At 42.8% G+C, this 219704-nt stretch overlaps 2 protein-coding genes and 1 long non-coding RNA gene across 8 annotated transcripts; 2 read left to right on the forward strand and 1 right to left on the reverse strand.

The window, feature by feature from the left end:
* The first annotated feature begins 28496 nt into the window (after positions 1–28496).
* LOC115200989 (zinc finger protein 281) lies at positions 28497–66167 on the forward strand. Of its 3 annotated transcripts, none has more exons than XM_029764164.1 (7): positions 28497–28703; positions 45438–45910; positions 47313–47411; positions 47599–47716; positions 48369–48461; positions 62472–62590; positions 63195–66167. In XM_029764164.1, the coding sequence occupies exons 2-7, from the start codon at positions 45485–45487 to the stop codon at positions 64833–64835; spliced, it is 2496 nt and encodes an 831-aa protein (XP_029620024.1). In that variant the 5' UTR covers positions 28497–28703; positions 45438–45484; the 3' UTR covers positions 64836–66167. The 3 variants fall into 3 exon arrangements, with proteins under 3 accessions (XP_029620024.1, XP_029620026.1, XP_029620027.1); XM_029764166.1 differs by having other exon boundaries at positions 48378–48461; XM_029764167.1 differs by having other exon boundaries at positions 28613–28699.
* Positions 66168–88630: 22463 nt separating this feature from the next.
* LOC115200991 (uncharacterized) lies at positions 88631–159094 on the reverse strand. Its single transcript, XR_003879653.1, has 4 exons — positions 158932–159094; positions 102734–102823; positions 93056–93221; positions 88631–88789 (listed from the first exon to the last, which is right to left on the reverse strand). It is a non-coding gene; the product is annotated as an uncharacterized LOC115200991 (long non-coding RNA).
* Positions 90088–201588, forward strand: dnmbp (dynamin binding protein). Of its 4 annotated transcripts, XM_029764169.1 has the most exons (18): positions 90088–90462; positions 99938–100084; positions 112802–112956; positions 113109–113231; positions 128115–130358; positions 181324–181523; positions 181964–182063; positions 183187–183334; positions 189330–189347; positions 195855–196054; positions 196177–196307; positions 196540–196644; positions 197393–197521; positions 197689–198021; positions 198456–198644; positions 198747–198945; positions 199280–199959; positions 200222–201588. In XM_029764169.1, the coding sequence occupies exons 3-18, from the start codon at positions 112812–112814 to the stop codon at positions 200405–200407; spliced, it is 5130 nt and encodes a 1709-aa protein (XP_029620029.1). In that variant the 5' UTR covers positions 90088–90462; positions 99938–100084; positions 112802–112811; the 3' UTR covers positions 200408–201588. The 4 variants fall into 4 exon arrangements, with proteins under 4 accessions (XP_029620029.1, XP_029620028.1, XP_029620030.1 ...); XM_029764168.1 differs by lacking the exon at positions 99938–100084 and having other exon boundaries at positions 90089–90462; XM_029764170.1 differs by lacking the exons at positions 90088–90462; positions 99938–100084 and having other exon boundaries at positions 112898–112956; positions 113084–113231.
* The last annotated feature ends 18116 nt before the right edge of the window (positions 201589–219704 follow it).

Below are 219704 nucleotides of genomic sequence, written 5' to 3' on the forward strand. Positions count from 1 at the left end.
CATATTACAAGGTGTTGCTAAACTTATTAGAGGCATGGTTTTCCATGTTTGAAGCAGTCCTATAGGCCTATTTGTTTGGCAAGACAGCTGTACATGGATGCATCCTACTGTAATAGGCGTAAGGCCTAACTGGCCCGCCAGAAATATTATTTGGCCCCCCAAATTAATTCGGAAGATTTTTTTCAAGGGCCCAAGATGCAAAAACACCCACATGCAATGTCTCAAGAAGGAAGTTACCATACCTAAGTAAGGCAAAGGTTACATTTTAACATAATTCATGAGGAGAGAGAATGCAGTCAACTATTAAAGCAGGCAGTGGACCATTTTGTGGTGCTGAAACGTAAAGCCGCAACAGCAGCGCAATCAATAGGAAATGAACAGCGCCTAGTGCTGAAAATATTGCTAATTTGTTCTAAAAGTGTTACTGTCACGACTTCCGCCGAAGTCAATCCCTCTTCTTGTTCGGGTGGCGTTCGGCGGTCGACGTCACCGGCCTTCTAGCCATCGCCGATCCACTTTTCATTTTCCATTTGTTTTGTCTTTGTCTTACACACCTGGTTTCAATTCCCAAATTACTTGTTCATTATTTAACCCTCTGTTCCCCCATGTTTGTTTGTGAGTAATTGTTTATTGTATTGCGGCCTTTAATTGTGGCCTGGGATTTATTGACGCGTTTTGTTATTTATTGTTGAGTAAAATTGCTTACATTACTCATATCTGCTGTCCTGCGCCTGACTCATCTACACCAGCTACACACAGACGCATTACAGAATCACTCACCTGTAAATGGAGTCAACAGGAGCAGACGGCCCCCCTTTTGCGGTCGAGGAGCGCGTCCAACAGCACGCGACCATGTTGCAACGTCTGGGCACCGCCATGGATCACGTGCTGCAGACGATGGATAGATGGGAGAGAGAAGGAGGCCTTCCAACACCTCCACCAGCCCCACTACAGCAGGCCCCACTGTCCACCCCTCCTTCACCCGGTTCCAGCGGGATTCGGCTCTCGCTCCCGAGGGAGTATGATGGGAGGGCTGCCGGATGCCAGGGGTTCCTACTCCAGCTGGAGCTCTACCTGGCGACCATCCACCCGGCTCCTTCGGGACGTGAGAGCATGTCCGCCCTCGTCTCCTGCCTCTCAGGCAAAGCCCTGGAGTGGACCAATGCCGTATGGAGTGAAGGGACCATTGGACCATTACGCAGAGTTCACCCGCCGCTTTCGGGCAATTTTTGACTACCCGCCTGAGGGTCGAGCTGTCTGTTCCACCTGAGGCAGGGGACGAGGAGCGCGCAGGATTTTGCTTTGGACTTCTGGACCCTGGCCGCCAGCGCGGGATGGAACGACAGGGCCCTGATCGATCACTACCGGTGCAATCTGCGCGAGGACGTCCGTCGGGAGTTGGCCTGCCGAGACACCACCCTCACATTGGACCAGCTGGTGGACCTGTCCATCCGGCTGGACAACCTGCTGGCTACCCGCGGACATCTGGATCGGGGCCTGTCAGTTCCAGCACCTCCGCTCCGACGCCCATGGAGCTGGGAGGTGCTGCGCTTAGGGCGACCGGAGGAGGGGCCATTCCCTGCACCGTCTGTGGCTGCAGAGGGCATACTCATGGAGTCGAGACAGCAGAGTCGAGACAGACACTATCGTGTCACCCCAGGTGAGTCGGCACCAGGCTCACCCAGAGCCCCCTGTTGCTCACATGTATGTGTTTATAAAATTTCCTGAGTTTTCCCCGCATTCCCAGCATAAGGCACTCGTAGATTCAGGCGCAGCTGGGAATTTTATTGACCTTTCATTTGCCCATAGTTTAGGGATCCCCCTTGTTCCGGTGGATATGCCCTTCCCTGTGCACACCCTAGATAGTCGAACATTAGGGTCAGGGCTGATTAGGGGGGCCACCGCTCCACTAGACATGGTTACGCAGGAGGGTCACAAGAAGAGAATCAGTCTCTTCCTTATTGATTCTCCTGTGTTTCCCGTGGTGCTGGGCCTACCCTGGTTGGCCTGTCATGACCCCACTATTTGGTGGCAACAGAGGGCTCTCAAAGGGTGGTCATGAGAATGCTCAGGGAGGTGTGTGGGGGTTTCCATCGGTGCGACTACGGTGGAAAGTCCAGACCAGGTCTCCACCGTGCACATCCCCTCAGAATATGCCGATTTGGCTCTCGCCTTCTGTAAGAAGAAGGTGACTCAATTACCACCCCATCGACAGGGGGGATTGTGCGATAAATCTCCTGGTAGACGCAGCACTTCCCAGGAGTTACGTGTATCCTCTGTCACAGGAGGAGACGGCGGCTATGGAAACATATGTCTCCGAATCCCTGGGGCAGGGATACATTCGGCCCTCCACTTCACCTGCCTCCTCGAGTTTATTTTTTGTGAAGAAGAAGGATGGAGGTTTGCGCCCGTGTATTGACTATCGGGGTATCAATCAGATCACGGTGAGGTACAGCTACCCGCTGCCTCTCATCGCCAGTGCGATTGAGTCAATGCACGGGGCGCGCTTCTTCACAAAATTGGATCTCAGGAGCGCTTACAACCTGGTGCGTATCCGGGAGGGGGACGAGTGGAAGACGGCATTTAGTACCGAGCCCTGGTGTCCCCCAGGGCTCAGTTCTAGGCCCTCTCCTATTCTCGCTATACAACAAGTCACTTGGCTCTGTCATATCCTCACACGGTCTCTCCTATCATTGCTACGCAGACGACACACAATTAATCTTCTCCTTTCCCCCTTCTGATAACCAGGTGGCGAATCGCATCTCTGCATGTCTGGCAGACATATCAGTGTGGATGACGGATCACCACCTCAAGCTGAACCTCGGCAAGACGGAGCTGCTCTTCCTCCCGGGGAAGGACTGCCCGTTCCATGATCTCGCCATCACGGTTGACAACTCCATTGTGTCCTCCTCCCAGATTGCTAAGAGCCTTGGCGTGACCCTGGACAACACCCTGTCGTTCTCAGCTAACATCAAGGCGGTGACCCGATCCTGTAGGTTCATGCTCTACAACATTCGCAGAGTATGACCCTGCCTTACACAGGAAGCGGCGCAGGTCCTGGCGCAGGTCCTAATCCAGGCACTTGTCATCTCCCGTCTGGATTACTGCAACTCGCTGCTGGCGGGGCTCCCTGCCTGTGCCATTAAACCCCTACAACTCATCCAGAACGCCGCAGCCCGTCTGGTGTTCAACCTTCCCAAGTTCTCGCACGCCACCCCGCTCCTCCGCACACTCCACTGGCTTCCAGTTGAAGCTCGCATCTGCTACAAGACCATGGTGCTTGCCTACGGAGCTGTGAGGGGAACGGCACCTCCGTACCTTCAGGCTCTGATCAGTCCCTACACCCAAAGAAGGGCACTGTGTTCATCCACCTCTGGCCTGCTCGCCTCCCTACCTCTGCGGAAGCACAGTTCCCGCTCAGCCCAGTCAAAACTGTTCACTGCTCTGGCACCCCAATGGTGGAACAAGCTCCCTCACGACGCCAGGACAGCGGTGTCAATCACCACCTTCCGGAGACACCTGAAACCCCACCTCTTTAAGGAATACCTGGGATAGGATAAAGTAATCCTTCTACCCACCCCCCCGTCCCCCACCTACCCCCACCCACCCCCCCAAAAGATATAGATGTACTATTGTAAAGTGGTTGTTCCACTGGATATCATAAGGTGAATGCACCAATTTGTAAGTCGCTCTGGATAAGAGCGTCTGCTAAATGACATAAATGTAAAATGTAAATGTACCACCTCACTATGAGTACCTCGTCATGCCGTACGGGTTGATGAATGCGCCATCAGTCTTCCAGGCCTTTGTTGATGATATTTTCCGGGACCTGCACGGGCAGGGTGTAGTGCTGTATATCGACGACATTCTGATATACTCCGCTACACGCGCCGAGCTTGTGTCCCTGGTTCGCAAGGTGCTTGGTTGAGTGTTGGAACATGACCTGTACATCAAGGCTGAATAATGTCTGTTCTTCCAACAGTCTGTCTCCTTCCTAGGGTACCACATTTCCACTTCAGGGGTGGAGATGGAGAGTGACCGCATTTCAGCCGTGCGTAATTGTCCAACTCCCACCACGGTAAAGGAAGTGCAGCGGTTTCTAGGGTTTGCCAATTACTACTGGAGGTTTATCCAGGGTTTTGGTCAGGTAGCGGCTCCCATTACCTCACTGCTGAAGGGGGGGCCGGTGCGACTGCAGTGGTCGGCTGAAGCGGACAGGGCTTTTGGTCACCTGAAGGCTCTGTTTACCTCGGCTCCCGTGCTGGCTCATCCGGATCCCTCTTTGGCGTTCATAGTGGAGGTGGACGCGTCCGAGGCTGGAATAGGAGCCGTGCTCTCTCAGCGCTCGGGCACGCCACCAAAGCTCCACCCCTAATACAGTGCAGCGGAGATCACTACAAAAGCACTCAATCATTGGTCTCAGAGTCTCTGCATTTTAACTTAGTTTATTGTGGTATAGCATGATAAGCAGAATTCAATACAATTCCAATACAAGAACCCCCCAAAACGGTGCCCCCTCACCGGTTTCAACTGCCCCTAAGTCAGTTGAAATCTGGCGCCGGGTCTGGGTGTCTGTCTGATGATGCTGTCTGATGATGTTTCAAGTAAACAGTGAGCCATTCCAGTTGTCGGACACACACCGGCAGCTGATCTGGATCGGTGTTCAGATTTCGTGATATCTCCCTCCAACTGTTGTCTTTTGCGTGCTTGTCCAAATACAACCGCATCGACCCTTACGAAAAGGATTGCAGTCAGAGTGCAGTATAACTGCAGTACACTGCTGTATATTTGCAGTATACTGCAAATACTGCACTTTTACTGCAATCTTTTTGTAAGGGGAAAGGTTGTAGAAGTTATCGTATTGTCTCACCAGCTCGCACAGATGCTCCTCAAAATTGGATAGACATATACATAATTGCGTGAAGCAAATCTCGTAATACAAGTGTGACACATACAAAATGTATGGTGACATTTGTGTTTATGTATTGTTTCTTTGTATTGGGGAAGAATACTTTTACTGAAATGTCAGTCCTCCAAGATTTTTCCATTAATATGCATGTATACTACTGTTGGCCAGTAGGGGGCAGTGAGATGCGTTTACTTCACACTGGGACTATATGCGATCCTGCACATGTGTGTTCTCATAATTGAAAGAACCTTTGAAAGAGAACCCATGTTCTCCTGTATCATAATTTGTCCTGTATTACAGGTCAGTAAAGTGCAAAAATACACTGATTACCACAATATAGTTTTGTAACATGCCTGTTGAAATGAATGTAATGGTTTTGAATAGTGATGAACCGATATGACATTTTTGGCAGATACCGATATCCGATATTTTCCTTGCCAAAAAAAAAAACGATACCGATAACCTATATTTTAAATTTCAGCAGCCTTTTAAGCATTCTAGTACAGTTAAATAGTTAACACACACACATGGACGCAGCGGTCTAAGGCACTGCATCTCAGTGCAAGAGGCGTCACCACAGTCCCTGGTTCGAATCCAGGCTGTATATCATCAGGCCGTGATTGGGAGTCCCAGCGTTGTCCGGGCCGTCATTATAAATAAGAATTTGTTCTTAACTGACTTGCCTAGTTAAATAAAAGGTTACACCACACTGACCAAAAAGTTAATTTATTGGCATTTACGTATGTCCCCATTACCAGTAAAACATAATCAAAATCCATTTCTTTCACTTACCTGCTGTGCTGTTTTGTTGTTCATTTGTTCAGTCGTTTCATTCTCAACCAGGATTTCTATGGAACGCCGTTCGGGTCTTTGCACGTCAAATAGGTTATTTGATGTGTATATTTTTTGACAGGCAAAGACCCAAACGGCGTTCCAAAGAAATCCTAGTTGAGAATGAAATGACTGAACAAATGACACAACATAATCTGTTTCAGTAGCTATAGTTAGCTAGCTAGCTAGCTTACTATATAGCTAGGTGTCATCTAAAATAACCGTAATTTATAAGACAGTTCTTATTTGATTAATGTTGAACAAATTATGTTTTATTACCAACGCGGTATTGTAAACACATCGTTCGTGGCCAGTGTTTCCTTGTTTGCAGACTTTTTTGTACCACTTTGACAGTGCTACTGTATCTTTTTTGACACTCAAAGACCCAAACGGCGTTCCATAGTATGTATGTCGTGAAACTAATAGCAGTGTCGTTGTTACTGTGTAACTCCAGTAGGGCAACATCTGAAAAATAGCGCACTTGTTAGTGTGTACCGGTGTTCAACCAGTCGGCAAAAATCATCATCACCCATGACAGAGAATGATTGATTGTCAAGGGCAATGAATTCCTTTATCTTGGCTTTAATGGGTTTCACCTTTGAGTTGTCTTGCTGAAATGTTCTTATTCTTTCAAATGACTGCTCGAATTGTTGACTGCTCGATCCACACAGCAGACATTGTGTGGGCTAGGTTAGGAATGCTGGGCTGCACGTGTAGCGCAAAATTTTACATGCCGTTATTACGTCATGTACCTACGTTATATAGGTATGCACGGTAGATTTGACATAAATTTTTAACATCGGCGTTATACTACACATCAGCCAATACCGATGTTGCCATTTTTAGCTAATCTTCCAATTCCGATATTTTCACCGATATATCATGCATCCCTAGCTTTGAACAACAAAGTAACTGTATAACTTCGTACTGGACAGAAAACGCATGTCGAGTGTAAAATGAAGAGTGTAAAATGAAATGGCAGTGCATTCCTTTGATCTAGAAAAAAGCGAATTGTTAACCTCTCTGGGACATGTGGGACACTGCCAACAGCCAGTGAAATAGCAGGGCGGCAAATTCAAAACAACAAAAATCTCATAATTCAAATTTCTCAAACATACAACTATTATATCCCATTTTAAAGATACACTTCTCGTTTATCCAATGACATTGTCCGATTTCAAAAAGGCTTTACGGTGAAAGCATAACATTAGATTATGTTAGGACAGCGCCTAAACAAGAAAAACCACACAGCCATTTTCCAAGCAAGGAGAGGTGTCACAAAAAACAGAAATACAGCTAAAATGAATCATTAACCTTTGATGATCTTCATCAGATGACACTCCCAGGACTCAATGTTACACAATACATGTATGTTTTGTTCGATAAAGTTAATATTTATATCCATAAACCCCATTTTACATTGGCGCGTGATGTTCAGAAATGTTTTGCCTCCCAAAACTTCCGGTGAATGAGCACATCAATTTACAAAAATACTCATCATAAACGTTGATAAAATTTACAACAGTTATTGAAAGAATTATAGATACACTTCTCCTTAATGCAACCGCTGTGTCAGATTTCAAAATAGCTTTACAGCGAAAGCACATTGTTCAATATTCTGAGTACAGAGCCCAGCCATCAAAGCAAGCTATACAGTTACCCGCCAAGTTCTGGAGTCAGCAAAACTCAGAAATAGTATTATAAATTCACTTACCTTTGCTGATCTTCTTCGGAATGCACTCCCAGGACTCCCACTTCCACAAGAAATGTTCGTTTTGTTCGATAAACGATTTTTTTTAATGTGCAAATACCTCCGTTTTGTTCGCGCGTTCAGATCACTAATACAAAGGCATAATGCGCGAGCGCAAAACCCGAGACGAAAAGTCAAATAGTGTCACGTCCTGACCAGTAAAAGAGGTTATTTGTTATTGTAGTTTGGTCAGGACGTGGCAGGGGTGTGTTTGTTTTGTGTTGTCTGGGTTTTTGGGTTGTGTTCTATGTTTTGTATTTCTATGTTCTATTTTCTATTTTTTCTATTTCTAAGCTTAGGTTATTGTTTTGACCTTCAATTGGAGGCAGCTGTTCCTCGTTGCCTCTAATTGAAGGTCCTATTTAGTAGGGGTGTTTTTTCTATGGGATTTTGTATACGTGTTTCTTTTGTTTGCCTTCTTTAATAAAATAAGAAGATGAGTTTACACGTTCCCGCTGCGTTTTGGTCCAATCCCTACGACACCCGTGACAAATAGTTCCATTACCGTTTGTAGAAACATGTCAAACGATGTTTACAATCAATCTTTAGGGTCTTTTTAACATAAATCTTTGATAATATTCCAACAGGACAATAGCGTATTCATTACAGAGGAAAAAGAAGGAACGGCGCGCTGGCATGCCAGCGCAGTAAACAACTCGTTGGTCCCAGGCTTGAGACAGCTCTTATTCTCGCCCCAGTAACAGTAGAAGCATGAAACAAGGTTCTAAAGACTGTTGACATCCAGTGGAAGCCTTAGGAAGTGCAAAATGACCCCACAGACACTGTAGTTTGGAAAGGCAATCAGTTGAAAAACTACAAACCACTTCCTGGTTGGATTTTTTCTCAGGTTTTTGCCTGCCATATGAGTTCTGTTATACTCACAGACGTCATTCAAACAGTTTTAGAAACTTCAGAGTCTTTTCTATCCAAATCTACTATAATATGCACATCCTACCTTCTGGGCCCGAGTAGCAGGCAGTTTAATGTGGGCACATCATTCATCTGAATTTCTGAATACTGCCCCCTGTCACTAAAAAGTTAACTCCTGAAACTTTTCATTTTTTAAAGACACTCCTGACAATATCCTAAGGGTTTAGAGAATGTAATATTGTAACTGTGATGTTTAACTTGTTATGGATAGGGGGCAGTATTTTCACGGCCGGATACTCCTGCCCAGAAACTAGAATATGCATGTAATTATTAGCTTTGGATAGAAAATACTCCAAAGTTTCTAAAACTGTTTGAATGGTGTCTGTGAGTATAACAGAACTCATTTGGCAGGCCAAAACCTGAGAAGATTTCAAACAGGAAGCGCCCTCTCTGACCATTTCTTGGCCTTCTTGATCATCTCTATCCAAAACAGGGGATCTCTGCTGTAACGTGACATTTTCTAACGCTCCCATAGGCTCTCAGAAGGCGCCAGAACGTTGAATAATGTCTTTGCAGGCCATGGCTGAAAAACAGTAGCGCATTTGGTAAGTGGTCGATCAGAGAACAATGAGACTGGTGGGCACGTGCACGAGAAGAGTCCATTTTAGATTTTTAGTCTTTGAACGAAAACAGGGTTTCCCGGTCGGAATATTATTGCTTTTTTACGAGAAAAATTGCATAAAAATTGATTTTAAACAGCGTTTGACATGCTTCGAAGTACGGTAATGGAATATTTTGAATTTATTTGTCACGAAACGCGCCGGGCGCGTCACCCTTCGTTACCCTTCGGATAGTGTCTTGAACGCACAACAAAACGCCGCTATTTGGATATAACTATGGATTATTTGGAACCAAACCAACATTTGTTATTGAAGTAGAAGCCCTGGGAGTGCATTCTGACGAAGAACAGCAAAGGTAATACAATTTTTCTTATAGTAAATCTGAGTTTGGTGAGTACCAAACTTGGTGGGTGTCAAAATAGCTAGCCTGTGATGGCCGGGCTATCTACTCAGAATGTTGCAAAATGTGCTTTTACCGAAAAGCTATTTTAAAATCGGACACCGCGATTGCATAAAGGAGTTCTGTATCTATAATTCTTAAAATAATTGTTATGTTTTTTGTCAACGTTTATCGTCAGTAATTTAGTAAATTCACCGGAAGTGTTCGGTGGGAATGCTAGTTCTGAACGTCACATGCTAATGTAAAAAGCTGGTTTTTGATATAAATATGAACTTGATTGAACAAAACATGCATGTATTGTATAACATAATGTCCTAGGAGTGTCATCTGATGAAGATCATCAAAGGTTAGTGCTGCATTTAGCTGTGGTTTTGTTTTTTGTGACATTATATGCTAGCTTGAAAAATGGGTGTCTGATTATTTCTGGCTGGGTACTCTGCTGACATAATCTAATGTTTTGCTTTTGCTGTAAAGCCTTTTTGAAATCGGACAGTGTGGTTAGATAAAGGAGAGTCTTGTCTTTAAAATGCTGTAAAATAGTCATATGTTTGAAAAATGGAAGTTTTGGGATTTTTGAGGAATTTGTATTTCGCGCCACGCCCATCATTGGATATTGGAGCAGGTGTTCCGCTAGCAGAACGTCTAGATGTAAGAGGTTAAGAACTTTGTAATTGTTGTACTGTAAATGGGTTAGCTTTTGGCTAGCTACGGTTAGCTTTGGGCTTGCTCTGTTCAGCTTTTGGCTAGCTCCGGTCAGTTGGTTGCTAGCTTTGGTTAGCGAAATGCTAGCTTGTTCAGTCATTTTCCAATAATTAGCATTCATGTCAGTTACAAGTCTTGTCATTCTATTAGCCCTTCTTACACTAGGTGAATTGTCACACCCTGATCTGTTTCACCTGTCCTTGTGATTGTCTCCACCCCCTCCAGGTGTAGCTTATTTTCCCCGGTGTATTTATCCCTGTGTTTCCTGTCTCTCTGTGCCAGTTTTTCTTGTCTTGTCAAGTCAACCAGCGTGTTTTTCCCGTGATCCTGCTTTTTCTTCTCTCTCTTTTTCTAGTCCTCCCAGTTTTGACCCTTGCCTGTTCTGGACTCTGAACCTGCTTGTCTGACCATTCTGCCTGCCCTGACCTCGAGCCTGCCTGCCACTTTGTACCTCCTGGACTCTGACCTTATTATGATCTTTTTGCCTGTCTACGACCATTCTCTCGCCTGCCCCCTTGGATACTAATAAATATCAGAGACTCGAACCATCTGCCTTCCATCTCTGCATCTGGGTCTCGCCCTATGCCCTTCTATGAATGTATTTTGAGCATGGGTATAAAATAACTTCAAATTACTTATACCAGATGTTTTATGAGAGAAAAAAGAAGCCTGCACGCTGCTCTTGCTAGTGTGACTGGTCTTTATTAAGCTTTATGTATTGTCCTCAAGGCCCTTTGTCAGAGCTTTTGGGAGTGTTTTTTTCATTTGCCTCTTAGAAGGTTTTCATGTTTTAGAGTCTCCTATGGGGCTATGGTGGGCAACAGTCAACTACATAATTATAACCTAAACAGATGAATTAAAGTTGAGTAAATGTGTTTGGGTATAAATGTAAATAATTTGTTGATGTGAATTGGATTGGAATTTAATCTTTTTGATATGTGAATTTATGTATTTTTGATATGTTTATGAAATAATATGCCAGGGATTTATGAGACAAATTATTAAATAAAAAAGAAAACATTGAAATACAATGAAAAGACAGAAAGACGATTTGCACTTGAGAGAATGTTGAATAAAATAATTGTGAGAACCTTTGAAAGAGAAGCCACGTTCTCCTGGTTCATTATTTATCCTGTGTTACAGGAACTATCATCTGCTGCACCAGTCCCTAAACTGGGACCTGTAACAGATTTATTCGGGCTCGTCAGGGATTGGCGCCACCTGTCGGTTGGGAGCTGATCCAGTGATAGATAACATCTGGGACCAAGACGGATCTGCGGCTGAAATCCATGTTGCGGACAGACTAATGTGAGCAAAGACTGATTCTTGATTCTGGACTGTGCTGACCGTTCGTGAGTAAAAGGAAGAAGTTACAATGTCAGACAGTGGGAGGAAGAGCCTGGTGTGGGACATCAGGAAGAGCCTGCTCAGCTTGTCAGTAAAGAAACTTTTTCAAATTGCCAATACTGCGGGTCAAGTGCTAGAGAAAGACCAGTCAGAGCTCGAAGAGGGTGATCATGAAGGTTGCTTTGAGTACATCAGCGCCTTTATGTACAGTAAGTCAATACTTGAGTCAGAGGATGGGGGTGTGGTTGAATTGTTGGTTTTGAAAGATAATGTTGATGCTGTTATACAGACTCATAATGTAACAACACTGTTTTACCCAAGTGATAATATTGAGCCGTGTGACACATTAACAATCCCTCCACCTATTGAAATAGCTCATGCAGTCACAGCTAGTCCAGTTGATGCTACTCCACCCACTGACCTAGCTCATACAGTCACAGCTAGCACAGTCAAAACGACACCAAATACTGATTTACTTAGAGTGCTCGCAAGCTATGAGGAGCTTAGGAAGAAACCTCTCCAACAGGTTACTGTACCTACCTCACAGCCGGGGGTCCACACCGCCCTCTACAACACAATACAGTGACACGCCTGCAGTCTGGGCTGAAGCCTGCAGTCTGGGCTGCAGAAGCCTGCAGTCTGGGCTGACGACACACCCAAAACACGAGAAGGTGATCTCCTTAAGAGACCTCTCCAACCTATCCTAGAACTGAGCTTAATACAGAGCCATGTAGTAATACCAATACACCTGTATCACGCCAGAAGTAGTCAGCGTACAACAGAGATGTAGTGCTAGAAAGACCTCCACTTTACCCTCACCAGACCCACCAGCTGCTAAAAGCCCTGACCCAATGTAACTTGAATGGCTTAGCAGTGAGTGCATTGCTTGACACAGGAGCTCAAGTCAGCATGATAGATCGTATTTGGAAAGACAAATACCTACCTGATCTTGATATCAGACCACTCATTGAAATCATTAATGGTAATAACAAGCTGGAGATGTATGCAGTTAATGGAGACCTCATCAGCCTATTGATTAGAGCGTTGGGCCAGTAACCGAAAGGTTGCTGGATCAAATCCCTGAGCTGACAAGGTAAAAATATGTCGTTCTGCCCCTGAACAAGGCAGTTAACCTACTGTTCCCCGGTAGGCCGTCATTGTAAATAATAATTTGTTCTTAACTGACTTGCCTAGTTAAATAAAAGGTTAAATAAAACATTTTAAAATCCTTTTCGATGGTTTGGTTGCCAAAACAGTAAACTTATCTGGGAATGAGGACCCCAGCCTGTCAATCGATGTCTCTTTCCTAGTGAGTGGTCTACCACTGGAGAAGGCATTGCTTGTGTTCAATGTACTTGAAGAACTGGTCCAAGGGCAACCAGAGAGACTCATACCTACCCTCATTACCCTACTCTGTGGGGCCATCTCTATTCCCGATTGACAAAGCAAAGACCATTGTGAGCTGTATGTAGACCATAAAACCCAATGTGCAGCAAGGACACCTGAGGGTTGGCCAACTGGACGTAGTCATTGCCACGGGCCAGGTAGCTTGGGTTAAGTGTAGAGTTCCACTCAGTATGGACCAATCCGATGCCCCGGTGTTGTTTGAGCCAGATGAAAACAGTATGCCGCTACAGCAACTGGATATGGGTGAAGGCTTGCTAGAAATCCAGGACCCAAGGAGGCCATATGTAGTAGTGCCGGTAGGCAACAACACAAAACACAACATCATCTTGCCATGAAAGACAGCTCTGGGCAGTGTTCAGCCTATCCAGAAGGTGGTTGAAACAGACTCATCCAGCAAATCAGAGTTCAATGTGAAGCTCAACAGCGTTACCGCCCCACCAGCTGATCCATCACTGTGGCACCCACCAGTTGACATCAGTCACCTAGACAAGACACAGCCAAGAAGATGTTATATGAAGAATCAGCAGCGTTCGCTCGAGACAGCAATGACCTTGAGTGTATTCCAAGCCTGCAAATATCACTCAACCTCAAATATGACATTCCTGTGCAGAGAGCGTACTCGTCAGTCCCAAAGCCATTGTTCCAACTTCTATGGGCAACGTGGGACGCTAGCGTCAACAGCCAGAGAAATATCAAAGCGCCAAATTTGAAAACAACAAAATGTCATAATTCAAATTTCTCAAACATACAACTATTTTACACCATTTGAAAGATAAACATCTCCTTAATCTAACCACGATGTCCGATTTCAAAAAGGCTTTACGGCGAAAGCATAAAGTTAGATTATGTTAGGACAGTACATAGACAAAACATTACACACAGCCATTTTCAATGCAAGAACAGGCGTCACCAAAAGCAGAAAACCAGCTAAAATTATGCACTAACCTTTGACAATCTTCATCAGATGACATTCCTAGGACATTATGTTAGACAATACATGCATTTTGTCTTCTATCAAGTTCATATTTATATCCAAAAACAGCATTTTACAATGGCGGTGATGTTCAGAAAATAATTTGCCTCCAAAAATGCGGGTGAATCAGCATAACAATCGCGTTGACAGATTTCAAAATAACTTTACTGGGAGAGCACACTTTGCAATAATCTGAGTACTGTGCTCAGAAAAAAACAGCAGGCAATTATAGACACCGGCCATCTTGGAGTCATCTAAACGCATGAATAGCATTATAAATATTCACTTACCTTTAATAATCTTCATCAGAAGGCACTTCCAGGAATCCCAGGTCCACAATAAATGTTGTTTTGTTCGATAAAGTTCATAATTTATGTCCAAATAACTCCATGTTGTTTGCGCGTACAGTAGTCTACTCAAAATGTAGGGCGCGCGAGGGAAATGTGATGACGAAAGTCAAGAAAAAGTTATATTTACGTTCGTTCAAACATGTCAAACGTTGTATAGCATCAATCTTTAGGGCCTTGAGAACGTGAAACTTCAGTAATATTCCAACCGGACCCATGCTATGTCTTGAAAAAGGTTTGGAACGCAGGTATCCTCTCACTATGAACTCAATGGATTTTCAGGGCACCTGCTTACCAGCATTCTCCTTTGGTCTGTGTTTACCGCAAAAGGCTCAAACAACTTTCTAAGACTGTTAGTGGAAGCCTTAGGAAGTGCTGTGTGTTAGCCCAGAAAACCTTAAGTGTTATTACATACCCTCCCAAAAATAATCACACAGCCATTTTCAAAGCAAGCATATATGTCACAAAAACCAAAACCACAGCTAAATGCAGCACTAACCTTTGATGATCTTCATCAGATGACACTCCTAGGACATTATGTTATACAATACATGCATGTTTTGTTCAATCAAGTTCATATTTATATCAAAAAACAGCTTTTTACATTAGCATATGATGCTCAGAACTAGCATACCCACCGAAAACTTCCGGTCAATTTACTAAATTACTGACGATAAACGTTGACAAAAAACATAACAATTATTTTAAGAATTATACTCCTTTATGCAATCGCGGTGTCCGATTTTAAAATAGCTTTTCGGTGAAAGCACATTTTGCAATATTCTGAGTACATAGCCCGGCCATCACGGCTAGCTCTTTTGAGCTCTTACGGTAGGTGGTAGGCAGCCTTTAGATTGCCTTTAGATTGCCTACTACAGTAGGCAGCCTTTAGATTGGTTAAATATTAACAGTATGCTACACCAACATTAGTTTCTATTTATATAAACTCTCCAAATGATTGCCCAGCATTGGACGCGCACTCGTGATGCTTGGTCGAACTGATATGGTGGAACTGTTTGCCAAGTGGGGAGTATTGAACAAGGCATTGGCTCAGTCGGGACGGGTGGTTTGGGAGTTAGTCTGTCATCCTGGGTAATACTTTTTTAATGGTCCCGTGCATCATCCTCTTGGTAAACCCGCAGTCAGAAGCGTTCATCTAGACAGTACGCTTGATAGGGAGGCTCTTTTTCAGGGGTGTATGTTGGAAGCTACACGACATCACCAAAAGTATGTGGACACCTGCTCGTCAAACATCTCATTCCAACATCATGGGCATTAATATGGAGTTGGTCCCCCCTTTGCTGCTATAACAGCCTCCACTCTTCTGTGAAGGCTTTCCACTAGATGTTTAAACATTTGCTGCGGGGACATGCTTCCATTCAGCCACAAGCATTTGTGAGGTTGGGCACTGATTTTGGACGATAAGGCCTGGCTCGCAGGCGGTGTTCCAATTCATCCCAAAGGTGTTCGATGGGGTTGAGGTCAGGGCTCTGTGCAAGCCAGTCAAGTTCTTCCACACCAATCATTACAAACCATTTCTGTATGGACCTCGAATTTGACAAACTGACTTGTTGGAAAGGTGGCATCCTATGACGGTGCCACGTTGAAAGTCACTGAGTGCTTCATTAAGGCCATTTTACTACCAATGTTTGTCTATGGAGATTGCATGGCCGTGTGCTTGATTTTATACACCTGTCAGCAACGGGTGTGGTTGAAATAGCCGAATCCACTAATTGGTATGTAGTGTATCTCTGTTTCTGGAATTCCTATCTGTCAGCTTTCTAGGTCAGTGCTAAAGCCACCCCCTACAATGTTTCATGAGCTGAAATAAAAAATCCCAGAAATGTTCCATATGCACAAAAAGCTTATTGCTCTTCATTTTTGTGCACAAATTTGTTTACATCCCTGTTAGTGAGCATTTCTCCTTTCCCAAGATAATCCATCCACCTGACAGGTGTGGCATATCAAGAAGCTGATTAAACCGCATGATCAATAAACAGGTGGACCTTGTGCTGGGGACAATAAAAGGCCACTCTAAAATGTGCAGTTTTTCACACAACACAATGTCACAGATATCTCAAGTTTTGAGGGAGCTTGCAATTGGCATGCTGACTGCAGGAATGTCCACCAGCGCTGTTGCCAGATAATTGAATGATAATTTCTCTACAATAAGCCGCCTCCAACATTCTTTTTGAGAATTTGGCAGTACGTCCAACCGGCCTCACAACCGCAGGCCACGTGTAACACACCAGTCTAGGACCTCCACATCCGGCTTCTTCACCTACGGGATGGTCTGAGACCAGCCAGCCGGACAGATAGATATAGAGAAGATATAGGCTCAACACTCAACTTCCAATCGGTGTTGTCAACTCGATAGCACTGGAAATGACACTCTTCAAGCAATGTTCCCTCTAATTTTATTTTTTGCTGAGCGCAAACTTGAACATTGTGTAAATTCTGTGCAACTTCCAGTGCGCGTTTACCTAGAACACGGAGGCTGTATCCGCTTTAAGTTCCAGTTTCAGACAGTGGTCACATAGGCTACTGTGGCTATTTGATCATAATGTATGCCTACCAGAGTGGCCTATCATCAAAAACAATGGAGAAAATGGATCCTATAACATTTTACCATGGAAATAGCAGCCAATTTGTTGTGTTCAATGTAGGCCTACATTCCATGAGACTTTGGAAAAAAACATGCAGGGCTTAACATTAACCTGTTTATCAACCTGTCTTCCAGCAAAACTAGTTATGTGCTTTGAGTCATTTGTCACCATTAAACATGCTGGTGGTTATTCTTGTAACTGTTATGGCCAACTATTTACTGTTGAAATGGTTACACCTCTTGGGTTTTTCCAGAACAGGAGCGTCACCTTTCAGAGGAGTTAGCAGGATGACATGTATTGGTTATGCTAAGGTCTGTTGCTATGGTCCTACATGCATGAAACTATTTCTGTGACTACAGGTTGCATGTCCTAATATGAAGGCAATATTATAACGGTGGCTAAATGCCAGAGGTGATGAGCCATTAAGAGGAGTTACTATGAGTATGACGTAAGGAGGACAAATGTATAAGTAGTCTGTGCCAAGACTAGAAGGGAGTTGTATTCATGATCCAGCTCGGCTTTTATTATGAAGTAATAAAAAGTATTTGAACTCACAGGCTCCGGTATTTATGAAATATGATTGACCAAATATTTCCACGTCATAAATGGCGAGCTTGCCAGGAGTGGCGAAAAAGGAACAGAGATGGTGAAAATCTACAGCTGTGAATGGGCTTCCTGGATGGACTGCACAAAACACAAGCGGCCGCAAGTTAAAACGGTAAACTGAGTTTTTACCTATAATAATAGAGTTCTTGTGTAGTCCGCTCTAGGAACCTGTTTTCAGAGGTAGGTCACCATAGGTCTCTCCAAATTTGAGGAACCAAAGAAATATTGGGAGCTTTTGAGTTCAATTTCATTTATTTTTAATTTCACCTTTATTTAACCAGGTAGGCTAGTTGAGAACAAGTTCTCATTTACAACTGCGACCTGGCTAAGATAAACCAAAGTAGTGCGGCACAAACAACAACACAGAGTTACACATGGAATTAACAAACATACAGTCAATAATACAATAGAAAAAGTCTATATACAGTGTGTGCAAATGAGGTAGGATAAGGGAGGTAAGGCAATAAATTGGCCATAGTGGTGAAATAATTACAATATAGCAATTAAACACTGGAGTGATAGATGTGCAGAAGATGAGTGTGCAAGTAGAGATACTGGGGTGCAAAGGAGCAAAATAAATAACAGTATGGGGATGAGGTAGTTGGATGGGTTATTTACAGGTGCAGTGATCTGTGAGCTGCTCTGACAGCTGGTGCTTAAAGTTAATGAGGGAGATATGAGTTTCCAGCTTCAGTGATTTTTGCAGTTCGTTCCAGTCATTGGCAGCAGAGAACTGTTAGGAAAGGCGGCCAAAGGTGGTGTTGGCTTTGGGGATGACCAGTGAAATATACCTGCTGGAGTGTGTGTTACAGGTGGGTGTTGCTATGGTAACCAGTGAGCTGGGATAAGGCGGAGCTTTACCTAGCAGAGACTAGTAGATGACCAATGTGTTTAATGAGGGATTTTCCGTCACCAAATAGACAGGCTGAAATCAACACCAACGAGCGATTGGACAGTGTCCATTACACATATGCTATATTGTCAGTGTGAACATGCTCTTCTGCAAGTTGACGGTATCCATTGCCAATGGATATCCATAAGGACTTCCAATTATGAAGTGGACATGCTGAATTAACATCAATGAGATATTCTTACTTCCTATGATCAAACATGACAAATAGACCTTCTAGGTTGATTCAGGGCTTAATAATATAGTGATATATATCATTTGGTCAGTATATATGTCATTTGGACATTTCTTATGCCATTTGGACATGGTTCACTGATTTTTGGGTTCAGAAGACAAGTTCCAATGATCATATATGGCAAATGGACATAACATCCTGATTTGGTACTTTCAATACTTAATTATGGCATTTGGACATTTCTTATGCCATTTGGTCATGGTTCACTGACTTTTGACTTCCTATGATAATACATTTCAAATGGACAAAACATAGGCCTTATGGACAAACTCAATAAAATAAGACAAAGGTATGTTCATACGGTTGTTATATATGTATAATTGACAAAAAAAAAATGTTTCTTCCGAAAACGGTCCAGAAAGCACTTTTTTAGAGGGGGTTGTATTTTAGAATTTTATTTTATATTTTTTCAAAATTTGACCCTTGGGTCTTGACTGTGTCCATTTGCAATATGAAAATCTACAGTGGAGCGTGCTCGCCATCTTTGGGATTTTTGTTGTATGACACTTGGCATTTGCCTTATGCCACTCGCCATGAGGTTTGGATGAACTGCCGTCCATTTGAGTGGTATTTGAGATTGTGTATATGTTTCGCCCAATGGCAATAAGTTGCCATTCATTTTTGTCCATTTCCCTTAACTTCCCATCCTGCAGCTGATAAAGGACAGCCCTTCTCTGAAGCGTCGGTATGCAGTATTACATTTTATATTTTAGTCATTTAGCAGACGCTCTTATCCAGAGCGACTTACAGTAGTGAATGCATACATTTCATAAATCAAATCAAATCAAATTTATTTATATAGCCCTTCTTACATCAGCTGATATCTCAAAGTGCTGTACAGAAACCCAGCCTAAAATCCCAAACAGCAAGCAATGCAGGTGTAGAAGCACGGTGGCTAGGAAAAACTCCCTAGAAAGGCCAAAACCTAGGAAGAAACCTAGAGAGGAACCAGGCTATGAGGGGTAGCCAGTCCTCTTCTGGCTGTGCCGGGTGGACACTATAACAGCACATGGCCAAGATGTTCAAATGTTCATAAATGACCAGCATGGTCAAATAATAACAATCATAGTAGTTGTCGAGGGTGCAACAAGTCAGTAACACAAGAGTAATTGTCAGTTGGCTTTTTCATAGCCGATCTTTGAGAGTATCTCTACCGCTCCTGCTGTCTCTAGAGAGTTGAAAACAGCAGGTCTGGGACAGGTAGCACGTCCGGTGAACAGGTCAGGGTTCCAGCAGGTCTGGAACAGGTAGCATGTCCGGTGAACAGGTCAGGGTTCCATAGCCGCAGGCAGAACAGTTGGAAATGGAGCAGCAGCACGGCCAGGTGGACTGGGGACAGCAAGGAGTCATCAAGCCAGGTAGTCCTGAGGCATGGTCCTAGGGCTCAGGTCCTCCGAGAGAGAGAAAGAAAGAAAGAGAGAATTAGAGAGAGCATATTTAAATTCACACAGGACACCGGAAAAGACAAGAGAAATACTCCAGATGTGACAGACTGACCCCAGCACCCCGACACATAAACTACTGCAGCATAAATACTGGAGGCTGAGACAGGAGGGGTCAGGAGACACTGTGGCCCCAACTGATGAAACCCCCGGACAGGGCAAAACAGGTATGATATAACCCCACCCACTTTGCAAAAGCACAGCCCCCACATCACTGGAGGGATATCTCCAACCACCAACTTACCATACCGAGACAAGGCCGAGGATAGCCCACAAAGATCTCCGCCACGGCACAACCCAAGGGGGGGTGCCAACCCAGACAGGAAGACCACGTCAGTGACTCAACCCACTCAAGTGACACACCCCTCCCAGGGACGGCATGGAAGAACACCAGTAAGCCAGTGACTCAGCCCCTGTAATAGGGGTAGAGGCAGAGAATCCCAGTGGAGAGAGGGGAACCGGCCAGGCAGAGACAGCAAGGGCGGTTCGTTGCTCCAGCCTTTCCGTTCACCTTCACACCCCTGGGCCAGTCTACACTTAATCATTGGACCTACTGAAGAGATGTGTCTTCAGTAAAGACTTAAAGGTTGAGACTGAGTCTGCCTCTCTCACATGGGTAGGCAGACTATTCCATAAAAATGGAGCTCTATAGGAGAAAGCCCTGCCTCCAGCTGTTTGCTTAGAAATTCTAGGGACAATTAGGAGGCCCGCGTCTTGTGACCGTAGCGTACGTGTAGGTATGTACGACAGGACCAAATCGGAAAGACAGGTAGGAGCAAGCCAATGTAATGCTTTGTAGGTTAGCAGTAAAACCTTGAAATCAGCCCTTGCCTTAACAGGAAGCCAGTGTAGGGAGGCAAGAAGTGGAGTAATATGATCAAATATTTTGGTTCTAGTCAGGATTCTAGCAGCCGTATTTAGCACTAACTGAAGTTTATTTAGTGCTTTATCTGGGTAGCCGGAAAGTAGAGCATTGCAGTATTCCAACCTAGAAGTAACAAAGGCATGGATACATTTTTCTGCGTAATTTTTGGACAGAAAGTTTCTGATTTTTGCAATGTTACGTAGATGGAAAAAAGCTGTCCTTGAAACAGTCTTGATATGTTCTTCAAAAGAGAGATCAGGGTACAGAGTAACGCCGAGGTCCTTCACAGTTTTATTTGAGACGACTGTACAACCATCCAGATTAATTGTCAGATTCAACAGAAGATCTCTTTGTTTCTTGGGATCTAGAACAAGGATCTCTGATTTGTCCGAGTTTAAAAGTAGAAAGTTTGCAGCCATCCACTTTCTTATGTCTGAGACACAGGCTTCTAGCGAGGGCAATTTTGGGGCTTCACCATGTTTCATTGAAATGTACAGCTGTGTGTGGTCCGCATAGCAGTGAAATTTAACATTATGTTTTCGAATGACATCCCCAAGAGGTAAAATATACTGCTCAAAAAAATAAAGGGAACACTAAAATAACACATCCTAGATCTGAATGAATGAAATAATCTTATTAAATACTTTTTTCTTTACATAGTTGAATGTGCTGACAACAAAATCACACAAAAATAATCAATGGAAATCCAATTTGTCAACCCATGGAGGTCTGGATTAGGAGTCACACTCAAAATTAAAGTGGAAAACCACACTACAGGCTGATCCAACTTTGATGTAATGTCCTTAAAACAAGTCAAAATGAGGCTCAGTAGTGTGTGTGGCCTCCACGTGCCTGTATGACCTCCCTACAATGCCTGGGCATGCTCCTGATGAGGTGGCGGATGGTCTCCTGAGGGATCTCCTCCCAGACCTGGACTAAAGCATCCGCCAACTCCTGGACAGTCTGTGGTGCAACGTGGCGTTGGTGGATGGAGCGAAACATGATGTCCCAGATGTGCTCAATTGGATTCAGGTCTGGGGAACGGGCGGGCCAGTCCATAGCATCAATGCCTTCCTCTTGCAGGAACTGCTGACACACTCCAGCCACATGAGGTCTAGCATTGTCTTGCATTAGGAGGAACCCAGGGCCAACCGCACCAGCATATGGTCTCACAAGGGGTCTGAGGATCTCATCTCGGTACCTAATGGCAGTCAGGCTACCTCTGGCGAGCACATGGAGGGCTGTGCGGCCCCCCAAATAAATGCCACCCCACACCATGACTGACCCACCGCCAAACCGGTCATGCTGGAGGATGTTGCAGGCAGCAGAACGTTCTCCACGGCATCTCCAGACTCTGTCAAGTGTGTCAGGTGCTCAGTGTGAACCTGCTTTCATCTGTGAAGAGCACAGGGTGCCAGTGGTGAATTTCCCAATCTTGGTGTTCTCTGGCAAATGCCAAACGTCCTGCACGGTGTTGGGCTGTAAGCACAACCCCCACCTGTGGACGTCGGGCCCTAATACCACCCTCATGGAGTCTGTTTCTTACCGTTTGAGCAGACACATGCACATTTGTGGCCTGCTGGAGGTCATTTTGCAGGGCTCTGGCAGTGCTCCTCCTGCTCCTCCTTGCACAAAGGCGGAGGTAGCGGTCCTGCTGCTGGGTTGTTGCCCTCCTACGGCCTCCTCCACGTCTCCTGATGTACTGGCCTGTCTCCTGGAAGCGTCTCCATGCTCTGGACACTACGCTGACAGACACAGCAAACTTTCTTGCCACAGCTCGCATTGATGTGCCATCCTGGATGAGCTGCACTACCTGAGCCACTTGTGTCGGTTGTAGACTCCGTCTCATGCTACCACTAGAGTGAAAGCACCGCCAGCATTCAAAAGTGACCAAAACATCAGCCAGGAAGCATAGGAACTGAGAAGTGGTCTGTGGTCCCCACCTGCAGAACCACTCCTTTATTGGGGGTGTCTTGCTAATTGCCTATAATTTCCACCTGTTGTCTATTCCATTTGCACAACAGCATGTGAAATTTATTGTCAATCAGTGTTGCTTCCTAAGTGGACAGTTTGATTTCACAGAAGTGTGATTGACTTGGAGTTACATTGTGTTGTTTAAGTGTTCACTTTATTTTTTTGAGCAGTGTATATAGTGAAAACAATAGAGGTCGTAAAACGGAACCTTGAGGAACACCGACATTTACAGCTGATTTGTCAGAGGACAAACCATTCACAGAGACAAACTGATATCTTTCCGACAGATAAGATCTAAACCAGGCCAGAACTTGTCCATGTAGACCAATTTGGGTTTCCAATCTCTCCAAAAGAATGTGGTGATCGATTGTATCAAAAGCAGCACTAAGATCTAGGAGCACGAGGACAGATGAAGAGCCTCGGTCTGACGTCATTAAAAGGTAATTTACCACCTTCACAAGTGCAGTCTCAGTGCTATGATGGGGTCTAAAACCAGACTGAAGCGTTTCGTATACATTGTTTGTCTTCAGGAAGGCAGTGAGTTGCTGCGCAACAGCTTTTTCTAAAACTTTTGAGAGGAATGGAAGGTTCGATATAGGCCGATAGTTTTTTATAATTTCTGGGTCAAGATTTGGATTTTTCAAGAGAGGCTTTATTACTGCCACTTTAGGTGAGTTTGGTACACATTCGGTGGATAGAGAGCCGTTTATTATGTTCAACATAGGAGGGCCAAGCACAGAAAGCAGCTCTTTCAGTAGTTTAGTTGGAATAGGGTCCAGTATGCAGCTTGAAGGTTTAGAGGCCATGATTATTTTCATCATTGTGTCAAGAGATATAGTACTAAAACACTTTAGTGTCTCCCTTGATCCTAGGTCCTGGCAGAGTTGTGCAGACTCAGGACAACGGAGCTTTGGAGGAATACGCAGATTTAAAGAGGAGTCCGTAATTTGCTTTCTAATGATCATGATCTTTTCCTCAAAGAAGTTCATGAATTCATTACTGCTGAAGTGAAAGCCATCCTCTCTTGGGGAATGCTGCTTTTTAGTTAGCTTGCGACAGTATCAAAAATACATTTAGGATTGTTCTTATTTTCCTCAATTAAGTTGGAAAAATAGGATGATCGAGCAGCAGTGAGGGCTCTTCGATACTGCACGGTACTGTCTTTCCAAGCTAGTCGGAAGACTTCCAGTTTGGTGTGGCGCCATTTCCGTTCCAATTTTCTGGAAGCTTGCTTCAGAGCTCGTGTATTTTCTGTATACCAGGGAGCTAGTTTCTTATGACAAATGTTTTTAGTTTTTAGGGGTGCAACTGCATCTAGGGTATTGTGCTAGGTTAAATTGAGTTCCTCAGTTAGGTGGTTAACTGATTTTTGTCCTCTGACGTCCTTGGGCAGGCAGAGGGAGTCTGGAAAGGCATCAAGGAATCTTTGGGTTGTCTGAGAATTTATAGCACGACTTTTAATGATCCTTGGTTGTGGTCTGAGCAGATTATTTGTTGCGATTGTGAATATTAAAGTCACCAAAAATGTGTATATTATCTGCGATGACTACAAGGTCCGATAGGAATTCAGGGAACTCAGTGAGGAACGCTGTATACGGCCCAGGAGGCCTGTAAACAGTAGCTAAAGAAAGTGATTGAGTAGGCTGCATAGATTTCATGACTAGAAGCTCAAAAGACAAAAACATAGTTTTTTTGTAAATTGAAATTTGCTATTGTAAATGTTAGCAACACCTCTGCCTTTGCGGGATGCGCGGGGGATATGGTCACTAGTGTAACCAGGGGGTGAGGCCTCATTTAACACAGTAAATTCATCAGGCTTAAGCCATGTTTCAGTCAGGCCAATCACATCAAGATTATGATCAGTGATTAGTTCATTGACTATAACTGCCTTTGAAGTGAGCGGTCTAACATTAAGTAGCCCTATTTTGAGATGTGAGGTATCATACATTTTTTTCCCCGTACTGGTCCCCCGTGGGAATCGAACCCACAACCCTGACGTTGCAAACACCATGCACTACCAACTGAGCCAAACGGGACCTATTAGTGGTAAGTATGAGTGGTAAGTCAAAGTTAGGGTATGCCAACACAGGTGGGATCACAAGCATGTCAACGAGTCGTTCAAGTGTGCTCTGGTGTTCGCCTGTCCAATCCACAGGGATCCTGGAGGATGGGGGCCTTTGTTCTTTTCTCTGTGCGGCTGGACTTGTGGCATTCCAGATTTCACTGGGAGCAGCTCATAGAGTGGCTTGGCTATTTGGGAAAAGTCCTGGACGTACGATCTGTAGTAGCTGAGGAAACCAAGGATCCTCCTGACATTGCCCACTGTCTGTGGTGTCTTGGTTTTCAGGACAGCACAGCTCCCAGGTCCTTAGGGTCAATCCTCACCCCTTTGGCCGACACGAGGCACCCCACGTCCCGGACCTCCCGGCAGAAGAGGTCACACTTCTCTGGCTGGAGTTTCACTCCATGATGTTGGAGAGCCTTGAGAACTTTGCGGATTCCGTCCACATGGTCGTCAAAGGACTTTGCATAGCAAAGAACTTCGCCCAGGTATGGTATACAGCATTTGTCCTTGAGGGAGCTCAGCATCTCCTCCATGCTCCTCTGGAATGAGTCCCCAGGGGATGATGAAGGTGGTGAGAAGTCAGGAACCCTCTGCTATGAAACCTTGATGGTAGGCTTTACCCTGGTCTAACATGCTGAACCACGATTATTCACCAAGGGTGTCTGTCAGGTCTTGGATTCTGTGTAATGGGTGCCTGTTAGGTACTGTCTTCTGGTTTAACATGCAGTAGTCAATACAGAGGTACAACGTTCCATACTTTTTACTGACGCACACAACAGGAGAGGAGTAAAGACTTAGATTTCCCTATCCACCCCTTCATCAGAAGATCCTGAATATACCCCTTAAAACCTCTTGGAGTTCCCCTAGGATAGGGGGCGCCACAGCGCATTTTGAAAAAAATTTGTGACCATTTTAAACGGCCTCCTACTCAAACTCAGAAGCTAGGATATGCATATAATTAATACTTGTGGATGGAAAACACCCTAAAGTTTCTAAAACTGTTTGAATGGTGTCTGTGAGTATAACAGAACTCATATGGCAGTCAAAACCCCGAGACAGATCGAAACAGGAAGTGGAATTCTGAATTGCGGACTCAACTTCATCACGTTGCCTATTAATCACACCGTGAGCTATGGTTCATTGAGCACTTCCTATTGCTTCCACTAGATGTCCCCAGTCTTTACAAAGTGGTTTGAGCCTTCTACTGTGGAAACTGACAGAATGACACGCTGTTGAAATTGGTCACAGGAGGAGGGCCATCACCATTATGACGCCGGCGGCCCTGTCTACCCCCTCCTTTCGAAACGTTTTGAAACACAATACAATCGTCCCCCTCGAATCTTATTGGCTCTCTTGTTGAAACAGGCCCTGAAGATTTATGTTATACAACGTTTGACATGTTTGAACGAACCTAAATGGGGGAAAAATGTTTTTTTTTCGAAATTGCTGTCCCGCGCCCGACTGAGCATTTGGATTAGCCTTCAGACGCGCTAACAACAACAAGCTAATGGAACATAAAGGATGGACTTTTTCGAACGAAAATACATTTGTTGTGGACAACCAAAGGTAAGGGATTATTGACAATAGTATACAAGATTAGATGTGATATGCGATTGTTCCAAGATGGCGCAGAGCTGTATTTACTAGGTAATTTTCTGAGTATCGCATCCCCTTTTATCGCAAAGTGTGATTACCCAGTAAAGCTATTTTTAAATCTGGTATTACAGGTGCTTTCAAGAGATATTCATCTATAAATCTTAGAATGACAATATTACATTTTAAAAATTTCTGGGTTTTCTGGGCTAACAATGTAAGAAATAATACATAAAAAAAACTAAATACTGCACAGAATCCTAAGGACTAGAAGTGAAGCTGACATTTCTATCGACGCCATCTAAAAAAATCCATTATTGTGGGCCGGCTAAGCAGTATTGGTGTCTCTGAGGGGTCTTTGGACTGGTTTGCTAACTATCTCTCTCAAAGAGTGCAAGTGTATAAAGTCAGAAAATCTGCTGTCTCAGCCACTGCCTGTCACCAGGGGAGTACCCCAAGGCTCAATCCTAGGCCCCACGCTCTTCTCAATTTACATCAACAACATAGCTCATGCAGTAGGAAGCTCTCTCATCCATTTATATGCAGATGATACAGTCTTATACTCAGCTGGCCCCTCCCTGGATTTTGTGCTAAATGCTCTACAACAAAGCTTTATTAGTGTCCAACAAGCTTTCGCTACCCTTAACCTTGTTCTGAACACCTCCAAAAAAAAGGTCATGTGGTTTAATAAGAAGAATGCCCCTCTCCCCACAGGTTACTACCTCTGAGGGTTTAGAGCTTGAGGTAGTCACCTCATACAAGCACTTGGAAGTATGGCTAGACGGTACACTCTCCTTCTCTCAGAACATATCAAAGCTGCAGGCTAAAGTTAAATCTAGACTTGCTTTCCTCTACCGTAATCGCTCTTCTTTCACCCCTGCTGCCAAACTAACCCTGATTCAGATGACCATCCTGCCCATGCTAGATTACGGAGACATAATTTATAGGTAATTTATAGATCGGCAGGTAAGGGTGCTCTCGAGCGGTTAGATGTTCTTTACCATTCGGCCATCAGATTTGCCACCAATGCTCCTTATAGGACACATCACTGCACTCTATACTTCTCTGTAAACTGGTCATCTCTGTATACCTGTCACAAGACCCACTGGTTGATGCTTATTTATAAAACCCTCTTAGGCCTCACTCCCCCTTATCTGAGATACCTACTACAGCCCTCATCCTCCACATACAACACCCGTTCTGCCAGTCACATTCTGTTAAAGTTCCCCAAAGCACACACACCCCTGGGTCGCTCCTCTTTTCAGTTCACTTCAGCTAGCGACTGGAACGAGCTGCAACAAACACTCAAACTGGACAGTTTTATCTCCATCTCTTCATTTAAAGACTCAATCCTGGACACTCTTACTGACAGTTGTGGTTGCTTTGCGTGATGTATTGTTGTCTCTACCTTCTTGCCCTTTGTGCTATTGTCTGTGCCCAATAAAGTTTGTACCATGTGTTGCTACCATGTTGTTGTTATGTTGTGTTGCTACCATACTGGGTTGTCATGTGTTGCTGCCTTGCTATGTTGTTGTCTTAGGTCTCTCTTTATGTTATGTAGTGTTGTCTCTCGCCGTGATGTGTGTTTTGTCCTATATATATATATATTTAAAAAAAATAAAAAATTATCCCAGCCTCAGTGCCCGCAGGAGGCCTTTTGCCTTTTGGTAGGCCGTCATTGTAAACAAGAATTTGTTCTTAACTGACTTGCCAGGTTAAATAAAGGTTACACATATAAAAAAGCTAGATCTTGGTGTGTGACAGAGAGATCTAGCTTATCATCACATTAATTTAAAATAATGATACGATGCCAAAAAAAGACTGCCCTTATGATAGTACAATTCATAAATCAATTGATTAATTCACTAAATGTAACAATTTTGTGACTTCTATCACCAGAAGCAGAACTGCATGTGTTTCATCTACAGTGCAATGATGATTGCCCTGACAGAATTAAAAGTGAAACACAATAAAAGAAAACGGAGTATAGTGGACAATATTCCAGTCCAAAATATTGACCTGACAATGGAAAAGTTTGTCACACGACCTTTGGTGACACTAGCCATATCTAGTCATACTGCAGCAGCTCTCTCCTCTCACGACCCGTCCGCTAGACCCATAATTCCCCGCGCCTGGACAAGATGGAAGAAAGCATCGGCCGCAAGACGACAATGTTTTGTCTATAACACCGCAAAGGAACGAACAAGAGAAGAAAATACCAACATTTATAGCCAGTCGCGGTCATGTGTAGGTAAATATTTATTGAAATGTACTTTTATTTCTGAGTACTTGTTGAAATGTGTCAAGTTATAAGCGGTGGAAATGTCAGACGCAAATCGCTTCAGCATGAGAGATACACTGAAAGTCGAGCATCATTGTTTCTCTGTTGCATGGGCCATAATGTGGGGTTTCAGTTGGAGCGGCGAGCTCGTTAGCTAACTGGTAAGCAGAAATTAGGCTCATAGCACCCGTACTATTTGCAGTATGTGATCTAAAGTTAACGTGCACCGCAGCCCTTGAGGAATGCTATAATTAGAGATGGGTATACTGAGTTAGCTAGTTAACACTATCTCGATAAATAGGCTTGAGCGCCGAAGATAACTATCAAGCTAACGTTTGTTAGTCCGATTTGATTTCACCAGCGTCGTCCCAGCCAAGGACAGCAAGCCAATCGTCTTTCATAAACGGGTAAATAAAACGTTCTGCTATTATACCGGCAACTAGCTAACGTTAGTGTTTGGGTTTTAATAAGACAAATATTTCCTTTGGACAAATTAGGTCGTGCGAGCGGTAACGTTGAATCCCTGGCTAATGTTTTGCCAGCATGAGACTAGCTAGCTACTAGCTACCTGAGTTTGATACAATGGTTTGAAATTGGGAATTAGCATTAGGATAACTAGTTTACTAACGCGTACCCATTATTGATTGAGCCGTCGCCTTTTGGCGTCTATTGTCATACTGTGAGTCGATTTGTTGTCATATGTCTTATTGCGTTTTGATAGTATTGCATTTGTGACAGAAGCGTGCATTGTATCAACAGTTGACCAGGACGGCTAACGATATTTGTAGCATGCTAGCTAGCTGCTGGCTATGCATCACAAAAGCCCATCCGCTTACCATAAAATGAAATGTCGCGTAGCCAAATGGTCGGCTAGACTAAACTAAATATTGTGCCTGAGCCATTCGAGGCATCTGGAATTGTCAGCCAGCTAGCAGTTTTACCCCAATGACGTTAGACAACATTCTGGCTAAATCCGTGGTAAAATATGGTTTGCTTTAGTCTAGTTTAGTGGACCCGTGTAATTTGATGTACAATTTTCAGCCGATGGTGAACTGGACAATAGAAAGAGTGTAAATTCACCCAAGGCTAAAAAATGGCAGGAGGTTGGCTGAGCTGGAACACTAGCCCGATCCCATAGCAAATTAACTGGAGTGACGTTTAGAATTACATTTCGCCAAAATGGCACTACAAAAAGTATTCCTTTTTTTATTTTACCACTACAATCTGTTCTTAGGACGAAACGGAAAAATAACAACTCGTGTAGAAAGGTAACATTCGCACCTTTAATGGTGCCAAGTGTGCCATGTCTGCATAACGATGAAATAGGAAACAAATGGCAACTTCTGACTTTCTGGTCTAGTGTTTGATGACAACGGAATACACTGCCCAGCCTTACATAATTAGAAAGCGGAGATTCTCATGATTTAAAATGGTGTCCAATTAAAAAAAAAAAAAAAATCGAAATATACACATTGTGAGATATTTGGCGAAATAGACAGACATGCCTATATTTCCCCCATAGGAAACAATGGGAATACTGCAGAGTTCCAACATTATTTTTGTTGTTTACATTTTAATTATAAAACAGTGTGAGCAGGTCTCATTGCCAACAATAGCAAAGCAGGCATTGTGATGTTGAACAATAAGCTGGGAATAGAACGTTCGGCAGGCGAGTTGGTGCCACGCTGCTCAATAGAACTAATAGGAGCTAGCAGGGTGAAAAATGCCCTAAAACAAGGTCTGTTTTTTTTCGTGATTACTTCAAAACTACGGCAACCAGCTGGGACATATGGTAATATTATGAAACTGGGCTCCAAGGCAGATGCAATGAACTAGTTTTTATCAGAAAAAAGTGTGTCCAGCCTACCAATGGTTCTTTATTCGTATACTCACTTTGGGCAGCAAATTCATGGTGTTCACATCCCCTGTAATAAAGTTGAAGTAATTGTCACTTAGTGTCATTTGAATGAGAATATACCATTGCAAATTTTACATTGCAGCACAGTTTTTTGTTTGGCTACAATCCAAGCTGTATATGATACAAAATTTGTCTTACACTGGCAAAATGGCACACCCTATTCCACATGGGCCTAATGTTATGGTGATGTCTAATTGGTAATAGGCGAGCACAAGGTGGTTTGAGACAGAGGTAACGTTATTTAGTATACACGTCCAACGAAATACTTATTTGCAGGTTCATTCTCAACACTGCAACAACAAGAAAATATAAGAATAAGAACAAAGTAAATGGCTCAGTACAATATAATAAACCTTTTAGCATAAGTATAATACAGGAAGGCTCAATTTAAAGTCCAATATTTACATGTGTTTTGGGGATTGTGTTTAGATTGCTAAAAACTGCACAATCATAATAAGCAGTTGGGCATTTCCATGTAAAAGGACCGATGAGCACCAACGTGAAGGTCATCGGAGCATGTCAAATGAAAGCTAAGGGTCAGTTTTTGAGAAGTTAAGGCACATTTTCCATCCGTAAAAAATTAGGACTACGCAAAGGCTTTGATTTTGGGTCAAAGAGATGGAAAATGAGTTTTAGAAAACATTTAGCAGAAAAAGTCTTAAAGGTATTAGAAATGCATCAAGCCATAATAATGTGGAATTTAAGACCCCTGCCAACTAATATCAACACAGGTTTCGTTTTGGAGAAATTGTCCTGCCTTCTGTAAGTTTAACTTCTATGGGCTAGGTGGGACGCCTGCGGGACACAGCCAGTGAAATATCAGGGCGGAAAATTCAAAAACAACAAAATGTCATATTTCAACTTTCTCAAACATACAACTATTTTACACCATTTTAAAGATGCGCTTCTCCTTAATGTAACCACATTGTTCGATTTCAAAAAGGCTTTACAGTGAAAGCAGAACATTAGATTATGTTAGGAGAGTACATAGACAAAAATAATCAGTCATATTCCTAGCAAGGAAATGTGTCAATAAAACCCAAAACACAGCTAAATGAAGCACTAACCTTTGACGATCTTCATCAGATGACACTCCTAGGACATTATGTTACACAATACATGTATGTTTTGTTCGATCAAGTTCATATTTATATCCAAAAACAGCATTTTACATTGGCGCGTGATGTTAAGAAAATGTATTCCTACCAAAACGTCCGGTGAATGTGCACATCAATTTACAAAAATACTCATCATAAACGTTGACAAAATATATAATTATTTAAAGAATTATAGATAGACTACTCCTGGATGCAACCGCTGTGTCAGACTTTAAAATAGCTTTACGGAGAAAGCACATTTTTCAATATTCTGAGTACATAGCTCAGCCATCACGGTGAGCTATTCAGACACCCGCCAAGTTCGGGGCAACCTAAACTCAGAATTAGTATTATAAATATTCTCTTACCTTTGCTGATCTTTGTCAGAATGCACTCCCAGGACTGTTACTTCCACAATAAATTTTGTTTTTGTTTGAAATAATCCATATTTATGTACAAATACCTCCGTTTTGTTTGTGCGTTCAGGTCACTATCCAAAGGGTGACGCGCGAGCGCGGAACGAGAGACAAAGTCAAAATGTTCCATTACCGTACTTAGAAGCATGTCAAAAGCGGTTTAAAATCAATCTTTATGGTATTTTTAACGTAAAATTGCGATAATATTCCAACCGGACAATAGCATATTCATTCAAGAAGAAAAAGGAGGGGGGTGCTCGCGGGACCGAGCATATCCAATCCCTTTGTTGCCAGGCAGACCACTCAGTAACTGAGCTCCTATTATCTGCCCAGTGACAGGAAAATGCTCAAACCACTTTCTGAAGGCTTTAGACAGCCAATGGAAGCCTTAGGAAGTGCAACGTCACCCCACAGACACTGGCGCTTCGATAGAGAATCAAAAGAAGAACTACAATTCTCAGACTTTTCACTTCCTGCTTGTAATCTTCTCAGGTTTTTGCCTGCAGTATGAGTTCTGTTATACTCAGACACCATTCAAACAGTTTTAGAAACTTCAGAGTGTTTTCTATCCAAATCTACTAATAATATGCATATTCTAGTTTCTGGGCCAGAGTAGTAACCTGTTTAAATTGGGTACGTTTTTCATCCGGCCGTGAAAATACTGCCCCCTAGCCCAGACAGGTTAACTTAAGAAACATTGCCTTGAAATTCCATTACAAAAAAACCCACATCTTGAAGATATTTTCTAATTTCTCTCACCTCGTGAGGGAGTAGTGCTTAATTTTTGAAGGAACAGGATCCGACACCTTTCAGTTTTGGACTGTTTCGTTCGGTAGGCCTACCGCTTCTGACATGAAAAATGTATTTCACTGTTTGCTTTTATTATAATTTTTAAATTGCAATCTTTTATTTTGATTTAAACTTTATTTAACTAGGCAAGTCAGTTTGAACAAATTCTTATTTACAATGATGGCCTACCAAAAGGCTGGGATTAAAAAAAAAAAAATATATATATATATATATATGACCAAACACACATCATGACAAGAGAGACCTAAGACGACAACATAGCATGGCAGCAACACATGACAAGAGAGACCTAAGACAACAACATAGCATGGCAGCAACACATGACAACATAGCATGGCAAGAGAGACCTAAGACAACATAGCATGGCACCAGCACATAGTAGCAGCACAAAACATGGTACACACTTTATTGGGCTCAGAAAACAGCACAAAGGGCAAGAAGGTAGAGACAACAATACATCACGCAAAGCAGCTGTCAGTGTCCATGATTGAGTCTTTAAATTAAGAGATTGAGATAAAACTGTCCAGTTTGAGTGTTTGTTGCAGCTTGTTCCAGTCGCTAGCTGCAGCGAACTGAAAAGAGCGACCACGGGATGTGTGTGCTTTGGGGACCTTTACCAGAATGTGACTGGCAGAACAAGTGTTGTATGTGGAGAATGAGGGCTGCAGTACATATCTCAGATGGGGGGGGGGGGGGGTGGGTGTGTGTGAGGCCTAAGAGGGTTTTATAAATAAGCATCAACCAGTGGGTCTTGCGACGGGTATACAGAGATGACCAGTTTAGAGTGCAGGGATGTGTCCTATAAGGAGCATTGGTGGCAAATCTGATGGCCGAATGGTAAAGAACATTTAGCCGCCTGAGAGCACCCTTACCTGCCGATCTATAAATTATGTCTCCGTAATCTAGCATGGGTAGGATGGTCATCTGAATCAGGGTTAGTTTGGCATAGAAATAGAAATTGGCCTATAACAGTTAGGATCAGCTTGATCTCCCCCTTTAAATAATGTTTGCACTGTGGCTGCCTTCCAAGCAATGGGAACCTCCCCAGAGAGGAGAGACAGGCTTAGTGGTGATAGGGGCAGCAACCTTAAAGAAGAAAGGGTCTAAACCGTCTGACCCAGATGGTCTTTTGGGTCAAGTTTAAGGAGCTAATTGAGCACATTGGACTCATTGACCACCTGCAGGGCGAAACTTTGTAGTGGGGCAGGGGAAAAGATGGAGGAGCATCGGGGACAGTCACATTAGAAGGGGTGGGAGATGAGGAAATGTTGGACGGGCAAGGAGGCATGGCAGAGTCAAATAGGGATCTTTACTTAATAAAGTGGTGATTTAAAGAGCTTAGCCATGTGCTCTTTGTCAGTAACAACCACATCATCAACATTAAGGGACATGGGCAGCTGTGAGGAGGGTTTATTCTCCAGGTCTTTAACCGTTTTCCAGAACTTTTTGGGGTTAGACCCACAGAGAGAACAGCTCCTTAGTAAGTAGTAACTTGGCCTTCCGGATAGCCTGAATGCACTTATTTCTCATTTGCCTGAACAAGAGATAGTCAGCCTGAGCATGCGTGTGCTGGGTGATTTGCCAAATGGAATTCTTGAGGTGGAGTAACTCTGCCAGATCAGTCAAACCCAGGGGATGAACCTGTATTTTAATTTTCTTTATAGGTGTGTATTTGTTACCGATACCACTGAAAATATCAAAAAAGAAGCTCCAAGCTTCTTCGACAGAGGGAATCAAGTGGTGCAGCGGTCTAAGGCACTGCATCTCAGTGCAAGAGGCGGCACTACAGTCCCTGGTTCGAATCCAGGCTGTATCACATCTGGCCATGATTGGGAGACCATAGGGCGGCGCACAATTGGCCCAGTGTCGTCCATGTTTGGCCGGAGTAGGCCGTCATTGAATATAAGAATTTGTTCTTAACTGACTTGCCTGGTTAAATAAAATAAATAAAATCAAGCTGATTCTATACAAATGTACAGAAGTCAGGTCATGAAGGAAGGCTTGCTTGTGTTAATTCAAGTAGACTCTTATGTAATTTTCCTGCCCCCTAAAAAAAATGTAACTTGAAAATGTGCCTGATTATTATCAAATAACATTTTTTGTCACATACACATATTTAGAGGATGTTATTGCGGGTGTAGCGAAGTGCTTGTGTTCCTTGCCCCAACCGTGCAGTGGTATCTAACAATGCACACATATCTAAAATAATGGAGTAAAGAAATATATAAATATTAGAATGAGCAGTGTCATTGAATAAAATACAGTAGAATAGAATACAGTATGTACATATGAAGTGAGTAAAGCAGTATGTAAACATTTAAAGTGACTAGTGTTCCATTATTTAAGTGACATGTGATTCCATGTCTATGTATATTATAGGGCAGCAGCCTCTAAGGTGCAGGGTTGAGTAACCGGGTGGTAGCTGGCTAGTGATGGCTGTTAATTTGTGTTGGGCTGGGCTGGGTTTAGCCCATGGTTTGGGTGTAGCTTAAAAGCAGTGGTGGAAAAAGTACCCAATTTTCATACTTGAGTAAAAGTAAAGATGCTTTAAAAGAAAATAACTGAAGTGAAAGTCACCCAGTAAAATACAACTTGAGTAAAAGTCTAAAAGTATTTGGTTCATACTTAAGTACCAAAAGTAAAGGTCATTGGTAAAATAATTAAGTGTCAAAATTAGGATTGCACATTTTGGGGAATATTTAGAGGTGGAAACTTTCCATGGGAGTTAACGGGAATATATGCAAACTAATATTACTAGCATTTAAATGTAGATGTTTTTTTGCATGAAATATATTTACCATATCACATGGAGACAGAATCATAAACATTTTACCCTATCATAAGCAGACATAATTGCAAATGATTAAATCCTTCCAATAGAAAAAATAAAAACATGTTACGGATTAAACTTTAATTAAACGAGTTGACTCTTCACATGGGATGATTTCACTGAACAACAAAAGGGTTTATTGAATGAACCCCAATGATCCATCGTATCTCCCTAAAGGGATGGTCTAGAAACTAAAGCTTTGGTTGTCTTCCTCTCGGGCTTCCATGTCTTCTCCCTGGACCTCCTCAATGTCCACCTCTTGAACATCGGATTCTGAGGCATCATCTTCAGTCACTTTCCGACCTTGTTGAGGATGACTCGTTGTTAGGCTCAAAAAGCCTCAAATTTGTCCGGATGGTCACCAATTTTTCAACCCTTGTATTGGTCAGCCTGTGCGTGCTTTGGTGTGTGTGTTCCCAAACAAGGACCAGTTGCGCTCTGAGGCGGCTGATGTTGGTGGGATTTGGAGGATGATGGAGGCAACAGGAGAAAGAGCCTCACATCCACAAAGTCCCTTCCACCAGGTGGCTGATGAGATGTTGGCACAACTGCCAAATTGCATCTCCATCCCAAAGCCCTTGCTTGGAAGTGTACTTCACCAGACTGCCCAGAACCTTGCCCTCATCCAGGCCAAGGTGGCGAGACACGGTAGTGATGACACCATAGGCCTTGTTGATCTCTGCACCAGACAGGATGCTCTTGCCAGCGTACTTGGGGTCCAACATGAACGCTGCGGCGTGTATGGGCTTCACGCTTTTTGATGTATTTCAGCACTGTATTTTCCTCTGCTTGGAGCAAAAGTGAAGTGGGCAGGGCAGTTCAGATTTCTTCTCTTACGTCTGCAAGCAGAGTCTGAACATCAGACAGGATGGCATTGTCTCCCTCAATACGTGCAATGGCTACTGCTATAGGTTTCAGGCTGCATACCTTTCGCTCCCAAAATACATCATCCAGGAGGATCCTCTTGATGGGGCTGTCCATATCGGCAGACTGTGATATGGCCATTTCTTGGAGAGACTCCTGCCCCTCCAGGAGACTGTCAAACATGATGACAACACCACCCCAACGGGTGTTGCTGGGCAGCTTCAATGTGGTGCTCTTATTCTTCTCTCTTTGCTTGGTGAGGTAGATTGCTGCTATAACATGATGACCCTTCACATACCTAACCAATTCCTTGGCTCTCTTGTAGAGTGTATGCATTGTTTTCAGTGCCATGATATCCTTGAGGAGCAGATTCAATGCATAAGAAGCACAGCCAATGGGTGTGATGTGAGGGTAGGACTCCTCCACTTTAAACCAAGCAGACTGCCTTCAAATCATCTGCAATGTAGAGACCGGTGTGTCTGTTGTCCCTTGTCTGTGCTCTTGTAGAATACTGGTTAAGGGGTGGAGATGATGTAGTTTCTCTGACTACGTTCCTCCATTGAGTCAAAAAAACTTCTGATTCCAGGAAGACCATGAGCTGTTGCTATCGATGAGGTGTCTCATTCCACATTTTCACCTTGAGTAGAAGTAGAGGGACTTTTGTCAGAGGTTGCTTGGTGTGAGAGCTGAGGGAACTTAATGCACTTGGCCAGATGATTCTGTGTGTTTGTTGCATTCTTCACATATGATTTGGCACAGTATTTGCACATGTACACAGGTTTTCCTTCTACATTAGCTGCAGTAACATGTCTCCACACAAGAGTGCCTGTGGCATTTTCCTGTAAAGATTATAAAAAAATGAGTAAAAAACCCCAAATACAATTCCATGTACAGATAAATAGTTAAGCAGTTAGATTAAACAAGTCCTTTGTAAGATACATGTTTTAAAATGAAACATGTATGGAAACAGGTGAATTAACACTTAAAGCCTGTAAATGCTTAACATTATTCCTTTTTTTTTGGTACTTCTGTAATTGAACTGTGGTAGCAAAAACTAACTAGCAGAAATAAACAAGTTATAAATGATTTAAAACACACTTTGCTGTAGGCTACTATTTACTAGTTAACAACAAATCATATATGTCATATAAAATATATTCACCTCACCCAGTAATGTAATCATAACTTACCAGAAAGCATGTAGTCCTTGGCTCAGACAGTGTGGGCTCAATAGCATCTCATTAGTGTGCAAGATCTGGAAGAATGCACTGTGCATGCAGAGGATTGCAGTTCCATTGAATTGGGGATAGTTTAACCAAAATATGCCACAAGACCTAGAATTGCCTTGTGTATCACACAAAAAAGCTTCACTGTTATAAGCTAACTTTTTTGGGGATAATTTTAAGCAAAATTCCCGGGTTTAACTTCGCATGAAAAAGTTCCGGAAGTTTCCGACCCTTTGCTACCCTAGTCAAAATAAAAGTAGAAATACATTTCAAATTCCTTATATTAAGTAAACCAGACAGCTTTTTATTTACTGTTAGCCAGGGGTAATTTACAAACTAAGCATTTGTGTTAGTGAGTCTGCCAGATCAGAGGCAGTAGGGATGACCAGGGATGTTAAGTGTGTAAATTAGACAGTTTTCCTGTCCTGCTAATAAGCTTTCAAAATGTAACAGGTACTTTTGGGTGTAAGGGAAAATGTATGGAGTAAAAAGTATAACATTTTTCTTTCGGCATATAGTGAAGTAAAAATTATCAAATATAAATAGTAAGTACAGCTACACAAACTACTTAAGTAGTACGTTCAAGTATTTTTACTTAAGTACTTCACACTGCTTATATAGACCAACGCGTGGCCATTGCTTTGGTGAGAGAGAAGCATGCCTGTATCTCTCACAGAACTAGAATGAGATTAACTTTCTATGTTCTCTCTGCCCTGATAGAGGTGGACCTGCAACTCATCTCCAGCGTTACACTGCATAATTTATTTCCATATAGGATCAAAGCCGAGGGAAGGGTGCTGGAGGTGCTGCAGCACCCCTGATAAATTGAAATACATTTTTCCAAGTTATAGAATTACTGCTGTCTGTTCAGAAACAAATCTGAACACTACACCAGGTGTAGGCCTATAATTCAGCCAAAGAGGATCAATAGCTTTAAAAAAAAATAGCCTACCTGTGGATTGTGTGTAGCCAAATCATAAGGCGTGCCTACAGTCGTGAACACGAGGCAAATATGTCAGAGAACAGCATGCATCCAAAAGGGTCCTTTCGCAATATTTGAAATGGAATTGCGGGATAACCTAAATGGAAAGCAAATGGATCCTGTTGAATGGAGGACTAATCTGTCAGTGGCCAACAGCATACCACCCTGCATTCCACTGCTGGTTTGCCTCTGAAGCTAAGCAGGGTTGATCCTGGATGGGAGACCAGATGCTGCTTGAAGTGGTGTTGGAGGGCCAGTAGGAGGCACTATTTCTTTTGGTAAAAAAACATGTATCCTAATGGCCCAGGGCAGAGTTTGGTGACATTGCCCTGTGTAAGGTGTCGTCTTTCGTATGGGACGTTAAATGGCTGTCCTGGTCACTAAAGATCCCATTACTCTTATTGTAAGAGTTGGGGTATGAACCCCGGTGTCCTGGCTAAACTCCAGATGTTGCCATCATGGCCACCTAATCATCCCCAGCTTCCAATTTGGCTCATTCATCCCCCTCCTCTCCCCTGTAACTATTCCCCAGGTAATTTCTGTAAATGAGTGTTCTGTGAACTTACCTGGTTAAATAAGGGTGAAAAATCAACAAGCCTATTGAGCGAACAGAGTTGTTTTACTTTAGAATAGTTTTTGGCACGAGCGCATCGGCCGTCACCGGTCTGCTCATGTCAGTGAAGCTGGAAAGCTTTTTTTTAGGGCTATAATTTCCTCCTCATATTGTACAATGTGTGTTACCTCACACTTAGGCCAAGGCTATTGATGGATTCAAGACAAGGTCATTTTTATTGATCTCAGATTTTCAGTTTGTCAAAGTAGCCTGTCATTTTGATCATTTGTGAGTTATTGAAAAGGTTTCTGACATTCTCCGGTCATCTAAAACTATGTAGAATTGCATGAAATCCATTTATTAAAGGCAAAATAAATTCCGCTCCCCCATGTGTGCAACTTCTACAAGCGCCTCTACTGCTCTATTCAAAAGTGATGATAATTCATGCAAGCTTTACTTTTTTTTATAAACGCATAAAATAACGCATTCCACTACCTCGGAGCCCCCGGGTCATCCCCTCTCGGGCTCACTTTTTGTTCCAGCACCTCCCAATTTACAAATTAAGCACTGCAAAGGAGGACAATGAAAGTTCAGAAGTAACAAGTAGACCTATCCATTAGATAGTGTTTTTCCTGATATCAGTCTTGTTTATAATTATTTAGTGATTAAAGCTGGAAATTCTCTGAAATAAATCTGCAATGGGGAAATCGTAGTCACAGTCCACTGTTGGGTTCACAAGTTTGGACAGTACAGTAGAGTGCAGGGTTAGGCGACGTCAACCGCTGTCCTATCATGATTATGTACTCTAAACTGTGATATATACAATGGTATTGGCCAAGCGTGAAATCGCATGCTACAACTGGACGAAACATGATGAAACAATGTTGTTGAAAGCCTGGGTGCAGGTCTAATCTTTGCTTATATTCATTTCTGGTGGAGATTCATGATGGAACAGGTGTGTCTGTCTTGCGCACATGATGGCACAAAGTGACACTCAACTGATGAGGAACGGGCAGGCTGTGAGTTAGGTTATAAATCATGGGAGAGGATGGTAAATCCTCTCTTAATAGGCTTTTGTTTGTTACATCTCGCATAAAGCTGGGATTGAGAGTAGCCTATAGCCTTTCATTCTTGTTCTTTTAGAAAACAGCAGCTTTAGGACAACCGTACCTTCGTAGGCTATTAGAACATTTGGGAAATGGGCTACCGTTCAAAACTTTAATTTGTCTTAAAGCGTTTATGATAGGCCTAGTAGGAGGTTCGGTTATTGGCCACAGCTGCTTGTTCCATTTTTGGTGGAGTCAAGAAGTTAAGCTTTGCCGTAGCTTACTGAAGTAGGGCGGCAGGTAGCCTAGTGGTTAGAGCGTTGGGCCAGTAACTGAAAGGTTGCTAGATTGAATCCCCGAGCTGACAATGTAAAAATCTGTCGTTCTGCCCCTGAACAAGACAGTTAACTCACTGTTCCTAGTCCGTCATTGTTAATAAGAATTTGTTCTTAACGGACTTGCCTAGTTAAATAATATATATATTTTTTAAAGTATTTTTTTCAATCTTTGTTGACCCGATGATATATTTAGCATGGCTAATAATGGCCTTGATTTCACTCCGCTGCTGTGATAACCTTACGTGACATGATTAACATATGTCGCTCCCCTTGCACTTTGCACGATAGCAGTGGGCTAGGCAATTTAGTCTAAATGTGTCCCTCTTTAAGTATTTGCCATTTAGTCAGTGGTTAATAACCTAATCATGGCAATTTTTATTTAGCCATAGCTGCCAGGCAGTTGGAAATGTGGGCTATGTTACATGGAACATTAGCCAATTATATTTGCTTCAAATTGCTTAAACAAGAATCAAACATTTCAAGGTAAAGTCTACACACGTTGTATTCGGCCCTTGTGTCGAATACGATTTGATTTGAGAAGCAGGGTGTTAAAAGGTACCACAACACACAGGTTTTGCTTGATAACCTTAACCCAGCCACTATTTCATAGCCTCACTCCATAGAAATAAGAATTACTCAAGCATCGTGTTCCAGATAGGCGAAGCCCAATGAATTCAATCAAGTAATTAATGGATGACTGTAAGCACACTGACTATATTGACCTGGGGCCAGTCTAGCCCTATGGTCAGGGTTAAACCAATACCTTACAACAAGATTGCAGGCTTGCAGCCTATATCCTCCTCAGTATAACTGCCCTGTTTTGTTCGATTCTTTCTCTCCTGCAAATAGCCGCAGGAGAAAACAACTTGTCTAATAAACGTAGCAAAAAAAGAAACCTCCTCTCACTGTCAACTGCGTTTATTTTCAGCCAACTTAACGTGTACATTTTTGTAGAATAATAGTGAAGAGATCAGAACTATGAAGTAACACTTATGGGATCATGTACTAACCAAAGAAATGTTAAACAAATAGAATGCCAAGAGTGTGCAAAGCTGTCAACAAGGCAAAGGGTGGTTACTTGAAGAACCTCAAATATAAAATATATTGATTTAACACTTTTTTTGGTTACTACAAGAGTCTGTGTTATTTCATAGTTTTGATATCTTCACTATTATTCTGCAATGTAGAAAATAGTACAAATAAAGAAAAACCCTTGAATCAGTAGGTGTGTCCAAACTTTTCACTGGTACTGTATTATCTCACTCAAGATGTTTCCATAACGTGGATCTATACATAGCCTGATACAGCTGAAGTGGGAAGTTTACATACATCTTAGCCAAATGCATTTAAACCCAGTTTTTCACAATTCCTGACATGTAATGCCAGTAAAAATTCCCTATCTTAGGTTGGTTAGGATCACCACTTTATTTTAAGAATGTGAAATGTCAGAATAATAGTAGAGAATGATTTATTTCAGCTTTTATTTCTTAAATCACCTTCCCAGTGGGTTAGAAGTTTACATACACACAATTAGTATTTGGTAGCATTGCCTTTACATTGTTTAACTTGGGTCAAATGTTTTGGGTAGCCTTCCACAAGCTTCCCACAATAAGTTGGGTGAATTTTTGCCCATTCCTCCTGACAGAGCTGGTGTAACTGAGTCAGGTTCGTAGGCCTCCTTGCTCGCACACGCTTTTTCAGTCTGCCCACACATTTTCTACAGGATTGAGTTCAGGGCTTTGTGATGGCCACATCAATACCTTGACTTTGTTGTCTTTAAGCCATTTTGCACCAACTTTGGAAGTATGCCCATTTGCGACCAAGCTTTAACTTCCTGACTGATGTATTGAGATGTTGCTTCAATATATACACAATTTTCTTCCTCATGATGCCATCTATTTTGTGAAGTACACCAGTCCCTCATGCAGCAAAGCACCCCCACAACATGATGCTGCCACACCCGTGCTTCACGGTTGGGATGGTGTTCATTGGCTTGCAAGCCTCCCCCTTTTTACTGCAAACAGCTATTATGGCCAAACAGTTCTATTTTTGTTTCATCAGACCAGAGGACATTTCTCCAAAAAGTACAGTCTTTGCCCCCATGTGCAGTTGCAAACCGTAGTCTGGCTTTTTTATGGTCGTTTTGGAGCAGTGGCTTCTTCCTTGCTGAGCGGCCTTTCAGGTTATGTCGATATAGGACTCGTTTTGTTGTGGACGTGAATATATTTGTACCGGTTTCCTCCATTATTTTCACAAGGTCCTTTGCTGCTGTTCTGGGATGGATTTGCACTTTCCCACCAAAGTACGTTCATCTGTAGGAGACAGAACGCGTCTCCTTCCTGAGTGGTATGACGGCTGCGTGGTCCCATGGTGTTTATTCTTACGTACTATTGTTTGTAGAGATGAACGTGGTACCTTCAGGCGTTTGGAAATTGCTCCCAAGGTCCCGTGTGGCTCAGTTGGTAGAGCATGGTGTTTGCAACGCCAGGGTTGTGGGTTCGATTCCCACGGGGGACCAGTACGGAGATGAAATGTATGCATTCACTACTGTAAATCGCTCTGGATAAGAGCGTCTGCTAAATTACTAAAATGTAAAATGTAATGAACCAGACTTGTGGAGGTCTACAATTGTTTTTGAGGTCTTGGCTGATTTTCTTTACATTTTCCCATGATGTCAAGCAAAGAGGCACTGAGTTTGAAGGTAGGCCTTGAAATACATCGACAGGTACACCTCCAATTGACTCAAATGATGTCAATTAGCCTAACGGAATCTTCAAAAGCCATGACATCATTTTCTGGAATTTTCCAAGCTGTTTAAAGGCACAGTCAACTTAATGTATGTAAACTTCTGACCCACTGGAATTGTGATGCAGTGAATTATATTACAAGTCCCGTGTGGCTCAGTTGGTAGAGCATGGTGTTTACAACGCCAGGGTTGTGGGTTCGATTCCCACGGGGGACCAATACGGAGTGAGAAAAAATTATGAAATGTATGCATTCACTACTGTAAGTCGCTCTGGATAAGAACGTCTGCTAAATGACTAAAATGTAAATGTATAAGTGAAATAATCTGTCTGAAAACAATTGTTGGAAAAATTACTTGTCATGCACAAAGTAGATGTCCAAACCGACTTGCCAAAACTATAGTTTGTTAATAACCTGTTGGGGCTAGGGGGCAGTATTTTCACGGCCGGATAAAAAACGTACCCGATTTAAACTGGTTACTACTCTTTTCCAGAAACGAGAATATGCATATAATTAGTATATTTGGATAGAAAACACTCCAAACTTTCTAAAACTGTTTGAATGGTCTCTGTGAGTATAACAGAACTCATATGGCAGCCAAAAACCTGAGAAGATTACAAGCAGGAAGTGGCCTGTCTGACAATTTGTGGTCCAACTGTTGCATCTCTATCGAAAATACAGTATCTTTGGGGTTACGTGACACGTTCTAAGGCTTCCATTGGCTCTCTGAAGGCGCCAGAAAGTGGATTGGGGCGTCTGCTGTCTCTGGGCAAGGTTCAGGAGCTCTGTTTGTGAGTGGTCAGCCTAGTGGCTCAGAGACAGGAGATGCGCGGTCACGAGACTACTCCATTTTTCTTCTTCACCTGTTTGAATGAATACAAGGTTGTCCGGTTGGAATATTATCGCTATTTTACGAGAGAAATCGCATAAAAATTTAGACATTTTTTTGTCACGAAATGCGTCCATGCTTCACTGTTAGGATAGTTACCTGAATGCACGAACAAAACGGAGCTATTTGAATATGATTATTTGGAACCAAAACAACATTTGTTGTTGAAGTAGAAGTCCTGGGAGTGCATTCTGACGAAGAACAGCAAAGGTAATCCAATTTTTGTTTACTGAGCCTCGACGTTGGTGAGTGTCTGAATAGCTAGCCGTGATGGCCAAGCTATGTACTCAGAATATTGCAAAATGTGCTTTTGCCGAAAAGCTATTTTAAAATCTGACACCGCGATTGCATAAAGGTGTTCTGTATCTATAATTCTTAAAATGATTTATGTATTTTGTGAACGTTTATGCTGAGTAATTTAGTAAATTCACCGGAAGTTTTCGGTGGGTATGCTAGTTTTGAACATCACATGCTAATGTAAAAAGCTGTTTTTTGATATAAATTTGAACTTGATTGAACAAAACATGCATGTATTGTATAACATAATGTCCTAGGAGTGTCATCTGATGAAGATCATCAAAGGTTAGTGCTGCATTTAGCTGTGGTTTTGGTTTTTGTGACATATGCTTGCTTTGAAATGGCTGTGTGATTATTTTTGGCAGGGTACCCTCCTGACATAATCTAATGTTTTGCTTTCGCTGTAAAGCCTTTTTGAAATCGGATAATGTGGTTGGATTAACGAGAGTCTTATCTTTCAAATGGTGTAAAATAGTCATATGTTTGAGAAATCGAAGCATATTTAAGATTTTTGTATTTCGCGCCACGGTATACCACTGGCTGTTGAATAGAGTGGGATGCTCACGTCCCACGTTTCCCATAGAAGTTAACAAGACATTTGTGGAGTGGTTGAAAAACAAGTTTTAATGACTCCAATCTAAGTGTATGTAAACTTCCGACTTCAACTGTATCCTTTCTTCCCTTCTCTTTAAGGACACCCCTCCCTGGCCCCATCTAGTGTTTCCCCTCCTGCACTTGCCATGAGTATTGTCCAAGACAAGCTAGGCAACGAGTTTCTGCAAAGCAACGGGGGCATGGACCCCAACTTCACCTCGGGTATGCTCATGTTTAGCCACCTGCCGCCCGTCACCAGCTTCACCCGCCTGACTTCGCAGTCAGTCATGGGGGGCAACCAACCCCAGGAGATTATCCTAAAAAAGGAACGTGACTCTCCTCCCCACGCCGGCAGCTTCCTCCATGGCATGGGCATCAAGCAGGAGCGGATGAGCGAGCTGGACTATCGTGTACCCCTCTATAGTGGAGGAGGACTGGGTGGCAGCTGTGGAGGAGGAGGGGGCATGCGGAAGGGCAATGAGATGCTGGAGATGCAGTTTGGTGGAGGCCACCACCACAACCATCAGAACATGCTCCTGCATGACCTCAGCAACGGCCGAATTGGAGAGCTGGTGAGAGCCACGTTTGTTGTGGGTGTTGTAGTTTGTTGCTGAAGAGGGGCATCACTCAATAAATATAGTTTGTTGATTGGTTACGTATGCTTTTTAACATTTTCCACTTTGGTACTCCGAAGGTTTTTTCTGTATCAAAAAGGAGTTTAGGTGGTGGGTGTGGCAATGGGCACTGTCAGCGCGGCTGAATTTCTAACAACATTTTAGAGGCTCCCATCTTGGTGCTCTATTTTATGTATATTTGTTACATTACAGCCTTTTTTTCACCTCATTCTACACACAATACCCCATAATGACAAAGCGAAAACAGGTTTTTAGAAATGTTAGCAAATTTATCAAATAAACTGCCATGTTACATTTACACAAGTATTCAGACCCTTTGCTATGGGACTCGAAATTGAGCTCAGGTACGTCCTGTTTCCATTGATCATCCTTGAGGTGTTTCTACAACTTGATTGGAGTCCACCTGTTGTAAATGTAATTGATTGGACATGATTTGTAAAGGCACACACCTGTCTACATAAGGTCCCACAGTTGACAGTGCATATCAGAGCAAAAACCAAGCCATGAGGTTGAAGGAATTGTCCGTAGAGCTCCAAGACAGGATTGTGTCGAAGCACAGGTCTGGGGGAAGAGTACCAAAACATTTCTGCAGCATGGAAGGTCCTCAAGAACACAGCATCCATTCTTAAATGGAAAAAGTTTGGAACCACCAAGACTCCTCCTAGAGCTGGACCCCTGGCCAAACTGAGCAATCGGGGGAGAAGAGCTTTGGTCAGGGAGGTGACCAAGAAACCTACAGACCTCCAGAGTTCCTCTGTGGAGATGGGAGAACCTTCTAGAAGGACAACCATCTCTGCAGCCTCATGTCTGGAGGAAACCTTGCACCATCGCTATCATCCCTATTGTGAAGCAACGGTGGTGGCAGCATCATGCTTTGGTGGTGTTTTTCAGCGGCAGGGACTGGGAGACTAGTCAGGATTAAGGGAAAGATGAACGGAGGTGTTGCCAGAGAATTTAATGTTCATTTCTCTACCATAAGCCGCCTCAAATGTCATTTTAGAGAATTTGGCAGTACCTCCAATCGGCCTCTCATCCGCTGACCATGTGTAACCACGCCAGACCAGGACCTCTACTTCCGGGCTTCTTCGCTTATGGGATCGTTTGAGACCAGCCACCCAGACAGCTGATGAAACTGAGGAGTATTTCTGTCTAGAATAAAGTGTTTTTTCGGGCTAAAACTGATTTTTTTTTTTTTTTTTTTACAGCCCGCCCATGTCAGAAAAATCCCTGATTCCCTCTCTAAAGATAGAAATCGGTTATCAGTATAGGACCGATGGCTCCTTTTGAGAATATTCACACTGTGTATGGTATCTGTCTACATGGCCAACCTTGTCCTCAGGTGTCTGGAAGACCAGTGAAAGGGACAAAAGAGTCGTCGGGAAGAAGACTGAAGAGCGACGGGGAAGGGAAAGCCAGAAGAAAACGTGGAGAACACAAGGTAGAACCCAACGCATCTCTAACGTTCACATCAATTTGCATTTGAGTCAAATCTACCAGAATGTCGCACAACAGTTCACTTTTGCGGTAGTCATGTCAACCCCCTCACACAACACGTTTTTTTATACTTCGACGTACCAGCACAAACGCGTTATTCTGACCTTTCATTCTGTCGGTCACCTGCACAGATGTTGGACGGCGAAGGGGGCGGCCTGTCTCCCAACTCCAAACCACACATCTGCGAGCACTGCAACGCCGGCTTTCGCAGCTCCTACCACCTCCGCAGACACGTACTCATTCACACAGGTGAGTGGCTTTCATTGATTTATGCATGAGAATTCTTTGTTCATTTGGTGTGTTTGTTTTAGCTCGACTGTGGCACCGGGTGGGTGAAGTGTGTACTTTTTAGATCAATCTATTGGTCCTAAACTGAAATCCTCACCCACCCAAGAAGGTGAACTAAAATGATTTGTGTAGCATGGATGTGATAATTTGTGTGATGCAATGAATATTCTCTAAATGCTGAGGTAATGTAAATGACTCACATTTCTTGCAGGAGTTCTGACTCATTGACGCAAAGGGAAGTTCTGTTATTTTTTTGTCTTTAAAGTGAATGTTCAGCCAAATTACAAATTTATATAGAACTGTCCTTACCTTGAAAGTGATCTATGGACAAGGAGAGACTGCAATTCACGCTGTAGTTTCGGTAAACAAGACACCAAACCGTGGATTGCTGTTTTTGTCCTATGACTGCTTTCAAGGTAAGGAAACAAATCTAAATGTGTCATTTGGGGGAACCATCCCTTTAGGATTTCACTCTTAACATTTTCTTCTGCAGTGTTACTCCAAATTATCCAATTTAATCAACTGACACTCCCCACCCTTCTTGAGTAAAGCCAACCTCTGCTTTCCCTCACTGATAGTCAATTAATGTGGAGAGTGGGTGATTGTATTTCTGATCGCACAGGTGAGAGGCCTTTCCGGTGCAGTCAGTGTAACATGAGCTTTATCCAGAAGTATCTGCTGCAGCGGCATGAGAAGATCCACAGCGGTGAGTTTTGCCAATAACCTATGACAGTCAAAGCTGTGGTCAATTCCATTTAAATTCAGGAACTAATCTCAAATTCAGAGGCAAAATTGGAATTTCAGTTTACTTCCCAAATTGAAATGAAATTGAACCCAGTGTGCAATTTAAAACGTTTCAGCTGAGCATTTCATGCTTTTAGAGGTCGTTTAGATTATTAAAAAATAATCATGGGTTTTCTATTTTTAAACATGAAATGCTCTGTGCGTTGTGGATTGAATGCTGTAACAATACAGAATCAAGCAATTAATATAAGTCCCATGATGGTAGTGACTGCCCCATTGTTGCTTATCACTTACAGTACCAGTCAAAAGTTTGGACACCTACTCGTTCAAGAGTTTTTCTTTATTTTTACTATTTTCTACATTGTAGAATAATAGTGAAGACATCAAAACTATGAAATAACACACATGGAATCATGTAGTAACCAAAAAATTTGTATTTTTCAAAGTAGCCACCTTTTGCCTTGACAGCTTTGCAAACTCTTGGCATTCTCTCAACCAGCTTCATGAGGTAGTCACCTGGAATGCGTTTCAATTAACAGGTGTGCCTTATGTTAATTAGTGGAATTTTTTTCCTTAATGTGTTTGAGCCAGTCAATTGTGTAGGGTGGTATACAGAAGATGGCCCTATTCGGTAATAGACCAAGTCCATATTATGGCAAGAACAGCTCAAATAAACAAAGAGAAATGACAGTGCATTACTTTAAGACATGAAGGTCAGTCAATCTGTAAAATGTCAAGAACTTTGAAAGTTTCTTCAAGTGCAGTCGCAAAAACGATCAAACGCTATGATGAGACTGGCTCTCATGAGGACCGCCACAGGAAAGGAAGACCCAGAGTTACCTCTGCTGCGGAGGATATGTTCATTAGAATTACAAGCCTTAGAAATTGCAGCCCAAATAAATGCTTCACAGAGTCAACAGACACATCTCAAAATCAACTGTTCAGAGGATTCTGTGTGAATCAGGCCTTCATGGTTGAATTGCTGCAAAGAAACCACTACTAAAGGACACCAATAAGAAGGAGAGACTTGCTTGGGCCAAGAAACACAAGCAATGGACATTCAACCGGTGGAAATCTGTCCTTTGGTCTGATGAGTCCAAATGTGAGATTTATGGTTCCAACCGCCCTGTCTTTGTGAGATGCAGAGTAGGTGAACGGATGATCTCCGCATGTGTGGTTCCCTCCGTGAAGCATGGAGGAGGAGGTGTTATTGTGGGGTGGGGGGGGGGGCTTTGCTGGTGACAATGTCAGTGATTTATTTAAAATTCAAGGCACACTTAACCAGCATGGCTACCACAGCATTCTGCAGCGATACGCCATCCCATCTGGTTTGGGCTTAGTGGGACTGGCATTTGTTTTTCAACAGGACAATGACCCAACACACCTCTAGGCTGTGTAAGGGCTATTTGACCAAGAAGAAGAGTAATTGAGTGCTGCGTCAGATGACCTGGCCTCCACAATCACCGGACCTCAACCCAATTGAGATGGTTCGGGATGAGTTGAACCGCAGAGTGAATGAAAAGCAACCAACAAGTGCTCAGCATATGTGAGAACTCCTTTAAAAAATGAAAAGCATTCCAGGTGAAGCTGGATGAGAGAATGCCAGAGTGCAAAGCTGTCAAGGCAAAGGGTGGCTACTTTGAAGAATCTCAAATATAAAATGTCTATCACTTTCTTTGGTTACTACACGATTTCATATGTGTTATTTCATAGTTAAGATGTCTTCTATTCTACAATGTAGAAAATAGTAAAAATAAAGATACCCTTGAATGAGTAGGTGTCAACTTTAGACTGGTGCTGTATTAACCATAATTTATTCATATTAATTTACTTCAAAATATTTCAGTTGTGTATATTACGTTTTGTTTTAGTTGATGACTTTATTTAATTCCAGAACATTTCATCTCTATGGAGCTGCTGTCTGACAATCCCAATTTTAGTAGTTCTTGAAAGTAAATCATACTTTTTTGACTGCTGAATACAAGTACAAACTATCAAAATCTTAGATCAGGGATCAGTGACCCTGTTACTGGAGTGCCGCAGATACTGCAGGATTATGTCCCAACTACGCACCACACTGAGCTACAGTGGGGGGGGGAGGAGTATTTGATCCCCTGCTGATTTTGTACGTTTGCCCACTTACAAAGAAATGATCAGTCTATAATTTTAATGGTAGGTTTATTTGAACAGTGAGAGACAGAATAACAACAAAAAAATCCAGAAAAACGCATGTCAAAAATGTTATAAAATGATTTGCATTTTAATGAGGGAAATAAGTATTTGACCCCTCTGCAAAACATTACTTAGTACTTGGTGGCAAAACCCTTGTTGGCAATCACAGAGGTCAGATGTTTCTTGTAGTTGGCCACCAGGTTTGCACACATCTCAGGAGGAATTTTGTCCCACTCCTCTTTGCAGGTCTTCTCCAAGTCATTAAGGTTTCGAGGCTGACGTTTGGCAACTCGAACCTTCAGCTCCCTCCACAGATTTCCTATGGGATTAAGGTCTGGAGACTGGCTAGGCCACTCCAGGACCTTAATGTGCTTCTTCTTGAGCCACTCCTTTGTTGCCTTGGCCGTGTGTTTTGGGTCATTGTCATGCTGGAATACCCATCCACGACCCATTTTCAATGCCCTGGCTGAGGGAATGAGGTTCTCACCCAAGATTTGACAGTGCATGACCCCTTCAAATGATGCGGTGAAGTTGTTCTGTCCCCTTAGCAGAAAAACACCCCCAAAGCATAATGTTTCCACCTCCATGTTTGACGGTGGAGATGGTGTTCTTGGGGTCATAGGCAGCATTCCTCCGCCTCCAAACACGGCAAGTTGAGTTGATGTCAAAGAGCTTCATTTTGGTCTCATCTGACCACAACACTTTCACCAGTTGTCCTCTGAGTCATTCAGATGTTCATTGGCAAACTTCAGACGGGCATGTATATGTATTCTTGAGCAGGGGAACCTTGCGGGCGCTGCAGGATTTCAGTCCTTCATGGCGTAGTGTGTTACCAATTGTTTTCTTGGTGACTATGGTCCCAGCTGCCTTGAGATCATTGACAAGATCCTCCCGTGTAGTTCTGGGCTGATTCCTCACCGTTCTCATGATCATTGCAACTCCACGAGGTGAGATCTTGCATGGAGCCCCAGGCCGAGGGATATTGACAGTTCTTTTGTGTTTCTTCCATTTGCGAATAATCACACCAAATGTTGTCACCTTCTCACCAAGCTACTTGGCGATGGTCTTGTAGCCTATTCCAGCCTTGTGTAGGTCTACAATCTTGTCCCTGACATCCTTGGAGAGCTCTTTGGTCTTGGCCATGGTGGAGAGTTTGGCATCTGATTGATTGATTGCTTCTGTGGACAGGTGTCTTTTTATACAGGTAACAAACTGAGATTAGGAGCACTCCCTTTAAGAGTGTGCTCCTAATCTCAGCTCGTTACCTGTATAAAAGACACATGGGAACCAGAAATCTTTCTGATTGAGAGGGGGTCAAATACTTATTTCCCTCATTAAAATGCAAATCAATTTATAACATTTTTGACATGCGTTTTTCTGGATTTTTTGGTTGTTATTCTGTCTCTCACTGTTCAAATAAACCTACCATTAAAATTATAGACTGATCATTTCTTTGTCAGTGGGCAAACGTACAAAATCAGCAGGGGATCAAATAATTTTTTCCCCCACTGTACTTAGCTAATTGATCAGTTCAGTGATTGCCTAAATTCAACACACCTGGTTTTCCAGGTCAGATAAATCAAAAACATGAAGTGCCTGCGGCACTCTAGGACATGACTTAGATCATGTATTTTCATGTAGAGAACTCGCGAAGCAACTGCTCTGTATCCGTCTCGTGCATTCTTTTCTCTTTTAGAGAAAGATATGCAGGACGGACAAGTATGGATTATGGTCATTGTAGTTAATTCCCACATTTTCTTCAACTATGTAGAATATTGATTGGCCTGTTTGAAACTACAGCTCTCTACTACATAGCACAGTTAGGGCTTGATCTGATTTCTCTCTGGAGAAACTGCAATGTGCTTATTGAGCTTACAGGGGGAAAAAAGTACAAAATGTAATTAAAATTAATTTTAATCTCCAAGAACAGGAAAACATAGCTAAAATGCTGTCAATGCTCACCAAAACAATCTTTTTTATAAAAAAGGAAAGTAGTCTTTTGTGTCAGATATGCATATACAGGGCAGGAGTGTGGACGAACAAGACAAAGTTGAACTTCTGGAAACAAGGTGCAAACTTTAGAAGATTAACTGCATCAGCGAGAAAACCGATCGAGACAAAATATGAGAAGAATGTCTCTACTGGAAGACAAGGGAAAAAGGGACCTGTCCAGCTACGTGATCAAGCTGATATCGGAGGAGCTTGGTGTGGATGTATCACTGGAGGATCTGGAGTGATGACATCAGCATGAAGCAGAAGAACTCTAAATACCCTTACATGGTAATCTTTAAGCTGTGGAACTATCAGACCAAAGTCAACATTCTGAGGGCACAGGGGGGAAAGGAGATCAAGATCCAGGGCCTGTCTATTCGATTCGTCCAGGACCTGTCTGCTAGGCTAAGGGAAGAAATACAAATCTGATCAGTCACTAGAGGAAAAAGGTCTTAACTCTGATTCCCGGCAGTACTGTGGGTATGTAAGCGAACACAGAGAAGGGAGTTTAAGTGCCAGTGAACACCTGAATATGCTGCAGGAAACCTTTCCACTTGAGGGCTGAGGAGAGGCAGAAGTGGAAAAAACATAAGCACACTAGGCTACCTACAGTGATGCCCAAGACAGCTTATCGTAAATTGAAACCGTAAATTGAAACCATACCCCCCCCCCCCCCCCCCCCCCCACAATACAATCTAGACTCTATTGTTCCCCAAGTAACTGTTCTTCTCTAGGAGGTAACAATAGAATTAGCTGATACCAATGATGGACACTGAAAATACAATTAAAAAAGAGGAAATCCAGCATTTAAGTCCAATTGTCAGTTCTATAGATTTGTCTGTGCACATGAATGGGAAAGTGAATCAGGGTGAATTTGTGTATGGGTGGGAGAGTGTGTGTGTGTGAAGGAGAATGAGTAAGGTAGCTGTATAGAAGAGTGTAAATGTTTTTGACAAGAAGGGAGGGGGAAAAGACAGTTTGGGAGAAACTTGCCCTGGGTCGGTAAGGGAGGGGAAGGTGGATAAGATTGGCTTGGTGGTGGGGCTGGCAAGCTTGGTAAACGATGGGATGGTGGGACTTGTAAACTGAATAAGAGTTCTGGGCAGATTAGGAAAATATGTGGAATCATTGCTTGTCATGACTAAAGATTTTAATGGTGGGTATTGGTGAGAATGGAGAGGGGCAATATCCGGGGGATTGGGATGGGGTGACTGGGAGGGTATCAGGCACTTCTCTGAGGTGTTCGTGGGGCCTCCAGTCATCCCATTTCAGTTTCTCAAGGGATCCATTCACCCCAAGTAGACCCCCACCAGCCTCTATACTTTCACTTATAAGGTTATACAAACCAACGGGCCTTAAATTTCAGTCTTTCTTCAGATATGTGTACAATGTATGTATCCACAAGTTTTTTGGGGGTACATTAGGAGAGGACTCTGCACTAAAAAAGGCATAGCAACTCAAGTACAAAATCATACTTAAATTAGTTTTTTGTTAATGTCTGCTCAGCCCACATGCCCACGTGCTGTATATATGTAATGTATACAATAACTATGTATTTATACTATGATTCTCCAATTCTATGGAATGTCCACCGCCCTCATACACTACATGACCAAATGTATGTGAACACCTGCTTGTCGAACATCTCATTCCAAAATCATGGTCATTAATATGGAGTTGTTCCCCCCTTTGCTGCTATAACAGCCTCCACTCCTCTGGGAAGGCCTTCCACTAGATGTTGGAACATTGCTGTGGGGTCTTGCTTCCATTCAGCCACGAGCATTAGTGAGGCCGGGCACTGATGTTGGGCGATGAGGCCTGGCTCGCAGTCAGCATTCCAATTCATCCCAAAGGTGGGATTGAGGTCAGGGCTCTCTGCAGGCCAGTCAAGTTCTTCCACACCAATCTCAAAAAAACATTTCTGTATGGACCTCACTTTGTGCATGGGGGCATTCTCATGCTGAAACATGGGGGGGAGCAGAGGGAGAGCCTACGCTTCCATGGAGTGTCTGCCCCAAGTCCCACCATTCACCCTTGTACCACACAGCCTGGGCCTTTTTTATTATTATTCAAGTTTTTTTATTTGACCTTTATTTAACCAGGTAGGTTAGTTGAGAATAAGTTCTCATTTACAACTGCGATCTGACGAAGATAAAGCAAAGCAGTGCAACAAAAACAACAACAGAGTTACACATAAACAAACGTACAGTCAATAACACAAGAGAAAAAAAAATCTATTTAGTGTGTAGGGAGGTAGGCAATAAATAGGCCATAGAGGCGAAATAATTACAATTTAGCATTAACATGAGTGATAGATGTGCAGATGATGTGCAAGTAGATACTGGGGTGCAAAATATTAAAAAAAAAATAACAATATGGGGATGAGGTAGTTGGGTGTGCTATTTATAGATTGGCTGTGTACAGTGATCAGTAAACTGCTCTGACAGCTGATGCTTAAAGTTAGTGAGGGAGATATGGGTCTCCAGCTGAAATTATTTTTGCAATTCGTTCCAGTCATTGGCAGCAGAGAACTGTAAGGAAAGGCGGCCAAAGGAGGTGTTGGCTTTGGGGATGACCAGTAAAATATACCTGCTGGAGCGTGTGCTACGGGTGGGTGTTGCTATGGTAACCAGTGAGCTGAGATAAGGTGGGGCTTTACCTAGAAAAGACTTAAAGATGACCTGGAGCCAGTGGGTTTGGCGATGAATATGTAGTGAGGGCCAGCCAACGAGAGTATATGGGGCTTTGGTGACAAAACGGATGGCACTGTAGTAGACTACATCCAGTTTGCTGAGTAGAGGAGTGTTGGAGGCCATTTTGTAAATGACATCGCCGAAGTCAAGGATTGGTAGGATAGTCAGTTTTACGAGGGTATGTTTGGCAGCATGAGTGAAGGAGGCTTTGTTGCGAAATAGGAAGCTGAATCTAGACTTAAATTTGGATTGGAGATGCTTAGTGTGAATCTGGAAGGAGAGTTTAGTCTAACCAGACATCTAGGTATTTGTAGTTGTCCACATATTCTAAGTCCGGACCGTCCAGCGTAGTGATGCTAGGTGGGCGGGCGGGTTCGGGCGGCAATCGGTTGAAGAGCATGCATTTTTAGTTTTACTAGCATTTAAGAGCAGTTGGAGGCCACGGAAGAAGTGTTGTACGGCGTTGAAGCTCGTTTGGGGGTTCAGTGTCCAAGGAAGGGCCTGACGTATACAGAATGGTGTCATCTACGTAGAGGTGGATCAGAGAATCACCAGCAGGAAAAGCGACATCATTGATATATATATTTACAGAGAAAAGAGTCGGCCCGAGAATTGAACCCTGTGGCACCCCCGTAGAGACTGCCAGAGGTCCGGACAACAGGTCCTCTGATTTGACACACTGAACTCTATCTGAGAAGTAGTTGGTGAACCAGGCGAGGCAGTCATTTGAGAAACCAAGGCTATTGGGTCTGCCGACAAGAATGTGGTGATTGACAGTCGAAAGCCTTGGCCAGGTCGATGAATACGGCTGCACAGTAATGTCTCTTATCGATGGCGGTTATGATATCTTTAGGACCTTGAGCGTGTTGAGGTGCACCCATGACCAGCTCGGAAACCAGATTGCATAGCGGAGAAGGTACGGTGGGATTCTAAATGCTTGATAATCTGTTTAACTTGGCTTTCGAAGATTTTAGAAAGGCAGGGCAGGATGGATATAGGTCTATAACAGTTTGGGTCTAGAGTGTCTCCCCCTTTGAAGAGGGGGATGACCGCGGCAGCTTTCCAATCTTTGGGAATCTCAGACGATGCGAGAGGTTGAACAGGCTAGTAATAAGTGTTGCAACAATTTCGGCGGATCATTTTAGAAAGAGAGGGTCCAGATTGTCTAGCCCAGCTGATTTGTAGGGGTCCAGATGTTGCATCTCTTTCAGAACCTCAGCTATCTGGATTTGGGCTATGGAGAAGTGGGGGGGCTTGGGCGAGTTGTTGCAGGGTGTGCAGAGCTGTTGGCCGGGGTAGGGGTAGCCAGGTGGAAAGCATGGCCATCCGTAGAAAAATGTTTATTGAAATTCTCGATTATTTTAGTTTTATCAGTGGTGACAGTGTTTCCTAGCTTCAGTGCAGTGGGCAGCTGGGAGGAGGTGCTCTTATTCTCCATGGACTTCAGTGTCACAAAACCTTTTGGAGTTTGTGCTACAGGATGCAAATTTCTGTTTGAAAAAGCTAGCCTTAGGAATGCTGACTGTATATTGGTTCCTAACTTCCCTGAAAAGTTGCATATCGTGGGGGCTATTCGATACTATTGCAGTACGCCACAGGATGTTTTTGTGCTGGTCAAGGGCAGTCAGGTCTGGCATGAACCAAGGGCTATATCTGTTCTTAGTTCTAAATTTTTTTGAATGGGGCATGCTTATTTAAGATGGTGAGGAAAGCACTTTTTAAAGAACAACCAGGCATCCTCTACTGACAGAATGAGGTCCATATCTTTCCAGGATACCCGGGCCAGGTCGATTAGAAAGGCCTGCTCGCTGAAGTGTTTTAGGGAGCGTTTGACTGTGATGAGGGGTGGTCGTTTGACTGCGGGCCCATTACAGATGCAGGCAATGAGGCAGTGGTCGCTGAGGTCCTGGTTGAAGACAGCAGATGTGTATTTAGAGGGAATGTTGGTCAGGATGGTATCTATAAGGGTGACCGTGTTTACGGATTTAGGGTTGTACCTTGTAGGTTCCTTGATCATTTGTGTGAGATTGAGGGCATCTAGCTTAGATTGTCGGACGGCCGGGGTGCTAAGCATATCCCAGTTTAGGTCACCTAACAGTACGAACTCTAAGGTCTAAGGTCACAGTGGCGGTGTTTTGCAGTTGTTTTTGAAAGTGGTAGGAATATCTGTTCCAGAGCTCGTAATAGATTACAGCAAGAAAATGGTTAGGCTTGACCAACTGAGGAGCTATTACAATGTTGGACGGACAGGTAGAAAATGGTGGAGGGATGTGTTTTGGGGGATGCTCAACATTGCCATCATGAATGCATACATTCCCCATCCCAGAAACAGCAGGCGCTGGTCCCTGAAGGCATTCAAAATGCAGCTTGTGCATTCACTTTGATTTACAGTGCTTATGGGAAGTATTCAGACCCTTTGACCTTTTCCACATTTTGTTATGTTACAGCCTTATACTTAAATCTAAATATTTTTATACTAGAATTGATTAAATATCTACACAATACCCCATAATGATAAAGCAAAACGTTTTTTTTTAAAATTTTTGCTAATGTATTAAATAAACATACCTTATTTACATAAATATTCATACCCTTTGCTATGAGACTTGAATTTGAGCTCACGTGCATCCTGTTTCCATTGATCATCCTTGATGTTTCTACAACTTGATTGGAGTCCAACTTTGGTATATTCAATTGATTGGACATGATTTGGAAAGGCACACACCTGTCTATATAAGTTCTCACAGTTGACAGTGCATGTCGGCGCGAAAACCAAGCCATGAGGTCGAGGGAATTGTCCTTAGGGCTCCGGACAGGATTGTGTTGATGCGCAGATCTGGGAAGGGTACCAAAACAATTCTGCAGGATTGAAGGTACCCAACAACCGTGGCCTCCATCATTCTTAAATTGAAGAAGTTTGGACGCACCAAGACTCTTCCTTGAGCTGGCCGCCCGGCTGAACTGAGCAATTGGGGGAGAAGGGCCTTGGTCAGGGAGGTGACCAAGAAATAGATGGTAACTCTGGCCACTCACTCTCCAGTTCCTCTGGAGATGTTTGTCCTTCTGGAAGGTTTCTCCCATCTCTGCAGCACTCCACCAATCAGGCCTTTTATGGTAGAATGGCCAGATGGCAGTAACTCCTTAGTAAAGGGCACATGACTGCCCGCTTGTAGTTTGCCAAAAGGCACTTAGACTTTCAGACCATGAGAAACAAGATTTTCTGTTCTGATGAAACCAAGATTGAACTCTCTGGCCTCAATGCCAAGCATCACGTCTGGAGGAAACCTGGCACCATCCCTACGGTAAAGCATGGTGGTGGCAGCATCATACTATGAGGATGTTTTTCAGCGACAGGGACTGGGAGACAAGTCAGGATTGAGACAAAGATGAACGGAGCAAAGCACAGAGATCCTTGACGTAAACCCGGTCCAGAGCGCTCAGGACCTCAGACTTGGGCGACGGTTCACCTTACAAGAGGACAACGACCCTAAGCACACAGCCAAGACAACGCAGGAGTGGCTTCAGGACAAGTCTCAATGTCCTTGAGTGGCCCAGCCAGAGCCCGGACTTGAACCCCGATCGAACATCTCTGGAGAGACCTGAAAGTAGCTGTGCAGCAACGCTCCCCATCCAACCTGACAGAGCTTGAGAGGATCTGCGGAGAAGAATGGGAGAAACTCCCCAAATACAGGTGTGCCAAGCTTGTAGCGTCATACCCAAGTAGACTCGAGGCTGTAATCTCAGCCAAAGGTGATTCAACAAAGTACTGAGTAAAGGGTCTGAATACTTACGTAAATCTGGTATTTCCGTTTTTTTATTTTGAATACATTTACAAAAATGGCAACCTGTTTTTACTTTGTCATTATGGGTATTGTGTGTAGATTGCTGCGGGGGATTTTTTTATAATCCATTTTAGTATAAGGCTGTATGTAAGGTAACAAAATGTGGAAAAAGTCAAGGGGTGGAATACTTTCCAAAGGCACTAGCTACTGTGGCAGGAAGAGGGGAGCCCAAGAGTGTGGCACCAGGGCGTGTGGCCCGAGTTGTAACTCATATGAAGCAGGATAAGTATGCAAGAGGGTGGGTGGTGTGCATCTGGAGTAGACGCAGGGCAATGAGTGGGAGATAGGAACCTCCTTTGGGTGCTCTACAAGTTCTGTGCGACTTTTCAGGATGGGCCGGGCTTCCAGAAGTTCCATGACATGTTGTAGGCTAAATGCAAACTAGTGTCAGTGTGAAATAATTTGTCCTTCAAATGCTTTGTCTCTGAACAGTTGTTGTTTTGTATCTTGTTTCTCTAGCTGTCGATCTAATACTTGTTGCATTCACTAAATTGTCAAAGTAGGCTACTATTTCTACATGTTGCATCAGGCCTGGTCTGTACTAAATCTTGAGGTTACCTACATTTTGAAATAGTCTCTGAATAGTTGTTTGCGGAAGTAAGATTCGTTGTCAATCAAATGGCATACTTTGTGGGTTTTGAAATACTTTCAGAATATTGTCTTCTGGTCACATTTTGGATAATTGTTTTATGTAAATAATATTAATAAGTATATATTATACTTGGTACATTTTAAGTGAGTAATTTAGTGAAATGAACTACAATTTTAAATACTTTAGTTTTTTTTGTTGAGTGTTGATAGTCTTTACACAATGGAAGACAATCAGTGCTATTCCTAGTTACATATGGTGTCATATTAAAGTAGAGGTTGTGCTCTTTAAAACCTAACTTCTTGAGGTATGTCTGTTTGCCTCTTCTAGACAATCAGCAAATAGTACAGGTAGGTGTGCTCTCCACCTCTGCTTGGCAATTAGTTATTAGTGTTAGTTATTCAGTCTCCCCTGGTTCCTCAGCAGCAGCTGTAAGCGGCGGTCGTGTCAGTGGCAGTTTTGTCGCAAAACTAAGACTGTCGCCGAAACATACTGTTCTGCCGAGTTCAAGGAAAGACAGGAAGGCTCCACACCACACTCACTTGAGTATCTTACCTAGTTATTTAAAGATTATCTAATTTTGCTCTTTTGTAGCTTTGTCAACTGTGTTTTCTATACCTGTTCGCACCTCTCCCTGTCGGCATTAGACACCCCCCACCCCTTGGCCTCAAGCCTTCTAATTTAGTGTAATTGCGCGCACAACCCATGTGGAATTCTGGGTCTCTGGCAGCGTTTAACTGCCGATCTGCAGTCAAGAACGGCAAGTTTCTCAGCCTATGCTGCCCTTCAGTCCCTTGACTGTTGTCCCTGACGGAGACATGGATCACCCCAGAGAACACTGCTACTCCAGCTGCTTTTTCTTCATCTGACTGTTTTCTCTCATAGTCTGAGATCATCTGGTCATCACGGTGGTGACACAGCTCTACTCATTTTCTCTCCCTTTCACTTGTCCATCTCCTCATTTGAATTCCATGCCACAATCTGAGGTGCAGTTAACTCTAATCAACTTATCCTCTGCAGCAGAGGTAACTCTGGTTGAGAGAATGCCAAGAGTGTGCAAAGCTGTCATCAAGGCAAAGGGTGGCTACTTTGAAGAATCTCAAATATAAAATATATTTTGATTTAACACTTTCTTGGTTACTACATAATTCCATGTGTTTCATAGTGTTGATGTCTTCACTATTAATCTACAATGTAGAAAATGGTAAAAACAATGCTGCGCCTTGGTCCCCTTTATACGACGCCCGTTACAGAACTACCCACCACGATTGGATCAAGTGGCGTGCCCGGGCAGTGATGGAGGAGTGGACCAAAAGGAGAAACTGGACTTGGGGCCAGGTAATAGACAGGTATCGTAGCCTACCGGGGAAGAACGAGAGGTAGTTTGGCTTTTCGATTTCTATTTATCGCACTTCTTGATGGCATGCAGTTCTCTGGCTCAAGGTAAAGAACTCCCTAAAGCCCTCGCCCATTCTGATTTGCATCATATTGCGCTCAATCATTCTACACACCGACTGTGTGATCACCTCAGACCGGCTCACATCACACCGTCTCCCCGCTAGAATCGACGTGATGGTTGGCTGCAAGCCATCCTCTACCGACATGGCATGCGGGTGTTTGTTCTTGATGTGATGCTTCATCGTGCTGGTACTACTGCTGAATTTGTATTAATTGTCGTAAAGCTTGCAGCGAACTTCATCACCCTTTTGAACGAAATTGTCCCAGACAGAGCTGTGTTTGGCATGCATCATTTCCCCTCAGTTCCCAAACAAGTATTAGCACCCTCTACAGTTAAAATGTGTTTTCACACCAAATACACATGCGACCAATTTCATTCCACAAAATTAGACAACTTAACCTATAGACCGATAAGCATGACAAGTCAAATGTATTTTCGGTGGCTAACTGACTAGGTAAGATATACAACACTTTGCAGAGAGAGCATATCCAACTGACAATCTCTTAGAAAACAATGTAAACTATTGGAACCAAGACTTAAAAGAACTGATGTTGGCACAAGATGGAGAGGAAGTTGGAGAATAACTAATGAAATTACAGTTAACGAAAATGTACCCTTAATCCAGTATAAACTAATGTATAGAATTTAGATTCTACACCACAACGGCATAATCATGTCTTAAGTGTAAAATGAACAATGGTTCAATAATCCATGCTTTCTGGGAATGCTATAAAGTCCAAAAGTTGTGGGCGGCGCTAGGAAGTTGGCTGTCAGATCAAAAGTTTACATAGAAGTATTACAATCTGTCTGTATATTTCAAGACATGGCATATGGGGATGTAGTGAGAGACCCAATGAGCTGGTCGATTCTCTTCTCATCTTGAAAAAAACGTGTGTGTATATAAAACTTGGTAATTAATCCGCCATCATTAACAATATGGAAAAATTTAATGATTTATAGAAATAATAAAATGGCCATATGGCAAACAATAATGCAGGCACTAGGAATGGAGGTGTGAGCATGCGGGTCTGGGCAGATGAGATTTAGTTGTGGTGTGTATAAGTTTTTGTATTTGGTGTAATTTTTATTTATATGTATAATAACGAATAATGAAACGTCAGTCAATTGTGTAAAAAAAAAAACATTTACCTAGATCGGTTAATCGCTCGGCTTTGAATGAGTAAATTTGGTTCCAACTGTGTCGGTTGTCCTATTCATTTCTCAGGAGAGAAGCCCTTCAGCTGTGACCAGTGTAACATGTGCTTCATCCAGAAGTACCACATGGAGCGGCACAAGAGGACCCACAGCGGAGAGAAGCCATACAGGTGTGACACCTGCCAACAGGTCAGTTAGTCACAAGGGTAGCTAGGATTTACCCTCAAACCAGAAACGCATATTTGATTGACAACCGACCTGTGTTCAAATACTATTTAGGGTATTTCAATACTTTTAAAATGTCTCTGAAATAAAGTATTTAGAAAAATGGCATAGATTTCAAGTAGTTGAATATTGTCATGTATTTGAAAATACTCATGTCAATACCCCATGCATTAAAACCCAGGTCTGTTTTGTGCTATGCTTATTTCAGATTATGTCTTTGGAAATAAGTATTTGAAAATGGTTTCAGCCATTTATAGGAATTTGAAAGTACAAATACTAAAATACCCATCTATTTGAACCCAGGTCGGATTGACAATATGCCAATTCTTGATGTCACACTGTCTCAATCTAGCCTATTTGTTTGTTAATAATATAATGGATAATCCACAGTGTTGGATGCTTACAACGTGCTCTTATCACAGCCGTTTGGAACAGTAATGATTGTTCAAGAGCACTTTGGGTGCATCTAACAGTGGACAAATGCATCTTGTTGTCGTTGATCCATTTGCTCAATCGGGTGACTAGAACATTTTAAAATACTGTGCATCTCCCCCCGTTCACCCTGTAGTTTTTCTCGAGGACAGACCGGTTACTAAAGCACAAGCGGACCTGTGGAGAAGCCTTAAAGAAGGGCCTAGACCCCAGCATGCTGCAGCTGGCCGACACAGACATTGGCCACGGCAGCTACTCACTCACTCAGGGAAATGCTACCGCCACCTCTGGACGCAGGAGGGGCAAGTCCAAAAACGCAGGTGACGGCATCGAGCGCAAGCGTAAGAAGACTGTGGCCGCCACCGTGTCGTCGGGAAGCCTGCAGGACTACGGCATGGAGTGCTCCGACCTCGGGCCCAGCATGCAGGGCCGCACACCCAAGCTGGTCTTCAAGAAGGCCAATAAGTCCCTCAACTCCATGGAGGACGGGGGGCAGAAGCTGCTGTCTCAGAAGCAGGGCTCCATGGAGTTAGCGGCGGGCTCAGGGCTCGAGGCCATGGGCCTCCTCCAGGGCTCCTCCGGTGGGGGTGCCAAGCAGGCCCAGTCAGCCACCAAGCAGGCCCAGTCAGCCACCAGCAACAACTACGACGACGCCATGCAGTTTGTGAAGAAGCGTCGCTACCTCCAACATATGGCCAACAACGACTATGGGGCACCCTCCCTCCACATGGGCCAGCCCCAGTCCAGCAGTTTGATTCAGGGCTCGCTGGGCCACCACAACGAGCCCACCATGGCCATGCTGGATGCCTTGCCCCTGGACCTCAAGCACCATGACAAGTCATGCATCCAGGACGAGGTGCTCCAGAGCTTGCTGGACCACTACAGCCACAAGTCAGACAACGCGCACCACCACCATAGTGACGTAACCTTTGACCTCACCGACAGCAGTGGCCCGCACCACGTGGACCTGCAGCCGGCCGCACCTGTCACCCCAGAGCTGGATGACGACTCACCCAACGGCGGTGACAAGCAGGTGGTGATGAGCGAGTACTCCAAATTTCTACTGCAGGCCCTAGAGCGCACCAGCCACAGTGGGCCCTTCCCCACTCTGGGTCCCAGCAGGCCCTTCCCTCTGCTCCCTAGCAGCTCCAGCCCCACAGGGCCCCTCTTCCCTGACAAGCATGTCTACACTACATCCCCGCTGGAATGTGGCTACCAACCATCCATCTCCTTGCCGTTGCCCGTCTCCACAGTCTCCTCTTCTTCGTTGTCATCCTCTAAGTCCCACTACGGCATGCTGGTAGGCTCCCCATCCCAGCCGGCCTTCCACCTCAAAGGCCTGGAGGCGGCTAGCCACCAGCAGCTCACCCCGTCTCAGGAGCTTACCGAGCAGCTGGAGAAGCAGCACCACTCCCATGGGTTCCAGCTCACACCCCAGGAGCTGACAGCCGCCGGCGGGGCCACCAAGGAGCAGGGGGCCAAGGGTAACAGGAGCAATGGCACCAACGACTCCGGCAACTACGCCCACCTGGATGCACCCAAGGAAGTGGACCTGCGGGCTGCCTACCAGATCGAGAACTTTGCCCAGGCCTTCGGCTCCCAGTTCAAGTCGGGCCGCCATACCCCGCTGGGTTACAGCGCTGACCTCAGGCCCGAGGTCGACCACCGAATACGGGCTACTGTGTCAGAATTCTCAGGGTTTACCAGTTTGTTAACTGACGTCAGCGAGCCAGTTAGTACAGGATCGAAAACCGCAACAAGCCAAAGTTTCAGGTAAGGGTTAAAAATAGGTGAACCTAGTTGTGGGTCTTGTTTTGTTTTTCTTTGTGTTCCTATACCCTTCATTTTCTTCTTGTAGCGAGATAAAAAAATGAAACACTGCCATTAAATGTTGATAACCAGAACTCTACCAGGGAAGGTTAAGGCCTCAAATGCAATTTTTTTGATATTTTTTTGTATCTGTATTTAGTCTTTATTTTGTTAGTGTAGTTGCTATGATATGAACTAAACCTACATTTGTATGTAATTTTAAAACAAAAAATTAGGGGGTAGCTATGAACTTAATTATTTTTCTTTCACCTGTAACCTCTTGTTTTAACAATCATACAGTTATAAAGTATTAATGAATGATGATAATTACAATAATAATAATTACGTTTGTGTCAGGGAAAAGCCCAGAATTCAAATGGCAAAAAAAAGTTATATCGTCTGTTACAAGAATTGTATTACTCAGGAATTAAGGCAAAATTGTGTAATAAGGAGAACTTTGTATTATGAGATGCAATTGGCACACTTTTTACAGGTGTACTTTGAGACTACAAAGCTTTGTTACTATTTATCCCACGAGGAGGGCGGAACAAAAAGAGTGCAAAAACTTCAATGGATCTTCCTGTTCAGTTTTCGTCATCAAACTCTTTCCGCTACTTATGGTACTTCTGTGTCAATGTGAAAACAACTGCTCACATTTCCTTCATAAAGGTCCACATGTAAAAGACTCGCTAACATGGATATTTATACACTCAAGAACTCATGGTGTACACACCCCAACCTCAACAGAAAGAGGTTTCAACCCAGGACCTTGGTTTGTGTGTGTGTGTGTCAAGTGGTGATATCTGTTTAGCCATGCACCCCTTTGGAATGCCCCCTTCAGTGGCCCATGACAAGGAAACACACTTGCCCCATTAGTGACATTTCAACAATTATATTGTCACACATTTTTACCGCTTTGTCCTCCACTCCTGGCTGGTACCTTTTTTTGGCAATGAAAATCAAACAAGCACTTTTGACAATTGTAATTGAAAACGAAAAACAACCCGACTCAATTAAGGATGCGCAAAACAGTGATTTTTATTGGAGGAGAAAATTGAACAGGGGTGGGTGGATTAGAGCGTGAAGGTGTTCTGTAGGGAGGGTTAGACTGGGGTTGAACGGGTATGACCATGGCCATTTAGATGTATAGTTGCTTTAGTCTTTTTGACTGGTCAGGTGGAGGGGTTGTACAAATTATGAATTGTATGTTACCCATTGTTATGAGAGATGTAGATATTATGCTGGAACTCCACTTTTTATTCCCACTGATGTACTAAGACTACTGGATGCAAAAATCAAACTATTTTTCCTTTATTTATTCTTAAAGATTTTCTCCGGTACTTGAGTATACTTTTTAGCCAGGATTTCTCAAAGTAACGCCCACGAGCCAAAGGTGGTCAATGAAAATTGAGTACTGTGTCACATATGTACACCATGTCATTCTCTCGCTCTATTGTGTGTGCGTCTTGCTAGCTGTCACTCAAATGGCAAAGGGCTGAAGCTCATTTGCTGAAACTAATTGCTAGGGCGGGATAGATATAAGCAAAATGGTGGCTCACGGCTTCCAGAAAAGTGTCTTTCAAACTAGGGATTTCATGGCCAATTGAGGAAACAGTAATTCTGCTCATACAGTGGGGCAAAAAAGTATTTAGTCAGCCACCAATTGTGCAAGTTCTACCACTTAAAAAGATGAGAGAGGCCTGTAATTTTCATCATAGGTACACGTCAACTATGACAGACGAAATGAGAAAAAAAAATCCAGAAAATCACATTGTAGGGTTTTTAATGAATTTATTTGCAAATTATGGTGGAAAATAAGTATTTGGTCAATAACAAAAGTTTATCTCAATACTTTGTTATATACCCTTTGTTGACAATGACACAGGTCAAACGTTTTCTGTAAGTCTTCACAAGGTTTTCACACACTGTTGCTGGTATTTTGGCCCATTCCTCCATGTAGATCTCCTCTAGAGCAGTGATATTTTGGGGCTGTCGCTGGGCAACACGGACTTTCAACTCCTTCCAAAGATTTTCTATGGGGTTGAGATCTGGAGACTGGCTAGGCCACTCCAGGACCTTGAAATGCTTCTTACGAAGCCACTCCTTCGTTGCCCGGGCAGTGTGTTTGGGATCATTGTCATGCTGAAAGACCCAGCCACGTTTCATCTTCAATGCCCTTGCTGATGGAAGGAGGTTTTCACTCAAAATCTCACGATACATGGCCCCATTCATTCTTTCCTTTACACGGATCAGTCATCCTGGTCCCTTTGCAGAAAAACAGCCCCAAAGTATGATGTTTCCACCCCCATGCTTCACAGTAGGTATGGTGTTCTTTGGATGCAACTCAGCATTCTTTGTCCTCCAAACACGACGAGTTGAGTTTTTACCAAAAACTTATATTTTGGTTTCATCTGACCATATGACATTCTCCCAATCCTCTTCTGGATCATCCAAATGCTCTCTAGCAAACTTCAGACGGGCCTGGACATGTACTGGCTTAAGCAGGGGGACACGTCTGGCACTGCAGGATTTGAGTCCCTGGCGGCATAGTGTGTTACTGATGGTAGGCTTTGTTACTTTGGTCCCAGCTCTCTGCAGGTCATTCACTAGGTCCCCCTGTGTGGTTCTGGGATTTTTGCTCACCGTTCTTGTGATCATTTTGACCCCACGGGGTGAGATCTTGCGTGGAGCCCCAGATCGAGGGAGATTATCAGTGGTCTTGTATGTCTTCCATTTCCTAATAATTGCTCCCACAGTTGATTTTTTTCAAACCAAGCTGCTTACCTATTGCAGATTTAGTCTTCCCAGCCTGGTGCAGGTCTACAATTTTGTTTCTGGTGTCCTTTGACAGCTCTTTGGTCTTGGCCATAGTGGAGTTTGGAGTGTGACTGTTTGAGGTTGTGGACAGGTGTCTTTTATACTGATAACAAGTTCAAACAGGTGCCATTAATACAGGTAACGAGTGGAGGACAGAGGAGCCTCTTAAAGAATAAGTTACAGGTCTGTGAGAGCCAGAAATCTTGCTTGTTTGTTGGTGACCAAATACTTATTTTCCACCATAATTTGCAAATAAATTCATAAAAAATCCTACAATGTGATTTTCTGGATTTTTTTTTCTAATTTTGTCTGTCATAGTTGACGTGTACCTATGATGAAAATTACAGGCCTCATCTTTTTAAGTGGGAGAACTTGCACAATTGGTGGCTGACTAAATACTTTTTTGCCCCACTGTATATATTATGCATGTATGAACTACACAATGACACATCCAGTTCAAAGCTGGAGGTAAAAAAAATAAAAATACTTGCTACTCGCCAAAGTGCCCGATCATGTCTATAACCTAGCAAAAGTTTATTTTTACAGAATTTTTGAAAGTGCAAGTATTCACTGCACCTCAATCTGTCTTCACCCTATGAAATCAGGCGTGATACTGAAAAATAACCTTGGTGATATAGGCTCAACTTCACGTTATAAATCCCCCCCCCCCCAAAAATGCAGTCCTTCAAACATTGCGAGAATTAACAATGGCCTTTGTCTTCTGCGGCTCAAGCCATTTCCCTCCTGGGAGCCAGGGTTGATCTTTTCCTACATCTGCTCAGATCTCAGGAAACAAAAGACTGGCTGGCCGGCCACTTCACTCCAAAACACACACTATGCGTTTAAAGAAGGAGCAGGAGAGCGAGAGGCTGAGAGAAACAAACGATAGGATTGACCTAAATATACCTCATATCACTGTTGAAGCTTCAGAAAGCAGGAACACATGTTTCATGTATGTAGTGAAAATACTTGTAGTATAGGTTAAACATATTGCATAATCATGTAACACTGCTTGTGTTTACAATTATAGAAGAGCAATTGACTCGTTGAAATGCAAAATGTATCATCTTTTTTTTTTGTCTGTAAAGCATTCACGCCAAGCAGTGTTGCATTCTAGGTGCCTCATAGAAACTTTCATTTCTCTTATGTTGTTATATCCTTTATTTTTGTTACGTGCCCTGAATGTTTTCATATCTCTAGAAGGATATTGTTTACAAAAATGTACAAAAACACTAAAAGTTTGTTCATTTGGTTTCTTCCAATATGCATGATATGATGATTTTTGTATGGCCCTTTTTTCTGATCGTCACCACAAGACCTAATGTTGTCGCTGATGCTTCCCCATCCCTGTCCTTTTTGTTCTAGACCATTTGTGATATGATTTACAGGGCTGTTACTGCATTTATAAACTGATTGGAGAACCCAATAAACATTTTTTTACGAAAAAGAAACGACTAGACTTTATTGGTGTAGTGAAGAGTGAAGTCTTTGACAACAATTGTCATTTTGTAATGGTTTGAACCACAAGACTGGCAAGAACTCACATTTTGGTGATTGGATTAATTCACAATTATCTTTTGTAAGATTTGATTTACAGGGGAGAAGTGCACTCCAAAGAACAGGAATATCAATGTTAGCGTGATTTGAACCCTGATGCATGGCATTGTAGCATTACAAATCTTGCTAATATATTCTTTAATAAAAAATGTAAATGCTCCATCTATTCAAAGCAGACGCTAACATCTGTATTCTGTGACTGGTAAGTGACCTGGCATAATCACTCTCTACATCGGTGTTTCCCAACTGGGGGTACGTGTACCCCTAGGAGTATGTGGGCATTCCCCAGGGGGTATGTGGAAATAAAACATTTCTAAATGTGAAGAAAAATATTATTGGGAATATTACATATGTTCAAGTTATTTAAATGTTAATAGGCAGGAAAACATTTACGGTGGTCACTGGTGTGAAATCTCTTGTTTTAAATTTTAAAAGGCCTTTTTTACTTAAGTTTTGGTGCGTGTGCATTGCACCGTCTTCAAATCAAAGTTTTTTTGTCACGTGCCGAATGCAACAGGTTAGAGCCTGAAATTCTTGCTTACAGGCTCTAACCAATAGTGCAAAAAAAGGTATTAGGTGAACAATAGCTAAGTAAAGAAATAAAACTGTAAAAAGACAGGCTATATACAGTAGTGAGGCTACATAGACACCGGTTAGTCAGGCTGATTTTGAGGTAGTATGTGCATGTAGATATGGTTAAAGTGACTGTGTATATAATGATCAGAGAGTAGCAGTAGCGTAAAAGAGGAGTTGGTGGGTGGCGGGACACAATGCAGATAGCCCGGGTAGCCAATGTGCGGGAGCACTGGTTGTTCGGGCCAATTGAGGTAGTATGTACATGAATGTGTAGTTAAAGTGACTATGCATATATGATTAGCAGCAGTGTAAAAGAGTGGTTGGGGGGGCACACAATGCAAATAGTCCGGGTAGCCATTTGATGACCTGTTCAGGAGTCTTATTGCTTGGGGGGTAAAAACGGTTGAAGCCTTTTTGTCCTGGACTTGGCACTCTGGTACTGCTTGCCATGCGGTAGTAGAGAGAACTGTCTATGACTGGGGTGGCTGGGGTCTTTGACAATTTTTAGGGCCTTCCTCTGACACCGCCTGGTGTAGAGGTCCTGGATGGCAGGCAGCTTTGCCCCAGTGATGTACTGGGCCGTATGCACTACCCTCTGTAGTGCCTTGCGGTCGGAGGCCGAGCAATTGCCGTACCAGGCAATGATGCAACCGGTCAGGATGCTCTCGATGTTGCAGCTGTAAAACCTTTTGAGGATCTGAGGACCCATGCCAAATCTTTTTAGTTTCCTGAGGGGGAATAGGCTTTGCCGTGCCCTCTTCACGGGTGTGTTTGGACCATTCTAGTTTGTTGATGTGGACACCAAGGAACTTGAAGCTCTCAACCTGCTCCACCACAGCCCTGTGGATGAGAATATCTAGCCTCCACCCACCTGCTCGTTGGATCAATAGTTGATCATCTGCTCGCACCAACGTGATCCTTTGCTCCGTGCGCTAGAGTTCCTGCTGCTGTTATTCTCGCAGAAACTGATTTGATTAGATAGCTGTTGATGCAGTGAAGACTAACATTGTCAAATAACATAGTGTGCCGTAGGATCGACGACATGGGCGTTGATCTTGGGGTGGAAAAAATTATTCCAGTCTATTTTCTCTGCAGTTGGCCGACAACTGATGTCAGTGGGGAAGCCCAGTTGATTGTGTGTGTGCGATACAGGACATTTGGTACAGGTGAGAACTACAGGTGAGAATGTGTTTCACGTTGACAGCATTTTCTAAGAGCACAATCTGGATTGGAAATCCTGTCTTCATGTGTATGGATTTTGTTGCATCAATGCCTGGGAGAGTAAAATGAAACTCATTCAAAGGAAGGCATTGGCCAGCAAGAGGAGTCCTGCGTTATGTGATATTTTGAATAAGTGAACATTCTTAACTTTATCCAGTCTAGGCCTCTGAATTACCGACTATGAAAGGCTGTGTGATGACAGTGGGACTGAGCACCAGCAACTACTGCTTCACACTGATGTCCGTTGGCTATCCAGAGGGAGAACGCTAGAGGCTTATTGAGCTGCGCACCAGTGATTTTCTGTATGAGCACTCATGCCCCCTTTTGAATGTGTTCAAGGACACAGACTGGGGAGCCCGCCTTGCCAATCTTGCGGAAATCTAACTGCTAGGTAAAGACACACATTCTAAACATGTATGACAAAGCGTGTGGATTCATGAAGATCAAACTCTGGGAAAGGAACTGTGAAGATATCAGTTGTTTACAGCAGCTTGACGCCTACCTTTCTATATGTGATGTTGACAGAGCTCCTATGGTGCAAATAGACAGTTCACATTTATCCAAACTCAACACTGAGTTCAACTCCTACTTCCCTGACATTGAAAACAAGTCTGACAAACTTGACTGTGTGCGTAAACCTAATTTTGGTCAAATGTATACCTAATCTATGAATCACAACGGTCGCATGAGGGGGTATTTCTAGTGTTTAGAGCGTTGGTCCTGAGCGTTGGTCCAGCTGACAAGGTAAAAATATGTTCTGCTCCTCCTGAGCAAGGCAGTTGCTGGTTCAGTTGGTTCCTTCCCTCAGAGGGGTTGGGTTAAATGCGGAAGACATGTACAACTGAATTCCTTCAACTGACAACTGACTAGCTATTTCCCTTTCAGGCAGGTCAGTGTTTTAGGGGTACAGTACCCCAAAACGGTTGGGGACCCCCGCTCAACATCACTCGGTCATTCACTTAGTTATCATTTTGTTCCTCAACACAGTCAGCTGTGTACCCAACCTTAAGTTTGGTACTCACTAGATATGTCACCCATTGAGCACGTTTGGGATGATCTGGATCGATGTGTACAACAGCGTGTTCCAGTTCCCGCCAATATCCACAAACTGCGCACCGCCATTGAAGAGGAGTGGGACAACAGACCACAATCAACAGCCTGATCAACTCTATGATAAGGAGATGTGTCACGCTGCGTGAGGCAAATGGTTGTCACATCAGATACTGGCTGGTCTTCTGATCCACGCCCCTACCTTTTTAAGGTATCTATGTGACCAACAGATGCATATCTCTATTCCCAGTCATGTGAAATCCATAGATTAGGGCCTAATTAATTTATTTCTATTGACTGATTTCTTTATATGAACTGTAGCTCAGTAAAATCTTTGAAATTGTTGCATGTTGCATTTATATTTTTGTTCAGTGCATCTATAAAGTAATAATTAACTACTAATGTAAACCTTTAACAACCCCCATTAGTGTTCTTTAATGTAAGGAGTTACCAATGTTTTCATATCATGCCTTTTAGCCTATTTCAGCTCGTCTTCAGTTTTTCCCCTTTAGATGTAAGTAATTATATTTATTGTAAAGCCTCTTCTGATGTTCCATTATCTTTTTTTCTCTCTAATTTAGCTTAATAGACATCGCCAGCTTGTAGTCCTAAAACCTGGAAATGAGTTTCCTCTGGTTCGTTCAGCCATCCCTATGGGAAAAATGAATAGGATTTTGGAATAAAAATAAGGTATGAGATAATAGCAGTCAGTTATCATGACCTTTATGAATTATGAAGCCTATCTGTTTTTTATTATACGAATGCTTCAAAATTCACAGTGACGTTAGCTGATGAAGATTAATTTCATAGGAAATCTTGTACATTTTGTTCTAACACGGAACAGAAACCGGTTGCATGCGTGCGCCATCGTGCATAAATGTATTTTGTCCCCCCACACCAAACGCGATCACGACACGCAGGTTGAAATATCAAAACAAACTCTGAACCAATTACATTCATTTGGGGACAGGTCGAAAAGCATTAAACATTTATGGCAATTTAGCTAGCTAGCTTGCACTTGCTAGCTAATTTGTCCTGGGATATAAACATTGAGTCATTTTACCTGAAATGCACAAGGTCCTCTACTCTGACAATTAATCCACACACAAAACTGTCAACTGAATCGTTTCTAGTCATCTCTCCTTGTTCCAGGCCTTTTCTTCTCTTGACTTTATATTGCGATTGGAAACTTTCATAAATTAGGTGCATTACCGCCACTGACCTCGTTCGTCTTAAACCAATGAGGAGATGGGAGAGGCAGGACTTGCAGTGCGATCTGCGTCAGAAATGGAACTGACTTCTACTTTAGCCCTTGGCAACGCAGATGCTCGTTGGCGCGCGTGAAATAATTGAATAATATAGATTCCGAAATGTATTTTGCAACGCGAGCGGTGTAGTCAGCCTGTAAGCATGTGCTTACCACACACCTTATTTTCTGCGTTTATCCCAAAAAACGGCATTCATTTTGGCGAATTTGGCAATCTTAGTGTTCTCTGGCAAATGCCAAACGTCCTGCACGGTGTTGGGCTGTAAGCACAACCCCCACCTGTGGACGTCGGGCCCTCATACCACCCTCATGGAGTCTGTTTCTGACCGTTTGAGCAGACACATGCACATTTGTGGCCTGCTGGAGGTCATTTTGCAGGGCTCTGGCAGTGCTCCTCCTGCTCCTCCTTGCACAAAGGCGGAGGTAGCGGTCCTGCTGCTGGGTTGTTGCCCTCCTACGGCCTCCTCTACGTCTCCTGATGTACTGGCCTGTCTCCTGGTAGCACTTCCATGCTCTGGACACTACGCTGACAGACACAGCAAACCTTCTTGCCACAGCTCGCATTGATGTGCCATCCTGGATGAGCTGCACTACCTGAGCCACTTGTGTGGGTTGTAGACTCTGTCTCATGCTAGCACTAGAGTGAAAGCACCGCCAGCATTCAAAAATGACCAAAACATCAGCCAGGAAGCATAGGAACTGAGAAGTGGTCTGTGGTCCCCACCTGCAGAACCATTCCTTTATTGGTGGTGTCTTGCTAATTGCCTATAATTTCCACCTGTTGTCTATTCCATTTGCACAACAGCATGTGAAATGTATTGTCAATCAGTGTTGCTTCCTAAGTGGACAGTTTGATTTCACAGAAGTGTGATTGGCTTGGAGTTACATTGTGTTGTTTAAGTGTTCCCTTAATTTTTTTGAGCAGTGTACATTAATAAATGGAAAATGGCATTACACTAATAAAGGGCTATAAACACAGCATCAATATAAACATACGGCACTGGGCGAGGCTTGCAGAACTTAGGTACCCCCTTAGTTACATGTAGCTTGGCTGTGATACCTTATATCATTCCTAGCTCTGGCTGAAACACAGAAATATTTTTCACATAAACCATCTACTGTCTCTACAGCTGTTACTCTGTGTACACGTGACCAGTCTAGCTTCAACTGACTGATCCAGTCTACCAGGCAGGGCAGAACCATTTCAACTGACTGATCCAGTCTCTACCAGGCAGGGCAGAACCATTTCAACTGACTGATCCAGTCTCTACCAGGCAGGGCAGAACCATTTCAACTGACTGATCCAGTCTCTACCAGGCAGGGCAGAACCATTTCCTTTTACCACCAGCAAGTCTAACATTTTAGTTCTCCCATTACACTTGACCTTTACTGAGATTTTCCCTCCTAGAACTAGTGACTGTTTAGTGTATGTTTTAACATACAATTTGCGGGGCTAAATTTAGCCTTTTTGAACCTGTGGTTGTACAACCTCGTTCAACCTCTCTTTTATAACAGACACTGCTACACCTGTATCAACTTCCATTTTGAGTCTCACATCATCTATCCTTACATACACATAATACGGTTAGTAATGTCTTTACCTGTATCTAATGCAAACAGTTCAGTTCCTTTTATGTTACCCAACTCATAGTCAGTGGTGAAAACGGCTGAGGTCCCTTTATCAGATGTCTGATTTGAGATGTAATGCTCATCACTCTGGCGCTTGAGTGCGATGCAATGTTCCTCTCTGTTGCAATGACGTTCTTGTCCTCTCTCTCACTGGTGTGCGTTGCCCTGGTGCTGATCATCATTGCTCCTCTCGTCTTCCTGCAGTCACAGTAAGGAGGCCTCTTCCTCAGTAGCATCCAGGTGCTTGTTCCATTTCGCTTGCTTTGTGCCATTGTTTCCCACTTGACGTGAGTGGCATGCCCTGGCTATGTGTCCTTTCTTCTTCTACTCCTGACACTCAAATCCTTGTAGCGGCACTCATGAAAACAGCTGTGCACTTTTCCTTGTTACTTCAAAAGAAAATCCCATATCCACAGCCTGTACTAATGTAAAGTCTTTTGTGTGAGTTATGTTGAGTAAACGGTCTCTCAGCTCTGCACTTTTAACACCGCACACATCTATCATGTAATGACTCTTCAAGAAACTGACCAAATTTACATATGGCTGATAGTTTTCTTAAACTAGCCAAGTACTCACTAATCGACTCACCTTCGAGTTGACTCCTTGCATGAAACTTGCATCTTTCAGCAATAAAATCTGTCCTCGTATGTAGGGACTTTTCAACAGCGCGACCAACTCTGTCAACGTTTTTTCACTTGGTTTCTGTGGTGCACATAAGTCCATTAACAAATTGTGAGTCTTTCTCCCAACAATTGTCATTAAAATGGCTTTAGACTTATCATCCTCATACTTGAGCCCATTAGCTTCAAAATACTTTTCCAACCTTTCCAAATAGGCTTCAAAACTTTCCTCACTTTCCTCGAAATGAAAATCCTCGGCCTTGCCGAACGACATTTTCCATCGAGACTGTCTTGATGGAGCTAGCACTTTCTTGCTTGGTCTGTTCCCCTTCGGACAAAAACTCTGGTACCTAGTGCCTATCTGTTGAATCCCCAGTTAAAGGAAGCAGGTTCTTTTTAGTTATTATAAAGAGAAACTCGACAGTAAAAAGCAGTAACATCACGAAGAGGTTTATTTCCAAGATGACAGTGGATACTGCATAGCCGGTTCCAAGCTGAGTCCATCTGCACCCGTTCAAAGGAAACACAATTGAATACCTTGGTCAACAACCAATGAGGCCTGCCAATAAAACTATGTGCATCCAATCAGATACATATTTCCAATATCATGCACTGAACGCGTGCATACCATTTCAACCAGGTGTGCATAATAACATGCTGCTTATCTTTCAAACACAACAGTAATTTTTGGGGCAGCAGGTAGCCTAGTGGTTAGAGCGTTGGGCTAGTAACCGAAAGGTTGCTGGATAGAATCCCCGAGCTGACAATCTGTCGTTCTGCCCCTGAACAAGGCAGTTAGCCTACCGGGGAACAGTGGGTTGGCATTATAAATAAGAATTTTGTTGTTAACTGGCTAAATAAAGGTTAAATAAAAAAACCTCTAATTACCTATTATTACACAGCATATAAACCACCCCTGCAACTTACAATTCGATGCACGCACAACATTCAGACATTCTGTCGACAATAAAAAAGTCCCCTTCGGACAACGATAACACTGACCTGAGTGGGCGGGTGCAGTGTCCAGATGTGCATTTCCAAGCGCTCTGATTGGTTGGAAATGGGAAGGCTATGATGGATGAGGGATAACTTACGTAGGCTGAGCAGCCAAACTAACAGGATTTAAGGGAAACTGAAGTGACTGTGAGGTGAAGTTAGGTAGAGAGGAGAGAAGCAGGATGGCCTTTTTTACAGCCGCCCCAATATTTTATGACAATATTAACATCCACGAAACGGCCTCTAACCTAAATGCACAGTCTCTAATGAGGGACACAGTACTTAATAATTGTAATCAGAAGATACTATTTACATGTAAATATTATTGGTAACAGAATAAATAGCAGAAGAATAACTGCAGATTTAATAATGCTGTTGAATTGAAAATTGTACAACCAATGTGGGCTACTGTCCCTTTTAAGAGCTAGAATTTATTTTGTACCTTATGTTGTGATTCTCACACTGTTCAAACCCCATAATCGAATAATCAGGTTTTGAAGCTCTCTTAGCCTATAGATCACATATTGAAAACAAATAATCTGAACTAAAAACATACTATTTGGACTATTTGCTAATCAATTTCCAAAAACAGCACGTTTCTTTTCCACAAACCTGCACATCATCTTCTCTCTTTTGTGGCACCAACGTGAGGAGTTATGGGCAGGGAAACAGTGTTGTAGTCAGTGGAGGCTTCTCAGAGGAAGAAGTGAAGGACCAACCTACTCAGTGAATTTCATTACAATAAAGTAAGACATTTACAGTTAACCTTTTTAGATAAAACTACACTAAATATTACATAATTACACAGTAATTGTGACAACTTCCAGAGGACGTCCTCTAACCTATATGAGCATAAACTGACATGTTGTCCACCCAATCAAAAGATCAGAGAATGAATCTAGTACTGAAAGCTACAGCAAGCTAGCACTGCAGCGCATAAAAAGTGGTGAGTAGTTGACTCAAAGAGGCAAAGACAATAGTTGTAAGGTTTTGAACAAATTAATTTAGAAAATGAAGAAGCGAGAGAGCAAGAGAGCGAGAGATTTTCAGTTTCAGTAACTTTTAGCTAGCAAATGCAGCTAGCTAGTTTAGCCTACTCAAACACCCTGCTCAAACAGAGGGATGCTATGTTAGCTAGCTGGCTATGACTATCCAACACAACACTGGAACTGTTCCAAGTCAAGGTAAGTTTTTGGTTTAACTAATTTATTGCCACGGGGCCCACTGGTGGAGGTGCTAAACTGCTTACTGACTGTACACTAAGTAACGTTACTGTATGATTGTAGTGGGTTTACTAACGCGTTAGTTCTATTAGCTATGATGACTATGACGTTACTTTAGCTAATATGGTGACAACGATGTAGGCTGTGTGTAGCGGTTATGATATGGTTTGGCTTGTAAAGTTTTGGGGCTGGTCACATACAGCTGATGTGTTGTCCATTGAAGTCCACAAGCGAAGGGAAAAGGTGAGAGGAGGAAAGTGCATAAATACGAGAAGGAATACAACGTGGCTGCTATGAAAGTGAACTGTGTTTACGCGTGATCAGGGGTGTATTTATTCACCGGTTCTATTGAAAAACATTTCTTTAACGGAAATAAACACACCTGAATTTGTCCAATAGAAACTCTTGTTTGCAATGATTTTTTTTTTACCAATATTTAACTAGGCAAGTCAGTTAAGAACAAATTATTATTTACAATACCTTGTTCAGGGGCATAACAACAGATTTTTACCTTGTCAGCTTGGGGATTCAATCCCACCCTAGATCTCACCCTTACACCCTAGATCAGCTAGATGCAGGCAAGAGTGTCACTGTCTGTCGCCTCCAATTTCTCTCGACCTGTCCGCACATACGTTGTAAACTTTCATTCACACGCTAGGTTGTAGCAACCTCATGATGGGTATAGGGAAAATGTGAGTATCATGTAGTAGCCTACACCTATCGCTGTTACATTGAACGTAATATGAATGTGTCACGACCGTCGTATGAATAATTGGACCAAGCCGCAGCGTGAGTAGAGTTCCACATTTTAATGATGGTGAAACTTTAAAAACAACAAAGATTTAACGATCGTGAAATACGTAGCACACATAGGCACTCATACAAAACAATATCCCACATAGCAGGTGGGAAAAACGACACACTAAGTATGATCCCTGATTAGAGGTAACGATATTCAGGTGCCTCTAATTGGGAACCATACACACACACACCAATATAGAAATATAATACCTAGAAACCCCCCTAGTCACACCCTGACCTAAAACACCATAGAGAACCCTCGGGGTTCTCTATGGTCAGGGCGTGACAGTACCCCAGAGGAAGGCTCCGGCCATGGAGCGGAACTGGGCATCGATGCAGTGGAAGGCTCCGGCCATGGCACCGGCGCAGGAAGCTCCGGGCCGTGGACCGTCACTGGAGGCTCCGGACCATCACTGAAGGCTCTGGACTGTGAACCGTCGCTGGAATCTCTGGGCTGTGAACCGTCACTGGAGGTTCCGGGCTGTAGACCGTCGCTGGAGACTCCGGACTGTACACACGCACTGGTGGACGAGTGCGGGGAGCCGTCACAGGTTGAACCGGACTGATGACACGCTCCTCAGGGCGAGTGCGGGGAGCCGGCACAGGACGTACCGGGCTGGGAAGGCGCACTGGTGGCCTAGTGCGTGGAGCCGGCACAGGTTGCACCGGACTAATGACACGCTCCTCAAAACGCCTGCGCTGCAGCATACTCCTAGCCAACATCTCTCTCCGATATCCCTTCTCAAACTGCTCCATCGACTCCTAGACGGTCTCTGGCTCTTTCCTCGGCTCGGCCGACCACACCTTGTGCCCCCCCCCCCCCCAAAAATAAATAAATATTGGGGGTGCCCTTGGGTTGTTTGTGGCCGTGGACCCCTGTGTCGTCGCTGTCCTCTTTTACTCCTCGGCGACTCCCACCAAGGAAGGGTCTCGCTTCCACCTAGTACCTCTTCCCATGTCCAACTCTCCTTCACCTCCTGGGCACGCTGCTTGGCCCTGTTTAGGTGGGATATTCTGTCACGACCGTCGTAACCAAGTGTGAAAACAGCTAAGGCGCATTTTGGATAGCAAGCAACCAAACTAGCAAACTTTAATGGGTGTGGCGGCGGTTCAACACAGCTGAGCTGTGACTGGGTCAGAGATGGTAGAAGATAGTGATGGAGGAGAAACCAAAGCGAATATGGAGCATAGTGGTGGAAGGAAAGGGGGGAGAGGGAAAGAAAGGGAAGGCAGGAGCAAAAGGGAGTACCGGTAGTAGGGGTGTGAAGGGGAGCGAGAGGTCTATGGACGGGAAGATAATTCAGAAAATGAAGCTTGAAGCCAGCAACGTAGTTTCCAACGCCAGTTCATAGGGAGAGAGTGGCGAAGACTAAGGGCAAGCTACACCATGAGGAGATCAATAAGGGCCCAGTTTCCCAAAAGCATCTTTCCTACAACTCCCGAAAATGTACATTTTATTTCCAAAAACACCACAGAGAGTGAATAGTTGCTAAGTGCGTTGTTGGAGCATGTGTCAATACTGATAGGATCAAAAGAAAGGGTGTACTGGTCTTGGATCAGCTTTCTCCATTCAAATATTTCCTTAACATTAGAATAATTTCATAATACTGACGATGGATCAGCTCCTAGAGAGATATTACCACCTATGGCTGCAAATATTGAGACAGCTTATTTTTACCCAATAAAAATGCACTAAATCACTGATTTGGCACATCATTGCGCTCGTCAGGCCACACATCATGAAATATATTGAGACAAATTACAGACAGTAGGCTACGAGTAGAAAATTAGAACTCAATTGATTCAACATGAAATGTAGGCCTACTTCAATATGATTGAAATAGACCTATAACCTACTGTTTATATTTTAATGCATGTGTAACAGTTTTGCATGTGTAACAGTTTTGCACACATCAACATCAGACACCCTCGAAGTATCGTTACCTATCGCTCCACAAAAGCCGCAGCCCTTGCAGAGCAAGGGAAACAACTACTTCAAGGTCTCAGAGCAAGTGACGTCACCAATTGAAACAGTATTAGCACGCACCGCTAACTAGCTGGCCATTTCACACCAGTTACACATGGCAGTCATCTCGGTTTTCTTTCTTGTTTGTATCAATTGCAAAGTGTGTGTGTGTGTGTGTGTGTGTGTGTGTGTGTGTGTGTGTGTGTGCGCGCGCATGTGTGTGTGAGGCAGCCGTTTTCAAGTGAAAAGGTAATAACAATGATTTTGGGAAACAGCTCAGAGATTTAATAATGCTCCTACGAAGGTTCTAACGAGGAACTTAACCTTAAGATGCTTTTGGGAAACTGGGCCCAGGTGAGGAGCACAAAGTGACTCTGAACTTTGAGGAGGAATGGGGGAGTTCGAACTATGAATCGGATTAGGTTGACTGTGGTAAAAGATTTGATTGGGGAAGTTGTCAATGCTAAAGTGTTAAGAAATGGGAGCTGTGAGTAGGCAGGGCAAACCCATTGAGCTGTTGAAACTACCACAACTAAAAAAACACATGGAAACCAGAGATTTTTACATCACTGTTTAGAGGACACCGTGCAGAACACAGTCAGCTACATTTTGGAATGTTGTATTTTGATATGAGGGTCACGAGAAAACAGAAGAAACCTGAACACTGCTCTTGCTTGTATATCACTGCTCTTTATTAAGCTAACGTATCGGCCTCAAGTTCTTCGTCAGATATTGGTTTACTTTAGGTAATATATGTGATGTCACGATAAAATGTGTTAATATTTGTACGAAAACAGCATTTAACAGTTAGCTAGCTTGATGCTAACCAAATTTAGTTTGGCTAAGCACTAGTTAGCTCTTGGCTAGTTGGTTTCAGTCAATGTTACCTTACATGTTAGTGGTTAATAATGTAATGGTTGTAGCATTGTTTCGCATAGACCTCCAGTAATTTATAGTTTTTTTTGAAAATGACACTGATAGTACAGAGTTATATATAATGTGTAGATGTATAGTGACGCCATGGGCAAGTCCCTTGACGGGTACGAGGAATGATGGGAGGACAATATGAAGGTAATTATCTTTCCACACAACAGCAGCGTCCAGGCCTCCAGAGTACTCACCCTATCGCTAGCTGTATGGACTGGAGCCACAGCTGTTTACTGAGGTATACAATGCAATTGTATATACAATTATTGCATATACTGTAGTATAAAAAAATTGTGATTTACTTAGTGTTTGTCTATGCTATTTTTGTATAACGTACTTTGAGATCACTGAAACTCCACCTGATGTGGTGGAAGTTGTCGAACCAGATCAGAACGCCATAGAGGACTACCTTCAGGCACAGACTGAAGGATGTGGAGGTTTCTGACTAGGTAAAAATGATTGTCCACTGTTGATTCATTTTTTGGCCTTCCAAGATATGTATTTGTAATAATATGAAATATAATTGCATTTATTTCTATTATCAATCAAGGTGAGACTGAACATAGACAAGGCGCAGGAGAAACAGAAGAGCCACTGGAGGAGAATCAAGGGGACCAAGTGCTTCGACATCCGGGCGAATGACTTGGCTTGGAAGAAGGACGAAAGGAAGGCGAGACCTGGGAAATATTGCTGCTCTTTCGCTCCTAGCTGGGGTTACCATCCGTTGAGGTGAATATAAAAATCTCAGATGATAACTATTTGTATTTGCCACCTCGTGATGGGCAGCATCGCCATGCTGTCAGCAGTACCAACACTGGCCCAGGGGTTTCTCCAAATAGTCAATCTCAAGGCTAACCACTGGGTCACATTAAGTAACCACCGCTTCCAAGTAGGTATAGTTAAGGTGTATGACTCCAGTGGTTATGACACCACCCTGGAGTTTCTCATTTTCCAGGGACCATCCCTTACCTCCCTCATCAACCTCACTAACAAAAAATGTGTTCTCCAAGACCTAGGGGTTCTGCCCAACATCCAGACCCACCTGATGTCCTCCATTACCTGTTCTCCAGGACCTAGGGGTTCTGCCCAACACCCAGACCCACCTGATGTCCTCCATTACCTGTTCTCCAGGACCTAGGGGTTCTGCCCAACATCCAGACCCACCTGATGTCCTCCATTACCTGTTCTCCAGGACCTAGGGGTTCTGCCCAACACCCAGACCCACCTGATGTCCTCCATTACCTGTTCTCCAGGACCTAGGGGTTCTGCCCAACACCCAGATGTGGATCCACCTGATGTCCTCCATTACCTGTTCTCCAGGAGCTAGGGGTTCTGCCCAACACCCAGATGTGGATCCACCTGATGTCCTCCATTACCTGTTCTCCAGGAGCTAGGGGTTCTGCCCAACACCCAGATGTGGATCCACCTGATGTCCTCCATTACCTGTTCTCCAGGACCTAGGGGTTCTGCCCAACATCCAGACCCACCTGATGTCCTCCATTACCTGTTCTCCAGGACCTAGGGGTTCTGCACAAAACACCGAGATGTGGATCCACCTGATGCCCTCCATTACCTGTTCTCCAGGACCTAGGGGTTCTGCCCAACACCCAGATGTGGATCCACCTGATGTCCTCCATTACCTGTTCTCCAGGACCTAGGGGTTCTGCCCAACACCCAGACCCACCTGATGTCCTCCATTACCTGTTCTCCAGGACCTAGGGGTTCTGCCCAACACCCAGACCCACCTGATGTCCTCCATTACCTGTTCTCCAGGAGCTAGGGGTTCTGCCCAACACCCAGACCCACCTGATGTCCTCCATTACCTGTTCTCCAGGACCTAGGGGTTCTGCCCAACACCCAGATGTGGATCCACCTGATGTCCTCCATTACCTGTTCTCCAGGAGCTAGGGGTTCTGCCCAACACCCAGACCCACCTGATGTCCTCCATTACCTGTTCTCCAGGACTTAGGGGGTTCTGCCCAACACCCAGACCCACCTGATGTCCTCCATTACCTGTTCTCCAGGACCTAGGGGTTCTGCCCAACACCCAGATGTGGATCCACCTGATGTCCTCCATTACCTGTTCTCCAGGACCTAGGGGTTCTGCCCAACACCCAGATGTGGATCCACCTGATGTCCTCCATTACCTGTTCTCCAGGACCTAGGGGTTCTGCCCAACACCCAGACCTACCTGATGTCCTCCATTACCTATTCTCCAGGACCTAGGTGTTCTGCCCAACACCCAGACCCACCTGATGTCCTCCATTACCTGTTCTCCAGGACCTAGGGGTTCTGCCCAACACCCAGACCCACCTGATGTCCTCCATTACCTATTCTCCAGGACCTAGGTGTTCTGCCCAACACCCAGACCCACCTGATGTCCTCCATTACCTGTTCTCCGGGAGCTAGGGGTTCTGCCCGACACCCAGACCCACCTGATGTCCTCCATTACCTGTTCTCCAGGAGCTAGGGGTTCTGCCCAACACCCAGAGCCACCTGATGTCCTCCATTACCTGTTCTCCAGGACCTAGGGGTTCTGCCCAACACCCAGACCCACCTGATGGCCTCCATTACCTGTTCTCCAGGACCTAGGTGTTCTGCCCAACACCCAGACCCACCTGATGTCCTCCATTACCTGTTTTCCAGGACCTAGGGGTTCTGCCCAACATCCAGATGTGGATCCACCTGATGTCCTCCATTACCTGTTCTCCAGGACCTTGGGGTTCTGCCCAACACCCAGATGTGGATCCACCTGATGTCCTCCATTATCAACCACCCTCCAACTTTTCATTATATCAGCTACTGTTATTGTCATGTTGTCATTATTTGCTAAGAAAGAGCAAGAAAACTATCAGACTTGGCACATAATGTGAGATGCACAGATTAGCTAAAAACACTAGCACTGCAAACACTCAGAACAAAGAGAGCAGCAGTGCCTGGACTTTTGCAGTCTCCCTCTTCGAGCCCCCTTCCGAGACTGACTGCCTGTTGAAAACAAATGACCGGCAGAACCTCCCATCCACATAGCACCCACCTCCTCTCTATTCCACACACCATAATTCAGTATTTCAATCTGTGATGGCCATGTGAGTATGCAAAAAAATCTGTGAAAGTAAATTGACAGAAATGTACCAAAAAATATCAACGTTTATATATTTAAATCTAAAATATTGGTTTTCACAGCTGTTTCATAAGGTGTTCATTATTGTAAATTGTAACGTATCCCTTGATGGTATTTGTTAGTTCAACATTAATTATTGTTGTATCATAGGACATACAATAGATATATATTCAGCCACAAGGATGTACTAATGAGCTATGGTTTTATTAAAATGTTTAAAATGATAAAAAATATTATTTCAGTGTAGATAAGGGAAGGTCTGTTTAAAATGAAAACATGCCAGCCAGACAAGCCAGTGTATTAATCAAATGTGCATATGAATGGAGTGGAAATTTGCTGACTTTGTGATCTGTAAGGTAAGCAACGAAAATGTGTGGGGGGGCATCGAAATGATATTATTTATCCCCGATAACTGTTTATTCATTAAAAAAAACATGAATCACAATGCTATGGCCTATGCAAAGGAATAGGAAAACAAAAGCTTATTATATATTTTTTTTATATTTTATTTTAAAGGATTTTCTTTTGCAATTTAGTACAAAACAAAAGCACACAAGAAAAAAAAGAAAAAAACACAGCTGCCAGACATATGAAATGAAGTATTGCTTAGGCAAGACATGGGACAAGAATAGAGCAACAATGACAGTTACAACAACAGTAAGTGGACCTAGTCAGTTTTCACAGTCAGTCTCTGTCCAGATGGTCCAGAAATGGACCCCAAACATTGACAAATCTGATGGAGCAGTTGGTCCTAAATTAATATTTTCCAACTTAATTTAGTGTTAATCATTTCTGCTAGCCATCTACTTAAGGAAGGGGTAAGACTTCCATTTTGTCAGGAACATTTTTTGGGGCAGCCACCGTTCCAAACATCAGAGCATGTTGTTCCTCATAGGACGATCTTAGAACAGACTCTAAGCAGCCAAAGAGAGCTAGTTCTGCGCCAGGGTCAATGGCCCTCTCATATACCTTTGAGTACCAATCAAAGATGTTCCTCCAATAATTATTGAGTAGGGGGCAGAGCCAAAAAAGATGAGTTAATTGAGCGTCTCGTCCCGTAAGCGGGATCAACATCCAGCGAAAAACTCCTAGCGACATTAGCATAACGAAATTTAATATATATATTTTTTCAAATATAGGACTGTCTCATATCGTTTTATAGATACACCTCTCCTGAATCGACCCACGTCGTCCGATTTCAAAAAGGTTTTACAGGAAAAGCAAAACATTAGATTATGTTAGAGGAGTACATGGTAAAAGTAGCAACATAGCCATTTTCCGACCAACCACATGCATCACAAATAACCAAAAAACAGTTAAATGCAGCACTAACCTTTTACAAACTTCATCAGATGACACACCTAGGACATCATGTTACATAATGCATGCATTCTTTTGTTCAATAAAGTTCATATTTATATATAAAAACAGCATTTTACATCGGCGCCTGACGTTGACTAACTATTTTCCCTCAAATGCATCCCGGGAAACAGTGCTACAATTTACTCAATTACTATTCGAAAACATTTTTAAAATGTAATATTGTCATTCTAAGATTTATAGATGAATATCTCTTGAAAGCACCTGTCATACCAGATTTAAAAATAACTTTACTGGGTAATCACACTTTGCGATAAAAGGGGATGCAATACTCAGAACAATAGGCTAGCAATACAGGTCAGCGCCATCTTGGAACAATCGCATATCACATCTAATCTTGTATACTATTGTCAATAATCCCTTACCTTTAGTTGTCTTCATCAGAAAGCACTTCCAGGGATCCCAGGTCCACAACAAATGTATTTTCGGTCGAAAAAGTCCATCCTTTATGTTCCATTAGCTTGCTGTTGTTAGCGCGTCTGAAGGCTGTATCCAAATGCTCCGTCGGGCGCGGGACAGCGGTTTCGAAAAATAACATTTTTCCCCCATTTAGGTTCGTTCAAACATGTCAAACGTTGTATAACATAAATCTTCAGGGCCTGTTTCAACAAGAGAGCCAATAAGATTCGAGGGGGGCGATTGTATTGTGTTTCAAAACGTTTCAAAAGGAGGGGGTAGACAGGGCCGCCGGCGTCATAATGGTGATGGCCCTCCCCCTGTGACCAATTTCCACAGCGTCTCATTCATTCAGTTTCGACAGTAGAAGGCTCAAACCACTTTGTAAAGACTGGGGACATCTAGTGGAAGCAATAGAAAGTGCTCAATGAACCATTGCTCACTGTGTGAATTACAGGCAAAGATGTGAAGTTGAGTCCACAATTCAGAATTCCACTTCCTGTTTCAATCAGTCTCGGGGTTTTGACTGCCATATGAGTTCTGTTATACTCACAGACACCATTCAAACAGTTTTAGAAACGTTAGGGTGTTTTCTATCCACAGGTATTAATTATATGCATATCCTAGCTTCTGAGTTTGATTAGTAGGCCGTTGAAAATGGGCACAAATTTTTTTCAAAATGCGCTGTGGCGCCCCCTATCCTAGGGTAACGTCAAGAGGTTATCCTGTTGAGGACAGACGTTCCGCTAGCGGGACCCCGTTCCGCCTGCGGAACCCCTAGCCAACAGCCAATGGCATCGCACGGCGCAAAATACAAAACCAACTAAAATACCACAATTCAATTTTCTCAAACAATCAACTATTTTACACCGTTTCTGGGCAGGAGTAGTAACCAGATTAAATCGGGTACGTTTTTTATCCGGCCGTGAAAATACTGCCCCCTATCCCAAAGAAGTTTTAACTAACCTCCAGACGAGCTTCAATGCCATACAACACTCCTTCCGTGGCCTCCAACTGCTCCTAAATACAAGTAAAACTAAATGCATGCTCGTCAACCGATCACTGCCCGCCCGTCCAGCATCACTACTCTGGACGGTTCTGACTTAGAATATGTGGACAACTACAAATACCTAGGTGTCTGGTTAGACTGTAAACTCTCCTTCCAGACTCACATTAAGCATCTCCAATCTAAAATTAAATCTAGAATCGGCTTCCTATTTCGCATGCTGCCAAACATGCCCTCGTAAAACTGACCATCCTACCGATCCTCGACTTCGGCGATGTCATTTACAAAATAGCCACCAACACTCTACTCAACAAATTGGATGCAGTCTATCACAGTGCCATCCGCTTTGTCACCAAAGCCCCATATATTACCCACCACTGTGACCTGTACGCTCTCGTTGGCTGGTCATCGCTTCATACTTATCGCCAAACCCACTGGCGCGAGGTCATCTACAAGTCTCTGCTAGGTAAAGCCCCACCTTATCTCAGCTCACTAGTCACCATAGCAGCACCCACCCGTAGCACGCGCTCCAGCAGGTATATCTCACAGGTCACCCCCAAAGCCAATTCCTACTTTGGCCGCCTTTCCTTCCAGTTGTCTGATGCCAATAACTGGAACGAACTGCAAAAAACACTGAAGCTGGGGACCCATATCTCCCTTACTAGCTTTAAGCACCAGCTGTCAGAGCAGCTCACAGATCACTGCACCTGTACATAGCTCATCTGTAAACAGCCTATCCAACTCCCTCATCCCCATACTGTATTTCTTTATTTATCTTGCTCCTTTGCACCCCAGTATCTCTATTTGCACATTCATCTTCTGCACATCTACAATTCCAGTGTCTAATTGCTATATTGTAATTACTTTGCCACCATGGCCTATCTTACCTAATTTGCACTCACTGTATATAGGTTTTTCTTTTTTTCTACTGTATTATTGACTGTATGTTTGTTTATTCCATGTGTAACTCTGTTGTATGTGTCGAACTGCTGTGCTTTATCTTGGCCAGGTCGCAGTTGTAAATGAGAACTTGTTCTCAACTAGCCTACCTGGTTAAATAAAGGTGAAATACATTTTTTAAATATCTTTAATTGCTACGAACGTTGTTGTTGGCTTACTTATTTTTCTACTACAACGTGCATCTGTTGCAGATTGAGCGGGTGGATTCATGTAATTTAATCTGGTAAGTACTGCTTCAGAGGACAGTGTCTTCCAGAAAATTATTTTTATTCACAAAGATAGTCAATAATCAGAATAAAATACTCTTCAAAGTGTTCCTCGCACATACTGTAACCCCTTTTCTTCAGGTCCTCAAAGGACTTCTGCAGATTGGTCCCTATGCCTGATGTTTCTCAGCCACATCTTCCTCCTGAATAATTACAAAAGTGTGTAAGGTTTAATCTCACATTTTATTATACTATATTTTGTGTTATTCTCACTTAAAATCTGATCATAGGGCAACAGAACATAAGTAGTTGCCTATATAACATTTTATTATTATTATTATTATTATTTTATTTCTACCGTCATTTAAGAGGTACTTAATGGTGTTCTACAACTCGATAAATGACTTTGCAATGACCCAGTGTCACAAATGATGGCTTCTATTGATTGTGCAGCATACGCTGGGATGGCCTTGGATGTAATATGGCTGTGCACATTGGTAAACTAACATTAACTAGCCATGCTGCCTTATGCTAGTTGTGTTAAACCCAGCTATAGATTTCTTTCATTACTGGTAGCTAGCATGTTTTATTTATCAGTGATTATTGCTTTGGTGGTTGATTCGATGGGTAGTCATGGATACAGCACACTACAGAGTACATAGTCAACAACGTGTGCCTCACCATGCAATATTTACTCCAAATGCATCTTCTCGTTATTTATGACCTTTCAACGTCTGTTGGAAACTGGAAAAGGGATGTTCCACCCTTCCATTTTATTGTTAATTAACAAGGTATTTATTGATGACGTGTTTCTTATCATGAAAAATTGTTGATTCACAAAAGGAGTACTAGTAGTGGGAAAACGTTCAAAGAAATCGATTTCTAGCTATTTAAGTCAAGTATGTTTTGTTTTTTTAGTTGTGAATTAGCTAGCCAGCTAGATATCTACTTGGGACAGCTAGCTAGCTACCGCCAAGTAGTGGATTATTTTAAGGCTATTTGTGCCTTACTGAATATGCATGACGTTCATTAGGAAAATGCACTCGTCATTAAAAAAATGAATCTCCATAAACAATTAGGTAAGTCAAGTCTACCAAACGTTTCTATAACTGTTTGTTATAGCTTCTAGTTTTGGAAACAGAAAACTGTATGGAGATCAAATGTTTCATTTATGAGAAAATGTGCAGAATATCGGCCAAAATCCATCTAGCTCAATCTTCTCCCACTGCCAGCCACTGGGCTTCCTCTCACATTTATACCCCCGGTGAAATATCTGTCTCGTCTATCTGTGGTAAAACCATGTCTTATTTTCATTCAGGCAGAGTAAGGGCAGCCATTGGGTCCCTCTCGTGAAAGGGGAGGTGACGTTGACGTCAGAGAGGAAGAGGCGAAGCGAGAGGTTTCACTCTTGCTAAAATCGGTCCAAAATAAACCCAATAAGTTTCGATGGGCTTATTTTGGCCCTAAGCTTGTCGCCTGCCTTCCCGCCTTTGGGACAACGACTCCCATTGTTAGGGCGGAGACATGAGCATCTCGCCATTATATATATATTTTTAAGTGAACGGGGAACTACCCTGAGATTCAACTGTTATAGGATGACAGCTGATTCCAAGACTATGACACACATGTTGGCAAGCGACTTTTTTTGTAATGTGTGTAACCAATTAGCGTTGGAAGTGATTTGTAGACCGTGAACGTGTCTGTTTTGTAAAGAACATTTTATCTTACTTGCAGTAGGCGGTGGATGTGGCCGCAGAATTTTTCGCCTGAGTATAAACGAAAGACAGCAACACGGACCGAAAGTTGGATAACTTGCCAGACTGAAATATAAAGACTTGATTTGACCACTTCGGTAACTTCATCACGGATGCTACAGGTAAGCGTTCAGGAGGCAACTTTTGCTTTTATTATGCTTTTACATCAGATCTATTTTATTTTCATGCAAGGAGAACGCACGAACGATCACATGATGAGCGACATATGTCCAGCCGACCAATTGTCACATTATAGGCTACTTTGTAACAGTCACACACTTACCACCAATATAGGCTGCTATATTGTATTTTAACTGCTGCAGCTATGGCGATATTGTTACCTCTACAGATGTCTTTCCTCTCCCATAAGTGATCATGAAACCAGTTGCAAATTATGATTTTTACAAAACGCATACAATTAACATGTTTTAAATGATTGCTTAATATATGAAACGCAATCAATTACTGTCGTAGGGCTATAGGCTTCTCAACCACGTCAGCAGAAGCCAAAAGTTCTTAGGGCTACTTAACGAGGGACGTGGACGGAGTACCTAAGTTATAGATGGTTGTGTCACCATACCACTAGCAGGACTTATGTGTATAGGTTGAGAACGAGGCAGTGGATGGCATTACCAGTCATCTGACAAACGTAGCCTCGTCGGTGTCAAGGTTTGTAAGGCTAGAGAAAACATTGACAAAATATGATGCCTGCAGGCCTAGGCTGAAACCTAGGCCTGCGACGTGACGTTGGAATAACCCATGCCGACAAAAACGACGTGTAGCAGGTTTTTTATTTACTTTCCAAAAGCATAATTTGTCTTCTGTCAAAGCCTATACTTGTTTGTACACAACAGATACCCAGCCTACCGTTACGCTTGTTTACACTAAGTGTGTTTTCATATATAGTCCTCTTTAAAATAACCGATTGCACTCTGGGGTAAAAAAAAGAAGCCAAATAACTCCGTTATTTGTATTCACACTGCCCTTGCATTTGAATGAGGACTCAATAATTTTCCCATTTCACTATACGTATTTTGTGGTATGAATCAGCAATGTGAATTCAAAGCTATGTTTAGAAAGGACCCAAGATCATTTCCCAAAATTAACTCAATGCACTCTGGGTTTTTACAAAGTGCAAGACGAGCCATTCTATCAGAATGGTGTTATCGGACAGTTAGATATACCAACTTACATTTTGGAAGCTAATAGATTGCATTTAATTAAAATATGAGACATTATAATTACTCAGAAGATAATATTAACATGTAAATATTATTGGTAACTGAACAAATATAAAATTAATAACTAACTGCAGACTAAATAATGCTGTAATTGAAAATTGCACTCTCAATGAAGACTACTGCCCCTTTAAGAGTAGATTTTGTACACTTTGTTGTGATACTTACCAAGTATGTTTTCTTCTCACACTATTCAAACCCCACAATCGAATAAACGGCTTATGAAGATCTCACCCTATAGATCACATATTGCAAACAAATAGTCTTCAACTAAAAACGCATTTTGGAATTTCTGTTCATCCTTGACAGTCATTATCCAAAAACAGCGCTTTTTTTTCTCTAAAATATTTCACTTATATTAGTTTTTATTTGATTACTTTATTTTTCATTCCTTAGTCATCATCATCTCCACTCAGGCAGTAGCAGGCAAAAAGCCAGACAACGTTCTCTGTGATCCCCATATTGTACTGTCTTTAGACAAAATCATTTTTACTCGTTCTTCAAAGTAGTTAAGGCATACTATCCAAATCAAATGTATTTATATAGCCCTTCTTACATCAGCTGATATCGCAAAGTGCTGTACAGAAACCCAGCCTAAAACCCCAAACGGCAAGTAATGCAGGTGTAGAAGCAGGTGTAGAAGCACTATCCCTCTCTCGAAGTTGCGTTGTGTTTATTCCTGTCACATTTGGTCTATGCGGTCTATGGGTACCTAACCGGCGTAAAAGTGTATCCATCTCTATCCGAGCTGTAAATATCAGGCGCAATTGATTATGGTCATTGTAGGTAATTACCACATTTCTGTGCTGAACTAGGTTAAATATTTGCTTAAAGAAAACTACAACTCCCTTCAGCCCAGCGACACTCATAGTTCTTGATTTGATTTCTCTCTAGAGAAATGACAAGTCGGTCTCACAAAAAAACAAAACTAAAGGCAATTAAAGTATTTGAACCGACGTTGTTCAATTAGTTGTTTAATAACCAGAATAAATACTGAAATGTCTGTTAATCACTCAGCACTAGTTCACATTGCACTTCAATTCCACAGTCCGGTTCCCTTTTTAAATGAGCCAAACTCGGTCTCAGTTTGGGTCGCGGGAATCTTTTGAGGGGTCTGAGTTCCTTTGGCGTGTTCACACTACACACAAGTTTTAAAAAGTTGCCTGAAAGGGACCAATTGTGAAACACCCTAAGCTTCACTGGGGTCGGAATGCAATCATGGTTACATTTTAAGACACCGTGGAGCCGGAGCGAGATAAGGGTCGGAAAACGTACCTCAATGCAGGGATGGGATATGCCACTGTACTTCAAATGTTACTTTTATCCACACTGATACATTGAAGATACTGCTAGTTTTTCTAGGAAACTGCCATTTTCATCTTCATGCTTGCTAGCATTTGGCACTGCAGCAAATTTTGGAGTGTCAGTGTAAAAACTGCTCGCTGGAATCGTCTGAGCGCTTTGCTTTTGAGCTTACCTGTTAGTGACTGAATGCTGATATACTTGGTTCTGACTCGCTACAGGCTGTCCAGCAAGAACAGTATGGATGCTTCTCCGTCCAGAACTTTCATTATCTTCATCACTACCGCACACTATAGTATTCCCACTGAAATCTTTAGTGTACATAGGATGGACTTGTGGTTCTAAAGGGAAGAAACATATACATATGACAGTATTAATATAGTTGTACGTGCAATAGGAATATACAACAGGAACAAAGAGGATATTCACATAGCAGCATATACAGTACACATCAGCAAAAATTGGTCCGCGGGCCGACGGCCCATCCCTGGGCTAGATTTATGGCCCCTCTCTCACCGACTTGGTGTTTCTGGTGCCACAGAGTTGTAAATCTGAGCATGGTTCTCGAATTCACCAGAGCATAACAGTTGCGTGAACTATGACAGCGCAGTGGTATTGTGCTCATACAAATAACCACCTGTTAACAGTATAATCTACTGTCTTCAACGGAAATGTGTCTTCCGCATTCAACCCAACCCCTCTGACTCAGAGGGGTGCGTGGGGCTGCCTTATCGGACAGCCAGGGATAGTTGCAGCGCGGGGTGGAATAGGCTATATAGGATTCGTAGTTCTTTGTGTGCGATTTTAATAAATAAAAAATTGCAGAAATGCTTTGAAAACAGCTACTGCGGCATTTGTTTTCGCTATAAATGTGATCAAACTTTACTTTTATTAAAATATATATTTGCCACTGCTCAACAACAACAATCTTGGTTGACCAACAAACAATCGACCAGTCAACCAAATGGGGTCAGCCGTAATTTCAACATATTTATTAGAGAAACCAAAGTGCTGTAACAGCCATACATTTAAATCAAATAGCCTAGTACACAGCAAAACCTTTCAAATCAAAAGGCTACTGCACAGAAAAACGAGGACAGTCGGATGCATTGCAAATTCACAACCGGGACAATTGGACAGCCACATAATAAACTAAAGCACTGACCATTGGGAACAAGGTCAGAATGACTCCTTTTTAAAAGAAGGCTTGATCCATGAATTCAATATTTAAATTGGTAGCCTAGCCTACAAAACCAAAACATTCCAAATGTTAAAATCAAAAGGCCTGACCGGATTAACATGACATCAAATAACACGGCCATATCCTTACCCCTTTACACAATCAGAAATGTTTAGCTTACATGAAAGGCTATACAATTCAACACAATCCCGACATAAAAAAGCCTATTGCAGAGAAATGCAACTATTTTTGCCATGCCTTTTGAATAACCAAAAAATAGGCTACCTAATTAAATGCTCTCCGTAGGCTAAGTAAAACAATTATTTAAGGACAAATAAACATTGCCATTATTTAGGTATTGATCATTATTTCGATTTTTAAAAGATGGAGTGAAAATTGTGTTAAATGAGGCAATAGTCAGTCACAGGATCTCTCTCGCATTGCAAATTCAGCACATGTACTCACATGCCTGATATAGCTAAAGTACTGATTAACAGAAGATGGCGCCGATAGAGATGGCAGCTTTGCTACTAGTCCTTAGGAAACAGTGTTTAAAAAAAAATAAAAAAATTAGTATTATTTATTACATTGTTGGCCCAGAAAACCTTAAGTGTAATTACATACAACCAGGAAGGACTATTGGATATCAGAGATGTCAACTTACAAGCACAACGAGCACTATGACCAGGAATACGACTTTCCCAAAGCGTATACTTTGTCTGCACGTCCCAGGGCCTTTGAGCTGATTCCAGAGGCTGACCCAAAACAACGCCGCCGGTGGAGAGGGTGCCGGAGCGGTCTTCTAGTGAGGCTTCGGATGCACGCACACCACCCACCGCTTCCCAGTATATTACTCGCTAATGTCCAGTCCCTAGTTAACCTCTCTAGGGCAGGTGGCACCAAATCGTCCCACCTACGTAACAGCCAGTTGAATCCTGTGGCGCGATTTTCAAATACCTTAGAAATGCTATTACTTCAATTTCTCAAACATATGACTATTTTACAGCTATTTAAAGACAAGAGACTCGTTAATCTAACCACACTGTCCGATTTCAAAAAGGCTTTACAACGAAAGCAAAACATTAGATTATGTCAGCAGAGTACCCAGCCAGAAATAATCAGACACCCATTTTTCAAGCTAGCATATAATGTCACAAAAACCCAGAAGACAGCTAAATGCAGCACTAACCTTTGATCTTCATCAGATGACACACCTAGGACATTATGTTATACAATACATGCATGTTTTGTTCAATCAAGTTAATATTTATATCAAAAACCAGCTTTTTACATTAGCATGTGACGCAAACTTCCGGCGAATTTACTAACAATTTACTAAATTACTCACGATAAACGTTCACAAAAAGCATAACAATTATTTTAAGAATTATAGATACAGAACTCCTCTATGCACTCTGTCCGATTTTTAAAATAGCTTTTCGGTGAAAGCACATTTTGCAATATTCTAAGTAGATAGCCCGGCATCACAGGGCTAGCTATTTAGACAACCAGCAAGTTTAGCCTTCACCAAACTCCGATTTACTATTAGAAAAGTTTGATTACCTTTCCTGTTCTTCGTCAGAATGCACTCCCAGGACTTCTGCTTCAATAACAAATGTTGGTTTGGTCCAAAAAAATCCATAGTTATGTTCCAACAGCGGCGTTTTGTTCGTGCGTTCAAGACACTATCCCAATGGTAAATAAGGGTCACGCGCACGGCGCGTTTCGTGACAAAAGATTTCTAAATATTTCATTACCGTACTTCGAAGCATGTCAACCGCTGTTTAAAATCAATTTTTATGCCATTTTTCTCGTAAAAAAGCGATAATATTCCCACCGGGAATCTGCAATTAGGTAAACAGCCGAAAGAAAATACAGCACGGGGTCGACTCGGGCACGCGCCTAATTCCTTTGTCCTCTGATCGGCCACTTGGCAAAGGCGATAATGTGTTTCAGCCAGAGGCTGCCTTGATATCGTTCAGCTTTTTCCCGGGCTCTGAGAGCCTATGGGAGCCGTAGGAAGTGTCACGTTACAGCAAAGATCCTCAGTCTTCAATAAACAGAGCCAAGATGAACAAGAATTTGTCAGACAGGTCACTTCCTGTATGGAATCTTCTCAGGTTTTTGCCTGCCATATGAGTTCTGTTATACTCACAGACACCATTCAAACAGTTTTAGAAACTTTAGGGTGTTTTCTATCCAAAGCCAATAATTATATGCATATTCTAGTTACTGGGCAGGAGTAGTAACCAGATTAAATCGGGTACGTTTTTTTATCCGGCCGTGTAAATACTGCCCCCTAGCCCTAACAGGTTAACAAAGTTGACGAAATTAGGGCAAGAGTTGCTTTCCAAAGAGATATGTGGGATTGTAACATCTCTGTTTCATGGAAACATGGCTAGCTGGGGACATGCTGTCGGAGTCCATACAGCCAAAGGGATTTTCAGTGCATTGTGCCGACAGGAATAAACATCTCTCCGGTAAGAGGAAGGGCGGGGGTGTATGTTTCATGATTAATGTGTCATGGTGTAATTGTAACAACATACATGAACTCAAGACCTTGTGTTCAACTGACCTAGAATTCCTCAGTCAAATGCTGACTGTATTATCTCCCAAGAGAAATCTCCTCGGTTATCGTCACAGCCGTGAATTATCTCCCCGCAAGTGGATACCAAGACGGCCATCAAGGAACTTCACTGGACTTTATGCAAACTGGAAACAAGATATCCTGAGGCTGCATTTATTATAGCTGGGTATTTTAACAAAGATAATTTGAGAACAAGGCTACCGAAATTCTAGCAGCATATCAATTGCTATACACGAGCGGGTAACACGCGCGACCACTGCTACTCTAACTTCCGTGACGCATACAAGGCCCTCCCCTGCCCTCCTTTTGGCAAATCTGACCATGACTCCATCTTGTTGCTCCCCTCCTATAGGTAGAAACTAAAACGGGAAGCGCCCGTGCTTAGGTCTATCCAATGCTGGTCTGACCAATCGGATTCCACACTTCAAGATTGCTTCGATCACGTGGACTGGGATATGTTCCGGGTAGCCTCCGGCAATAACATTGACGTATACACTAACTCTGTGAGCGAGTTTGTAAGGAATTGTACAGGAGATGTTGTACCCACTGTAACTATTAAACTTTTCCTAACCAGAAACCGTGGATTGATGGCAGCATTTGCGCAAAGCTGAAAGTACGTATAACCGCATTTAATCATGGCAAGGCGACTGGAAATGTGACCGACTAAGACAAGCAAAGTGTCAGTATAGAGTGGAGTCTCAATTCAACGGCTCAAACACGAGACGTATGTGGCAGGGTCACCGCCTGGTACGGCAACTGCACCGCCCACAACCGCAAGGCTCTCCAGAGGGTGATGCGGTCTGCACAACGCAACCGGGTGCAAACTACCTGCCTTCAGGACAGCTTCAACACCCAATGTCACAGGAAGGCAAAAAAGACCAAGGACAATAACCACCTTTCAAAAATATCCCATTACAAATGAATAGTTCTGTCTGTGTCCTTGAGCAAGGCACTTAACCCTAATTACTCCTGTAAAGATAGGCATTGTATTGTTAGATTATAGGAGTAACTTTGGTAGGTCTGAAAGATTATTCCTCCCCTCAAGTTCAATGGTCGGCGTTTGATGGCGCGCCAGTGCGCACTGCCTTCATTGTGAGGTCCCCGTCTTGGCCGCATCAAACCTGAGTAGCGAGTTGCACAAAGTAGGCCTACATTTGGTCGCGCCAAGTACGTTCTTCTCATTTTTGTCCACTACAATATTAAAACTTGTCCACATGGAGGACATTCCCCTTGTCGGCTTCTTTTCACTATTTTTCTTTTTCTGTAGCTTTTATTTTGCATCAGTGAAAAAAAGCCTCCATCAGCGCAATCAACAGTAGCCTAGGTCAAGGCTCCTCGCTCTCTCTCTCTCTCTTCAGCTGGACCTGGCCGGCCTAAGCTATATGTTTTATTGAGTTTCAATTTGCTGACACACAATAAGCTCACACAGTTGTCATCACCTCATACAGTGCATTCAATTAACAGAGGACAGGTCCAACCGGGTCCAGTTGGTAAATCAATTTTAATTGCACATACCTGCGACTCGTGGCAATTATATTAGACCAGGCCCAGATCTGAGACAAAATGTCAGAATTTAGTACCTGGACCCTCTTGGGTCCGGATCGGATATCAGATCGTTTCTCAAAAATGTTTTGTGATATAAATGTAAAAAGCATGTCAAACATCCTTTCTTCCAAATTAAGTTTGAGAATTGACAGAACAATCTGAGACACAGAAAAAATGTTGCGTAAAACAACCTTTTTATCTTTTGTTGTGAGGTATTTATATTCTTCAGAATCAATTGGTATGTATCATTAATTGAAATGACAAGTAGGCTGGGTCATTCCAAGAATAGTGCCTTTTGGGTAGGAGATCTAAAAATAAATGTCCTGCTTTGTGGCATTTCGCGAAGGCTCTATGTTATACTGATCGCGCTATATGTTTTTGTGCATGTAGATGCAGTATGGTTGTCCTTGTTGGATAGGGCCATTGGATGTCTTTCAGCTATGTTTCTATTGGCGGATTATTGCTAAATATACAAATTGACAAAACATTTTCCAGTTTCTGAAATGCTACTACTCACGTAGGCTGTGCTTTGGAATCGGACACTAACCACACAATCCATTGGGAAAAGCAGAAAGAACTGACCAGACTGCAATGTGTTTTAGTGATTCCTCTCATCAACACAAATTAGATATTTTTTTTATTTGTTAGCTACATGGTGACATTCAAATATACATGTTTCAACTGGAATATAGTGAAGAGGATTCAAAACGGAGTTTGATTTAGCCAGAACCTCCGCTACAGCTGATACGAAGAGGGCAGATGCCAAATATGGTGGCTAACTAAGATATTTTTCCTGAAGCCACCCAGCTAGCTAAATTAACTTAAGTTAGCTATCTACTGAAACCCGTATGGTGTATTTAAACAATAAGGCCCGAGGAGGTGTGGTATATGGCCAATATACCACGGCTAAGGGCTGTTAGGCGTGATGCAAAGCCTGGATACAGCCCTTAGCCGTGGTATATTGGCCATATACCACCAACCCCCGAGGTGCCTTACTGCTATTATAAACTGGTTGCCAACGTAATTGAAGCAGGAAAAACAAATGTTTTGTCATCCCTGTGATATACGGTCTGATATGCCAATCAGCATTCAGGGTTCAAACCACCCAGTTTATAATGCTGCCTAACATACTACTGTGTTACAGTGGGGGGAATCAAATATTTTCTTCTGTTTGCTAACATAGGTAGGTAGCTAGCTAGCTAAGTTGGCTGAACAACTACAGGTAGCCACATTAATGACAAAAAATAGAAGCAGTTTTACAATCTGAGATCTTTTGTAAAACCTTTTCTCTTTAGTAGTAAATATGGCTAATAAGCAGCAAGTTACAACCAGCCATCAAAAGCTAGGTTTACCAGCAAAAGTTAGCACATGACTGGAGTTGGCTAGCTAATTAGCCAGGCACCTGCTAACTTGCTATGCACCATGCCTCACGTTTGCAAACGTGTAACATCAGCAACTGTAAATCATTTCACTAGTTAGCTATGTAACAATTGACAAGGGTTGACATTGGTTATGATTATGACCGTGGATGCATTTAAATCTCACAAAATGACGAATGATGGGATTCCCAACAGGGGTAAATAACAATTATTGGCTAATAGTGAGGAGAAACAATGCAACAATTTACTGTTATATCTCTCTCCAAAACTGATACACTGGTTTTACTATAGAAATATTTGCCTAATCATGCCTGATATACATGGCAGTAGCTAGATACTGTATCATTTATCTTTTTTGTCTTACAGACAATACCGTGTGGGCTTCCTTCTGGAGTGGATTCTAGATGGAAACAGATTCCTTTCCCTGCGTGTATCATTGTAGCAGATCTGTATCCCATGAACTATATCCGCTCGCTGGATCCGACGTTATGCTGGATTTAGTTCTGACTTTTGGTAATGGATATTCTAGATCATTTACTGATTTAATTACTGGTATAATTAATTGATCAAATTTAATACATTTGGTTATCCTATTCATTTGGTTGTCCTATTACAAATAAGTAATTCAAGGTTTTATTTAGACTAAATAAGTTGGAGAATGAAGAAGTCAACAGATAAAATATAGAGGCAGAATATAAAGGGACACAGCACAGTTATTGAGGTGAGAATCTCTACACGTCAACTGAGGGAACAAAACATTAAGAACACCTTCCGATGTCACAGGCAGGCCAAAAAGATCATCAAGGACATCAAACTTTATTTGTCACATGCGCCAAATACAACAAGTGTAGACCTTACCGTGAAATGCTTACTTACCAGCCCTTAGCCAACAATGCAGTTCAAGAAGAGTGAAGAAAATATTTACCAAATAAAGTAATTAAAAACAATTAAAAGTAACAATAATGAGGCTATATACAGGGGGTACAGATACTGAGTCAGTGTGTGGGGGTACAGGTCAGAGGTCATTTGTACATGTAGGTAGGGGTGAAGTGACTGCATAGATAATTAACAGCGAGTAGCAGCAGGGTACAAAACAAATGGAGGGGAGGAGGGTCAATGTAATAGTCCGGTGGCCATTTGATTAATTGTTCAGCAGTCTTATGGCTTGGGGGTAGATGCTGTTAAGGAGCCTTTTGGTCCTAGACTTGGTGCTCCACTATCACTTGCCGTGAGGGAGAAAAGTCTATGACTTGGGTGACTGGAGTCTCTGAAAATGTTATGGGCTTTCCCTCTCACACCGCCTATTATATAGGTTCTGGATTGCAGGAAGCTTGGCCCCAGTGATGTACTGGGCCGTACGCGCTACCCTCTCTAGCACCTTATGGTCAGATGCCGAGCAGTTGCCATACCAGGCGGTGATGCAACCTGTCAGGATGCTCTCGATAGTGCATTTTCTACAGCTGCACGACTGTCTTGGTGTGTTGGGACCTTGATAGATCGTTGGTGATGTGGACACCAAGGAACTTGAAACTCTCGACCAGCTCCACTTCAGCCCCGTCGATGTTAATGGTGGCCTGTTCGGCCCTCCTCTTTCTATTGTCAACGATCAGCTCCTTTGTCTTGCTCACATTGAGGGAGAGGTTGTTGTCCTGGCACCACACTGCTAGTTCCCTAACCTCTTCCCTATAGGCTGTCTTATTGTTATCGGTGATCAGGCCTTTCACTGTTGTCGTCAGCAAACTTAATGATGGTTTTGCGTCGTTCTTGGCCACACAGTCGTGGGTGAACAGGGAGTACAGGAGGGGACTAAGCATGCACCCCTGAGGGGCCCCGGTGTTGAGGATCAGCATGGCAGATATGTTGTTGCCTACCCTTACTACCTGTGGGTGGCCCGTTAGTCCCAGGGTTCTTAGTTTACTGATGAGCTTTGTGGGCATTATGGTGTGGTGTAGACTACAGCTGAGCTGTAGTCAATGAACAGCATTCTCACATAGGTGTTCCTTTTGTCCAGGTGGGAAAGGGCAGTGTGGAGTGGGATTACTTGATCTGTTGGGACGGTATGCGAATTGGAGTGGGTCTAGGGTTTCCGGGATGATGCTGTTGATGTGAGCCATGACCATCCTTTCAAAGCAGTAAATGGCTACTGACGTGAGTGCCACGGGGCGGTAGTCATTTAGGCAAGTTACCTTCGCTTTCTTGGGCACAGGGACTATGGTGGTCTGCTTGAAACATGTAGGTATTACAGACTTGGTTAGGGAGAGGTTGAAAATGTCAGTGAAGACACCTGCCAGTTGGTCCGCGCATGCTCTGAGTACACGTCCTGGTAATCTGTCTGGCCCTGTGGCCTTGTGAATGTTGACCTGTTTTTAAGGTCTTGCTCACATCGGCTACAAAGAGCGTGATCACACAGTCGTCTGGAACAGCTGGTGCTCTCATGCATACTTCAGTGTTGCTTGCCTCGAAGCAATAATAAAAGGCATTTAGTTCATCTGGTAGGCTCGTGTCACTGGACAGCTCATGGCTGGGTTTCCCTTTGTAGTCCGTAATAGTTTGCAAGCCCTGCCTCATTCGACGTGCATCAGAGCCGGTTTGGTAGGTTTCAATCTTAGTCCTGTATTGACGCTTTCCCTGTGTGATGGTTCGTCTCAGGGCATAGCAGGATTTCTTATAAGTGTCTGGATTAGTGTCCCGCTCCTTGAAAGCCGCAACTCTAGCCTTTAGTTGGTGTGGATGTTGCCTGTAATCCATGGCTTCTGGTTGGGATATGTACGTACATTCACTGTGGGGACGACGTCGTCGATGCACTTATTGATGAAGCCGATGACTGAGGTGGTATACTCCTCAATGCCATTGGATGAATCCCAGAACATATTCCAGTCTGTGCAGCAAAACAGTTCTGTAGATTAGCATCCGCGTCATCTGACCACTTCCGTATTGAGTGAGTCACTGGTACTTCCTGCTTTAGTTTTTGCATGTATGCAGGATTCAGGGGATAGAATTATGGTCAGATTTGTCAAATGGAGGGCGAGCGAGAGCTATGTATGCATCTGTGTGTGGAGTAAAGGTGGTCTAGAGTTTTCTTTTCTCTGGTTGCACATAGATCCACACACACTGCTATATGTGTGGTGTACTATACAGCCAAATAAATGTTAATGCACTTACTTGCTAACTTTGCTTGTGTTGTCAGCTGAGATATGCCGGGAGATGACACTGTCGTAGTCAAACGACATCAGGAGGGCTAGCTTGGAACATCTGAAAATGGATTTTAAATAACAAATTTTAGCATTAAAAAACTCAGATTTAACACGGCCGATAATTTCAGGTCCAGTACCATCGTTGGGCCGTTGGTGTGAGATTCAGCACGCTACTGGCATTACACATCTGGCTAAAATATTACTATATCTCTTCTGGAGTCACTTTTTTTATAGATAACTTTGACACCTTCTGGAAACAGAAGGTACTATACAGGAATGACGGAGTCCATCCAAATCATCTTGGCTCCTGGACTCCGTCCACGCATTTCAAGGCTGCATTATCAGTTCAGTTAATCCCTACCATTGTGACAATGAGTTATCATAATGCTGCATTAAATGTACATTATCCTAGGGTGTTGGCAGACACAATGTAAGTAACTTAATTTATGTCCCCCTAATTGCCCTGATACCTTTGTTAACCCTAAAGCTATTGTATGCAGTAATCATGAGCTTATGATCCAGAGTTACTGTTAGCACTGAGGTGGTGTTCCCTAGTAGGAAGACCACTTAGTGCAGGGTGAGCTGCACAATCAGCTCCAATATAAATAACATGAGCAAGTCTACTTCTGATAAGCTTCCCAGTAAAACATTAAAGACAATCAAGCAACCCAGAAAAGTGATAAAAATGGCCCATATTAACATATGCAGCTAGAGAAACAAGGTCCATGATGTCAACTTGCTAGTCAGAATATGAACGTCATTCGTTACCATCTCTGAAACTCACTTAGATAATACCTTTGATGATACAGTGGTAGCAATACATGGTTATAACATCTACAGAAAAGACAGAAATGCCAACGGGGGCTGTGTTGTGGTCAATATTCAGAACCACATTCCAGTAAAGCTTAGAGACGATCTAATTTTAAATACTGTTGAAGTAATATGGCTACAGGTTCATATGCCTCACCTAAAGCCCATTATTGTGGGAAGCTGCTAGAGACCACCAAGTGCTAACAGTCAGTATCTGGATAATATGTGTGAAATGCTTTATAAAGTATGTGATATCAACAGAGAAGTATATTTTCTGGGTGATTTTTTTTTTTTTTTTTTTATATATATTTTTTTTTATTTTATTTAAAAAAAAATATTGACTGGCTGTCATCAAGCTGCCCACTCAAGAAAAAACTTAACTGTAACCAGTGCCTTCAACCTGGATCAGGTTGTCAGTCAACCTACCAGGATAGTTACAAACAGCACAGGAATTAAATCATTAACATGTATTGATCACATTTTTACTAATGCTGCAGAAGTTTGCTTTAAAGCAGTATCCAAATCCATTGGATGTAGTGATTGCAATATAGTAGCCATATCTAGGAAAACCAAAGATCCAAAGGCTGGGCCTAATATAGTGTATAAGAGGTCATACAAGAAGTTATGTAGTGATTCATATGTTTATGATGTAAAGAATATTTGTTGGTCTGTGGTGTGTAATGAAGAGCAAACAGACGATGCACTAGACACATTTATGAAATTGCTTATTCCAGTTACTAATAAGCACGCACCCAATAAGAAAATGACTGTAAAAACTTAAATCACCTTGGATTGATGAGGAATTGAACATTTGTATGGATGAGGCAAAAGGTATGGCAGCCCAACTGATCGGCAAACATACTGCAAATTAAGAAATCATGTTACTAAATAAAAACAAACTATGCTCAAACAAGTTAAATACAATTTTTTGGGAAAAGCCATCTCGGCTCCATCATTCATTGAATCAGATGGCTCATTCATCACAAAGCCCACTGATATTGCAAACTACTTTAATTACTTTTTCATTGGCAAGATAATCAAACTTGGGGATGACATGCCAGCAACAAATGCTGACACTACAAGTATATCTGACCAAATTATGAAAGACACAAATTGTACTTTATGGAATTCAAAAGTCAGTGTGGAAGAGACGAAAAATTATTGTTGTCTATCAACAATGACAAGCCACTAGGGTCTGACAATCTGGATGGAAAATTACTGAGGAGAATAGCGGACGATATTGCCACTCCTATTTGCCACATCTTCAATTTAAGACTACTAGAGAGTGTGTGCCCTCAGGCCTGGAGGGAAGTTCTTCCGCTACCCAAGAATAGTAAAGCCCCCTTTACTGACTCAAATAGCCAACCAATCAGCCTGTTACCAACCCTTAGTAAACTTCTGGAAAAATAGTTTGAGAACAGACTTTCAGCACACGTATAGGGAAGGACACTCAACAAGCACGGCACTTACACAAATGGCTGATAATTGGCTGAGAGAAAGTGATGATACAATTATTGTGTGGGCTGTCTTGTTAGATTTAAGTGCAGCTTTTGACATTATTGATCATAGTCTGCTGCTGGAAAAACGAATGTGTTATGGTTTTACACTCCCTGCTATAATGTGGATAAAGAGTTACTTGTCTAACAGAACACAGGGGTGTTCTTTAATGGAAGCCTCTCAAAAAGAATCCAGGTTGAAGCAGGAAATCCCCAGGAAGGCCTGTGTGTCTATGTATGCGGATGACTCAACACTATACACGTCAGCTACTTCAGCGACTGAAATGACTGCAACAATTAACAAAGAGCTGCAGTTAGTTTCAGAATGGGTAGCAAGGAATAAGCTGGTCCTAAATATTTCCAAAACTTAAAGCATTATATTTGGGACAAATCATTCACTAAACCCTAAACCTAATCTACGTCTTGTAATGAATAATGTGGAAATTGAGCAAGTTGAGGTGGCTAAACTGCTTGGAGTAACCCTGGATTGTAAACTGTCATGGTCAAAACATACTGATACAACAGTAGCTAAGATGGGGAGAAGTCTGTCCATAATAAAGCGCTGCTCTGCCTTAACAACACTATCAACAAGGCAGGTCCTACAGGCTTTCATTTTGTTGCAGCTAGACTACTGTTCAGTAGTGTGGTCAGGTGCCACAAAGAGGTACTTTAAGGAAAATTGCAATTGGCTCAGAACAGGGTAGCATGGCTGGCTGTTAAAAGTACATGGAGAGCTAACATTAATGACATGCATGTCAATCTCTCCTGGCTCAAAGTGGAAGAGATTGACTTCATCACTACTTGTTTTTGTAAGAGGTGTTGAAAAGCTGAATGTACTGAGTTGTCTGTTTTAAAATACTTGCACACAGCCCGGACACCCATGTATACCCCACAAGACATGCCACCAGAGGTCTCTTCACAGTCCCCAAATCCAGAACAGACTATGGGAGGCACACAGTACTACATAGAGCCATGGCTACATGGAACTCTATTCCACATCAAGTAACTGATGCAGCAGTAGAATCAGATTTTAAAAGCAGGTAAATATACACCTTATGGAACAATGGGGACTGTGAACACACACACACACACAAAGGTACAGACCCATTCATACGCACATATTGTTATATGATGGTATTGAACAGTCTCTGTTGTGGATATGTGCTGGTTTAGGGGTGTTGTATAATATACTGTTTTATCTTTAGCTCATTTAGTACAAACATAGTTCACTGTTTTCATATGGAATGTGGGTGCTTTGGTGTGTTTGGACCTTGGTCTTTGACCTTCCTGCCTTGGCAGCAGCTAATACATACAAATACAAATTGTTTTCCTCTTTGATGTTGAGTTTACTATTGCAACCTTTTGATGGCGATTTATTTTATAATTCAAATCTACTCTATAGGCTAGTTGCTGAGGGTCGACTTTTTCTGTTTGCACTGCGAGAGATCAAGCAGATAACGGCGCTATCGTTGCACCACAGTATTTGTTGTCCATGTAAATTAGACATTTTTCTGCTGTTAATGTTGATGGCCGTAAATTGTTGCTACGGATAAAAGGGTGGCTGGCCCAGCGGCCACGACAGTTTGATATTTCAATTACATAAATTACGTTACGGAGTCTGGCTTTAAGGGAGTTTAGGCGACATCACATTTTGTTCAAAGTCAGTGGATCACTAAGGACACATGAAAATGTAAGTAACATTTTATCCTGAATCAAAAGAATGTCAACACATCATAGTGTATTGCAAAGGCCACATTTGAAAGGGCAACACAAGTACTTACTTGCCAAGTACTTTGTAATATTTTATATTGCAAGTTCAAGAGATGAAACTCTGGGAGAGGTTGTAGTTGCTGAGCCGTGTGTTTGTCTAATTGATGAGCGGGAGTGTGGGTGGCAGCTTATCTGCTGACTGGCCACGTTATTTATTGAATTGGGTCCATCTCATGCCAACAATGAAGCCTCTGCCGCTCCCTCTCCCAACAGAACAATAGCAACACACACACCAAGCGGTAGAACCCTCTAGACTGGTCATGGTGCAGTTGTAGCCTTTTTTATTTCTAATAGGTTGTTTACTGACTGCTCATTGTACTTCAGGCCAATGCAGCCCTCTGGGGTGCTGCATCCACTACAATGTATTCAGTTAAAAGCAATGTGCCCAACAGGTATGCCAGTGGATCGTTCTAGATATTAACAGAGGACATCTGTCCTTTTTCCCCCCCAACTTGTCTTTCAGCCCGTGATAGGGAGTTATGTCTGAGCAGCAGTTGTCAAATGAGCTCATATTGCATGGCTAGCCATGTGCTCTGACATGCTTTCTGATTTTCATTTGTCAGATCATTTTAGGTGCATAAATTAGCAAGTATTAACTAGATGTACATTTTCTATTTTTAGAGAAATGTTAAGACTTGCTTTAACTCTTTTAAAAGTATTTTTGTGGCAGAATATAGTCTAAGTTAAATTTTAGTAAAATAATTGTTCTGATTATGTTGATAAACTTCTATATCAAACTCAACTTTGTATTGTGGGGCAGGTAGATAATTTCATCAGAAATAACTACACTCAGACTACACTTTCATACACTCTCCTACTAGCATACCACAGTATGTGAAACCTGTAATTATAGAGTACAGAGGACCCTTGGCATTGATGTTTTAAAGAGAAGTTTCAAAAGATTTCTACTTCATATTCATCATCTCCAGCACCGCCCCAACATATGTGAAAATGGCGCATAATTTTTGTGTGAAAAAGATAGGATGATATTGTCAACCAATTAAGAGGCAATTGATTGTGTGTTGTAGTGGGCACACATAATGTACTTTTTCACTTAAGTTTCCATGTACCGAATAAAAAATCTAAAGTTCGATGTGTTTTCAATTCTATTGATTTTTGTCACAAACTGTTGCATTTAAATAGTAAATGTGCCTCCTCTGGTCTTGGCATGTGTGCTCTAGCCAACAGCTCGTAGATACAGTGCGGGTAGGCTAGTCTACATGAGATTATGGATAAGATATTTATTTTATTTGTAAATGGCAGTGAAGCATCGATCATCAGAATAAGACCCTCGATATTTATTGGAAATGAGCATCAAGATCACTGTGCATTTTCACCACCATGTAAACTTCATAATATATTTCATGTGTAGCCTAATAAACTGCATGGTTTCCCCGAGTCATCGTAGTGGGAGGACCACATACCATATCATCACGTAACTCCAAGTTTACTTCCATATGATGGTTATTATACACTACATGACCAAAAGTATGTGGACACCTGCTCGTCCAATATCTCATTCCAGAATCATTGGATTTAATATGGAGTTCCCCCTTTTGCTGCTTTAACAGCCTCCACTCTTCTGTGAAGGCTGTTTCTAGTAGATGTTGGAATATTGCTGCAGTGACTTGCTTCCATTCAACCACAAGAGCATTCGTGAGGTTGGGCACTGATGTTGGGCGATTAGGCCTGGCTCGCAGTCGGCATTCCAATTCATCCCAAAAGTGTTCGATAGTTGAGGTCAGGGCTCTGTGCATGCCAGTCAAGTTCTTCCACACCAATCTCAATAAGCCATTTCTGTATGGACCTCGCTTCGTGCATGGGGGAATTTTCATGCTGAAACAGGAAAGGGCCTTCCCCAAACTGTTGCCACAGAGTTGGAAACACAGAATCGTCTAGAATGTCATTGTATGCTGTAGTGTTAAGATTTCCTCTCACTGAAACAAAGGGGCCTAGCCCGAACCATGAATAACAGCCCCAGACCATTATTCCTCCTACACCAAACTTTACAGTTGGCTCTATGCATTGGGGCAGGTAGCGTTCTCCTGGCATCATTTTACTTTCAGGTCCACATGGAAGGGGTGGTATGGGGAGGGTTTTCTCCGGTCACCGGGAGTGGTGCAGGAGGGGAGATAGAAAAGCATCCTCTATTGACAAACAACCTTGGATGTATGGGGGGGTAGAATGGATGGGGTGGGGACTGACAACCAACCTGTGTTGCTTGGAAGGAAACATGGTTTCGGGGTGGTGGACAGAGACATGGGGGGGCTGGGGGTAATAGGATGAGGGAGTTTGGAGCGTAGGCCCCCTTGTTTAAATAATAATAATTGTACATAGCATTTTTACTCTTACAAAATCCTGTTTTGGTATCCAATGTGATAATCTCTCTGTATGCATTTCTTAGTTTTGTTTTTCTTTTAAGTGGCAGCCCACTGTTATATGAATTGTAATTTATATTGTACCTGTAAACCCCCCCAACGAACAATGACAACCCCCCCCCCCCCCCCCAAAAAAAAGATCTTCTAACGATAGATGTTTTAGTAACTTAATTAACACATCTTCCCCCAACTATTTACAAACTTAAGTTTGGACCACTTTCCTTAGGTCGGGGATGACATCTTGGTCTACTTCTTTGATAATTATGTTATGATTCCAGATTTAAATAGCATCTACCAATCAAAAGTTTAAGGCTGACCCCAATTAGTCGAAGCTGTGGTTTACAGGCAACATCCGCACCGAGCTAAAGGCTAGAGCTGCCGCTTTTAAAGAGCTGGACACTAATCCAGACGCTTATAAGAAATCCGCTATGCCCTCAGACGAACCATCATTCAGGCAAAGCGTCAATACAGGACTAAGATTTAATCCTCCTACACCGGCTATGATAATTGTCGGATGTGGTAGGCCTTGCAAACGATTACGGACTACAAAGGGAAACCCAGCCGTCCTGTGACGCGAGCCTACCAGACGAGCTAAATGCCTTTTTATTATCGCTTCGAGGCAAGCAACACTGAAGTATGCATGAGAGCACCAGGTGTTCCGGACGACTGTGTGATCACGCTCTCCGTAGACGATGTGAGCCAGACCTTTTTAAACAGGTCAAAATTCACAAGGCCGCTGGGCCAGACGGATTACCAGGACGTGTACTCCGAGCATGCGCTGACAAACTGGCAAGTGTCTTCACTGACATTTTCAACCTCTCCCTGACCGAGTCTGTAATACCTACATGTTTCAAGCAAACCACCATAGTCCCTGTGCCCAAGGAAGCGATGGTTACCTGCCTAAGTGACAACTGCACCGTGGCACTCACGTCGGTAGCCATGAAGTGCTTTGAAAGGCTGGTCGTGACTCACATCAACATCATCCCAGAAACCCTAGACCCACTCCAATTTGCATACTGCCCCAACAGATCCACAGATGAAGCAATCTCAAACGCACTCCACACTGCCCCACTTGGACAAAAGGAACACCTACAGTGCCTTGCAAAAGTAATCATCCCCCTTGGCGTGTTAACTATTTTGTATCATTACAACCTGTAATTTAAATGGATTTATATTTTGAGATCATGTAATGGACATACACAAAATAGTCCAAATTGGTGATGTGAAATTAAAAAAATATTAAAAACTGAAAGTGGTGCATGCATATGTATTCACCCCTTTGCTATGAAGCCCCTAAATAAGATCTGTTGCAACCAATTACCTTCAGAAGTCACATAATTAGATTGCACACAGGTGGACTTTATTTAACCTCTTAAGAATCTGCCCCTTCAATTTTCACCTAAAATGACATACCCAAATCTAACTGCCTGTGGCTCAGGCCCTGAAGCAAGGATATGCATATTCTTGGTATTATTTGAAAGAAAACACTTTGAAGTTAGTGGAAATGTGAAAGGAATGTAGGAGAATATAACACATTCGATCTGGTAAAAGATAATACAAAGAAAAAAACAATTTTTTTTGTACCACCATCTTATGAAACGAGAGGCAATATTGTATTATTCCAACCCAGGTGCAATTTTACTAGATGGCATCAGTGTGAAGTTTGAGACTGATTCAATGAACCATTGCATTTCTGTTCCAAATTTTGTATCAAGAGTGCCTAATTTGTTTATTAATAACTTTTCATGTTCAGAAAAAAAATGTCTGGTGTTCACCAAAAGGCATGTGGGAGACTGTCCAAACATATGGAAGAAGGTACTCTGGTTAGATGAGACTAAAATGTAGCTTTTTGGCCATCAAGGAAAACACTGTCTGGTGCAAACTCAACATCTCTCATCACCCTGAGTTAACCATGTTAAACAATGTTTTTCATCGGCAGGGACTGGGAAACTGGTCAGAATTGAAGAAATGATGGATGGCGCTAAATACAGGGAAATTCTTGAGGGAAACCTGTTTGTCTTCTAGAGATTTGAGACTGGGACGGAGGTTCACCTTCGAGCAGGACATTGACCCCAAGCATAGTGCTAAAGCAACACTAGTGGTTTAAGGGGAAACATTTAAATGTCCTGGAATGGCCTAGTTAAAGCCAGACCTCAATCCAATTGAGAATCTGTGGTATGAGATTACTCTACACCAGTGGAACCCATCCAAATTGAAGGAGCTCGAGCAGTTTTGCCTTGAAGAATGGGCAAAAATCCCAGTGGCTAAATGTGCAAAGCTTGTAGAGACATACCCCAAGAGACTTGCAGATGTAATTGCAGCAAAAAGTGTTTCGACAAAGTATTGACTTTGGGGGGGGGGGGGGGGGGGTCAGTAGTTATGCACGCTCAAGTTTTCTGGTTTTATTTGGCTTATTTCTTGTTTGTAGCACACAAACTATTCAAATTATACAAACCCCCAAAAATACATGTAACAAACTATCATGGTCCAAACACACCAAGACAGTTGTAAAGAAGGCACAACACCTTTTCTTCCTCATGAGACTGGAAATATTTGGCATGGGTCCCCAGATCCTCAAAGCTGCACCATCGAGAGCATCTTGACTGATTTGCATCAATGCTTGGTATTGCAACTGCTTGGGCATCCGACTGTAAGGCGCTACAGAGTGTAGTGCGTACGGCCCGGTACATCACTGGTTCCAAGCTTCCTGCCATCCAGGATCTATATACTAGGCGATGTCAGAGGACGGCACCTAAGACTGTTCTCTCTGCTACCACACGGCAAGCTGTACCGGATCGCCAAGTCTAGTTCCAAAAGGCTCCTTAACAGCTTCTACCCCCAAGGCATAAAACTGCTGAACAATTAATCAAATGGGCACCCGGGCTATTTACATTGACACCCCCACTCCCTTTGTTTTTACACTGCTGTTTTATTATCTATGCATAGTCATTTTACCCCTACCTACATGTACAAATGACCTCGACTAACCTGTATACCCGGTGTATATAGCCTCATTATTTTATTGTTACTTTTTTATAAAAAATGTTACTTTTTAGTTCGTAAATATTTACTTAAAAAATATATATTTACCCCTTTTTCTCCCCAATTCCGTGGTATCCAATTGGTAGTTACAGTTTGATCCCATCGCTGAAACTCCTGTACGGACTCAAAGGCGAAGGTTGAGAGCCGTACGTCCTCTGAAACACAACCCAGCCAAGCCTTACTGCTTCTTGACACAACGCCCGCTTAACCCAAACAAAGGTTCTTGCTCTATTGTCATTAAAGATCCATGAGCACGTATTTCAAGAGTAAGGGTGAGAACCCTGGTGTCCTGGCTTAAATTCCCAACTTGCCCATCATCATGGCCATTTTTACATTTGAGTCATATAGCAGATGCTCTTTGCAACTTAGTTAGTGCATAATCATCCTCAGCTTCCAGTTGGGTCGTTCAGCCCCTCTTTTCCCCCTGCAGCTATTGCCTAAGTTGTTGCTATAAATGACAGTGTCAGTGTCAACGCATGGTCAAATATGCTTGGAACAAATAAATCATTGATTACTATCCATCATTCTCTCTCTGTTCAGGCGATGAGTGATGGAGCCAGGTTCGGTGGTCCGTGCCGTGTTTGAGTTCCTGCCCAGCGTCTCTGAGGAGCTGCCCCTCTTCACTGGCGACGTCATCGAGGTGCTCAACGTGGTGGATGAGTTCTGGTTGCTCGGAAACAAGGATGGAGTCACAGGTGGGGGTCAGGGTTTGAGATTAGCGGTCACAAATTATCTCTGACCAGATTAAAGAATCACGTCACTGATCTCTCCTTTTCTCCTCTGACTTATTTTGTCTTTTCTTCTTCCTCTTTCTCATCTCAGTTTTTTGCTCCATCTCCCTCTCCAGGCCAGTTTCCCAGCACTTTTGTGGAAGCAGTCACCATCCCCAGCACCAAACCAGAGGATAAACTGTATGTGTGTATCAATGACTTCAGTACTGCAATGCCAGGGAGCCTACCCCTTCAGAGAGGTATGTGCAAGCACACACACACCTCTTTACTAGTACATAAATAGATGGTCGCTTCAAAAAGGGGAGAAAAGGGTGCTCTCCAATTAATCAAAAGTTTGGGTATTTGGGTCTTAAAATGCGAGCAAGAATTGTGCTCTTGAAAAATAATCCCCTCAGAAAGATGACAGAGGCGGACACATTGTGGAAGCAGATAGCTAGGCTAATTATAGCCATAGCGAGTCAGTGGTTATGGGCTTGTAACGCTAACGTTAGCTGTAATGGCACATGCAAACTACTTACTTGAGAAATACATTCATTGAAAATGTCTTCCTCGAGCTCCATCTAGCTAGCTGCCAATTTTGTGTCTGGTGGGGATGTTTACACCAGAGCACAAATGGATAAGGCTCTGGATGGGTTTCCTGCGCGTCCCATTTCTGCCAAATTATGGAACCCAACCGATTCTAGTATTGTGTGCAGACGTGTCAGAACATTGTAAATGTGGGAGGCAACCCGTCTGCCTATGGAGACTACTATATTACTGAATGAATGAGCTCAACTGAACTGTAGGATCTCACGTGAAAGAACAGGGATGCAGTATTATTGACAACCAGTGACCAGTCCAGAAAACAATACAATTTCTGAATGCTGGTAGTTAAAGGTGCAGTATGTAACTTTGTGCATAACCCAACCAAATTCACATAGAAGTGTGAGTAATAGACATAGAGGTCGATAGATGGGGCTTCTTTGCATCTGTGCCCTAATTGCTTCTGTGATAGCATGTGGAGCGCCATTGAGGCTTTCTACATTTTAAAGAAGTCTCTTTCTTCTTTAACTTGTTGTTAATCCAGCCAAGGTGTCAGATTTCAAAAAGGCTTTACGGCGAAAGCAAACCATGCAATTTATCTGAGGACAGCGCCCAGCACACAAATGCGTAACAAATCATTTTCAACCAGGGAGTTGCGACACGAAAGTCAGAAATAGCAATGTAATATATGCCTTACCTTTGAAGATCTTCTGTTGGTACTCCAAAATGTCCCAGTTACATTACAAATGGTCCTTTTTGTTCAATAAATTTCTTCTTTATATCCATAAAAACTCAGTTTAGCTGGCGCGCTTCAGTCAATAATCCACTCGGTTTCCTTCAAAATGCATACAAAATGAATCCCAAACGTTACCAATAAACTTATCCAAACAAGTCAATCAACGTTTATAATCAATCTTCAGGTACCCTAATAAGCAAATAAACAATAAAATTTAAGACGGAGAATCGTTATTGTCTTTACTGGAGATAAACAAAAAGAATGTGCTCTCTCGGCCATGCGCTTGGAAACACTACAGCCAAAATGGGAGCCACTAGAAAAACTACAACTTCTCCCTCATTTTTACAAAAACCAGCCTGAAACTCTTTCTAAAGACTGTTGACATCTAGTGGAAGCCCTAGGAACTGCAATCGGACGATTTAGCTCTATTATAAAAGTGCCAGGCATTGAAATCAGTGGTATGCTAAATTAAAAAAAATAAAATTGTATGGTTTGTCCTAGGGGTTTCACCTGCCATTTCAGTTCTGTTATACTCAGACATTAACAGTTTTTTAGAAACTTTAGAGTGTTTTCTATCCAAATCTACCAATTATATACATATCCTAGCTTCTGGGCCTGAGTAGAAGGCAGTTTACTTTGGGCACGCTTTTCATCCGGATGTCAAAATACCGCCCCCTATCCCAAAGAAGTTAATCCAGCCGCTGTATTAGATTTCAAAAAGGCTTTATGGCGAAAGCACACCATGCGATTATCTGAGGACAGCGCCCCGCTTACAAAAGCATACAGACATTTTCAAGCCATTTTCGAGTCATGAAAGTCAGAAATAGCGATAAAATGAATCACTTACCTTTAATCTTCATCTGGTTGCAGTCCCAAGAGTCCCTGTTACACAAATGTTCGATGAAGTACCTCTTTATTTCCCAATAACTCAGTTTTGTTGGCGCGTTTTGTTCAGTAATCCACTGGCTCAATGGCGGTCACAACATGCAGATGAATACATCCTTATATTACTGGTAAAGTTCGTCGAAACATGTCAGACAATATCTATAATTAATCCTCAGGTTGTCTATTGTCTAAATAATCGATAATATTTCAACCGGACAATAGCGTATTCTATAGAAAGGAAAAAGAACGAAGGGTGCACAATCGGTCACGTGCGCAACCAGCTCTGCTTCATTCTACAGTCCACTTACGAAATGGACTCATTCTTCCTCATTTTTTTCAGAAAACAAGCCTGAAACAATGTATAAAGACTGTTGACATCTAGTGGAAGCCATAGGAACTGCAATCTGGGTCCTAACCCATTAGATACTCTATAGGCATTCAATTGAAAATACACACATCAAAAATATCCCACTTCCTGGATGGATTTTCCTCAGGTCTTCGCCTGCCATATCAGTTCTGTTATACTCACAGACATTATTTTAACAGTTTTGGAAACTTTAGAGTTTTCTATCTATTCTATTATATGCATATCCTAACTTCTTGGCCTGAGTAACAGGCAAAATCGAAATACTGCCCCCAAGCCATAACAAGTTAACTACTTCTGAGTCTGTAAACAAACTGAAAGGGTGCATCCTGCCACCTGGAGTGTGATGTCTGAACAGGTATAAAGCCAAGGTTGGTGATTTACTGCCAGCTGAAGTTATGGAATGTTTGTTCAGGAGTATAATTCATTGGCTAATTTCTCCAGAGTCCTGATGATCTGGATATGATTGTGATCTTTCCTTAACCCTTAGTAAGTCCCACCCAGTTGACTACTTCTAAATGGTGAAAGTCCTCAAGCTACAGATGCTGGTTCAATACCCGTGCCGGCCTCGACTGGGAGACCCATGAGATGACTGTAGGTTTTTGGTTTCTCTCCCTCTAAAAACAGAAATAAAATATTCTAAATAACAAACTGGATTTATTTACAAATTACTAACAATGTCTCACCCCATGTTCAAAAATTGCCCTTTTCGTGCTCGTTTTATGTTATTTGAAAACAAAATAATATTTATATATATTTTTTTAAACAAAGCAATTTATTATTATTAATTTAGAATTATATAAAAGCCCCGTGGATATTCTCACAGATATATTATTAACCCTGTTATTAGCAGGACAATATATATTGGTCATGGCTCCGGAGTGGCGCACAATGGGATTGCCTTGCAGTTCTCCAGCTGTATCCACTGATACAGTGGTGGGCGCAAACGATTCAATGCAAGGGGCATTGGGATGGACCCGCAGAGCCGTGCACAGAAGACGGACCTAGCCCATGTCCCATGACCTAGCCCAACGTTCCCGTTGTTCTTAGTTCCAGTCTGCACGTTCAAACTAAAACAATGTAACTAATAACAGCGTGAAAAATGCCCCTTTTTAGATATGAATTGGGAGGGCAGATATTATTAAATATTAAAGCATTAGACCTCTCACTAAAGGTGTCACTCAAAAGTTATACTTAAATCCGAACTGGATTTAATGAAAAATGACATGAAAAGCACACATTTGTAAATCCCAAACTCTGAAAGGCAATTGGAAAGGTAGATGCAAATTATTTGTGACATTGGGGTTACAATAAAGAATGTAAACAAGATGCTGTGCTTTTATTTACAGTAGTGATGGACAGCTGGTGGCATTTTGAAAACAGGTTTTCAAACACTTGTAGCCCGATTAGCAGGACAATAGACTCTTCATAGCCCGGCTACTGTAGGTGTGAATATCCCCCTACCTGCAAAAAATGACATTGCGACCAAAGAGAACAGACGAAATGGACATTTTGTTTTCATCAAGCCAGCTTCTTTCTATGGTGCTACCCGTTCCAGGGTTTGGACCGTAACCACAAGACGACTTGAACATAAGCCGGAGCTGAGAAGATCACCAAAATTAAAGGTATTTGGTTTCGGTGCATTTTCTTAATATTTTTTTTATATGGCCTATCAATGTGTAAGCGTACTGTGTAATAAAATCGATTATTAAATAAAAACATTTTTTAAATCTTGTGTAATTAAAACATGAATGCTTTTTTCCAGAGTATACAAACATGCCTACAACCATCTGTGGAGATCAGTGGACAAAGAGCTGGACAATTGGCCACACTGAAAAAACGCATGGTTGTAAAGAAAGCTGTTAGTTTGGCTAGATTATTAAAATGTGTACACAGCATTTGTGTGTTGGAGTCACTTTTAATTCTTAATTGATCTACCGTTTCTATCATAGGCCACTGTAATCGATGGGGGCTGAGGGCAGTTTTCTGCTCATCTGATGAAGGTACACATGGATCAGATTCAAACTTTGAAGACCGAGATCGAGTCATTGAAGGCAGACCAGCAGAAAGAGAAACATTATCGGAGGGCAGAGATACAGGCGACAGCTGATGCATTGGTCCAGAACCAGGCGGTATTGGCGGAGAGACAGGCGGAGAATGACGCGTTGAAGAGGGCGAGGAATGAGATGGAGTCACAATCCATGCCAGGCACACCTGTGAGCTCTGGAACTCCACCTCCAACAGGCGGAGTCAACATACCTGGCGGGTTCATCAAGTTGTCTGTTCACTCTGACATTTCCATTCCTCTTCTGACAACAGAACTTGACCAACTGCTCACCAGGCACAGCAAGGGCTGTCCGGACCGTTATACTGTTCTGCTATAGCCTAATAAACAAATGCAGGGGGCTTATATCTTCAAAATGCTTTATTATTCAAATGTAAAAGCATATACTGTACTGTATTTCTTCATCAGCATCTTTATGCTTTCGTTAATAAAATAATGATAAATACTTTCAAAATGCCGATGTTTATTTAGTTATAGATCCATAATGAATTACTAAGGGAATAAATATCACTGAATTACAGAAATATTGGAACAAAATTGTCTAATGAAGGTAAACATTGTTGCTTACTGGAAAATACTTGTTGTACAGCGCCATTATGGCTATTAGCAGGGCTATATTTTGGCCTTTATGGGCGGTGCACAATTGGCCCAACGTTTCTCTCCCTCTAAAAACAGAAATGAATGTTTTGGCCTTTACAAATATATTATTCTGGCCTTTATTCAGATTACATTTGTTCTCCTTCGTTTAAAAAAAACAACAAAATAACCTGAAAAATATCATTATATATTATCAAGTTGATGACAGTCATATAGCCGGCACCTACATAAAGCTGAGTGACTCACTCATTCATGGCTTTGGATCAAAATAAGTACCAACATTTTGTCTGATAGTTAGTCTTTTAATAAAGAACTGTTTTGGTTGTCCTGACCAGGACACCATGTACAGTATTATAATAGTCCATTATGGGTATTAGCAGGACAATATACCTTTACCAACACCTCTCTGTATTTTGATACTTTGTGGATGGGGGCTCCTGCAGTGCAAAACGCGTTGCTACAGATGCAGGTTCGATACCCGTGCCGGCCGCCACCGGGAGACCCATGAGGTGGCTTTTGATTTTAATTTAGACTCTATGTAATTATTGGCAGAGAGTCATGTCATATATTTTTTGATATTCTGTAGGCCTTATGTAGGCGACATGAGTCTCACTGGTGTTGAGTAATGTGCTGTTAAAAGTGGTGTAGGTCTTATAATAAATAAGACCTACGCCACTTTTAACAGCACATGAAATAATAAAGAGCATATTGAAGATGGACACAATGGGATTTGAAGCAAAAGCCTACAACCATTTTAGCACTGTTTCGTGCTGCTCTGAGACAAGCATGGGGACTGGTCTTGATCAATGAGATTTTTATTTTCACTTAATCTCCGTTTGGGTATTGGCTAGACTACAATCAGGGTGTAGAAATGTTATGCTCTTAGTGTAACCTTTTATTTAACTAGGCAAGTCCGTTAAGAACAAATTATTAGTTACAAGGACAGCCTACTGAACCCCAGCCTCACGTGTGCCCGCATGACACAGGGATTATTTTAGCTAAATTGCCCAGTACTGTAGCCTAGTCCCGACCGTCACATTGTACAGCGCCATATTTTCCGTTCCATCCTAATGGAAACCCAGAGGGTTTATAATATTAATCAAATTAATTAAGCAACATTTCTTAATCAGTCCCATATACTATGTTTGTATAATAAAAGGTTTTACATTCTCTAGTACAGCCTCTATTGAAGGTTATCAAATGCTTCTCAAAGATACCCTCTGTTGGTCAAACTAGCACTAACTAGCATTAATGGTTGGCACTTAACATGCCATAGAATTCTGCGGCACCATGCATGCTGTGCCACAGTACACTGCAACTTTTAAAGGACAAACCACTGTATAGAGGTCCTGGATTTCAGGGAGCTCAGCCTTAGTGATGTACTGGGCCATACGCACTACCCTCTGTAGCGCCTTGCGGTCAGATGCCAAGCGGTAATGCAGCCAGTCAATATGCTCTCAATGGTTCAGCTGTTGAACTTTTTGAGGATTTGAGGTGCCATGCCAAATCTTTTCAGCCTCCTGAGGGGAAAGAGGCTGGCCAAATAATAATCACAGTGGTTTTAGAGGGTGCAACTGGTCAGCACCTCAGTTGGCTTTTCATAGCTAAGCATTGAGGTCGAGACAGCAGGTGCGGTAGAGCGAGTGAGGGATAGAGATGGGGTTGAAAAAGCAGGTCCAGGATTGGGTAGCACGTGTGGTGAATATCTCAGGGTTCCATAGCCGCAGGCAGAACAGCAGAAACTGGATCAACAGCACGACAAGGTTGCACATTCTGTGAACAGGAAGAACCCACTCAAGTCGAGTATAGTGAAAAAAGCCTGGCAAGACATGATGCACCCATGGGAGAGAGCACTAGCATGCCAGTGACTTAGGGTCAAAGGTAGACAATCCCAGTGGAGGGGGAAAGCCTGCCAGGCAGACCGCAAGGGTGGTTTGTCACTCCAGTGCCTTGCCATTCAACTTTGCACCACGGAGCCAGACTACACTCAATCATAAGACCTACTGAAGTGATATGTTTGCAGTAAAGAGTTAAAGGATGAAACCGAGTCTCTCTCACATGGATCGGCAGACCATTCCATAAAAATGTAGCTCTATAGGAGAAAACCTTGCCTCAAGCCCTGTTGAACCCCAGTATGTTGATTTCTTCATCTCTAAATTTGTGCCAGCTTTGCCAGCCTTTTTAGGAGATACCAGGGATGTGCTTAAGATAATCAATAACTATAGATGCGACACCAAAAGCATCTTGGTAACACTTGACGTTCAGGCTCTCTATATGACACAGGCCAACGAGTGCTCTCTCGCTATCTCAACACTAGACCAGAAGGTGTCTTACCTCTGTCTAACTTTATTCTGTCTCTCATTGAAAAAGCCCTCACATCAAATTACTTCCATTATGCGGGCAGTTTCTGCCAATGGGTTTGGGGTACTGTGATGGGAGCTGCATTCGCTCCTAACTATGCAAATGTATTAACCTCTTACATCTAGACGTTCTGCTAGCGGAACACCTGCTCCAATAGCCAATGATGGGCGTGCCGCGAATTAGAAATTCCTCAAAAATACAAAAACTTCAATTTTTCAAACATATGACTATTTTACACCATTTTAAAGACAACTCTCCTTTATCTAACCACACTGTCCGATTTCAAAAAGGCTTTACAACGAAAGCAAAACATTAGATTATGTCAGCAGAGTACCCAGCCAGAAATAATCAGACACCCATTTTTCAAGCTAGCATATAATGTCACATAAATCCAAACCACAGCTAAATGCAGCACTAACCTTTGATGATCTTCATCAGATGACACCCCTAGGACATTATGTTATACAATGCATGCATGTTTTGTTCAATCAAGTTCATATTTATATCAAAAACCAGCTTTTTACATTAGCATGTGACGTTCAGAACTAGCATACCCCCCGCAAACTTCCTGTGAATTTACTAAATTACTCACGATAAACGTTCACAAAAAACATAACAATTATTTTAAGAATTATAGATACAGAAGTCCTCTATGCACTCGCTATGTCCGATTTTAAAATAGCTTTTCGGTGAAAGCACATTTTGCAATATTCTAAGTAGATGGGCTGCTATTTACACACCCACCAAGTTTAGCCCTCACCAAAGTCAGATTTACTATAAGAAAAATGTTATTACCTTTGCTGTTCTTCGTCAGAATGCACTCCCAGGATTTCTACTTCAATAACAAATTTTGGTTTGGTCCCAAATAATCCATAGTTATATCCAAATAGCGGCGTTTTGTTCGTGCGTTCAAGACACTATCCGAAAGGGTAAATAAGGGTTATGCGCCCGACGCGTTTCGTGACAAAAAAATTCTAAATATTCCATTACCGTACTTCGAAGCATGTCAACCGCTGTTTAAAATCAATTTTTATGCAATTTTTCTCGTAAAAAAGCGATAATATTCCGACCGGGAAAGCGTGTTTACGTTCAAAGAGAAAGAAAATAAAAACATGGGATCCCTTCGTGCACGAGCCTCAGTCTGATGCTCCCCTGATAGAGCACTTACCAAAGGCGCTAATGTTTTTCAGCCAGCGGCTGGAATTACATCATTCAGCTTTTTCCCGGGTTCTGAGAGCCTATGGGAGCCGTATGAAGTGTCACGTTACAGCAAAGATCCTAAGTTTTCAATAAACAGAGCCAAGAAGCTCAAGGAATGGTCAGAGAGGGTACTTCCTGTTTGGAATCTTCTCAGGTTTTTGCCTGCCATATGAGTTCTGTTATACTCACAGACACCATTCAAATAGTTTTAGAAACTTTAGGGTGTTTTCTATCCAAAGCCAATAATTATATGCATATTCTAGTTTCTGGGCAGGAGTAATAATCAGATTAAATCGGGTACGTTTTTTATCCGGCCGTGAAAATACTGCCCCCTAGCCATAACAGGTAAAGGGACACTGGGAGGAGACCTTAATTTATGATGTCCAGGAAAAGCCCATATTTCCAGAATGTTGCCCTTAGGAAAAGATACATAGATGACAACCTACTGGTATGGAATTGTACTGATGCTCTCCTCTGAGTTAATTTGTTATGTTCATTTATCTGACCCAATCTCAAATTCACAGTAGACAGAAGTCGGGGAAAAAATAGATTTCTCGGATCTTACAGTCCACAAAAAAAACGAATTGGAGTGTACTATCTTCTGCAAGGCGCAGAGTAGGAATAGACTTTTCCGTGCAGACAGTAACCACCTGGTTCACCTTAAGCGGAACATACTGGTGGGTCAATTCCGAAGACTGACCTAACTGCAGTACCGACATAGATATATACTGGTGGGTCAATTCCGAAGACTCTGACCTAACTGCAGTACCGACATAGTGCAAAGCTAATGATATGCCAACCAGGTTCCCGCCACGCAGGTATGATAAGAATGTCATCAGTGTACTCGCTGGCACTAATAGAAACCAGGACCAAACGTTTTTCCAGTACAGCCCATGTGCCGGTCGCGTCAAATCTATCGTGTTGAAACACTGGAACATCCTCAAAAGTGATCCAAATCTATGAGAGTTCACAACACTGCCCCATTGCCTTTGTTTTCAAACGTGTACGCAATCTAGCCGATTCCATTATGAACACAATACAACTACCCAAGAAGTGACACATGGCTCCCAGGCCTGCCCAATGGTAATTACAAGTATGGCCACTGTGTACATTGTGACAATACGACCAATACTAACGTTTTTTAAAACCAGAGAACAGGTAAAGAATACAAAATCCAAAGCTTCATTAATTGTAGCACCACAAATGTCATATACTTGGACAAATCACACAGGACATTGTGATGGCGCCAGAGGAGATAGCTACCATTTTATGGGCTCCTAACCAATTGTGCTATTTTGTGTGTGTGTTTCCGTTATTTGTAACTGATTTTGTACATAATGTTTCTGACACTGTGTCTTATGACTGAAAAGAGCTTCTGGATATCAGGACAGCGATTACTCACCTCGTACTGGACAAAGATGTTTTCTTTAACGAGTTGGACATGGATAACATACAGCTGGCTGGGTTTTTGGTCCATCGGCAAGGTTGTTTTTGTGGACTGTAAGAACGAGGCGGCAGGTAGCCTAGTGGTTAGAGCGATGGGCCAATAACCGAAAGGTTGCTGGATCGAATCCCCAAGCTGACAAGGTAAAAACCCACTGTTCCCCGAGCTATACAGTAATGTATAGCAACCCCAGGTGTAAAATAGTAAATAACGGCTACTTCTCAGAGAGTTTTGAATTGCCAAGAGGAGTTAAACAAGGGTGTCCGCTGTCACCATATCTATTCGTTATGGCCATCGAAAATGCTAGCTATTAAAATCAGATCAAATAACAACATTAGAGGATTAGAAATCCAAGACTTAAAAACAAAGGTGCCATGTATGCTGATGACTTGCTTTATATCAAGTCCGCAAGCTAGACTCCTGCATTGTCTCATTGAAGATCTAGATAGGTTTTAGTCCAGGGAATACAGAAAAGCTAATTATGATAACTCAATATTACATATTGGATCTTTAAAAAATACAACTTTTACATTACCTGGGGCAGCAGGTAGCCTAGTGGTTAGAGCGTTGGGCCAGGAACCGAAAGGTTGCTGGATCGAATCCCGAAGCTGACAAGGTAAAAATCTGACGTCTGCCCCTGAACAAGGCAGTTAACCCACAGTTCCCCAGTAAGCCATCATTGTATATAAGAATTTGTTCTTAACTGACTTGCCTTAAATAAAGGTTAAATAAAAATAAAAAGTGACCCTGCAGTTTACCTAATGAAATGGGCTGACGGTGAAGTAGACATACTTGGTATTCATATCACAAAAGATATGAGCTCTCCACAATGAATTTCAATAGAAAACTTGTAGAAATAGACATATCTCAGTTTACTCACTTATGGCACTTACTTATGGCACTGCCTATTCTTGATGATTCGTTGTTCAAATCATGTGAGCAAAAAATATTTTGCTTTATCTTGGACGCTAAACCAGACAACGCATATAATGAATATGAATTGGGGTGGTTGAGATTATTACATATAAAAGCACTAAACCTCTCTGAAAGTTTTACTTGAACCCTAAATGGTTCTCAGATAGATTACTAAGAAAAGCTCATCCATTGTTAAAAAATTGCCTTTTTGCCATTTGTCATTTTTGATTAATTAAATATAAAACCTTTTTCAAAGTATCTCTCTTTTTCAAACAAGCATTGCAGAGCTGGCTTCAATGTCATCCCCCTGAAAAGATAGGACAAATATTATGGCAACTCAAATGTTCTGGTTGATAAAATACCTGTAGTTATGGGAAAGATGTTTGAAAAGGGTATTTTGTTTTTAAATGTAAATTGGAATGGTAGAGTTATGTTTTTCATTTGGAAGGTCTGCTCAATCCAAGATTACAACCAATTTATTACAGCATTACCCCAAAAATGGAGGAGGCAGGTGGCAGCGGCAGGTGGTAGGGAACTGGTCTGTCTGCCCAATATATAAAGGATCAAAACTGGTGGAGGAATAAAAATAGCATAAATAAGAAAGTATACCAGTTTCATTTGAGGACCAGGATGTTGACAGCTGGGACATACAGATTGCAAAATAGTTGGGAAGAGATTTTTGATTACATGGTACAGGGTGTATGAGTTGATATGTGACTCACCAACTGGATTTGTTCTTATGTAGCAACATTTGAAATTGTGTTTGTCCAATGGATAAAAGTAGAGACTCGGAGCTACAAAATGGTATATCATAGATTTTTGAGGAACAATGGGAAAGTAATTATGCTTTGAAAGTTAATAAACTTGTATCCTCACTTTTGAGAAAATGGCCTTTGAATGTTTTGGTATCAAGTGAAGTTGTCTACACCCATTCAGCAATGTTCACACTCTCTTAAGCTTTAGCCCCACCCATCTCGTTTCACTCTCAGAGCGTTCAGAGCGCACACTTGACACTCTAGCCGATGATTTGTTTACCTCTGGATAACATGAATACAGCCTAACCAGCTCTGCTGGCAACAATTTCATTACGCTTTTTTGCCGACGTTTACTGACTGTTGTCAGTAAACGTCGGCCATATTTTTGTACACTTTAGCTTAAGACATGTAGATAGCTAGGTAAACAATGAACCGAGCTCGGTAAACAATGTGTAAGATCGCACACGTCACGTTAGCTAATGAGCCAGCCAGCTAACGTTAGATAGTTAAACAACAATGAACATAGTGCCCTGCATGAATCTACTGCGAGCTAACCAACCATTTTCAATGTTAGCTAGCTAACATTAGGCTCTAACTAGCAAAGCAAATGTTTCTGGGATACGAATAATGTCATACACGTAATGTTAGCTTGGGAGCCAGCCGGCTAACATTAGCTAGCTAGCTAAAAGTTCACTTTAGCTTGAAATGAAACCACGTTCTGTCTAAATTGGAAACGTGTAATATCTGAAAATGTAGCTAGCTAGACTATCTTACCCGTATACATCATGATGGATGCCAAGGTTGCCCTTAGTTTGAAGATGTAATCTGGTGACAGGTGTTTTCTCCATCTCCTTAGCTATCGTAATTCCACAGATTTCAAAACTCGGTCCTCCAGAAAGTGGAGAGCAAACATATGCAGTTTTACTACTACACAATTAAAAAAAAAAATTAATGCCGCTTTAGACAGGATTACCTAGACATACTGACCAGCTCAAATAGACAGAAATATGGCAGATAGGGCTGGACAATATGGCCAAAATATAACATCACGGCATTTATAAAGAAAATTTGACGGTATGACGTATTTGACGGTATGTTGAGTTTTTGAATAATAAAAGTTCTACATTTGCTCTATGAGTAGTGAGTGATCCTAGAGTGGCAACACATACATTCTAAGGGATTTCATAGTCTTTCTCCATTTTGATTGTTTTATACTGTTCATTTTAACTTCAACCAAAACAAATTTCAGCCCTTTAATAATTTCTTTATTTCCTGCACTCAATTGCAGTGGTGGAAAAAGTACCCAATTGTCATACTTGAGTAAAATGAAGTAAAAGTGTGTCACTCAGTAAAATACTACTTGAGTAAAAGTCTAAAAGTATTTGTTTTTAAATATACTTAAGTATCAAATGTAATTGATAAAATGTACTTAAGTATCAAAAGTAAAAGTATACATTTCAAATTCCTTATATTAAGCAAACCATTTTCTAGTTTATTTTATTTACGGATAGCCAGGGGCACACTCCAACACTCAGACTTAATTTACAAACAAAGCATTTGTGTTTAGTGAGTTTTACAGATCAGAGGCAGTAGATGACTAGGGATGTTCTCTTGACAAGTGCTTGAATTTGACCATTTTCCTGTCCTGCTAAGCGTTCTGCTAAGTATTTTTAGTTGTCAGGGAAAATGTATGGAGTAAAAAGTACAGTATTTTCTTTAGGAATGTAGTGAAGTAAAAGTTGTCAAAAATAAAAATAGTCAACTACAGATACCAAAAACACCTTAAGTAGTACTTAAAAGTAGTTTTACTTAAGTACTTTACACCACTGCTCAATTGAGAATTTTCACACTGCCACGTAGAGCTACACGATATGGGCAAATAATCTAGGACTTATTTTTAACCAAATGTTGCAATTGCGATTTGACTTGCGAATTAAAGCAAAACTGTTGGAATCGTGGAAATAGAATGACTAGTCTAATTCTATAGTTAGAATATAATAGTGGGCACTTTGAATACAATGTTGTTTGAGATGACAGCGAATGAAAATGCCAGGGAGGAGTTATTGTGACAGGGTAGGAACTAAGTGTTCATACGTATTTCCTGGGACCCTATAAGCTTTGGCTGCATTGCATGTTTTCTCTTAGCTACTTCATGTAGCTAACATATTCTTTCTTTGCATATTCCTCTTTGATTTAGAAGATACTGTTGCACAAACAACATGCTGATTTAGGTCTACACCATCACTGGTACTATCAGGCTGTATTAGCTAGCTACGTTGCCTCTTACTCAGTACATTTATTAGCTAGCTAGTTATTAGCATTAGCGGCTAACAATTAGCGTCTCACAAGATTTAGGGCAACTTGCTAAGAAAAGACAAACTAGCTGTTTGCTGATGTAAGAAACACAAACTAATAGTGTCTTTATAGAACGCTAGTATATTTATATTAATCAAAGTGAAAACAGCATTGCTGTCATCAACATTGTTGCATGTGCTGCATTGACCATGCAGACTGAATTCAAGTGTCTCACGGTTGAGGAACATCAAATGCGCTCCTTGAGTGACAGGGGGCGTGGCTAGGTCTATGTGGAAAGTGGCACGGAGAGAAGGAGCGGAGAGAGATGCCTCAAGTAGCGAAGTAAACTATAAAAATGTACATTACACATGGCGTATCACATTTAACAAACCAAACATTCAAATACCGGTATAGAAGGTAAAGTAAAAACCCAAACCGGTCCCTGCATCAATACCGGTATATCATAAAATACGGTATACCGCCCAGCCCTAATGGCAGACCAATCCAAACTCATCTCTCGGGCATTTCCAGCACACTCATTATCTCTGCCAATCATGGCAAGCGGGAAGGTTGCTCGATTTTTCTGTGGCTAAACCAACTAGGCTTGTAATTTAACCGTTTTATTCATATTTACAGATGGCATACAAGTTTGTTATTAAGGCACATGAGAGTTCACATGTTCAAGAAGGCATTTCTTCCAAAAAAAAGTTTACGTTCAAATGTCTCCTGTGAAGTAGTGACTCGCGATATACGCCTAGTTTCCTGAAACGGGTCACAAATGAGGCCCAGAGTCAAGTTACATTCCAGAGTCAAGTTACATTTCTACCACCTGCTGTGACAGAATTCTCAAGCCATACAATATCTCATCTGACTTCTGCTCTTCTTGCTCTTCCCCATTCTTCCCTCTCTTTATTTCTTAATACCTTCATCTTCTTCCTCTCGTCTCTTTTCTTTTTCTCTCCCCTCCCTCTCTCTCTTGTTAGGTGACGTGGTGGCAGCCGAGAGCAGCGAGGACCCAGGGACAGCCTGGCAGAGGGGGCGTAATGCCTGGGGTGCTCGTGGCCTCTTCCCTGTGTCCTGCGTGAAAGAGCTCCACCTGTCGGGCCGCTCCAGGCAGCTGTCGGAGCGCAGCGCTCAGGCCCAGGCTTCTGAGCTCCCCCCATATGCATTCGGCCAGGCCAGGGCACTCATGGGCCTCCATGCACAGCTCCATGAGGAGTTAGACTTCTGCAAGGGGGACCTTATCACCATCATCGGCCTACCCGAGCCTGGCTGGTTCCAGGGAGAGCTGGTCGGACGCAGGGGGGTGTTTCCTGAGGGATTCGTGGAGCTTCTGGGGCCCCTGAGGTCCCCACATGATACAGAGGTTGACCCCATGAACTACAAGACTGAACCTTTGACCTATGAGCCCTACAGTAGTGGGAATGGGACTGAGGAGGTGTTTTCCAGGGAGGTTGAAGAAGAGGAGGAGGATGGGGTGTATGGGGTAGCACTGCACGACTTTCGGGCCATGGAGCCAGGAGAGTTGGAATTCGACGTGGGGGACCGTATCCGGGTGGTGAACACCCTGGAGGACGGTTGGCTGTCGGGCGAGCTGAGAGGGCGATGTGGGGTCTTTCCTCATCGCTTTGTCAAGATTGAGGATTATGGGCAAAACATGAGGGAAGACATGGAAGCTGTAAAAAGGGAAGGGGTAGAGGAGTATAGCAGCTACACCTTGGACTGCAGCTCTGGTCAACAGGACCATAGCGAGATGAAGTATGGTTCTGAGTGGAGACCCCAAGAGGACCACACTGTGTGGGACCTGGATTACTTTGATAGGGCGGAAGAAAGGATGTGGCAGGGGGACTCTGTCAGCGAGAGTCTTTCCCAGGAGACTGCAGGGGAGCAGACCCAGGACAGGGGGGAGAGAAGAGATAGGGCTAAAGCGCAACCTCACAGGCCTACAGCCCCCCATGGGCCCCAGAGACCCAGCTCTGTCCCTCAGGCAAGGCCCAGGCTTCTCCCTCGACCTAGTGTGCCAACTCTGGGCCACAGGCATCATATCAGCCCTAACGCCACCAATAATGGTAGTAGGACTAGCCACCCTGATAGGACCCTACCACCACTACTCAACAGAGCCTTTAGCCTAGCTACACCTAGCACCCAGTCTGCCTGGTCCAAAGGTAACGGCCACTACCTCGGAGCACTAGAGGGCGCCACCAGCAATGGCAAAGGTCTTAGTCTGGGCAAGGAATTGTTAAGTCTAGTGGTGGAGGGCCACAGGCAGAAAAAGCTGACCCGCCACTCCAGCGTCAACGATGCCGACTTGCTACTTGGTTGCCGTGGTGAGCGCAGGGCGCTGTCCCAGCGGAAAGGACAATGCTCCAATGGTCTCCTGCCCGCTTCCCTCACCTTGGATTCCCTGGCAACATCAGCCGGTGACCTGGAGACCAAGTTATCCCAGCAGCTCTTGCAATTTGAGAGGAGCCTGCCGGGGCACGGAGGGGTCGACGTTGTCGGGGCTGCTGCTGGGGATGTTGTCGGGTCTGCTGCCGAGGACAATGGAAGCCGACAATCCAACATCTCCCGTCACTTTTCCATAATGGACTTCAGTAGCGAGAGCGACATCATGCGAGGCTCCTCCCACTCCCAACTGACCCTCCTCCAACCCTCTTCCTCATCGTCCTCCCTGGAGAGGTGCAAAACCCTTCGCCCCCCTCCCCCTCGTCCAAGAATCCTCCAACCCCCAGTTCGAGCTCCCTACAAACCGGCACGCCCCGCGCCTCGCCCACCCTGTCCCCGGCAATCATCCCCTCCCCTTAACAACCTCCAGCCCTTTGGACCCCTCTTCTACACCCGCGAGGAGGGGGAGGGGTATGTGTCAGAGACTGAGAGGAGAGAAGAATCTGAACCTGCCTTCGGTGACCTGGCTCTGGAGCAAGAGAAGGAGATGGAGCAGCACCTTGAGATGGACAGGGATATCAAGATTGAGAGGCAAAGAGAGATGCAGCAAAAGGAGGAGTACAGGCTGCTGCTGCGGCTGCAGGAGATAGAGAAGGACATGGAGGCGTACGCCCACACAGCCTCAGAGCTAAGGGCCATGCTGGAGGAGGAGGAGGAGGAGGAGGAGGAGGAGGATGAGGATCAGACGTCCTGTCTGCAGACCCTGGAGAACCTGGAATTCTGCACTTACACCCTGTCAACTCTGGCCCTGGAACAGCAGCATCTACAGCAGCAGCTACAAGGTAAATGGCTTCACTTATCCCACAACAAGTTCACAAGAGGTCCACAAAAGGCTGGTTCAGAAACAACCCTATAAGCCCTATCCTTTAGGCACTCTTGTAGATCTGAAAGGAATGTATATTGTTTAAGCAATATGGCAAAATTGCACTTACTCTATCAGAGGGCAAAGGTGAAGCTACTATCATATTCTCTACACCCATCCAAATCTTTCAGATCTGAACAACAGCAGCAGCTACTAGGACAGAGAGAGATTCATATAACAGGCACTGAATATGGAACGGCAACAGATTAGGGAGCCAATGTTGAATTTAAATGATCGGGTTTCAAACTCGGATCGTCTGCTCAATTTGATGCTATTCTGCTTCGCTAAAGGCTAGGTATGCTGCATGCAATCAATTCATACTAGTGCCAAAATTGACCTCTGAACACTGACCCAGGAAAAGCAGCTGTTATAAAGTATGGGTTATGTTTACAATTGGGGAGATTGATGCCAGAGTTGGCTCATAAAACCAGTTAGCAACCTGGCCCTTAGACCAAAACCTGATGTTGTCACCAAGTGTCACATTTTAAATTCATTCCAGAATTCGCTTGGTCTCCCAAATCCCTGTCAGCACCCCTGGGGTAGGTGCTGTGTAAGGTAAGGTCAAAGGGTCCCCTCTAACACACTGGCCAAACAAATCCCTGGTTAGCAGTAGAGAAAAGAGACTTGTTCTGCACCCACTGTAGTTTATTTTAGGTTGGCTGCTGCATCTTCAGTCCAATCGCTAATCTCACAGAGACAAACACACCGAGGCTAATCTCAATGTGGTAACCACATTTTATGTGAATAACTGGGCTATCTATATCTCCACAATCATCGCAGGCCACAAATGGGGATGTACATACATTTGCATAATGTTTAAATGACTGTCAAAGTGTGTGTATGTAGGAAAAGGAAGGGGATACCTAGCAAGTTGCAAACTGAATGCATTCAACCTAAATGTGTCTTCCGCATTTAACCCAACCCCTCTGAACCCTTGAGCACATAACACATTCTGGCTCCTAGCCACCCAATTAAAGGAATCATGTAACAATTAACTCATTAGGAATTTGGGGCACCACATAATACGTTTTTTAATGAGTTAAAATCTCCCGAATTAAACTCTAGAAGAAATATAAGTTATATATTGATAACAGTCAATTATTAAATCATTACCTCATATCAATTCTCATTCTGAATACTCGTAACCTTCTTGGATCTGCACAAACCACAGCCTTGAGCATTATTCAGTACTACACAAATTGGTTTAATTATTTATTTACCAGCGAACTAAATAATAACACAGAATACACATACACACTTACATGAGACAAAGGTCCCTAGTGGACTGACAAGATATGACAGCTTATTACACAGAGATGGAGAAAGGGGTGGGGAAAATAGAGAGAGAAACTGACATTTATCGTGGATACATTCTAGGACTGTCCTCACATTAATCATATGCCTTGCACACGAACCGCCACCCGTTTGGAATAAGAAAATAGTTAATGTGTTTACGTGTTGAATGCATTTAGTTCGTTGTTTATCTCGGTCGGAACCAAGCCCTCTCAGAAAGTTGTTTCCTGTGGGCCACTTGTACATGCTCTGATTGTCCACCAGAGGTCACAAGGTCCTTCTTCTTAGTTGTCTGGTTTCCAATGGGCTGTTTCCTAAGAACAGCTACTTAGCTGTACCAGTGATTGTCTGAGAGGGGAGTTTTCTTCTCCTCTTCCTCGGGTACATAGTCAAAGTTCCAAACCACTTTACATGTGCACCTGCAGACTGGCGGTGTCCTGGTCTGGTAAGTTTGTTTTCTTCACCTCGTGTTGAGTTTCAGAGTCTCTAACTATTTCAACGTGTGGACCACAGTCTCATGTCTTTCTGGTCTAATGGTTGATTATTCAGGGTTCAGCTCCCGACCACTTTACATGCCACCAGTAACTCGGCAATGTACTGGTCTGATATGTTAATTCTTAGCCAATTCCTTTTTAACCCCACACATGTATGTATGTATGTATGTATGTATGTATGTATGTATGTATGTATGTATGTATGTATGTATGTATGTAGTGTGTGTGTATGAAAACCTGAGTTTAAATGTTTTTGGCTAAGGTGTATGTAAACTTCTGACTTGAACTGTGTGTGTATGTATGTATGTATGTATGTATGTATGTATGTATGTAGTGTGTGTGTGTATGAAAACCTGAGTTTAAATGATTTTGGCTAAGGTGTATGTAAACTTCTGACTTGAACTGTGTGTGTGTGTGTGTGTGTGTGTGTGTGTGTGTATATATATATATATATACACATATATATATATACACATATATATATATATATATATATATATATATATATATATATATATATATATACATACACACACACACACACACACACACACACGCGTGTACGTGTGTATATGTGTGTGTGTTGGCCAGCATCCCGGAGTTGCCTCTTCACTGTTGACGTTGAGACTGGTGTTTTGCGGGTACTATTTAATGAAGCTGCCTGTTGAGGACTTGTGAGGCGTTTGTTTCTCAAACTAGATGTATTTGTCCTCTTGCTCAGTTGTGCACCGAGGCCTAGCACTCCTCTTTCTATTCTGGTTAGAGTCAGTTTGCGCTGTTCTGTGAAGGGAGTAGTACACAGCGTTGAGATCTTCAGTTCTGCAATTTCTTGCATGGAATAACCTTAATTTATAATAACAAGAATAGACTGATGAGTTTCAGAAGAAAGGGCTTTGTTTCTGGCCATTTTGAGCCTGTAATTGAACCCACAGCTGATACTCCAGATACTCAACTAGTCTAAAGAAGGCCAGTTTTATTGATTCTTTAATCAGGACAACAGTTTTAGCTGTGTAAATATATTTGCAAAAGGTTTTTCTAATGATCAATTAGCCTTTTAAATTGAAAAACTTGGAATAGTTAACACAACGTGCCATTGGAACACAGGAGTGATGGTTGCTGATAATGGGCCTATGTAGATATTCCATTCAAAATCAGCCGTTTCCAGCTACAATAGTCATTTACAACATTAACAATGTCTACACTGTATTTCTGATCATTTTGATGTTATTTTAATGGACAAAAAATGTGCTTTTCTTTCAAAAACAAGGACGTTCTAAGTGACCCCAAACTTTTGAATGTGTGTATATGTATATATATATATATATATATATATATATATATATATATATATATATACATACATACATACATACACACACACACACACACACACACAAAGATATTTTTTAATATACCTTTATTTTTCCCTGCAAACTCTACCACCCCTCCCCCAATTGGCATAAACTAATAAACAGTAACACTTAGGCTTCTACTTCCAGCTTATAAGTACTATACACATTTTACAGACACAATCTATTTTACAATAGTTATATTTTGTTTGTTTTTAGTCCCGGCCATCCAGTTTGATTTCTATTTGCAATATATTTGTAACTGCTGTTTCACAAATGTTCTGAACCAAAATACATTTTACAGACCCATATGTTTTACATTTGTTATCTTGTTATTAGTCCCACCCTTAAGCTCCATTCAACCCCTCCCATCTATTTCTTAACACCATCCATATTGGATTTATATTTGCCATATATTTTTCAACTGTGCTGTGATGCTTCACAAAAGGTTGACTTTTGACATTATCTTGTTTTTTGGGGATTGCTGAAAATGTATCAGAATCATTTATTTATGCCAACTACATAGCTCTGATTTTAAACCAGTTACTAATTCCCCCCGTGATAAGGAAGTCAAATAAAAATGTAGTGCCTCAGGCTGAGGCCAGTTCCATTTAGTTTTCGTTTGGGGTACTTTCAACTGGGATTACTGTAGTATGGCAAATATTTCTGAGCAGACAAGATGCAACCAACCAGCTTTTTGATATGATTTTTATCAAGAGTATATAAAGTTGTTTTTGATGGGATAGTTCAATCCAAAGTCAAAGTTCAGGTCTACCTCAAAAGTGATGTCAAGAGGTGTTTAATGCCTTCCATCTGTTCCATCTAAATCCAGCTCCAAGCCCTTTGCCTCATCCCCAAAGTAATGGAAAAGCTTTGATTTTGGAGTGAACTGTCCTTTTATGTTGTCCAAAACACACAGTCATGTCTGGATTCCAAGTCTCTCTGTACAAATGCTTGTTGATAGAAGCTGCTATAGCAAAGAACTCTCGTTAGCTAACATGCTTATGAGGAATCTAACTTCACTTCACACTGCTAATGTTCAGTTAGTCTAATCCTCAAATCCGATTGAGTCAGCAGGGAAATTGAGTCAGCAGGTAAATTCAAGATATACTTAACTTAAACTTGGTTCATAACATCAGTCGTGAAGTGGGAGCTGACGACGTACACCCAAATGGTTGACGAGGTGCAGACCCATGGATAATAAACTTGAACCGACCCTTAAGGCACTGCCCACTGGGAACACCATTTCATTTCAACTTGAATTTGGGTAGTATTTGGTTGAGATGTTGATCAATGAGATTTCAACCTTTATTCACCCACTCAAAAAGACAGACAGAAGTTTGTTGAATTCCCAATGTGTTATCATTATGCTTTCAAACATCTAAAAGCACAACCAAATTCCAATGGAGGTCTTAATTCTTCCTGCTGCCGCTGATATGACTGAGACAGTGCTGGGGAAAAGGCCAACAAAAACTATACAGACAATCCCTTCATCAAACAACACGGTTTCACGACGCATCAGTGAAATGGCAGGAGATGTTTTGAAACAATTACTGCTTCGCATACAAGCCAATGAATTCTATGCGTTAGAGCTGCATGAGTTAACAGATGTGGCGGGCCTGGCACAGCTCCTGGTATATGTCCGTTACGTTTATGGGGGGTCAATTAAGGAAGACATCCTCTTCTGCAAACCACTGGAAACCAGGACAACAGGAAAGGATATTTTTACTGGACAGCTTTGTGACATCAAATGGACTTGGGTGGTCAAGGTGTATTGGTATCTGTACTGATGGCGCAAAAGCCATGACAGGAAGACTTAGGGGTGTCGTAATGCGCATACAAGCGGTTGCTCCTGACGCCACTTGGGTACACTGGAGCATCCACCGAGAGGCTCTTGCTGCCAAAGGAGTGCCTGACAGCTTGAAAGACGTTTTGGACACGACAGTGAAAATGGTTAACTTTGTTAAAGCAAAGTCCCTGAACTCTCGTGTATTTTCTGCACTATGCAATGATATTGGCAGCGACCATGTAACACTTTTACAACATACAGAAGTGCGCAGGTTATCAAGGGTAAAAGTATTGACACTTTTTTTTAAATTGAGAGACGAGCTTAAAGTTTTCTTTACTGACCATAATTTTCACTTGTCTGACCTCTTGCATGAGGACAAGTTTCTCACACGACTGGCCTATCTGGGTGATGTTTTTTCTCACCTCAATCTCACCTCAATTATCTGAATCTAGGATTACAGGGACTCTCCGCAACTATATTCAATGTGTGGGCAAAATTGAGGCTATGATTAAGAAGTTGGAGCTCTTTTCTGTCTGCATTAGCAAGGACAACACACAGGTCTTTCCATCATTGTATGATTTTTTTGTGTGCAAATGAACTCAAGCTTACGGACAATGTCAAATGTGATATAGAGAAGAACCTGAGTTGGGTGCGCAGTTACGCAGGTACTTTCCCGAAACAGATGACACAAACAACTGGATTCTTTATCCCTTTCATGCCCTGCCTCCAGTCCACTGAACAAGAGAGCCTCCTCGAAATTGCAATAAGCGGGTCCGTGAAAATTGAATTTAATCAGAAGCCACTGCCAGATTTCTGTGTTGGGCTGCGCTCAGAGTATCTTTCCTTGGAAAATCGTGCTGTTAAGACACTGATGTCCTTTGCAACCACGTACCTATGTGAGAGTGGATTCTCGGCCCTCACCAGTATGAAAACTAAATACAGGCACAGACTGTGTGTGGAAAATGATTTAAGACTGAGGACTCTCCCCAATACAACCCAACATTGCAGAGTTATGTGCATCTTTTCAAGCATACCCTTCTCATTAACCTGTGGTGAGTTATTCAACATTTTTGAAGAATAAATGAGGTTTTTATGGCTAAATAAAGAGCAAAATTATTGATTATTATTATTTGTGCCCTTGGTCCTATAAGAGCACTTTGTCACAACCCGGCTCGTGGGAAGTGACAAACTCATACCCATTCTTATGTTTAATAAATGTATCATGTAGCTTGTGTGTGGCAGGCTTACAATGATGGCAAAAAACAACATTTGAGAGTGCGCTGACCCTGGTGCTAGAGGGGGTACGCAGCTGGAGGTTGAATGTTTTAAGGGGTACAGGACTATAAAAAGTTGGGGAACCACTGGTGTAGATGAAGGGAAGGAGACGTGTTAACTTCTTGGGGCTATGTGGGACGCTAGCGTGCCACCCGTGGCGCACCCTATCAACAGCAGGTGCATTTCAAGAGCGGCAAATTTGAAACCAAATAAATGTCAAAATTCAAATTTCTCAAACATACAACTAACTTACACCCTTTGAAAGATAAACATCTCCTTAATCTAACCACGTTGTCCGATTTCAAAAAGGTTTTACGGCGAAAGCATAAAGTTAGGTTATGTTAGGAGAGTACATTGACAATAGCTGTGTGTAATGTATTGTCAATTCAAAGACAGGCGTCACCAAAACCATAAAATCAGCTAAAATTATGCACTAACCTTTTACAATCTCCATCAGATGACACTCCTAGGACATTATGTTAGACAATGCATGCATTTTTAGTTCTATCAAGTTCATATTTATATCCAAAAACAGCGTTTTACTATGGCGTTGATGTTCAGGAAATCGTTTCCCTCCAATAACCGGCAGTCAAGTCATCACAACAAAATAATTAATTAATATTAGAAAACATTGGTAAAATATTATATTGTCATTCAAAGAATTATAGATTTACATCTCTTGAACGCAATCGACTTGCCAGATTTAAAAATAACCTTACTGGGAAATCACACTTTGCAATAATCTGAGCACTGCGCCCAGAAAAATACGCTTTGCGATACAGACTAACCGCCATGTTGGAGAGATCTAAAATCGAAAATACTATGTAAATAATCCATTACCTTTTGATTGTCTTTATCAGATGTCACTTCCAGGAATCCCAGGTCCATAACGAATGTAGTTTTGTTCAAAAAAGCTCATCATTTATGTCCAAAAAGCTCTGTGTTGTTAGCACATGATCTAAGCCAGCCGGACTTCACTTCACGAACGGAAAAAATATATTTACGTTCGTTCAAACATGTCAAACGTTGTATCGCATAAATCATTAGTGCCTTTTTTAACCAGAACATGAATAAAATTCAAGGCGGACGATTGGGTTCTCTTTTAAAACGTATTGGAATGAGAGTACCCAACATCAACTCGCACGCCAGGTGTCTAATGGGCCATCACCGTTCCAAGGCTCTTGTTCGGTCAGATCTCACAGTATAAGACTCAAAACACTTTGTAAAGGCTGGTGACATCTAGTGGAAGCAATAGGAAGTGCCAAAACATTCCTCAGCCCCTTTGTTTTTCAATGGCATAGGCTTAAAGTCAATTCAACACATCAGGTATCCACTTCCTGTCAGAATCTGTCTCAGGGTTTTGCCTGCCAAATGAGTTCTGTTATACTCACAGACACCATTCAAACAGTTTTAGAAACTTTAGGGTGTTTTCTATCCATATATAATAAGTATATGCATATTCTAGTTACTAAGTAGGATTAGTAACCAGATTAAATCGGGTACATTTTTTTATCCAGCCGTGAAAATACTGCCCCCTTATACCATAACAGGTTAAAGAAGGATTTTTCAGCCTTGAGACAATTGAGACATGGATTGCGTTTGAGTGCCGTTCAGAGGGTGAATGGGCAAGATAAAAGATTTAAGTGCCTTTGAAAGGGGTATGGTAGTAGGTGTCAGGCACACCGGATTGTGTCAAGAACTGCAACGCTGCTTGGTTTTTCACGCTCAACAATTTCCCGTGTGTATCAAGAATGGTCCACCACCCAAAGGACACAACTGTGGGATGCATTGGAGCCAACATGTGCCAGCATCCCTGTGGAATACTTTTAACACTTTGTAGAATCCATGCCCTGACGAATTGAGGCTGTTCTGAGGGGGGTGCAACTCAATATTAGGAAGGTCTTAATGTTTTGTACACTCAGTGTATTTAGTTATTAAGCATCTAAGCAGTAGCTAAGCAGGGTTAATCATGGTTAATCTCTCCAGTAGGAGGTGCTGCCCAGCTTCTATTTTTTTCTGATAGTGGATATAACGTTGTAGATCTGACGTTGTTTCAAAGGTACAAATTATTTTATAAAAGGTTTGTCTTTGTAAAACATTGGTTACTGTAACGGCCGTCGTATATAGTAGACCAAGGCGCAGCGGGTTGAGTACTCATTTTAACTTTTATTGAACACTTAAATAACAAAACAAGAAAACGAACGAACGCACAGTATTGCAGGCTAAACACAGCAGTGCAAAAACAACTTCCTACAAGCGACAGGTGAAAACAGGGCTACCTAAGTATGACTCTCAATCAGCAACAACGATGTACAGCTGTTCCTGATTGAGAGCCATACCAGGCCAACACAAAGAAATACACAACATAGATAAAGCATAGAAATACAAAACATAGAACATAACCAAAACCCCAGAATACTCTAAACAAACACCCCTCTACATAAACACATATATCAACACACCCCGAACCACATAAAACAAACACCCCCCTGCCACGTCCTGACCAAACTACAATAACAAATAACCCCTTTACTGGTCAGGTTGTGACTGGTTACAATGATGACATAATCTTCTGGTTGGAATTTCACCCTCAAAACAACAGTTTGACTTTTTTCAAATCCATTGTGTTGTACACGTAGATTCCAAGTCACAATATGTTGACAAATTATGTAGAAATAACATTGTGTGAAAGGCCGTACCTATCACTGACAAAATCCTAGGTGGGACAGCACCAAATGAGATGCAGAGACGTGGACAGTGCTGAGCCTGGCCCATAGCCATTTGTTGGGAGGACATTTACGGAGAGAAAAACACAAGAACGGGTGTTAGAATGCTTCTTCTGGCTGGGGGTGTATGCGGATGTTGTAAGGTATTGCCAGGGGAGTCTTGACTGTCAGAGAACCTCACCCCTTCCTGATTTACGAAATCCCTTAATCCCGTTGGCATTGATCGACACGCCATTCAATGGAATTGCTATGGATTCAATTGGACCATTACCATAGTCTGTGAAAGGTTTTCAACATGTACTGGTCATGGTGGATTACGCCACCAGGTATCCCAAGGCTATTCCGTTGCGTAGTGCCAACACCAAGAGCATCACCAGAGAGCTGCTACAGATGTTCTCCTGGGTAGGTTTACCCCGATAAATCCTGACAGACCAAGGTTCCATGTACATGTCCGAGGTCATGAAAGATTTATGTAAATTGCTTCAAATCAAACAACTGCGCACTTCTGTATATCACCCTCAGACTGACGGCCTAGTCGAGAGATTTAATAGAACCCTGAAATCTCTGCTCAGACGGACCATGGAGCGGGATGGTTGAAACTGGGATCAGCTGCTGCTGTTTTTGATGTTTGTCATAATAGAGGTACACCAGGCATCCGCTGGCTATTCACCATTTGAGCTATTGTTTTCCCACAGGCCCAGGGGATTGTTGGATGTGACAAAGGAGAACTGTTAACAACAGCCCAGCCCCCACAACACTGTCATAGAACACATAGAAAAAATGAGAGAATGCATAAACAGTGTAATGGCCATTGTGAAGGAACATCTACAGCAGGCATAAGAAGCCCAGAGTCAGGTGTATAACCATCCAGCTCAACCCTGAGAGTTCGCCCCAGGGGATCAGGTTATGGTGTTAATACCCACGATGGAATGTAAATTCCTGGCCACATGGCGGGGTCTCTACGAGGTTCTGCAGAAAATGGGGCCTTTGAACTACCTCATCTGTCAGCCAGGGAGAAGGAAGCCAGAACAGGTGTATCATATTAACCTGTTACAAAAGTGGGTAGTCAAGAAGCACTGTGGGGGGTGGTGTGGGGCAAACATACAGACTTCAGTACTTTCTGCCACTTCTTTTGCCGAGAACCTGCTGGAAGAGATTACCCTCGGAGATGTATCTCCTTCCCAGACCCAAGAGTTACGTGAGTTGGTTATGGAAAATAAAGATGTGTTTTCTTCCTTACCAGGACACACCCATCACATCCAACAAAACATCATCACACCTCCGGGGTTAAGGGTCAATCAAAAACCTTACCGGGTGCCAGAGGTGAAGAGAGCAGCAATAAAAGTGGGGAAGATATTGGAGCTGGAAGTCATTGAAGAGTCACAAAGTGCGTGGTCCAGCCCGATAGTCCTGGTGTCAAAACCAGATGGTACAGTACGATTCTGTAATGACTTCCGTAAGTTGAATGCCATTTCGGAATGTGATGCTTATCCCATGCTGAGAATAGAGGAGATGATAGAAAGACTGGGAAATGCCCGGTTCATTAGTACACTTGACCTAACCAAGGGGTATTGGCAGGTTCCTCTGACCCCTGCAGCTCTTGAGAAGACTGCATTCTCCATTCCAGATGGCCTGTTCCAAAATGTGTGACTGCCCTTTGGATTTGATGGAGGCCCCCACCATGTTTCAAAGGTTGATAGACCACATTCCCTGCCCACATCAATCCTATGCTGCAGACTACCTGGACGATGTGATAATACACAGCCACACGTGGGAGGAGCACCTAATCTGATTAACCACGGTCATTGACGCCCTTCGGCAAGCAGGACTCACTGCCAACCCAAAGAAATGTGTGCTGGGGGTAAGTGAAGCAAGGTATGTGGGCTATTCCATAGGGTGAGGGTTGATCAAACCACAAGAGAAGAAGGTTGCTGCGATACAAAGGCCCAACCTGCCATGGTACAGTGGAACCCTACAGCCGAAGAGGCATTTCAGAAACTGAAATTGGCCTTATGCACTTCCCCTGTGTTGTATTCACCGGATTTCTCGAAGCTTCTTATTGTACAGACAGATGCATCGTACACTGGAATTGGAGCTGTACTCTCTCAGGTAGTTAATGGAGAGGAACATCCTGTGCTGTACATTAGCCGTAAGTTGATTCCCTGTAAAACCAAATATGCAACAGTGGATAAAGAGTGTTTGGCAATCAAATGGGCTCTGGAGTCCTTGAAATCCGGGCCGCAAGTTTTATTGATGACAGATCATGCTCCCCTTACCCGGATGAACCAGAAAAACGACACTAATGCCCAGATCTCCTGGTGGTTCCTCAGCCTCCAGCCTTTCCACTATCAGATCGTCCACTGTTCGGGTTCTAAAAATGGTAATGCTGATGCCATGTCTCGTATGCATGCAGGTTTTCTTCACTTGACTCTCGTATGCATGCCATGGTCAGAGCCACTGTACCATGGCTCTGAGCACAGGGTCAACGCTGGGGAGGAAGGTATGTAGTGCTTTCAGGGGTTGTGTTGTGGATGGACGTTATGTGCTTGCAAAGTTTCTTTGTTTTTTGGCTGCTAGGACCACGGACAGACATGACGTATTCCCCATAGGCAGAACCAAGGATGGCTCAGGGGAAACTTCTAGACTACAGCAGAACAGCCACACCTGTCTCCAGTTTTAATAAGAGCCAAACTGCAGACAGGCGAAACCAATCAGTTCCTCTACTTAACCGCACTCTGGGTTTTCTTTCTTTGTTTTTTTTTTGACCCACGCAGGTGAAGGAGTAGGAGGTTATTGGAGAGGCTGTGCGTACGGTTGAGAAGGTTTTAAAGAAGAAAGGAAACTATGATTTCAACAAGGCTTGAACCCCCAAAGACGAAGCTTGGAGGACCTTCCACTGTTGGCGAATTGTTTACTTTGTTTGTTTTGGGTTTTGAATATCAAGAACGCTGCCAAAGCCTGATAGTAATAAACCGGTTTAACCCTTCACTTGGACTGGTGTTGTGTGCTTGTATGTGTAAACCCTGCCTTACAAAGAACCCGGTGCCGAAAATTCTACAATTGTTTTAGCCACCCTAAGTGAGGTGTAGAATCCCACCAGTTGCTGCGCGATCTCAATGGGGATAGCTGCACGGTCTCAATGGGGATAGCTGAGCTGACTACACTGACTGTGCTAGTGACAGACTCCACTAAACTGGCAGGCTGGCTAACAGCCTGCTGCCTGGCCTGCACCCTATCTCATTGTGGAGCAAGGGGAGTTAGAGCCCTGTCTATGTTCGTAGATAAGATGAGAGCACCCCTCCAGTTAGGATGGAGTCCGTCACTCCTCAGCAGGCCAGGCTTGGTCCTGTTTGTGGGTGAGTCACAGAAAGATGGCCAATGATCTACAAATTCTATCTTTTGGGAGGGGCAGAAAACAGTTTTCAACCAGCGATTGAGTTGTGAGACTCTGCTGTAGAGCTCATCACTCCCCCTAACTGGGAGGGGGCCAGAGACAATTACTCGATGCCGACACGTCTTTCTAGATGATTTACACGCTGAAGCCATGTTGCGCTTGGTGACCTCTGACTGTTTCATCCTAACATCGTTGGTGCCGACGTGGATAACAATATCCCTATACTCTCTACACTCGCCAGTTTTAGCTTTAGCCAGCACCATCTTCAGATATGCTTTAATGTTGGTAGCCCTGCCCCCTGGTAAACAGTGTATGATTGCTGGATGATTTGTTATTAAGTCTAATACTGCAGGTAATGGAGTCGCCAATGACTAGGGTTTTCAATTTGTCAGAGCTAATGGTGGGGGGCTTCGGCATCTCACACCCCGTAACGGGAGGAGTAGAGACCAGAGAACGCTCGGCCTCTGACTCCGACCCTTTGCATGAACTGGTTGAAAGTTTCTGTCGGCTGATTGAGTGACACGGGTTGAGCATTCCTACAGCATTTCCTTCTAGAAGCCATGAGAAAATTGTCCGGCTGCGGGGACTGGGCGAAGGGATTTATACTACTATCTGTACTTATTGGTGGCACAGACGCGGTTTCATCCTTTCCTACACTTAAATTACCCTTGCCTAACGATTGCGTCTGAAGCTGGGCTTGCAGCACGGCAATCCTCACAATAAGGCGATCGTTCTCATGTATATTATGAGTACAGCGACTGCAATGAGAATGCATAATGCTAATGTTACTACTTAGCTTCGGCTGGTGGAGGTCCTGACGAACCACGTCCAGATAAAGCGTCCGGGGTGAAAGGTTGAATGAAAAAAGTTGAGCGAGGGGAGAAAATAAAAATATACAACGGTAATTAAAGTAAAAACCGTAAAGTTGACAGGTAGCAAAGTAAGGTTTGCAACATGAAGCATGCATGACAGGACCAGCTGTTCTGGATGACTGTGTGATCAAGCTCTCCATAGCCAATGTCACAAGACATTTAAATAGGTCAAGATTCACAAGGCTGCGGGGCCAGACGGATTACCAGGACATGTACTCAGAGCATGCGCGGACCAACTGGCAAGTGTCTACACTGACATTTTCAACCTTTCCCTGACCGAGTCTGTAATACCCACGTTTCAAGCAGACCACCATAGTCCCTATGCCCAAGAATGTCAAGGTAAACTGCCTAAATGACTACCGGCCCATAGCACTCACGTCGGTAACCATTAAGTGCTTTGAAAGGCTGGTTATGGCTCACATCAACGCCATCATCCCGGAAACCCTAGACAAACTCCAATATGCATACCACCCCAACAGATCCACAGATTACACAATCTCAATCACACTCCATACTGTCCTTTCCCACCTGGACAAAGGGAACACCTGTGTGAGAATGCTGTTCAACACCATAGTGCCAACAAAGCTCAGTAAGCTAAGGACCCTTGGACTAAACACCTTCCACTAAAACTGGATCCTGGACTTCCTGACGAGCAGGCAACAACACATCTGCCACGCTGATCCTCAACGCCGGTTTCCCTCAGGGGTGCGTGCTTAGTCCCCTCCTGTACTCCCTGTCCACCCATGACTGTGGCCAATCACGACTCCAACACCATCATTAAGTTTGCTGATGACACAACAATGGTAGGCCTGATCAGTGACAATGATGAGACAGCCAAGACAAAGGACATGATCGTGGACTACAGGAAAAGGAAGGCCGAACAGGTCCCCATTTTGCATCGACAGGGCTGATATGGAACGGGTTGAGAGTTTCATGTTCCTTGGTGTCCACATCACCAATGATCTATCATGGTCCAAACACACCAAGACAGTCGTGAAGAGGGCATGGCAACACCTTTTCCCCCTCAGGAGACTAAAACAATATGGCATGGGTCCCCGTATCCTCAACAAGTTCTACAGCTGCACCATTGAGAGCGTCTTTACCGGTTGCTTCACCGCCTGCTCGGTATCTGACCGTAATGCGCTACAGAGGGTAGTGCATATTGCCCAATACATCACCGGGGCCAAGTTTCCTGCCATCCAGGACCTATCAGGCGGTGTCAGAGGAAGGCGCAAAAAATGTTCAGACTCCAGTCACCCAAGTCATAGACTGTTCTCTCTGCTACCGATACCGGAGCACCAAGTCAAGGTCCAAAAAGGCTCCTTATTAACAGTTTCTACCCCCAAGCTATAAGACAGCTGAACAATTAATCAAATGGCCACCTGGACAATTTACATTGAGCCACCCCCCCTCCTTTTGTTTTTACACAAGAAATCAGCCAAGACCTCAGAAAAATAATTTTAGACCTCCACAAGTCTGGTTCATCCTTGTACAAGCAATAGTACGCAAGTATAAACACTATGGGACCACGCAGCCGTCATACCGCTCAGGAAGGAGACGTGTTCTGTCTCCTAGAGATGAACATACTTTGGTGCGAAAAGTGCAAATCAATCCCAGAACAACAGCAAAGGACCTTGTGAAGATGCTGGAGGAAACAGGTACAAAAGTATCTATATCCACAGTAAAACAAGTCCTATATCGACATAACCTGAAAGGCCTCTCAGCAAGGAAGAAGCCACTGCTCCAAAACCGCCATCAAAAAGCCAGACTACGGTTTGCAACTGCACATGGGGACAAAGATCATACTTTTTGGAGGAATGTCCTCTGGTCTGATGAAACAAAAATAGAACTGTTTGACCATAATGACTATCGTTCTGTTTGGAGGAAAAAGGGGGAGGCTTGTAAGCCGAATAACACCATCCCAACCGTGAAGCACGGGGGTGGCAGCATCATGTTTTGGGGGTGTTTTGCTGCAGGAGGGACTGGTGCACTTCACAAAATAGATGACATCAGTTGTGGGAAAATGGCATAAGGACAACAAAGTCAAGGTATTGGAGTGGCCATCACAAAGCGCTGACCTCAATCCCATAGAAAATGTGTGGGCAGAACTGAAAAAGTGTGTGTGAGCAAGGAGGCCTACAAACCTGACTCAGTTACACCAGCTCTGTCAGGAGGAATGGGCCAAAATTCACCCAACTTATTGTGGGAAGCTTGTGGAAGGCTAGCTGAAACGTTTGACCCAAGTTAGACAACTTAAAGGCAATGCTACCAAATACTAATTGGGTGTATGTAAACTTCTGACCCACTGGGAATGTAATGAAAGAAGTAAAAACTGAAATAAATAATTCTCTATTATTCTGACATTTCACATTCTTAAAATAAACTGGTGATCCTAACTGGCCTAATACAGGGAATTTTTACTAGGATTGAATGTCAGGAATTGTGAAAAACTGAGTTTAAATGTATTTGGCTAAGGTCGATGTAAACTTCCGACTTCAACTGTATACTGAGATCATGTGACAGATCATGTGACACTTAGGTTGCACACTTCTGAACTTTATTTAACTAATTATGTGACTTCTGAAGGTAATTGGTTGCACCAGATCTTATTTAGTGGCTTCATTGCAAAGGGGTGAATATATATGCACGCACCACTTTTCCCCCCCAAAATTTGGAAATTTTTAAAACACGTAATTTTTTTCATTTCACTTCACAATTTGGACTATTTAGTGTATGTCCATTACATGAAATCCAAATAGAAATCAATTTAAATTACAGGTTGTAATGCAACAAAATAAGAAAAATGAATACTTTTGCAAGGCACTGTATGGGATGAGTAATTTGAGATATGTAAACATTCTTAAAGTGGCATTATTAAAGTGACTAGTGTTCCATTTATTAAAGTGGCCCATGATATCAAGTCTGTAGGTAGGCAGCCGTCTCTGTGCTAGTGGTGGCTGTTTAACAATCTGATGGCCTTGAGCTGTTTTTCAATCTCTGTCCCAGCTTTGATGCACATGTACTGACCTCGCCTTCTAGATGGAAGCGGGGTGACCAGGCAGTGGCTCGGGTGGTTATTGTCCTTGATGATCTTTTTTGCCTTCCTGTGACATCGAGTGCTGTAGGTGTCCTGGAGGGCAGGTAGTTTGCCCCCGGTGATGCTTTGTGCAGACCACACCACTCTCTGGAGAGCCCTGCAGTTGTGGGCGGTGCAGTTGCCGTACCAGGCGGTGATACAGCCCGACAGGATGCTCTCAATTGTGCACCTGTAAAAGTTAGTGGGGGTTTTCAGTGACAAGCCACATTTTTTCAGCCACCTGAGGTTGAAGAGGCGATGTTGCGCCTTCACCACACTGTTTGTGTGCGTGGACCATTTCAGTTTGTCGGTGATATGTACACCGAGGAACTTAAAACTTTCCACCTTCTCCACTGCTGTTCCATCGATGTGGATAGGGGGTGCTCCCTTTGCTGTTTCCTGAAGTCCACGATCATGTCTTTGTTTTGCAGACATTGAGTGAGAGGTTATTTTCCTGACACCACACTCCGAGGACCCTCACCTCCTCCTTGAAGGCTGTCTCGTCGTTGTTGGAAATCAAGCCTACCACTGTAGTGTCGTCTACAAACTTGATGAATGAGTTGAAGTCGTGCATGGCCACGCAGTCGTGGGTGAACAGGGAGTACAGGAGAGGGCTGAGAACGCACCTTTATGGATCTCCAGTGTTGAGGATCAGCAGAGTGGAGATGTTGTTTCCTACCTTCACCACCTGGGGATGGCCCGTCAGGAAGTCCACGACCCAGTTGCACAGGGCGGGGTTGAGACCCAGGGTCTCAAGCTTAATGATGAGCTTGGAGGGTACTATGGTGTTGAATGCTGAGCTGTAGTCCATGAACAGCATTCTTACATAGGTATTCCTCTTTTCCAGATGGGATGGGGCAGCGTGCAGTGTGATGGCGATTGCATCGTCTGTGGACCTATTGGGGCGGTATGGCAAATTGGTGTGGGTCTAGGGTGGCAGGTAAGGTAGAGGTGATATGATCCTTGACTAGTCTCTCAAGCACTTCACGATGACCGAAGTGAGTGCTACGGGGCGATAGTCGTTCAGTTATCTTAGCTTTCTTGGGAACAGGAACAATGGTGGCCATCTTGAAGCATGTGGGGACAGCAGACTGGGCTAGGGATTGATTGTATGTGTCCGTAAACACACCAGCCAGCTGGTCTGCACATGCTCTGAGGACGTGGCTAGGGATGCCGTCTTGGCCGGCAGCCTTGCGAGGCTTAACACGTTTAAATGTTTTACTCACGTCGGCCACGGAGAAGGAGAGCCCAGAGTCTTTGGTTGCGGGCTGTGTCGGTGGCATTGTAATGTCCTCAAAGCGCACAACAAAGTTTAATTTGTCTGGCAGCAAGACATTGATGTCTGTGACGTGGCTGGTTTTCTTTTTGTAATCCGTGACTGTCTGTAGACCCTGCCACATACATCTCGTGTTTGAGCCCTTGAATTGCAACTCCACTATGTCTCTATACTTATGCATTGCTTGTTTGATTGCCTTACGGAGGGAATAACTACACTGTTTGTATTCGGCCATGTTTCCAGTCTCCTTGCCATGATTAAATGTGGTGCTATGTGCTTTCAGGCAAACGTGTCAGTGAACAGCATGCAGACAAAACAGGCCTTTTGCAATATTTCAAATACAGTCGCGGGAAAACACAGGTTGGACACCAAAGAGAAGACTCTAATCTGTCTGCTGTAGGCAAACAAAATATTTGATAAACTTCCAAATATTATTTTACAAAGTAAAACAGCGAGATAATGGCTTTTGGCACGAACACAACGGCCATCACCGGCGAGTGAATGAATATTTGTCTCAACACACCTAGGCCTATGCTATTGATGGATTCAGGGTCGTTTTTCTTGATCGCAGATTCTCACGTCAGTGTTAAAGTAGCCTGTCATTTCGATAATTTGTGCGGGATTAAAAAATATTCTGCCAAAGTCTACAGTCACATAACTCATGTAGAATTGCATGAAATGCGTTTATAAAAGGCCACATTTCTGCCGGACCCTAGGCTTAGGCTACTAAAATGTTCCACTGCTCAATGCCACTATGCAAATGCGATGAGATGCATGCAATGCTTTGATTATTTAAAAACAGACATTATTACACGTGGCGGAGTGGCGTAACATATTTAACAAATCAAACATTAAAATACCGTTATAAGGTAAAGTAAAAACCCAAACCTGTCTGTGCATCAATACCGGTATACAGAGCATTCAGAAAGTATTCAGACTCCTTGACTTTTTCCACATTGTTACATTACAGCCTTATTCTAAAATTGATTACGTTTTTTCCCCTTATCAATCTACACACTATAGCCCATAATGACAAAGCAAAAACTGGTTTTAAAAAATGTTTGCAAATTTTTAAAAAATATACTGAAATATCAGTATCAGAACCTTTACTCAGTACTTTGCTGAAGCAACTTTGGCAGCGATTACAGCCTTGATTCTTCTTGGGTATGACGCTGCAAGCTTGGCACAACTGTATTTGGGGAGTTTCTCCCCTTACTCTCTACAGATCCTCTCAAGCTCTGTCAGGTTGGATGGGGAGCGTCGCTGCACAGCTATTTTCATTTCTCTCCAGAGATGTTCGCTTAGGTTCAAGTCCGTGCTCTGGCTCGGCCACTCTGGCTTGGCCACTCCTGTTTTGTCTTGGCTGTGTGCTTAGGGTTGTTGTCCTGTTGGTAGGTGAATCTTCGCCCCAGTCTGAGTTCCTGAGCGCACTGGAGCAGGTTTTCCTCAAGGATCTCTGTACTTTGCGCTGTTCATCTTTCCCTCGATCCTGACTAGTCTCCCAGTCCCTGGCGCTGAAAAACTTCCCCACAGCATCATGCTGCCACCACCATGCTTCACCTGGAGGGATGGTGCCAGATTTCCTCCAGACATGACACTTGGCATTCAGGCCAAGGAGTTCAATCTTAGTTTCATCAGACCAGAGAATCATGTTTCTCATGGTGTTCTTGGACACTGTGTTAACAAACCTCCAGGCGAGCTTCAATGCCATACAACACTCCTTCCGTGGCCTCCAACTGCTCTTAAATGCAAGTAAAACTAAATGCATGCTCTTCAACCGATCGCTGCCCGCACACTCCCGGCCATCTAGCATCACTACTCTGGACGGTTCTGACTTAGAATATGTGGACAACTACAAATACCTAGTTGTCTGGTTAGACTGTAAACTCTCCTTCCAGACTCACATTAAGCATCTCCAATCCAAAATTAAATCTAGAATCGGCTTCCTATTTCGCAACCTAGCGTCCTTCACTCATGCTGCCAAACATACCCTCGTAAAACTGACTATCCTACCAATCCTTGACTTCGGCGATGTCATCTACAAAATAGCCTCCAACACTCTACTCAGCAAATTGGATGTAGTCTATCGCAGTGCCATCCGTTTTGTCACCAAAGCCCCATATACTACCCACCACTGCAACCTGTATCTTTACTCAGTACTCAGCCCTCGCTTCATATTCAACGCCAAACCCACTGGCTCCAGGTCATCTATAAGTCTATGCTAGGTAAAGCCCCGCCTTATCTCAGCACACTGGTCACCATAGCAGCACCCACACGTAGCACGTGCTCCAGCAGGTATATTTCACTGGTCATCCCCAAAGCCAACTCCTCTTTGGCCGCCTTTCCTTCCAGTTCTCTGCTGCAAATGACTGGAACGAATTGCAAAAATCACTGAAGCTGGAGTCTTATCTCCCTCACTAACTTTAAGCATCAGCTGTCAGAGCAGTGTACCAATCATTGAACCTGTACACAGCCCATCTGTAAACAGCCCACCCAACTACCTCATCCCTGTATCCCCAGGGTGGCAGGTAGCCTAGTGGTTAGAGCGTTGGACTAGTAACCGGAAGGTTGCAAGATTTAATCCCCGAGCAGACAAGGTAAAAATCTGTCTTTCTGCCCCTGAACAAGGCAGTTAACCCCCTGTTCTTAGCCTGTCATTGAAAATAAGAATGTGTTCTTAACTGACTTGCCTAGTTAAATAAAGGTGAATTAAAAAAAATGCCTTTTACTGAGGATTGGCTTCCCGTCTGGCCTCTCTACCATAAAGGCCTGATTGGTGGAGTGCTGCAGAGATGGTTTTCCTTCTGGAAGGTTCTCTCATCTCCACAGAGGAACTCTGGAGTGACCATCGGGTTCTTGGTCACCTCCCTGACCAAGGCCCTTCTCCCCCGATTGCTCAGTTTGGCCCGGTGGCCAAGTCTTTGTGGTTCCAAACTTCTTCCATTTAAGAATGATGAAGGCCACTGTGTTCTTTGACAAAGAAACACACACACACAGCTGTGCACACATCTTGGCTGATAAGTGTGTTTTCTTTTGAAGACCTTTGCTGTGATCGAGAGGTAAGAGGGGTTCTCATTAGGCATCTGAAAGGGCACCAATTCCTTAAAACACCAATTCCTTAAAACAAACCACTAGGGAACTGGTAGTACTTTTCTCTCCTCACCCCTGATACAATTAAAGTGCCTTCGCTTTCTCTCCTTTTCAATTAAGTTCAAAATGCTTTATTGTCATGACAAAAGTGCCAAACCAACAGACATACAAAATATTTAGGAACATTGATGAGAATTTGTTATATGTACTGAATTGTGTAATGAACTACACAAGTATGAAAAACAAATTGGATAGAAAATAACATTAAAATGACATGAAGTGCAGATAAATTAATATTACTGCAGTTTTTATATTATTCACATTCATTTTTTCTTTCTCAATATTATTGGGTGTGGTGATTGCTATAGATCAAATATTGTGATTGTTATACATCTTAATGTTATCAAGGCCTTTCACTGTTCTGTGATCAGTGAAGCTACAGTAAAAAAAAATCTTAATTGTGACTTTATTTAGGTTTGCTCATATACTTGTATAGAATCATGACACAATAATAGCTTCAAATATGAACAGGGTTTGTAATCACGTCACTGTTTCTCTTTATTAAGTGATACTTTCCTTACAGTAACCAGGTTTCCATCAAACCCTTTTATGTGAGTAAAGTGCATGTCGGATAAAAAAGTTCATGACGGGCCCGGGGGAAACAGAAAATTTTTTGTTAAACTTTCCAAAGTTCATTAGGATTCGGTTATAGTCACAGCCGTGTATATTCCCCCTCAAACCGATACCATGACGGCCCTCAAAGAACCAAACTGTAAACCACATATCCTGAAGTCGCATTTATATTAGGTGGGGATTTTAAAGCAAATTTGTGGAAATGCTACTGAAGTTCTATCAACACATTGACTGTAGTACTCGCGCTGCTAAAACACTCGACCACTGCTACTCCAACTTCCGGGATGCCTACAAGTCTCTCCCTCGCCCTCCCTTCGGTAAATCTGATCATGACTCCATTTTGCTACTCCCTTCCTATAGGCAGATACTAAAAAATGAAGTACCAATGCTAAGGAGTATTCAACGCTGGTCTGACCAATCGGAATCCACGCTTCACAATTGTTTTGATTACGTGGACTGGGATATGTTCCGGGTAGCCTCCGAAAATAATATTAATGAATATACTGCAATGGTGACTGAGTTTATCTATTAAAACCTACCCTAACCAGAAACCGTGGACAGATGGCAGCGTTCACTCCAAAACAAAGCACGAACCACCACATTTAACCACGGCAAGGTGACTGGGAATATAGCCGAATGCAAACAGTGTAGTTATTCCCTAAGTAAGACAATCAAACAGGCAAAAAGTCAGTATAGAGACAAAGTGGAGTCGCAATTCAATGGCTCAGACACGAGACGTATGTGGCAGGGTCTACAGACAATCACGGACTACAAAGGGAAAACTTACGGACATGCTAAACACATTCTTCGCCGTCTTTGAGGATAACACAGTGCCACCGACGTGGCCAGCTACCAAGGACTGTGGGCTCTCCTCCGTGGCCGACGTGAGTAAGACATTTAAGCGCGTTAATCCTCGCAAGGCTGCCGGCCCAGACGGCATCCCTAGCTGCGTCCTCAGAGCATGTGCAGACCAGCTGGCTGGAGTGTCTACGGACATATTCAATCTCTCCCTATCCCAGTCTGCTGTCCCCACATACAAGATGTCCACATGGCCACCATTGTTCCTGTTCCCAAGAAAGCAAAGGTAACAGAACTAAATGACTTTCGCCCCATAGCACTCACTTCTGTCATCATGAAGTCTTTGAGAGACTAGTCTCAAAGCCCCAATAGATCCACATATGATGCCATCGCACTGCACACTGCCCTGTTCCATATGGACAAGAGGAATACCTATGTAAGAATGCTGTTCATTGACTATAGCTCAGCATTCAACACCAAAGTACCCTCCAAGCTCATCATTAGGCTCGAGGCCCTGGGTCTGAACCCCACCCTGTGCAACTGGGTCCTGGACTTCCTGACGGGCCACCCCAGGTGGTGAAGGTAGGAAACAACACCTCCACTTCACTAATCATCAACACTGAGGCCCCACAAGGGTGCCAGTACTTCCTGTTCACCCATGACTGCGTGGCAACCTCCAACTCAATCATCAAGTTTGCAGACGACACCTCAGTAGTAGGCCTGATTACCAACAATGACAAGACAGCCTACAGGGAGGAGGTGAGAGCCCTGGGAGTGTGGTGCCAGGAAAATAGCCTCATACCCAACGTCAGCAAAACGAAGTAGCTGATCTTTGACTTCAGGAAATAGCAGAGGGAGCACCCCCCATATCTACATCGATGGGACCGCAGTTGTTGGCGCTAGAAACACAAGCCTTTCACTACACCCGCAATAGCATCTGCTAAACACGTGTATGTGACCAATAATATTTGATTAAATAAATTATGATGGTGCATTGTTGGTGCATTGATGGTGCAGATTATGAGGGTGGTGGAAGTGCAGGTCATGAGCTTGATGCTCCTTTGTAATAAATATTGTGGGTCTTATTCTGGTGACATATTCATTGATGCTTGTCTCCCATTTGACAAATAGAAATAATCTTGCTCTTTTGTCCATAATATCCTCATCATGTAGGCTATACGCTCTAGCCAAAAGCACACCCTGCACCCATCAGTAGGGTTGAAAATGCGATGGAAACCCATTTAAGTTGCATTTGTTTATTCGGTATATGAGAATTTAACCGCATAAGTTATTTTGACGTGCACTATGACATCACGCACAGCATTTTATCTGTAGTATAGCACAAGTCAATTTGCTGGTATCATGTCTCTGGTGGGAAAAAGCACATATTGGTTTTGTAGATTTTAGAATATCTGCATGAAAATCTATCAAATTGTATGGAAACCTAGCTAGTGGTAAAGCACGCCTCAAAATTATATAATCACATTCTTAGGAGTTCAAGTGTGTGTGTCACTACTGTGCATGGTGTTGTTGCAGTGTGTGTAAGAGTGTTTTCTTTGATCTAACAGGGTGTGTGAGTTGCTCAGCTGGGAGTCTGAGATACCTGTGCACTGTAAAGTCCTGATTGTTGATGTGTGAATAGAGGAGATGATTTTTAAAGAAAAGCACATATGAAGAGGTAGACTGACAAATAGATGACAAATATACTTAAAATAAAATACTCCGTCACTATTTTCTGTTATCTGTTATCATCTAAAGCCTCTTTAACAATATTTTCACATGTACACATTTTTTTTACTATTTTCTACATTGTAGAATAATCGTAAAGACATAAGTATGAAAAAACACATGGAATCATGTAGTAACCAAAACAGTTAAACAAATCAAAATATATTTTATATTTGAGATTCTTCAAATAGCCACCATTTGCCTTGATGACAGCTTTGCACACTCTTGGCATTCTCTCAACCAGCTTCACCTGGAATGCTTTTCCAACAGTCTTGAAGGAGTTCCCACATATGCTGAGCACTTGTTGGCTGCTTTTCCTTCACTCCACGATCCGACTCATCCTAAACCATCTCAATTTGGTAGAGGTCGAGGGATTCTGTACAGCACTTTGAGATATCAGCTGATGTAAGAAGGGCTATATAAATAAATTTGATTTGATTTGATTGGAGTCCAGGTCATCTGATGCAGCACTCCATCACTCTTCTTCTTGGTCAAATAGCCCTTACACAGCCTGGAGATGTGTTGGGTCATTGTCCTGTTGAAAAACAAATGCCAGTCCCACTAAGCCAAAAAAAGATGGGATGGCATATCGCTGCAGAATGCTGTGGTAGCCATGCTGGTTAATTGTGCCTTGAATTCGAAATATATAACAGACAGTGTCACCAACAAAGCACCGCCACACAATAACACCGCCTCTTCCATGCTTCACGGTGGGAACCACACATGCAGAGATCATCCGTTCACCCACACCGCGTTTCACAAAGATATGGCGGTTGGAACCAAAGATCTCAAATTTGGACTCCAGACCAAAGGACAAATGTCCACCGGTCTATGTCCATTGTTCGTGTTTCTTGGTCCAAGCAAGTCTCGTCTTCTTATTGGTATCCTTTAGTAGATGTTTCTTTGTAGCAATTTGACCATGAAGGCCTGATTCACGCGCTCTCCTCTGAACAGTTGATGTTGAGATGTGTCTGTTACTTGAACTCTGTGAAGCATTAATTTGGTCTGGTATCTCTAATGAACGCATCCTCTGCAGCAGAGGTAACTCTGGGTCTTCCTTTCCTGTGCAGTCCTCAGTTTCATCATAGCGCTTGATGGTTTTTGCGACTGCACTTTTCTGTATTGACTGACCTTCGTATCTTAAAGTAATGATGGACTGTTGTTTTTCTTTGCTTACTTGAGCTGTTCTTGCCATAATATGGATTTAGTATTTTACCAAATAGTGCCATCTTCTGTATACCCCCCAACAATTTTTTGTTTACTACATGATTGTTATTTCATAGTTGTGATGTCTTCACTATTATTCTTTAATGTAGAAAATAGTTTAAAAAATAAAGAAAAACCTTTGAATGAGTTGGTGTTCTAAATCTTTTGACCGGTAGTGTATATCCAGCCAATATATCTTTATGGAGTAGAATTCAGTAGAGTTGTCTGAAGTTATGGAAACCATGTTGTGTGGCAAAGAAGTGGCAGAGTAAAAAAGAACACCATAAATGAGAAGACTAAGAGGAAAGAAATGAAAAAGAGCGTGATGCTCTCCCCACTCATTCCTGAGGTGGGTGCTTTTGTCCTCGTCCAAATGGGAGTGCCTGGTGTTGGGTCCTGTTCCGGGAGAGTGCCTCCTCCAGTATCAAAATGAAATGTTATTTGTCACATGCACTTAATACAACAGGTGTAGAACTTACACACGCTAACACATACAGTAAAATGTGTGTATCTGTATTCTGACTATCCCAGTACCTGCCTCCATTTACCTCTCTCTTTCTCTCTCTCTCTCTCTCTCTCTGAGAGGCTATGTTATGCCCTGGACATTATATGTATCAAAAAAGTAGATGCATAAGAAGTAGAAAATAAGCATCAAATAATGTCAGTTTACATTAAATGATCTTTCACAATTGTGTTATGAAAGTAATGAAGTGGGTTACAAATGATGAGCCTGTGAAAGCTGTTGTTGCTGACAAGTGAAGGTTTCTGTCAGATATGAGAGATCGTAATGTTGCCATTACTGGTACCAGCAAAGTTAGATAGCTAAAATATGGTGGTCCCCTCAATCTTAGTTAGCTGGCTAAAGTTATACTACATCTCAAATCAAATTGTATTTGTCACTTGTGCCGAATACAACAGTGAAAGGCTTACTTACAAGCCCTTAACCAACAATACTGTTTTAAGAAAATACCTAAAAATAGTAAAAGATAAGAAAAACTAATTATTAAGGAGCAGCAGTAAATAACAATAGCGGGGCTATAAAAATTGAATAAAAATATACGGGGGGTACCGGTACAGAGTCAATGTTCGGGGGCACCGGTGTCGAGGTAATTATGTACATGCAGGTAGGGTTATTAAAGTGGCTATGCATACCCCCGTATAAGAGAGTAGCAGCAGCATGGGGGGGGGGGGAGGGGCAAATAGTCTGGGTAGCCATTTGATTAGCTGTTCAGGAGTCTTATGGCTTGGGGGTAGAAGCTGTTTAGAAGCCTCTTGGACCTAGCTCTGGTACCGCTTGCTGTGTGGTAGCAGACAGAACAGTCTATGACTAGGGTGGCTGGAGTCTTTTTTTTTGGGTTCTTCCTCTGACACCGCCTGGTATAGAGGTCCTGGATGACAGGAAGCTTGGCCCCGGTGATGTACTGGGCTGTACGCACTACACTCTGTAGTGCCTTGCGGTCGGAGGCAGAGCAGTTGATCTGAGGACCCATGCCAAATCTTTTCAGTCTCCTGAGGGGGAATAGGTTGTGTCGTGCCCTCTTCACGACTGTCTTGGTGTGCTTGAACCATGTTAATTTGTTGGCGATGTGGACGCCAAGAACTTGAAGCTTTCAACCTGCTCCACTACAGCCCCGTCGATGAGAATGGGGGCGTGCCTGGTCCTCCTTTTCCAGGAGTCCACAATCATCTCCTTTGTCTTGATCATGTTGAGGGAGAGGTTGTTATTCTGGCACCACACGGCCAGGTCTCTGACGACCTCCCTATACGCAGTCTCATTGTTGTCGGTGATCAGGCCTACCACTGTTGTGTCATCAGCAAACTTAATGATGGTGTTGGAGTTGTGCCTGGCCTTGCAGTCATGAGTGAACAGGGAGTACAGGAAGGGACTGAGCACGAGGGGCACTCGTGTTGAGGATCAGCATGGCGGATGTGTTATTACCTACCCTTCCCACCTGGGGGCGTCCCGTCAGGAAGTCTAGGATCCAGTTGTAGAGGGAGGTGTTTAGTCCCAGGGTCCTTAGCTTAGTGATGAGCTTTGAGTGCTCTATGGTGTTGAATGCTGAGCTGTAGTCAATGAATAGCATTCTCACATAGTTGTTCCTTTTGTCCAGGTTGGAAAGGGCAGTGTGGAGTGTAATAGAGATTGCATCATCTGTGGATCTGTTGGTGCGGTATCCAAATTGGAGCGGGTCAAGGGTTTCTGGGATGATGGTGTTGATGTGGGCCATGACCATCCTTTCAAAGCATTTCATGGCTACAGACGTGAGTGCTACGGGTTGGTAGTCATTTAGGCAGTTTACCTTAGTGTTCTTGGGCACAGGGACTATGGAGGTCTGCTTATAACATGTTGGTATTACAGACTTGGACAGGGAGAGGTTGAAAATGTCAGTAAAGACACTTGCCAGTTGGTCAACGCATGCTCGGAGTACACGTTTTGGTAATCCGTCTGGCCCAGCGGCCTTGTGAATGTTGACCTATTTAAAGGTCTTATTCACATCGGCTGCGGAGAGTGTGTTCACACAGTCATCCATGCATGTTTCATTGTTACTTGCCTCGAAGCGAGCATAGAAATTATTTAGCTTGTCTGGTAGGCTCGTGTCATTGGGCAGCTCTCGGTTGTGCTTCCCTTTTGTAGTCTGTAATAGTTTGCAAGCCCTGCCACATCTGACAAGCGTCGGAGCCGGTGTAGTACGACTTGACCTTAGTCCTATATTGATGCTTTGCCTGTTTGATGGTTCGTCGGAGGGCATAGTGGGATTTCTTATACGCTTCTGGATTGGAGTCCCGCTCCTTGAAAGCGGCAGCTCTGCCCTTTAGCTCAGTGCGAATGTTGCCTGTAATCCATGGCTTCTGGTTAGGGTATGTACGTACAGTCACTGTGGGGACGACGTCCTCGATGCATTTATTGATAAAGCCAGTGACTGATGTGGTGTACTCCTCAATGCCATGGGAAGAATCCCGGAATATGTTCCAGTCTGTGATAGCAAAACAGTCCTGTAGTGTAACATCTGCTTCATCTGACCACTTTTTTATATACCGAGTCACTGGTGCTTCCTGCTTTAATTTTTGCTTGTAAGCAGGAATCAGGAGGATAGAGTTATGATCAGATTTGCCAAATGGAAGGCGAGGGATCGTGATATCCTACTCACTTTTACCCCTACCTACATGTACACATTACCTAAACTACTTCGTACCCCTGCACATTGACTCGATACCGGTGCTCCTTGTAGGCTTGTTATTGTTATTTTATTGTGCTACTATTTCCTTTTTTTAATTAGCATTTTTTTTTAAAACTCTGAATTGTTGGGATAGGGCATAAGTAAGCATTTCACAGTAAAGTCTACACCTGTTGAATTCGGCGCATGTGACAAATAAAATTTGATTTGAGCTAGCTAGCTGGTTAGCTAACGTCAGCTATGCTAGCGATAATGGTGATAATGATTATCAATATATACATAACCAGCAATCTATGGTCTAGCTACCTCTTTACTCACCATCAGTGGGGACCAACAAACTCCAACCACCTATTCCTCATGAAAGGGTCCTTCGGCACGGCATGCAAACCACAGTTGGTCAATCCGTATAGGGCTTTTCAGTCTCAAATGGCTGTAACTCTTGAAATCATTGGGTGCGATGAAACAACAGAGCCCCATTCAATGAAGGGAAGCGAAGTGGGCAGAGGGGCGATTTGCACGTGGAGCTTGGCAAAAGGAGGCATGATTTGTTGACATAATTGTAATCGATTTACTCGTTGTGACACAGGTTCCAAATTCCATTTTAGACGAGACTTAATAATAATTTTGACACTTTGTATTCCATTTTGACACTAGAATAATCGTTTCTGACTCATATTGATGGCACATATGGCGTTGATCCCACTGAAGTAAATGAGAATACACACACACACACACACACACACACACACACACACACACACACACACACACACAGTTTCGGTTGGGTCCCTGGGATTGGGAGTTAAAATCTTAAATACTGTTAATAAAAGAGCATTACATAAGAGAACTATATCCTTTAAAGTAGGTACTGTATGTTTCCAATTGGCATCTGATTTTTATGCAAATATTCAAAAATATGCATAAAGAAAATATGTGCATTTTCCCAACAGAGCTGTGTTTCCAACAGGCTGACTTGTTGCAGATAACAATCAGTGTGTGATGACAGTGCACACAAATGTACTTTTTCACTTAAGTTTTCATGTATTGAATAAAAATCTAGTTTGATGTGTTTACATCGCATTTACAACTATACCAATAGTTTTGTCTTGGCAGGTGCACTCTAGCCAGCGACTCACAGATGCTGTGCAGCTAGGCTAGTCTACATGATGAGATTATTATGGATAAGAGCAAGAATAATTTTTATTTGGCGAATGGCAGTCAAGCATCGATCATCATGCCACCAGAATAAGACCCTCAATATTAATTGGAAAGGAGCATCAAGCTCATCACCGTGAAGTTCATCATAACTTATTTCATTTGTAGTTCATCTGCATGGTTTCCCGAGTCGTAGTGAGAGGACCACACACCATATCATTGTGTGACTCTAGGTTTACATCAATATGATTGTTATTATATCAATATTTGCGCATAAAGGCGTTTCCACCTCCATTTCTCCCATAATTAATTTTACAGACTAAGATCCCACCATGTCGAACAAACAAATTCTGTCGGCATTTATACAATTGTACCAAAACTTTGTTTCCATCACAGCTGTTGTGATTTTTTTTTTTATAGGGTTTGACTAATGCATTCAGTTGTACAACTGACTAGGTCTTTCCCATGATCGACAGCCATACTCGCATAAAACCTGGATGGAAACGTGGTTAGTGTAGGGTTTCTGCCTAGTGCTCAACAACTGCATTGATTTCACTGTCATGAGTAGTTTGAAGAAAGCAATTTTTATCCAATGAATAAGCTTAACTTCAGTTTCCCCCATTTCTCCATTTCCCTCTTCCCTACATCAGTAGGGGATGGTTGGGAGATGGCGAGATACTGTTTGTGTGGGGAAGGGGGGCTGTAAAAGTCGACCATCTTATAATTGGCTCTTTGATGGAAGGGAAAGGGGGGATATCCTATACCCCAAGCTTATGAATAGGCCTGGGTTTTTTCTCACACTGAAATATACCGTAGCCTCTGAAACCAGGGACAGGCTTTCAACAATAGCTCATTGTAGAGTGAAGAGACACTTTCCAGTACACTCTAGAATAATCAGCCCCTGTCCCCAAAGCCTTTTCCACCTCCTTTCACTCTCTCGGTCAGACACGCACATTCCAGCCTTTTTTTTATGAAATCATGTGAATGTGTTCATGCGTAAATTCATTATTCCACTCCAAATGTAGGGCAAACAGGGCCTCATACACTGTTGATTTGCTATTATTTTTGCACAGAATAACTGGTTCCGTGTTTACTTTGACCAAGCTCCAACATAAGACGACTTGATTCGCCTTACGTTCTGAGGAACTAAGAAAACACATTAGTCTGGAACTTTACCCAGATAATGTGGAGAATTTGATTAAGAAATGTACCTTTTTCATAATGTGTAAATGAAAGAAAAACAAAAGGAACATTCTCTGAAGTGGAAGTTGCTTGGTGCCAAGTTTCACACACGCCAAAGGCATTCTCTTGAAAAGACCGTTAGTCTCCTTCCTCCGGAGAAGGAAATCTGCCCAGCCAGCCTGTGTTTTCCTGCAAACATAGCAACTGCCCAATGAAAACACTGAGAGGGGCTGACTGTAATCCACCACTCATGTGACTACTGAATGATTTACCAAGAATGGCCCCTCCTTCCTTCACCTGCCCCTCCCCACTGCTGTGATTCACCGGGCTGCCGGGGGAGGGAAGGATTTTGTAACACAGAAACTGGGAAGTGCCTTAGCAGGGCAGTCCAGTTCAGGCAGCCCTAAGAGAAGGAGTGAGAGCGATCAAGAGAGAGTATGTCTGACAAGTGGTTAAGTCTCCCACATTGCTGTGCTCTGGAATGCCATAGTTTGGGGAGATAGAATAAGCCATCACATCGTAGTAGGAGCAACGGCAGCACTGAGAGCTGTATCAGAAACGGCACCATGAAGGGTCAGGTAGTTAATGGCTTCCAGGCTGAGATTGGACCCTTGGACTGGAGCTACGGCACTGGGATGACCCCTCGGAGGGGCAAGAGTATGGAAGAGTTGGGGAATTGTGGCTGTGCCAGGGAGAGTATGGTCCATCTGCAACAACAACTACAGTTCCAGCAGAAGCAGCAACAGGTGGTTGGATACCCCGGCTATAAGCTAGCTCCAGCGCCAGTGCTGGCCCCTGTACCGGTGGCAACTCCAAGGTCTGTGCCAACTCCTTGGCCAGGGCAATGGGACTACCAGGCCAACCTGAGGCAGGGGAATGCCGGTCGGCCTGCCAGCTGGGAGTATGAGGACTATGACAGAGTGCCCTATAGAGACACAAGGCCTCAAAGCAGGGGCCTTTATTTTCGCTCTGCCTCAGATAATGGCCACCTGGAACCCAGGAGAGTGCAAGAGTGGTCTGGTAACCATTGCTTCTACCCAGGCCCAGAGGACCACAACTACCAGGAGCACAACCGAGAGACACAAATCAAGGATTACAGGGATGTCCACAGAAGTCAGGCGCAGTATGACATAGACAGGGACAAATATGACCACAAAGAGGACTATCACTACAAACAGTGTGACCTCTACAAAGACAGAGATGGGGACCACTATGACTGCAAAAAACAGGACTATTGGGACCTGGAAAATGAGTTTTATCAAGAACGTGACCGTTATGATCGCAAAGAGTCAGACCAGTATGATCACACAGACCGGTACAACCCTAGGGATATAGGCCACCATGACCGCAAAGATGGTGACCAGTACGACCTTAAAGATCAGGAATATTTTGACCGCAGGAGACAGAGCAAGAATGACCACACAGAAAATGATTATTTGGACTACAGACAAGACAATAGGAAAGATGACCACTACGTAAAATACCGCTATGTTCGCAGGGAGGATTATTATGACCGTAAAGAGAAGACCCATTATGATCGCAGAGAAAAGGACCACTGTGACCAAAAGGATAAGGACCACTATTTGCTTAAAAAGAGTGATAGTTATGACCACAAGGAAAAGGACCACTACAACTACAAAGGAAAGGACCACTGTGATCGCAGAGAAAAGGACCACTATGATCACAAGGAAAAGGACCACTACAATGACAAGGGAAAGGACCTCTATGATCGTAAGGAAGAAGACCATTACAGGGATTTGCGATCGTTATCTATGGACTCCAGGTATGAGGAGTACCCCGGCAGTGGGAAGCACTGTGAAGAATGGGTTGAGGACCGGTGCCACAATCAGCCCGAACGGGAGCGACGGTCCTACGACCGTCACCTGTGCCACAACAAGGACAGCGAAAATGGGTCCCAACTGGATTCTGGTAGCCTCATGGGGACCGTGAACCACCCCAGGCGGGCACGTAAGCCCCTCTACATGGGCTCCCTTGACCGTAACAGTTTCTACAGGAAGACCGCCCCCAGCTCTCTGCGGAGGTCAGAGTTTGCCATCAACAGTAAGCAGAAACAAGGTAAACATCTGTGTACTGGGAAGGATTCAGGTATGTAAAGTAGGCAGAGGCCAGACCATTGGGTTATAGGAAGTTTTCCTCTTTATTGCTGATCTAGGATCAGCTTTCCTGACACCAATCCATTGAGGGCTTACAAAATAAAAACAGTGTTTTTGGGGAGCAACCCAGCCGCCCAGCAACAACGAGTCACCAGTTCATTTCCACTCACGATTGGATCATATGAAAATTTCACCAAGATTGAATTGTAAGCCATGATTGTAATGTGAAGTGTCCTGTATTTTTCCAAAGTCTCAACCTCAGAAAAATGACCTTTAGTTGCACTTACAATGGACGTCTAAAGTGTTGTCGCCTGGGGCCTCATTTATTAAAACGTTGCATATGTACAAAATATACCCCAAAACGAGCGTGCGATAGTTTTCACTCATTTATAATAACTGAAACTTGACGTTAGAATGTTCTTACCTCCACGCAAACTTTAGACCATCCTACATAAAAATGTCTAGGGGTTGTAGTATTGCATTGAAACCAGGTGAGTATGTATATTGTGCAAATGGGCGATATGATGACACACTTATTGATTTTTTTAAAAAAAATGAAAAACTGGAAAATATAATAACAAGATACAAACATTTGCCGTTAGTGAGAAGAGCGAAAATATTTGTATCTTTTCAATCTAAAATAACAATGGATTTATTTCCATGATCATTGTTCAATACATTCCTTCTCTTTTCTGACTGTGATGAAAGTAGCCTATACAATAAATGGAGATACTATTCGTCCCATCTCTTATTTAATTGGACCTACTTCATCGTAGTAATAGATGGGTTGTTTCAAGTATTTTGCTCTATATGATCCTTCTGTTTTTATACCTACTCATTCTTTTCAGAAATGGCTAAGCAGATATTTAGGCAACTTTTATAAATGAGGCCAAGGTGCTCACTCACTCTCCAGGCATGTGTGTGTCAGACATAGTCTGAGGTTTGTAGCGCGTGGTGGTTTCGCCTATTGTCTTAGGAAGGTGAACCTGAAAGTATTTTAGTGTGGGGGAACCAGTCAAGCGGGTTATGTTGGTTCTTGGTTTTTGTTGGCTCCTTTTCTCCTCTCTCTCTGTCTCTCTCTCTGTCTCTCTCTCTGTCTCTCTCCGTCTCTCTCTCCGTCTCTCTCTCCGTCTCTCTCTCCGTCTCTCTCTCCGTCTCTCTCTCCGTCTCTCTCTCCGTCTCTCTCGCCGTCTCTCTCGCCGTCTCTCTCGCTGTCTCTCTCGCTGTCTCTCTCTCTGTCTCTCTCTCTCTGTCTCTCTCTCTCTGTCTTAAAATATGCACAGAAGTAGTGGCATTTGTCATCAGTCTCTTGCTCAGGTGTTTCACATGACTCATTCCATTGCTGTCTTAAAGGGATAGTTCACCTAAATTGCATATTGGTTTCCGTACCCTGTAAGCAGGTTATAGACTACGTAAGACACCAATCCATGCTTTGTTTTTGTTTACCTGGCCACTGTTTCCAAAGGCACAAATCCAATGCAAGTTATTGATACCAATATTTGCATTTTTCATACTTAATTTTGTCATTTGGGTGAACTATCCATTTAATGGTGGGGCTGCTCTTAGACGCTCTGTCAAAGTAGGACTTTGTCCTGGCTGGATGGAATGTCTGTGGCAGGTGTTAGCACCGCAGATTGCCATTGTATCACCATTCAGGTGAACTGAGTGAGTATTTGTGTGTGTGTGTGCCTAAATATGTCAGAGCAAGAGAGCACTTCTCAGGAGTTTGCTTGTTAGAACAAGCAGGTGAAGCACCCTAGTGCTCAACACAGCCTGGGACCAGACAGAACTCACTACCTTCTCCCCTCCCCAAACACACACACTGACCATGTTTCCAACCAGTAATCCCTAACGTCAACATAGTGAGGAGGAAGAGAAGGTAGTGAGTTCTGTCTGGTCCCAGGCTGTTTTCAACACGAGGGTGACTCCTCCACAGAGGGACTGAATTTCAAGTTGCATGTACCAAGAGTGTGCGTGCGTGTTGGTCTGTGGAGGTGCCTGTTGCTGGTCTCCGTAGTAATCCATGAGCAGCAGCTGCTGATAGGCAGATGGGGGATTAATCAGAAAATCCTTAGACAACATTCTCACAACATTCTGGTAACATTCTGTCTAGGGGCCAGCCTGGCAGACAAATGCCCCAGGTCTGGAGCCGAGGAGGGAATTAGCCAGCTAATGTAGGTCAGAAACACTGCACAAGCTCTCTGACACAAACACTGACATCTGGTCTCTCACTATCACACACACACACACACACACACACACACACACACACGTATTGCTGTTACATGTATTTGAAATAACTTCACTATCTGCTGGTACATTCCCTAATTTGTTTTTACACAAGTTAACAAGCTAGTTAGCACATTATCTTGTGAAACTGTTGAAGTAGCTAGCAAGCGATAAGATTGACCAAATAACAGACCATAATGTCTTCTACAGTGGCACATACTTTGCAATGTGCAGAATACAATCACTCATCGGGGGTGATTTCTTCTAAACAGCTGATCTCCTGCACTAGTTTTTCAGAATTGATACAAAAGTTTTATATCGATACGAAGCTTAGACTCTCCACTTTATTTATTTTGACTTATTGTGATATATATATATATATATATATTTATATTTCATTTATTTGTATTTTTATGTTAGGGTGTGAGGCGAACCAAGGCTCGTAGACCTCTGGGGCAGCTTGGGGCACTTAAAAAAACAGTATTTCTTAAGTTTTGCATTGCGCTAAAAACGTATCTTCTCGCGTGCTTGACTATGATTTTGATTTGATTTGATTTGGATCTCTTTTAGTCCCCATTTGGACTAATCTTCCAAGAGTCCTTAAATATTAAAATACAATTTATATACGAACACATTTTCACATATAACACACTATTACAAACATACATAATATACTAACGTAATAAACCAATAAATAATCAATCTAAAAAATATGGATTCTATTCTATGATGTTGATTGTCTTTGATTTTTACAGTGTTCTGAAGTTTAATTTACCATAGGAATCAAAATCTGTCAGTGTATCGCAGGAGGAATATTGCTGTGTTTCTCAATCTTCTCAATACAGGTTTTGATTGAACAGGATCTGGTATTTGTAATTTCATTTGCTGAACTAGAGCAAATCAATTGTATTTTTTCACAAAAATGGGACGAGGGGTCATAAGAAATTGAGTTCGAGGTAACTCATGCAAGGATTAAACATTTTTGTTCCACTTAGATTTCTAAATTGGAAATTAGACTATTAAAACTACTGTCATTTCATTTGACCTTCCATAAAGTTGTTATCAGTGCGTAAAAGGATTTGCATCAGCATATTTTATTTACTGCAAGTACTTTACTCAGTGAAAGTAACTTCACAGTGCATGTTTTGAAAGAACCCCAGTGGTCTTAAGTGGATTTGTGAGTGGATAGAAGAAACACTGGTGCAACTCAGGCTTGGGTATGTGAATGCCCTGCACCCTACTTCAGAGACACACTAGAGAGCCAATATTGACCTTTTGACCTTTAAGCTGTTGGAGTAAACAGAGGTATCCTACTGTCCAACATGTGGAGTGTCTTCGTTTCCTGTGGCCCATCTCACTGCTTGTTGAAACCAGTGTGGTGGAAGTTTAATTATACTGTGTGCTCTAAGGAGTTGGCCCATGTTTTGTTTTACTTTCCCAGCTCTTGTGAACTTGTAGGGTCCATAATTATGAACTCTTGCTTACACCTCAAGTCTAAACCTTTTGGAACAAATATGCTAGCTGTTAGTCACTTATATTTCCGGGAACAAATAAATCAACCAATGAAAGATGTAGACGCTAATAACACACCAACCAATGGAATTTCCCAAAATAGGTGAACTTGCCCACGTGAGGTCTGGGATAACTGGACCAAGATACACTGAGTATACCAAACATTAAGAACACCTGCTCTTTCCATGACAGACTGACCAGGTGAATCAAGGTGAACGCTATGATCCCTTATTGATGCCACTTCAATCAGTGTAGATGAAGGGGAGGATACCGGTTTTAAGCCTTGACACAATTGAGACATGGATTGTGTATGTATGCCATTCAGCAGGTGAATGGGCAAGACAAAACATGTAAGTGCCTATGAACGAGGTACAGTAGTAGGTGCCAGGCTCACCGGTTTCTGTCAAGAGCTGCAACGCTGTTGGGTTTTTCATGCTCAACAGTTTCCCGTGTGTATCAAGAATGGTCCACTACCCAAAGGACATCCAGCCAACCTGATACAACTGTGGGAAGCATTGGAGTCAACATGGGCCAGCATCCCTGTGGAATGCTTTCAACACCTTGTAAAATGAGGCTGTTTTGAGGGCAAAAGGGTGGGGGGGGTGCAACTCAATATTAGGAAGGTGTTCCTAATGTTTGGCATGCATCCTAGACTACGAGACAAAATTCAAAAGGTACATGTTTTCATCTATAACAAAATTCCACGTTTTTGCTTATCCATTCCATGTACGGAAAAAGATGTAAGACCTTTATAAAAAATGTCAGTTTGTATTTATACATCGTAAAAAGAAATCTGAGAGACTCATGGTCTTGACAAATAGCAGTAATTCACTCTCCACTGTTATCACTACCAGATGATGTCCTTAACTAAAGCGGTAAGCTCTGAAACTTTTGGATACGGTAAGTGTGCTTTTTCACTTTGCTCGAACACGCTGCTTGTTCACAATGTTCATCACGCTGCTCGTGGGTAAGCAAATGCTCCTGTCACCTGACTGTCTCGCCGTAAGTTGTTGACCGGTGGTTTGGCTTACTGCCCCACAATTTACTGCTTGAATCTACAGCACCAGCTTGCCAGTAGGTCATCTCCCTCTTGTGCAGTGTGTGTGCAACCAGGATCCATCCAGAGAGCAAGTCCTCCACTTTACTCTCTGTTTACTGTAGCTGGTGTGTGATTCAGGTGTGTGTTGCTTGCCTGTGTTTGCCATTTCACTGATTTCATGACTCTCAAAAGCCGCTCTTTACTTCTGAAGATCACTTTAGCACCGCCCTAAAAACCCAATTCAAATTCGACACAAACCTTCAAATAGGTATGTAATGAAACATTATATAAACTCTTTATAGTGTTTTATTTACATTTTAGAGGCGATAAGGTGATAAGTTGGACAGATCGAGTGAAAAAAGCCGTTTCCCCACATGACATCTCTCCTCACTGTCACGCAATAGGTTTCGCTTCCCCAACCGCAATTTTTAAAGACCCGAAGGAGCTCATTGCCTTCTTGAATCATGCAGAGATGGGCATCATGAAGGTCTCGTCATTGATTTTGTTGGAAAGGGGAGAAATTGTGCTTTACAATAGTATTGATTTTACAGTTGATCTGGAAGTATTACTTTTTCGGGGCGCTAAAATAAGGTAAATTGTACGGACTAGCGCGATGTACAAAAGTGAGTTAGTTCACGTTACATGTCTTAAGCTAATGTGTACTGTTAGCTAGCTAGCTAACATTAGCTTGCTGGCTCCCTAGTGAACATTCTTATTTGTTTCCCAGAGCTGTTTGCTTTTCTAGTTAGAGCCTAATCTTAGGCATTGTTGGCACTTGGTTCATTGTTGGCACTTTGTTCATTGTTGTTTAACTAGCTAACATTAGCTGGCTGGCTCGTGAGCTAACGTTACGTGACGTGTGTACAACACCCTTTGAATATGGCCGGTGTCAGTAAACGTCTCCAAGTAGTGTAATGAAATTCTTGCCAGCAGAGCTGGTTAGGCTGTTTTCATGTTATCCAGAGGTAAACAAATCATTGGCCAGAACGTCAAGTGTGCGCTCTGAACGCTCTGAGAGTGAAACGAGATGGGTGGGGCTAAAGCTTAAGAGAGTGTGAACGATGCTGAATTGGTGTAGACAAAGAGCCCTTTACTAGATTCAAAAACATTCATAGGCGATTTTCTCAAAAGTGAGTTTACAAGTTGATCAACTTTCAAAGCAGAATAGCTTTCCCATTGTTCCTCAAATGTAGTGTATGATATACCATTTTGTAGCTCTGAGTCTCTACTTTTATCCAATGTAAAAAACACCATTTCACATTTTGCTACATAAGACCAAATCCAGGTGGTGAGTCACAAATGATAGTAAATCAGCTTTTTTAGTACTAATGTGGATTAGCACCCATGGGTCTCCCGTTCACGGCCGGCTGCGACAGAGCCTGGACTCGAACCAGGATCTCTAGTGGCACAGCTGGCACTGCCGTAGACCACTGCGCCACTCGGGAGTTTATTATTTACTTTTCTAATGACGTTTTGATAAGAATTAAGTTGATGTTTTGCTAGACACTACACTAAGTTGACTGTGCCTTTAAACAGCTTGGAAAATTCCAGAAAATGATATCATGGCTTTAGAAGCTTCTGATAGACTAATTGACATAATTTGAGTCAATTGGAGGTGTACCTGTAGATGTATTTCAAGGCCTACCTTCAAGCTCAGTGCCTCTTTGCTTGATATCTTGGGAATATCAAAAGAAATCAGCCAAGACCTCAGAAAAAAAATGGTAGACCTCCACAAGTCTGGTTCATTCTTGTGAGCAATTTACAAATGCCTGAAAGTACCATGTTCATCTGTACAAACAATAGTACGCAAGTATAAACACCATGGGACCACGCAACCGTCATACCGCTCAGGAAGGAGACGCGTTCTGTCTCCTAGAGATGAACGTACTTTGATGAGAAAAGTGCAAATCAATCCCAAAACAACAGCAAAGGACCCTGTGAAGATGCTGGAGGAAACGGGTACAATTTTAATTTTACATTTTTTTACCTTTATTTAACCAGGTAGGCTAGTTGAGAACAAGTTCTCATTTACAACTGTGACCTGGCCAAGATAAAGCAAAGATCGTACTTTTTGGAGAAATGTCCTCTGGTCTGATGAAACAAAAATAGAACTGTTTGGCCATAATGACCATCGTTATGTTTGGAGGAAAAAGGGGAACGCTTACAAGCCGAAGAACACCATCCCCACCGTGAAGCACGGGGGTGGCAGCATCATGTTGTGGGGGTGCTTTGCTGCAGGAGGCACTGCTGCACTTCACAAAATAGATGGCATTATGAGGAAGGAAAATTATGTGGATATATTGAAGCAACATCTCAAGACATCAGTCAGGAAGCTAAAGATTGGTCGCAAATGGGTCTTCCAAATGGACAATGACCCGAGCATACTTCCAAAGTTGTGGCAAAATGGCTTAAGGACAACAAAGTCAAGTTATTGGAGTGGCCATCACAAAGCCCTGACCTCAATCCTATAGAAAATTTGTGGGCAGAACTGTAAAAAAGCGTGTGCAAGCAAGGAGGCCTACAAACCTGACTCAGTTACACCAGCTCTGTCAGGAGGAATGGGCCAAAATTCACCCAACTTATTGTGGGAAGCTTGTGGAAGGCTACCTGAAACGCTTAACCCAAGTTAAACAATTTCAAGGCAATGCTACCAAATACTAATTGAGTGTATGCAAACTTCTGACCCACTGGGAATGTGATTTAAGAAATAAAAGCTGAAGTAAATCATTCTCTCTACTATTATTCTGACATTTCACATTCTTAATTTATAAAGTGGTGATCTTAACTGACCTAAGACAGGGAATTTTTACTACGACTAAATGTCAGGAATTGTGAAAAACTGAGTTTAAATGTATTTGGCTAAGGTGTATTGTGAGTTTCGGAACAAGATAAGATTATATTCACTGGCACGCATTCAGGGGAAGAATAGGCTTTGTGTAATTTTTTAAAATGTTTACACCTTACTTCATGCAAGCTACAGACTGAAAGACTATTTTAAAGAGAAGAAATGTACATGCTGAATTTTGCCATTGTGACTAGACTTGTACACTTTTTTTCCCTTCAGCTTTTTTACTCTGTTCCACAATCTATAATTCCGTTCCAGCGAAGCCACACCCCACACTCCAAAGCTTGGCTTGATTATAAGAGGCCCCCATGCTATTATGGTTGCCACAGCAACAGGGCGTTCTTGTGTGAACTTTGGGCCGAGCACACAGCACTTATTGTGCGCGACCTTCGACTTCACATTGAAACAAACTCAGCAGGTAACCTCTAGACAGTGTTGCACGTTCCACATAATACATGACTCAGGAATTCACAGATAACATTTATCAGAATTTTTTTTGACTACATTTCCCCCCCACAAAAATCTTTGTCTCAAATGAGTATGTCATACAATGTTGCCAACTAATTTCTCTGTGATTTATCATTTAAATGTTGATATGAGACACATGCTGCAAGTTCCTTATAACAGTTACACACAGACAGTGAGAGAAAAGAGTGAGAGAGAGAGAAATGTGGGACCTGTTTGAGATCCTCAAGATGGTATTCAGCCTGTTGGGGGCGTAGTTGGGTCAGTTATTGGGCCTAGTTCCGATTTAAAATGCAGAGCCCGGTTTGCAAATCAGACTGGACCAGGCGTGTGTGTCAGAAAGGGAGTGTCGTGGGTGTTCAAGTTGGCCCTGTCCAGAAACCACCTCTTCTCCCTAGACAGTGGGTCTATATCTGAAAACATTACACACCATCAAATCCTTGCTTCCTCTGTCCTTGTTTTTTTGCATTCCTCGCCTCCTGTCTTTCCCACTTTGAGAGGAGAAGACTGGAGAAAACAAGGATCAAGGATACAAGGATGATTGTTTTCAGATACAGCCTTGTTGCGTGTGTGCATGCAGATAAACAGATCTTACATACCCTCTCAAACCGACCCCTAGCCCCTACTACACCCAGTCACTCCTGTAGATCTGTGCAGTTTGGATAGAACCCCTAGCCCCTACTACACCCAGTCACTCCTGTAGATCTGTGCAGATTGGATAGAACCCCTAGCCCCTACTACACCCAGTCACTCCTGTAGATCTGTGCAGATTGGATAGAACCCCTAGCCCCTACTACACCCAGTCACTCCTGTAGATCTGTGCAGATTGGATAGAACCCCTAGCCCCTACTACACCCAGTCACTCCTGTAGATCTGTGCAGATTGGATAGAACCCCTAGCCCCTACTACACCCAGTCACTCCTGTAGATCTGTGCAGATTGGATAGAACCCCTAGCCCCTACTACACCCAGTCACTCCTGTAGATCTGTGCAGATTGGATAGAACCCCTAGCCCCTACTACACTCAGTCACTCCTGTAGATCTGTGCAGATTGGATAGAACCCCTAGCCCCTACTACACCCAGTCACTCCTGTAGATCTGTGCAGATTGGATAGAACCCCTAGCCCCTACTACACCCAGTCACTCCTGTAGATCTGTGCAGATTGGATAGAACCCCTAGCCCCTACTACACCCAGTCACTCCTGTAGATCTGTGCAGATTGGATAGAACCCCTAGCCCCTACTACACCCAGTCACTCCTGTAGATCTGTGCAGATTGGATAGAACCCCTAGCCCCTACTACACCCAGTCACTCCTATAGATCTGTGCAGATTGAATAGATGTATAATATATTATTAAGCATTATAGTGAACGTTCTACAGGATTGGAGTATGTTCTAAGGGTCTATTTGGTATTCAGAAACACTCACACAGTTTTTCTTCATGGACATGAATAATCCAGTCCAGACATAGTCCAGTTCAAGTCTTCACTGTGCACCGGGGTGTCTGCGTGCACTGGGTTGTGTCTAATCATGGACATGAATAATCCAGTCCAGACATAGTCCAGTTCAAGTCTTCACTGTGCACCGGGGTGTCTGCGTGCACTGGGTTGTGTCTGATCATGGACATGAATAATCCAGTCCAGACATAGTCCAGTTCAAGTCTTCACTGTGCACCGGGGTGTCTGCGTGCACTGGGTTGTGTCTAATCATGGAGGGTTTCCATTCATTCTCATGGTAATGTGGGAACAGAATAGAGCCTGTGCACTGAGACAAATAGAGGAACCCTTCCATGAGGCTAGAGCAAGACAGGGAAACTACGAGTGGGGCTGTACTTTGGAGAGTAGGCTACCTAGGAATGACTGGGCTGACTTGAACCTGTTTGTGGGAGTGTGTGGGCGTGGGGCAGGGTGGAGCAAAGGTGCTTGGCTGCAGGTGGGTCTCTCTCTGTCTCTTTCCCTCTTTCATTCACTTAAATGTTTTCATCATGATCAATGTTAATGTCGGTCTTCACGATGGTAGCAGTATCTGTTCTCTGAATTTTTAAGAAAGGAAGTCATTTTTTTTAAAGATAAATATGGGCTGTATAGAAACATATCCTGATTTTAGAGTGAAGATTGTTGGCCTGTGTTTGACCCAAGGTCTTTCAATGTAGCATTTTGTGGCGTTAATAGAAGTCTTGTAAAAACATATCCTAATGCGGTCTATAGAGGAGTGTGAAGTTGAATGCCGCATCCTTGGCAAAGGACTGTTTGATTCAAATGCATAACTTTCACTGGTGTTAAAAATGTGTGTTAACATTTCCCATCCAGTTCGCATAGAGGATATTTGTGCTCTACCTCTCATCTCAAGTTTGTCCTGCAACCCAGGCATTCATTTGGTTCAGAGAACTAACTTAATAAGTAAACTTGCCTGAGACCTGAAGACACACATTTACACGTCAAACACTTGTGGAGAAGTCTGTCCATAATAAAGCACTGCTCTGCCTTCTTAACAACACTATCAACAAGGCAGGTCCTACAGGCCCTAATTTTGTCTCACCTGGACTACTGTTCAGTTGTGTGGTCAGGTGCCACGGAGGGACTTAGGAAAATTTCAGTTGGCTCAGAACAGGACAGCACGGCTGGCCCTTAAATGTACACGGAGAGCAAATATTAAAGACATGCATGTCAATCTCTTATGGTTCAAAGTAGAAGAGAGATTGGCGCCTTCACTACTTGTTTTCGTAAGAAGTGTTGACAAGCTGAATCAAATTAAATCAAATTTTATTGGTCACATACACATGGTTAGCAGATAGCGAAATGCTTCTAGTTCCGACAGTGCAGTAATGTCTAACAAGTAATCTAACCAATTCACAACGACTACCTTATACACACAAGTGTAAAGGGATGAATAAGAATATGTACATATAAATATATGGATGAGTGATGGCCGTGCGGCATAGGCAAGATGCAGTAGATGGTATGGAGTACAGTATATACATATGAGATGAGTAATGTAGGATATGTAGACGTTATTAAAGTGGCGATATTTAACCTGTTTATGGATAGGGGGCAGTATTTTCACGGCCGGATAAAAAACGTACCCGATTTAATCTGATTATTACTCCTGCCCAGAAACTAGAATATGCATATAATTATTAGCTTTGGATAGAAAACACTCCAAAGTTTCTAAAACTGTTTGAATGGTGTCTGTGAGTATAGCAGAACTCATTTGGCAGGCCAAAACCTGAGAAGATTCTGTACAGGAAGTACCCTGTCTGACCATTTCTTGGCCTTGTTGATCATCTCTATCCAAAACAGGGGATCTCTGCTGTTACGTGACAATTCCTACGGCTCCCATGGGCTCTCAGAAGGTGGCAAAAAGCTGAATGGTGGCTTTGCAGGCCCTGGCTGAAAAACATTAGCGCGTTTGGATAGTGGTCGGTCAGAGTACTATGAGACTGAGGCGCGTGCACGAGTCGACTCCATGTTTACTTTCTCTCTCTTTAGTACTAAAACACGGTTTCCCGGTCGGAATATTATCGCTTTTTTACGAGAAAAATGGCATAAAAATTGATTTTAAACAGCGGTTGACATGCTTCGAAGTACGGTAATGGAATATTTAGCATTTTTTTGGCACGAAACGCGTCGGGCGCGTAACCCTTCGTCACCCTTGGATAGTGTCTTGAACGCACGAACAAAACGCCGCTATTTGGATATAACTATGGATTATTTTGAACCAAACCAACATTTGTTATTGAAGTAGAAGTCCTGGGAGTGCATTCTGACGAAGAACAGCAAAGGTAATAACATTTTTCTTATAGTAAATCTGACTTTGGTGAGGGCTAAACTTGGTGGGTGTCTAAATGGCTAGCCCTGTGATGCCGGGCTATCTACTTAGAATATTGCAAAATGTGCTTTCACCGAAAAGCTATTTTAAAATCGGACATAGCGAGTGCATAGAGGAGTTCTGTATCTATAATTCTTAAAATAATTTGTTTCGGTGTTCGGTGGGAATGCTAGTTCTGAACGTCACATGCTAATGTAAAAAGCTGGTTTTTGATATAAATAGGAACTTGATTGAACAAAACATGCATGTATTGTATAACATAATGTCCTAGGCGTGTCATCTGATGAAGATCATCAAAGGTTAGTGCTGCATTTAGCTGTGGTTTTGTTTTTTGTGACATTATATGCTAGCTTGAAAAATGGGTGTCTGATTATTTCTGGCTGGGTACTCTGCTGACATAATCTAATGTTTTGCTTTCGCTATAAAGCCTTTTTGAAATCGGACAGTGTGGTTAGATTAACGAGAGTCTTGTCTTTAACTAACCTCCAGACGAGCTTTAGTGCCATACAACTCTCTTTCCATGGCCTCCAACTGCTCTTAAACACAAGTAAAACTAAATGCATGCTATTCAACCGATCGCTGCTAGCACCTGCCCGCCCGTCCTGCATCACTACTCTGGACGGTTCTGACTTAGAATATGTGGACAACTACAAATACCTAGGTGTCTGGTTAGACTGTAAACTCTCCTTCCAGCCTCACATTAAGCATCTCCAATCCAAAATTAAAATCTAGAAGTGGCTTCCTATTTCGCAACAAAGCATCCTTCACTCATGCTGCCAAACATACCCTCGTAAAACTCACCATCCTACCGATCCTCGACTTCGGCGATGTCATTTCCAAAATAGCCTCCAACACTCTACTCAACAATATGGATGCAGTCTATCACAGTGCCATCCGTTTTGTCACCAAAGCCACATACACTACCCACCACTGTGACCTGTACACTCTCGTTGGCTGGCTCTCGCTGCATACTCGTCGCCAAACCCACTGGCTCCAGGTCATCTACAAGTCTTTGCTAGGTAAAGCCCAGCCTTATCTCAGCTCACTGGTCACCATAGCAGCTCCCACCTGTAGCACGCGCTCCAGCAGGTATATTTCACTGGTCACCCCCAAAGCCTATTCCTCCTTTGGCTGCCTTTCCTTCCAGTTCTCTGCTGCCAATGACTGGAACGAACTGCAAAAATCACTGAAGCTGGAGACTCAAACCTCCCTCACTAGCTTTAAGCACCAGCTGTCAGAGCAGATCACTGAACCTGTACATAACCCATCTGTAAATAGCCCATCCAAGTACCTCATCCCCATACTGTATTTATGTATTTATTTAACTTGCTCCTTTGCACTCCACTATCTCTATTTGCATATTCATCTTCTGCACATCTATCACTCCAGTGTTTAATTGGTATATTGTAATTACTTCGCCACCATGGCCTATTTATTGCCTTACCTCCCTTATCTTACCTCATTTGCACACACTGTATATAGACTTTTTCTACTGTATTATTGACTGTATGTTTGTTTTACTCCATGTGTAACTCTGTGTTGTTGTATGTTGTCGAACTGCTTTGCTTTATCTTGGCCAGGTCGCAGTTGTAAATGAGAACTTGTTCTCAACTAGCCTACGTGGTTAAATAAAGGTGAAATAAAATAAATAAAAATAGTTAATGATGTCTGTGTATGTGCGCTACCGTTCAAAAGTTTGAGGTCACTTAGAAATGTCCTTGTTTTTGAAAGAAAAACAAATGTTTTGTCCAATAAAATAACATCAAATTGATCAGAAATACAGTGTAGACATTGTTAATGTTGTAAATGACTATTGTAGCTGGAAACGGCTGATTTCACAAGTTCTTAACTGGCAGCTTCATTAAATAGTACCCGCAAAACACCAGTCTCAACGTCAACAGTGAAGAGGCGACTCCGGGATGCTGGCCTTCTAGGCAGAGTTGCAAAGAAAAAGTAATATCTCAGACTGGCCAATAAAAGATTAAGATGGGCAAAAGAACACAAGACACTGGACAGAGGAACTCTGCCTAGAAGGCCAGCATCCCGGAGTCGCCTCTTCACTGTTGACGTTGAAACTGGTGTTTTGCAGGTACTATTTAATGAAGCTGCCGTTTGAGGACTTGAGGCGTATTTCTCAAACTAGACAAGTGTGCCTTGTTAATTTGTTGAATTTATTTCCTTCTTAATGTGTCTGAACCAATCAGTTGTGTTGTGACAAGGTAGGGGTGGTATACAGAAGATAGCCCTATTTTGTAAAAGACCAAGTCAATATTATGTCAAGAACAGCTCAAATAAGCAAGAGAAATGACAGTCCATCATTACTTTAAGGCGTGGTCAGTCAATACAGAAAATATTAAGAACTTTGAAAGTTTCTTCAAGTGCAGGCGCAAAAAACATCAAGCACTATGATGAAACTGGCTCTCATGAGGACCACCACAGGAAAGGAAGACCCAGAGTTACCTCTGCTGCAGAGGATAAGTTCATTAGACTTACCAGCCTCAGAAATTGTAGCCCAAATAAATGCTTCACAGAGTTCAAGTAACAGACACATGTTCAGAGAAGACTGCATGAATCAGGCCTTCATGGTCGAATTGCTGCAAAGAAACCACTACTAAAGGACACCAATAAGAAGAAGAGACTTGCTTGGGCCAACAAACACGAGCAATGGACATTATACCGGTGGAAATCTGTCCTTTAGTCTGGAGTCCAAATTTAAGATTTTTGGTTCCAACCGCCATGTCTTTGTGAGACGCAGAGTAGGTGATCGGATTATCTCCGCATCTGTGGTTCCCACCGTGAAGCATGGAGGAGGAAGTGTGATGGTGCTTTGCTGATGACACTGTCTGTGATTTATTTAGCACTTAGCACTGAATGAAATGAAAAAGGTACTAACCACATTTGGCTAAAACTTACTGAAGGTACTATCTATTGGGACTTTGATGTATACATATGTGCAGTTTATGCTCCTTCAGATTCATCATATTATTATTCGTTTTTTGACAATCTCCATGCAGAAATCATTCCATTTTAGGCAGAGGGTAAAGTGCTTCTTTGTGGAAATTTCAATGGAAGAACAGGTTCTGAGCCTGACTACACTAATGCGGGAGGTAACCACCAGGGTTGGGGATTAACGGGTTAAATGTAATCTATTACATGTAAGGGATTACAAAAAAATTGTAATCCGTTACGTTACTAGCAAAAAAATATTGTAATCAGATTACAGATACTTTTGAAAAACTAGATTATTTCGAGGATTACTTTTACATTCAGAATGGATGTTTGCGAGAGAAAAAAAATATTTTACACTTCTCTGTTTTCTCAATGACATTTAAATCAGCATTGAAAAAAGACACACGTTTAAGTTTGTTCCACCTGAGTGTAGGGCTGGGCTATATGGCCAACATCTCATATCACGTTATAGGTCATTTCATATCCCGATAACAATACATATCACGATATAGCACATGTTCTGTAAATTCGATGAATAAATAGTTTATATAAAATGACCACATGTAAAGGCCTATTTCTTACATTTTGAATTATACTCAACAAATAAAAGGTACTTACTCGTATTTGATTATTTCTCATTTTATTTAGAACCTTTGTACAAATTTTCAATTAAGCATGTAACAAAATATTAATGTATAAAATCTGAAAATGTAAATAGAAAACACTTAAACTACAGTTGCAAACAAAATAAATATAGGCCTAAAATATATATATTTTTGGGGTCTTGCCTGTTTTGCATGTCATTTTGGCATTAATACGTGTCACATTTCAATTTGCATTTGGTATCTTGGGTCGAGTGTTAGCACCAACTCACGAAACCATCGTTTCTCGACCGTGTAATTTGGGGCCTTGTCTTTGCAGATGTAAGTTGTAACGGCAGCTGTTATCTCCTTCCATCTTTGTGATTCTTTGCCATATGGTGTGTCGCGGGCAAAAGCCTCTTGCAATGTCTGAGTTGGGTGTTTGTTTTGAGCACTCAACTGTACTTTTTTGGGTCTCATCTGTAGACTCTCTCCGTACTGTTTCGCATGATTATTGCATAGGTGGTAAAAGAGGTTAGTGGTGTTTGAGCCTGTTGTCGGGACCGGCCTGTGCCATATTTTGCAGAGGATGATTTTCTGGTTTGTGTCAGACTTTTCATACCCAAACCACATCCATGCGACCGAAATAGCCCCTCTTTTAGGTACGAGCTCCGTGTCTCTGTGTCACGTTCACTCTCCTCCATTTTTGTTTGTGTTGCAAATTTCCTTCCACACGGCACGTGTGGACGCAAAGCGTCGTCCAGTTAACTACAAATATTGCCGTAAAGAGTGTGATTTGCGACACAACAAAATAAATGATAGAAAAACGTCTATCGTTTCATATTATGCTCTATCGTCACACGATATATATCGCCCAGCCCTACCTGAGCGTGTTTGACCACAAGTTTGACCACAAGTTGACCACTATGATGACACACCAAATGTGTTTGATGGATGGTGGGAAAAGAGCAAGAATAGGCTTTTATAAGCTACTGTCCAAGCTATGTCTTTCAATGGTGCGACTGCTGTCAGCAACCAAAGATTATCCAACTTGAATAAATGCTTGGAGGTAAGGATGACAGTAGTGGTGTAGTCTACGGCAATACGGACATCACTTATTATTGATATCTACATAGCCCATTGATGTGAATCACACTGCTGCTCTCTCATTTAGCTATTTGTACCTTACGGATTGTGGTTGTTGTGGATGGCTGTTCACAAATATAAATGTGTATTTGAACCCAATAATGGTTGAATTCAAGAAGTTTAAGCTGCCTATCAATCAATGTTTTTTAAACCAGTGGACTGCCAGTGAAAACCCATAAAATAACATTTAACATCCATATATGGCCAACTATATCAACTTTAACATTGATTAATCCTGCAATAGATGTCGTTCAATTGGTAACATACATTTTTCTCTTCTTCTAAAGCCTCTTAAGGGGAAAGTAAAAGTAACTGAATGTAATCAGATTACGTTACTGAGTTTGGGTAATCCAAAAGTTACATTACTGATTACAATTTTGGACAGGTAACTAGTAACTGTTAAGGATTACATTTAGGAAGTAACCTACCCAACCCTGGTAACCACCACATATTTGGACACCCCTCCTTGTACAGTAGCCCTATTATTAATAATAGAAACAGTCCTGACCAAATACTGAACAAAAACAGGAAGGAGTTAGTGCATCTCTGTCAAGCCTTAGGCCTGTACAGGGTTTGGTGGCTTTGCTAATTTAAAAACAACACTCTTCTAATGATTCAGCAACGTTACACATTTGCTGTGGTGTAGTGACACAGGTTGACATTATGTCTACTCCTGAGACCCCCTCCTAGTAAAGAAAAAACATGTAATAATGTTTTATTGACACATATACCGGAGGGGTGCCGTGAAATGTGGTGTTTGATAATGACTGTAATTATATTTTAATAGACACACACACACACACACACCGAATGACCCTAATCTGATAATATATTATACTTTTGTTATCAACCCTGGTCCCCTTGCCTTTATCCTCTGTCCATCCTCCCCCCACTCCTAAATTCCCAGTTTCCGTCTGTCCCATCCATACTCCACTCTCTCCTTTTTGCTTGATTGTATATCTTTGTTTATGCTTTCCATATTCCCAGATTTATTATTAAGGCCTTTCTTTCTCCATCTCCCTCTTTCCTTTATCCATGTCCCTCCTCTTCCTTATGTTCTTCACTCTCATCTCTCTATCTATGCTCCCACGCACTGTTTATGTACTCTTGATAGTTTCCATTCCCACATCCCTTCCTTTCCCACCCGTTCATTCCTGACTTTCTTTCTCCCTCTATCCCCACAGTCCTCTTTTCTCCTCTCCATTCCCAAAACTGTCCTCCTTCCCATCCCTCGTCTCTCCGCTGTCCCACTGAGGCCTATATCTCACTAGCTGCTGTCATAGTCTATTGTGCCATTGACAAAGAGCTGAGTCCTCTCCAGTCCATAGCCCATTCAGAAGGCTCAGCAGTGCATGAAACAGACTCTCCGTCCGTTCCCATACACCACAGAGACCAGCCATTGACACCAGAGATCTAGATGAAAGTCTAGCCTGACATGTCTAAAGAAAATGGGTCTTGTTCGAAAATTGTTTTTAACTAGGTAGTATAAATGCCTAATCAGAAGAGTGGAATTAATTGTATTTTTCTCCACTGCTCCTCAGGTGCTTAACGTTCACGGCAAGTGTGCTTGTTGACAGGCTAACTTTCACATTCAATTCCATTCACTAACCATGAAATCTCTTTCTCTCTTTTCCCCCTCTCTATTTTCTCTCTTTTTTTCTTTCAGAGATGACCCTCCTGTCGACCCAGCCCAAGTGCCTGGAGTCAGCCCCGGTCTCTGCAGTGGTGGCCATCGAGGACCCCGAGCAGAGGATGCTGGAGAAAAGGTCAAAGGTCATAGAAGAGCTGCTGCAGACAGAGAAGGACTACATCAAGGACCTGCAGATGTGTGTCAAGGAGATTATCCAACCTCTCCAACGCAAACAGGTACACACACTATTAGAACTAGTAGAAGAAGACAATTGACTACTTCAAAATGGAGATGCCTCAATGGCGCTGCCTGTGCGTTCACAGTCGCCATAATGGGACAGATACAACATTGCTTCCTCTATCATTCTCTATGGATTTTAATGGTCAGCTTCATAACAATAAATATTACACCCAAATTAAGAAGACATATGCCACTATTATAGACATTGTAAGCTTCACAGAGCTTATGTATTGCACATCTAACTTATATATACACACGCACCTACGCACACACTATTATGTAATTCGGAAATGTTTACCCACCTGCCCAGAGACAACATATAAAAACCAAATACATCTGGCACATTTGCAGAGTTGTTGATTCATGTGCATTGTCCATGTAAAAAAATTATTTAAAAAGTTCAGTAAATATTTCTGTACGTCTGCTCTTCCTAAAGGTGCAGAACATTGACTTTGACGGTCTCTTTGGCAACATCAACTCTGTAATCGACCTCTCGCGTCGTCTCTTCAAGACCCTCCAGGACACTGACTCCATTGGTAATGCAAACCCTAGACTGTTTTTATAGCAAACGTAATGACTCAATTATTAGAAAAACTTGAAAGATGTGCCTCCCACTTAGTCTGACTGAGACCCAACTCAAAGTCCTCTCGGAGAGGCTGTTTTGGCACGAAACATCGATAATAAAGGGGTATGTGCTTTAACTGGTTGGTTCTTTCTCACTCAAACACCCACATGTACAGCCACACACAGCCCCCGAGCGCTGCTCCCTTCCATGACAACTGTTGTATTTTCAAATCCTAACAATGAGAGGTCTCAATCCCTCAGGGAAAAATAACATTTGAGAGAACCAATTAAAAATCTCTCAATTTCAAGGCGAATATTGCATCAACAAATGGACTCCTTTCCAGACCAGTGTGTCTCAGCTCCCCCTCGCTGTGTACCTCGTGGGTCATGTCAGCCAGGCTTCCTCCCACTATGGCCATCACACACTTGACTTTGGGAGATGCTGTTTGGTGGGACATGGTAGACTTATTAAAGAAATAATCTAGACACGTTAATAAAAGTCCCAAACCAGTTTTCCATGACTTTCTTTAAAGGATAAGTTCATATTTTTTCAACCAAATCTCTATGTTTGATGTAAATGGCATGTTATAGAAGAGTCCAGACATGTTTTTGGCCATATCACTTGGTTTTGAAAAACTTACTTATGCTCATTCTGCAGTGCACTATATTCCATTGTGTTGGACTCGAGCGATACTTCTCTGTGTAGCCAGCACATGCACACACGGTAAAGTATCACTCGAGTCCAACAAAATGGAATATAACATTGCGGAAAAAGTTTAGAATTACACAATGTCATCTGTAAAACATCTAAAGACCTGCATCACTATACTGAGAGCGTTGCCGTTTCTAAAATGATGTATTTGGGTGTTATTGGAGCTTTTGTTCATGCTTTAGCCGTGCCCTGGTAGTGCAGAATGAGCATGAGGGACTATATCGCTGGTTGGGGTAAGTTTTTCAAAACCAAGTGGCTCTTCTATAACATGCTATTTACAGAAAACATTTAGATTTGGTTGAAAAATATGAACTTTACCTTTTAAGAATTGATAAATGAGGAACAATAGAATGACAGCGGTATTGCTCTGTTACATTTCCCAGGAAAGGTGTTCCTGGACTTTAAGGTAGAGCTCGAGGAGGTGTACAAGATCTACTGTCAGAACCACGATGACGCCATCTCTCTCCTGGAGATGTACGAGAAGGACGAGAGCATCCAGAGACACGTGCTGGAGTGCCTGGAGAAACTCAGGTGACTACACACAAACAAAACAGAGCAGATGTAAAGCCTGAGAGAGAGACCACAGTCCCGTCCAGAAGCCCATACCGCCATGGGCAGATCTGAAAGAATTAGATAAGTGTAAGCAATATGGCGAAAATTCCACCTGAGGTAAATTTAGAGGTACTACCACATTGCTTGAACCAATCCAACTATTTCAGATCTACACGGGTGTCTAAGGGGTAGAAGTTAGTGTTTTTTGGGACAAGGCCAATAAGTGCTATCAGGTCAATTCCATTTTAATGCAATGCATTTGGGAGATAAATAGTCATTCAAATTAAGGTTTTAAAAGTACAATTTTCAATTAGGAATATTTTATTTTATTGTAATTTCAGTTAACTTCCTGATTTCACTGGAATGAATGACATTGACTCCAACCCTGCTCTCAACAATGTATTGTGCCTTCTTTTTTCCATCTCCTCTCTTTCAAAATGCTGGATGCCAACCAGGAATTTTTTTCCCCTACATGTACCTAGTAATTTCACATAAATGTAGATGAAGAAAAGGAGACGAGGAGAGGAAGCCACTTTAGATTGTTGAGATATACCCCATGGTTGAGTCACAATTCTCTTACATAACCTCAACCCATCCTTTCCATTGCTTTGGATTGAAACCTGTTTTTTGGTTTACCAGCAACCATCAATGAAAGGACACAAGGAATGGGAGTTATATTCAAAAGAGAATTGGGACATACTAAAACAAAGCATTGTTTAATGAGACATTGTACTGTTATGACTTGCATGTGAATTGATAGAGAAACCTTACTCACCCTTCTGCAATGAGTGGTGTGTGTTTGTGTGTGAGCCTGTCTATTGTGACATCAACATCTAGAAAAAAATTCTACATTGACCATATGGATGCAACATGTTGTTGAAAATGGATTGTAATGGAAACCATATTGTTGTCCTAGAAATCTCACCTCATTGAGGTTGAGAGATGGAATACTTTGTACTGGGTTTTTAGACTTATGGAATAGTATATTCTGATCACATTCTCCCCAATAGACAACCTGTAGTTGCCTGACGACTCATCTTGAATTTAATTCCACTGCTCTATTGTCAAACTGGTGTCAAAAAGAGGTCCGTTGTACAAAACAAATTAATCGGCGATTCGATCGTCTCGAACCAATCAGAGTATCAAAGCCAATGGCGTGATTCATGAAGGCCGGATCTGGCCCACCCATCGGTTTCTGGGAACAATTAGAATGGTCAAAATGTGTTGGCATTCTACAGCATTCTGCTGGGGAGGAAAGCAAATCCAGACTCATTGTGGAGAAGAAACGCTAGTGGGCGTGGCGTTTGGTCAGAGTGATATGGATGACCTGTAGTGCTTTCAGAAGAGATTTTTTTAAGCCACTAAATATATTCCGAACCATCTTCTAGTTTTTCTTTTGTTGTGGTCCCCTATTTGCATAACGCTAGATAGGGGGTTACAAGCAAATCAGTGTTTTAGTCTGACTCGAGTCCCGATATTCGTGACTTGGACTCAACCATTGGTGACTTGGACTTGGACTCGCCTTCACGTAACTTGTATTTTGCACTTAGACTGGATAGGCTATGAACAGAATATTAACAGCACTAGATACGCAGCGCAGCCTGGTGAGCTGTGGGGGAAGCAAGCGATAAATGTGGGAAGACAGGCAGGCTCCGCTCTGCTCTGGCTCCGCCTCCGATCATACTCATTGAGCAAGCGACTCTTGCTTCCCCGTAACCAGTCACCAGCCTACTAATTAGCTATCCTTTGCCTGGTTAAGAAACACAAAGCTGCTTTACAAAATGAAAAACAGTACTATTGAGTTTAATAGTAAAACAACAGTCTAGCTATGTTGTCTCTCTCCCACTTTCACACCTGCTTCCCAATTTCTGACAATTCGCCCCCTTTAATTCACACTCAGCAATCAGTGGGTGTTTTACAAAAAAACTGCTGAATGCCTGTTGCAGTAATTGCAAATAGAAGACTCTAGCCAAATTGATAGGAGCAATAGCCAATTCCGTCTGGAGACCATTCATTCACTACTGAACTTAATATTTATATAAAATATGTGTGTGAGCCTGTGTATGAAGGACTTATTAGTTTCATAGGCTATTGCATATTGCAAGCAATGATGACCATTGGGCAATCGGAGGAAAATATTTGCATATCTTTAATGTAACTAGATTCTCGCCTCTATTGATTGAGCTCGGATTTGGTCATGGTAGAAGAAATCTGCCTAGCAACTAGTAATGTTATACATGACTTGTTTTAAATGAATCTGAGTAGAGTGGAGCTACTTTGCCATGCTTCCATACTTTGAACTCATCTCGAGCATAGGCATTGAGGTCATTTGGCTTTATATCACACACGCACACTCATGCACGAACACTATGTATGAGTAGTCCAATGCATGGGATGTCCTTTCTGTCCCAGTACATTTTAATCATGTGGAGTTTGAAGAATGTGCCCCGCCTAGTTTCACCTCTCCAGTCTTGTTTCACCCAGTCTTTCAGCAGAGACTACGGCATTCCGTAGTAACACCATTTTGTTTATCCACTAGAGTGCTGGCGTGGGCTTTGTTTGAAACAAGATACTATGATTCATTTAACAAGAAGGGCCTGGTCAACGCCGTTCTGTGTTCAACTTGGCTCAACTTTCTTCACAATTACCTAGAATACATGTCGTAAGTAAGCTTGATGTACAAGTACACACCCTGAAAAGAGGGCCTTACCTAGGACTGTGACCGTATTTCCGCCAAACCGGCAGTCATGAGTCATGGCCGCAGTCAAATTCCATGAGTCATGTTAATCTCCTTTTATGCACTCTGTACATGCGTTGATAGTGCCTGACCATCAGGTCCTAATGGCCTGGTACTCAGGGCTCTAATGTCCCTCCATCAGGTCCTAATGGCCTGGTACTCAGGGCTCTAATGTCCCTCCATCGGGTCCTAATGGCCCGGTACTCAGGGCTCTAATGTCCCTCCATCAGGTCCTAATGGCCTGGTACTCAGGGCTCTATTGTCCCTCCATCAGGTCCTAATGGCCCGGTACTCAGGGCTCTATTGTCCCTCCATCGGGTCCTAATGGCCTGGTACTCAGAGGTCTATTGTCCCTCCATCAGGTCCTAATGGCCTGGTACTCAGGGCTCTATTGTTCCTCCATCAGGTCCTAATGGCCTGGTACTCAGGGCTCTAATGTCCCTCCATCAGGTCCTAATGGCCTGGTACTCAGGGCTCTATTGTTCCTCTAACCACTCTGACATCAATGCAAATGGGATCAAAAGTGACGTCAAACACTTATCATCAAAACAGTATCATGCTTTTAAAACTCACTATTGGGCTACATTTTTTGACCTCACTAACCACGTTTCTATCCCACCATTTTATGCGGATGAATTACCTGATGCATCAAAAAAGTCACAACCGGGCTAATGGAAACATGAAATGCCGGGACAATTTTATAAATGCCGACAGACAATTTTTTTATTCAAAATGGTAGGATCTTTTTGTGTCTAACATTAATTATGTGAGAAATGGTGATGGAAATGCCTTAATATTGATATAATAAATATCATATCGAAGTAAACTTGGAGTCACACAATGATATGTTGTGTGGTCCTCTCACTACGACTCGGGAAACCATACAGATTATTAGGCTACAGATTAAATAAATTATGATGAACTTTACAGGTTGGTGAATGTACAACGTGATGAGCTTGATGCTCCTTTCCAATAAATATCAAGGGTCTTATTGTGGTGACATGAGGATTGATGCTTGGCTGCCTTTTGCCAAATAAAAATGATTCTTGCTCTTATCCATAATAATCTCATAATGTAGACTAGCCTAGCTGCACTGTATTTGTGAGCTGTTGGCTAGAGCGCATGTGTCAAGACCAGAGTGGGCACGTTTGCTATATAACAGTTTTTGTGACAAAAACACCAATAAAGTTGAAAATGCTATGGAAACCAATTTAACTTGTATTTTTCATTCGGTACATGGGAATTTAACAGTAAAAGTCATTTTTATGTGCACTATGTCATCACGCACAGGCTTTTATCCACAAAAAGTATGTTTGATGGAAGCATCTCTGGAGAGAAAATGTCCATATTGTTTTATGCAAAAAATATATATATTAGCATGAAAATATGTCGCAAATTAGATGGAAACCTAGCTACTGTGATGATCAATTTGAAGAAAGAAGTTCAAGAATAGGTTGAAACTGAGTGGAAAACATGGTCGTTGTGGATGCTGATTTTAAGCCAAACACAACTAAATGGACAGCGCTTCAAAGGTGATGATTAATTCGGTAACACGTTTTACTTGACACCCAGCGGCATAACACATTATGACACGGTCATAATGTCGTGGAAATTCCGACCAACTCAGTGCACCATAGTACACACGTCAATCAGGAGCTCTCCCTGGGCAGACCCAGCAGTTGTCTAGTATACGGCTATACACAGACATGATTTAGCATAATTCATTAATCATTACTGTTTTGTTTCATTCATGTAACAGACCAATACTGGTTCATAACAAGTGACAGACCAATACCTCACGAGGCTTCTTCTCTCTAAGCTGAGACCTTGAAACTGAGCTCTTTCGTTCGTTCTCAAAACAAGGTCTGGGCATACTGCCAAATTGCTGCTACTGATAGTGAGGATTTGTACAGTCAGCCACTTGATGAACACATAAATGAGTTATAAGATAAGCACAAACATTAAAATTCCCTTACATTAACCATGTCATATGTCATAACAGTTTAAATAACTTGTTATAATATGGACATAACACTGTCATGACACGTATTTAGACCTGTTTATGACAACTACATAAGAGTGTCAAAACACACAAAACCTACCACATAAGGTAAAACATTCCATTACACTATAGCCTACGTGTCAACAGTATGTTTTTGCGCACACATTGATGTCAGACATGCATCTGCCCAAATGCTATGTTGCTGATGACAGGGATGAATGCAGGAGAAGTTTTCAGGAGCTCCCACTTTTTGATTGATGACTGACTTGTGCGTGTGTGCATACATACGTGCACAGGCACACGTGAGTGTCCGCGGATACAGAGGAGTAACATGTCATATATTGCTTGTCTAAAGAGCTTTATAGGGCCCCAGGAAGGGTTTAAGAACAAATTCTTATTTACAATGACGGCCTTCTCCGGCCAAACCGTAACGGAGCTGGGCCAATTGTGTGCGGCCCTATGGGGCTCCCAATCACGGCCGGCTGTGATACGGCCTGAAATTGAACCAGGGTCTGTAGTGAGATGCAGTGCCTTAGACCGCTGTGCAACTCAGGTGTACTACAACTTGTGCTACGACAACAGCCATTGCTATAGCATTGGACAGTTTATTAACTCTAACTTGGATTCATGGATTTCTGCATTTGAACTATGACCTTTTAAAGCTCTTAAAATTAGCACTCCAGTGTGAAGTTTCCTCTAGGTACAGATCTAGGAACAGCTTTCCTTCCCCCAATCCTAACCTTAACCATTGGTGAGGGAAATGGAAAACTGACCCAAGATCAGCATGTAGGAGCAACTTTACCCTACACCCAAACTTGGCACTACAGTATATGTTACAAGGGTATGCAAGGCTAGATTAGAAAAGTGTATCCTCTCATAATTGAGTGTAGCATCGAAATTGACATTGGCTTACATTTAATGTAGTGTATTTTGACCTCTGTACGGTTTACTGCTGTGCTTCCTAAGGTTGTTTGTGTGATCCTCCCAAAGCCTGGAATGTAGCTGTGGTCCTAGAGATGAACAATACCAACGTTCCTATCACAGCTTAGTGCTAATAAACTCTGAACTGCTAGACAATAGTAGGGAAACACCTGTTTACTGGACAGACAGGTATAATGTCAAAGACCCAGGCCATATGCTCTTTAGCCAAGCTTTATAATGTCTGCTGTATGTGTTCTTGTCTCACTCTCACTCTCCCCATCCCTCTGCTTCTCCCACCCTCTTCCCCATCCCAGGGCGGTGTATCGCGACTGGTAAGTCTCCCTAAAGAGTGTTGCTATGATATCTGCATGAGAAACCGCCGGACTGCATGACTGTGGCTCACTAACCCCATAATAAGCTTTGTCTACATGTGTTTTCTCCTTTAATAGTTTTAAAGCTGGTGTGTGTGTGCTGAAAATCTTTATATTAATTAGATGCACTTGATTTAAAGTGCCTTCAGAAAGTATTCATACCCCTTGTTACAGCCTGAATTCAAAATTGAATAAATATATATTTTTCCTCACCCATCTACACACAATATCCCATAATAAAAGTCAAAACATGTCTTTATAAATGTTTTCAAATTTATAGAAAATTAAATACAGATATATAATTTACATAAGTATTCACACCCCTGAGTCAATACTTTGTAGATGCACCTTTGGCGGCGATTACAGCTTTGAGTCGTCTTGGGTATGTCTGGACCAGCTTTGCACATTTTGATTTGGGGATTTTCTCCCACTCTTCCTCAAGCTCTGTTAAGTTAGATGGGGAGTGGTGGTGAACAGCAATCTTCAAGTCTTTCCACAGATTTTCATTGGGATTCAGGTCTGGGCTTTGGCTGGGCCACTCAAGGAATTTCACATTTTTGTTATGAAGCCATTCCAGGGTTGCTTTGGTTGTATGCTTGGGGTCATTGTCCAGTTGGAATGTAAATCTTCGCCCCCAGTCTAAGGTCGTTTGCACTCTGAAGCAGATTATCATCTGTCACCACCATGCTTCACGGTAGGGATTGTGTGAGACGGTTAATGAGCTGTGCCTGGTTTTCTCCAGACATAGCACTTTGCATTCTGGCCAAAGAGTACATTTTTTGTCTCATCAGAACACAGAATCTTTTATCCTTCTGGCAGGTTCTCCCATTTCTACCAAGGAGCTCTGTAGTTTTGTCAGAGTGGTCATTGTGTTCTTGGTCACCTCCCTGACCAAGTTCCTTCTTGCCCAAGGAATTTGGTCAGTTTGGTCAGATGCTAGGCAGAGTCTGGGTAGTTCCATATTTTTTCAATTTCCCAATGATGGAGACCACTATGCTCTTGGACTCTTTCAACACTCTAGAGATTGTTTTATACCCTTCCCCAGATATATGCCTCATCACAATTCTCAGAGCTCTACGGACAGTTCCTTGGACTTCATGGTATAGGTTCTGCTCTGACATGCACTGTCAACTGTGGGACCTTATGTAGACAGGTTATTTTTTTCTATATCATGTCCAAACAATTGAATTGGCCACAGGTGGACCCCAATCAAGTTGTAGTGACATCTCAAGGATGATCCAAGAAAATGGGGATGCACCTAAGCTCAATTCATAACAAAGGGTTGTGAATACTTATATAAATGAGATATTTCTGTATTTCATTTTCCAAAAACATTTTTTCATTTTGTCATTATTGGGTATTGTGTGTGAGAAAGAAATAAATGTAATACATTTTAATTCAGGCTGTAACACAGAAAAATGTGGAATAAGTTAAGGGGTATTAATACTTTCTGAAGGCACTTGTAGCTCGCCTCGGGTCCAGGGGGGCAGGGTTTGCAAATATGAGACTATTCCATTAGTTCCATTGTATCGGGGGAGTTAAATCAAGCACACCTTAAGTATTTGAGAGAAAGCAAATACTATTTTGGCACAAGTCTGGAGCTCACACAATGTGCTGCTGTGTTTTATGCTCTGTGTGTGTGTGTGTATGTGCATCTGTGTTTACTGTCGTGACTGCCTTTGGTAAAGTGAAATGTTGACTTCTGTTTTGTGGGTCCAGTTTTCTAAGGGCCAACAAAGATTGTTGTTGGTGACTGAACAGACGTAATGCTATCTAGTGGAGTACAGCAGTAATCCCTTCACCATTTACGTATTGACAATATTTTATTAACTGAAATAATCTACTTTAAGATATTCATCAGAAAATAGCTTTTAAAGCAAATAATTTAACATTCCCAGTATACAGATCTTCATTTGCTTTGCTGTAATTAGCTTTACATATTGTATCTTACCTATAGATTAAATATCAATCATTGAATCCTGTGTAAGGTTACCTAAGTAGCTTTTTCTCTTGGAATACATTAAACTAAGCCAATAAAGGTGGATGTTATATAGTTACTGGACACATGTTGAGTCCCTCCATTTCCACGAGTGTCATCATAAAAATATGTGCACTTGTGATGATAATGATTGTATATTGAATGGCCAGCACGTTCCTTACATTCACTATATATACAAAAGTATGTGGACACCGCTTCAAATTAGCAGATTCGGCTATTTCAGCCACACTCGTTTCTGACCGGTGTGTAAAATCGAGCACACAGCCATGCAATTTCCATAGAAAAACATTGGCAGTAGCCTTACTGAAGATCTCAGTCACTTTCAACATGGCACCATCATAGGATGCCACCTTTCCAACAAGCCCTGCTAGAGCTGCCCCGGTCAACTGTAAGGGCTGTTATTGTGGAGTGGAAATGTCTAGGAGCAACGATGGCTTAGCCGTGAAATTGTAGGCCACACAAGCTCATAGAACGGGAACGCCAGGTGCTGAAGCACCAAAACATTGGTTGCAACACTACCACTACTACCACTACTCCTTGGTTGCAACACTACCGAGTTCCAAACGGCCTCTGGAAGCAACGTCAGCACAACAACTGTTTTATCAATGGAGCGTCATGAAATGGGTGTCCATGGCCGAGCAGCCGCACACAAGCTTTAGATCACTGTGCGCAATGCCAAGCGTCGGGCTGGAGTGGTGTAAAGCTTGCCGCCATTGAACTCTGGAGCCGTGGAAACGCGTTCTCTGGGGTGATGAATCACGCTTCACCATCTGGCAGTCCGACGGACGAATCATCTGGGTTTGGCGGATGCCAGGAGAACGTTACCTGCCCCAATGCATAGTGCCAACTGTAAAGTTTGGTGGAGGAGGAGTAATGATCTGGGGCTGTTTTTCATGGTTCGAGCTAGGCCCCTTAGTTCCAGTGAAGGGAAATCTTAACGCTACAGCATACAATGACATTCTAGATGATTCTGTGCTTCCAACTTTGTGGCAACAGTTTGGGGGAGGCCCTTTCCTGTTTCAGCATGACAATGCCCCTTTGCACAAAGCGGTTTGCTGAGATTGGTGTGGAAGAACTTGACTGGCTTGCACAGACCCATGACCTCAACCCCATCAAACACCTTTGGGATGAATTGGAACACAGACTGTGAGCCAGGCCTAATCACCCAACATCAGTGTCCAACTTCACTAATGCTCTTGTGGCTGAATGGAAGGAAATCCCTGCAGCAATTTTCCAACATCTAGTGGAAAGCCTTCCCAGAAGAGTGGAGGCTGTTGAAGCAGCAAATGGGGCACCAACTCCATATTAATGTCCATGATTTTGGAAGGAGATGTTCGAAATGCAGGTGTCGACATACTTTTGGTCATATAGTGTATGTAGGGCCCTATACAATCTGTGATGTGGAGAACGTGGAAGGAATCATGAAATCTAGACATTAAAAATGAATTCAACAATATTCAAAAATGTATTGAACTTAGTAGGGAATCAACTAAATGTATTGAAAATGTATTAATTTGCAGAATGCATCAGTGATTCGTATTTCCTGCAACTTTCTGAAGAGGCATTGAGATTTCCCCCTGTTTGTGTATGTGCGAGCATCTACCACTTTGTGTAGCATTTAGCAATGATGTTAATGAAAAGTCTTCTGGTAGATGGAAAGGCTTTCCCAAAAACCATGTCAATTAAATGTTAACTACACTGAACAAAAATATAAATGCAACATGTTATTTTCCGTATGCACAAAAAGCTAATTTATCCCATATTTTGTGCACACATTTGTTTACATCCCTGTTAGTGAGCATTTCTCCTTTGCCAAGATAATCCCTCCACCTGACAGGTGTGGCATATCAAGAAGCTGATTAAACATCATGATCATTACACAGGTGCACCTTGTGGTGGGGACAATAAAAGGCCACTCTAAAATGTGCAGTTTTGTCACACAACAGAATGCCACAGATGTCTCAAGTTTTGAGGGACCGTGCAATTGGCACGCTGACTGCAGGAATGTCCACCAGAGCTGTTGCCAGAAAATGTCATGTTAATTTCTCTACCATTAGCCTCCTCCGTCATTTTAGAGAATTTGTCTGTACATCTAACTGGCCTCACAACCACACACCACGTATGTGTATGGGGTCGTGTGGGTGTACAGTTTGCTGATGTCAATGTTGTGAACATAGTGCCCCATGGTGGCGGTGGGGTTATGGTATGGGCAGGCTCAAGCTATGGACAATGAACACAATTCATTTTATCAATGGCAATTTGAATGCACAGAGATACCGTGACGAGAACCTGAGGTCCATTGGTGTGCCATTCACCCGCCGCCATCACCTCATGTTTCAGCATGATATTGCACGGCCCAATGACACAAGGATCTGTACATAATTCCTGGAAGCTGAATATGTTCCAGTTCTTCCATGTCCTGCATATTCACCAGACATGTCACAAAAGGAGTTCCCGCCAATGTACAGTAACTTCTCACCCCTCTTCAATGGCTGTATGACAACATTCCACAGGCCACAATCACTGCATGAAGCTAATGGTGGTCACACCAGATACTGACTGGTTTTCTGATCCAAGCCCCTACCTTTTTTTAAGGTATCTGTGACCAACAGATGCATATCTGTATTCCCAGTCATGGGAACTGATTTCCTTCTATGAACTGTAACTCAGCAAAATCTTTCAAATTGTTGCATGTTGCGTTTATTCTTTTCAGTATACGAAGTAGTCTATTCTTACCTGGCAGAATGATACCCACTGGATTGATCCAGTATTTGTTTTGCAAACTCTACCATCAAATGACTCTAAACTCTACAAAACCACAGCTAAACAAAATCTTGCTAGGAATTAAGGGGTAATCCAGACCTCAGAAGTGTTCTCCTGGTGTGGTTTGTTCTGGATTTAGACCATCACATGCAGGTTTTTTTTTTTCTATTAAAAAAGTGAATTTGAGAGGGGAAAACGGAAACCTGGAAAATCATTAAGGAGAAAACTGAATTTGGGGAATCTTTTTTTTATAGGGCCCTATAGTACATATGTACTTGTAACTGGATCAATGGCACAAATGTGAGCGTGTGTTCAGTGTCATTGATGAAGGGCAGTGGTCACAAACCTTTTCTCAGTCAAGATCACTTCCGGAGTCAAACCAAGATCTACCACGCAGATTTTTTTATCTATAGGCCCAATACATTATCACTGCATATTGGCTATGTTTGAATTGCCCTGCCAATGTTGTTCTTTTCAGACCATTTTGAAATTCTATATTTTTTAAAGTTAGGTATATGATCACACTGGTAATATAAATGTTTTTGTATTACTTGTGAGGCACGGCTGAGTGAGCATAATGATTTCCTTTTTTTCTGGATTGATGGCCTGCATCTGAGGGTCAGACTGAGGAGAGGGAGGGAGGTGTGGTTGAGGCTACCTCGAGAAAAGGGGAAACAGTCTTCCAGCTGATGGCAAAACTCTAGTTGCACTGCATTATTTCTGCCTCATGCACCAATTCATGTTGTTAGCTACTCCTATGAACATAAATATTCCTCGATATAAAAAAAGACACAAGCCGCAAAATAATAACAATGCAAGCTTATAATTCATTGCAGATGCAGTGCTGTGTGAGTGGAAGTAGGGAGAAAGGGCATTTTATGGCGTATAAGTGTTGACAGTGCTGAATAACAACTTAAACGTAACATAAAAACAGCAGCTTTTCGCTGTATTCGTTGAGTCTCTCTCCAGTCATGATTTTAAATGTTTTGAAATCTCACAGTATCGACTTTGCTGTACATTCGAGTCTTCTTTTTAGTCAATGGTTCAAGGAAACTGTGCAGACACGGTAATCTGAGCTATCTGATTGGCCAGTGTTAGGCCTATATTGTAGGTGCACTTGATTTGCTCTCTAGGCCTACCGGGTATCGTTGGGTTTTACAGAAATGTTTGGTGATTGACTAGGAATACCTTGGAAATCGACCGGTTGGTGACCACCGATGTAGGGCATCACTTGGCGAGGGACGTGTTAAGTGATGTCAGAGTTGGTGGGTGTAGCCAGCTTGGTTTGTGGTTGTGTCTCTTCCCGAAGTGACTGGTGGGTGTAGCCAGCTTGGTTTGTGGTTGTGTCCCTTCCCGAAGTGACTGGTGGGTGTAGCCAGCTTGGTTTGTGGTTGTGTCCCTTCCCGAAGTGACTGGTGGGTGTAGCCAGCTTGGTTTGTGGTTGTGTCCCTTCCCGAAGTGACTGGTGGGTGTAGCCAGCTTGGTTTGTGGGTGTGTCCCTTCCCGAAGTGACTGGTGGGTGTTCCAAAGCATCTCTTGCTCACATTCTAATTCTCTCTCTGTTTTGAATTTCAATCCTGTCCTTTCCCATTCTCCTTACTCCTCCTTTACCTTCAAACTCTCTCTCTGTATTTCTCCATCCCCAATCCCCACCACCTTTCTCTCTTTCTTTCTCACAATCTCCTTCCTATTATCCCCCCTCTCAGGGGGAAGACCAACTACATCAACCTGGGCTCATTCCTGATCAAGCCGGTGCAGAGGGTGATGCGGTACCCACTGCTACTAATGGAGCTGCTGAGTGCCACGCCCGAGTCTCACCACGACAGGCCCCTACTGGCCCAGGCACTGCTGTCCATCAAAGAGATCAATGTCAACATAAATGAATACAAGAGGAGGAAGGACCTGGGTATGAGCAAAAGCCTGCACACGCTGGTCCCCTTCCAAAACTGAAGTTGGAGACCCTTGCTTTAGTTTACTAGTGTATTTAGCAACAGTTTTTAACTCATGTGTCCCCTCTCCTGTCCACAGTGCTCAAGTACAGGAAAGGGGACGAGGACACCCTCATTGACAAGATCTCCAAGCTGAGCATGCACTCCATCATTAAGAAGTCCAACCGCGTGAGCAGCCACCTCAAACATCTCACTGGGATCTCCCCCCAGGTATGACTAAAGGGTGACCAAAGGTGACCTCCATGGTCACAGTATATTTGTCCATGACTACATTGATTGAGTGTAAAATAGAAGTGGCCGTAAGTCACACTATGTCTGTTACATACATCTTTAAACATCTCAAAACTAGCGACAGTGTTCCCTTTCCTTTGCACTCCTATTTGAATTTGGACTGGTGATGAAATCTGTAGTTGCTGATGGTTCTCCACCTCCTTTTCTTCAGATCAAAGATGAGGCGTTTGATGAGGCAGAGAAGAGGTTCCGACTCCAGGAGAGACTCATCAAGTCCTTCATCAGGGACATCTCTCTGTACCTGCAGCATATTCGGGTAAATAGTAATATCCTACTACATACAGTCACACTATAATATATAGAATCACACTTCAAATTCATTCATTCACAAACAAGTGAATTGGTCATTCAAATACAAGCATTCAGAATTAATGCAAGCAGAAGACAAACATGTTTGCTGGCCTCCCGAGTGGCGCAGCGCTCTAAATCACTGCATCATAGCAACGGCTGTTGTCGTAGCACAAGTTGTAGTACACCTGAGTTGCACAGCGGTCTACGGCACTGCATCTCAGGGCTAGAGGCGTCACTAAGGTCCCTGGTTCGAATCCAGGCTATATCACATCCGGCCGTGATTGGGAGTCCCATAGGGCAGTGCACAATTGGCCCAGCGTTGTCCGGGTTTGGCCGGGGTAGGTGTCATTGTAAATAAGAATTTGTACTGACCTGCCTAGTTAAATAAAGGTTAAGTAAATAAAATAAAAATATGTGCATATCAAAAAGCACATATAATGAATGGTATGCACTATTGCTAATGTTCAATCACTATCAGCGATACCCACCTAGACTGTTTCTACTGCACTGTAAACTTGCTCCAAAATGGACTTTTGACCAGGGTTTTCTTCCTTCGGGCATACAACTGAAAACATTTTTTTTTAAAGTCCCTTTCTGCCTCAGTCCATTTTCTTCCATTTGGTGCCTAATGAACACAACCCAGATCAATTACTCTTCTTCTATCATGTCATTGGCTGGCCCCTGTGTTGACTGGCGTGTGTGTTGTCCAATAGGAATCGGCCTCAGTGAAGGTACTGGCTGCTATCAGTTTCTGTGACATCTACACAGACCGGAGCCAGCTGGACCCTGAACAATTCCAGAGAGCCCACCGTTCCATTAGCGACAAGCAGTTCCCCCACTTTGTGAGTGTTGACATCCAATTTTGTTCTAATCATAAGACCGTTATGAAGCATGTCCCAATATAGAAAACAAACTAAAAGGTTCTTCCCTTTCTCGTTTGTGTGTGTGTGTGTGTGTGTGTGTGTGTGTGTGTGTGTGTGTGTGTGTGTGTGTGTGTGTGTGTAAGCAGAAGGAGCGAGCGGAAGCCTTGGTCATCTTCCCTCTCACCCAGCTTCTGCTCATGTTTGCCGGGCCCCACAAGCTCATTCAGAAGCGCTTTGACAAGCTGCTGGACTACGACAACTGCAAGGAGCGCGCTGAGCGCCTCAAAGACCGCCGCGTCCAGGATGAGCTGCAGGCGGCACGCAACAACTACGAGGCGCTCAATGCCCAGCTGTTGGACGAGCTGCCCAAGTTTCATCGTGCCGCTGAAGACCTGTTTACTGGCTGTGTGAGAGCCTTTGCACAGGCCCAGAGAGATTTTACCAAGCTGACGCTAGGGCAGCTGCAGCCTTTGCTACAGGTGTGTGTGTGTGTGTGCGTGTGTGTGTGCGTGTGCGTGTGCGTGCGTGCGTGCGTGCTAGAAGGTGACATTATGTTGGGACCTGAATCCTGCATGTTGTATGGGGATTATTCAAAATCAAATTCAGGACAGGACATGTTGGACACCACAGACGTGGACAATACAGGAATTATTAAGAACTGCGACATACAATATATATTTTTGTATTCTTGATATTCAGAATTAAACTTTGGAGTGCAGAGTGATAGAGGTATTATAGTATCACATCTATGCATTATTGGCATATTTGATCTAGCTCCCAGCTGAGCGAATGGGAGCTGCATAAGACCACATTCATTTCTAGTTAATGTCTTACTGGCACACAAGGGTTACTGCTGGCTTTAGTAACTAGTGTCTATGGCTTTTTTCTCTCTCTTGATTCTCTCTTGCTCCAGTTATCATGCATTGGGGGCAATGAGGGGAACCTGATATCATTGTTCCAAGAGGAGTATGGTAGAGTCCTCCAGCTTCTACAGCGCTTCAGTTTCTGCCAAGAGAGCCTGCCACCCTCCACCTCCACACGCAAGCCTCTTGACAAGAAGACCCTGGAGAAACAGACCTCCAAGAAGCAGTTGCAGGGACCGGTGAGTGTTTCTGCTTACCTAGATGCCAGTTCCACCCACAAGACTAGTAGTATAATGATATACTAATGGTGTTGAATGTCTGTTTCTCTCCTGATATCTTAGCCTAACTACATCCTGCAGACAGATGAGCAGAGAGCGGGACTGTTGGCCCGGTATGGCCCAGAGAAGCTCTTCCAGGCGGAAAGGAACTTTAACGCGGCCCAGGAGTTGGACGTGTCCATATTAGTGGGAGACATTGTGGGTGTCATCAAACAGCAGGACCCCATGGGCAGCAACAACCGCTGGCTCATCGATAATGGGGGTAGGTATGGGGTGCGACACAAGAAGCAGAGCTATTGAGATGGACAATATTGATTGGGAAATAATGGGGCTGTATGTACTCTACGAAATCATGTGGTAACAATAGATAGTTTTGCGTACTTACTTGATTGTACGTGCTTGTTTTGATCCCAAAACCCTTGACTGCAGACCGTAAAATAAAGTGTAACTTGTTATTTTTGTTTACACTGAAATTTGTTGGTGGTAGCAGAACTCATTGATTAGTGTCGTATAGTGTGAAAATTAATACGATTCTGCAAATCTGCATTGGCATGATTGCTGATCAGTGATTAATTCATATTTTTTTCTCTCTGCAGTCTCCAAGGGCTTTGTGTACAGCTCCTTCCTGAAACCCTACAACCAACGCAGGAGCCAATCGGATGTCTCCATTGAGAGCCAGTCCTCCAATGAGTCAGGCTATGGTGGCTCATCCCCTGTGTTCTCCCGCCAGAACAGTAACAGCACGCTGACCTTCAACCAGGAAACGTCAGCCGTCAGCTTCTCCACTGCCCCTCACACAAGCCACTCCTCACCCCGCCCCAACCTTGACCTAAACCAGGACCCCACCCTCTCCCGCAGAACCCACCACAGAGACACTCCCTCGCCAAACCGCAATCCTGCAGACTCCCCCAGAAATCCCTCCAATCACCGGGACCTGTTGGACCCAGCGCTCCGAAACTCCCCCAATCACAGAGACATTACAGACCCCACCTACCAACAGTCCTCTAATCACAGGGACTCGTTCGACTCAAGTAAAACAACACCAACCAATCACAAGGAGCTGTCTGACTCTTTGGAGACAGAATCTTGTTCTTCGCACAGAAACAACCGTTTGGGTCTTTCTCAGAGATCTGGCCAAACTGAGGCGGCCCTTGGCTCGTACCAACGGAATGGAGACTGTGGTGATCAGAGGAGGTCCCCATACTCAAGGGATGAGTTCATTGAACCAGAGGCGGAGCCCAAACCTGAGCTAGAGTCAGAGCTCGATGGGCATCAGGTATGACTGGCCTACAATAGGACTGCGAAATAAAGTCTGTTATTAGAGGAATGTATATAAAGAGTTTGTAGATAAATCAGTCATTTGATAAATGGTTATGTTGTGTATTTATTATGTTGGAATAGGTATTCAAGTATTCCTCAAAAAATAATTGTTTGAAACCATCTTGAATGCAGTATTATACATTACATTATACATTTTACATTATTCCTTTGTTCAGACATTGTTAACAGAAGACAATCTAATAATTTTTTCATTCTAGATTTACTATGCCATCTACTCATTCACTGCCCGCTGTGCTAACGAGCTGAGCATCTCGGCCAATCAGCGTGTCCGCATCCTGGAGTTCCAGGACATGAACGGCAACAGCGAGTGGTGGCTCGGTGAGGCGGGGGGCAGGCGAGGCTACATCCCCTCCAACTATATTCGCAAGTCTGAGTACACCTGAAAAATTACCCTGGGGGAAGGTGCCCCTTAACCCCCAAAGTCAGAGCCCCCACACTAGAATGAGCTCCCCCCATGATAGAAAACTGCTCTCCAGACTCCAAACAACAACAAACATACAAGCCAACACTTAAACAAATGAACAAACCATCAACAGGATATCTGGTGCCTTAATATTGAAGGGGATCTGTGGTTGAGTTTTTTGGGGGGGGGTGGGGGGACTTTACCGTGCTGCTGATCCACTTCTTTGAAAGTTGTTAAATGACTATACTGTATTTATAGACTTTTTTTCATTTTTGTTACTACTTGGGAGTGTCTCTTCTCTTTTCCCTCATATGCTGTGATACACTTGTGAGTTGCCCAGGCTCAGAACCAAATACACTGGGTCTATAGAGTTGGTTATATGTTAGATAAGCTTATTGGGCTGTGAGTTAGGAATTTGAAGGGGTTTGGTTCAGACTTCAAAACTCAAATATCCTGAGGCATAAACTCAGACAACAGACTTCCAGTATAACATTTCAATTGTGTGTATGTAATTTAGAGCATTATCCTACAAAGTGAACAGTGAGATGAGGATGATAATGATTTTGTGCAGTATATAATCTACTTGTGAGACAATGGGGCTACATTCCAATTCTCTACACTTCTCCCGAAGTGTGCACCCAGTCACTCCTCCTCATGGATTTAAAAGGAATGGACTAGTGTGAGGAATATGTTGGTGGAAACTCTCCAGCCGTGCTTGCACCAATCCAATGGTTTTAAATGAATGGGGGGGGTGAACGAGTGCACACTTCTGGAGAAGGTTAGAGAATCAGAACTCAGCCCAGGTTAAAAACCGCCGGTATTGTGAGTATGAAGTGGCCTTGAGAAGCAGGTTGGTTTTAGAGCAGTGGAGGCTACTGAGGGGAGGATGAATAATGTCTGGAACGGAGCGAATGGAATGGCATCAAACACATGGAAACCATGTGTTTGATGTATTTGATACCATTCCACCTATTCCACTTCAGCCATTACCACGAGCTAGTCCACCCCAATTAAGGGTGCCACCAACCTCCTGTGGTTTAGAGCATTGAACACTATTGTGGGTTGATCAAAAGGTAATATCTACTGTAAGTGTAGTTTCCGACCTAAAGCCCATAAAAAATTTAAATAATCACAAACATGCTCTTATTTAAATTTCAAAAAGCAAAGGAACAAACAAGGATTGCAAGCACTCCTTTAAAATGATCTGTTTGTAGCTTGAATCTGAATGGTTCTGTAGCTCCATTCAACTGGGTTTGACAGAGTGTGTAAAAGCTGAGGGTGATGAAAGGTTTTCCTATAGTGAGGGTGGGAGTTTAACCAATAGCGACAAAGACGATCTGGCTCTGATTGGTCTCTCGCTCTCCTCATACATATACGGTACCAGTGAAAAGTTTGGACACACCTGCTCATTCAAGGGTTTTTCTTTATTTTACAATTTTCTACATTGTAGAATAATAGTGAATACATCAAAACTATGAAATAACACATATGGAATCATGTAGTAACCAAAAAAGTGTTAAATCAATCAAAATATATTTGATATTTGAGATTCTTCAAAGTAGCCACCCTTTGCCTTCATGACAGCTTTGCACACTCTTGGTATTCTCTCAACCAGCTTCATGAGGCAGTCACCTGGAATGCATTTCAATTAACAGGTGTGCCTTGTTAAAAGTAAATTTGTGGAAATTTTTTCCTACTTAATGCGTTTGAGCCAATCAGTTGTGACAAGGTAGGGAGTGGTATACAGTAGATAGCCCTATTTGGTAAAAGACCAAGTCCATATTATGGCAAGAACAGCTCAAATAAGCAAGGAAAACGACGGTCCATCATTGCTTTAAGACATGAAGGTCAGTCAATGTGGAAAATTGTGCAGTCACAAAAACCATCAAGCGCTATGATGAAACTGGCTCTCATGAGGACCGCCACAGGAAAGGAAGACCCAGAGTTACTAGACTCAGAAATTGCAGCCCAAATAAATGTTTCACAGAGTTCAAGTAACATACACATCTCAACATCAACTGTTCAGAGGAGACTGTGTGAATCAGGCCTTCATGGTTGAATTTCTGAAAAGAAACCACTACTAAAGGACACCAATAAGAAGAAGAGACTTGCTTGGGCCAAGAAACATGAGCAATGGACATTAGACCGGTGGAAATCTGTCCTTTAGTCTGATCAGTCCAAATTTGAGATTTTTGGTTCCAACCGCCATGTCTTTGTGAGATGCAGAGTAGGTGAACGGATGATCTCTGTGTGTGTGGTTCCCACTGTGAAGCATGAAGGAGGAGGTGTGGGGGTGCTTTGCTTGTGACATGGGTCTGTGATTTATTTAGAATTCAAGGCACACTTAACCAGCATGGCTACTGCAGCATTCTGCAGCGATACGCCATCCCATCTGGTTTGCGCTTAGTGGGATCATTTGTTTTTCCAACAGGACAATGACTCAACACACCTCCAGGTTGTGTAAGGGCTATTTGACCAAGAAGGAGAGTGATGGAGTGCTGCATCAGATGACCTGGCCTCCACAATCAACCGACTTCAACCCGATTGAGAAGGTTTGGGATGAGTTGGACCGCAAAGTGAAGGAAAAGCAGTCAACAAGTGCTCAGCATATGTGGGAACTCCTTCAAGACTGTTGGAAAACCATTCCACGTGAAGCTTGTTACAAGAATGCCAAGTGTGTGCAAAGCTGTCAAGGCAAAGGGTGGCTACTTTGAATAATCTAAAATATATTTTGATTTCTTTAACTTTTTTGGTTACTACATGATTCCATATGTTACTTCATAGTTTTGATGTCTTCACTATTATTCTACAAATGTAGAAAATAGTAAAAATAAAGAAAAACCCTTGAAAGAGTAGGTGTGTCCCAACTTTTGACTGGTACTGTATATCATGCTGTATATTGAGAATGTATTACTTACTGCACTCCATTGTCAAGTGATGTTTTCATTTGAATAAAAAAGAAAATCAGCTTAGCTGAAAAATATCCCCTGGGTTCTGTGTTTTTACTTCATTGTTATGGGCTGCTTTGTTAAAGGCCCAGTGCAGTAAACATTAAGTTTACCTGTGTTTTGTGTCATTTTGTACAACAAGTGATGAAACAAACACTGTCAAAGTGTGAAAAGGTATTTCCTGATAAAGCGTGACGTTGTGCTGAAGGATGGCATACGCTCTAAAGTCAAGTCATGTCAGTCACATTACACCTAATTTTGTTCGCAGACACTTCCAGTCAACTTGGCTCTTCGTTAGGTTTAAAATCAAATTTTAAGAAGATCGATTGTGGATATGTGTAGGGTTTTGCCGTAATTATGACTTTGACTGTGTTAACTAGTGACGATGACAAATACTTTACTAAGGTCACTCCTATAGAATTATATGGTCACTCCCATTAAGGCCAACTTTGAATGATTGATATCCAAGACTTATATGTGCTGTGTGTGCAATAGCCTGGGGAGGATGCTACACCAATAAATACTTACCTTGATGAAAGCCCCCAACCTAAAGAAATTGAAAGTGGCTTTCTTCTGGAACCAAGTTACATGTTCCTCAGTTCCCAAACACAACAAACACGAGCCATACTGTGCGGTGCTGGGCCCAGTCAGGTCTTTGACACATTCAGCCACTGGAAGATCAGCCACATTTACATTTACATTTTAGTCATTTAGCAGACGCTCTTATCCAGAGCGACTTACATTTCATACATTTTTTTTCTGGGCTGGCCCCCAAAATGTTGGCACCATTGTAACAGGTTGTAATCAAGCCACGGTCTCCAGCATGGGAAACGAAGAGGAATAACGGGTGCAGTAGTCTCATGTTGCAAGCACTCCTTTAAAATGATCTGTTTGTAGCTTGAATCTGAATGGTTCTGTAGCTCCATTCAACTGGGTTTGACAGAGTGTGTAAAAGCTGAGGGTGATGAAAGGTTTTCCTATAGTGAGGGTGGGAGCTTAACCAATAGGGACAAAGACGATCTGGCTCTGATTGGTCTCTCGCTCTCCTCATACATATACGGTACCAGTCAAAAGTTTGGACACACCTACTCATTCAAGGGTTTTTCTTTATTTTACCATTTTCTACATTGTAGAATAATAGTGAATACATCAAAACTATGAAATAACACATATGGAACTTCTTTGCTCGCTTTGAGGACAATACAGTGCCACTGACACGGCCCGCTACCAAAACCTGCGGGCTCTCCTTCACTGCAGCCAACGTGAGTAAAACATTTAAACGTGTTAACCCTCGCAAGGCTGCAGGCCCAGACGGCATCCCCGGCCGCGTCCTCAGAGCATGCGCAGACCAGCTGGCTGGTGTGTTTACAGGCATATTCAATCAATCCTTATCCCAGTCTGCTGTTCCCACATGCTTCAAGATAGCCACCATTGTTCCTGTTCCCAAGAAAGCTAAGATAACTGAACTAAATGACTATCACCCCGTAGCTCTCACTTCTGTCATCATGAAGTGCTTTGAGAAACTATTCAAGGACCATATCACCTCCACCCTACCTGATACCCTAGACCCACTCCAATTTGCTTACCGCCCCAATAGGTCCACAGACGACGCAATCGCAATCACACTGCACACTGCCCTATCCCATCTGGAAAAGAGGAATACCTATGTAAGAATGCTGTTCATCAGCTCAGCATTTAACACCATAGTACCCTCCAAACTCGTCATTAAGCTCGAGACCCTGGGTCTTGACCCCGCCCTGTGCAACTGGGTCCTGGACTTCCTGACGGGCTGCCCCCAGGTGGTGAGGGTAGGTAACAACATCTCCACCCCGACAATCATCAATACTGGGGCCCCACAAGGGTGCGTTCTCAGCCCTCTCCTGTACTCCCTGTTCACCCACGACTGCGTGGCCATGCACGCCTCCAGCTCAATCATCAAGTTTGCAGATGACACTACAGTGGTAGGCTTGATTACCAACAACGACGAGACGGCCTACAGGGAGGAGGTGAGAGCCCTCGGAGTGTGGTGTCAGGAAATTAACTTCACACTCAATGTCAACAAAACAAAGGAGATGATCGTGGACTTCAGGAAACAGCAGAGGGAGCAGTCCCCTATCCACATTGACGGGACAGTAGTGGAGAGGGTGGAACGTTTTAAGTTCCTCGGCGTACACATCACGGACAAACTGAAATGGTCCACCCACACAGACAGCATGGTGAAGAAGGCGCAGCAGCGCCTCTTCAACCTCAGAAGGCTGAAGAAATTTGGCTTGTTACCAAAAACACTCACAAACTTTTACAGATGCACAATCGAGGGCATCCTGTCGGGCTGTATCACCGCCTGGTACGGCAACTGCTCCGCCTAACCGTAAGGCTCTCCAAAATGTAGTGAGGTCTGCACAACGCATCACCGGGGGCAAACTACCTGCCCACCAAGACACCTACACCAACCGATATCACAGGAAGGCCAAAAAGATCATCAAGTACAACAACCACCCGAGCCACTGCCTGTTCACCCCGCTATCATCCAGAAGGCGAGGTCAGTACAGGTGCATCAAAGCGAGGACCGAGAGAAGCTGTTTTTCAGTCTATCTCAAGGCCATCAGACTGTTAAACAGCCATCACTAACATTGAGTGACTGCTGCCAACATACTGACTCAACTCTAGCCACTTTAATAATGGAAAAATTGATGTAATAAATGTATCACTAGCCACTTTAAACAATGCCACTAATGTTTACATACCCTACATTACTCATTTCATATGTATATACTGTACTCTATACCATCTACTGCATCTTGCCATCTTGATGTAATAAATGTATCACTAGCCACTTTAAGCAATGCCTCTTTATATAATGTTTTCATAACCTACATTACTCATCTCATATGTATATACTGTACTCTAGACCATCTACTGCATCTTGCCTATGCCGTTCGGCCATCACTCATTCATATATTTTTATGTACATATTCTTATTCATTCCTTTACACTTGTGTATAAGGTAGTTGTGAAATTGTTAGGTTAGATTGCTTGTTAGATGGTACTGCATGGTCGGAACTAGAAGCACAAGCATTTCGCTACACTCGCATTAACGTCTGCTAACCATGTGTATGTGACAAATAAAATTTGATTTGATTTGGTTCATCAGGACCTTCACCAGCCGAAGCTTTGTAGTAACATTAACATTATGCCTTCTAATTGCAGTCGCTGTACTCATAACATACAGGAGAACGATGGCCTTATGGCGAGGATAGCTGTGTTGCAAGCCCAGCTTCAGACGCAATCGTTAGGCAAGGGTAATTTAAGTGTAGGAAAGGATGAAAAAGTATCTGTGCCACAAATAAGCACAGATAGTAGTATAAATCCCCTCTCACAGTCCCCACAGCCGGACACTTTTCTCATGGCTTCTGGAAGGAAATGCTGTAGGAATGCTCAACCGGTGTCGCTCATTCAGCCGACAGAAACTTTCTACCGGTTCTCCCCATTATGCAAAGGGTCGGAGTCAGAGGCCGAGCCTTCTCTGGTCTCTGCTCCTCCCGTTGTGGGGTCTGAGACGCCGAAGCCTCTCACCATTAGCTCTGACAAATTGAAAACCCTAGTCATTGGCGACTCCATTACCTGCAGTATTAGACTTAAAACGAATCATCCAGCAATCATACACTGTTTACCAGGGGCAGGGCTACCGACGTTAAGGCTAATCTAAAGACGGTGCTGGCTAAGGCTGAAACTGGCGAGTGTAGAGAGTATAGGGATATTGTTATACACGTTGGCACCAATGATGTTAGGATGAAACAGTCAGAGGTCACCAAATGCAACATAGCTCCAGCGTGTAAATCAACTAGAAAGATGTGTCGGCATCGAGTAATTGTCTCTGGCCCCCTCCCTGTTAGGGGGAGCGATGAGCTCTACAGCAGAGTCTCACAACTCAATCGCTGGTTGAAAACTGTTTTCTGCCCCTCCCAAAAGATAGAATTTGTAGATCATTGGCCCTCTTTCTGGGACTCACCCACAAACAGGACCAAGCCTGGCCTGCTGAGGAGTGACGGACTCCATCCTTGGTGGAGGGGTGCTCTCATCTTATCTACGAACACCGACGGCTGTAACTCCCCTAGCTCCACAATGAGATAGCCAGCCTACCAGTTTAGTGGAGTCTGCCACTAGCACAGTCAGTGTAGCCAGCTCAGCTATCCCCATTGAGACCGTGTCTGTGCCTCGACCTAGGTTGAGCAAAACTAAACATGGCAGTGTTCGCTTTAGCAATCTCACTGGAATAAAGACCTCCTCCATTCCTGTCATTATTGAAATATATTGTGATATCTCAAATCTCAAAATAGGACTACGTAATGTTAGATCACTCACTTCCAAGGCAGTTATTGTCAATGAACTAATCACTGATTGATATAGCCCAATTGATGTGATTGGCCTGACTGAAACATGGCTTAAGCCTGATGAATTTACTGTGTAAAATAATGCCTCACCTCCTGGCTACACTAGTAACCAGATCCCCCGCGCATTCCGCAAAGGCGGAGGTGTTGCTAACATTTACGATAGCAAATTTCCATTTACAAAAAAAAGACTGCGTTTTTGTCTTTTGAGCTTCTATTCATGAAACCTATGCAGCCTACCCAATCACTTTTTATAGCTACTGTTTACAGGCCTCCTGTGCCGTATACAGGGTTCCTCACTGAGTTCCCTGAATTCCTATCGGGCCTTGTAGTCATGGCAGATTATATTCACATTTTTAGTGACTTTAATATTCACATGGAAAAGTCCACAGACCCACTCCAAAAGGCATTTGGAGCCATCATCGACTCAGTGGGTTTTGTCCAACATGTCTCCGAACCTACTCACTGCCACAGTCATACTCTGGACCTAGTTTTGTCCCGTTGAATACATGTTGTGGATCTTATTGTTTTTCCTCATAATCCTGGACTATCGGACCACCATTTTATTATGTTTGCAATCGCAACAAATAATCTGCTCAGACCCCAACCAAGGATCATCAAAAGCCGTGCTATAAATGATCGGACAACCCAAAGATTCTTAGATTACATTCCAGACTCCCTCCACCTACCCAAGGACGTCAGAGTACAAAAATCAGTTAACCACCTAACTGAGGAACTCAATTTAACCTTGCGTAATACCCTAGATGCAGTCGCACCCCTAAAAACAATAAACATTTGTCATAAGAAACTAGCTCCCTGGTACACAGAAAATACCCTAGCTCTGAAGCAGGCTTCCAGAAAATTGGAACGGAAATGGCGTTACACTAAACTGGAAGTCTTCCGAATAGCTTGGAAAGACAGTACCATGCAGTATCGAAGACCCTTCACTGCTGCTCGATCATCCTTTTTTTCAACTTAATTGAGGAAAATAAAAACAATCCTAAATGTATTTTTGATACTGTCGCAAAGCTAACTAAAAAGCAACATTCCCCAAGAGAGGATGGCTTTCACTTCAGCAGTGATAAATTCATGAAAAGCAAATTACGGACTCCTCTTTAAATCTGCATATTCCTCCAAAGCCAGGACCTAAGATCAAGGGAGACACTCAAGTTTTTTAATCCTATATCTCTTGACACATTGATGGAAATAAACATGGCCTCTAAACCGTCAAGCTGCATACTTGACACTATTCCAAAAAATCTACTGAAAGAGCTGATTCCTGTGCTTCGCCCTCCTATGTTGAACATAATAAATGGCTCTTCGTACTGGATGTGTACCAATCTCACTAAAAGTGGCAGTAATAAAGCCTCTCCTGAAAAAGCTAAACCTTGACCCAGAAAATATAAAAAAACTTTCGGCCTATATCGAATCTCCCATTCCTCTCAATTTTTTTGAAAAAGCTGTTGAATCTGACAATTAATCTTGATGGTTGTACAGTCATCTCAAATAAAACTGTGAAGGACCTCGGCGTTACTCTGGACCCTGATCTCTCTATTGACGAACATATCAAAACTGTTTCAAGGACAGCTTTTTTCCATCTATGTAATATTGCAGAAATCAGAAACTTTCTGTCCAAAAATGATGCAGAAAAATCAATCCATGCTTTTGTCACTTCTAGATTAGACTACTGCAATGCTCTACTTTCCGGCTACCCGGATAAAGCACTAAATAAACTTCAGTTGGTGATAAACACGGCTGCTAGAATCTTGACTAGAACCTAAACATTTGATCATATTACTCTCTACACTGGCTTTCTGTTAAAGCTACGGCTGATTTCAAGGTTTTACTGCTAACCTACAAAGCATTAGATGGGCTTGCTCCTACCTATCTTTCCGATTTGGTCCTGCCGTACATACCTACACGTACGCTACGGTCACAAGATGCAGGCCTCCTTACTGTCCCTAGAATTTCTAAGCAAACAGCTGGAGGCATGGCTTTCTCCTATAGAGCTTCATTTTTATGGAATGGTCTGCCTATCCATGTGAGAGTCGCAGACTCGGTCTCAACCTTTAAGTCTTTATTGAAGACTCATCTCTTCAGTAGGTCCTATGATTGAGTGTAGTCTGGCCCAGGAGTGTGAAGGTGAACGGAAAGGCGCTGGAGCAACGAACCACCCTTGCTGTCTCTTCATTTCACATTTATTTAACCAGGTAAGCTAGTTGAGAACAAGTTCTCATTTACAACTGCGACCTGGCCAAGATAAAGCAAAGCAGTGCAACACAAACAACAACACAGAGTTACACATGGAATGAACAAGCGTACAGTAGAAAAAAATAGAGTCTATATACAGTGTGTGCAAAAGGCGAAAGGAGGTAAGGCAATAAATAGGCCATGGTAGCGAAGTAATTACAATTTAGCAAATTAAAACTGGAGTGATAGATGTGGATGTGCAAGTAGAAATACTGGTATGCAAAAGAGCAGAAAAGTAAATAAAAACAATATGGGGATGAGGTAGGTAGATTGGATGGGCTATTTACAGATGGGCTACGTGCAGCTGCAGCGATCGGTTAGCTGCTCAGATAGCTGATGTTTAAAGTTAGTGAGGGAAATATAAGTCTCCAGCTTCACGATTTTTGCAATTCGTTCCAGTCATTGGCAGCAGAGAACTGGAAGGAAAGGCAGCCAGAGGAGGTGTTGGCTTTGGGCATGACCAGTGAGATATACTTGCTGGAGTGCGTGCTACGGGTGGGTGTTGTTATCGTGACCAGTGAGCTGAGATAAGGTGGAGCTTTACCTAGCATAAACTTATAGATGACCTGGAGCCATTGGGTCTGGCGACGAATATGTAGTGAGGGCCAGCCGACTAGAGCATACAGGTCGCAGTGGTAGGTATAAGGGGCTTTGGTGAGTAGAGTATTGGAAGCTATTTTGTAAATGACATCGCCGAAGTCGAGGATCGGTAGGATAGTCAGTTTTACGAGGGTACGTTTGGAGGCGTGAATGAAGGAGGCTTTGTTGCGAAATAGGAAGCTGTTTCTAGATTTAATTTTGTATTGGAGATGTTTAATATGAGTCTGGATGGAGAGTTTACAGTCTAGCCAGACACCTAGGTATTTGTAGTTGTCCACATATTCTAAGTCAGAACCGTCCAGAGTAGTGATGCTAGTTGGGCGGGTGCGGGCAGCGAACGGTTGAGAAGCATGCATTTGGTTTTACTAGCGTTTAAGAGCAGTTGGAGGCCACGGAAGGAGTGTTGTATGGCATTGAAGTTCATTTGGAGGTTAGTTAACCTCTCTGGGCTAGGTGGGACGCTTACTCAACAGCCAGTGGAATCCCGTGGCGCGTTATTCAAATACCTTAGAAATGCTATTACTTCAATTTCTCAAACATATGACTATTTTACACCATTTTAAAGACAAGACTCTCGTTAATCTTACCACACTGTCCGATTTCAAAAAGGCTTTACAACGAAAGCAAAACATTAGATTATGTCAGCAGAGTACCCAGCCATAAATAATCAGACACCCATTTTTCAAGCTAGCATATAATGTCACATAAACCCAAACCACAGCTAAATGCAGCACTAACCTTTGATGATCTTCATCAGATGACAATCTTAGGACATTATGTTATACAATACATGCATGTCTGTTCAATCAAGTTCATATTTATATCAAAAACCAGCTTTTTACATTAGCATGTGACTAGCATGTGACAAGCATTCCCACACTTCCGGTGAATTTACTAAATTACTCACGATAAACGTTCACAAAAAACATAATTATTTTAAGAATTATAGATACAGAACTCCTATATGCACTCGCTATGTCCGATTTTAAAATAGCTTTTCGGTGAAAGCACATTTTGCAATATTCTAAGTAGATAGCCCGGCATCACAGGGCTAGCTATTTAGACACCCAGCAAGTTTAGCACTCACCAAAGTCAGATTTACTATAAGAAAAATGTTATTACCTTTGCTGTTCTTCGTCAGAATGCACTCCCAGGACTTCTACTTCAATAACAAATGTTGGTTTGGTCCCAAATAATCCATTGTTATATCCAAATAGCGGCGGTTTGTTCGTGCGTTCAAGACACTATCCGAAAGGGTAAATAAGGGTTACGCGCCCGATGTGTTTCGTGACAAAAAAATTCTAAATATTCCATTACCGTACTTCGAAGAATGTCAACCGCTGTTTAAAATCAATTTTATGCCATTTTTCTCATAAAAAAGCAATAATATTCCGACCGGGAAAGCGTGTTTACGTTCAAAGAGAGAGAAAGTAAAAGCATGGGATCCCCTCGTGCACGAGCCTCAGTCTGATGGCCCTCTGATCGACCACCATCCAAAGACGCTAAAGTTTTTCAGCCAGCGGCTGGAATTACATCATTCAGCTTTTTCCCGGGTTCTGAGAGCCTATGGGAGCCGTAGGAAGTGTCACGTTACAGCAAAGATCCTAAATGTTCAATAAACAGAGCCAAAGAAGCCCAAGAAATGGTCAGAGAGGGTACTTCCTGTTTGGAATCTTCTCAGGTTTTTGCCTGCCATATGAGTTCTGTTATACTCACAGACACCATTCAAACAGTTTTAGAAACTTTAGGGTGTTTTCTATCCAAAGCTAATAATTATATGCATATTCTAGTTTCTGGGCAGGAGTAGTAACCAGATTAAATCGGGTACGTTTTTTATCCAGCCGTGCAAATACTGCCCCCTATCCCCAACAGGTTAACACAGTGTCCAAAGAAGGGCCAGATGTATACAGAATGGTGTCGTCTGCGTAGAGGTGGATCAGGGAATCACCCACAGCAAGAGCGACATCGTTGATATATACAGAGAAAAGAGTCGGCCCGAGAATTGAACCCTGTGGTACCCCCATAGAGACTGCCAGAGGTCCGGATAACAGGCTTGACACACTGAACTCTGTCTGAAAAGTAGTTGGTGAACCAGGCGGGGCAGTCATTTGAGAAACCAAGGCTGTTGAGTCTGCCGATAAGAATGCGAGGATTGACAGAGCCGAAAGCCTTGACCAGGTCAATGAAGACGGCTACACAGTATTGTCTTTTATCGATGTCAGTTATGATATTGTTTAGTATCTTGAGCGTGGCTGAGGTGCACCCGTGACCAGCTTGAAAACCAGATTGCACAGCGGAGAAGGTATGGTGGGAATCGAAATGGTCAGTGATCTGTTTATTAACTTGGCTTTCGAAAGACTTTAGAAAGGCAGGAGAGGATAGATATATGCCTGTAACAATTTGGGTCTAGAGTGTCACCCCCTTTGAAGAGGGGGATGACCGTGGTAGCATTCCAATCTTTAGGGATCTCGGACTATACGAAAGAGAGGTTGAACAGACTTGTAATAGGGGTTGCAACAATGGCGGCGGATCATTTTAGAAAGAGAAGGCCCAGATTGTCTAGCCCAGCTGATTTGTATGGGTCCAGGTTTTACAACTCTTTCAGAACATCTGCTATCTGGATTTGGGTGAAGGAGAATCTGGGGAGGCTTGGGCAAGTAGCGTGCGGAGCTGTTGGCCGGGGTTTGGGTAGCCAGGAGGAAAGCATGGCCAGCCGTAGAGAAATGCTTATTGAAATTCTCGATTGTCGTGGATTTATCGGTGGGGATAGTGTTACCTAGCCTCAGTGCAGTGGGCAGCTGGGAGGAGGTGCTCTTATTCTCCATGGACTTTACAGTGTCCCAAAAGTTTTTGGAGTTAGAGCTACAGGGTGCAAATTTCTGTTTGAAAAAGCTAGCCTTTGCTTTCCTGACTGACTGCGTGTATTGGTTCCTGACTTCCCTGAACAGTTGCATATCGCAGGGACTATTCGATGCTAGTGCAGTCCGCCACAGGATGTTTTTGTGCTGGTCGAGGGCAGTCAGGTCTGAAGTGAACCAAGGGCTATATCTGTTCTTAGTTCTAAAATCTTTGAAAGGTGCATACTTATTTAAGATGAAGAAATTACTTTTAAAGAACGACCAGGCATCCTCAACTGACGGGATGAGGTCAATATCCTTCCAGGATATCCGTGCCAGGTCGATTAGAAAGGCTTGCTCGCTAAAGTGTTTTACGGAGCGTTTGACAGTGATGAGGGGTGGTCGTTTGACCGCGAACCCATTACGGACGCAGGCAATGAGGCAGTGATCGCTGAGATCCTGATTGAAAACAGCAGAGGTGTATTTGGGGGGCAAGTTGGGCAGGATAATATCTATGAGGGTGCCCATGTTTACAGATTTAGGGTTGTACCTGGTGGGTTCCTTGATAATTTGTGTGAGATTGTGTGCATCTAGCTTAGATTGTGTTACTACCGGGGTGTTAAGCATATCCCAGTTTAGGTCACCTAACAGAACGAATTCTGAAGATAGATGGGGGTTAATCAATTCACATATGGTGTCCAGGGCACAGCTTGGAGCTGAGGGGGGTCTATAACAGGCTGCAACAGTGAAATACTTATTTCTGGAGAGATACATTTTTTAAATTAGAAGCTCGAACTGTTTGGGCATAGACCTGGAAAGTATGACAGAACTTTGCAGGCTAACTGCGGTTGTCTGTATTCTTGTCCTAGGCTTCGTACATTTCCGACTGCAGACTTGTAGTTTGACGGCCTAGGATTTCTTACTTCTGTAGTGAATTGATAGTCTCAGAGTTGAACCATTTCCAGGCGTGTAGCCCATGCTCCATGCTGTATGGTCTTGTCCTTTGGTAGAGTTGTAGTGCCAACCATTTCAACGTGTAGCTACCACTTCATATTTTCTGGTCTTAGAAATTCAACCATTTGCAACCTTAGCTTACACTGTGGTTTCGAGGTTTGGCGTCACGGGGGCTTTTATTCTTGGGTAGAAAAGGGCCGTCTCATCATGTTTGTGCCCACTGTAGCGTGGCTACTGACTGTGCCTTAGTTACCATAAAACAACCAATTCTCATTTAGAAGACTAAATCACATTGTTATCTTTTCAAATGTATTCTTATACTTATTCATCTTATACAACCTTCAGATGTAAACCTGACAGCTGGGAAATGTACACATTAAGAGATATAGTTATGTGTCTTTCCTGTCCCTCATGAGATCACCAAATGAAACAAACGCGACATGACTGTCCCTTAAGTGTCCACGGACCCTTCCCACATTCTCAAAAATTTAAATATTGTTTAATTCTCCAATTTTAAGGATTAGGAGTTTTGGGAAGAATGTCTTCGTTCTCCATAGGCTCTCTCCCTCCATACTTTGTGGCAGAGAGAGAGTTTCTGGCATGAATTTATGACCGTTGTAGAACCTGATGTGAGAGAGGGGGGAGCCACGATATACACCCCAAAAGGGCCACGTCGTGACATAATCATATACAGTACATAAACGCATTATTCTAATGATCTAATTTGTCACAGTGACTCGAGGACCATGTATTAAATTTTTTTTGGGGGGGGGGACATGGGTGGGTCTAGAAACCTTGCTTTGCTGTATCTAAAATTTCTGAGCAGACCACCTTAGTGGAGGACGCCACCAAACAGTGATAATGTTGGAAGGTACAAATGACTTCTATTTGACAACAGCGTTTGCCTCAGATATTTTTTTTTATGACAGTAAAAGACAAATATGTACATTTTGGACACTGAATAAACCAAACATTGGGAACACCTGCCTAATATTTAATTGAATCCACCCGTTTGCCCTCAGAACAGCCTCAGTGGCGGACGGTAGCCTCGTGGTTAGAGCGTTGGGCCAATAACCGAAAGGTTGCTGGATCGAATCCCCAAGCTGACATGGTAAAAATCTGTTGTTCTGCCCCTGAGCAAGGTAGATGTCGATTAAGGCAGCCCCCTTCACCTCTCTGATTCAGAGATTAAATGCGTATGACACATTTCAGTTGAGGTCATTCAGTTGTACAACTGACTAGGTATCCCTTTCCCAATTGGAGCATGGACTCTACAAGGTGTCAAAAGCATTCCACAGGGATCCTGGCCCATGTTGATTCCAATGCTTCCCACTGTTGTGTCAAGTTGGCTGGATGTCCTTTAGGTGGTGGACCATTCTTGATACACACATGAAACTGTTGAGCGTAAAAAACCCAGCAGCGTTGCAGTTCTTGACATACTCAAAGCGGTGCGCCTGGCAGGTTAAAGAAGGATACCCTATTCAAAAGCACTTCAATCTTTTGTCATTCCCATTCACCCTTTGAATGGCACACATATCCTTCTTTATCCTGTCTCCTCCTTTCATCTATACTGATTGAAGTGGATTTAACAAGTCCCAAAAAGGGATCATAGCTTTCACCTGGTCAGTCTATGTCATGGAAAGAGCAGGTGTTCTTAAAGTTTTTTTCAGTAAAAGCACACAGATGTGTGTGTAACTAATTAGCAAAAACGTTGAACTTTGTCAAGAATACAAAAACATGCCCTTTGAATTTTGTCAAGAATGCATTCAAAAGCCTCCTGAGTGGCGCAGCGGTCAAAGGCACTGCATCGCAGTGCTCGCTGCATCACTACAGATCCCGATTCGATCCCAAGCTGTGGACCGGGAGACCCATGAAGTGGCGCACAATTGGCCCAGTGTCGTCCGGGTTAGGGGAGGGTTTGGCCGGCCGGGTTGTCCTTGTTCCATCGTGCTCTAGCGACTCCTGTGGCGGGCCAGGCGCAATGCACGCTAACACGGTCGCCAGGTGTGCAGTGTTTCCTCCGACACATTGGTGCGGCTGGCTTCCGGGTTAAGCGAGCATTGTGTCAAGAAGCAGTGCGTCTTGGCGGGCTCGTGTTTTGGAGGACGCACGGCTCTCGAGCTTCCCCATTTCCTGAGTCTGTACGGGAGTTGCAGCGATGGGACAAGAATGTAACTACCAATTGAGGAGAAAAAAGGGGTAAATATAAATACAATTCTGAAAAAAAGAATGCATTCAATATATAGTATCAGTCAAATGTTTGTACACACCTACTCATTCAAGGGTTTTTCTTTATTCTTACTATTTTCTATATTGCAGAATAATATTGAAGACATCAAAACTATGAAATAACATATGGAATCATGTAGTAACCAAAAAACTGCTAAACAAATCAAAATATATTTTATATTTCAGATTCTTCAAAGTAGCCACCCTTTGCCTTGATGAAAGCTTTGCACACTCTTGGCATTCTCTCAACCAGCTTCATGAGGTAGTCACCTGGACTACCTCATCTACAATGTAGAAAATAATAAAAATAAAGAAAAACCCTGGAATGACTAGATGTGTCCAAAGATATGACTGGTACTGTATATTGGTCCATCAGACCAGACAAGAGGAACGAAGTAAAACCTTTTAGCCTTCTCCCTCTGTTGGGCAAGTTGACCTATTTTAAGAACTTTGATTGATTCAATCAATCAAATGTATTCATAAAGCCCTTCTTACATCAGCTGATGTCACTAAGTGCTGTACAGAAACCCAGCCTAAAACCCCAAACAGCAAGCAATGCAGGTGTAGAAGCACGGTGGCTAGGAAAAACTCCCTAGAAAGGCCAGCACCTAGGAAGAAACCTAGAGAGGAACCAGGCTATGAGGGGTGGCCAGTCCTCTTCTGGCTGTGCCGGGTGGAGGTTATAACAGCACATGGCCAAGATGTTCAAATGTTCATAGATGACCAGCAGAGTCAAATAATAATAATCACAGTGGTTGTCGAGGGTGCAACAGGTCAGCACCTCAGGAGTAAATGTCAGTTGGCTATTCATAGCCAATCATTCAGAGTATCTCTACCACTCCTGCTGTCTCTAGAGAGTTGAAAACAGCAGGTCTGGGACAAGGTAGCACGTCCGGTGAACAGGTCAGGGTTCAATAGCCGCAGGCAGAACAGTTGAATCTGGAGCAGCAGCAGGGCCAGGTGGACTGGGGACAGCAAGGAGTTATCAGGCCAGGTAGTCCTGAAGCATGGTCCTAGGGCTCAGGTCCTCTGAGAGAGAGAAAGAAAGAGAGAAAGAGAGAAAGAGAAAAAAGAATTAGAGAGAGCATACTTAAATTCACACAGGACACCGGATAAGACAGGAGAAATTCTCCAGATATAACAGACTGACCCTAGCCCCCTGACACAAACTACTGCAGCATAAATACTGGAGGCTGAGACAGGAGGGGTCGGGAGACACTGTGGCCCCGTCCGATGCACATCTACTAATACTGGAAACATAACTGTGCATTTCATGCTGGTCAGATGTTCATGTTAGAATAATGGTTAAGTGGCTAATGTTTTCTTATTGGAAAAGCTAACAGCTACTATGCTTAAACCTTTGTAAGTATGGACCCGTAGCATTTACTCCCAGTCCAGCTTTAAGTTCTTACCAGTACATTGTCACAAAGCTGATCCTGCCAGACAAAACACAGTATATCAAATACCAACTCAATATATCAAGTTCTCAGTGAGCATCACCAAGAAAAGCACCAGACCTAATGATAAAACAGCAGGCAGTGTTTTGGGCTAGAATTGTCCCCAAAAGATATTTGCAAAAAATTAATGTATATTCACTTAAGGTCAATTAAAGTTAACGTGTTAATAATGCATTAACGCACGACATTGTCATGCCCTGATCTGTTTCCCATGTCCTTGTAATTGTCTCCACCCCCTCCAGGTGTCGCTTATTTTCCCCGGTGTATTTATCACTGTTTCCTGTCTCTCTGTGCCAGTTTGTCTTGTATGTTCAAGTCAACCAGCATGTTTTTCCCATGCTCCTGCTTTTCTATTCTCTTTTACTAGTCCTCCCGGTTTTGACCTTGGCCTGTTTTTCTGGACTCCATTCCCACCTACCTGATCACCCTGCCTGCCCTGACCATGAATCAGCCTGCCCTTTGGTACCTATTGGACTCTGAACTGGTTTTGACCTTTTGCCTGTCAACGACCATTCTCTTGCCTACCCCTTTTGGATTGTTAATAAACATCTTGGACTCTAACCATCTGCCTCCAGTGTCTGCATTTGGGTCTCGCCTTGTGCCCTCATAGACATGTTTATATGTAGGTTTGTTTTCACGCCGTTAATCCCGTCTCCATTTCCTTACCGCATGGAACCTTTTAAGTACACGTTTTTCTGCACAGATCCTTTAAAACACAGAACACAACACGGAACACAGCTACAGTCAATGCTTGCTACATTGCTGTAGACCGTGTGCCTCTAGTCAAAATCATGTAAAAGATATACACAATATTACCGTAGCTGTGTTTTTTTTCTTTCTGCCGAGGATTCGTGTGCATGTCGGGGCCTTTTTTAAACTACTCACGAGTTGCTACATTTTGGTTTGATAACAAACAACATTATTTTGCTAGTTATGCTAGCTAGCTAGCAACCTGATAACTTGACCACAGGCTATGCAAACATTTAGATGGCACAGGAAGAACTGAAAAGAAATAGGCTACTTTTACTCTGATCATTTCGATTGCTACTGCCTGCTGCTAGCTACTACGATAGATCAGTTTGGTTTCTTCTACTCACATGTTTTACTCTGATCATTTCGATTGCTACTGCCTGCTGCTAGCTACTACGATAGATCAGTTTGGTTTCTTCTACTCACATGTTTTACTCTGATCATTTCGATTGCTACTGCCTGCTGCTAGCTACTACGATAGATCAGTTTGCGTGGACATTTGCTAGCAAGCTATCAATGTGCATAATATCTAACATCAACAAGTGGAGCGAGGGTAAGAAAATAAGTCTCACACACAAAGCAAAAACCACATTTTCTCAAAACACTTTCTACATATTTCCTTCTCCCTCTCCTTTTACACTTTACTTGATTTGAAGGGTAAAAAAAATAAGGGTTTCTTGACATTTTTTTAAATGTAACCTTTATTTAATTAGGCAAGTCAGTTAAGAACAAATTCTTATTTACAATGACGGCCTACACCGGCCAAACCCGGACGACGCTGGGCCAATTGTGCGGCGCCCTATGGGACTCTCAATCGCAGCCGGTTGTGATACAGCCTGGATTTGAACCAGGATGTCTGTAGTG

This window comes from Salmo trutta, chromosome 10 (genome assembly GCF_901001165.1).
Source record: "Salmo trutta chromosome 10, fSalTru1.1, whole genome shotgun sequence".
NCBI lineage: Eukaryota > Metazoa > Chordata > Actinopteri > Salmoniformes > Salmonidae > Salmo > Salmo trutta.

Bases quoted from the DNA above. Each gene is read 5' to 3' on its own strand.
- LOC115200989 (XM_029764164.1), top strand. From the start codon at position 45,485: ATGAGTATTGTCCAAGACAAGCTAGGCAACGAGTTTCTGCAAAGCAAC. The intron at 45,911-47,312 runs GTGAGAGCCACG...CCTTGTCCTCAG, and splicing joins ACGGCCGAATTGGAGAGCTG to GTGTCTGGAAGACCAGTGAA. The intron at 48,462-62,471 runs GTGAGTTTTGCC...TTCATTTCTCAG, and splicing joins GCATGAGAAGATCCACAGCG to GAGAGAAGCCCTTCAGCTGT.
- dnmbp (XM_029764169.1), top strand. From the start codon at position 112,812: ATGGAGCCAGGTTCGGTGGTCCGTGCCGTGTTTGAGTTCCTGCCCAGC. The intron at 196,055-196,176 runs GTATGAGCAAAA...TCCTGTCCACAG, and splicing joins CAAGAGGAGGAAGGACCTGG to TGCTCAAGTACAGGAAAGGG. The intron at 197,522-197,688 runs GTGAGTGTTGAC...GTGTGTAAGCAG, and splicing joins ACAAGCAGTTCCCCCACTTT to AAGGAGCGAGCGGAAGCCTT.